This window comes from Callithrix jacchus, chromosome 3 (genome assembly GCF_049354715.1).
Source record: "Callithrix jacchus isolate 240 chromosome 3, calJac240_pri, whole genome shotgun sequence".
Classification (NCBI taxonomy): domain Eukaryota; kingdom Metazoa; phylum Chordata; class Mammalia; order Primates; family Cebidae; genus Callithrix; species Callithrix jacchus.
The window spans coordinates 155,210,383-155,498,604 of NC_133504.1; the positions used below are offsets into that span (position 1 = coordinate 155,210,383).

General features: G+C 41.4%; 2 long non-coding RNA genes and 1 other non-coding gene across 4 annotated transcripts; all 3 read left to right on the forward strand.

Annotated features, from left to right (window-relative positions):
• The first annotated feature begins 16,500 nt into the window (after positions 1-16,500).
• LOC118152324 (uncharacterized) lies at positions 16,501-149,095 on the forward strand. 2 transcript variants are annotated; one of them, XR_013533147.1, is made up of 5 exons: positions 16,501-16,574; positions 18,487-20,628; positions 101,002-101,067; positions 139,370-139,557; positions 143,645-149,095. It is a non-coding gene; the product is annotated as an uncharacterized LOC118152324 (long non-coding RNA). The 2 variants fall into 2 exon arrangements; XR_013533148.1 differs by lacking the exons at positions 139,370-139,557; positions 143,645-149,095 and adding an exon at positions 103,016-104,383.
• Positions 116,866-116,972, forward strand: LOC118152473 (U6 spliceosomal RNA). The gene has a single exon (XR_004741234.1). It is a non-coding gene; the product is annotated as a U6 spliceosomal RNA (small nuclear RNA).
• Positions 149,096-154,901: 5,806 nt separating the features above from the next.
• Positions 154,902-185,440, forward strand: LOC144581828 (uncharacterized). The gene is made up of 2 exons (XR_013533149.1): positions 154,902-160,585; positions 182,453-185,440. It is a non-coding gene; the product is annotated as an uncharacterized LOC144581828 (long non-coding RNA).
• The last annotated feature ends 102,782 nt before the right edge of the window (positions 185,441-288,222 follow it).

Genomic DNA, 288,222 nt, shown 5'->3' on the forward strand with positions numbered 1-288,222 from the left:
TCATTGAATGCCTTCTGTGTGTGTTCTCTTGCCCCTAGGGTGTTCAGCTGAGGAAGAAGTATGGATGATGAACACAGAAAAATGGAAACACACACGTTGTAGATTCATATGTGTATGAGGTGACAAAATGGTGACTTAAGGGAAAAATCTGCTTCTAGATATGCTCTCTTTGGCTCAAACACTAATTTTTAAAAATGTAAGCCAACAATTTAAAATCCAGAAGTCTGGGTTTTGCTTTCTCTTGAAAATATGAAGAGCTGCTCACACCAAGTCAGGCCCTCCATGGAGACAATGGAATAGTGCAGCACGCCTGCAGCCACTTCAGGCCTTACCATGGAGGTGGCCCCATCACTCCTCATCATCTCTCGAACACCAAGGCAGATAGGAACTGCCATAACCATCACACTTGTGCTTGCACTTAGGTATCATTTATTGCATACCAGGCAGTAGTCTGAGCACTTTGGTTAACTATCGTCCATCCATCTGTCTCTATCTATCTATCTATCCAACCATCCGCCCGCCCACCAGCCCGCCTGCCTACCTACCTACCTCTCTATCTTAAAGGTAAGGAAGGCTGGGTGTGGTGGCTCATGCCTGTAATCTCAGCACTTTGGAAGGCCAGGTGGATGGATTACTTGAGACCAGGAGTTTGAGCAGCCTGACCAACATGGCAAAACCGTGTCTCTACAAAAAACACAAAAAAATTAACCAGGTGTGGTGGCAAATGCTTGTAATCCCAGCTACTTGGGAGGTTGAAGTGGGACTATTACTTGTGTCTAGGAGGTCAAGGCTTCAGTGAGCCATAATCAGGCCAGTGCACACCAGCCTGACCAATAGAGCAAGACCTCGTTTAAAAAAAGGCCGAGTGGGTGGCTCAGGCCTATAATATCAGCACTGTGGGAGGCCAAGCTGGGTGGATCACCTGAGGTCAGGAGTTTGAGAGCAGCCTGGCCAACATGGTGAAACCCCATCTCTACTAAAAATACAAAAATTAGCTGGGCATGGTGGCACACATCTGTGATTCCAGCTACTCAGGGGGCTGAGGCACGAGAATTGCTTGAAGCGAGGTGGTGGAGGTTGCAGTGAGCCAGGATTTTGCCACAGCATTCCAGCCTGGGTGATAGAGTAAGACTCTGTTTAAATAAATAAATAATAAATAAAGGTAAAGAAAGTGAGGCACAGTTAGTGTGCGGTGGTCCAGGATTCAAACCCTGGCTATCTGGTCCTCCAAGCTCTTGCTCTTAACCACTCAGCTATTCGAATCTCAGTACTCCTGTTGTGGGAAAGATATCAGGCATCAAGCCTAATAGAAATGTAAACTTGTGCCTAAGACTCTTTTCCAGGACACTGTGTTCGGTTGAATTAGAGAAGCATTCATAAAAGAAGTGATTTTGTAGAATTCATTTTTATTTTTTTGAGATGGAGTCTTGCTCTGTCACCCAGGCTGGAGTCCAGTGGCATGATCTTAGCTCACTGCAACCTCCACCTCCTGGGCTCAAGTGATTCTTCTGACTCAGCTTCCCGAGTAGCTGGGACTACAGGTGCCTGCCACCACGCCTGGTTAATTTTTATGTTTTAAAGTAGAGACAGGGTTTCACCATGTTGTCCAGGCTGGTCTTGAACTCTTGAGCTCAGGTGATCCACCCGCCTCGGCCTCCCAAAGTGTTGGGATTACAGGCATGAGCCACTGCGCCTGGCCAATTTTGTAGAATTTTAAAGATAAAAAGTCCAGGCCTGTTAAACACACCATGCAAAGGCCTCTTTGGGGATCTGGGAGTAGCACAAACTGAGAGAAAGCAAGGTTAACTTCACTGAAGACGGGTGCAGACAGAAGAAAAGCAGGAGGGGAGCTGCCGCAGCAGAGACCCACGACTTGTAGCTCAGATCAGATACCTGAGGAAAGTAGACTGACCTGGGTGCTTTAGGGAGGGCGGCAATAAGGCTGAAGTCCTGTTTGACCAAGGTGATGGGAGCTGAATCGGTATCCTTACAGGAGGCCTGTTGAACTTCATTCATTGCTTTCACAACATAAGAAAGTTGATTTTGTAACACAGGTGTCCCTATAATACTGGCCTGTTTACTTCTGCTTCAGTCCCTAAGTATATGAGCAAATACTTCAGGCACTATAACGAGCAGAAACTTGAGACAGAGCTTATCTTGTAATGCTGGGTCTTGCATCATATCCAGGGTGTGGTGTTACTTTACAAGGCAAGTTAAATAATTACGTGTTTTCAGATTGAGCAAACAGTGCATGTGCTCTGAGAAGGCTAAGGACCTATACTTTGAGAGCCCAGTAAATTAACTTATTCAGTGTGACAGTAGACTCATACCTGGGTATGTGAAATGGTCTCAATATATTACATGTAATACATACACATACATATCTATCTACACACATATATATGTATATGTGTGTGTATGTATAGATATATACATATGCATGTGTAAGCAGAGATATATACATATGCTTATGTTCAATATTTATGTATCACCTTGTATATAATTATACTTACTTACAGAACAGCCTGGGAAAGCCTGGAGATGTTAAGTGAATCAATCAAAGCTAATTCAGGCAAGACTCAGCCATTGGCCCACCAATGTGTACTGTCTTTGTGTTATGTGATAGATTTCATATAGGTTTTTTTTTTTTTTTTGAGACAGAGTCTCGCTCTGTGCAGTGGTTCTAGAGTGCAGGCTAGAGTGCAGTGGTGCGACCTCAGCTCACTACAACCTCTACCTCCCAGGTTCAAGCAAGTCTCCTGCCTCAGCCTCCCGAGTAGCCGGGACTACAGGTGTGCACCACCATGCCCAGCCAATTTTTGTATTTTAGTAGAGATGGGGTTTCACCATGTTGGCCAGGATGGTCTCGATCTCTTGACCTCATGATCCACCCACCTCGGCCTCCCCAAGTGCTGGGATTACAGGCTTGAGCCACCACACCCAGCCAGTATTTTGTGTTTTTGATGTTCCCTAACAACATAATAAAGTGAAATAAATTACTATTGAAATGCATTAGGGTCACCCTAAACCCCCTTCTTTAGAAAATGTGACATTCTTTTATTAGTTACATTATTCTCTTATTCTATTATAATTAATTCATTACATTCTTTTAAATAGCTACATTTTTATTCTCTTATTCTATTATTATTTCTTTCTCTTGGACAGAGAGATTGGAACTGTGTCTAACGCTGTGTTTTTAATAGCGTTTGTCAGCTATTGTCATGTAGTAAATGTTCATAAGCATCAGTAGCCATGATCTGGAGCCCCACCCCTGCCTAGTCTGTGTTTCCTTGGTTTATTGCTCTTAGATAATTTCTTCCTTTTCTATTTTTGCATATTCAAGAACAATGCAAGGCATGATAGTTATCTGATTCAGGACTTTTCAAACACACTTGAAATATGATAATTGCTTGTTATTCTAGTTTGATAACAAATCTAAGGGCAAGCTATTGAGCACTGATTTGTCCTTTTCTTCCTCATTCCAGCTACTGTGGACCTAAAGTGGAGGGCTTTGAAATTATCTACTTAATTGGGCTGCATGTCATTGCTGCCTTAGAAGTGGCTCTGGGATGCTGGTGTTGGTTTCTTGGATCTCCTTTGCTGGAATTTTTACATGTCTTGTTTTGTTGTTGTACCAGCTCTGTGGAGCAGGCAACATCTTTGCTTGCCCGGGGGGAAGTGGGGCAGGACACATCGTGGATTGCTCTGTTCCAGGGATGTCCCATCTTTTGGCTTCCCTGGGCCATGTTGGAAGAAGAAGAATTGTCTTGGGGTACACATAAAATATACTTTCACTAAAATAGCTGATGAGCTAAAAAAGAAAAATCGCAAAAAGATCTCATAATGTTTTAAGAAAGTTGATGAAATTGTATTGGGCCACATTAAAAGCCGTCCTGGTCCACATGTGGCCGAGGGCTGTGGGTTGAACAAACTTGCTCTATTCCCTTTGAAGTAGATGCCATCTGAGTGTAGGTCTCCTTCGCTTGGGTCATTCAGGTGTTCTGGACTTTCTGTGCTCCTTCTGGAAGGTCATCAAATGTCTGCATAAAGACTTTTGGTGCACTTAAAGCTACGCTAGTGGAAGCACGAAATCGCCTCCCAAAGGATGTGGGTCCTGCCTCCTCAGAACCAGGAAAGGGGAGGACGTAACTGGAGCAGCAACCTACTGCAGCCAAGCCTCAGTTTCCTCATCTGTAAAGTGTGAGAGTCAGGCAGAATTGCCCCCAAGATCCTTTTCTGCTCAAATATTCAATGAGCCAAAGAAGGTTAAGAACACATATAAATTGAGAATTCTGCAATTTTGAGATTCATCTGGAAAAATGGTGCCTCAGCACCAGCCATCAGTACTAAGATGGAGAGTTTGCAGTCAAATGAAATTAAGGTTGAATCCAGTTCTGCCAGTTCCTTGCTCCAGAACCCCTAGAAAATTACTTCTTTCTGAGTCTTTGGATTCTCCCTCTCTTTATTTATTTATTTATTTATTTTTTGAGATGCGATCTGGTCTTACTGCAACTTCTGCATCCTGGGTTGAAGCGATTCTCATGCAGCTTCCCTAGTAGCTGGGATTACAGGTATGCACCACCATGTCTAGCTACTTTTTTGTATTTTTAGTAGAGATGGGTTTTTGCCATGTTGGCTAGGCTGGTCTCGAACTCCTGACCTGAAGTGATCTGTCCTCCTCAGCCCCCCAGAGAGCTGGGGGTATGAGACACAGACGCCTGGCTGGGATTCTCTGTTTAAAATGAAAATACTACTATCTACATAGCAGCATGGTTGTAAATATTTAGTACGTGTTCATAGTACATTTGAGGTGTTACAAGCATAGCTGGCACATAGCAGTCATTCTGTAAATGGTAAAAGTTACTAGGATGATAGTAATCTTGTGACTCCATGGTTTTTGGACTAGCTAAGGGTTTGAAATAGAGTTGATCTAGGAAGATGACATATGCAGAAGTCTTTTAAGTTAAAGAGGGGCTAAGAATCACTTTGAGGATAGAGAACCTACTGAAATAAATGATGCAAAGGTTGTGATTTTAAAAGTTCAGATGAGGGGTTGGGCATGGTGGCTCATGCCTGTAATATCAGCACTTTGGGAGGCCGAGGTGGCGGATCACCTGAGGTCAGGAGTTCAAGACCAGCTTGGCCAACATGGTGAAACCCCAGCTCTACAAAAATATAAAAATTAGCTGGGCATGAGGGTGGGTGCCTGTAATCCCAACTAGTTGGGAGGTTGAGGTGGGAGAAAGAATCACTTGAACTTGGGAGGCAGAGGTTGCAGTGAACCAAGATTGTGTCATTGCACTCCAGCTGGGTGGCAGAGTGAGACTCTGTCTCAAAAAAAAAAAAAAAAAAAAAATCAGATGAGGGGCTTTGATAGGCAAGATAATTTATTCATTTATTACCTGTGTATATACTTGTTAACAGTGTCATTATTTTGATAAGAAAATCTAATTATTGTGCCTTGTCCAGGATTTATCTAATGGACACAGTCCTTCTTTGCATTCAAAGATAGTGATAGGCCAGGCATGGTGGCTCATGCCTGTAATGCCAACACTTTAAGAGGCTGAAATGGGGAGACCACTAGTGCCCAGGAGTTGGAGACCAATTTGGGCAACATAGCGAGAACCCGTCTCAAAAAAAAAAAAAATTAGCTAGATGTGTCTGCACCTGTATCCTCTCAGCTACTTGGGAAGCAGAGAGGCAAGAGGATCATTTGAACCCAGAAGTTAGAGGCTGCAGTGAGCCATGATTGTGCTACTACACTCCAGCTTGGGTGACAAAGTGAGACTCTTTTTTTTTTTAAAGATGGTATATGGATGACATATCGTCTTAGTCTATTTTGCGTTGCTACTCAATATCTGAGGCTGTGTAATGTATAAAAAAGAAGAGGGTCGTATGGCTGATGGTTCTGTAGGCTATACCAGAAGCATGGCCCCAGTATCTGCTCTGATGAGGGCTTCAGGAAGCTTCCACTCATGGCAGAAGGTGAAGAGGAGCTCGAGGGTGCAGATCACACGGCAAGAGGAGGAGCAAGAGAGAGAGAAGGGAGTTGCCAACTCTTCTTTTTTTTTGAGACAGAGTCTTGCTCTGTCGCCCAGGCTGGAGTGCAGTGACTTGGCTCACTGCAACCTCCTCCTCCCAGGTTGAAGCCTTAGCCTCCTGAGTAGTTGGAAGTACAGGCTTGTGCCACCACGCCCAGCTAATTTTTTGTATTTTTAGTAGAGATGGGGTTTCACTGTGTTAGCCAAAATGGTCTCCATCTCTTGGCCTCATGATCTGCCCACCTTGGCCTCCCAAAGTGCTGGGATTACAGGCATGAGCCAACGAGCCAGGCCCAGACTCTTTTTGTAATGATCGGATCTGGTGGGAACTAACAGAGAAAGAAGTCACTCATTACCATGAGAAAGGCACCAAGCCAAGCTTCCTGTTTGGCCCCCAAGACCCAAACACCTCCCAGCGGTCTCCACCTCCAAACACTCAGGATCAGATTTCAACATGAGATTCAAAGGGAACAAACCTCCAAACTATATCACATATGGTTACTTTTGTTTATCCTTAATAGAGATAAATGTATCTGAAAAGTCCAACCCACGATAAGCAGTTCTTTCTCCAATACCCAAATATGAAGAGTGGCTTTATTTTGCAGCTACTATCAATGTTTATTACACCTGTCAGGTTTATTGTTTCTGCAAACATCTGGACTCTTACCTTAGTTTAGATCTTCTTTGCCTGAGCTCTCTCTTAGGAGATTTTTCATGTCCTTGAAATTCTTTGCAGAATCGCATGTGTATGAGCATATTTGTATTTTGAGGGAGTGCTGGCCAGAGAAAAGGGATCAGACTCAAAATAACAACAACAAAACACAAAAAAGCAAAGAACTGCTGCTAGAGTGTCTCAGGGAAGAATTAAAATAATGTCACAAGATGGAAAGATGGCTTAACACAGGCACAGAGAGGTCCCCAAGTACTCATCTGCTTCTGCAGCTTTCATACAGCTTCCACATATTCTGCTCCCTCTAACACACAACGTAATGGTTGAGTCTCTTTGGCAAGGTTTTCACGGTTTCAGATCAGTTCTTTATGACATAATACAGGGGCTGGTTGAATGGTCCGGAGGATCACTGGTGAGTGGATGTGGAGACTTTGTGCATTTCCCTTTGTCCCTAGAAACGACACTTTTGCTGTTTTACAGGAAACTTAAAGTGTCAGAATAAAGTTTCCTGGGAAATAAATGAAAATTGATTTTGACAACAGCAACCTAAAAGTGTAAAGTAAAAGTAGCAGGATGAGATTAAAAAGAAAAAAAGAAGGAAAAGTGCTTGTTTTCCAGGTTTCATTTGAAAAGAGAATAAGTCCTTTGTGTCTGGCTTTGCCCGAAGGCCAGCAGGGGCCCCAGGGCCACACCCTAAGGTGGTTTTGGCTCCACTCTCTTCCTGCTCCCTTCTCCTCTTCTCTCTCTCTCTTACACACACACACACACACACACACACACACACACACACACACCCCTTTAAAAGGCACAACAAGGGCTGGGCATTGTAGCTCATGCCTGTAATCCCAGGACTTTGGGGAGGTCAAGGCACATGGATCAATTGAGGTCAGGAGTTCGAGACCAGCCTGATCAACATGGTGAAACCTTGTCTCTATTAAAAATACAAAAATTAGCTGGGTGTGGTGGCATGCGCCTGAAGTCCCAGCTACTTGGGAGGCTGACGCAGGAGAATCACTGAATCCAGAGGCAGAGATTGTGGTGTGCTGAGATTGTGCCACTGCACTCCAGTCTGTGTGACAGGACGAGACACTGTCTCAAATAAATGAATAATAAATAATAATAAAAGGCACAACCTTTATTAGAGCCCTAGTGTCAGGATGTGGAACATCTTAAGGAGATGTTAACTGCCATAAATCTAGATTGGAAAAGGAAGTAGATTTTAGATGAACCTGATCTGAAAATACAAAACTTCTCTTTTAAAAAGGGAAAAAGATAAATAAATAAATAGAATTTGCTGAGCCTCTGTTGAATACAAAGCTACTATTAATCTTTGAGGGAGTCAAAAGTGTAAAGTTCATTCATTCAAAAAATTATTCAGTAATGCATTCTGGATGTGGAGGTCTGGAAGTTCACCTCCTGGACTGGGAGACGGACCTCACATACATGAAACAACTAAGGAGTAATCTGGTACAATCAGAGAAGGGGGAGTCGGAAGAATATATCAGATCATCAACAGAAAACCACCCAATGTCCATCCACAACAGGAAGGTGGTGGTTTCAAACGATGGAATATTCAGCATCCGGAAGTAATAGATTTAGTTCATTATTTTTAATATGTGTGTGCGTGCGTTTCTGTTTAAAGGTTTGGAAGAAAACACATTGAATTCATGATCATGGTTAACCTTTGGAGAGGGAGAGGAGACCAGGATGAAGGAGCCATTTGAAGATATCTTTAGTTTGATGTGTTTTGTGCTGATCTTGTATTTGGTGTTTTACTCTGGTGACTGGGAGTCTGGAGGCCCAGCTTTCTTCTGCAGAAAGCAGTTGAGGATTTTGTAAATATCCTGCCTTCTTTTAATAGACCACATGACTTCCTGGTAGTCAGAACCTCTCAGAGGTCCAGAGAGCTGGGTCTTTCCATTTTTTGAGGTTTCCAGCATATTAAAAAATGAAGAAACCCAAAAGAATGTTACAGCCAGCACAGGCACAGTATGTTTTTAATGTTTATATTTAGCTGTTAAAGTTGCGTGATGAATCCTTCCCCTTGGCTCTTGTTTGTATGTCTCTATGAGACCATCCACAGACTGCATTTTAAGCCTTGAGCCAGTGGCCTGCCCCTCACTCCTCCAAGTGGCCCTGCTGCTGGCCCCAAGGAGTCAGAAAAAGGCCTTATATAAAACAGGCTGGCTGACTGGTGATGGGAGGGTGGTGGAGGAAGTTCTAGTGCCTTCAGCCTTTTCCCCAGGTTGAAAGTTCTCTCCTAGGCCTGACCGTTGGATCTAGAGCTTCTCTCCTGCAAAATGGGTTTATTTCAGAACTATGTGCTGTTCTACAACAATGAATGGAAAAAATTTTACCTTCCTAACCACCGTCCCCTTCCTCCATTCAGAGCATTTAAGGTCAAACAGGCGTTTAATACACACACTGTGCCCGCCCAGCCCAACTCTCCCTTCCCCTGTGCCGAAGGAGAGAATTTGGGCCAAATGTATCAATACAGTTTAATAGACCTATACAATGTCCAACCATTTTATTTTTGAAGTAGGAAATGTTCATCCTGAGAAAAAGTTGCAAAGAGATATAAATATTAAAAATATGCATCTATTTCCCTTTGGGTCTTGTTTTAAGGTCTAAAGACTTTAAGTCTGCACTTGGTAAATTTTTGGCATCAATATCTAGGGAATTAATAGCTTCAGCCAATTATGAACACACTTTTGAGATGTTTTAAAGGAGTCTGTCCCTCCAGTCTACCTCTTTTTAATATCACATTAAGAGTTTTATATCATCTAAAGTGTTCTCGTTATGAAAGCACTGACTTGTCATTTGAAAGAATAGATTCATCTCAGCCAATACCTCCAAAGTGAGCCAAATGCGAATGCACAGTTTATTGGATGAAAAGACAAACAACACAATTATACTTGAATTTCAGGGAATCAAAGGTAATGAAACAGCATGTGCACCAGACTTCAGGGCAGGGTTTGTAAGTTAGCCACACACATGCTCATTTTTCCAAGCTGGGGTAGTTTGCTAAAATGAGCTGAGGGCTACTTCACCAGACTGACATAAAGGAAAATGTCCATCAGTTTTTCTTTTGTTCTTTCCAGATCCTGTTCAAGTATACACTGAGCCAGCAGGTTCACCAGAAAGCTATTGAATGCTTGCTGGAGCACATTATGCAGGGTGGATTTCTTCTGGAATGTTGCCAAGGATTTTTTATGCTTCTGTGGCAGGCATTTCTTAAATGTTGTCATGTAGCCAAGCAAGGAACATTTGCTTAAAGGATAGAAAATGTTTAAAAATTTTTGTTTGTTTAAAAATAGGTTAAATGGCAATCTGATCTCAGGATAACGCAAAGGAAAGCACTTATTTCTGTAGGTGATCTGAGTAGGTGAGTGATCTTTTGCCTTTAAACAGATTCATCATTTTCCCTAAAGTATTGCTATATTAATACTGTCTTATAGAAAGTTACCCTCAGTGCCTACTTTTTTTTTATATCATTAGCTGTTTTCCAAACTGAATTTGTTCTTCAGGGATTCCTCATATATTTGTGCATAAGGAACTACTGGTAATAGCCAAGAAAATTTGGAGGTGCAGAGAACATGCTGAAATATAATTTTTCACTTTCAATTCCAGAACTATGCCATAAAAAATAAAAAAGGAAAATGTAAAAATGTCTTTATATTAGAGCAGATATTTTTAAAGTATTGCAAATTCAGTTATAAATTCTAAGGTTAAAATTGGATGCATCAAAAATACAATATATGAATACCTCCCCAGAAATTATTATCTAATGAATAGTAAAAGCTGACTACAAATCATGTCACTTTAACATGGGTTCAGTTAGTACCAAGATTCTCATCCTGTTCTCTGGCATACCCCATGATGTACAAGGGTTCTCTCTAAACATGGGGAAGAAAAATTCCAAATATAAGGATTTGAATCTTCCCTTTGCCATTCACTAGGTGTGTGATCTTGGGTACGTTACCTGGCTTCTCTGAGCTTCGTTGTCATCTGTAAAACAGGAAGAATAATACCTAGCTCATGGGGCTGCTGTGAGGATTAGAGGTGTTTGTAAAGTATCTCAGTAGTGCCTACATATTGTGAAGGCTTATGCATATATTAGTACCTTTCCCATCTTCCTCAATTCATTCCACCACTACACATCAATCTAGAGATTAAAACAGGTGAAACGGTGATCTGCATTAGGATGGGGTTGGCTGAGTGGTAGGTGATTTCTGGCTGCTTCATTTTATGCTTGTATTTTAAATATACAAGTTTTTGTAAATATTCTTAAAACAAATCTGTTTTTATTTTGATGAAGATCGGACTGATTCTGATATAATGTTTGGAGAACTAGATTACACGCAGAATTTTGTCCCTGAAGAGTTAATTCTGTAATGAAAATGCAGTCAGTGAAAAGTAAACATGATGCCCTTTCCCTACAGGGTATTTGAATGGACGCATATGGAAAAACATGACAATGCTTCTTTTATGCCTAAATCCTATGGAATTTGTCACCTCCTCTATTCAGGTTCTGGCTGTGACGGTAAACTTGGTTCCCTTCAACTCAGTGTTGTTATGTCCTTGGCACGTTCCCACACCCGAACCCCCCATCTGTAAGCTGCACCTGCAGTTCACAGATTCAGCTCATTCAGCTCGGAGAGCTCTGTACTTCTGGGCCACTCAGGTACTTGTAAGTGCAGACTGTAAGTTTCTACCCCACAGTTTCTCTGCCAGTTTAGATGCTGCAAACATTTGGGTTTTGCAGTTCCTGCCATTTTTGTTTGGGTTCTTTAAAAACAGCTCTTCCCCCACCCCTGGCACACCACCATCTCTCCAAGGCACTCATTGTGAGATGGGAAGCCTGGTGCCTGTTGTTTGTATTCCAGATAGAAACTAACAGAATTGAGATTTTCCTCCCTTTTTAGTGCCATGACAAACAAAAGAGGAAATGACATATATTTATTGTTTGGTAAAATGCAGAAGTATCAATTCCAGGAGACACTGCATTTCCCTCATTTTTGCCTTGAGTTGTTTATGTGAACTATGGCCCCGTTTGTAATAGACAGGGAGAAAGTACAAATTTGGTGGGAACGACACGGGGAGGAGGAGGTGGTGTGGGAAAACAACTTCTCTCTCCTTTGCCATGAGGCATTTGATTCCTGGAAAGAGCACGGTTAATGGCAAATAAAATTTCCTGGTCTTTGGGGCCAAGACTTTGTGTCGTGTGAGCGTGCTTTATAAGTCTGTTGCTGCTAGATGCAGGCTTGTGCTTCTATGGCTGTCCTTAGCCTTAGCTTTAGTGGTTCTTCCGCCTGGACAGTAAGCTCTTCTAAGGTGACTGTGGCTCGTTGAGAGACCAGGCTAAAGCAGAATAGAGCAGATAAACAAATTCATAGGAGTTAACAATTTTATTTTTATTTTTATTTTTTGAGGTGGGGCTTTGTTCTGTTGCCGAGGTGGGAGTACAGTGGCATGACCATGGCTCACTGTAGCCTTGACCTCTGGGCTCAAGTGATCCTTACACCTCAGGACCCCATACCCAGCCCCCGTAGTAGTTGGGACTACAGGTGTACACCACCATACCTGGCTAAGTTTTAAAACGTTTTGTAGAATCAGCATCTCCCTATGTTGGCCAGGCTGGTCTCAAACTCCTGAGCTCAAGCAATCCTCTGGCCTCAGCTTCCCAGAGTGTGCGGATTACAGGCATAAGCTGCTGCACTCAGCCACAATTTAATCTCTTTTAAAAAAAAGTTTCAAAAGAGAATGTCTGAAAAAGATGTGGCCAAACCACACCCTCCCTGAAACAGATTCTTGACTGAGGGGTGGAGCTGGAGGCAGATATAATATGTCACTAGGGGTTATTAAATATTCTAAAATAATTCTTGGAAAGATAGTACTGAGGATGAATGGGTCAATAGGATGCTTCTTGGTCACACTAAGGCTCGAGTTAAGGTCTAGGGAGCTTTCAGCACTGGCATCCGAATTTCTTTTCAACTTCCTTTTGTTCCCTCTGCTCCTTTCCAGTGGTTTGAGACACGTCTTCTTCGAGTTGCTTGTGAAAGAGTAAAGGAGTACTCCAAACAAACAAATGCAGATAGCCCAGAGTGGAAAGGGCTGTAGAAGGGGTGTGTACCCGCCACATTCAGAGCAGCCAATCCAGAAAGGCGCCATTGAGGTGGTGTCTTGCAAATAGCTAGATAAACAGGAAGCCAGGAGGAAGTGCTGGTGGTGGGATCCAGTGGAACTAGTTTGGGCAAAGGGAAAAAGCATATGAAAACTAAGAATAATACGAGTGCCTAGTCCTTGTTGAGAGTTTATTACAGGCAGCTGCTCTGCTAACTCTTTTACATGGATGATCTCATTTAGTTCTCACACACACAAAAAAACCTTTGGGGCCAATTTCGTCCCCATTTTAATTCAGAGAAAATAGAGCAAGGCTATGCTACTTATCCTCAGTTGCACAGCTAGTAAGTGGTAGAATCAGGATTTGAATCTCAGAGTCCAGTCTCTTAATCTGTTTGCAGAAAGGATCTGCTCTGTTTGGACTCTATTAAGGCACTTGATAAACTTAGAGCCTTGCCTGCTTTCTAGGTGGGAGATTGTTGAATTTTTACTTGGGAAGAGCAAACCTAATCAGAATTTGCAACTGGGATTTTTGGAGTTGGGGCCAATGAGGGATGGGAGGGTGTAAGTGAGACTTTAGTGATATAAAAACTTCTTTTATTTAAATATGGGAGTAACATTTTTCCTAAAATTTCCTTAATTTTTCTTCTAGGCATATGTGTGAAAGTAACTTGTAGGTGACCTGGGAAATTAGTTGTGTGTGTGGGAGGGCATGCCTGGGGGCGGGGGCACAGTTAGAAAGCAAGAGATATTGACGATGTTGATGATGACAGTGACTATTTAAGTTAGCACTTATGTACAGTGGAACCTATGTGCTACTCTCTTCTTATTTAATCCTCTCAATGGCCTGAAGAGATAGATAGTAATACTCAATTTTCAAATGAAGAGACTGAGGTTCTCAGAGGTGAAATAACTTGTCCAAGGTCACACTGCTGGTAAGAGGCAGAGATAGGATATGGGTCTGTCTGATTTCAGAATCTTTTTTTTTTTTTTTTTTTGAGATGGACTCTTGCTCTGTCACCCAGGCTGGGGTGCAGTGGCATAATTTTGGCTCACTGCCACCTCCTGGGTTCAAACGATTCTCCTGCCTCAGCCTCCTAAGTAGCTGGTTATAGCTATAAGCCACCACACCCGGCTAATTTTTGTATTTTTAGTAGAGGCAGAGTTTCACCATATTGGCCAGGCTGGTCTTGAATTCCTGACTTCAGGTGATCCACCCGCCTTGGCCTCCCAAAGTGCTTGGATTACAAGTGTGAGTCACCGGGCCTGGCCTGATTTCAGAATCTTTACCCTTAAACTCTGACAGCATGCCCCAGTGAGGGAGGCAGTCATACCCAGAGAGGTCTTATGGTGCCTGAGGTGCCAGGAGAGCATAGAGATGTCTGGGAAAAAGTATTATAGATGTATACATTTGGAAACTTGGAAACTGACATATAATAATGGACTCTAGGAAATGAATGTGTAGAGGAAGAAGTTGGGTGATGCTGGTGTCCTGGGGACCACTCCACAGAAGGGAGGACACTGAGAATAAAAGATCTTTGAAAGTGTCCTGAGGGGCATGAAGACCCCAGCCCGGGCCCCACCACTTACTCACTCTCACCTGGCATCTCAATCTCTGTATCTGTAAAAACGAAGAAAATAATCCACCCCCTGGATGACTTCATGAGCTTTTTTGCACTCATCAGTGAGGTACTGTACATAGATGTGCTGTAAAGACTGAAAGTTCTTCACATTAGGATGTGTAGGAAGGCAAGCAGGGAGCAATGGAGGAGGCTGAACCCAGCACATGGGCTGAGGATGCCAGGGGAACAGGGATGCGGGCTGAATTCTAACAGGGGGAAGCTGTTGAGCTGCTCCTGTAGGTTGGGCCCAGATGGAAACCCTGGAAGCAATAACTCCCTAAGAAAGACTCAAAATGTGGGATAAGAAGAGCAAGAACCAGGAACAGAAAAACTCCAAGGAACATAAATGAAGAGGTTGGTGCCACAGAGGAGCCTGGTGGGAGTCTGTAAGTCAGGGATTCCTGCCCCAGCTCTGACCCTAACAGGTTCTTTGACTTTGAACACATGGCTTCCACTTTCTGGGTCTCAGTCTTCTCCTCTGTGAAAATGATAAAGTTGGCATAGATGAACCCAACGGTGCCAACTGGGAATGGCAAATACTGCTACGTCTTAGCCCAGATCCAGGGCTGTGTGGAAGGGATACGGGAGGGATGCAGGGAAGTGCTGGGTAGAGAAAGACAGGGTCCCTGGCAAGGGCTCCACCCTTAGGCCTGTGCCCACGGACCTAGGTGAGGATAGGCACTCCTGTTTTCTCTCCCAAATGTTGCATTTTCCAAGACCACCCTGGTCTGTCACACCCCGAACCTGTGCCTATGAAAACCCCAAGACCTTAGCAGGCACATACACAAACAGCTGGATGTCAAAAGGAACACATTGGCAGAAACACACACCCATGGCTGGACATTGACAGGAACACGCGGGCAGAAGAACACGCAGATGCCAACAGGCCATCAACAGCAGAACGACATAGAGGGTGGTTGGAGGAGAGCCCAGCTGCTGAGCTGCCCGACTCCAGGGGAAGACCACCTTCCCACTCCATCCCCCTTCTGACTCCCCATCTATCTGCTGAGAGCTACCTCCACCATTCAATAAAACCTTGTGCTCATTCTCTAAGCCCCCACAGTATCTGATTTTTCCAGTGCACTAGGGCAAGAACCCAGGATACAGAAAGCCCTCTGTCCTTGTGATAAGGCCGAGGATCTAACTGAGCTGATTAGCACAAGCTGCCTGGAGACGGTAAAGCTGAAAGAGTGCACTGTAACACACACCCACTGGGGCCTCAGGAGCTGTACACACTCAACCCCAGATGCTGCCATGGGGTCGGAGCCTATGCTTCCAATGACCTGTCCATCTGCCCACTCCCACTAGGGGTTTGAGCAGCAGGCAACGAAGAAGTGGGCCACACTCCCACCGCAGGGGGATGAGGGGAACTTTTCCTGTTTCAGAAGGTTGTGTTGAGAGGGTGGGAAGGCTAACAGAGCAGGTGTCAGGACGGAGGAGTGGAATTGACTGTCAGCATGTAGTCAGGGAGGTGCTTCATCTGGGTCTTGCATTTGTTCCCTCTGACCCCAGCCTGGGAGAACAGGACATTCACAGTTCAGGAAACTGACAAGGGTCAGAGCAGATGCCTTACTTGGCCATAGCGTGGTCCCGCAACTCCAGGGCTGTGGCATGGTTCCGCTACTCTAGGGCAGACCTAGACTCATGGGAAAGTCCCTGCATTGTCAGGAGGCTGAAAGAGGATGAGTGGGGAGTGGCCGGAGGAAGAAAGGTGACTCCCAGGGTCTGGGCCAAGGAAGGGTTTTGGACAGGAAAAGGGACTCACAACAGCGCATGCTTGGGAGGAATTGTTTAAGGCTTTCAACCCTTGCCAAGGCGAATAACACGAGACAAGACCTGTAAGTTACTTTAGCTATATATAGCATATCTAGTGTGTAACCTCAAAATGCCTCCCCTCGCAGCATTTATGCTGTTGAACTTACAGTGAGTCCCTCTGTGGAGGGTGGAGTGGGGGAAGGAGTTCTGCTGGGGACAAAGGTAGGGAAGCACTCACTAGCTTTGAAGAATTTCCTGCCTTTTTATGCCTGGGATGTAACCAGAGACCAGTGTCAACAAGGAATCTGGCTCAGGAACACTTCTGTCCACAGCCCTCCTCGGAGGTGATTTGCTCTTTCAGAGGTCAGTGAATCGTAAATTGTGTGATTTCAGGATCTGCCTTTGCAGGGTCAGGAGACTTTTGAGGGGGTTGGTGGGAGAGGCGTGGGTGGTATCACTCAGACACCTAGGAAACTCTTGACCTCATCTGTCTTTAAAGACCAGGCCAGCCACATGAAATCCTTACGTTCACAGGAGAGCAGAAAATATATGTGGTTTTGGGTGTTAACATCTGAATTTGCCGTAGCAAACGGATTTCTGGCAAGTCTCTGACATAAAGTAACATCCTAAGTTGAAAGGGGGCAAAAGCAAAACAATCACTTACTCGGTAGGCTTGACCACACTTTCTGGTTGTAACTGTGTGTTGTGGCCTTATGAAAGACCACACCCTGTGCTCTGGGGAAGGGTACCTAATGGTTGGGAGGTCCTAAAGGTTGGGGCTGAGTCTTGATCATTTTTAACGTGCATTCAGCTCCTCCTCTGCCTTCAGCTTAGCAAAGGATCTGACATTCACGGTGCACTCTCCAATACCTGTTTGGCATATCTCTTCTTCCAGCTACTGTGTTAAGTCCTGGGGCCATAGACTCATACAGAACAAATCAGCTCTTTCTGTCTCCAGAACTTAATCTACCGGGCTAGGGGGAGGCAAACAATGAAATTGGCATGTAATATGTCAGGTGGCAAGACATGCTACAAAAAAAAAAAAAAAAAAAAAGAGGATACAAGAATAGAAGAGGGTAGTATCTCTGGGGAAGGGAAATTGGAGCCAAAGTGAGGGAGCCAGGTCTGAAGCAGAGGAAGTGTTCTGGGAAGGGTGGAGGGAACGTGGCAGGAGGTGAGGTCAGAGGGGAATCAGACGCAGAGGCCATGTAGGCTCTGTGGGCCTCATGGGTCACTTTGAGGACTTGGATTTTTCTCTTGATAAGATGGGGAGCTTGTGGAGGGTTTTCAGAAGCAAGACAGGATTATGCTGGCTGCTGTTTTAAACAAATTGAAGAGGGCAAGGCTGGAAGCATGGAAACAGGATACAATAATCTAAGCAAGAGATGATGATGCCTTAGACTAAGGATTTACCAGATTCTAAATATTTTGAAGGAAGAGCTGGCAAGATTTTCTAATGGATGGGATTGGAAGGACAGAAGTCAACCTCTTCAGTCGGAACAGCCGGAGGGATGAAGCTGTCGTTTACTAAGATGGGGAAGGCTGGTGGAGGAAGAGGTTGGGAGGTAGGAGATTCAGGATTTGGTTTTGGAATTGTTAAGTCTGAGATGCTTCACAGAGGAGAGATGTCTAATGGGCTGTTGGATACAGGAATCCGGAGTTCAGGAGAGAAGATGGGGGGCCATAGATATAAACTTGGAAGTGGGCAGTCCATGAAAAATTAAAGCTATGGATGGGACAGAATCACTTCAGAAGAGAGAGTATAGGTAGAGAGAAAAAGCAAAATAAATAAATAAATAAATAAATAAAAATCAGTGACTGGCCTTGGGTGGTTTGGGGTGGGAGGGGAAACCAGCCACGGGGATGAGAATAACCAGTGAGACAGGAAGAGGACTGGGAGAGAGTGATGTTTTGGGGAACATGGGGAGAAGCTGTTTCAATGAGGGAGTGTTCAATGAGGTCAGATGCTGCTGACAGATTGAGTAGGAAGAAGACTTTAAATTGGTCACTGCATGTACAACATGGAAGTCATTGGTGAATTTGTAACAGTGGTATTAGTGGAATTGTGAGGATGAAAGATGAAGTCGTTTCAAAACAGAATGGAAAAAAAACAGGTGGAGATGGTGAATATGGAAATTCTTTTAAGGAATTTTATATAAAGGGAAGAAATAAATGGAGGCGTTTGCAGGAGGGAGAAATGCCCAGTCTCTTAAATGGCTCAATAGCAATACCGGGAGCTGGTTTTCAAACGGTGGGTTGTTCTATTTTGAAGCAGGTAGCTCCAGAAGAACCCTAGGAGCCTCGCCTATGACTCTACGATGGGGTTTGCAAACACTATACATGGCATCCCTATCTGTCGCAGATCCTCTGGCATCATTGGATCTGCAGATCATATGAGGCACCAGCATGGCAGCTTGGATCTGCTCCAGAGCTCTCTTGTTCTGGGCCCCACACAAAACTGACAGCCTCTGAAGTCACTCAACACATTGGTGGGAGAAGTATTCACCAATACAGCTTATCGTTCTCCAAAATCCAAAGAGGCTCACCAGCACAGTATCTTCTTCTTAGTCCTTGTAAGTACAGGGTGTAATGACTTGTTCTTTATCTTGCAGGGCATGTCCCAATATGCCTTAGACCGCTGAACCCCTAAACACTTCACTAGCATGGGAGGCATTTCAGGATCCCTTCACAAGAGGATGCAGCCTAAGGGGTCTGAGTACTGGCTCAGGTCTGGAAACTGTGGGTACATCAACTTTCTTGACAGCTCTTGATATTTTAAATTGTTCTACAAGTCATGCAGTACTCTCATTGGCTGCTCAACTAGCTCACTCGTAGGAACATTGCAGTCTATTAGGCATCATTTCTGGCCTTGCTGGCTGTTATGGTTTATATTCATCTTGACTCTGATGGTTAAGAGCACACACCTGGTCTTTGTTTGAAATCCCAGCATCTTCGTTGACACAAGGGAGTTCAGATAAATGGCACAATCACCTATTCTTACCCTGGCCTAGAGTTGACAATCATTACTGAGCTTCCCAGAGATGTTGTCATTCCCACACCGATAAATGTGGTTGCCCCTCACTGACATATTTGAAGGGAATGTCCCTGAACCTTCCCAGGGAGTCTAGGTGTCACTTAATAAGTTTGTTCCAACAGTCCTATCTCCCTGAGTATTCTGACCCCTTCCTCTGCCAAAACACTGAAGCCTCTTCCTGTAATTTAATGTAAGGCATTGTCACATCCAAAACCTCAAGGAACCATTCAGAAACTAATTAATAGTACCTCCAAGACAGTTCCTGAGTTAGTAGTCCCTCCCTCCCCTGTTTATCATCCTTCCAAACCATCCCCACTGCATTCCCCTAGTTCATGCTAATACCAAGCCAAGCCCTGCAGTGCTTTCTGAACATAAGATGTTTTCTTCTGTATCTAGGTCTGTATTTCTCTACCTGGACTACCCTGAGAGCTAACCCCAGTTATTGGTCTGGAAGCAATGAATAAAAGCTGAGGCAGAGCCTGAGCAGGGCATCATTTCATCAGTCACTAACAAGAATCTAGTTGTAGGTGGGGTGCTGTGGCTCACATCTGTAATCCCTGCACTTTGGGAGCTAAGGTGGGTGGATCTACCGGATCCCAGGAGCTCAAGACCAGCCTGGGCAACATGGTGAAACCCTGTTTCTACAAAAATTAGCAGAGTATGTTGGCACATGCCTGTGGTCTCAACTACTCTGGAGGCTGAGATGGGAGGATTGCTTGGGCCTGGGAGGTCAAGGCTGCAGTGAGCTGTGAGTGTGCACTCTAGCCTGGGTGACAGAGCAAGACCCTGTCTCAGAAAAACAAACATCTAGTTTCACCTAGATTTGCAGAAGAAAACAGAAGCAACATTCAAATGAACACCAGTCAACCAATGGAATATTTTGAATGAAGTAAGAGAAGCCAAGGAAGGTACCTTCAGGCTCTGGGCTTCTTCCTGAAAGGCTGGGAAGAAATTTGGAGGAGGCAAAGTAAGAGCAAGTCAGTTGGAAGAGACATTATGGGTCGGGTGGGTGAGAACTGTGGAAGGGAGGTTCAGGGTGCTCCATTTGACAGGATTTTCATGGCGCCTGTGCAGTCCAGGCTCTGATTTTTCTACGCAGAATGATGTCATTCATCATTTTATTCATCAATTTGTTAAGTCAACATTTATTGAGAGACTCTTATGCTACTCACTCTGCTAGGTGCTAAGGCTCAATGATGAATAAAACACTGTTTCCTTTTTTTTTCAGAAATTCATAGTGTAGTGGGAGGTGGACAGAAGTGCCATTGAGTATTGATTGCCTGGCACTGACACACATTAAAATAGAGGAATATACAGGATGCCCTGGGAGTCCAGATGAAGTGAAAAACCCACTCTTACTGGTGTGTGTGCACACAGGAGGAGGTATGTAATGCCTTGTCTGGTTTTCCGTCCTGGCACATTCCCATTCCTCATTTCTAGAGCCACTTGACCATAATGGCTGGTCAGGGATAATGTAAAGAATCTTCATTTGGCGGCTCAGAGGACTGCCCAGTCAACCTTCCCTTCTGTCCTCAGCATCTGTGCTAGTTTCTTACTCTGCTTTTGGGACCCATCTCCTCTTGTACCCTAGCCATCTTTTCTACTTTCACACCTGTTGCAGTCTCAAAGATCCCTTGACTCTCTCTTGCCTAACCCTCTTTGAGGTAAATCCTACCTTCTTTTCTCTATACCTGCTTTGGGAGAAGGGGAAAGTGTCTTAATATACGCACTAATTAGGCCCCTTCATGATCTAATGTCAGGCTTACATTGTTTCATTTCATAAATGAGCCCCAGGGAAGTTAAGTAATTTGTCCAAATTCACACAACTAGAAAAGAAAAAGGAAAAAAGCAGGACATTGAATGTAGAGCCAATATTCAGAGTACCTGATTTTTTTGTTTTTTTGAGGCAGAGTCTTACTCTGTCATCCAGGTTGGCATGATCTTGGCTCACTGCAACCTCTGCTGCCTGGGTTCAAGCAATTCCCCTGCCTCAGCCTCCTGGGTAGCTGGGACTACAGGCACGCACCACTACACCTCGCAATTTTTTTGTGTGTATTTTAGTAGAGATGGGGTTTCACCATGTTGGCCAGGATGATCTTGATCTCCTGACCTCAGGATCTGCCTGCCTCAGCCTCTGAAAGGGCTGGGATTACCGGTGTCAGCCACTGCATGTCCAGCCAGAATACCTGATTTTAGGTCCAGTATTCAAAGGACCGACTGCAATGGTCTGAATGTGTTCCCTCCAAATTCATGTGTTGAAATCCGAACCCCCACGTTGATGTATTAGGAGGTGGGACCTTTTCAGATGTGACTGATCATGAGGGTGCAGCCATCATGACTGGGATTAGTGCCCTGTCTCAGGGGAGACTGCAGAGAGCTAGCCAGCTCCTTTTTACCATGTGAGGGCACAGTGAGACAGCCCTGTCTATGAGGAAGTAGCCCTCACCAAACACATTCTGGCACCTTGACCTTGGACTTCTCAGCCTCCAGAATTGTCAGAAATAAATTTCTGTTGTTTATAAGTGACAGAGTCTAAGATAGTTTAATAGCAACAGGAATGGACTAAGACATTTACCAAAACCTTGAAGGCTCCCAGATGATCACCTCAAAAACACTCAGTCACAACGATTTTCTATTCAAAGTCAACAGGAGAAAAGAGAAAGCACCACAAAGATTGCCTTGTAATAGAATTCCTTCACTTTTTCTATCAAAGGTCCTGTCTGCCCCATGCACCTAGAGGCTCACTCACAAGGCACTTACATCTCTGCCTTGTGAGCCTGGAGGTGCACGGGGCACAGGACCTTTGATGGAAAAAGCACGCATGTGCTCACGCGTGCACACACACACACACACACACACACACGTTTCTGCTTGGTAGATATCACCAAACAGTCTTCCAAAGTAATTGTATCAACTTACATTTCCACCAACAGCATAGGCGGTAATTATCTTCGTCAACATTTGGTATTGTCAGTCTTTTGAATTTTAGCCATTCTGGTGAGTTCGTAATAAAATATTATTGAGATATTAATTGCATTTACCTAATTATTAATGAGAATGATCACCTACTTTAATAAGTAATATGATAAGTATAATATTTCCATAGTTTTTAAAGACTGTCTCTCAAATCAGAGATGGTCAAGGCCATAGAGTTTCTTTTTGCACAGCTTTGTTTGCACATCAGACAAAATTTGATTTGTCATATTTTCACAATTATTCTGTTCAAAATATTTTCTAACTTCCGATTGTTTTTTCCTCTCTGAATCTATAGGTTTAGTTCGAAGCATAGTTAGACATTTCCAAACATATGGCTACTTTGTGAATATGGTTTTGTTACTAAAATCTAGCTTCATTCCCCTTTGGTCATGTGACATACCCTGTGATTTCAGTTCTTGAGATTTGTTGAGACTTGCTTAATGCCCAGCATTTTGTGAGTTTTGTGTGTGAACTAAGTGTGTGTTCTGCAGATGTTCGATGCAGTATTCTAGAAAGACCAAGTCAAGTTTACAAATACATATTCCTGTTATATGAACTGATTTTGGTCTTGTTATTCTGTTAGAACTCAGAGAGAGTAATAAAATTTGAGTCTATGCTATTAGTTACATGTAAATTTAGAATTGTTATGTCTTCTTGACAAATCTAATTTTCATCATCATGAGACCACTTTCTTTGTCGTTAGGAATGCTTTAACCTTAGTGTCTAGTTTGACATTATTGTTAAATCTTTGAGAATTCTGGTATTTTAGTCTTGTGCTTTGTAAGTAGCATATGAAATTCAGTGTTATTCAGGATAACAATCTGTCTTTTAATCAGGGAATTTAAATATTTACGTTATCTAATTTCTGATATTTTGGGGTTTAAATCTACCATTTTGCTAAGCTTTTCAATTTGTCCTGCTTGTTCTATGTTCATTTTTTTCATTTCTTGCTTTCATTTGCATTGATTGAAAATTGTGTAAAGTTATTTGAGTCCTATAAATTCTTGTGATGATTACACCAAATATTGCAGTATGTATATCTGATAAAAAATAAAATATTTGGTTCTTTTTTTCTCTTCTGGGGAATGTATGTACTGTAAAAATACTCTCAGTCTATTTCTCTTCTGGCATAATGCTTTTTCAGTGTACTATAACTTTCTATATAATAATCCGTAAGATACTACTTTGGTTTTATATAGTCAATACTCATTTATAGTTATCATGCCTTTCTGCATGTCTGACCTTCTACCTGGAATCTTTTCCTTTTGCCTGAAGGCAATTTATATATATGTAGATAAATAAATTCAAGTCTATTGGGAATGAACTCTACCAGTTTCGGTTTGTCTGCACATGTCTCTTTTTATTTTCATTCTTTTCATGTATCTATATATTGGGAGTGGAATTCAGGGTTGGCAGTTATTTTTTTTCAGCCCTTTGGAGCTATGATTCCATTGTCTTTTGGCTTGGAATGTTGCTGTTGAAGAATACGTTGTAACTCTGATTATTGTCCATTGATGCATTCTTTTTCTCTGGTTGTGTTGAAGATATTTTCTTCATTCATTTTTTTTGTTTTTAGCAGTTTTACATAAAGTGCACATAGGTTTTCCCTAATTTAAGTAGTTTTTGATTTCCTGAATCCATCATTTGATGTATTTAATTAGTTTTGGAAATGGCTCAGCTAATTACTCTTTAAATGATGTTTCTGTTCCATTATTTGTCCCTGTTTAGTACTTCAATTAAATATATATCAATGTTTTTCATGGATCTTTTGTATGAGTGCCATGATTGGGAAAAAGAGAAGTACAAGATTGAAATTAAGTATTCTGAAGCCAACAGGCAGAGTAATTTTATGTCTTTTGAATCCAATAAAGATTTAGGCATATATTCGGTTTGTCTTTTTATTATTTCGTTGTTCTAATAATTCAATTAAATTATATTTTACAAAGGTATCATTTTATGACATTTGGATTTTTTTTTTAAGTTTGGAAAGTGCTTACTAGGTTCCTTAACCTTCTTATAATTTTTTTTTTTAGCTTTGACTTTTAGCTTTGTGGTTTGGATATTTTCTTCTATACTATGAATTCTCCCTTCAACTATTTGTAATTAACTGTGAAATCTGTTGTGTTTTAATTTTTTTAAAAATTCTAGCATTTTCACTGGCTTTTTTAAAAAACAATTCTCAGTTCTCTGTCAAAAGTCTCAAGGTTGACTTTTGTCTCTCTGAACAAATTAAGTATAGTATTATTTAAAGTCAATACACTTTTTTGAGGTTTAAAAACTCTAATTTCTGAGCAATTGTAATGTAGATCTGTTTTCTTGGCTTTCATTTGTGTGGTCTTGTTTTTCTGTTTTTTTCTTTCATTGTATTCAGATATTTGTACTTAAAACATTATAATGTCATTCTCCAAAGTGAATTTATATTTACTTCTGTCAGGTACTTGGGGCCTCAGCATTATGGGATCACTTTAATTCAATTTCAGGTACAGTGAAACTGAGTTTCTGGAGCCTTCTTTTGGTTTATCATTGTTGTTAGGGTACTGTCCTTCAGTGGCCCATTCAAATGCAGAGATTCACCAGAGTTCTCCTGCCTTGGTGATGCTGGGCCCCAAATTTAGCCTTAGCTCTGTGAGACAATTTTTAACCAACTTCCTGCTCAGCCACTTGGTCTCTCAGTCCTGCTTTTAGAAATTGGCATATACTGCTGGGTGCATTGGCTCACATCTGTAATCCCAGCATTTTGGGAGGGTGAGGCGGGTGGATCACTTGAGGTCAGGAGTTCGAGACCAGCCTGGCCAACATGGTGAAACAGTCTCTACTAAAGATACAAAAAAATTAGCTGGGTATGGTGGTGCACTATAATCCCAGCTGCTCAGGAGGCTGAGGCAGGAGGATCACTTGAACCCAGAAGGCAGAGGTTGCAGTGAGCTGAGATCGTGCCACTGCACTCTAGCCTGGGCAACAGAGTGAGAACCTATCTCAAAAAAAAAAAAAAAAAAAAAAAGGAAAAGAAAAGAAAAAAGAAATTGGCATATACTGTAGAGAAAGCTTCTCTCCATGCCAGACTCAACTCCCATGGTCTCTCTCCTTCACCAGATCCTAACCCAGTAATTCGCACCATCTTGTTTGCTGTCTAGGACGTTGTAGTAGATTCTTAAAATATATTTTGTTTTGCTGATTGTCCTCAGTAGGAGGGATGGTATGAATTACCTAGTTCTGCATTCTTAGAACAGGAAGTCCTATATAATCTAGGTTTAATCAAACATTTCCCTTAATGAATAAGTAATTATAAAGATTTTTTAAAAAGAAGTCAGAAGATTTCCCTAATAATACAAATTTAACTGAACAACAAGAAAGGGCAGAGCTGTCATTTTTCTAGCTCCTTATATAAGTACTTGTTTAACTACGTTAGCAGAGAAAGCCATGAACAAAATCGTCTGGCCAAAAAATTGTGAAATTATTCAGATAAACATGATCTTTTTATAAGTGAGGAAGTAACCACGTTTCACGTTATGAGTAGATCATTTTGAAAATGGACTTTTGGAAAATCTCCAATAGTTACGTGATTTTTATTGCCAAAAATGCAATGAATATGCCTCTTTAAAAACTTTCATATCTACATACTTGGAAATAGAATTTTTAACCTTTTAAAAATGATAAACAGTCTTAGGGGACTTTGAGTCAATTTTTAAAAGAGTTTGTATTAACAAGTAGTTGACATTAGGGAAGATAAAAATTTACTAGCCAATTTTTATTGGAAACTTTACCTAATTGATGAATAGGGTTGAAAAGCAAATATCATCACACTTTAGGGAGATGAGCAATAAAGCTCTTCTCTTGTTTTAATTAAAGTGTTTTAGAGGCATCTTTTCCATGTCTGATGACTGTTGAAACCAGGCCAGGTGCTGTGGCTCATGCCTGTAATTCCAGCACTTTGGGAAGCTGAGGTGGGCCGATCACGAGGTCAAGAGATGGAGACCATCCTGGCCAACATGGTGAAACCTCGTCTTTGCTAAAAATACAAAACTTAGCTAGGTGTGGTGGCATGTACCTGTAGTCCCACGTATTTGGAAGGCTGAGGCAGGAGAATCACTTGAACCTGGGAGGCGGAGGTTGCAGTGAGCCGAGATCATGCCACTGCACTCCAGCCCGGCAACAGAGCGAGACTCCATCTCAAGAAACACACACACATACACACACACACACACACACACAACTAAAAAAATCAGGCACCAAAAGAAATGAATGTAGAACCAGACCTTTTATTCATAGAGGTTTAATTGATGAAGCATGTTCAATCACATAGTTCTCATCAAAATATTATTAATTAAAATGTCAAAGTTAAGTGCAAAATAGTTTTTTGCATCATTAATATTATAAAAATTTAAAATATTTTAGATTTCAAATTTTCTTTTTACTTTTTCTATATATTATACATAATTTGTTTTCAATATAAGTATACAATGTCTATATTGTATGTATATATATATATATAAAAATATATATGTAAAATTTAAAACTGAATAAAATATATATGTTTTGGGAGTGCTTACTCAAAAGTTTTTATAGATTAGTCTTAAAAACTTGGTGATCATTATTTAAGGTTACCTCTGGAAAGTTGCCTTCTAGGTTTTACCAATTTGGATGAATACATCTCTACCCGCTACCCTCACCCCATTTTCTTATTTATTTGTTTGTTTGTCTGTTTTATATATATTTTATTGCACTTTAGGTTCTGGGGTACATGTGAAGAACATGCAGGATTGTTGCATAGGTACATACATGGCAATGTGGTTTGCTGCCTCCATCCCCATCATCTATATCTGGCATATCTCCTCCCCATGTTTTCTCTCCCCAACTCCCTACCCACCACTGTCCCTCCCCTAGTCCCGCCCAACAGACCCCAGTGTGTGATGCTCCCCTCCCTGTGTCCATGTGTTCTCATTGTTCAACACCCACCTATGAGTGAGAACATGCAGTGTTTGATTTTCTGTTCTTGTGTCAGTTTGCTGAGAATGATGGTTTCCAAATTCATCCATGTCCCTACAAAGGACACAAACTCATTGTTCTTTATGGCTGCATAGTATTCTATGGTGTATATGTGCCACATTTTCCTTGTCCAGTCTATCACTGATAGGCAGTTGGGTTGGTTCCAGGTCTTTGCTATTGTAAACAGTACCGCAGTGAACATATGTGTGTGTGTGTCTTTATAATAGAACGACTTATAATCCTTTGGATATATACCCAGTAGTGATATTGCTAGGTCAAATGGAATTTCTATTTCTAGGACCTTGAGGAATCGCCACACTGTCTTCCACAATGGTTGGACTAATTTACACTCCCACCAACAGTGTAAAAATGTTCCTATTTCTCCACATCCTCTCTAGCATCTGTTGTCTCCAGATTTTTTAATGATCGCCATTCTAACTGGTATGAGACGGTATCTCAATATGGTTTTGATTTGCATTTCTCTAATGACCAGTGATGATGAGCATTTTTTTCATGTTTGTTGGCCTCATAAATATCTTCTTTTGAAAAGTGTCTGTTCATGTCCTTTGCCCACTTTTGAATGGGTTTGTCTGTTTATTTCTTGTAAATCTATTTTAGTTCTTTGTAGATTCTGGATATTAACCCTTTGTCAGATGGGTAGACTGCAAAAATTTTTTCTCATTCTGTTGGTTGCTGGTTCACTCTCATGATTGTTTCTTTGCTGTACAGAAGCTGTGGAGTTTAATTAGATCCCATTTTTCCATTTTGGCTTTGTTGCCAATTCTTTTGGTGTTTTAGTCATGAAGTCCTTGCCTATGCCTATGTCCTGAATGGTTTTGCCTATGTTTTCTTCTAGGGTTTTTATGGTGTTAGGTCTTATATTTAAGTCTTTAAGCCATCTGGAGTTAATTGTAGTGTAAGGTGTCAAGAAGGGGTCCAGTTTCTGCTTTCTGCACATGGCTAGCCAGTTTTCCCAATACCATTTATTAAATAGGGAATCCTTTCCCCATTGCTTGTTTTTGTCAGGTTTGTCAAAGATCAGATGGTTGTAGATGCCTCACCCCATTTTCCTCCCACTGAAGTCTGTTTATATTGTTCATAGTACTTACCACAAATTATTATATTTATTTGTTTGTTTATTTATTTACTAGATTATGAGCTCCGGGATGGTAAGGATTATGTTTGTTTAGTTTACCAAGAATACCCAGAGTCTAGGACAACATCTGGAAATGACTGATCCTTCCATATTTACTGAAGGAATAAATAAAGAGATTATATGTTTCAAAGTGAGGCGTGGTGTGGTAGCCATCCTCCGGGACGGCACCCAATGATTCCACCTCCTGATATTCATCGGTTTGTATAGTTTCCTCTCACACTATAGTAGGATTGGTCTCCGTGACCAAAGAGTACAGCAGGAGGGATGGCATGTTACATATAACATGGGCGTATAAAAGGCACTGTTGCTTCCAGTGTGTTGCTATCTCTCTTCCTTCTATCACCTACTCTGGAGGAGGCCAGTTGCCATGCCATGAACTGCTCTATGAAGAAGCCTATTTGTCAAGGATCTGAAGCCTCCTGCCAACAGCTGCATGAACGAGTTTGAAGGTCTAGTTCTAGCCCTTCAGATGACTGCAGCTTGACATCAACCTCATGAAAGACCCTGGGACAGAACCACAAAGTTAAGCCCCTCCGGATCCCTGACACTTAGCAACTATGTAACAAGTGTTTGCTCTTTTAATGACTTAGTTTGGAGTCATTTGTTACTCGGCCATAGATACATAATACAGTTGGGTTTGAATACTAGCATTGTCCCTTACTAGGTGTGTACTTGAACATGTGACTTCATCTCTTGGAGCCTGTTTTGTTTTCTCAAAATGGTAATAATGTTTACTTACAGTGCTATTGAAGCAACTTTCCCAATATTTAGTAACTACTTCATATAGAACTACTTTAATTTTTATTATATTTATTATTAAGTAAAGTGAATGCTTAAGAACAAAGAGAGCTGGCCGGGTGCAGTGGCTCACACCTGTAATCTCAGCACTTTGGGAGGCCAAGGCGGGCAGATCATGAGGTCAGGAGTTCAAGACCAGCCTGGCCAACATGGTGAAACCCCGTCTCTACTGAAGATACAAAGAATTAGCTGGGCGTGGTGGCGGACGCCTGTGATCCCACCTACTTGGAAGGCTGAGCCAGGAGAATCGCTTGAACCTGGGAGTCGGAGGTTGCAGTGAGCTGAGATTGCACCATTACATTCCAGGCTGGTTAACAGGGCAAGACTTCATCTCAATTTAAAAAAAGAAAAGAAAAGAAAAAAAAAGAACAAAGATTGCTACAGAGAAGCTAAAAAAAGGAAGCTCCTAAACCCCAAAAGAATGGCTACCTTGGGCCATTATGTTTAGGGGCAACTAGCTTTGTCAGCTTTCCTCGATACTAAGAGCCTCATTGTGTCACATGCCATGTGGGGTGGGGGAGGGGGTCATAAGTTATTTAGCAAAGGCTAGTCAGAATTTATATACTGTACTGTTTCTTTCCATTCTTTTACAGAGAAACCACACTAAAATATAGAATACACATATCTTTGTCTTCCTGAACAATGTATTTGTGTTAAAGGATGTTTCCACAGTCTAGGAAATCCTCTTCTCTGGAACAGTGGTTCTCAAACTTCACCATGAATCAGAATCACATGGAGGGCTTATGAAGGCGGGCTGCCCAGCTCCCACCTCCTGGGTGTTTCATTCAGCAGGTCCATGGTGGAACCTGAGAGTTCGTGTTTTTAACCAAGTCCCAAGTGGTGCTGACGTTGCTGGTGTGAAGACCACATTTTGTGGACCACTGCTCTGCAACATCATAGTCTCTGATAAATGAAACTCCCCAGTGCTAAAGAATTAAGAGTAGTAGGCCAGGCATGGTGGCTCATGCCTGTAATCCCAGCACTTTGGGAGACTGAACTGGGTGGATCACCTGAGGTCAGGAGTCCGAGACCAGCCAAGGCCAACATAGCAAAACCCTGTCTCTACTAAAAATACAAAAAATTATCCAGGTTTGGTGGTGTGTACCTGTAATCCCAGCTACTTAGGAGGCCGAGGCAGGAGAGTCATTTGAACCTGGGAGGCAGAGGTTACAGTGAACCGAGATCATGTCATTGTACTCCTGCCTGAGCAACAGAGTGAGACTCTGCCTCAAAAAAAAAAAAAAAAAAAAAAAAGGAATAGCAATGTTTAGGTAAAATATGGAATAAAATCAGTCCAAATTCCTTACTGTAACATGAAGTCCTGCACGATGTTGCCCTACTTTGTCTCGCTCTGCGCTTCTTATATTCACTTTGGCCTTTGTTCTGCTCCTTAAAGACACCAGGCTTATCTCTGCTTGTGTGCATTCGCTACTCTTTCTGCCTGAACCTCTTCTCTTTTAGATTATGACTCTCTTTGTGTCATCATCGAAGGCCCAGCTCTTATGGTCACCTTCCTAGAGAGGTGTTCTCTACCTGAAGAAGCCATTGTCTCTTATGCTTCCCACTCTCCTAGTTTATTCTGTTCCCATCACCTGTCCTGATCTGAAATTGCCATTTTATTTGCCTGTTGGAACATTTTAATATAAAAGACACCTCATCTCTTAGGTTCTTTGCTATCTCCAGGACCTGGATCGGGGCCTGGTATGTGGAATGTGCTCAACTAGGTATCTGTTGGTTGCAAACACGGGTGTGTGGCATAAGACTCTTGGTTTATAACTTAGTTTTGAGGGGAAATGAAGAGCACTGAAGAAGGAGCATGGGAACCTGGGGAATATGGAGGCAGCCCACACACCCTCTGCGCCCGTGTCACCGCTGCCGGGATTCTGTTAGCTCGCAGTGTGAAGGGAACTCTTTCCTGCTCCCTGCAGTGTCTTCTACATCCTTGGTTGCCTCATGACAAGACAACATGGGGACTTGGGCAATACGTTTCACTCTGAGGATTCCAGAGAGTTGCTAAATGGGTCACTTTTTCATGCATCTGGAACACTTGTAACTTGTGTAAGTGATTCTCTTCAGGCTGGCTTGACTCTGTCAAGTTGTCCCCAGTGACAGCAAGGGAAGGATGGCTGCTTTCCCACCCCTGTTGGGTGTCAGGTGGGCTCTGTCTGCAGATGTTTGCTCCTGGTGCTTCTAGCTGTTTGAGATCCAAGGTTAGGAACGAACCCAATCCGACTCATTGCCGAGGACATGTGGACACTGAGATGAACAAAGAAGCCAACCTGGTTACTCAGATAGTTTCAAGTTGCATTTGTTTTTCTTCCAATGGTTTGCTCATTAAAAATTAGGTGCCTGTGCCAATGCTGGCTTAGACAAGGCCTGGACATTCTCTCTGCAGACAATTGCTGGTGGTCTGAGCTGACTCACCCTCATGCCCTCACCTCCCATGGCTCTGCCCTCGGTGCCTGGTCTTGGGAGGTTTGGATTCTTGCAGTAATCTCGGGTTGCTGCCATGAGCCATAGGCAAAAACAACAGGACTTTCTTTAGGGAATTCAGGAGTGAGTCTCATGGTCTAGCCACTGGCTTTTACTGCATGAGGCTAGGGGAGGGTTTTTCCCAAATAAGGAGACTTGAAAGTCCTCTCGGTTGGGGATGCTCTTGACCTGCACAGCGCTGGAGTTGGAAATGTTTATACAAATGCACTTCGCATTTTATCTGTTCTTTAGATAGGCCTGTAGAACATTCCAACTGCACTCATTTCTTTCGCTTCTGTCCTTTATCCGTGTTAAAGCCAGTTAGAGACACTGGTATTTAGTGACTTTGGCATTGCTTGCACACCTTGTTGTGCCAGGAATGAACTGAAGATGTATTTGACAAGAAGCAGAGGTTGTGGGTGGGGAGGCTTTGGCAGCTCCCAGAGGAGCTTCCTCGGGGGTTTTGCTAGAATATCTCATCCTTCTCTAGAGCTTTCCTGTGTTTGTGTGGGAGTTTAGTTCAACAACGACTTGTTAAGCACCTACTCCATACCAGGCACTGTCTTTGCCTTCAAAGAGCTCAGAACCTTAAAGGAAGCCACCTGTGGCGGTGGCTTCAAGATGGCCACACGTTCTCCCCGTTCCTTCCCTTGAATTTGGACTGACCCTCTCTCTCACTAGCTTTGACCAATAGAATGTGGTGGAAGAAATGTGCAACTTCTGAGGTTGGGCCTTCAGAGATCTACAGCTTCTGCTTCTGTCACACCTAAAAATGCTGCTTATCAGGAGCATTTGTCACCCTGTAAGGAGCCTGACTTATAGGGAGGCCACCATGCTGTGAGGAAGCCCAAGCTAGCCACATGGAGTGCAAGTGTGAGAAGAACACTGAGGCACTGGGCATGTAAGTGAACCAACCCTTCATGGACTTAGAATGGCATTGCTCTAGCTCAATGCAGCTGAGTGAATGAACCTCAGCCAATGCCTTGTGGGGCAGAAGAACTGACCAGACAAGCTTTGCCTAAATTTTTGATCCACAGAATTAGGAACAAATAAAATGGTTGTTGTCTAAACCCAGTAGGTGCTGGGGTAGGTTGTGACACAGCTAATAGATCATTCAACACACACACATATTCTTAGATAATGATGGAGATATGCATAGGATGCTACAGGAGCACAGACGAGGGGTCCCTGAGCCAGCCTGTGGTGATGATGGGGTAGGCATTGAATGCTTTCCCAACAAGATTGGCTTGAGTAGCAAACTTCACATCTCTAAAGACGTAGATGCAAACCAAGCTTCAGGGAAGGTGAAGGCTGTCTAGGTACAGGAAAACAGAACAAGAAAACATGGAGGTGATGAACAGCATGGTACATATGTGAGGGCTTTTCAGGCAGGTGAAAGCAAAAAGTAATGGATAAGTTTGAAGAGGTGTCATCATCATCATCATCATCATCGTCATCATCAGGACAGATGCCATTTATTGAACACTTAATATATGCCAGATGTGGAGCTAAGGTTTTCTCTGTGTTAACTCATTTAAATAATTCTAACAGCAACCCTATATTATTATTACCTTTTTACATTAGAAGAAAATGAGGCACAAAATGATTAAATAACTTGTTCATGGGCACAGAGCTGGCAAGCACAGAGTAAGGATTTGAACTCAGGCAAGATCTCGAAGAACATTCTGTGCCTCTTTAAAGAGCTTGGTATTTGCTCTGTAGGGATGCAGGGTGACCCAGAGGTTTTAAGTAAGGGAGTGGCTTGGTCACGTAAAAAGATTCTACTGTTTTGTAATTTCTTCTACTTCGGTTATTTTCATTGTCTGTTGTCTGTTTCTCTATAGTGACTAGCAATGAATCTCTTATAACAAGCAGAGCCTGTGAGCTCATCTTTGAGAGGATGTAAGGAAGGAGGGAGGGACATGGGTCATGTGCAACTCCACAGCTGGTCGTGGGGGTGGAGGGAACAACAGAACGCCCAGGGAGAGAATGGGTGTGTCGGCCACCAAGAGAGGAAAGCTGGCCACATCCTTGACCCCACAGAAGAATGAGGACAGCAGCTTATTGGAACCAGTCTGTGCTAAGCTCTTTGGAGCCGAGAGACAGATAGGCTCCTAGGCTTTGCAGGCACTCTGCCTTTCTCTCTGCCTTCTCTCCATGGCCCTTCAGGTGATTAGCATCAAAATATTAAAAACAGCTATTGAGTTCCTAACAGCAATTAGCAAGGAAGAGAGCGTTCCATGGAAATCCAGAATGTTCACCTGGCCTTGGCTACTGGTTTCTGAAGAAGTCCTTGTGGGCAGCTGTGGAGTCACCGGTCCCACATATACCACACTCATGTTCTCTCTGTCCCTTACTCTGTCTCCATGTCTAAGCATACCGAGCAGACTCAGTGGAGTCTGAATCTCTGTGCAGATCTGTCAGATTCTCATTCCAGCAGCTTTTTATGCAAGGAGGGAAGCAACAGAGTATAGAAGAAAAAAGAAGCATGGCTTGTAATCCCAGCACTTTGGGAGTGCCAGGTGGATCATGAGGTCAAGAGATCAAGACCATCGTGGCCAACATGATGAAACCTCGTCTTTACTAAAAATACAAAAATTAGCTGGGTGTGGTGGTGCACACCTGTAGTCCCAGCTACTTGGGAGGCTGAGGGAGGAGAATCACTTGAACCTGGGAGGCGGAGATTGCAGTGAGCTGAGATTGAGCCACTGCGTTCCACCCTGGTGACAGAGTGAGACTTCGTCTCAAAAAAAAAAAAAAAGAAGTTTGGCTTGGGCCTAGGAGAAGCTAGATCCCAAGGTTCTCATCTACAATATGAGGGTGTTGGATGAAGATTAATTTTACCACAAAGAATAAAAATTACCATAGCTGAGGTTTACTACGCATGGACTAAACCTGATACTTTCCTAAGCACTTTTTATACTTTAGTTAATCCTTACAATAACCCAAGGTTAATGAAGCTTACTGAAGCCTTCCCTTGCCTATCCAAAGCTCCCTGTATGCATTATCTATTGCTGTGTAACAAATTACCAACTCTTCATGGCTTAAAACAGTAATACAATTTATAGTCTCATAGTTTCTATGGTTGGGTGGTTCTGGCTTGACATATTTTATAATTTTGCAGGCTACAGTCTTCTTCTGAAGCCTTGGCCAGGGTTAGAGTGTCACTTTCAATGTGGTAGGTAGGCTCTGGCCATTGGCAAGGTTGGTGCTGGCTATGGGCAAGAGGCTTCATTCATCACCACCTAACCCTAGGACTGTCTGTTAGATTATTTGAGTGTTCTCTCAACGTGGCTGTTGGTTTTCCCAAGAATGAGTGATCCAAGAGAATGATTTGGTAGCTGCAGTGTCTTTCATGACTTGTCCTTGGATGTAACATCCTACCATTGCCACAATATCCTGTTGGTTACCTGTGTCAGTCTACTCAACGTGAAGAGGAACACACAAGGGGATGAATAACAGGAGGTGAGGACTGTTAATGGTCATCTTTGAAGCTGCCTACTGCATCTTCCCCCTACATTTCATATTACTGTGTTCTAATTTTAATAGTATTTATCGGAAATCATTTTTTTAATAGAGACCCATTTCATCCCCATTAGAAGATAAGCTTCCCAAGAGCAGAAATTTCATCTTTTTTTGTTGCTGTACCCCCAGCACCTGAACAATGATGGTTACATAGGTGATACTCAATATTTAGCACGAGATAGGTATGACTATGCCAATTTCAGACACAGAACAAGAGGCTCAGAGAAGTTAATTTGCCTGAAGTCATGTAGATACTCCTGGGTAACTGGGAAACAGCAGGAGGAAGTGCATGCGTGTCTATATGAATGAATGCATGTGTATGGTTGAGATGGCCAACTGTGTATGTGTATATTTGTATGTATAGCAGACAGAGAGAAAGAGGGAGAGAAAGAGAGAGAGAGAATATGTGCATGTGTGGGTAAGGTAACCGGATCAAAAGGGAGATAATGTATTCTGGACAGCTTTTATGACACAGACCTGGAGATGATATTTTGACCTTAGTCTTATTGGTCTTCTTTGAAAAATTTATCTCCAAGGAATATTCTTATTAAAATGACTAAGTAAATTTTCCTTTAAAAATCTCACACACAATTTAAGTCATTGGCTGACTAGCAAGCCTATTGCCAAATTACACATGGATTACTAACTTGATTATGATTGTGGGAATTATTAATTTTCTGGATTATTGGCCAGAAAAAGAATAATACTGTCTGTTGGCCACCCACTCTCCTTCTCCTTTCCACCCTCCTGAGGGAGGGGCCCTGGTATTCGTCAAACACTCAATGCGGTTGTCTTAGAACAATGTCTTACCAATCCCCTCTCCTGGCTTAGGAGCTGAAAATGTTGGGGAGAAATGAAAGGAAATGGTTATGAAAGTCACTCATTTACTCTCCCTCCTCTGAGGCTGTTCTGGGTGCTGAGTTTTGGAGCAAGGGATGTTGTGTGTATAGTAGAGATTTTTGGTCTTTGAGTGAGAGCAGAGTGGAATCCAGGGGAAAGGCCACATAAGTTTATTGCTGAGGCTGGCTCTGATCTAGCATCGAAGTGAAGGTGGTGGTGGGGTCCCACAGTTCCTTTAAGGCCCAGCCCATTTTATCAGAGAAAGCAGAGAAAGATTCTGTGTGGAAGGCCTGCTCAGGAAAAATGAGTTTGTATTCAGCTTGAAAGTATCCTCAGGAATGTGTGGGTGGCTGTGGCTAGCTGGACCAAAACCAGACCTTGCTGAAAGACTGAAGTTAACTTCCTCCTCAAAGAGTGAGTTTGTCTCCGTCAACAGTATCTAGACGGAGACTGAAGAGGCGTGTGTGAGAGAGAATACCATTCTCCCAACTGGTACTTACTAGTCAGGCCAAAGTTCATTCAAGGAAGGTTCTACTTTTTCTATGACTCCCTGATGAGGAGGACATAGCACAGTGGTTAAGAGCACAGGCCATAGAGTCTGTAAGCTTCCATTTGTGCCCTGGCTCTGGCACTTGCTGATTATGTGACCTTAGGCAAGTTACTTAATTTCTCTGTGCTTCTATTTCCTCAGATGTAGATGGGGATTAAAATTGTTCTTACTTCATAGAATAGTTGTGAAGATGGAACTGGGATAATACATGTAAAGCTCTTGGAACAGTAGGTTACATTCAAGAATTTAGTTAACTAATATATATGGATTAATATAGATTGCTATGTGCCAGGCATGGGAAAATGATGAAGGAGACCCAGTTTTGCCCCTCATGAAACTTACCTTCTAGTGCTTATGGGGTAGTAGGTAGAATAATGCCACCCCACAAAGATGTCCATGTTCTAGTCTCTAAAACCTATGGACATGGTAGGTTACATGGCAAGGGGGAATCAAGGTTGCAGATGGAATTAAGGTTGCTCATCAGGTGATTTTTGCAATAGATAGTGGCCTGGTTTATCCAGGTGGACCCAGTGGAATCACAAGGGTCCTGAAAAGAAGGAGGAGGGAGACAGGACAGTGAGTGTCGGAGTGATACCATTTGAGGAGGACTCAACCTGCTGCTGCTGACTTTGAGGATGGAGGGAGGATTCAAACCAAGGAACGCAGAATCTTATTCTATAAGACTGAAAAGGAGACCAGGCGGGGTGGCTCATGCTTGTAATCCCAGCACTTTGGGAGGCTGAGGAGGGTGGATCATCTTAGGTCAGGAGTTCGAGACCAGCTTGACTAATATGGTGAAACACTGACTACTAAAAATACAATAAAAGTAGCTGGGTGTGGTGGCATGCACCTGTATTCCCAGGTACTCAGAGGCTGAGACAGAGGAATTGCTTGAATTTGGGAGGTGGAAGCTGCAGTGAGCCGAGATCGTGCCACTGCACTCCAGCCTGGGTGACAGAGCAAGACTGTCTAAATTAAAAAAAAAAGGGTGCGGTGCCTCACACCCGTAATCTCAGCACTTTCGATGGCCGAGGTGGGCAGATCATGAGGTCAGGAGATAGAGACCATCCTGGCTAATATGGTGAAATCATGTTTCTACTAAAAAAAGTTCAAAAAATTAGCCAGGCATGGTGGCATGTGCCTGTAATCCCAGCTACTCGGAAGGCTGAGGCAGGAGAATCACTTGAATCCGGGAGGTGGAGGTTGTAGTGGGCTAAGATTGCACCACTGCACTCCAGCCTGGGTGATAGAGCAAGACTCCATCGCAGAAAAAAAAAAAAATGACTTAAAAGGAAAGGAAAGGAAGTTTCTCCTGAAGCCCTGAGAAGGGACACAGTCCTACTGACATCTGGGTTCCAGTGAGACCCATTAAGACCCATCTCAGACTTCTGATTCCCTGAAGTGTAAGACAATACATTTGTGTTGTTGAAGCCACTACGTTTGTGATAATTTTTTGCAGCGGCAACAGAAAACTAATACTAATGCAGATAAGAAGTGAGCAAACAAATATAAAATGTAATTTCAGGTAATGAAAAGCACTAGGAACAAGATGAAGCAGGATATGGAGACAGAGCCTTGGGAGATTAGAAAAATAAAAGATGAAGCAGGATAAAGGGAACGATGGAGACGGGGGCTCTCTTAGATGGTCAGGGAAGGCATCTCTGGGAAGATGACATTTGAGAAAATGTTTGAATGAAATAAGAGGATGGATGTGCACTCCAGATGGGGAGGATGGAGACTACAAAGACCCTTAAGAGAGGAGAGCTGAAGAAGAGTTACAAGTCAGTGTGGCCAAGGCATAGTGGACAAGTGAGAAAGTCATAATGGGTGAGAACAGAAAATGCAGCAGTGAGATACTACAAGCCCTTGGAGTTTAGATTTTATTCCCAGTGTGACAGGAAACCATGAGAGACTCCCCTCCAGTGGAGGAAGTGACAGGACCTGATGTACATTTTATGAAGCTAGCTCAGGCTGCTGTGTGAGGACTACACTGGAAGAGGTAGAGAGTGGGGGAAGCAGGGCAAGTTAGAGGATACTGTGGAAGAAGATGGATTACACTCAGCTGGTGGGGACAGGAGTGGGGGGACATATCTTGGTTGTTAGAGCTGATTGGGCTTTATAATGGTTTGGATATGGGGTTTGAGAGAAGGGAGGAAATCAAGGATGTCTCCTAGGTTTGGGCTGGAGCAGCTAGGTGAAGGGACAGGCTTTTTACTTACACAACGAAGACAGGAGAGGAACAAGTGTGGAAGGTTAAAATCTAGAATGTTCATATAAGAAATGCTTAAAAATTATTATCTGCATTTGATACTCCTGACATACCGGTCTACTGTTTTCTCTCTACATACTGTGCGCATAATTCCTCCATCTGGAACTTTCTCCTCCCTCTTTGCTATCAAGTGTTAAATGCATATCCATCCCATCTCAACTCACTGCAACCTCTGCCCCTGGATTCAAGCAGTTCTCCCAACTCAACTTCTCAAGTAGCTGGGACCACAGACATGCTCCCCCACGGCCAGCTAATTTTTGTATTTTTATAGAGATGGGGTTTCACCATCTTGGCCCAGGCCAGCCTTGAACTCCTGACCTCAGGTGAAGTGCCTGCCTTGGACCCCCAAAGTGCTAGGATTACAGGTGTGAGCCACCGTGCCCAGCCCGTATCCATCCTTAAAGGCCCATTTCCAATGCTACCTCTTTCCTATTTCCGCTATAGGAGAGATCTCTCTTCCCTTGAATTCCTAGTATTTAGGTCTAGTATTTGGGTCTCCTTAGCAGTTTGCTTTGGGATATTATTTATGGAAGTCTCTCACCTTCCCTACTGAATGGTAATCTCCTTGAAGGCAGGGATGTTCATTACTCTTCTTGAATTCCCTGCTGCGTAGTCACTTGCACATAAGATACATGCCATAAATGATTGCTGAATGGGACCAGTGTTACGAAGAAGATGACTGCATTGAGTTAGGGAGCAGGGAAGTTTTACTAGGCGTACTCTGAGGCTTTCTGCTCTAAAATTTTTATAATTTATTTGACTGCAGTTTGCATGTCCCTACCTCTCAGAAGATTTCTAAGCTGGGTATTCTGCACTTGATTACTGAGTGGACGGAAAATGCAATTTACCCTCAATGCCAGTCCAAGGATAGAAGAAGAGATTGGGTTCATGAACGCACAAAAATAAGGTTTTCTAATGCCAAATATAAATGGTTTCAGATTGTGTACAGTTTTATACTAGCCATCCTTCCTTTCTATTCTCTCCTCTCTCCCATTAATAGGGACAACTTTTCAATAGGTCAAAAACAGGAAATGATGGGAGGACGCCATTATTGCCTTCAATTGTTCCATTTCCATACATGTGCAAGGGTCTCACCTGTACTATATATTTAATGATTTAATTTTGGCAGTACATATATGTATCTATTTCCAGTTCCAAGATAAATATATACTCAATGATTATATAATAAAACATGCAGTTAAGGGAAGTTGTTGTGCTTAGCAATAACCTAGATTTTTACTTTTATCTATGTATCAATTATCTTTTGCTATGTCATAAGTAATCCCACAACACTGTGGTTTAAAATAACAACCACTTATTTAATTCTTAATTCTGTAGTTTAGCAATTGGGCTGGGATTCTTAGGCAGTTCTGGTCTGGGCTGGCTTGGCTGATCGTGGCTGAATTCACTTATGTATCTCCGATCAGCTGATAAGTTGATTGGGGCTTGGTGGTTTGACAGCTCAGCAGAGACAGCTGGGAAAACTGGGTCACGCTCCACAGGATCTCTCTTCCTCCACAGTCTAACCTCGTCTTCTTTATTTAATGGCATTCGGAGTCCACAAGTGGGAAAGGAACTATGCAAAGCCTCTTGAAGCCCAGGTACTGAACTTTTCACTGTTACTTCTGCCACATTCTGTTACCACAGGCAGGTCACAACCCTCACCCAGATTGAAGGGATGAATAAACCATCTCTTGAAAGGAGAGGCAGAGTTGCATCGCATAGGCTATAGATACAGGGAGAGAAGAAGAATGGTGGCCATTTTTGCAACACCTCACAATCAGTTGGGTTGCTTTCGGTTAAGTAACAGAAAATAACTCCAAATTGTTTAAATGATGAAAACACATTATGTATCTCTTGAAATACAACATTTGGAGGAAAAGCGATTCCAGGGTTACTTCAGCTGCTGAGCAATGCCGTCACGGTCCTAGGTTTTTTTTTTTTTTTAATTTCACTTTCCACTCTGTCATATCCAGTATGCTGGCTTTTGTCCACATTTTAACAAGATGTCCATGACAGTTTCAGGCTTTACTTACAGATGATAGAATCCAGAGGAGAAAAATGGAATGGCTCTGTCTTGTGTCTTCTTTTACAAAGGAGGAAAATTGACTCAGAAGTCCTTGCAGTATTCCCATTGGGTCCCATTACATCACATTCCTATGCCTGAGCATAAATGGATTGAAAAGCTCTGTTCGCTGACTTCATACTACTAGCTTTTGAGGTGGGAAGGTGGGAATTGGGTGCTGAGCATTTTCCTCATGGAATATAGCAGCTTAGGAAGGTTGAATGTAGGGCAACTGGTTCTACTCAGAATGGTAGATTGAGGTTTATCCTTCTGGATGGTTCCTATCATTCGCAGTGATTTCTTTAATATTAATAATAACAATAACAACAACAGTAATAGGTGGCAAACATCTGTGCAAGCATAACACTAATTCATCTGGTAGGAGGTGATGGGGTCAATGCATTTCAAGTAAATTAAAACAAATAGTTTTTAAAATGTTCTCTTTATGTGACAGTTTTGACTACTTATATCTACTCCTTGAGCCATGTAATAAGAAGTAGATTTCTTTAGATCTTAGAGGCAACTATGAGCTCTGCATTTCACAGCTTAAACAGTCAAAAAGTTCAGGTGTGAAAAATAGACACCGGCTGGGAAACTGGGAAACTTTTGTTTACAGAGTACATTGGCCTTAATTTAATTAAGCCTCACCACGTCTGTTTGTTCTCTTATCTTTAAAATTTGACCTGGAGTGGCATATATGGCAAATTCACGTATCATTTTTCTAGAAAGTCTCACGTGAAAAGTGCTTATGCTTTAACTCTTCTCCATAAACAAAGTATCTTTAAAAGGCCATCACCTTGGCAACTGCCAACTGAATCAACTTGATGAAGACAGAGCAACACTGTGAGGAAACCTGCAGCTAGGGCGTGAGTAATTATTTTGCCATTAAAGAAAGTGAAATTTGAAAAAAATGTGACTTCTGACTATGGTTTGTGAAAGATTAAACTATGTAAATTTAAAGTAAACACAGTTTAAATTTAGCAAAAGAAGAAGTTACCCTGAAAGGCCAGTTTGAACATTGCATTGTTCTCCAGTTTCCTTCCATTTATGATTTGTTTGAATGTCTATTTTCTCTCCTGGTTAAACTGCTTACACTTCAAAAGCTTTTCCCCTTTCTATAAGTATCACTGTTAAAGTGAAATCAGCCAGTGGTTTCGTGCATTCCACACTCTGAGTTTTTAAAAAATAGTATTGGCGTTGACTCTCTGGTAGGATTTTGCCATTAGGTTGTGTATGGGTACGAGGGGTTTTGGGTTGTCAGTCCCCTTGCCTATATTGACTTAGATATCCTTGGACTTTGAAAGGCAAACCACAATGATTTCAGAAAATAATTAACAGAGTGGGCAATCGGTCACTGCTCAAATATTGGTAATAAAAGTATAAATTTAATATGTGATTGACTTAAAATACATCATTTTCTGAAGTCACATATTGAAGGGGTTACAACAGGTCAGACATTAGATCATGAGGCTGGTTAGTAGGAAACTTTTGGGGAAAATTTTACTTGAGAACGTTGGGTATTTTCTAAGAACCAAAAGCTATGCCAAGAAACATAAAGTCATCTTTGCATCCCAACCCCAGTATTATGCATGGAAGAAACACTGGAGGAACAGTTCAGAGTCAGTATTTCTGATGTGGCTCCTGTATGTGGCCAGTTTTCCATTGTGTGTGTAGTTTGGCTAGAGTGCCTTAGGTGTCTGTGGAAGTTGAAAGGGGAGACCCTTCGATGCTCATGGCATAGCAGCGTGGTTGTGGTTACATAAACTAGGCTTGGACACGGACGCTAAAATTCCAGGACTTGGATAATGGCACTGAAACAGGACTCAGTGAGGCAAAGAAGCATCTAGGGTGCTGGGGTTACATTTAAGGAGGCCCTCGTTCTCAGAGTCACGCAAGTGCTGATCTGCATTTGTACGCCCTTGAGAGTGAGTGCCTCCTTAAATGGTGTGCCCTAGGCTGCTGGCCTGCCTCTCCTAGTTCCACAGCCTTGGTGTGATACTTGGGAATTCTGGAAAGTCAGGAAGCAGATCATCACAGTGTTGGTGGCAGAGTTGATGGCAGTGCAGTATGCTGTAGTGATAGGACTAGGGACATCAGAAACAGTGACAATGGTGGCCATGGTTGCAGTGTTGCTGATTCCAATGGTAGCTTCAACGCTGGGATAGGCTTAGCTCTGGTTCTCACGGGAAAGACTCCTGGCTCTCCTGCCTTTGGTTTTGGCCACTCCTTGGTAATCCATTTGATACAGTATGTTTCTGCCTAACTGCGTTAGAGTTGGTTTCTGTTGCTTGCAACCAAGTACTCTCACTAACAACGTGGGATGGTGAGCAATTAATACTTTTTCACCTTAATCCTTTATCTTTGTTTTAATTTTTTGCATATTAATAAGCAAATTGATTTTTCACGGAAGGCCAAAACCTGTGGTCAATTTGTTTTGTCATCAAATAGATCAAAGTGTGTCCAGCTGGCTCTCAACTGGGTCCACGAGGCAGTTTAGTGATGTTAACATCAAGAACCTGGATACTTTCCATCTCTCCGTTGTTCCATCATTGATGTGGGCTTCATCCTCAGGTTACCAGCAGTCCGGCTATGGCAATTCTGGGAGTTACATGCAGGAATGGCAATGCCTAAAGGAAGAAGAGATGGGCCTCTTCCTATGGTGCTTTCTTAAGAATGAAGAATACTTTTCCAGGAATCTCACTCCAGGGTTCTCTTTACTTTTCTTGGCCAAAATCAGGTCATGTACCTAAGCATGAGCCATAGATCAATCAGACCCATTCCTAAAGCTAGTGTTTTTTTCCCCCAAGGAACATGACTCTGTAGGAAAGAGGAGATTATATGAATCAAACTAGGCCTCTCTTAGGAAAGAAGAAGAGTAGAGTGGAGGCTGGATAGTCAACCTGCAGTATTCATAATGTAGTTGATTGACCTTTGAGTGTTTTGCTCACCTTTGGATGTGTGGCTATAATCTGAGTACTAATATATATCTTGGCTTTCTTAGGCAACTATTTGTCCTATCTTCTGATACAAGTTTTTGTTGTTGTTGTTATTTTTGAGTTGAAGTTTCACTCTTGTTGCCCAGGCTGGAGTGCAATGGTGCGATCTTGGCTCAGTGCAACCTCCACCTCTTGGATTCAAATGATTTTCCTGCCTCAGCCTCCTGAGTAGCTGGGATTACAAGTGTCTGCCACCATGCCCGGCTAATTTTTTGTATCTTTAGTAGAAACGTGGTTTCACCATGTTGGCCAGGCTGGTCTTGAACTCCAGACCTCAGGTGATTCACCTCCCAAAGTGCTGAGATTACAGGCATGAGCCACCACGCCTGGCCCTAATACAAGTTTTAAAATGCTGGCTATAACATAGTTAAACAGTAAAAAATTAAACATACAATTACTACCTGGGTATATACACAAAAACTAATTAACAACAAGGATTTGAATAGAGACTTACATACTAGTACTCATAGCAGCATTATTCACAATAGCCAAAAGGTGGGAGCAACCAAAATGTCCATTGACAGATGAACAGAGAAACAAAATTTGGTCTATACATAGAATGGAATATTATTCAGCCTTAAAAAAGAAAGAAACTCTGTCACATGCTACAACATGGATGAAACTTGAAGACATTACGGTAGGTAAAATAAGCCAGTCACAAAAAGACAAACACTGTATGATCCCATTCATACGAGGTACTTAGAGTAGTGAAATTCACAGAGACAGAAAGGACAATGGTGGTTGCCAGGGGCTGGAAGAGAGGAACATGGGGAGCGATTGTGTGATGGGTACAGAATTTCAGTTTGTAAGATGAAAACAGTTCTGGGGATGAATGAAGGTGATGCTTGCACCGTGTGAATGCACTCAATGTCATAGGACTGTGTACTTAAAAATGGTTAAGATGATACATTTTATTTTGTGTATATTTTACCACAATTTAAAAAATAAAAGAAAAAAAGCCCATTTTGTTAGTTAATTTTATGCACCAACTTGGCTAGGCTACGATACCAGTAGTTTGGTCAAACACTAGTCTAAATGTTGCTATGAAAGTATTTTTTTAGATGCGATTGATATTTAAGTAGATAGACTTGGAGGAAATCAGATTACTCTCCATAATGTGAATGAATATTCTTTAGTTAGTTAAAGGCCTTAAGAAAAAAAAAAAGAAAGAAGAAATTCTGCCTCCAGATTGCTTCTGAACTCAAGATTGCAACGTGAACTTTTTCCTAGATGTCCAGGCTGCTTGCTGGCCCTGCAGATTTTGAACTTGCCTGCCCCCACAATCGGACGAGTCCATTCCTTATTTTAAGCTTTCACTCTCCCCCCTACTCTCTCTCTGTGTTTATTTATTTATATACATCCTATTGGTTCTGTTTCTCTGCAGAACACTGACTAATACACCCATGTTTTTAATAAACCTTTTATGATATTTATAAAACTTTTATAATTAAACAAACACTGCCTCTATTTTTGTTATCAGAGTATGTGGGAAACCTGAAGACTTAAAGCTGTAAATCACAGAAGCCCTTGACCAAATAAATGCCCATGAAATGGCTGGAAGTTGTATAGGAATTAGATGAGGAAGTGTGTGTGATGGGGAAACCCCATGGAGCTTTTCCCCTTGGCCTAGAATTCCCTTCCCTTACATAGTCCCTGGTGTATTCTTTATAAAACCACTCAAAACAATGGCTGGTAGAGCAAGCACTTGAAGAACGTTACTGGCTTTTATTATTATTTGTGAATGAGATGCATCTTCCCCACTCATAGTATTTCCTGGGTTGAAGGAAGCTCCACTTGGGGAATAATCTGGTCTGCTCCTGCTGTCTCCACTTACAGCCTGCCGAGTTTAGGAGAAACTGAGTGTATGGCTGCTATAACAAATTACCAGACACTGGGTGGCTTAAAGCAACAGAAATGGATTTTTCTGCAGTGCTGGAGGCCAGAAGTCCAAAATCACTGTATGGACCAGGTTGGTTTCTTTTGCAGGCTCTGAGGAAGAATCCATTCCTGCCTCCCTCCTGGTTTTGGGTGCTGGGTTTCTGAAATCCTTGGTTTGAATCCAGGTTTCTTAACCTGTAGATGCATCACGCCAATCTCTGCCTTCATCTTCACATGGCTTTCTCCTGTCTGTCCTCTGCCCTTATCTTGTAAGAACACCTGCCATTTGATTTAGAGCCCACTCTAATCCAGGATGATCTCATCTCAAGGCCCTTAACTTAATGACATCTGCAAAGATCCTTTTTCTAAACGAGCTCACATTTACAGACTCTGTGTGTGTGTGTGTGTGTGTGTATGTGTATCTCTATATATACACATGATATATGTGTGTGTGGTGGGGCACACTCAGCCACCACACAGGTCATGCGCATTTCAGCTTCTTCCTCTCCTTTTCTTCTGGGAGTGAGTCTGCCTGTTGAGAACATGTGTTCTGCTCTGAGTCTCCTGTGTAGGTTTTCCAGGGGCCTTGGCCTCCATTCTAAAGCTTGCTGTGGTCTAGCAATCCTTATGACTGGATGGACATATCTGTCTATTTCTGGGTTCAGAATTGGAAATCCACTTACCTGAAGCTATAAAGTCTTCTTCAATATCAACTTTATCCAGTAAAAGTGATAGTTTGGTCTCCCATCCACTCTATTCTCTGATCTTATTTCTTAATCAGTTGAGAATTCAAGAATGGAACAAAGGTGCCCTTTTTTGGGGGGACTTCCTTGAAAATTCAATAAATATTACTTAAGCCTCAGCTCAAAGGTCGGTAACTTTCCAGATTTTCCCCTCCTTCTCGCAGGCAGAGTTAACCATGTCTTCTGGGCTCCCAGGCTCCTTTGTACAATCTTCTATTATTTCCATTTTTTCCTGTTGGATTATAGTTGTCCGAAGGCCACCTCCCATGTTGCATCCACCACATAGAATTGCATTTTGACAACCCAGATATCCTCCTAAGAGCTACAGGCCAGGACTCATGAGTAGGCACCATGCATCCTGTTACTCTGTCATGCTTCTGATTTCATTGTCCCCTTTGTTTTCTTTGCTAATATAGTTCATGAATAAGAAAGGAAATGTTGTGTCTTTACTGGAAATGGGATCCGATGTATCTTGTGCTTTTTGTGAAATGAATTTATGGGCTTTGCCTACTAAAAAAATGTGGTCTCATATACTGCTTTCTATATCTTATAATTGAGAGCTACTTTTTTTTTTTTAGTTTTGAAAGGTTAAGAAGTACAATGAATGCATAAGAAAGAACATAAAACTCACACATCGCCCCACCATCAATAGTCACTCTCAACTTATCTTTTCAGTTTATTCTATGTTCTATAGGTGAATGTGTATCATTAATTCAGTAATGATACTATATAACTTGTGTACACTGACTTTTATTGAATGTTATATCAGTGAGCATTTTCCCCTTGTTATGAATGTTCTCCAAGTCACATTTTTGAACGTTGTATAATATTTCTTACAAATATATCAAAATGCATTAAGTATTTTCTTTTTATTTGGTATTTATGTTGTTTTTAATTTTTGGTTATTTTATATTTTGAGACAGAGTCACTCACTCTGTCATCCAGGCTGGAGTACAGTGGTGCAATCTCAGCTCACTGCAACCTCTGCCTCTTGGGTTCAAGCAATTCTCACAGCTCAATTACCCAAGTAGCTGGGATTACAGGTACCTGCCAACATGCCCAGCTAATTCTTGTATTTTTAGTAGAGATGGGATTTCACCATGTTGGCCAGGCTGGTCTCCAACTCCTGACCTCAAGTGATCTGCCTGCCTTGGCCTCCCAAAGTGAATTTTTGGTTATTTTAAATAGCTCTAAAAATGTGTTTTCCAAATATCTGTCATAGCTCTGATATGATTTGTAGCAAAGCTAAATGGTTAACACAAAGTTCGGATGGCAATCAATATGGTGAGATATTGTGCTGGAGAAAAGTCAGCGCTGGCATGAGTGCCAGCCTCAGCCACACCGCTCTTGGGATGAGAGCTGCTGTAGGCTGTGCTGTATGCGTGGGTGGGCGTGATTTCTGCCAGGACCCTGCTTCCCTGACTACGGTGCACTGAACCGAGAACTGATGCCCGACCCAAAGGCAGCCATCCATGGAGAGTGCTGTGGCCAGTGACTGATGCCAGAGCTCCACCCAGCGAGGTCACTGCACCCTGGATGATGAGTGGCCAGTCAAACAAAGCCTCTTTCACACATTTTCAATTTGAGACTTATCAGAGGACTAAGCCAAAAAGTTGGGCCGAAAAAGGCAGATGCCCTGAGAGAAGTCTGCAAGCCGTATCCACAAGGCAGTGGGAGCCGCGACAAAGCGGGAGCCATGGAGGAGAGAAAAGGAATGCAGAGAGGATTTAGCAGCACGAGCAGAGAAAGCAGAGCAGAGCGAGGCTGAGTCATCACACTGGCAGAGCACTAGAGAAGGAGCAACAGATGCTTGCCGCTGAAGCAATGTCAAGAAGAACAGGTGGATGGAGGTATACTATGTCCTGAATGACATTCCTGGCTCTGCCAGACCCGCCAGGCAGCTGCTAAAACTGCTTCCTGCTCTTCCCTACTTCCTCGTGTAGCCTCATAATGAACCACATTAAAGCAAGTCACCAGAGCACATCTCTTTTCTTGGCAACCCGAAAGAGCCTAATCGACACCTTGTAGTATTTGTATCTCTCTTATGGAACACATCAGGTGGTGAGATGATGATTTGAGTTTTTATGATTCTTCCTGACTAGACTCCTTGAGGTCAAAGACTATATTTAATGTCTTTCAAAAAATATCCTTAGCAATGGGGACAGTTTAGTAGCATGTAGTAGGTGCTTCCTAACTGTTTGATGAATGAATGAGGAATGTAAGTGGCCCTGTGGTCAAAATAGCCATTGGAAAACATTTTGCAGAGGAGATAAGTTTTTGGTTTCTTGTTTTGTGTGCTATTCATCAGGGGTGTAAAAACTCTTATTCTCAAGATTTTATTTGAGGCTTGGCTTGGTGGCTCATGTCTGTAATTTCAGCACTTTGGGAGGCCAAGAGTTTGATACCAGCCTAGTCAACATGGTGAAACCCGTCTCTACTAAAAATACAAGAATTAGCTGGGCATGGTGACACATGCCTGTGATCCCAACTACTTGAGTGGCGGAGGCAGGAGAATCGCTTGAACCCAGGAGGTGAAGGTGGCAGTAAGCCAAGATTGCGCCACTGTACTCTAGTCTGGGTGACAGAGTGGGACTGTCTCAAAAAAAAAAAAAAAAAAAAGAATTTTATTTGACAATGTTTTGGTGAAAATTTCTCTTTAATTTTCTTTATAAATAAAACACATTATACACACACACACACACACACACACGCACAAATACATATGTGTACATTTATTCACCAAACATTTACAGTCTAAGCTCTGAGTGTACATTACTAAGCACAATAGAGAGAAAGCACATAGTAAGAGTTCCAGCCCTTGCAAGGCTCTCAGTCTAGGAAAAGAGTCATGTTAGCCCAATCAGGAAAAATAAAACTATGCCGAATGAGCTAAAGTGCTGAGGAATTTTCTTGCTGAAATGTGGTTTTGAGTAAGATACGGCAACTTGCACAGAAAAGCACTAGCTATTAAGGTGTATGAGCATCTCTTAAAACAGGGATTAGTATTTCCTTTACGTTGTCAGTTTAATGAGAAAGGAGATGTCAATTTCAGCCTTTCTATAGTTTTTGGGAATGTATTGGATAGTGGGTTCCACAGTGTACTCTTTCCTGGCAACACTCATCAACTGTCTTGAGGCAAGGTGTTATGACTATTTCAAATGAGACAAGAAATTGCTAATTACTGTATCCCAAATGAGACTTAGCAAACAGTTCTCTGATATAACAGAGTTGCAGCAACTTGCTGATGTTTTTCAAGAAACTGAATGAGTTCAATTTGGCAGTGTGAGGTTGCGATATCACCATGCTTACGTTTACCGATAGCATGTCAGCAATCAAGCTGAAACCTAATGTTATGAGTCCAAGGGCAAGACATTAATTTTACCATAATCAAGCTTCGAACAGTAGTTACCGAGATATCTAAGTTTAAAAAATATGTAACACTGTACAATTTCTTGTCAGCTATTACAGGTATATTTGAGAAACAACTTCCCAGTGAACACTTAAATTAACAAAGGAGATTGTTCATGGTTTACATAATTAAACTTTGACATAAAACTTCCCATTACTCAGACTTTCAACCTACTTACACTTTGGCACAAGTTTGATTTACGACTATTTTGAGTGTTCCAGGTATATTTTAAACAGATATGCTGTTTAAAAAACAGTTACCAGTAATGAATCAAAATTTTCTTAATACCATGCAAATAAAGTACACAAACAAATTGAGTATTAAAACTGATATAAACCTGCAATCCCTTATCCTAAACTTAAAAATTTCTTCATCCAGTCTATCATTGATGGGCACTTGGGTTGGTTCGAGGTCTTTGCTATTGTAAAAAGTGCTGCAGTAAACATACGCGTGCATGTGTCTTTATAATAGAACGATTTATAATCCTTTGGGTATATATCCAGAAATGGGATTGCCGGGTCAAATGGTATTTCTATTTCTAGATCCTTGAGGAATTGCCACAGTCTTCCACAATGGTTGAACTAATTTACACTCCCACAAACAGTGTAAAAGCATTCCTATTCTCTGCATCCTCTCCAGCATCTGTTGACTCCTGATTTTTTAATGATCGCCCTTTGCAGGAACATGGATGAAGCTGGAAACCATCATTCTCAGTAAACTGACGCAAGAACAGAAAACCAAACACTGCATGTTCTCACTCATAAGTGGGTGTTGAACAATGAGAACACATGGACACAGGGAGGGGAGCATTACACACCAGGGCCTGTAGGGGCATGGGGAGGATAGGGGAGGGATAGCAGGGGGCAGGGGTGTTGGGAAGGGATAGCATTAGGAGAAATACCTAATGTAGATGATGGAGTGGTGGATGCAGTAAACCACCATGGCACGTGTATACTTATGTAACAAGCCTACAGGTTCTGCACATGTACCCCAGAACTTAAAGCATAATAAATAAATTTAAAAAACATTTTTAAAAATTTCGCATGAGTCAAAATAGAGTAAACTGTGTTGTTTTTCCCTGTGTGTCCTTCTGATGACAGCAGCTCGCTTTCCCTACGACACACCATCTCGCCTCTACTCCCAGTCCATGCGTGTATGCAGAACCTACTGTGCTCATTTGGGATGCACCACTGTCTTGGCCACAGGTTCAGGGATGGGTACGTGAGCTGGGCCAGGTTGCTGAGACTTAGTTCTGGGACTGTGGTAGGCTTTGGTAGGAGAGAGAAGATTGCAGCTTGTAAAGATGATTCTAAATCCAGTGTTCCTGGGGACTACCACAGGGAGGATGCTCATGTTGAGAAGGACATAGTCACTATAGAGGGATATGGAGCTGAGAAATGAGCTGAAAGCTTTCATAATATTCTTTCAGCCCCTCAATCAACTGATTCCTGAATCCCAGAACCCCTCCTGGATTTATATGAGTAATAAATCTTCTTCTTCCCCTCCTCCACTTTTTTTTTCCTGAGTTGCTTTGAATTTTCAGTCACTTGCACCTCCCTTACCCCCCAGAATCTTGACTCATATGCAATGGATTAGAATTATTGTCATTGGTTAACTTAAGAATAGGCACATTTAATAAAGTTGAGACTGCAGAAGCACGTTTGTACTAATAAAACATCACTCACTTGTTTTTGTTGTATACATTCACATTTTACATAAGGATTACTTGAAAAAAGTTCTGTTGAAATATGAAAATTAAAAAATAAATATATAAAAATATAAAGCCGCTCCAATCCCCTGACCTACGAAATAAAGTCAAATGCATGTGTAGCAAGTCATTCCAGACGTTTCATGTGGGTCCCGACCCCTCTCCAGCCTGAGACCTGGCATGCCTTCCATGCCACATTTCTAGACTCTGTCCAACTTTCTCGGCTTCTCCACTCTTCTGCTTCTTGCTCAGTGTCTGTTCTCTGCTCAAAACACCACCCTTTTCTAGTTCTTTTATTCACTCACACTTTAAGGTTCAGCTAAAGAGCACCTGCTTGTCAAAGTCTTCCAGAGTCTCCCCATGTAGAATTCATTGCTCTTCCTTCTGCTTAGCCGTCCTCACCGTCCAACGTGTATTACTGCTATGTGGACTTCAGTGCATTCTGTCTAGTCTGGAGTCCACAAGCAGGGCCTGCATTTGGTTCCTCTGTGTATCCCTCCTGCTTCAAGACTATCTGCCATGTAGTAGATACTCAATGCATATTTGTTGAATGAAATTTCAATGTGTGACATCAGGTTGCATATTCTCTTGTTTACTCTCCTACAGGCTACAGGCAGGCTTTTCTCATCTAGGGTGTAAAAGAAGCCGTATATACTAAGGAGTAGTTTTGTCAGCATTCGCAGTCACCAGACACCATAAATGACCCATGTTCCAGCCATTCAAAGAGTCCCAGTCCAAGGGTGAACTTTTATTAGCTCTATTTATTGGCCCAAACATAAACTCCTTGGTTTCAGTGGGGCCTTGAGCTGAATATAGAAATGTGCAGATCAAAGGGGCTCCAAGGTCAGTCAGTCTTGTGCACATTATCATTCTTTATCAATTCCAACTTCAGTTTAGTGGTTTAGTACTTTTCCCTTGGTAGTGTTTACTTATCACAAGAATGGGAGATGCTTACCCAAGGAGTTTACAAGTGTTTCGAAACATGTCCAGCTATCAGGAGGCTTGCTTTGTAACCAGCTACACTGGGCGTGTCACCTTCTTTGGGCATCACTCATGCCTCGTGTCACCTTCATTGGCTGTTTAATTGACTTGCGTGCTTCGGACTATCCGACCTGATACTGACTTCCCATATTTCCTGAATAACTAATGATAGATATTATATTTACGAGGATTAACCACTCCCGATTTCAGTTGGACTTGTTGGGCAACATTAGATGCTCTTAAACTGGCCTTCTCCTTTTCCTGATGGAGTTTCTTGGGGATTAAGCTTCTATCTACTTCACTCTTTATCACAGTCACAGCATCCTCACACTGAGAAGAGAATTTGTGTCCAGAAGAGCTTATGCATTTAACTGGAGGACAATTCGTGGTGGTGACCTAGTTCCTATTGAGTGATTAGGAATGCTTTCTTTGTGAAAATCAGCTGCAGAGAAGTGAAGATATAAAAGTTAGGTTTGTTGGGATGGCAGAGGATCAGTGCAGAGCTGTCAAGTCTAAACTCCCATCTTTGAGACTGAATTCTCCCGGATTGTTAGTGGGAGGATCAATTCTCCTGGATTGTTAGTGGGAGGAAGAAGGGGGGTTGGCAAGAGAGAAGACTTGGTTCCACGCCCTTGGGCAGTCAGTCCTTGTTGATTGGACTATGCAGGCAAATTGTAGGTTGGAGGACACTATGTGGGACATGTATTGAAATGTTAAAAAGACATGGCTGCTCTGATTTTCCAGCAGTCAATCCCATCTTAAACCATTTTATTTTCAAGTTTACCTTTCTATGTTGATTTGGTTGTCTATTGGTGACCCTCTCTGGGTTTATCCAATTGCTTCTTCCTAGCAGTCAAGGCTGGGGAAACATCACAAGAGTCATAAACTCAAAGGAGATTGTTTTTTTAATGTGCTTAGTGTGGATGTGTTGCTTTTAGTGATTAAAACCTGAATAATTTAGATAACTTTCCTCTTATTCTCTTTAGATCTTTTTGTGTTATTTTCCTGATAATGTGCACTTATACATATTTTAGAATGTAGAATAAAACAATTAAGAAAATATGATCATGCGTGACTATTTTCTGATCAGAGATTACAGAGATGTAGGGACAGTGTATTGTTAAGGAAGGGGCAGAAACTTTGGAATCTGTTGAACCTGGGTTCAAATCCTATCACTGGCTCCTTCTCAAGTATAGAATGGAATATTATGAGGTTCAGAAAGGGAGAATATGTGAATATGTGTTGTAATATCCTATTCTTTTTTTCTTTTTGAGACAGAGTCTTGCCGTGTCATCCAGGCTGGAGTGCAGTGTCACCATCTCAGCTCACTGAAACCTCTGCTCCCAGGTTCAAGTGATTCTCCTGCCTCAGCCTCCCAAGTAGCTGGGATTACAGGTGCCTACCACCATGCCCAGCTACTTTTTTTTTTTTTTTTGTATTTGTAGTAGAGACGGGGTTTCACCATGTTGGCCAGGCTGGTTTTGAACTCCTGACCTCAAGTGATCCACCCACCTCGGCCTCCCAAAGTGCTAGGATTACAGGCATGAGCCACCGTGCCTGGCCAATACCCCATTCTTGATAGTGTAGTTTGTTGTACAATAGGCACATTTTTAAAGGTAAAACTAAGTGGAGAGTATTTTTCCTGAACTTTTGGTTAGTATATGTAACATGCAAGAATAAACTGCTTACTATTCCCAGAGATTCTGCCATTTCTGTAAGAGGTGGTCATGGGTAACACCTTCTTTGCTTGCAGACTTCCTCTTGTTGCATTTTGATCTTGAGATTGGTGGATGTCTTCCTGTATCCTCAAAGGACTTATGGTTTAGTGGACACTGAGAGTAGCATCTACTTATTCCTGCAGAGATTTGAAACAAGGGGCTTATTGGCCATCTCTCTCAAAAGGCCCTGGCCAGAGAGAAGGAGAAAGAGGAAGTCAAGAGATTTGGGAGTTGGAAAGAGATGAGTGCTCTCTGTATCTGCCTGGCAGAGTAAAAGCTCCTAAGTGCAGAAAACATAATGACTGCCTTTGTTTGCTGGAAGGTTGCTGGTGTCTTTGGTTTTCAAGTTTCAGCCTGCTTTATAGAAGCAGGCAGAATGCAAGAGATACTGGATTCCCTTGAGTTCAGCAATTCGTAGTGTCGTGATATTAAAAAAATTTCTAATTCAGTGGCATATAAATTCAGGAGGAAAACAGGGAATTGTTGCATAAATGCATGGTATTTCTAAACCTAATAGATCAAAAGCATTATAACTTTGTGAGAAAAACTACAAAATGTGAAACATCTCATTATTAACCCAGCAAAGTCATCTTAATCATGTAATGTGCACTAAAAATATTACAGAAGCTAAATATTCTTCTCCCTCCTCCACGTTTCCATTAAAAGTGGGGGAGGGTGAAAAAAGTTTATATCTTCCCTTCTATGGATTAAAAAATATTTTAGTAGCTACCTTTGTATAATTTATTATCATCTAGGGGATAAAAGTACTAATGCTGTCTCAATTTGAATGCCAGCTCCACCTTTTATTAACAAGCCTCTTAACCTCTCAGTGACTGGTCTCTTATTAGTTAGGGTTTTATGAGAATTAAATAAGTGAATATACACAAAATGCTTGGCAAGTAAGCATTAAATAAGTGTAATACTTCTTCCTCTTTTTTTTTTTTTTACACCATCAGTTTATCCTCACAAAATTTTTGTGAAGAAGATAAAGCAGGAATCCTTGTGGAGAATGTAAAGCTAAAAATGACAGAGTAGCTACTTTGGGATCAATATTTAGTTACCTACCAAAGTCGCGCTCAAATTGAGGCATCCTGGCTTGCCACCATATCACCTCTCAGTTCAGGAAATTGTACACGTCTACTTGGTCTTCTCCTGAATGCTCAGAAGGTGAATTAAGCACAACTCCTGATTGAGTAAGCCTCCTTCCAATATGTGTTTATTGACTGAATAGAATAGCTAAGAGGCAGGTATTGCATCAAGTAATATTTGGCTAACATTCCCTGATATAATATCACAAACATTTAATCATTTTATAGAAACAATTTCCCCCCAACCCCAGAGTAACCAAATGTTTACTGTTATTACTCCTTCAGTTGGATGGGATAAAGTCAATTGGTGCCACATTCAGTAACTAAGTGTGAACAGGCCCACACACCTGATGATATAACACAAAAGTCATATTACCAATGAGGTAGTCATTGGAGATGAAACCTTTGCACAATCTGAAAGTATGATTAATCATACAAGAGATCTATTTCCATATCTCTTGTCCACAACACAGCTATCACTACTTTTAATCAAAACACCGAAGCCTGAATCACCCTGATAGGGCTTGAACAACAGCAACTACGACAGGGAACAAAATTTAGGAAGAAACCCTCTCGTTTTGTTTATGTGTTTACTGGACGCTCCAGCAGTGGGAGCGGGGGAGCCACGAATGGCGATGCGTGTGGAAGAGAGATAGGTGGTGAAATTGACCTTAACATGGAGGAGCGAAGCAAGGAAAAAGGCCACCAAGGGCAAAGTGCTTGTTAGTAATAGACAAATGTTGCCATGAGGAAGTATATTGTATTTCTTTCAAGTTTTAAAAAATATTTATAACTCAATTTCACATAATTTTATAACTGAGAGAAAGCTTAGGATTTATGTGCCATATTATTTCACATTTTTGGTCAAGTAGGCAAAGGAAGCTCAGGGAGGTTAAGTAATTCCTCCAATGTAACACAGCAAGCTAACAAGCATGGTAACTGCCAAGTCAGCAGTAAGTTACCAAGCTAGCTTGGTAATTGCCAAGTCAAAATAGGGCTTTCGACTCCTGTTTTCATTCGGCTAGCTCCCTACTGAATCCCGTGCCTGTTACGTCATTAGCACTCCACAAATATTTGATGAATAAAAGAACGAATGGCTCCCTGTCTCTCATGACTTTTGTTTGTGGACCATTTTTGTACTCCAAACTGGGGAAAAGGCTGAGGAGGTTGCAATGTGCTCTGTAGTGGGGCATGGTGTTTGAGAAAGCAAAGTTTCTAATCTTGGCACAAATTCAGAGATACCAGAAAAATGATCCCACTTCTTTTTTATTTTTGCCTTTGCCAAGGGGGAATAATTCAGCAGAGACGTGGCTGGTTCTGAAGTCAAGCCCAAGATGAGAATCACAGGTAATCAAAACTGCCCTTGCAGCTCTCCTAGGGAGGTGTCATGTCAGAGACTCGCACACTGTTTCGCAGCCAGTTCTCCCTCCGTCAGTGGAAAGCAGGGCTGTTTTCTTGTTTGAGTAGCAGTGAAGCAGTTTGCTTGAATTTTGGGGTCATGTGTATGAGAAATGTATATTTTAAGCTAGAGACTGCACCATGAGTAATCTACGAGCGTGGAGACAGACCAGGCACAACAGATTCATTTCTCGTATTCACTCTGGAGCACGTGATTTTTAAGACCAACCTTCTCTCTCTCTTTCTCTCTCTCTCTCTCTCTCTCTCTCTCTCTCTCCTCTCTTTCTCGTATGTAATTGAACTTACAAAAGTTGAGTGCATGTAAGATTCAACTTCACTGTTCTATTTAGTCCATGAGAAAGACTGAACAAAATACTAATAAGGTATCCTAGAATCAAAATCTATATGAAAGGTATTTATTTTATTTTGTGGAGCTTCCTAAATAAAGATATGATTGCTGAACTTTAGAAGTAGATAAATTCCTTGGCAGTGCTATGATTTTTTAAAAATATTTTTGCTATGGTGGCTTAGAAAGAAAATGAAAAAAAAATGTTTTGTTATGGATATGGCTGGAAAAGGAGAATAAATTACCTGACTACTGAATTTAGAGAAGTTTAAATGTAAGAGAAAGTCATTCTCTAACACCCCTCCCCTCTGTTAAAAAAACAAAAAAACAAAACAAAACAACCCTGGTTCACTCACACTTACCCTTCAAGACTTGGTTCAGGCATCAAAACCTTCTCTGTCTACCAATATCCTCAACAGGTTGCTGGTTCTCTGGGCACCTCTCTCCCTTCCATTTTCCCTTTCATCTACATGTCTCTACTCCCACATCTCCTTTCCCATTCCTGTTTGTATTGCAGTCTCACAGTGGACACAGACCATGGTCTCATGGCGGCCTTTGTAAGAAGTTATTAAAGTTACTAAAACTAATCTGCTCCTAGAGACATTATTGAAGGAGGACTTCGGACAGAGATACCCAGTGGAGTTCCTGGAGGAATACCTAGGGAATTACTCTTTTGGCTCTGAGAGGATGGTATTTTAAGTTGCTACATATTTGCTGATCTTCTGGAGATTGCTGGAACCATCCTGCATGCACAGGAAGCTTGGGCTCTTGGCCCAAATCAGCTCAGAGTCTAAATATTTGGAAGATGAATACTTGGAAATGCATTTAAACATTTAAAGCATTTTATTTGTTTTTCCAGTGAGTCTCATTGTTAGTGCAGTACAATTCTGCAGCGAGACTGTATCTGTTGAAGACATGAACCGTGTGGACAAGTCCAGGCCAGGGTTCCACCTCAGGTCTTGGCAGGAAGCCAGAGGTGCATGTCTACTGGCTAATGTCCACACTCCTAAAGTGGGTTATGATTACAATCCCTCACCTTAAACGCCTGCATTCTAAAGTCATGCTAAGTGTGTGTGTGTTCTACACACACACAGGCGCATGCACACCCCCCCCCACACCATTTTTCAAACCAAATGTTGCAATAGTTCTTTTCTTTGTCCGTGGTGAATCTATATTATTATTGTCAACTGTCAACTCTACACTGATGATATGCTGTGGTCAGTTTCCCTCTCTAGCCTTCCAGCCAAGTTATCTTTTGGCTGGTATATGCTTAGAGGATGCTAACTAATATGAATGTATTAGATTATGTAAAACATAATTAGGGAGGCAAATTTGCTATAAAAGCAGCCTATGTATTTATAGAACTCAGAGGAAATTAGAAGCAAGGTCGGGGGAGATTTCATGTTCTTTAGACCCACAGATAAACTCTGGGACCTAAGTGATTGGAACTATTTCCCTATCCCAATCAAATGATCTAGATAATTAACAAATATCTACTTTGCTATGCTACAGAGTCACAAACGCATGTTGTCTCAATGGCATGGGAGGAAGCATCAGCTTCACTGCTAAAAGGTGAAGTAGAAAAAAGGGGTGGACTGGGGTGGGGTGAGTATGGGAGTGCACCTGGCTTGGTAATTGCTACTGTAAGGTGTCTTAGACGACAATGATAATAACCATCTCAATAGAATTTGGGATGCCGTAGCAACAGTAAAAATTATATTAAACTGGGCCCCGTGCCCAGACTATCAGCCGCAAATAAACAAAGTACAAGAAAAACATTTCAAAAGGGACTAACTTGTGAATCAAGGAAGCTAAATAAGCCAGAGACGTGCTTGCTGAAGGAGACAATGCTTTCACCTCCTTGAAAGAGCTTTTTCCCAACCTAATTAAAATGCCCATCTAATTAAAAATCTAACCATAATCCCACTGGTGGCTCCTAGCTCCACCCTTTCCATTGTCAAGATGCTCAGTTGAGCCCCCTTAGCTGAAAAATTATTGAACCAGAGTCGATTTGAGCACACGGGCACAATTCCCAGCCTACCACAGAGTTAGAGGCAAAGACGCTTAGTGATTTGCACAGAGGATGGTGGTGTCTCACTCAGCAATGATGTATGACACAGATGAGTGCGGAGCGGCCATCTGCTGTTGGAGGAGGGTGACAGACAGAGTCTGTTCCACTGTGGCAGATGACTTTCCCAGTGCTGGCTGGCCAGCTGGCGTAGAGTGGACAAAGTTGGACAGGGCAATGATGCCCAGCAACTCTCTGGGGAAATAACTCAAGGTCTTCTCTCTTCTGTGGCTATATTTATCCCTTTCTTCTTTACACACACCCATGCATAATAGAGCTGATATGATAAAATACAATTTGGAACATGGAGAAGAGGGAAGAAGCACACGCCTACCCTAGGGGTTAAAGTTGCTGGTCTTGAGCATGAGATATATCTTTGAGTTTCCTAGTAGCCTGGGCAAAAAGAGAAAACCTGATAAATCATATGGCACATGTTACCTGGGAAAAGAAGCAAAATGTATTGCTAGAAGAAATAAAGTTTTCCTTAACAACCTTTCTAAAACCTGGGTTTTGGCTTTTTTCACTTTTGACTTAATAGGAGAAATTGAATTTCTCAGGGCATGTATAACAAAATGTCATACTGCTAGAGTGCTTGGCCTATTGATAGGGAAAAGACTAAAACATGGCTTGCTCAGTCACTAATGAGAAACAGGTGGCATTCAGCAGTATCCTGGGACTGGCTGATGTAGCCTTACCTTTTCAGAACTAATAAAATCACGATCTTTACCTTTTTCTTATCACATAGCTATATTTTCTGAAACTTCCACAATGAGCATGTATGACATTTGTCATGCAAATATAGCTGGTTCTGGACTCTTTGACGTGGATCCTCACCCTTCCTTCGCTGGTGTGTATCGTCAGGGGCCTGATCCCTCCAGGCTGCGGTTCTTAGGCCCCTGTGTTAGCTGGCTTCCAGCTGAGTTTGGCTAATGGGAGACTCTGGTGGGAGTTTGATGGGCAGGAGGAAGGAAGACGTCAGGGTGTTTTCCCTCTCCCACTGTCCTGGGGTGGTATCTCTGGCAGCTGCTCCCTCTCTTCCACGACTCCAGTTTGCACAGGAAGCCTGTCATGGTTCCAGCTTCCTCTGGGTAATCCCAGTCCCTGGGCTCTGCTAGCATCACCTCCTCCCTTTGTCCCTCCAGCCTAGGAGTGGCAGCAACTTCCTGCTGCTGCTGGCCTCTGGATTGCCTCACCATGCCTTGTTTGGCTTCTGAGTTTCTTTCATCTCATTGCATTAACTTTCATCTGTTTTAAATATTCAGAATGGTTTCTGTCTTCCTGGTTGGGCTCTGACACAAAGAGAAAAACATATTTGAAACAAAAATGAATGGGGCAAAAGAATCTAGAGGAACATGAGTTAGAGAAATAACCAGAAAAGCAAAAGACTTCACACATCATGGTAGAACACATGAATAAATATCCAGTGTTGCTGTGCAGCAGCTGGAAAAGACTTCTGGTCACCTGAGGGCCTTTTTAGGCACGTTTATACACAAAAATAGCAGCATTACTTGGAGCCATAAGATCTAGAAGTGAAGGACAACAACATGTAATGTATAGGAAAGAAATCCCTAGACTTGTATTTAGTCATAAGCTATGAATTCAGGTCCTTGCTTGTGGTGGCTTGTGGTTTACTCTCCAGCATCCATTATTTTTTTTTTTTTAGATGGAGTCTCACTCTGTCACCCAGGCTGGAGTGCAATGGCGCAATCTCGGCTCATTGTAACCTCCGCCTCCCAGTTAAAGCGATTATCCTGCCTCAGTCCCCAAGTGGCTGGGATTCCAGGTGCATGCCACCATGCCCGACTAATTTTTGTATTTTTAGTAGAGACAGGGTTTCCCATGTTGGCCAGGCTGGTCTTGAACTCTCGACCTCGTGATCCACTTGCCTTGGCCTCCCAAAGTGCTGGGATTACAGGTGTAAGCCACCATGCTTGGCCTCTTCAGCATCCATTCTACCCCTCCCACTTGGCATAGCAGCTACAAAACTTGGATGCTATTGGTCCAACCCTTTTGCCTCTAGGTTGTAGCCTTAATTGACAGGGCACATTGGCTTATACATGGATATATACTCTAGGCCTGTTTTGGCATTCTCTGGCTACTGGTACAAGAAAAGGAAAGTCTATGACTCTTGTTTGATAATTGGGAAAAGAAATGTCATTTCTCCTGGATGGTGTGGTGGGTCCTGAGACTGCTTCAGTATTTTGCTACTAATAGAAAGAGAAGCTGAGAATAAGGCTGGCATAGAAAGCAGGGTAAATCCAAGACAACTGAAATAAAACAGAGCTGATTTTCTGATCAAACTATGCCTGAAGCCCACCATACCACTGGACATTTCTGTAACATATGTTTATACATTCTTATTACTGTTTAGAAAGCGTGGTTTGATTTGGGGTTTCTGTTACTTGCAACAAATATACGAAAATGTCCCTTTATTGTCTCTGTGTCCTTGGGTCCTGTTAGTCTGTTCTTACATTGTTATAAAGAAATACCTGAGACTGGGTAATTTGTAAGGAAAAGAGATTTAATTGGCTCACAGCTCTGAAAGCTATACAGGAAGCATAGCTCTGGCGTCAGCTTCTGGAGGGGCCTCAGGAAGCTTACCATCATGGTGGAAGGCGAAGCAGGAGCAGGCAATTCACATGGCAAAGCGGGAGCAAGATGATTAGCCTCACAAAAATAAAGACAGCAGGAGCAAGAGCATGTAGGTGGGGAGGAGCCACACACTCTTAACCAGATCCCGTGAGAACTCACTATTGGGAAGACAGCACCAAGCCACAAGGGATCTGCCCCCATGATCCAAACTTCTCCACCAGTCCCCACTTCCAACACTGGGGATTACATTTCAACCCGAGATGTGGGTGGGGACAAATACACAAACTGCATCAGTCAGCCACTTTGCCTTTCTGATCCTCAGTTTCCTCATCTGTAAAATGGGAGTAGTAAGATAACGTACTTTGAAAATTTTGTGAGGATCAAATGGAGTAATAAATGAGATGGTGCTTTGTAAATTATAAGTAGCAATTTGAATCTTATGATGACACATGTAACTTATTTCTATTGTTAATGCATTTTTATGTCTCTCCTATATAGGAATAATTTATTTTATCAAGCATGCAGTTCTATAATACCTACTTCATTGCAATGTTGTGTTTAATAAGATCAATCAGCAATAACCACTATTTCACTCTGTACAGCTCCAAATAATTTACTTTTGAAGTCCCAGGTGACTGTGCAAGCTTCAAAGGGTTTACCTCAAAAGTCTTAGTCAAGTGGAAACAGATTGAGTAACCCTTTGTGTGATCACTCATAACTCACTTGTAAAATGTGTGGTTTTCGCTGCCATCTGGAGCAGCCTGTGAAAATGGGTGTGTGGCATTCCTGTCACCACGTGAAAGTTCAGGCATGTCCAGAAAGGACCAGCTGGTCAGTCGTGCCCTGGCCTCTTCTTGAAGTTGCTGCCCTGGGGTGGTTTGGTGACCTGGGAGAGAGGTTTAGGCACGGACCTTTCAAAGAGTAGAAAACTAAGGCCCCTCGGGAAAATGACATATAATGTTTAGCTTTATATAAAGGCAAATACCTCACTATAATAACACATTATTAAGAGTAATTAATTTCCCCAGCCTAATTAGATAAGGTCTAAAAACACAGCAGAAGTATGCAGTGTGTGTTTCTCTTCTAGTCATTGGTGCGTCTGAGGCCAAGTGTATTAGGCTGGAGCAGGCCTGGGGGACGGGGGCGGTGATCCTTCCCACCAAGCCCTGTAATCTACCTCCCGAGCAGACTTCCCACCTCCCCTTCTCTGTCTGTCTTGCCACTGAGCCAGGTCAGGTCCCCATCACAGATCACCTGTGCTAGTCTCTCTTCCTCCAACCTCAGCCTCCTCACTTTGCCTCTATTCACTCTCAATCCTGCTATACAAGTTGTCTCTTAGAATTACACCATGCCTCCCTGCCTCCTCTCTCTACCATAAACATTTCATTGGTTCCCTATAGCTTGTCCTATAGAGCCCAGACTCCTTAGCATGACAAGGCCTGTGGGATCTGACCCCCATTAGCCACGGATCCAGCCTCTCTGCCACCACCCCTGCACACACTCCCCATTCACTTTCCAAATCCAATCATAGACTTGGGGCACAGCTCTGTGAGGTTGATGGTTATGACATTTTTGTGATCATAAGAATGACTGTGTCCTCAATGATTTTGCCTAGGTTTTCTTCTAGGGTTTTTTATGGTGTTAGGTCTTATGTTTATATCTTTAATCCATCTGGAGTTAATTTTAGTGTAAGGTGTCAGGAAGGGGTCCAGTTTCTGGTTAAAGAAAATGTGGCACATATACACCATGAAATACTACGCAGCCATAAAAAACGATGAGTTCGTGTCCTTCATAGGAACATGGATGAATCTGGAAACCATCATTCTCAGCAAATTGAAACAAGAACAGAAAACCAAACATTGTATGTTATCATTTATGTTAGAATATGTGGACACAGGGAGGGGAACATCACACACTCTGGTCAGTAGGCAGGGGCTAGGGGAGGGAAAGTGAGGGTGGGAGGGTGAGGAGGGATAATGAGGGGAGAAATGCCAGATATAGGTGGAGGGGGATGAAGTCAGCAAACCACCTTGCCATGTATGTACCTATGCAACAATTCTGCATGATCTGTACATGTATCCCAGAACCTAAAGTGCAAAAAAAAAAAAAAAAAAAGAATGACTGTAGCTTGTTTAAAATGCAGACACATCCTCACAACAGTATGATCCAGGGTGTAAAGGCTGGAAATCTGAAATTTTGTAAGAACATTGACAAAGTCAGTGCAGGTGGTCCTTGGACCATCTTGGAGAAAATTCATGTGATCCCCCACATCATGATGTAACTTTTTTTCTTTCACATTTGCCTCCACCTAGAACTCTTTGAGGGTGAGCCTTCGGCTTTGTTTTCCCAGGACGTAGCACAGCTCTGCACATGCCAAGCTCTCCTATTGCGTTTATTACGTGGAAAAATCAATTACAACAGAGCAGATATCTTGATGCCTTGGTAGGAATGGGAGCAGTCCTGGACCAGGGGACACAGCACAGGGGCTGGCTGGCCCAGAGAGCAGCAGCTCAGGAAATGTTAGAGAAGCAAGTGCATTGGAGGAGTGATAGCAAAACCCTAGTCAGAGGTCAAGGGTCAAAGGTCAAAGGAGGATCCTATATGGTGTTGGGTGGTAGGGGAGGGGAGGGAAGTTAACAAGAGGTCCCTCAAGGCAGTGGCTTATGCACAAGGAAGAAGGAACCAGTTAGCATAAGAGAAGCCAGAAGCACTGCACCCTGCAATCAGCATCAGACTGCAGGAAAGGGTGGCTAGGTACTGAGTCCCAGATCGTTGCTCTAGAGAACAGCAGTTGGGAATTTTGTCTGCATATTAGATTTGCTTTTGAAACCAAATGAACAGGTGAATGTCAGATTTCCAAGTTCCCATCCAGAATTACTGAATGAGCCTGGATATATGTGGAGGGGATTTCAGAACTCTTTATACCAGGAGTTCTGAAACTCTATCATTGTGTGTCCATGTATCGTTCTCTCACCCCTAATTAATGCCAGTGGTTACTCAGTGGGCTATTTCTATTTTTAAAAAATCACATTTTGGCAGGGCTTACTGGCTCATGCCATAATCTGAACATTTTGGGAGGCCAGGGTTGGTGGATTGCTTGAAGGCAGGTGTTCAAGACCAGCCTCTACAAAAAAATTATAGAGGGCAACATAGTGGGACTCTGTCTCTACAAAAAATATAAAAAAATTTTAGGGGGATGTGATGGTGTGCAACTGTAGTCCTAGCTACTTAGGAGGCTGAAGCAGGAGCACTACTTAAATTCTGGAGTTCAAGGCTGCAGTGACTTGTGGTGGCACCACTGCATTCCAGCCTAAGGGAAAAAGTGAGACCCTGTCTCAAATAAAAATAAATACGTATCACATTGGGGTCTTTTTTGGCTCAGGAAAATATTTGTTATGATTATTTCTTTGCTTGTTTCTTTTCCTCTGTCTCTCTAGTCTCTTTGACTGTAACTTCTATTAGATGAATGTTGGCATTTCTGGGCCTAACTTTTATGTCTCTGAACTTTTGTTATAGTATTTTCATTTCCTTTTTATTTAATATAGTGTTCTGGAACAATTTCTCAGCATACTCCGCAATTATATTCTATACTCTTCACTTATGTCTATTCTATTACTTAGCACATCTATTAAGATTTTTGGTTTGATGATTGTGTTTTTAATTTCTAAGGTATCTAAATGCTCATCATCATAACAGCTTGCTCTTGCTTTAGAAATATGATAGCATCTTTTAATTCTGTAGAATGTTCAATATTTGGTATATCCTCAAAGTTTTCATCTGTTTTATTTACTCTGTTTCTTTAGGTTTTGGTTCTGAGATTAGTTTAGTTTTGTTTTCCTTTCATGATGTTGGTTTTCTGTAAATATTGGGTGGTTCTGGATTGTGTACTCATTTTTGTATGTGATTATTTTGTCTTCATCTGCATAAAAGCCAGCAAACTATAGCCCATGGCTGCTGCCTGTTTTGAACATAAAATGTTTTTGGAACACAGTCACACTCATTCACATATCTCCCCTATCTCCAACTGTGCTACCATGGCAAAGCTGAATGAACCATAGAACCTAAAATGTTAACTCTCTGCCTCCTTGCAGAAAAAGGTTGCCAACCCCACCTGGATCTAACCAACCATTTTCTTACAGGAAACAGAACTCACAGAGGAAGATGGTAAGCACGGCTTGGCTGATTAATACATCAGTTAGAACAGAATGGGAGATAGTCTATGAAACAAAAGACGTAGCTTCTTCATGAGTATATGGCATCAAAATAAAAAACAAACAAAAAAAAAACAGAAATTCATGTGGATCAACATAGATTTAATAGAAATATCAGCCAAAATCCATGTGTGACCTTTGCTTGGATCCTAATTTAAACAGGCCAAACATAAAGGCAAATTTTTGAAACAATGAGGGAAAACTGTGAACTGGTGTTTCTAATTTTTATGGATATGAAACCACATTACAACCTAGTGGCATAAAATAACAGCCATTATGCTTACAGGTCCTGTGAGTCAGGAATTTGGACAGGCCGCATGGAGATGTCGTCTCTGCTCCATGCTATCGGGAGCCTCAGCTGGAGGGCTTAAATGGCTCAGCTCTGCTGGAAATGCTGATTGGACATCTACACATGGCCTCTCCATGTGGCTGGGCTTCTCACAGCATGGCGCCTGGATTCTGAAAGGAACTATCTTGAGAGGTGACTTCTGGAGAGTAAACATCGCAAGAGAACCCAGTGGAATTTAGGTGGCTTCCTGATCTCCCTTGGAAATCAGACAGCACCTCAAATCCACATTCTATGGTTCCAGCCAGTGCTAAGTCCACCAGGAGTCAAGAGGAGAGGAGTGAGGCCTCACCTCTCCATCTCAGAGTGGCAAGTTCACTTGTAGAAGATAGGAGGTGCTGCTGCAAACATGTTTGGAAAGTACAATCTGCCACAACTGCTTATTAGATAGATGATATTGATAACTTGTTGTCATTGGAGGGGACTGTGTGTGATTATTTTCGATATCCTAGAGGCCTACTTTTGGGCACAGATTGGTGGAGAGATGCAACCTACCAACCAGCTTGGCAACAATGGATTATAATTTTGAGAGACAGAGAGAGAGAGAGAGATCATTTTTTAAAAGTTCTTTTTGTGTTAGAAAGTCACACTAAGTATGAGTAAAATGAAATAATATTTGAGATTTCCCAATCCCACTGAAATTACTCCGAAATATAGAGAAAGAGGGAATCCTCCCTAAACCATTCTGTGAAGCCAGTTTCATCCTCATACCAAAAGCAGGAAAGGACACAACAATAAAAGCAAACTACAGACCAATATCCCTGATGAACATAGATGCAAAAATCCTCCGCAAAATACTTGCTAACCGAATCCAATACATATCAAAAAGGTAATACACCATGATCAAGTGGGTTTTATGCCAGGCATGCAGGGATGGTTTAATGTATCCAAGTCAATAAATATGAGACACCAAAAAGCCAGAATTAAAAATAAAAATCCTATCATATTCTCAATAGATGCAGAAAAAGCATTTGACAAAATCTAGCCTCGCTTTATGACTAAAACCCTTAGCAAAATCGGCATAGGAGGGACATACCTGAAGGTAATAAAAGACATCTATGAGAAATCCACAGCCAACATTATACTGAACAGGGAAAGGTTGAAAGCATTCTCCCTGAGAATTAGAATGAGATGAGGATGCCTACTTTCACTACTTCTATTCAACACGGTACTGGAAGTCCTAACCAGAGGAATCAGACAAGAGAAAGAAATCAAGGACATACAAATAGGTAAAGAGGAGTCAGATTGTTGCTGTTTGCCAATGATACCATCGTATACCTAGACAACCCTAAAGACTCATCCAAAAAACTCCTAGATCTGATAAATGAATTCAGTAAAGTTTTAGGATACAAAATCAATGTACACAAATCAGTAGCACTGTTATGCACCGATATCATCCAAGCTGAGAATCAAATCAACAACTCAATCCCTTTTACAACAGCTGCAAAACCAAACCAAACCAAACCTAGGAGTATACCTAACCAAAGAGGCGAAAGGTCTCTGCACGGAAAACTACAAAATACTGCTGAAAAAGAAATCATAGAGAACACAAACAAATGGAGACACATCCCATGCTAATGAATGGGTAAAATCAATATTGTGAAATGACCATACTGCCAAAAACAATCTATAAATTCAAAGCAATTCCCTTCAAAATATCATAATTATTCTTCACAGAACTAGAAAAAACAATCCAATCCTGAAATTCATATAAAACCAAAAAAGAGCCCACATAGCCAAAGTAAGACTAAGCAAAAAGAACAAATCTGGAGGCCTCACATTACCCAACTTCAAACTATACTACAAGGCTATAGTTACCAAAACAGCACAGTAGTGGGATAACAACGGGTACATAGACCAATGTGACAAATAGAGAACCCAGAAATGAAGCCAAATACTAACAGCCAACTGATCTTTGACAAAGCACACAAAAACGTAAAGTGGGGAAAGGACGCCTATTCCACAAATGGTGCTGGGATAATTGACAAGCCACATGTAGAAGAATAAAATTGGATCCTCATCTCTTACTTTATACAAAAATTAACTCAAGATGGATCAAAGACTTAAATATAAGACCTGATACCATAAAAATTCTGGACTATAGGAAAAACTCTTCTTGACATTGGCTTGGCCAAAGACTTCATGAACAAGAACCCAAAAAGCAAATGCAACAAGAATAAAGATAAACTTAACTAAACTTAAAAAGCTTCTGCACAGCAAAAAAAATAATAGTAGAGTAAACAGACACTCCACAGGGTGGGAGAAAATCTTCACAAACTACACATCTGATAAAGGACTCATATCCAGAATCTACAAGGAAATCAAACGAATCAGCAAGAGAAAAAAACATACAATCCCATTTAAAGTGGGCTAAGCACACGAACAGACAATTCTTAAAAGAAGATACACAAATGGGCAACAAACATATGAATAAATGCTCAACATCACTAATTATCAGGGAGATGCAAATCAAAACCACAATGTGATACCACCTTATTCCTGCAAGAATGCCCATACTTAAAAAATCAAAGAATAATAGATGTTGGCATGGATGTGGTGAAAAAGGTACACTTTTACACTGCTGGTGGGAATGTTAACTAGCACAACCACTATGGAAAACTGTATGGGGATTCCTTAAAGAACCAAAAGTAGAACTACCATTTGATCCAGTAATCCCACTATTGAGTACCCAGAGGAAAGAAGTCATTATATGGAAAAGACACTTGCACATGCATGTTTATAGCAGCAGAATTCACAATTGCAAAAATATGGAACCAGCCTGAATGCCCAGAAACAAACAAATGGATCAAGAAAATATATACCATGAAATACAACTCAGGCATAAAAAGGAGTGAAATAATGGCATTTGCAGCAACCTGGATGGAGTTGGAAGCCATTATTCTAACTTCAGTAACTCAGGAATAGAAAACCAAATATTTTACATTCTCACTTATAAGTGGCAGCTAAGCTATGAGAATGCAAAGGCATAAGAATGATATAATGGACTCTGGGGACTGAGGGTAGGGGTGTGAGGCAGGTGAGGGATAAGAGACCACCCATTGGGTACAGTGTACACTGCTTGGGTGATGGGCGCACCAAAATCTCAGAGATCACCGCTAAAGAACTTATCCATGTAACCAAGTTCAATAGGTTTTGGTGAACCACCTGTTCACCAAAACCTATTGAAATAATAATTTTTTAAATGAATGAAAATTAAAAAAAATCCAGACAGGCAAACAAGATACTCTGGAATAAATGAAAGGTTGTAATGGTGACATATATAAATCAAGAACAGCAGAATGCTGATAGTTGTTGAAGTTACTGAATGAAGACTGGTTGCTTCATAATATTATCTTTAATTTGCATGTGTTTGAAATTTTCCTATGTAGAAAAAAGAAAGAAAAAGCTGGTTTTGCCTGCTTACAGATGTTCTTTCTTTTTACCTTTGGAATTGTGGGTGAGTCAGCGTCCTGGTAAGGGGTAGGGAATGCCAGGAGCTTAACTCTCCAGGTGCCACAGTCCCTGTTCCAGCCTGAGGTGAACTTGGTGCACGTAGACAGAGAGGAGGAACCTACCACCTTGGTGACCAGGAATGGGTTATTACACTGTCCCTGTGGCTGTCCATGACTCCCCGCCTGTTCTTTGTATCTGCCACCTCTGTGTTTAGGGCACACAAGGAGCCACTTCTGTATTGGCACAATATCTCCCTAAACATGCTTTAGGATGTGATTTCTTTTGTCAATATGGTCCTCTCTGCTTTCTCTATTTTAAGGATGACTTAAAATATCTGATCTGATGATAGCATGCTCCCCTTTTCCTTGTGTTATGAATTCCATTTTACTGACTGACATGGTTTGGCTCAGGGTCCCACAAAATCTCGTCTTGAATTATAATCCCCATGTGTTGAGAAAGGGACCTGGTGGGAGGTGATTGGATTATGGGGGCAGTTTCCCCTTGATGTTCTGTGATAGTGAGTGAGTTCTCATGAGATCTGATGGTTTCATAAGAAGCAGTTTCCTTTGTGTGCTCTCTTCTTTTTTTTTTTTTGAGATGGAGTCTCACTCTGTCACCTAGGCTGGAGTGCAGTGGCGTGATCTTGGCTCACTGCAACCCCTGACTCCTTGGTTCAAGCGATTCTCCTGCATTAGCCTCCCCAGTAGCTGGGATTACAGGTGTGAGCCACCACACTCAGCTAATTTTTGTATTTTTAGTAGAGACAGGGTTTCACCGTGTTGGCCAGGCTGGTCTTGAACTCCTGGCCTTAAGTGATCCCCCTGCCTCAGTTTCCCAAAATGCTGGAATTTGCATATGTTTGAAATTTTCCTATGTAGAAAAAAAGAAAGAAAAAGCTGGTTTTGCCTGCTTATGGATGTTCTTTCTTTTTATCTTTGAAATTGTGGGTGAACTCCTGACCTCAAGTGATCCGCCCACCTCGGCCTCCCAAAGTGTTGGGATTACAGGCTTGAGTCACCACACCTGATGCATACACTCTCTCTCTCTCTTTCTCTCTCTCTCTCTCTCTCTCTCTCTCTCTCTCTCCTGCTGCTGTGGGAAGACGTGCCTTGCTTCCCTTTTCACTTCCATCATAATGAGTTTCCTGAGGCCTCCCCAGCCATGCAGAACTGTGAGTTGACTAAACCTCTTTCCTTTATAAATTATCTTGTCTTTGGTAGTATCTTTATAGCAGTGTGAAAATGAACTAATATACCAACAATAAAAAATTTGTTTCCTGTTATTTTTGGAGATACTGATTGGAACAGAAAAAATATTTGTGAGTGCTTAGCCGTTTTGACTCAATACTCTCATGCTTTTGAATCCATTATAATCAAACAATATGTATCTAACTTTGCACCTTTGAGTTTAAAAAAATCTATATTAGAATTTACATATTTTAAATTTTATTAAAAACTGCTTGCAATAAAAATGATTCATGCTTACATGATATTGTATCTTATATGTATGTTATGATTTATAATTTCTGAACATTTACATCTAGAACATTTGTAACATGATACTAGGCATATTTACTGGGATAAGTATCTCCTTGAATATTCAGTCTCAATATTTAGTTTCTTCAGGATGTGTTATAAATTGTGGAATTATAATGAAAGAACTTGACTTGAAAAATGATAACCGATACATATTGCCAAGATTATTTGCAAAGAATTTCTGTGCACATATGGTTTTTTCCCCCATCCCCAGCAATGTAAAAGTCTCTATTTAATTTCTACTTTGTAACATTATCAGAACTGCTTTTTGTTTGTTTTTGAGACAGAGTCTCACTTGGGTATTGCATGCCCAAGCTAGCATGCAATGGTGTGATCTCAGCTCACTGCAACCTTCGTCTCCCAAGTTCAAATGACTCTCCTGCCTCAGCCTCCTGAGTATATGGGATTATAGGCATGTGCCACAATACCTGGCCAATTTTTTCTGTATCTTTAGTAAAGACAGGTTTTCGCCATGGTAGCCCGGCTGGTATTGAACTCCTGACCTCAAGTGATCTGCTCACCTCGGCCTCCCAAAGTGTTGGGATTACAGGCGTGAGCCACCTCGCCTAGTCTAGAACTGTTTTCATCTTTACTAATTTGCTAAACAATACAAGATGTCTTATTCTTTCATGCTTTCCTGTTATTTTTCCAAAGGAACTTCCAAAAATAATTTTACTAAATACAAAGAAAGCAAAAGGGAAGAAAGAAAGAAAAAGAAAATGAAATCATATCCATTAGGATTTTTATTGGATTAAAAAAGCCTACATTGCTTAGAATTTACATATGTAATAAATGAATACACGATTATTTGAAAAATAAATCAGAAGTATATGGAGAAGCAAAAATTTAAAGTCTTCCTTCATTCTTACATTCCCCTCCCTTCTTTCAATTGTCTTTCTCCAGGGATAAAATATTTAGTGCATATCATAGTAGGCTTTAAGAAAATTCATATGAATTAATATTACATATAGACACAAATGATTTGTTGGATTAATTTTTCTGGTTCTTTTTTCTATTTGTGCTTTGAAAATTATCATAATATTTCTATTGCTCTAATAGTTACAGCTAAAAATATAGTACACTTTTTTGAACATATTATTCTCTCAATGTCTAGAGTTAAGCTATGGCCTATACTTTCCCAAATAATAGGATAGAACCCTTAGAAAAATTTTATTTTTATTTCCCCCTTCCTCCTGTCTCCGACCATATGGAAATCATCTGGGGTTTCAATTCCAGATTCAGGAATTCTTACAGTGTATTTCGTTTAGACATAATTAGCCATCTTTCTGCCTAAGGATTTTTGTGCCTTATCATCTTTGCTTGTTTGTTTTTTCTTCCCTATGGCAAACTTCATTTTGCTGAAATATGTTCTCAAGTAATTCTTTTGGAAAGGAGCTGAGGATGATAAAAACTTCCTGAATCCTTTTATATTCAAGAAAGTATTTTATCTTCCCATTTAAATGCTGGCTGGGTATAGAATTTTAGGTTGAACATTTTTTCGCCTCATAATTTTAAAATTTGCTTTATTATCTTCTGTTGTCCAATGTTTCTGATTAGAAAATTCTTGCCAATCGAATTCCCAGGTTTTTAGGAAATAAATGACTTTCCCCTCTCTGTAAATTTTAAGGCTTTATTCTTATGATGTAAATGCCTGACTCTGAGAGTGAGAACCCCCTTGTGTCTCCACCCCAGATGTCACCAGATACTGGCTCAGCCCAGGCCCAGCCTGAAGCCAGGAACTCTATATTCTCTAGAAATACTATGGTATATTAGTCTGTTTTCACGCTGCTGATAAAGATATACCTGAGACTGGGTAATTTATACAGGAAAAAGTGTGCAATTGGACTTACAGTTCCACGTGGCTAGGGAGGCCTCACAATCATGGCAGAAAGTGAAAGGCATGTCTTACACAGCAGCAGTCAAGAGAGAGAATGAGAACTGAGTGAAACGGTTTTCCCCTTGACAAACCATCAGATCTTGTAGACTTATTCACTACTGTGAGAACAGTATAGAAGAAACTGACTCGATGACTCAATTATCTCCCATCAGGTCCCTCCCACAATGAATGGGAATTATGGGAGTGCAATTCAAGGTGAGATTTGGGTGGGAACACAGCCAAACCATATAACATGGAAAACAAGGTAGACATGGTCTCTGCCTATTTGGAGGTTAAATATGAGGGTTGGAACCAAGAGAGACAAGACAATAAACAAACGAATAAACAAAATAAGTAAAGAAAATGAAAAGAAGCAAAGGAACATGTTGGAATAATAGATAAACAATGGATTGGGTATGCCGCTCCTTAAACTGAGGTGACATTTGGAAACTTCAAGAATTTTTTTAAAAATTGTAATTGCTAGGCTTTTAAACCTTGACACATTGTGACTGTCTTCAGGTTGGGGAATTTTCTTATTCTATTTAAGGAAATTTCCAGTTTCACCATGGTATGTCTTTATTTATTCTGTTAGGGCTTATTGATTTTCTCTTGTGACTGCCACTGAATATCTATGAGAACTTTTCACTGTATCCTGTGTGTCTTATCTTGTCTATTCTGTTTTCAACCTTCTGCCTCTCCATGCTGCGTTCTGGACATTTTATTCTTATACATATTTTTAGTTCACAAATTCTTTGCTGCTTTGTCTAAGCTGCTGTTAAACTTGGGCATTGAGTTCTTTTTTTTTTTTTTTTAATTTTTATTGGATTTTAGGTTTTGGGGTACATAAGCAGAGCATGCAAGACAGATGCGTAGGTACACACATGGCAGTGTGCTTTGCTTTTCTTCTCCCCTTCACCCACATTTGGCATTTCTCCCCAGGCTATCCCTCTCCACCTCCCCCTCCCACTGGCCCTCCCCTTTTCCCCCCAATAGACCCCAGTGTTTAGTACTCCCCTTTCTGTGTCCATGTGTTCTCATTTTTCATCACCCACCTATGAGTGAGAATATGCGGTGTTTCATTTTCTGTTCTTGTGTCAGTTTGCTGAGGATGATGTTCTCCAGATTCATCCATGTCCCTACAAACGACACAAACTCATCATTTCTGATTGCTGCATAATATTCCATGGTGTATATGTGCCACATTTTTCCAATCCAGTCTATTATCAATGGGCATTTGGGTTGATTCCAGGTCTTTGCTATTGTAAACAGTGCTGCAATGAACATTCGTGTACATGTGTCCTTATAGTAGAACGATTTACAGACTTTTGGATATATACCCAGTAATGGGATTGCTGGGTCAAATGGAATTTCTATTTCTAAGGCCTTGAGGAATCGCCACACTGTCTTCCACAATGGTTGAACTAATTTACACGCCCACCAACAGTGTAAAAGTGTTCCTTTTTCTCCACATCCTCTCCAGCATCTGTTGTCTCCAGATTTTTTAATGATCACCATTCTAACTGGCGTGAGATGGTATCTCAATGTGGTTTTGATTTGCATCTCTCTGATGACCAGTGATGATGAGCATTTTTTCATATGATTGTTGGCCTCATATATGTCTTCTTTCGTAAAGTATCTGTTCATATCCTTCGCCCACTTTTGAATGGGCTTGTTTGTTTTTTTCCTGTAAATCTGTTTGAGTTCTTTGTAAATTCTGGATATCAGCCCTTTGTCAGATGGGTAGACTGCGAACATTTTTTCCCATTCTGTTGGTTGCCGATCCACTCTAGTGACTGTTTCTTTTGCCGTGCAGAAGCTGTGGAGTTTCACTAGGTCCCATTTGTCTATTTTGGCTTTTGTTGCCAATGCTTTTGGTGTTTTGTTCATGAAGTCCTTGCCTACTCCTATGTCCTGGATAGTTTTGCCTAGATTTCCTTCTAGGGTTTTTATGGTGCCAGGTCTTATGTTTAAGTCTTTAATCCATCTGGAGTTAATTTTAGTGTAAGGTGTCAGGAAGGGGTCCAGTTTCTGCTTTCTGCACATGGCTAGCCAGTTTTCCCAACACCATTTGTTGTTAAACATGGAATCCTTTCCCCATTGCTTGTTTTTGTCAGGTTTATCAAAGATTGTATAGGTGTATGTATGTTGTGTTGCCTCCGGTGCCTCTGTTCTGTTCCATTGGTCTATATCTCTGTTTTGGTACCAGTACCGTGCTGTTTTGATTACTGTAGCCTTGTAGTATAGTTTGAAATCCGGTAGTGTGATGCCCCCCTCTGTGTTCTTTTTGCTTAGAATTGACTTGGCTATGCGGGCTCTCTTTTGGTTCCATATGAAGTTCATGGTGATTTTTTCCAGTTCTGTGAAGAAAGTCAATGGTAGCTTGATGGGGATAGTGTTGATTCTGTAAATTACTTTGGGCAGTATAGCCATTTTCACGATATTAATTCTTCCTAACCATGAACATGGAATGTTTCTCCATCTGTTTGTGTCCTCTCTGATTTCGTTGAGCAGTGGTTTGTAGTTCTCCTTGAAGAGGTCTCTTACGTTCCTTGTGAGTTGTATTCCAAGGTATTTTATTCTTTTTGTAGCAACTGCGAATGGCAGTTTGTCCTTGATTTGGCTTTCTTTAAGTCTGTTATTGGTGTAGACGAATGCTTGTGATTTTTGCACATTGATTTTATATCCTGAGACTTTGCTGAAGTTGCTTATCAGTTTCAGGAGCTTTTGGGCTGAGGCAATGGGGTCTTCTAGGTATACTATCATGTCGTCTGCAAATAGAGACAATTTGGCTTCCACCTTTCCTATTTGAATACCCTTTATTTCTTTTTCTTGCCTGATTGCTCTGGCTAGAACTTCCAGTACTATATTGAATAGGAGTGGTGAGAGAGGGCATCCTTGTCTAGTGCCAGATTTCAAAGGGAATGCTTCCAGTTTTTGCCCATTCAGTATGATATTGGCTATTGGTTTCTCATCAATAGCTTTTATTACTTTGAGATACGTTCCATCGATACCGAGTTTATTGAGGGTTTTTAGCATAAAGGGCTGTTGAATTTTGTCAAATGCCTTCTCTGCGTCAATTGAGATAATCATGTGGTTTTTGTTTTTGGTTCTGTTTATGTGGTGAATTACGTTGATAGACTTGCGTATGTTGAACCAGCCTTGCATCCCTGGGATGAATCCTACTTGATCATGATGAATAAGTTTTTTGATTTGCTGTTGCAATCGGCTTGCCAATATTTTATTGAATATTTTTGCATCTATGTTCATCATGGATATTGGCCTGAAGTTTTCTTTTCTCGTTGGGTCTCTGCTGGGTTTTGGTATCAGGATGATGTTGGTCTCATAAAATGATTTGGGAAGGATTCCCTCTTTTTGGATTGTTTGAAATAGTTTTAGAAGGAATGGTACCAGCTCCTCCTTGTGTGTCTGGTAGAATTCGGCTGAGAACCCGTCCGGACCTGGGCTTTTTTTGTGTGGTAGGCTCTTAATTGCTGCCTCGACTTCAGACCTTGTTATTGGTCTATTCATAGTTTCAGCTTCCTCCTGGTTTAGGCTTGGGAGGACACAGGAGTCCAGTAATTTATCCATTTCTTCCAGGTTTGCTAGTTTATGTGCATAGAGTTGTTTGTAATATTCTCTGATGATGGTTTGAATTTCTGTGGAATCTGTGGTGATTTCCCCTTTATCATTTTTTATTGCATCTATTTGGTTGTTCTCTCTTTTCTTTTTAATCAATCTGGCTAGTGGTCTGTCTATTTTGTTGATCTTTTCAAAAAACAAGCTCTTGGATTTATTGATTTTTTGAAGGGTTTTTCGTGTCTCAATCTCCTTCAGTTCAGGTCTGATCTTAGTTATTTCTTGTCTTCTGCTGGGTTTGGAATTTTTTTGATCTTGGTCCTCTAGCTCTTTCAATTTTGACGATAGGGTGTCAATTTTGGATCTCTCCATTCTCCTCATATGGGCACTTATTGCTATATACTTTCCTCTAGAGACTGCTTTAAATGTGTCCCAGAGGTTCTGGCACGTTGTGTCTTCGTTCTCACTGGTTTCGAAGAACTTCTTTATTTCTGCCTTCATTTCGTTGTTTACCCAGTCAACATTCAAGAGCCAGTTGTTCAGTTTCCATGAAGCTGTGCGGTTCTGGGTTGGTTTCTGAATTCTGAGTTCTAACTTGATTGCACTATGGTCTGAGAGGCTGTTTGTTATGATTTCAGTTGTTTTGCATTTGTTGAGCAGTGCTTTACTTCCAATTATGTGGTCAATTTTAGAGTAGGTGTGATGTGGTGCTGAGAAGAATGTGTATTCTGTGGATTTGGGGTGGAGAGTTCTGTAAATGTCTATCAGGTTTGCTTGCTCCAGGTCTGAGTTCAAGCCCTGGATATCCTTGTTGATTTTCTGTCTGGTTGGTCTGTCTAGTATTGACAGTGGAGTGTTAAAGTCTCCCACTATTATTGTGTGGGAGTCTAAGTCCTTTTGTAAGCCATTAAGAACTTGCCTTATGTATCTGGGTGCTCCTGCATTGGGTCCATATATGTTTAGGATCGTTAGCTCTTCTTGTTGTATCGATCCTTTTACCATTATGTAATGGCCTTCTTTGTCTCTTGATCTTTGTTGCTTTAAAGTCTATTTTATCAGAGATGAGAATTGCAACTCCTGCTTTTTTTTGCTTTCCATTAGCTTGGTAAATCTTCCTCCATCCCTTTATTTTGAGCCTTTGTGTATCCTTGCATGTGAGATGGGTTTCCTGGATACAGCACACTGATGGGTTTTGGATTTTTATCCAATTTGCCAGTCTGTGTCTTTTGATTGGTGCATTTAGTCCATTTACATTTAGGGTTAATACTGTTATGTGTGAATTTGATACTGCCATTTTGATGCTAAGTGGCTGTTTTGCCTGTTAGTTGTTGTAGATTCTTCATTATGTTGATGCTCTTTAGCATTCAGTGTGATTTTGGAATGGCTGGTACTGGTTGTTCCTTTCTATGTGTAGTGCCTCTTTTAGGAGCTCTTGTAAAGCAGGCCTGGTGGTGACAAAATCTCTGAGTACTTGCTTGTTCGCAAAGGATTTTATTTTTCCTTCACTTCTGAAGCTCAGTTTGGCTGGATATGAAATTCTGGGTTGAAAGTTCTTTTCTTTAAGAATGTTGAATATTGGCCCCCACTCTCTTCTGGCTTGTAGTGTTTCTGCCGAGAGATCTGCTGTGAGTCTGATGGGCTTCCCTTTGTGGGTGACCCGACCTTTCTTTCTGGCTGCCCTTAGTATTCTCTCCTTTATTTCAACCCTGTTGAATCTGACGATTATGTGCCTTGGGGTTGCTCTTCTTGCGGAATATCTTTGTGGTGTTCTCTGTATTTCCTGCAATTGCGTGTTGGCCTGTCTTGCTAGGTGGGGGAAATTTTCCTGGATGATGTCCTGAAGAGTATTTTCCAGCTTGGATTCATTCTCTTCGTCCCCTTCTGGTACACCTATCAAACGTAGGTTAGGTCTTTTCACATAGTCCCACATTTCTTGGAGACTTTGTTCATTCCTTTTTGCACTTTTTTCTCTAATCTTGGTTTCTTGTTTTATTTCATTGAGTTGGTCTTCGACTTCAGATGTTCTTTCTTCTGCTTGGTCAATTCGGCTATTGAAACTTGTGTTTGCTTCGTGAAGTTCTCGTATTGTGTTTTTCAGCTCCTTTAATTCATTCATATTCCTCTCTAAGTTATCCATTCTTGTTATCATTTCCTCGAATCTTTTTTCAAATCTTTTTTCAAGGTTCTTAGTTTCTTTGCATTGATTTAATACATGATCTTTTAGCTCACAAAAGTTTCTCATTATCCATCTTCTGAAGTCTAATTCCGTCATTTCATCACAGTCATTCTCCGTCCAGCTTTGTTCCCTTGCTGGTGAGGAGTTTTGGTCCTTTCTAGGAGGCGAGGTGTTCTGGTTTCGGGTGTTTTCCTCATTTTTGCGCTGGTTTCTTCCCATCTTTGTGGATTTGTCCGCTGGTCGTCTGCGTAGTTGCTGACTTTTCGATTGGGTCTCTCTCCGCGGACACAACGAGAATTCCAATCCTGGGTTGTTCTCACAGCGCCATCTTGAGTCCTCTCCCCCGGCATTGAGTTCTTAATTTTGGCCATTGTATTTTCAGTTTTATAATTTCTATTTAATTGTTTTTCAAATCTGCAATGTCACTTTTATAGCTTATAGATCTTTGCCAAAAATTTGAAGCTTTTAAAAATCTCTTTGAACATAATAAGCATAGCTGTTTTATAGTCTGCGTTTTTTATCTGTTGGAATCTGGAGTCTCTCTGGGTCTGTTTCTGTAGTCTCTAATTTCTGCTGGTTCTTGCTCATGGTGTTTTATCTTTTTCATGTGCCCAGTCATTCTTGTATCCTAAACATCCTGTTTTTAAAAATTATAGGAATAATTTGAAGTCTGGGAAGATGTTATGTTTCTCCTGAGACAAGTTTTATTTGTTTCTGTATCACATGAGTGGAATTAGCAATCTGGAAACACTGGATGATAGAAAACAATAGAGCAGACCTTCAAAGTGTATATTGATTGAAACTTTGGAGCCCTCTGGATAATACAAAATGAGGCTGCATTCTGGGCGAGGACCAATTTACTTCCCATTACCTTTACACTTCAAGTGCAGTTCCTCAGGATCTCTACTCAAAGTAGGATGGGGGATATATTTTATCAGAACACTGGGCTGATCCTGTTCTTTGATTTAAAAAAAAAAAGTCTCATCCCTGAGAGGCTATCAGTAACACACTCAGCCACTCAGCCTTTTTTTTCCAGATTGACAAATGTCCCCTCTACAAAAGCAGTCCTGAGCGTCAGCTAATTCTCTGGACTCACGTCTTCTTCTGGATCCTGGTCCTAAAACTAGAAGTCTCTCTCTGTAAACTGAAAACAACTACTTTCTGCCAAAAAAAGAGAAAAGATAAAGAATAAAATCTCCCTCTGAAATGTGGACTTCCTTTGCACCGTAAACTGGGGTTCTTCAACTTGGCTGATTAGCAGAATCATTTGGGGGAGCTTTTAAACTGCCCAACCCTGGGATATGAGGACCGTGGTAAAGAAAGAAAGACCCTTTAAGAGTCTGTGACACTAATGGTTTTAAGGGAATTTCCAGATCCCCGATGTCTGTGCATACTGTTTTCTAAGAAACTGCCTGTGATGAAGGTATCCTCTCTCATACAACCATTTTCTTACTAACATAAGAAAGGCAGACTTTTCTCCTGTACAGGCTCTTACCTGGTACAATGCTCCAGGGTGCAAAAACCTCTTGGGCACCAACCAGAGTGATTTAAAATATTGGTGTAATCATTACAGAGCATGGGTCTAAGGAAAGGGTTAAAAACTTCTTTGCAAGTCAGGTAGTTTTATTGGAGGGACTGATCACTTTGAAAGCGCTGATAACAACGATGTGATCTTTGGTTTTTACTCACAAGGAATTCACAGAATTGAGAGACATTGCCTTAAAAAAACCCTCCATTGCTCTCTATGTATTTATATATGAGAACACATTTTTTCAGAGTTTACATGTATAATTACTCTAATTTGATCATTATACCATTTATAAATGCATTGAAACATCATGTTGTACCCCATAAACATGTACAATTATGTCAGTCATAATTTTAAAAAAACACTTAAAAAAGAAAAAGAAATTCGAGAAACTTATTTCATCCATAAATGCTAATTAGCATAATTACGAATGCCATGTTTAACTACACAATTAGTTACTTGTTTAAATAAATTATTAAACTTTATTTATTTAAATAAATCATTAAACTTTATTTAAATAAATCATTTATGGAATGTAGGTAAGAATGCAATTAATTATTATTAGAAATACTAACATGGCGATCATTAAAAAATCTGGAGTCAACAGATGTTGGAGAGGATGTGGAGAAATAGGAACACTTTTACACTGTTGGTGGGAGTGTAAATTAGTTCAACCATTGTGGAAGACAGTGTGGCGATTCCTCAAGGCCTTAGAAATAGAAATTCCATTTGACCCAGCAATCCCATTACTGGGTATATATCCAAAGGACTATAAATCGTTCTACTATAAGGACACATGCACACGAATGTTCATTGCAGCACTGTTTACAATAGCAAAGACCTGGAACCAACCCAAATGCCCATCGATAATAGACTGGACTGGGAAAATGTGGCACATATACACCATGGAATATTATGCAGCAATCAAAAATGATGAGTTCATGTCGTTTGTAAGGACATGGATGAATCTGGAGAACATCATTCTCAGCAAACTGACACAAGAACAGAAAATGAAACACTGCATATTCTCACTCATAGGTGGGTGATGAAAAATGAGAACACATGGACACAGGGAAGGGAGTACTACACACTGGGGTCTATTGGGGGGAATAGGGGAGGGACAGTGCGGGGGGAGCTGGGGAGGGATAGCCTAGGGAGAAATGCCAAATGTGGGTGAAGGGGAGGAAGGCAGCAAAACACACTGCCATGTGTGTACCTATGCAACTGTCTTGCATGTTCTGCACATGTACCCCAAAACCTAAAATGCAATAAAAAAAAGAAATGCTAACATTAATTTTTCAAAAATATGCCCTATCCATTTCCCTAAGAGGTTTCTGGTAGTATTTTACTTTTTATACCTGGCATTTTGCAACACTTGTAATATATTTATTTTTAGATACTCTGCACACTAATAGTGATAGTAATTCAATCAATAAGAGATTGTTAACACTTAGATCCCCATTTACAGGAAAATTTAAAAATTAAAATGACAATTTATATATAACTTTTGTGACGGAATCGTATTATAAGGCAATCAATGAAAGATGTACAAGCAGTTGGGTGCAGTGGCTTACTCCTATAATCCCAGCACTTTGGGAGGCTGAAGTAGGTGGATCACTTGAGGCCAGGAGTTCAAAACCAGCTTGACCAACATGGTGAAACCCTATCTGTACTAGAGAATACAAAAATTAGTTGGACACGGTGGCACATGCCTGTAATCCCAGCTACTTGGGAGGCTGAGGCAGGAGAGTTGCTTGAACATGGAGGTGGAGGTTGCAGTGAGCCGAGATCATGCCACTGGACTCCAGCCTGGGAAACAGAGCAAAACTCCATCTCAAAAAAGAAAAGAATAGATGTACAAGCATAAATATATATCATATTTAGATAAAATTTCTGTGAGGGACATGGAATGGAAATATAAGTTCAAGGAGTAACAAGAGCAACATACATTTTCTCATTGTTCAAAAGATCTTTATGTATTTTTAACAGTGGATGGTGGAGGTTGTCACCTTGATATGGCATTTGTAAACCAATTGATACATTTAAGAGAATATTGTAATAATTTTATTTTAAAGTATCAATGTTAATAATATATCAGAAATTATGTTCTCTGCAGTGAATTTAACTAATGATAAAAAAGTTTAGATGCCAAATTTAAAATGTGTTGAGGGTTGACATAATTTAATGTAATTGTTTCAGGGAGTTCAGGAGCTGAGAAGTTGAAGATGAGTATCCAGGAGACTGAAACCCAGCAGGTCTTGGTTAGGGCCCCTGGAATTTACATATTTAAATCCTCCCCTGGGGATGCTAATGACTAACCTGATCGGGAACATGGCTTTCTTTTGATTTAGGTGGGTGTGGTGATGACACTGCTTCTCCACTCTTTTTATTTAAACTCCTTACAATCTTGTCTCATCCATTTTTAGTAACTTGAAATTTAGGTTTTTAAAAATACCCTGCTATATTAAAGGTTGCACATAATTAAACTGCTTCACCCAATCATCATTCATCAAACTCATTTGGATTTCTTCCCAAGGTATGTGACTGTTATGGTTTGGCTGTGTTCTCACCCAAATCTCATCTTGAATTGTAGTTGCAATAATCCCCGTGGGTTGTGAGAGGGACCAGGTGAAGATAATTGAATCATAGGAGTGGTTTTCCCCATCCTCTTCTCATGATAGTGAATTCTCACAAGATCCTATGGTTTTGTAAGGGTCTTCCTGCTTCACTGGGCACTCATTCTCTCTCCTGCCACCCTATGATGAGGTGCCTTCTGCAGTGATTGTAAGTTTCCTGAGGCCTCCACAGCAATGTGGAACCAATTAAACATCTTGCCTTTATAAAGTACCCAGTCTTAGGATGTCTTTATTTTATTTATTTATTTATTTTGAGACGGAGTTTTGCTCTTGTTACCCAGGCTGGAGTGCAATGGCGCGATCTCGGCTCACCGCAACCTCCGCCTCCTGGGTTCAGGCAGTTCTCCTGCCTCAGCCTCCTGAGTAGCTGGGATTACAGGCATGCGCCACCATGCCCAGCTAATTTTTTGTATTTTTAGTAGAGACGGGGTTTCACCATGTTGACCAGGATGGTCAGGATGTCTTTATTAGCAAGGTGAGAATGGACTAATACACTGACTTTAAAAACTGCTCAGGTGGTCTTTTAAGATGCTGTCTCCAAATGGCAATTTCGAGGGTGATAAATAAGATGCTTTCTTGCATTGTGTGAATGTGAAATGTTCAAATCCCCCAACTGGAGTACAGGAAGCTGGGGTTGCCCCCCTCTTCTGGGTGTGGTGTGCTCTCTTACAATGTACTCCTGGGTCCCATTTCCAGGCTCTGTCACTTGAGTTGTTACCAGGCAGTGGGACAATAATGAACCGTCCCCTTCTACAAAGGTGCCAAGAACATACATTGGGGAAAAGACAATCCCTTCAATAAATGCTGCTGGGAAAACGAATATCCATATGCAGAAGAATGAAACTAGATCCTTATCTCTCAGCATGTACAAAAATCAAATCAAAATGAATTAAAGACTTAAATATAAGACTTCAGACTATGCAACTACTTCAAGAAAACATTGGGGAAAGTCTCCAGGACATTGGTGGGCAAGAGGTTCTTGAGTAATACCCCACAAACACAGGCAACCAAGGCAAAAATGGACAAATGGGATCATATCAAGTTAAAAGCTTCTGCGCAGCAAAGGTAACAGTTAACAAAGTGAAGAGACACCCCACAGAGTGGGAGAAAATATTTGCAAACATTAACGTCAACAAGAGATTAATAACCAGAGTACATAAGGAGGTCAAACAATTCTATAGGGAAAAAATGTAATAATCCCGTTTAAAAATAGATAAAAGATTTGAATAGACAGTTCTCAAAAGAAGACGTACAGATGGGAAGCAGGCATATAAAAAGTTGCTCAGCATCATTGATGGTTAGAGAAATGCAAATTAAAAAGTGTACAAACTCCCGACTGGGTTGCAGAAAGGTGGTCTTGCTTCCCTCTTCTGGGTGTGGTGCCATGTCTTACAATGCACTCCTGGGATATCAGGATATCATCTCACTCCAGTTAAAATGGATTTTATCCAAAAGACAGGCAATAACAAATGCCAGTGAGTATGCGGAGGAAAGGGAACCCTCGTACACTGTTGGTGGGAATGTAAATTAGTACAACATGATGGAGAACAGTTGGGAGGTCTCTCAAAAGACTAAATATGGAGTTACCATGTGATGCAGCAATGCCACTGCTAGGTATATACCCAAGAGAAAGGAAGTCAGTATATCAAAGAGATATCGGCACTCCAGGTTTGTTGCAGCACTGTTCACAATGGCCCAAATTTGGAAGCAACCTAAGTATCCCTCAACAGATGAAAGGATAAGGAAAACATGGTAATTATATACAGTGGAGTACTATTCAGCCGTAAAAAGAATGAGATCCTGTCCTTTGCAACAACATGGATGGATCATCATGTTAAGCTAAATAAGCCAGGCACAGAAAGACAAACGTTGCATGTTCTCACTTATTTGTGATAGCTAAACATCAAAACAATTGAACTCAGAGAATACAAGGTTGGTTACCAGAAGCTGGGAAGGGTAGTGGGAGGGTCGAGTGGGGAGAGGTGGGGATGGTTAATGGGTACAAAAAAAATAGAAAGAATGAATAAGACCTCATATTTGATAGGACAACAGGGTGACTATAGTCAGTAACAATTTAATTGTACATTTTAAAATAACGATAAGAGTATAACTGGATTATTTGTGACACAGAGGATAAATGCTTGAGGGGATGGATACCCTCCTTTACGTGATATGATTACAACGCATTGCATGTCTGTAGCAAAACATCTCATGTACCCATAAATCTATATACTATGTACCCACAAAAATTAAAATTGAAAATAAGAAAATAAAAAATAAAAAAATTATCCTTGTGAGATGGGCTTTCCCTGAGAAATGAATAAGAACAACTTTCAGTGAGGTTGGAGATGTCCAGATGAGAGGATGTGGACAAGAACGTGGAGGACGCCCAGAGTCTGATGAGCAAGGATGACCAGTGAGCAAGCGCTGAGGTGGCGGTGTCTGAGTGGCTCCAGCATCCTGTGCACCTCATATTAATTTAAAACTGTTGGCTGCATTGTAATGTGCCCATATCCCATTACCTCCAGCCTTCAGTGGATCCTGCAGCACACGCTTGTGTTAGTTGTACTTTGAGGAAAGAGAATTAAAGAGGAAAATGGCAGCATGGCATGTTTCAGATGACCCAGGGTGGAGAAAATAGAACTTCCACAGGAGGTGAGACCCAGGGCAGTTCTGAGAATTCAGTGCAGGTGGGAAATCCATGCAAGTGTTGACTAGAACAAGCACATGTCCTCAAAGATAAAGGGTGATCACTGTGCCTTGAGCTGCAGTACGTGACATGAAAGGCCCAGCTGGCTGCAGAATGACATTGAACTGTTATTCTTTATTTTCTTTCTTTCTTTGTTTATTTTATATTTTATTTTTTGAGATGGAGTCTTGCTCTGTCACGCAGGCTGGAGTGCAATGGCACAATCTCGGCTCACTGCAACCTCTGTCTCCCAGTTCCAAGCAATTCTCCTGCCTCAGCCTCCTGAGTAGCTGGGATTACAGGTGCATACCACCATGCCTGGCTAATTTTTTGTATTTTTAGTAGAGATGGGATTTCATCATGTTAGCAGGATGGTCTTGACCTCCTGACCTTGTGATCTGCCCACCTTGGCCTCCCGAAGTGTTGGGAGTACAGGCGTAATCTGCACCCGGCCTAAACTTTTATTCCTTTATTTTATTTTAAAGGTAACAGGGCCGGGTGCAGTGGCTCAAGCCTGTAATCCCAGCTCTTTGGGAGGCTGAGGTGGGTGGGTCATGAGGTCAAGAGATTGAGACCATCCTGGTCAACATGGTGAAACCCCGTCTCTACTAAAAATACAAAAAATTAGCTGGGCATGGTGGCACGTGCCTGTAATCCCAGCTACTCAGGAGGCTGAGGCGGGAGAATTGCCTGAACCCAGTAGGCGGAGGTTGCGGTGAGCCGAGATCGCGCCATTGCACTCCAGCCTGGGTAACAAGAGCGAAACTCCGTCTCAATAAAAAGGTAACAAACACATAAGGTAAAACATTCAAACAATATGAATAGGGAAAAAAGATCATGTGTAAATGTGTCTTTATCCTTAAATAAATAAGAACATTATATATTGTCCTTTTCTTTCCTTTTAATATTAAAAGGAAGGATGATCCTGGAAGCCTGAAGGACTTGGTGACAAGGGACAGAGCTGAAGCTTGGAGTGTCCCTACATTAACTAGCTTATCCCATTTTATGAATGAAGAAATGCATACGTTCAGAGATACTAAATGCAGACCCATTTTGTTTTATGGTGTTTTGCTTTGGTATGCTCCGCAGATATTTTGTTTTCTGCAAATTGAAGGTTGTGACAACCCTGTGTGGGACAAGTCTAATGGTGCCATTTTTCCAACAGAATATGCTCACTTCATGTCTCTGTGTCACATTTTGGTAGTTCTAGCAATATCTTATACTCTTTCATTGCTATTACATCTGTTGCAGTGATCTGTGGTCTTTGATGTTATTATTGTAATTGTTTTGGGGTGCCACCAACCATGCTCATATAAGACAGTGATCTTAGTGAATAAATGTCGTGTACTTTGCCCCAGACTGGTTGTTCCTCATCTCCCTCCCTCTCCTCCGGCCTCCCTATTCCCTGAGACACATCAATATTGAAATTAGGCTAATTAATAACCCTACAATGGCCTCTCAGTGTTCAAGTGAAAGGAGCAGTCACGCGTCTCTCACTTTAACTCAACAGCTAGAAATGGTTATGTTGAGTGAGGGAGGCACATTGAAAGTTGAGCCAGGTGGAAAGTTTGGCCTCTTGTACCAAACAGTGAAGTTGTGAATGCAAAGGGAAAGTTCTTGAAGGAAATGGAGAGTGTTGCTCCGATGAACACACAAATGATAAAAAAGCAAAACAGCCTTATTGCTGACACTGAGAAAGTTATGGTGGTCTGGATAGAAGATTAAACCAGCCACAACATTTCCTTAAGCCAAAGCCTAATTCAGAGCAAGGCCCAACTCTCTTCAATTCTGTGAAGGCTGAGAGAAGTGAGGAAGCAGCAGAAGAAAAGTACGATGACAGTAGAGGTTGGTTCAAGAGGTTTAAGGAAAGAGGCCTCCTCAATAACAGAAAAATGCAAGGAGAAGCAGCAATGCTGATGTGGAAGCTACAGCAAGTTATTCAGAAGATCTAGGATCATTGATAAAAGTGGCTAAACAGCAGATTTCCAATGTAGACCAAAAAAGCCTTCTATTGGAAGAAGACGGTATCTAGGACTTTTATAGTTAAAGAGGAGAAGTCGATGACTGGCTTAAAAGCTTCAAAGAAGGTTAGTGAAATATGCACAAGTTTAAATAACAGAATGGATCAAGCAGAAGAAAGGATATCAGAGGTCGAAGACCAACTTAATGAAATAAAATGACAAGACAAGAATAGAGAAAAAAGGATGAAAAGGAATGAGCAAAGTCTCCAAGAAATATAGGACTATGTGAAAAGACCCAATCTACATTTGATTGGTGTACCTGAATGTGATGGAGAGAATGAATCCAAGCTGGAAAATACTTTTCAGGATATTATCCAGGAAAATTTTCCCAATCTAGCAAAGCAGGACACTATTCAACCCCAGGTAATACAGAGAACACCACAAAGATATTCCTCAAGAAGAGCAACCCCAAGGCACATATTCGTTAGATTCACCAGGATTGAAACGAAGGAGAAAATACTAAGGGCAGCCAGAGAGAAAGGCCAGGTTACCCATAAAGGGAAGCCTATTAGACTTACAGCAGATCTCTCAGCGGAAACCCTACAAGCTTGAAGAGAGTGGGGGCCAATATTCAATATACTTAAAGAACAGAACTTTCAGCCTAGAATCTCATATCCTGCCAAACTAAGCTTCACAATTGAAGGAAAAATAAAATCTTTTATGAACAAGCAAGTACTCAGAGATTTTATTACCACCAGGCCTGCTTTACAAGAACTTCTGAAAGAAGCATTATACATAGAAAGGAACAACCAGTATGAGCCTTTCTAAAAATATACCAAAAAGTAAAGAGCATCAACATAAAGAAGAATTTACATAAAACACCCAGTTAACATCAAATGGCAGTAACCCTAAATTTAAATCGACTAAATCCCCCAATCAAAAGATACAGCCAAAACTTAATGGTATATCCAAAGATACACAAAGACTCAAAACAAAGGGTTGAAGAAAAATTTACCAACCAAATGGAGAGCAAAAATAAATAAATAAACAAAAAGCAGGAGTTGCAATTCTCACATTTGATAAAATAGATTTCAAAGCAACAAAGATACAGTGGTAAAAGAATCAATGCAACAGTAAGAGATCTTAATACCCAGATACATAAGACCCATAACGAGATTTAGACTCAACGAGACAGAAAATTAATAAGGATATCCAGGACTTCAACTCAGATCCGGAACAAGTAAACTCAGTAAGTATTTATAGAGTTCTCCATTTTAAACACACAAAATATTGATCAGCCATTATTAATACCCATTTTTTAGAATGAAGCAATATTCCTGATTCCTGTTCTCTCTTCCTCTTTTTCTTCCTCTTTCTTCCTCTCCTTCTCTCCTTTTTTTACTTTTCAACATCCTAGTTCCTCACTTCTACTCAATACATTCCTCTGAACACCTGATTCCTTGTGATTCTCCTGTCCCACTGAAACCTCCAATCCATTAAAAAAAAAAAGTAATCCCTGGGAATGAAGGCAAGAGGGAAAAGATCGTTAGTACAAATACCTAGTGCATGCGAGGCTTAAAACCTCAATGATGGGTTGATAGGTGCAACAAACAACCATGACACGTTTATACTTACGTAATAAACCAGCTCATTCCACACATGCATCTCAGAACTTAAAATAAAATTAAAACACACACACACACACACACACACACACACACACACACACACACACAGAAGGTAGGATACAGTGGCTAATGACTGTAATCCCAGCACATTGTTACGATACTTACCAGCTTGCTGCAGTCCTGCAGCCTCCTGTAATTACAGAAAAAAAATAAAAAAAGCACCAGTCTGGAGAACTGTACCCTTATGATGCACAGACAGCTTTGCTTTCTGTGGCCACACCAGCCTGGGTGCACTGAAGATGGGGGAGGTTCAGGTAAAAAAAAAAAGCTTCAAAGAAGAGGCTGACTCTCTCTCAGGGGTAAATGCAGCTGGTGGCTTTAAATTGATGCCAGTGCTAATTTACCATTCTGAGACTCCAAGAGCCCTTAAGAATTATGCTAAATTTACTCTGTCTTTGCTCTATATATGAAAAAACAAAGGCTGAGTGACAGCACATGTTTACAGCATGGTCTACTGAATTTTTGTTTGTTTTTTGAGATGGAGTTTTGCTCTTGTTGCCCAGGCTGGAGTGCAATGGCATGATCTTGGCTCACTGTAACCTCTGCCTCCCAGATTCAAGTGTTCTTCCTGCTTCAGACTCCCAAGTAGCTGGGATTATGGGTTCCTGCCACCACATCTGGCTAATTTTGTATTTTCAGTAGATATGAGATTTCACTATGTTGGCCAGGCTGGTCTTAAACTCCTGGCCTCAGGAGATCCACCCACCTCAGCCTCCCAAACTGCTAGGATTACAAGTCTACTGAATATTTTAAGCCCACTGTTGAGAACTACTGCTCAAAAAAAAAAAAATTCCCTTCAAAATCTTACTGTTCATGGACAATGAGTCTAGTTACCCAAGAGCTCTGATGGAGATACAATGCTGTTTTCACAACTATGAAAACAACAACTGTTCCGTGGCCCATGGATCAAGGAGTAATTTCAACTTTCAAATCTACTTTTTAAAAATATACTTTATAAGGCTATAGCTGCCATAAATAGTGACTTCTTTGATGGATTTGGGCAAAGTAAATTAAAAATCTTCTGGAAAGGATTCACCACTCTCTTTTTTTTTTTTTCCTTTTCCCCCCTATATAGCACATTACTGAATAAGGATCCACCATTCTCAATGCCATTAAGAACATCTGTGATTCATGGGAGGAGGTCAAAATATCCACCTTAACAGGAGTTTGGAGTAAGTTGACCTCAGCTCTCATGGATGGCTTGAAGGGGTTCAAAACTTCAGTGGAAGAAGTCACTGCAGATGTGGTGAAAATAGCAGAACTAGCATTAGATGTGGAGCCTGAAGATGAGGCTCAATTGTTGCAATCTCATGATAAAACTTGAATGGCTGAGATGTTGCTTCTTATGGATCAGCAAAGAAAGTAGTTCCTTGAGATGGAATCTACTCCTGGTAAAGAGGCTGTGAACATTGTTGAAATGACAATGAAGGATTTAGAATATTACATAAACTTAGTTGATAACGCAGTGCAGGGTTTGAGAGGATTAACTTCAATTTTGAAAGAAGTTCTGCTGTGAATAAAATGCTATCCAACAGCATTGCATGCTGCAGAGAAATCATTTGTGAAGGGAAGAGTTGATCAATGTGGCAAACTTCATAGTTGCTTTATTTTAACGAATTTCCATAGCCACCTCATGCGATTTGTAGCATTTTCTTTATCGATAAAGTATTTTTAATTAAGGTATGTACAATTTTTTTGACGTAACCACTGCACCTAATAGAGTCCAGTATAGCGTAAACATAACTTTGTTATGCACCAGGAAACCAAAAAAAGTTTGTGTGACTTGCTTTGTTGAGGTGAAACCAAAACCGCAATCACTCCACAGTATGCCTACAATTTGTCCAAAGTCACATGGCTAGAAAGTAGAAATTAGAATTTGAACCCAGATAAAGCTGGCTCCTAAGTCAAAGTTTTCCCCACTTCACTATGCTGAATGCCTTTCTCTGGCACGGGGTGGGGCCTGTCACCCTCTTAAAATTCAAATGTAATCATTGGGAGGAAGCCAGAACAGCAGGCAGGACCTAGCATCAAACACATGGCATAGGAGGTAGTACACGGAGCATTTGAACTTTTGTTAGGGGAGGAAACCTTACAAGAAGTTATGGGTGTTCTAGTCACAGAGTTGAGAAACCATGGCAGGCAGACAGGAACAGAGAAATCTATCATCACAGTAGGACCCCATGTACTTGCTTGAGGCTATAGGACAAAATACCAGATCCTAAAGATAACATTTGGCTAGTGCTGGCCAGGACGTGGTGAGACTGATTCCCCGTTCCTTCTGGAAACAGACCCCTCTCACTGTGGAGAATGCATTCCATGTGCATGGGTTAGCAGAGGGTGCTTATTCTGGCCTTTCTCTCTTAGCTACCTGGGTGGACATGAAAACCAAATACTGCAATTAGAGTACTGGCTTTAGTGATCAGTTTCAGTATTTACATGTAAGAGAGTCAGGAACAATTAGGATCCTACTTGGGATTTTTTATTTCCCAAGGGCTATTAGGAAAAAAATGTGGACCTTCCACTATGATTGCTGAGGTGGGGGATGTGAATCTGGCATTGCTGGTGGCCATCCTGCCTTCTCTATAGAAAATCTTTCTTTTTTTTTTTTGAGTTGGAGTCTTGTTCTGTTGCCCAGACTGGAGTGCAGTGGCACAACCTCTGCCTCCTGCATTCAAATGATTCTCCTGTCTTAGCCTCCTAAGTAGCTGAGATTACAGGCATATGACACCGTGCCCATCTAATTTTTGTATTTTTTAATAGAATTAGGGTTTCACCATGTTGGCTAGGCGCTGATCATGAATTCCTGACCTCAAGTGATCTGCCTGCCTCGATGTCCCAAATTTCTGGGAATACAGGCATGAGCCACTGCACCCAGTCAGAAAGCCTTTCTAAGGCACAAAGAAAGCAAGAGAGAGAAATGGATCCCTGGCAACATGATGCAGCTTCTGGATCTTGCTGTACTGGACACCAGTGGCATATCTGGACTTCACAGTTAAGTGAACCAACATTTCCTATTTTTTGTGCATCAGCTGTTGGGATTGGGTTTGTATCACTGGCAAATAATGAATATGCTGTCTCTTCATTCAAATACTGGTGTGACTAGGTTCAGAGAATGAAAGCAGATGTTCAGCTGTGATATCTGGAACATAGGGTCCGGGAGGACCAGAAGCACAGTATTGGGCATTGAGAGCGTGAAGTACAGTCAGCACATAGACCAATCATCCCTATCCTGGACTTGCAGAAGATGTTGTTGGTCTATCACACCATTTTTTTCTCCAGAGTCAGGACAAGCCATTGCAACCTTGTTCTTCTCAACATAGAGCTTCAGGGAGTCACTAGCATTGATTTGACGTTGTGCGTACATTTTCCACTCCGGAATTAATACCTACAGAGTGCGATGCATTTGTCCAGGAAGAGTCAATCAGCTTGGAGGTTCACTCAGTCTTACGGGAATTTCTTCCTTGTGGATTCTTTCAGAATATTGCATCGTCAGTTTATCAAAACTTCTATAAATGTGAATCATGATAAATTATTGAGCTTGCTTTTTATGTATTTAATTAAGTTAATTAATTTGTTTTAAGACAGAGTCTACCTCTGTTGTCCAGGCTGGAGTGCAGTAGCATGATCTCAGCTCACTGCAACCTCCACCTCCTGGGTTCATGCAATTCTCCTGCCTCAGCCTCTTAAGTAGCTGGGATCACAGGCTCCCACCATCATGCCCAGCTAATTTTTGTGGTTTTAGTAGAGATGGGGTTTCATCATGTTGGCCAGGCTGGTCTCGAACTCCTGAACTCAGATGATCTACCCACGTCTGCTTCCCAAAGGGCTGGGATTACAGGCATGAGCCACTGGGCCCAGCCTCTTTTTATGTATTTTAAATATCTATGTGTAACTGTAAATTTGGTTCCTGAACCTACATTCTTCCATTGGTGTCTTTGCATCTCTTAGTTGTTCCAGAGTAATGATATTTTCATTTGGTTTTGAGCACTGTCAAGCACTCCTGTTTTGGGAGTTGTCTCTGTCATTTACAGAGAAAGCCCAAGAGATCTTGAAGCTGATACAGTGGCATTTCATTTGGCAGGTACAGATTTTCCTCCTGTATAGAACAATGCTTCCTTTTGCTAACCACCTTAATTTCCTGCCCTTATCAATCTGAAAGTCAATGATTATAGTTTATTATGTGGGTTTTCATTTAGCCTTTCATGTTTAAGTTCAACCATTTCCCCATAAGCAAGCAAGCAAATTTCCTACTCAGGTAATTCAAGTGCAGTTGCTAAGAGAATTTGTAGCAGAGTTCCATGGGCCTTAGCAGTCAGCTAGGACAGCCTAACATCATTGAAGCCTCTACCTATTTTTCAAACCACCTTAAAAATCCCTTAAATATTACAAAAGGAATGCAAATTACATTATGGCTGTAGAAAGGGTTGCTGTTTTGTCTTGAGACTTTAGTTGACCCATAGATTAAATTTAAGATGGTTTAGGACACATATAAAAGTCACCCAATGCAATGGTAAGGTTGAAAGTGCCTTCACTCTGGCCAAGTACAGGCGTTACTACTATTCATTGTCTTCAACATTAATTCTAATAGCTAACATTTATCTGACATTCACTTGTGCCACTGCCAAGTGCTTTGGTTGCATTATTACGTTTAATCCTACCATAAGAAAGATACACTTTTATTTTATTTATTTATTTTTCTTTTTTTTTTGAGACAGAGTCTCGCTCTGTCACCCAGGCTGGAGTGCAGTGGCGCCATCTTGGCTCACGGCAACCTTTGCTGCCCAGGTTCAAGCAATTCTCCTGCCTCAGCCTCCTGAGTACCTGGGATTACCAGTGTGCACCACCATGACTGGCTAATTTTTTTGTATTTTCAGTAGAGATGGGATTTCACCATGTTGATCAAGCTGGTCTCGAAATTCTGCCCTTGTGATTCTCCCAACCTCTGCCACTGAAAGTGCTGGTATTAGACATGAGCCACCATGCCAGGCCACTTTTCTAGTTTACAGATACACCTGAGAGGTGACAGCCTGAGTAACGTGCCCACTTTTATAACTATTAATTAATTAGTGTATAGCCTGCGTTCGATCCTAGATGTGTAGGTGTCCAGAGCCCATGTAGATTAAATGTGACTATACAGACTTGCCTATGTATGCATTAGGATCAGATGCAAGTAACAGGAAACCTCAAACTTGCAGTGGGTTAGTTTATCCATTTCCTTTATGTTCAGGGGGTGTGGAGAGAATCGTCCAGAGCTGGTATGGCATTCACCTGACACTGAATGGCATGAATAGCAGTTTCTGCTGATGTTCTATTTTCAGCTACTTTTCTATAATATGTCTGAGTACCAGAATTTTATATTTTTGTATCCAATAATATTCTTATCATTGCTTTACAAAATCAACTTAGAGCTTCATTAAGATGCCGTGTATTATTGTACATTCAGACATTTCATGAGACAAATTGGAGCCTCAAACCAAACATTACATAAAACAAAAGCTTGACATTATCATTTGTCTACTGCACAAGGGTCAGTTCTGCCTTTTAATACAAACACAAGAAGGGGCTTCTGCCATTGAGGAATATTCTCACAGCCAGGCTTTTATGTTCTTGGTAATTATTTTCCTACCTCACGTTTTGACCAGAAGCCATGAGACAAAAACTTTGCTGGCCGCTGACCTCTCTCCTTTATACTGTGCCAAAATCTGAGCTGGAATGCGGATCATTCAATTACGAATTCCAGGTACTGTGCTAGGTGTCTCATTAGCAACACAAATGCTAAGATAATTCACTGTTCTTGTTTACTGGTCAGAGGGTTTCACATGCCTGCCATCTGCTTTAATTCTCATCTCTGAGAATATACATTTACATAATCACAGAAGTCCAAGAGGAAGGATGGGGTATATTTTTCATTTGACGAAGTTCATGCTCCCACTCTATTTTAGGCACTGTTTAGATGTGCAGAGGAGAGATCCAATAAACAACCTCTCTCTTTTCACTGCCCACGTTCAGAACCAATTCACAGATAAAATAAAGGAGGAGGGCAGATGATAAAGGAAAATCATCTTTATTTCTGATACTGGTTGTGCGAAGGCATAGCTGGGTGTGGGGCATGGTGGGCTTCCTAATACTGAAGGCTGGAGTTTGGCAGGCCTCTCATTCCATCTCAGGCAGTGTTAATGACCATAGGTTGGTGTCAGTTTGGGCTGCTGTCACAAGGTGCCATAGACTGGGTGGTTTATAAACAACAGAAATTTATTTCTGACAGTTCTGGAGGTTGGAAGTCTGAGATCAGGGTGGCAGCATGGTTGGGGTCTGGTGAGGGCCCTCTTCTGGTTTGCAGGTTTCTTGTATCCTCACATGATAGAAAGAAGACGGAGCTCTCTCGGGTCCCTTTTATAAGGGCACTAATCCCATTCATGAGGGTTCCACCCTCATGAGCTAACCACACCCCAAAGATTCTACCTTCTAATACCATCACCTCGGGGGTTAGATTTCAACATATCAATTTTGGGGGGCACAAACATTCAGTCCATCGCAGGTGATCAACAAGGGGTCTGCCCCTGTAAAACCTGGGGGATGGAGGAACCAATCAGTGGTTGAAAAGGGAGGAGGGAAGGACTGAGATAAATTTCCTAGGGGAAAGCTGAGGCTAAACTGAGTGCTGTGCCTTCCCATGGAAGGAGACCTTAGGAGTGAGCCATCATGTCCTCCCCTGACCAGTCTCTGCCCCCATACAGATCAGACCAGAAACATCAGAGGAAGCTCCCCTTGATTTGCAGAGAAACTCAACTTCTGGTTTCTCCAGCTTTTCCCTTCACCAACTCCTGCTCCTCTGGTAGAGGCAAAGGCTTCCTTGAGGCTGAAGTCCCCTCTTATGCCTTCAGTATATCATCTCTGTGACTGTCCCTGCAGTCAGATGATCCGTATCTTCGTATCACCCTTCTCCCTGACTGCCTTTCCCTGAGAGCAGGCTGTGGGCATTTTTGGTTTTGGATGCTGAGATGTAGGTGGACATTTCTGGGGAAAGGACCATTCTCAGCCTAAAAGGTAGATCCTTTCTAAAGCACAAAGTTCTTTTGGCCCTTTGCTCTTCTTTTTTCTTCATGCCTGGGAGGGGAGGATGGGGCCCAGAGGGACATAGCCAACTCGTGATGAGAAGGCAGCTAATACAAGAATGAGAAGGAGGGGCCTCCTGCCAAGGACATGAAGCAGAACTGGGAAGCACTTGGATCCCTAACAACACTGTCCCTGATGACATTTTCCCTGATGACATTGTGGGGATCCCAGAGGGGACCTGGACCAGTGTCCCAAAGATCCCCAAAGGGTATTATCCCGTGGTGTATCAGAACCTAGGAATATTACATTTTCATGATCAGTTGCTATAGTTTAATTTTTGAAATACTCTTTTGGAGACAAATACTTTACTCAACATATTCTGATGTCTAAGGCAAATTAGTACTTTTGTGGCTAAAATTATTTAATTTTCTTTTTTTCAAACTTGTATTAATATAGCTTAAAGGTCAAACAGAAGAGGAGGATCAATGGGCTAGAAGACTGAGAACAATCTGAAGGACAAACCTGTATCTCCAACACTAACGATTCCTAACTATGCAAGCTAGAAACTCAGGGAGCTCCTAGTCCAGACATTCTCATACTGTGTTACCTGGTGCCTTGGACTTCCCTGGAGGCGCTTTTAGGCTTCCCTAAGGGGCTGTAGGGAGGCTGAGTGGATGGGCTCCGGCCCCACACTTGTTCAAACAGAACACTTCCACTTTTATCTGCACTCTCTACTGAGCTCGTTACTCTTTGACATGGTTTGGCTCTGTCCCCACCCAAATCTCCCCTTGAATTGTAATAATCCCCATGTGTCAAGGGCGGGACACAGGATTTGATCTGGGGGTCCAATTTGCACAAAATGTGTGAATGTACAATAATACACCACATCTTAATGAAGCTCTGAGTTGATTTTGTAAAGCAGAGATAATTGAATCATGGGGGCAGTTCTGTCATACTGTTCTCAGGGTAGTGAATAAGTCTCATGAGATCTGATGGTTTTATAAATGGGAGTTCCCCAGCACAAGCTTTCTTGCCTGCAGCCATGTAAGATGTGCCTTTGCTTCTCCTTTGCCTTCCACCATGATTAGGAGGCCTCCCCAGTCATGCGAAACTGGGACTCCATTAAACCTCTTTCCTTTATAAATTACCCAGTCTTGGGTATGTCTTTATTAGCAGCATGAGAACAGATTAATACATGCTTGTAACAATTCAGGAGAAAACTATGGAGAAACTTTATGTTGTCAAATTAAGTTCAAACTTTGTTGTTAAGTCAAAATTAAATTTTAAAACCATGTATCTGTTCTAACATCATTATTTTGTAAATAAGGAAGCTGACACCCAGCAAAGTTCAAATGATCAAATGATTAAGTGGCAGACTCAACTTAGTTTCCAATACCTCCCTTCCCATTCCCTGTGAATGCTCAACTTTCACAGATAATGAAAGAGGGAGTTTCTGTCAAGTGTTCATCTCTATAAGACTACATTTCTCTGGAATAGCTCACCATCCAGGAGCCTCACAGTAGAAATGCCATAGGGCTTTAAATCACAGCCATAGAGAAAAAGGATACAATAGAAATGAAAATTCCAGACATAGCTGGACTTCAGGGTTGATCAGGTTCTCATTCTGTAAGCTCTGCTGTCTTTAATAGGCTAATTCAGACCAGTTCCCCACCTAATAGTTGCCTGTGGGGACAAGCATGGGAATCCTAAAATCCTGAAAGAATCCCGACCTTTGTTCTGACGGTGTATCTATGAACTGATAACTACAGCAAGCCATCTTTGCTTCTAAGGATAACAGCCATGGGTTCTAGCTGCCTGCCTAATATTCTCTTTGTCTTACCTGTGGTTATTCACAGTTTTAAGAGTATTTCTCTTACTGAGTTATCTCATGTGATCTAGCGATAACTTTCCTTATTTTTCCCAGCTCTTTTTTTGTGTGAAACCATTACCTGAAGTGTTTCTTCCTACTGCTTTGTGATTCTAGAGTTTGATGTTATGCCCCTTCAGTGCTGGCTTCATTTTTGACATTGTCTGGATTAGTCAGGTTGCCTAGAGAGACAGAACTGGTAGGATGGATGTATATGTGAAGGAGAGTTTATTAAGGAGAATTACACAATCACAAGGTGAAGTCCCACAATAAGCTGTCTGCAAGCCAAGGAGCAAGGAAGCCAGTCCAAGTCCCAAAACCTCAAAATAGGGGAGCCGACACTGCGGCCCTCAGACTGTGGCTGAAGGCCCGAGAGCCCTTAGCAAAGCACTGGTTTAAGTCCACGAGTCCAAAAGGTGAAGAAGTTGGAGTCTGATGTTCAAGGGCAGGAAGCATCCAGCATGGGAGAAAGATGGAGGCCACAGGACTCAGAGAGTCTATTCAGTCCACTTTCTCCTGCCTGCTTTATTCTAGCTATTGGCAACTGATTGGATGGTGCCCACCCAGATTGGGGGTGGGTCTGCCTCTCCCAGTCCACCGACTTATATGTTAATCTCCTTTGGCAACACCCTCACAGACACACCCACGAACAATACTTGGCATCCTTCAATCCAATCAAGTTGACATTCAATATTAACCATCACATTGTCTAACCTGAAAACCTGAGGGGATTTGCTCAAAACAGCATTTGCCATCTGAGTGATCGGGAGAGTGGCCTGTTTATCTTTTCTGATGGATGGAGTTGAGTTTATATTGCCTCTGCCGCGTTTCTTGGGCGTCCTCTTTGTGGAGGTGACTGTGATGTATGAGGCCGAGGTGTAGGGAAATAAGGAAAGCCCCCTAGTGAGCCCATGTTGCTCAGGGGAACAGATCACACCAGATGTCTCTGGCTTCAAACACTGTGTTTGCAGGCCCTCTCCATCCCTGGCCAGGAGCGAGGAATTGGGAACGGAGCTGTGGATTACGTCCAGATTCTGAACTTTTACAACATCCCTGTGCTTTCTATTTTGTCTGGATTAGTAGCAAATCCCTTAAATCAAAATGACCTGTTTCTTTGTTTCCAAAGGACAATAAAAAAGGATAAAGTTGGCTTGGGGAAAGGAGCCCTTGGGAAAAGGAGCCTCATGACTCAGGGAGGATGAGGAAGCACAGAAAATGGGCTGAGAGCAGCCCCAGCAGAGGACTTAGCAAGGGAAGGCCCGGATTCTTGACAGAGTTCTTGGTCCCAAGGGTATGTAAAAGGAGGATAAGAGGGGAAGAGACAGAGGGAGGCTCTTTAAGGATTTAAGGAATATTTCAGTCAAAACACTATGCAGTTGGAGTTTTATTTGCAGGAACTTAAGCAAATAAATTGAAAGAAGAAAACCATACAGGCAATATTTTTTTATGGAAGTGTATATATAGCTGTATAGAATATTGTATTTGCTGTAATAGCAAAAATGAAAAGCATTTTGAATGAAGACAGAGAAACAATAAATAAACCAAAATAGCAATACAATTAAAACTTTCTGCATCCATTGTGAGAAACAAATGGCTCTCTAGAACTGTGTTGGCCAAGTGGCTACTGAAGTTCACTTCTGAATGAATTCCAATGAAATGGAAGAAAAGATTCAGTTCCTCAGTTACACTAGCCTTTCCGGTGCTCAATAGCAGCATGTGACTACTGTCGAGGGCAATGAGCATTTTCATTATCACAGAAAGTCCTGTTGGACAGCCCTGCTCTAGAAAGTTGGGAAAGTTTACATGTGGCTGTTCATATGAAGCAAAAAGTAGCATGAAACCAACATACAAATTACATACATGCATGAAGAAAGATTAGTCAAGGCCAGGGAGCATTCAAATTATTTCCACCAGGGAAATCAATGCATTAGGTGAATTTACAAGTCACTTTTTAGAGTACTCTAGAGTTCCATTACTAATACATAGCTAATACATGACTAATACATAATGTTTTTGAAAACTTTCTTCAGGAAGCCAATTGTAACTGAGGCTGCTGGGATGAACATCGAGAAGCGGTAGAGGAAGCGTCAGGGGATGGAGCAAGGTTCTAGTGCTGGCTTTGTGACTAAAATAGCTCTATGATCTCATGGCAGTCACACTAAGTCTACTGGCCCCTTTTGTCAGATGTTCTCTAAGGTCTCTTTCAATGTAAAGAAATGGGGGTGGTTCCGCCATGTTCTCACTGACAAGTGGGAGTTGAACAATGAGAGAACACATGGACACAGGGAGGGGAACGTCACCCACTAAGTCCTCTCGGGGGATGGGGAGCAAGAGGAGGGAGGCCATCAGGACACGTACCTAATGCATGGGGGCTTAAAACCTAATTGATGGGTTGACAGGTGCAGCAAACCACCATGGCACATGTATACCTATGAAACAGACCTACACGTTCCGCACATGTATCCCAGAACTTAAAGTTTAAAAGAAATAGTGATTAAAAAAAACAGTGTGTAGCACCTCCCACCCTGTCTCATGCTCCTGCTTCTACCGTGTGGAGACGCCTCACTCTCTGTTTTCCTTTTGCCATGACTGTAAGCTTCCTGATGCCTTCCCAGAAACAGAAGCCAGAAGCCGCTATGCTTCCTGTACAGTCTACAGAACTGTGAGTCAATTAAACCTTTTTCATTTATAAATTAAAAAAAAATGAGTGCGTTTGTTTTCAAGTGGAGTTTGTTTTGGCTGTTTATAGGAGAAGAAGAGACAGGGGCTGGTTATCAGGTAGCAAGGGTCTGCAATCTGGTCACAACCATGAATCCTGGGGACAAAGGGAGAGGTAGGAATCCCCAGGACAGAGAAGCTGGTCAGTGACAAGATGGGGAATTTGTATTCCAGACACTCAGGGGCTATAAGAAAAAGTGCATCTGTTCTTATTAAATTTTAGAAATGACTTTGAACAGAATCTAAGTAAAACTGCAAACACAGCTGAGGAAATCCCAGCTCTGTCTGATTCCTCAGAAACTCCACCCCCTCTTTTTGCAGAAGGCTCTCTAGTTACAACTGGCTTACTAAACACCCTCCCATCGGCTTGTTTCTAATACTCTGGAGTAAGACAATTCTTCCATTTGTTCAACTATTTCTCAGATGTCAGATCATAAAATTATACTTCTTGAAAATCACTTATTCTTGAACACTTCCTCTCTGAATTGATTTTACAGTTATAGCATTTTCTCTAAACCATTTTACATTTCTTTCTTTTTTTAGAGACAGGGTCTTTCTCTGTCACCCAGACTAAAACTGGAGTGCAGTGGCACAATTAGACTCACTGCAGCCTCTAACTCCTGGGCTCAGGCAAACCTCCTGCCTCAGCTTCCCAAGTAGCTGGGACTGCAGGCACCACCACCATGCCCAGCTACTTTGAAATTTTTTGTAGGGACAGGGCCTCTCTATGTTGCCCAGGTTGGACTCAAATTCCTGGCCTCATGTGATCCTCCTGCCTTAGTCTCCCAAAGTGCTGAGATTACAAATGTGACCACTGGACCAGGACTATTTCTTTTGAAAGTCTGAAGATAGGTAGCATTTTAAGCCTTTGTTTTCCTTATATGTTTTTTTATTAAAGATTGCATGGAGGAATGCTATTGATGAATAATCAAAATTATCATCCACCTTTATTATTTTTGATGCATAATAACATAATGTTCACATCTTAGATATGTATCATATATACCATGGGCACTTTCCTGTTTATATTTTTCTTATACATTTAAATAACCTACCTGAATCTGTATCTGCAAACCCCTTTAATAATGCAAAATGTATGTGTGAATTGGTGTACATGGACATGTGTGATCTATACATTCATTGAATAATGAACCACTTACTATACACCATGCCATGTGGGAACTCAAAGTTGAAAACACATAATCCTTGTCTGCCAGGGATACTGTATCAAATGGACATTGCTGTGACCATTTCTGAAAAGTCCCAAATTAGAAAAATATTGGATGCCAAGAGCATATCTTAAAGTCCCTGGCACAGAACTCAAAATAGTTTTTCTTTATAAAAATTTTATATTTCTAATATAAGTTGTCTCCCCCAAATGACTGAACGTATACTATACCTCAGATATAACTAGATTAGTGTCAGTTAATTCAATTGGCCAATACATTTATGGTTTACTTTGTGAGCAACTAGAATTCAAAAGTGAGTAAGACCTGTCTCCTGCTCTCAAGCAACACATAGTCTGGTGGGTGAGGTGAACCAGTAAACACTTGATTGCCAACAGGCACAGTGGATGCAGAGTCGGTCTGAAAGCCTTCATGGAGACCGCTGGTCACCTATGCACCAAGTATTGGATGCTGTTGCTAAGCGACAGACCAGGAGGCTGGGAGCACATTTCCCACTAACTGAGCTCTGGCAGTAGAAGAGGAAGGATCTGTCTGTCCTGCTCTTCTGATTTGCTGATCAGGTGTGGAGTAGCACCAGCTACAAGGTGGTAGGTCCATGGCCCAGAGCACAGGCTGAATGACTTGTCAAACCAGGACTTCCTGCCAATGCAACTCTGCAGGCTAACTTCCTGTTTTTGTTTTGCGTTTTTTTTCTTTTTTCAACAGGAACCAAGAAGGGCAGCTTGGTTTTCTTCCACTGACACCATCATTGATTTCTTCCCTTCTTTGGCCCATGGCGCAGCTGAGAGAGGCCCAAGAAACCCATTAAGAGCTTCCCACTGCCTCCAGGAGACCGTGTCACCTCCTTTCAGGGCTCCGTCTCCTCTACCTCTCCCTCTTGCCCTCAGCCAGGCCGTCATATTCTCTCTGCTGCAGCCATGCCACGCTCCTTGTGCTTCCTCAGACATGCCACACTCTCCAGCCTTTTCTCCAGTCTCTTTTACATGCTCTTCCTTTGGCTGAAACGAATTTCCCTCTTACTGTTGTCCTGCTGAAGCCTCATCAAGCTTCAGACCTCAACGTGCATGTCATTTCCTCAGGAAGGTCTTTGCTGACCTCTACAATGAGGTAGCTCCCAGATGACCCAGCACTTCCCTTATCTGAGGCCTCATTAAACCTCATGGTGACTGACTGTTCCCTTCATGCCTTTCTTCTCCAAGCTGCAGGGGAGGGCACAGACCGCATCTGACTGGATCACCCTTGTATTTCCGGGGCCTGGCCTATAATTTGGTGGATTCAGGGACAACTTCCTGGGTGGGGAACCTGTGCAGTCACACAGGGACTCATGCTTAGACAAGTGGCTTAAATGTTTGGCTTAATGCTGTCGCCGTCTAGAAACTTATTTATTTAGTTACTTTTTGAGACAGGGTCTTGCTCTGTCACCCCGTCTGGAGTGCAGTGGCATGATCTCAGCTCACTGAAACCTCTGCCTCCCATGTTCAGATGATTCTCTTGCCTCAGCCTCTCGAGTAGCCTCTCGAGTACCTGCCACCATGCCCAGCTAATTTTTTTAATTTTTAATTTTTAGTAGGACGGGGTTTTACTATGTTGGCCAGGCTGGTTTTGAACTCCTGACCTCAAGTGATCTGCCTACCTCAGCCTCCCAAAGTGCTCAGATTACAGGTGTGAGCCACTGTGCTTGGCCGCCATCTAGAAAATTCTTAATTTTTGAACAAGAGGCCTCATATTGTCATTTTGCACTGAGCCTCATATATTATGAAACTGATACTATGTGAATGAGTAAATGAATCAATGGAAATGTATTAATCCTTACAATATATTGAGCCAAGGAAACTAAAGCTTCTGAAGTCCTCATTCTGAACAAGATAGAATAATTTAGGAAAAGTTGCAATGTATTATGCAGATGCCTTTATGATCTGTTTTGCTGTTTTTCACATGCTATTTGTTCATACGAGAAAAAAGAAGCCTTACCTGAAAGATATGTACTGTCTCTCTGTGAGATGTGTATCCATTGAAAATTACATTTTATTCAACTATAACCATTATGAATTAAAAAAAGAGAAAAAGTAAGTCAAGAATGATTTGCTGTGTCTTATACCTGATTCATTATAACTGGAAAAAAAAGGCACAACTTCTTAAAAAAGAAAAAAAGCAGGAAAAAATTTGTAAATAATAAATGTTACCTAAATGTCTACCTCTGTAAGATTGAATGAATATCAGCAGAAATATCTAGTTGGGTAGTAAATGCAATCTTAGAAAAGCATGATTCTCAAAGGAAAAAGATGCAAGGTATGGCTATTCCATTCATAAACCCAAGGACATTCATTCAAGAGAGGCCATTTCTGGGCTTCGAACTTTTAAGGCCTGCAGAGAACCTCTTGGTAAGCGTTATGCAGGCAGTCCAGGAGTGTCTCAGTCAGTTCAAGCTGCTGCGACAAAGTACCATAAACTTAAAAATGGTAGAAATTTGCTTCTCACAGTTCTGGAGGCTGGGAAGTCCGAGATTGAGGCACTGGCAGACTCAGTGGTTGGTAAGGGCCCCTCTCCTCACAGATGGCATCTTCTCACTGTGTCCTCATGTGGTAGAAGTGGGGATGGAACTTCCTCAGGCCTCTTTTCTAAGGGGGTTAGCTCTATTCATGAGAGTTCTACCCTCATGACTTAATCACCCCCCAAAAAATCTCACCTTCTAATATGACCACCATGGGGGGTTAGGATTTCAACATGTTAATCTTGGAGGGACCTAAACATTCAGATCACAGCAGGGCGTCCTCCAATAACTTTTTAAGGGTCTCTCTCAGCCACCACTACCATCTGCAGCGGGGAGCAATGGTTGTCTTTACCTTCTTTGATGGATTGTGAAGAAGGCAGCTCATTGCACAGGGGAGGGTGGGAAGGTGAATTCCAACACAACAGGGCCCAGAGTCTCTTACCATTTGAGAAGCTGATTTATTTCGCACTGGTATGGGTCAACAGGACCAGCTCCTCTAACTACGATGATCTATCTGTCACTTGTTGTGTGATTCCACTCTTCAGCTCTCAGCTTTCTCATCCATAAAACAGGGTAGATAAAGGTTTTATATATCACCTCCTGCCTGTCTTTCCAGTACCCAAGTCTCCACTAAAGGACATTGCTTTCCTTGTTCCTAGGAGTGTGGAATCTACATCCTTATCTCATCTTCTGGATTTATGCTCACTAAATCCCCGTTTTCCACTTCCTGAACCCATTCTTTCTTGTACGTGCTATTACCTTTGTCCATGTGTCCTACTGAACGCTTTCCCCTCACTTCCCTCACTTCCTCGATTTCCCTACCTAATGCCTTTCATTTTTCAAGAGGTTGAATTCCGTCCCACCCAGAGCTCTCTGGGGTGGCACCCTCTACCCCACGTTCTGCAAGGTCATGCATGGAGACCCCCATGTGCTCCCACAGCACGTTCTTGCCTGTGTCCTGGTTCTCATCACACTGCATTGTCACTGTCTGTTTCCTTGCTTGTTTCCCTCAGGAGTCCCAAGGTTCTTTGTGGGCCTGGACTCTGCCTCTTCAACATCTAGCACAGCCACTGGGACATAATAGGTGTTCAATTCATGTTTGTAGAAGGAAGGAAGGAAGGAAGGAAGGAAGGAAGGAAGGAAGGAAGGAAGGAAGGAAGGAAGGAAGGCAGGCAGGCTTCATTTTCACCTATTGTCTTTTAGAAAGCCTCCTGTGGGCACAGGGAAGGTCAAGTGGTAGAAGCTGCCTGACCGGTGGGAGAACGGCTGTCTCTGTCCTCAGCTGGCCATTCTGCATGGCCTAGGCCCAGCTGGCCCAGTTCACAGTGCCCTGTGGGCAGTAGCATCAGAACGTATTAAAAAGCTTCTTAGATTTTATTGACCTCCCCTGCATTTGCTGGGATGTCCTCACCGTGTCTGGATGGGATTGGCAGTGTGAAGCAGGGGAGAGGAACAGTTCTCCTCGTTTGATGTAGCTTCCGCCAGGCTGGCAGGATACTTCCTGCAGATAGAGCACAATAGAGACATGATCACCAGGCTTGGCCAGGACAATGACGTACATGGCGAAGTCATGCATCCAGTGAATGTTCACTGAGTGCCTGCTTTGAGCTGGATGCTAAGCTGGTGCTAGCTGGTTACATAGAGTAGCCAGCACAATACCTGGCCTCAAGAATAGTCTATTCAGCGAGCCAGACTAGGAACAGAATATTACAGCAAAATGATAATTAGGTAACCCTTTTCCACCCTCAGGGTCTAAACAGCTAAATAAGCCCAAATCCCTACTTTTTTGAAAATGGAAACATCAAGCTGCTATCAGGAATTTTTAAATTAACCAAGTCCTTTTATTTACATGATTCTTAGACCTCATGAGTATAATTGTCTTCCTTTCAGATAAGAAAACTGAGGCTTAGAGACATTAAGCAATTTGCTTAAAGTCATCCAGTTTTCAAGGGTGTGTTAAGATCAGTGCCATTCAGATTATTCTCCTGACTCTACTCCTGTACTTTCCATTTTCCAGAAGGCTTGGTGCTTAGGAAGCCAATTCTCGGGCTTCCTAAGATCCTGAGTTGCCTCTGACATGATTAAAGAGACAGTTAGACTCAATATGGCTAAAAGTTTGTTTTTTGAGTTTTGGTTCTTTGCAAATTAGCCATTCATGGAGGGCATGTGACATAATGGGAGCAGGTCTGGGCACTAGGGCAGGAACTGCGGCAGGGAGGTGGGTAGTAGGGAGGGAGACGAGATGTGGAGCTCCTCTGAGCACCGGACATGGTCTGGGACTCTACTCTGGTTGCAGAGGCCAGGCTGGGAAAGGAGGCCCAGTGGCCTGAGGGGTAGTGATCGAAGGACAGTGCATACTCAGGCAAAGTTGAGACCAGCACCGGTACCAGTTGGCATTAGTGAGTTTAATCCAGCCATTGGGGACCAGCCAGGATCACTAATCTGTGTTCCCAAGCTCAGCAGCCAGTGCAGCCAGGTGAGCAGTGCAGCCCAGTTGGAGGAGAAACTCACCCTCGTGCAGAGGAGATAGGCCCCAAGGCAGGGAGAGACCATCCTAGAGGGAGGAAGAGAGATTGGGACATGGCTCCGGATTATTGAGCAGGTTGTGATGTGGGGGATGAGGACAAAGGAAAGAACCAACATTCACTGATCTCCTACTCTGTGCCAAGTGACTTTACATGCATCATTCCCCAGTTCTTTCAACAGTCCTGAAAGAGGGTATTGGTGTCCCGACTTTACAGGTAAGGTCACAATTTGCCAGCAGTCATAGAGTAATCAGAGGCCATAGCAGAGGCTGAATCTGAGCACACACCTTCCTGACTCTTCATCCCCAATGCAGGGTGGGCAGGAGTACCCCAACAGGCTCCAGGACTCCCAGGATCCATACAATCCAACTCCGGTTGACTTTGCGCCTGAATTCTTTTTTCTTTTTTTGCGACATGGTCAACCCATCACTCTGGCTGGAGTTCAGTGGCACGATCCCGGCTCACAGCAATCTCCACCTCCTGGATTCAAACGATTCTCCCGCCTCAGCCTTTTGAGGCGGCCCGCCTCCACGCCCAGCTAAATTTTGTATTTTTAGTAGAGATGGGTTTTCATCATGTTGGTTAGGCTGGTCTCCAACTCCAGACTTCAAGTGGTCCACCAGCCTTGGCCTCCCAAAGTGCTGGAATTACAGGTGTGAGCCACTGTACCCAGCCTGTGCCTGAATTCTGAAGTCCCGCCCACCATGGTCTATCTCAGGCCACTGACTTATTGCCCCACCCAGAAAAGGAGACAAGTCTGGACCTGCAAGTTGGTGAAACTGACAGAGGAGCTGGCACAGGGAAAGGAAGAAGGGCTGTAGAGAGTGTGTGGCAACTTGCAATTAGGTAGAAGCGTCAGTTACTCAGAATACCACATGCCACAACCATGCCGAAATGAGTTTACTGTAATTCCAGATAAAAACAAAACTGTGGGAGTGGAGACTTAGAGACTTGAGGCAGGGTTGGCTTATTTTTTTTTTTTCTATGGTTTCGGTATAATTCAGCACTTTCACTTTGTGAAGCTAGACCTGACCTTTATGTGGTCTGCAGAATGCTGACTCAACATCAGGGTAACCAATGGTGCACTCATGACCCGAAACAAGACTGATGGTAGTCAGAGTTTTTAAAGCTCCTCACTTGAGCTCTCCACGATCTCGGAAAACCGTGCCTTTATCAGAAATGACAGCCCTGGTTCAAACAGAGGTGTGGATTGATGCACAATCATTTCAAATATTTTTTAAGAGATTTTTTCCCGACTTTGTAAGAGGTAGAGTAGGATGCTGATTTAGCGTAGGTCTTTTTCCCATTTCCTACAGTAGTACAGATGGTGACTGAAAGGCAGATGAAAAAAGAAAAGGGGAAGGAAGGGAGGAGAAAAGAGGAAGAGGGTATGGGGGAAGAAGGATGGCCAGCAAAGGAGGCCCACTTTTACTTCCTTGGAAATATTTCGTTCATTTTGAAAACTTAAACTCAAGGTTCTCCTGGAAAAGAAAAAGGCTTGAGCTCTCCCAAATGCCTATTGCTGTGATTTTTATCTGGCTCCACGTTTTGGTTCTTTAGGAATTAAACCATGAACTTAATTTTCCCTCCTGTTTAAAAACCATAGGCAAAAGTCCTACCCTCTTTTCCAAAACAAAATGCAGCACCCGTCCCCCTTCCCCCACCACACCTCAAAGCCCCAAAGTGACGTTTTCAACAGACTTATCATAAATCAAATCTGCTGTGCACACCAGTAAATAGTGCCGGTAAGCCAGGTGTAACCCAATCAGACTTTTCAGCTTTGACTTCCAATGGTGAGAACAAGGATGAGCTGACCTAGGAAAATGACCTGGCATGGGTGCCTGGTCAGAAGACGTAAAACCCTGCAGAGGGTGGAGCCTGGAATGAGGAGGATCTGGAATCAGTGATGACCCAGTAGTCTTGAGGGACAGGCTGAGAAATCCAATGGATTACGCTTCAGAATTTCATGTGTTTGTGGTAGGCCCTCTGTTTTCTCTGCCAAAGTGGATGTTGAACTCTGGTGAGGATAAAAGGGAAGGTCGCAGAAATGACCTATTCTCTTGCTGGGGAGATCCAACATCTGACTCAAGCCTTAAGCAAGAGTCCTCTCATCACAGTCTTGATTTTGGACTCTCCATGAAGGCAGATGTCATGGAGAGGCTAGAGAAAAGCATACCACACAGCTCATAAAATGTTGCTAGCATTCTGACCATTGTAAAATTATCTGTAGGAGCCAACTGTGTTCTGGAGAGTTATGGAGTAAACGGGGGGTGGGGGGAGTATAAGATAATGGGTTATAGGAGATTGTGAAACCATTGGATCAAAAATGTCATATTTCTAGCCAGGCAAGGTGGCTGATGCCTGTAATCCCAGCACTTTGGGAGGCCAAGGCTCAGGGCAGATCACCTGAGGTCAGGAGTTCCAGACCAGCCTGGCCAATGTGGTGAAATCCTGTCTCTATTAAAAATACAAAAATTAGCCAGGCATGGTAGCAGGCACCTGTAACCCAGCTACTCAGGAGGCTGAGACAGGAGAACCGCTTGAACCCTGGAGGTGGAGGTTTCAGTGAGCCGAGATTGTGCCATTGCACTCCAGCCTGCAGGACAAGAGCGAGACTTCTCAAAAAATAAAATAAAATAAATAAAGTCACATTTCTGGCCAGATGTGTTGGCTCACTCCTGTAATCCCAACATTTTGGGAGGCCAAGGTAGGAAGATTGCTTGAGGTCAGGAGTTCAAGACCAGCCTAGGCAACATAACAAGACTCTGTCCCTACAAAAAAAAAAATTACATTTCTCGGTTAACCATGGATCTGAGCCTTTGCTTTTAAGGGTTGAAAAATCTTATCAAAATCACATTTTAGGGAAACCGTTATCTTTTGTAAGGTTATAATAACACGATCCTTGGGGCTTATATGGTGCTTCAAAAATGAGGGAGGGAGGAGGCCGCTTTTCCATCACCTGTGGTCATCTGGTGCCTGTGGGACACTGAAATCCAGGGGTCTCCTTTCCCGGTGGCCTGATTTATTATCTGCAAGCTTTGTCACAGACATTCTTCCAGGATTTGAGGCTGTGGCTTGCGGAATCTAACATGATAACACCCCGAAGTCTGGGAAGCCCTCTGTAAGTGGGGCAAGGATTTCAAAGAAACTCCAAGCCTCCACCCTGCTTTGTAACACTGGGAAATCAACCTCCAGGGTTTAGTTCTTTGCCCCTTCCAACTCAGAGCACCTGCTCCTCTATCCTTCTGCTCTGGGGCAATCCAGGTGAACCCCTCCTCTTTGTCCCCTTTATTAGTTTGCAAGGACTGCCATAACAAAATACCACAAACCAGGTGGCTTAAACAACAGAAATTTACCATCTCCCAGTTCTGGAGTCTGGAAGACCAAGATCAGAGTGTTGTCAGAGTCGGTTCCTCTTGCAGGTTGTGAAGGAAGGATTTGTTTTAGGCCTCTCTCTTTGAACTTGGAGGTGGCCCTCTTCTCTCTGTGTCTTGCCTCTATGCGTAGCTCTTTTTTATGAGGACACTAGTCATAATAGATTAGCGCCCACTCTAATGGCTTCACTTTCACTTGATTACCTCCGTAAAGACCTCATCTTCAAATAAAGTCATCATACTGAGGTCCTCGTGTTAGGACTTGACCATATGCATTTTGAGAGTAAATAATTCAACCCATAATAGGCCCTAAACATAAGGTGGTGACGAGGGGCAAGCCAGAGCTCAAACCTTTTTTTTTTAAATAAACTTTACTTTTTAGAACAGTGCTAGATTCACAGTAAAATTGAGAAGATAGTATAGAGTTCCCCTGCACAGTACAGTTTGTCACCCAGTTTTCCCTATTGCTAATATCATATATCCTTGTGGTGGGCTTGTTACGACAAATGAACCAGGATTGATACATTTTATGAACCAAAGTCCATAGTTCGCTCAGATTTCCTTAGTTTCTACTTACTGTCCTTTTCCTCCCTCTGGACTCCATCCAGGGTTCCACTGGCACTTATTTGCCACGTTCCCTTAGGCTCCTGTTGGTTGTGACTGTTTCTCAGACTTTTTTTGTTTTTGGTGACTTTGACAGTTTTGAGGAGTACTGATCAAGCATTTTGTAGGATACCCCCCTAATGGAATTTATCTGATGGTTTTCTCATGATTAGACTGGGGTTATGGGTTTTTGGAAGGAACATCACAGGCATAACATACCATTCCCATTACTGTGTATCGAGGGTCTGTGTTCTCAACAGAATTCATCACTGTTCATATTGTCTTTGATCGGCGTATTAGTTTGTTTTCATGCTGCTAGAAAGACATACCTGAGACTGGGAAATTTACAAATGAAAGAGCTTTAATGGACCCACAGTTCCATGTGGCTGGGGAGGCCTCACAATCATGGAGGTAGGTGAAAGGCACATCTCACATAACGGCAGATGGGAGAAGAGTGCTTGTGGAGGGAAACTCCCCTTTTAAAAACTATCAGATCTGGTGAGACTTATTCACTATCATGATGGCATGGGAAAGATCTGACCCTGTAATTCAATTACTTCCCACCAGGTCCCTCCCACAACACGTGGGAATTCAAAATGAGATTTGGGTGGGGACACAGCAAAACCATATCATTCGCCCTGTTGAAGTAATGTTTGTCAGGCTTCTTGATTGTACATTGACTCTCCCCCAACGCTTTCCCTACTGTACTCTTTGCAGGGAAGTTACTATGTGTGGCTGACACAAAAGGAATGAGGATTATGTTCTCCTGCCTTGAGGGTGGAGTATCTACATCAATTCTTCAGAATTCTTCCACATGGGAGATTTGAATTCTTCTCTCCTCCCCATTTGTTAATTTATCTAATCATTTATTAATATCAGTATGGATATATGGATATTTATTTGATACTTTGTTCCAGCTTTGACCATCAAGAACTCTTTCAGTTCCTGTGTCCTTTTGACATATCACTGTCAATGCAGGGTTTTAAAAATTTGATTGTTTGTTTTTTTAGTACCTCCTTTCTTTCTGGAACTTTAAGATGCCAAGCTTGCCTCTTCTCAGTCCTGACTCTGAGCTCAATTTCTATGTGTAAACTTTGAACCTGTTCCTGATACCCATGCCCCACCTTTTGTCCTTGTTCTAGGAGCTCCATTCTGCATTAGTCCTTGATTCCCTCCTTGCATCTACTTACATCCCATCTGCTGACTGCTCAGCCACTTCCTTGTGTTGGTCACAGTTCTGCTTTGATTCTTCCAGTTTGGCCTCCTCTCTGTTCCCCATTTCTGTGCTGTCTTCCTTTCTCAGCCCCTCACACTCCCTAAATTCAGCCTCAGACCTCCCTCCAGCTGATTCTCTTTAGGGGCAGGCAGGTCCATCACTACCAGATCCCCTCAATCATTACCCCTCCCCATGATAATTCATTTTATCATCTCCGTAAGGAAGCCAACCCGAAACAGCATTTTCCATAGCATATTTCACAATGTGATCTGTAAAAATAAAACTCTAAAGTCAAATCAATAAAATTGTCTTAATTTACCTTAGCATATTATAGACATGTCCTTAGTGAAAAAGAGTTTTGCTCTTTAAATCTGACCATGGAATCTTTTTTGTTGCCGTCATTGCTGGTATAATGCCTGGTGCTTCTAGTGCCTACCTTGGGAAACATCACTCTTACTGCTAAGAGTAGTGGTTAGCCCAGAGGCTAAGTGCCTTGATAGGGCACCTCATGATTTCTTTCTTTCTTTTCTTTTTTTTCTTGAGATTGAGTCTAGCTTTGTCACCCAGGCTGGAGTGCAACGGGGCTATCTTGGCTCACTGCAACCTCCACCTCCTGGGTTCAAACAATTCATCTGCCTCAGCCTCCTCCTGGGTAGCTGGGATTACAGGCATGTGCTACCAGACCCAGCTAATTTTTGTGTTTTTAATAGAGACAGGGTTTCACCATGTTGGTCAGGCTGGTCTCGAACTCCTGACCTTGTAATCTGTCCGCCTCAGCCTCCCAAAGCTGGGATTACCGGCGTGAGCCACTGTGCCCAGCTTACCACACTGTCTCTTATGAGACATGTACCTTGGATAAATTACTTAATCTCATAATCACTTGTAAAATCAGGCTGATCATAGTTTATTGCCTTGTAAAGATAAAATAAAATAATTAAAGCAAGGTGCTTAAACTGGTAAGCTGGAATATATTAACTACTCAGTATGTGACTTCTGTTATTATTATTATTTTTATTATGCATCTTTGGGCCACTTGGTTCTAGTCTACAATATCTTCAAGGTACTCTTTCTTGGCAATAATGAATATTCAAGAACTCGTACTATGTATATTAGGTCTCTTTGCCATATTTTTGCTCACTCTCTAAACCTCAAGAGATTTTTCCTGCACTTTGTTTAGTCACTTCAATAGTACGCCAATTAAAACAAAATCTCCATGACGGTTGGGGGAAAAATCAGCTTGTATATCTCCCACAAAACAGATGGGAAAAATGATTCAGAACAAGACAGTCCCTAGAGGTACAAATAGTGCCCTTTCCTTTAGGAGAGAGAATGACTTCTTGTTTTGTGAGAATGCCAAAGTCTGGGATAAAATTAAGTTACTCCTTGTTTATTTCCATTTTCCTATATTATCTTCAGCTGTCTGATGACTCGGCCCATTCTAGTGCAGCCTCCTTTCTCTGCTTGGAGGTTATAGCCCAAAGGAAATGATCTCTTTCAGAAACAAACCCAAAACGATGAATTTTAAAATCTACCTTATTTGTAATTGCAAAGTAACACATCAATATATTCTCTTACATGTAATGCTGAAGTCTTCACTGACAATCAACCCAACCTCAGAGTGCAAATGGTGTGCATATTAAGTGCATATAATGTACACTCTGAGATTGGGTTGATTGTCAATTGGTCTAAGGTAAAGCCTCAGCATCATAATTTTTTTTTTTTTGAGACAGAGTCTCGCTCTGTTGCCCAGGCTGGAGTGCAATGGCGCTAACTCAGTGTACTGCATTACACAGTCACATGCACTTGTGCACACACACACATGCACACACACCATGACACTGTTTGTGTTTGCTGTTGCAGAATTGGCGTACCTTTTTATTTTTAATCTATAGTCTTTGTTTAAAAAATATCTTTCATGGTGATTTAAGTGATTCAATATTAGCCATTATCATTCAAAGCTATAATCTAATTAAAACACACTCCAAGTACTAATAGTTAATATCATTAGTACGTCTGTGGCAATCTTTTCTGATTAGATTGCCTGGGTTGTTGATTCTCAGACTTTGCCACATATCAGACTTAACTGGGAAGCCTTTAAAAATTATGATGCTGGTCGGGCATGGTGGTTATGTCTGTAATCCCAGCACATTGGGAGGCCAAGGCAGGTGAATTGCCTGAGCTCAGGAGTTTGAGACCAGGCTGGTCAACATGGTGAAACCCCGTCTCCACTAAAAATACAAAAAATTAGCTGGACGTGGTGGTGTGCACCTGCATTTCTAACTACTCGGGAGTCTGGGGCACGAGAATTACCTGAACCTGGGAGGTGGAGGTTGCAGTGAGCTGAGTTAGCACCATTGCACTCCAGCCTGGGCAACAGAGCGAGACTCTGTCTCAAAAAAAAAAAAAAAAAAAAATTATGATGCTGAGGCTTTACCCTGAGCCAATGCAATTAGAATTTTGGGAGGAGGGGGCACATAGAGGCATGAGCAGTTTTTAAAAGACAGGGCCAGTTGATTCCAATGTGCAGACAAATTTGAAAACCAGAGGCTTAGGAGGTATCTGGATCCCATCTCTTCAAACCTGCTTCCCAGAGATTTCTCATTCAAATCCACATGTAAACAGAGGTTTTGAATTTGTCATTCATCCCAGCTCTGGAGGGATGAAACTGTCTGCCCAGGGAGATGGAACCTGCTTTTCAAATAAGGCCACTGTCAAGAAGAAAAGCTGGAAGTACTACTGCAGCTTGTAATCTCTTCTGTGATGTTCTGCAAATATTGTAACAGGTTCCTTTGAGCAGTCAATGCAACCTGAGAGAACAATTGGGATCCCTGTGGAGGCTTGAAACATTTCTTTTTTCTAATTTAAAACTTTATGTTTAAAACTGATTTATCAAAAGAGATTTGTTTTCCAGAACCCTGGGACAAGTCCGTAGAACTATCTTGTAGATGGGCCAGGCGCGGTGGCTCAAGCCTGTAATCCTAGCATTTTGGGAGGCTGAGGAGGGTGGATCACGAGGTCAAGAAATCGAGACCATCCTGGTCAACAAGGTGAAACCCATCTCTACTAAAAATATAAAAAATTAGCTGGGCATGGTGGTGCGTGCCTGTAATCCCAGCTACTCAGGAGGCTGAGGCAGGAGAATTGCCTGAACCCAGGAGGTGGAGGTTGCGGTGAGCCGAGATTGTGCCATTGCACTCCAGTCTGGGTAACAAGAGCGAAACTCCGTCTCTAAAAACAAAACAAAACAAAACAAAACAAAAAAAAACCATCTTGTAGATACTGTGTTAGTGACAATACTGGGGGCTACAGTAGCACTCAGGCATGAAATTCCAGGTGCTCAGCTCATACAGGAAATAAAGGGGCAATGCTTTAGGACCACAGGAATCAGAAGAGTGAAGGGTGAAAGCCAGTGGCTTACCTTTAGACAGACTCATGTTTAAATATTGGCTCCACCGTTTTACCTACACCTTGGTCATCTTTTTAAGGCTGTTTCCTCACCTGTAGTGTGAAATGAGCACGATATCGCCCACCTCATATATATGTTCTGTTGATTGTTGAAATTTTTATGTAAAGCACCTAACAGTTGTTGGTATCTAGTAGGCATTCAGCAAATGTTATCTGAGCTTTCCATGTCAAAGATGGAAAATAATCCATTATCCAGCTATTTGGTCGTATACACAGAATTCAAATATTGATTTCCCCTTATTTGCATTCCACAACTTTAAGAGAGGTAAAATATCCATGGGACAGGAAACGGACAGTTTTTAAGGAGGAACTTAGCAGAGGAGACCAGGTAGAGGTGAAACATTTATAGCACCATCGGGTCTCATTTTGTCTGGTTCTGATATGTACAAATTTTAGTTTGGCAAAGTTTAGTTAATTAGCCCTAGACTTCTATTGCATCTGACCTCAAATCTAAAGGCAAATCTAAAGAAACTCTGGGAAATACTACAGTAGCTTTTAATTGTAATCTCTTCTCTGATATTTTGGAAATACTGCAACAGGTTCCTTCTGAGATGTCAATAAGGAACAATTGGGATCACAGTTTACCTTTCAGTTATCATGATATATTAACTGTGAGCAATTGGAAAAATACAATCAATTGCAGACTTTGCCACTAGCTCTTCAGTCCACAAATTCCTATGCAAATAATAAACGTGCAATACAACCATGACTAATCACATTACTTCTTTCAAAATCTGCTCTGCGCATCTGTTATTAAGTTCATACACAGACTGCAAAGCCTGTAGTTGTATTGCTTCCTTATTTCCTGGTGATAAATCCATGTAACATTTTACATAAATAGAAAATCAGAAGGAAGGAATTGGCCTAGAAAAATAAAAATGGTGCTCGCTTTGGCAGCACATACACTAAAATTGGAACGATACAGAGAAGATTAGCATGGCCCCTGCACAAGGATGACATGCAAATTTATGAAGTGTTCCATATTTGAAGAAAGAAAAAGGAAAATAAAAATGAAGCAAGAAAACAAAAAGGGAGAATGCTAAAAGTGATTTTCTTTTTTAATTTTTAATTTTTTAGAGACAGGATCTCATTCTGTCACCCAGGCTGGAGTTCAGTGGCACAATCATAGCTCACTGGGGCCTTGAACTATCAATCCTCCCACCTCAGTCTCTCGAGTAACTAGGACTAGAGGCATTCAATTTTTTTTCTGTGTGGGGGTGCTGGGGGGGATCTCACTATGTTGCCAAGGTTGGCCTTGAACTCCTGGCCTCAAGTGATCCTCCAGCCTCAGCTTCCCAAAAGTGCTGAGATTACAGGCATGGGCCACTGTCCCCAGACCTAGAAGTGATTTCTAATTGAGCATAAATAGAAAAAACCACCTGAGTGTAAGAGTTTCCAGCTATGAAGCCAGAGAAACTTAGTGAAGGTAAAATTATTGACAAAAATGAGGCAAGCGGTGGTGATGAAAAGGATGAATGAAGATGCCCAGAGAAAATAACACTGTCAGAAACTTCATATCCAAGGCGTTCTTGGACGTATGTTACAATGAAAATGCAAAGGAGAAAATGCTGGAAGCTGCTCCAAACTTAGAAAAGAGTATGACAATTTGCCAAGATGTAGGAAAAATTCTTGCTCTATATCAAAACTTGTACAATGAAAAGCAAGCATTGTTCACACCACTCACATGATACATTTTTTATGAGGAAATAAAATACTTTAATTCTCAATGTTTCTAATGTTTTAAATTACCATCTACTATATAAATATTAGTTTTACTCATTTTTTCTTTTCCTTATACATTTATAATTAACAGTAAGATTTTTTTTCAACATTTTGAGAAAAACTATTTTATTATTTTAGAGACTGGGTTTTGTCTTGTCACCCAGGTTAGAGAGCAGTACACGGTCATGGCTCACTGCAGCCTCAGACTCCTGGGTTCAAGTGATTCTCCTTCCTCAGCCTCCCAAGTAGGAGGGACGACAGGTGCACGCCACCTCATCCGGCTGTTTTTTAAATTATTTTTTGAAAGACAGGGTCTTGCTATATTGCCCAGGCTGGCCTCAAACTCCTGGCTCGAATGATCTTGCCATTTTGGCCTCCCAGAGAAAAGGCATAAGCCACTATACCCAGTCTGAAAAAGAAGTTTAAATATTATAAAACGAATCTAGCGAGGTTTCAGCTTGCATGGTCGTTCTCATGGTCCCATGCTGCTGTGCAAATCAAGGGCTGCCTATATGAAGGGCGATGCAGGATGTGTGAAGATGCATAAAGGAGAACCGTAGCTGAGTAAGTAAGATTCAAAACAGTCAGCAGGAAGCTTGCTCCTCTCTCTGCTACTTCTGGGGAAAGCAAATACGAACACCTGTGCCCTTCCGAAGCCACATGTGAGAGGAACCCAAGGAAAACTATTTCAATTCTTTCTGAAGGTTAATCCTTTCCTAAGAAAATTTTTAAGGTCTGTGCTGTGAATTGTTGCATCTGCTTCCACAGAATCATCAGCTTCTAGAGTTGCAGGCAGAATTGGGTTGAAAGTACACCTATAAAGTATATGCATTATACCTGATATGTAGTAAGTATTCAATCAATTATCATTATTTTGATCATGAATCTTTTTGTTCAACTATAGGGTGATCAACTGTCTCCCAGTTTGCCTGGGCCTGAAACCCGTCTCAAAGATTTTCTGGGGCTGAAGGATTTTTTTTTTTTTTTTTGAGACGGAGCCCAGGCTGGAGTGCAGTGGCGCAATCTTGGCTCACCGCAACTTCTGCTTCCTGGGTTCAAATGATTCTCCTGCCTCAGCCTCCTGAGTAACTCGGATTACAGGCATGTGCCACCATGCCTGGCTAATTTTTTTTCTAGTTTTAGTAGAGATGAGGGTTTCACCAATTTGGCCAGGCTGGTCTCGAACTTCTGACCTCAGGTGATCTGCCTGCCTTGGCCTTCCAAAGTGCTGGGATTATAGGTGTGCGCCACCACCCCTGGCCAAAGATTTTCAATTCGAAAACTGAGACAGACCCAGGCCAACCAAGGTGGCTGGTTACCCTATTTGACTACCTCTGGGTGAGACAAAATACTAACACTATTGCATGAAATTCTCTTGGGATTTAGGAAGTAATTGGAAGAGAGAAAATTCTCCATGCATAGTTTTTAGATTAGAATCTTAAGGGACAGGCACAGTGGCTCACACCTGTAACCCCAGCACTTTGGATAGCTGAGGCAGGTGGATCACTTAAGGAGTTCAAGACCAGCCTGGCCAAGATGGTGAAACCTGTCTCTATTAAAAATACAAAAATTAGCCAGACATGATGGTGGGTACTTGTAATCCCAGCTACTCAGGAGGCTGAGGCAGAGAATTGCTTGAACCCGGGAGGCACAAGTTGCCGTCAGCCTAAGATCACACCATGGCACTTCAGCCTGGGCAACGAATGAGACTCAATCACAAAAAAAGAAAGAATTTTAGGGTAGAAGAGATTTTGCATCTCATGCTTCAACCTGGCCCAGCATGGCCTGAAATCCATCTCAGAAAGAGTCTATTTTTGAAGCCTATCGGGGAAGAAAATGAATAATGTGTTCCGTTGGTAAGTATTGTGCACCAATCACTGCTAAGGGCTGAGGGAAATACTGGGGAATAAGACTCATTTTCTGTCCTGTAGAAGCTGACCTTCATGAAAGGGAGACCACCAGTTGTATGCACCATGAGTTATCCAGACAGCTCACACTCTGCAAGGTATTTTAGACAAGTAATCTCATTTCATCCTCATGCTCAGCCCAAACAAGGTACTATCATTCCATTTTACAGATGAGGAAAGTGAGATTCAGAGAGATTGAGTTGTATAAAGTCACAAAGCAAGTAACTGCTATAGTTGATCTTAGGATCCAGGTCTGTATCGGCTGAGAACATGGGCTCCGGAGTTACGCAAATCTGTGTTTGAATCCTGACTCTTCCACTGTCTTGTTATGTGACAAGTGTCTGTGAGCTGCTGTTTCCTCCTCTGTGAAATGAGACAAATAATAGTAGCCACTTTCAAGGGTTATGAAGGATAAATGAGAAGTGCATGGAGCAGGTGCTGATGTGTAGTAAATGCTCAGCAAACACTCATCGCCACTGCTATCACACCAAACCCACTGTAGTTCCCCTGTGGCAGGTGGCCTCTTTCATTTCTGTGTAAATCTTCCAGGGAAGGAGGAATCAATGAAATACATTGAGAGCTCAGACTGGGGGAAGACTTCCCAACTGTGATGACGACTAAGGGCCTCGTGCAACACTAGAACTTGATTTCATGAAAGGATAGAATTTCAGCAGGTTGAGCTTGGGGCAGAAAAAAATATTCCATACAGAGGGCAGGATTTCAGCCCAGGCAAAGAGGAAAGCATGATGAGTTCGGGGAATGATAACTACTGTTGGTTAGAGGGTAGTTTTTTTTGTAAGGAGATTTGTGGAGATAGGGCTAAAAGAGCAAGGTCCTCACACCTCAGGCGATGTTTCTAGGAAGCTTTCCTCGAACCTTTGCTCCATAAAGGCTGCTCTGTCTGTCTTCTCTATACTGGGCTCTCACATGGACTTACTCTTTCTTGGGGCCACTCTCCTCAGTCCTGTGAAGTGCTCTCTCATCTTCAGCCTTCTTTATGCCATGTGCTGGACACACACAGCTGTATGTTCTAACCCTTCCAGGGTGTCCTCATATAAGTTCCCAAAGTCTTACTGGATGGGCTGGACTGGAGGTGGGGCAGGGGCTGGAAGAGAGTCATGACAGATTAGAATGTCTGAAAGAGGCGGGGTGCGGTGGCTCACGCCTATAATCCCAGCACTTTGGGAGGCCAAGGCAGGTGGATCACGAGGTCAGGAGATCGAGCCCATCCTGGTTAACACGGGGAAACCCCGTCTCTACTAAAAATACAAAAAATTAGCTAGACATGGTGGCATGCACCTGTAATCCCAGCTACTCGGGAGGCTGAGGCAGGAGAATCACTTGAACTGGGAGCTGGAGGTTGCAGTGAGTCGAGATTGTGCCACTGCACTCCAGCCAGCCTGGGTGACAAGAGCAAGACTTTGTCTCAAAAAAAAATGAACATCTGAAAGACATAAAAGACAGTCCCCTCACCATTTTTTTTTTTCTTGGCTGATATATGTTTCAGGTTTCTTGCCTTTTTCGTTATTTGTTTTTGAGACACAGTGTCTCTCTGTCGCCAGAGTGGAGTGCAGTGGTGCGACCTCAGCTCTCTGCAATCTCTGCCACCTGGGTGCAAACTATTCTCCTGTCTTGGCCTCCCAAGTAGTTGGGACTACAGGTGTGCACCACCATGCCCAGCAAATTTCTGTATTTTTAGTAGAGATGGGGTTTCACTGTGTTGTCCAGGCTGGTCTTGAACTCTTGACCTCGTGATCCACCCGCCTTGGCCTCCCAAAGTGCTGGGATTATAAGCGTGAGCCACCACGCCCAGCCAAGTTTCTTGGCTTTTCTAGAGGAGTAAATGAAATGACACTAAAACAACCTGTGGCATGAAGTGGAGGCATGCATTTCTCAAGAAGTCTGTCTCTGAAAAGACAGTCTTGAGAGGCCAGAGAAAATTTAGAAGCGTATGTTTTTTACACGTATAGAAACAGAGGATACAGGGGAGGAAATATGTGGAAAAAATAACAGGAATGAGAACACATGCAGTGTTTATGACCCAGAGAACAACAGTTTTTTCCCAGAACTTAGCAGAAAGAAGTTGCTGGGCATGGAGGATGTTATGGTTGAACAGTGTCTCCCCAAAATTCAAATGCTGAAGCCCTAGCTCCTAGTACCTTGGAATTTGGAGATGGAATCTTTAAAGAAGTAATTAAGTGAGGTCATTAGGACAGTGTCTTTATAAGAAGAGGAAATTTGGACACAGACATGTGCAGACATGTACAGCCATCTGCAAGCCAAAGAGAGGGGTGTCAGAAGAAATCAGCCCTCCCGACATCTAAATCTTGGACTTCCAGCCTGCAGAATTGTGACTAGAATGCATTTCTATGGTTTGAGCCACCCAGTCCTACTTAGTTATGAGGCAACCTCAACAAACTAACGAACAAGACAAGAGACTATTGTTTGCTCAGCTTCTGACAGCATTTGGTATATTTTCTTTGCCCTTGAACTTTCATTTGTCTGTCATGAGCTCCAAATGAGCTGCATACTTCATAGACTGATCTATGTAATTTTTAGGATTGTGTCAATGTTAGAAAATGGAGCAAGTGGATTTTCTTCCCCAAGGTGAATCTCTGTGATCTGTATGACTTGTGTGGCAGCCTTGAAGCCCACAGGGCTCAGCCTCCCATTTTCTCCTCCAGCCAAAGGAAATTTCTAGACTTTCCTGAGGATTGTAAGAGGGAGATGGCACAGGGTGGCTCCACCATGTACCAGACACTGAGCATCTGAATCAATAACCCTTTAGGACTCTGTCCCCTTTGGGACTCTGTCCCCTTTAGGATTTCTGTCCCCTTTAGGACTTCTGTCCCCTTTAGGACTCTGCCCCCTTTAGGACTCTGTCCCCTTTAGGACTCTGTTCCCTTTAGGTCTCCTTACCTTGGTTTTCCTTTCAACCTTTTTCTCCACAGTCAAGGAGAATCTGGGAGCCTCCCTGGTTGCTGGTGAAGCCCCAATTTTTCTTCTTGCTATTTTGCTGTAAACACTCCCCTAGGCCTGATATTAAAAAATCAGGCCTGTGACTCTCTACAAGGTCCTGTAGTCTGACACAGGGTCTTTGACCCCTCTGTCGATGTGTGGTCAGGAGCTTGCCACATGGATCCCAGCATCTGCCCACACCGCCATGTGCCTGTGTGAGGGCTGGCTGGCATTCGACCACAGACAGGCTTTGCGACTTTGAGGCCTGGTATAATTCCTAAGACTAAAACATTGCAAATGTTCCACTGATTTGCGGTTTCTTCACCCCTGGGGCTGGCCTATGCGGTAGGATTTCTGTTGCTTAGTCTACTCACAGTACAAGGTTTCCTCAGTAGTCCTCACCTTGGTAGTATCCACCCCTTCCCAAATGTCTACAGCTTTGGGCAGCGCTGGCTGCATTGTAAGCCCCATAGAAGGACTCCAGTCTCCAGGTCAACCTACAGCAGCAGATGAGGCTGCAGCCAGGGAGTGAAATTCACCCAAGCATCTCTGCAGTGGTCCTGTCTTCACCTTCCAGGAAATAATCCAGGTTTTCAAGAGCTTAAGTGTCTCCATCAAGAGTTCAAACACCGCCCTCCTGTAGTTTTATGAGGGAGTTTCTTGGAGAAAGTGCTCCTAGCCTTATATCCATGAGCAATTCTCATCCAGTTCCAGATGACCTTCAAAAGGCAGTGCCAACAAAGCCAGGGCCATCTCATAGCTCGCCTCTGCCAGGGAGGTAGATTTGAGGACCTCCATGACGGTGCCAACTTGGCCTCCTCCCTCTCTGGCAGTCATGACGGAGGCATTCACCTACCTCGCATCTGAGCTGAAGGTGGCCCCTCTGCTTTAAACATCCTGGGTGGGACCCAGAACCATAGCCCAATATGGTTGACTTCTCACAGGAAGCCTCTAGTTTCACCCCACAGCAACCACAAAATAGGAGTCAATATCTTTTCATATCTCCAAAACAAAATCCACTTCGTAAAGCGCATCCAGTAACACAGACATTTGATGAGGAGAAGGAGAAAAGGGCTTACGTTGTACTCTCTATTCATCACTGTGGTTTTTCACACCTCCTGCCAATTAAATTTCCTCTTCAGCCATCACCTGCTTGATCTTCCCTCCTCCAGCACCCTTCTCCTCTCTGAACCCTTTTTCAGAACATGTGTGGTCTGTAGTTGTTTAATGTAGTTAGTATTTCATGCACATTAATAAGGTCAAATTGGTTGGTAGCGCTGTACAAATCCTCAATAGCCTTTCTGATTTTTCATTGTCTACCAGTTTTATCTAGAAGTGTTAAAATCTCCAACTATGACTATCATTAATCAATTTCTCCCTCTATGGATGAATGGGATTCGTCAATGATTTCTCCACATATTTTGATGGTTTGTGATTAGGTGCATGCATAATTAAGATGTTAGACCTTCTTGGCGAGTGAATTCTTTGATTATTATGAAATGTCTCTCTTCACCTCTGGTATTATTCTTTGCCTTGGCATCTGCCTTGATATGAATATAGCAAGCCAGCGTTCTTATACCTAGCATTTGCATGTGCTCTGAGTCTTTACACTTAAAATACGTATCTTGTAAGCAGTATATAGGTGGGTTCTGCCTTATTATTGAGATTGACCATTTCTGCCTTTTGCTTGAATTATTTAATCTATTTACATTTAACCTAATTATTGATGTTTGGGTTTCAGTCTGTCCTCCCTAATATTTGTCTCCTTTGTTCTTTGTTCTCTTTATTTCCTGCCTTCTTTTGAGTGAACCGACTCTTTTTTAATTGGTCGTTTTCTTTCCTTTATTATATTTTTGTTTTAGTCATATCTTTGTGCTATTTTTCAGTGGTTGCTCTAGGATTTAGACATGTATCTTTAAGTTGTTATAGTCTACATTCAAATATTGTTGCATCTCAAACAATGCAAGGATCTTACAATCATGTACTTCCATTTAGCACCTGTCCTATGAGGGGCACCACCTTCTGCCACGCTGATCGTGTATGTGTGTGTGTGTGTGTGTGTGTGTGTGTGTGTGTGTGTTTGGGGGTGAGGTCAATCCTTTTTTTTTTTTAAACAGAGTCTTGCTCTGTTACCCAGGCTGGAGTGCAGTGGTGCGATCTCGGCTCACTGTAACCTCTGCCTTCTGAGTTCAAATGATTCTTCTGCCTCAGCCTCCCAAGTAGTGGGGATTACAGGCATGTGCCACCACGCCCAGCTAATTTTTTTATTTTTTGTATTTTTAGTAGAGACCGGGTTTCACCATGTTGGTCAGCCTGGTCTCAAACTCCTGACCTTGTGATCCACCAACCTGGGCCTCCCAAAGTGTTGGGATTACAGGTGTGAGCCACCGCTCCCAGTCGGTCAATCTTATATGTAGTTGTCCTGGGTCTGGGCTCAGTTGTAACTTTAGTTAGATGTAAGTCACCACTGGCCTCCGATATTATTACGCCCACCCGAGCACTTTCCCTTTAGCAGATCTCTAAGTGCCAGCGAAACCCTAGGGATCCCTTTATGCTCTGCAGTTAACTGGTCAGCTTTCTAAACTGCAAGTGACCTCTTTCTGCTTTATAACCTGGCTGCCAGCTTTTGGGGCTGCTGGGGAATTTTGTTTGCTGGTCAGTTTACCCCTGGCTGTCCATGCATTCAGATGCCTTTCTCTCTCTCTCTCGGACCTTTTGTCTTGTCCCAGCCCCTGAGGTTTGCTGTGATGCACTTGAAAGTACAGCTGTGCCTTAAAAAGATGTCTTCAGCTCTACTGTCCCACCTCAGCCTGCTGCAGACACTGCCTTGGATTGGTGAAGGCTCAGAGGGTTCTGGAGAGGTCTATCTCAGTTCACCTGTCCTGCTTCTCCACAGGAACAATCTCTCGCAGCTCTCCTGCCCTGTCCCCAGATATCTGTGTGCTACCCCCACACACTTGATGTGGAAGGTGCTGGCAGATAGGTGCCGCTTTGCTGTACGGCTGGGATCCTGGGGATGCTGCTGTTTTGCCAGTCTATATGCAGCTGTCCCAGGTTTGTTGACAATTCAGCTAACTTTTTCTTATTCCTATCTATGGCATAGTTTTCCTCCTCCTACCAATCCCATGATGGTCTGAATGCTTGTGACCCCTCAAAATTCATATATTGAAGCCTAACCCCCAAAGCAGTGTATTAAGAGGTATGTTTTTTGGAGGTGATTAAGTGATGAATGCAGAGCTCTCCTCATGGCATTAGAACCCTTATGCAGCCATAAATGGCATTAGTGCCCTTAGGAGCACCGTGGAATACTATGCAGTCATAAAAAAGAATCAATTCATGTCCTTTGCAGGGACATGGATGAAGCTGGAAACCATCACTCAGCAAACTGACACAAGAACAGAAAACCAAACACTGCATATTCTCACTCATAAGTGGATGTTGAACAATGAGAACACATGGACACAGAGAAGGGAACATCACACACCGGGGCCTGTCTGGAGGTGGGTAGCTAGAGGAGGGATAGCAGGGGGCAGGGGGATTGGGGAGGGATAGCATTAGGAGAAATACCTAATGTAGATGAAAGGGTGATGGATGCAGCAAACTACCGTGGCACATGTATACCTATGTAACAAGCCAGTACACTCTGCACATGGACACCAGAACTTAAAGTATAACAAATAAATTTTAAAAAGAGAGAGAGACGGGAAGGAGCATGTTGGCCTCTTTTGGCTCTTCCTTCATGTGAGGAACAGATGGTGCCCTCACCAGACACCGTATCTGTTGGTGTCATGATCTTGGACTTCCCAGCTTTCAGAACTGTAAACAAAAGTTTCTGTTGTTCATAAATTACCCAGTCCAAGATATTTTATCAAAGCAGCCCAAACAGACCAAGACAGATCTCCTGGGATGTAAGCAAATGATGAAAAACTTAGCGCTTTCTAGAATTTAGTTCATTTAGGTTTCTTTGCGTTCTCAGCTCTAGGATGGGGTCTAATAAACTATCACCTTGTAGTTTTCTCGGCTTTTTCTTATTGTTAGTATAAGAGTAACCATGTCTTGCCACTTACTATACAGTCTAACAGAAGTGAAACTCCCTATGGTAATTTTTTAATCTTTTATATGTGACCAAGTTTTCCTTTCTGATAATTCCTAACATCTTTTTTTCTACCCACAGAACTCTGAAATTTCACAATGATATGGAGGTTGGTAGGGTTTTTGTTGTTATTTATTGTGTTCGGTACTGAGTAGCCTCTTTAAATATATCAGTTCTGCAAAATATTCTTGTAGGATTGCCTTGATAATTTTCTTCCCTCCCTATTTGCTGTTCTTTTTTTTTTTGATAGAACTCAAATAACCTGAGTGTTCAACTTCCTCACTCAATCCTCTGTGTCTCTTAGCTTTTCTCTCCTCTGCCTATATCTTTTTATTCTACTTTCTTGGAAGATTTTTCCACATTATTTTTCAATCACTTACATTTTAAATTTGAATATATATGTACATAATTTCCAAGAGCTCTTTTTGGCTGTTCTCCATTTTTCTTCCTTCCTTTAAAAACATCAATCTTTTCTTGCTTAATGGAAAAAATTCTCCTTGAGAATATGACTTAGAGTCATTTTCGAGTTTTCTTTTGCCCCTTCTACCTACACTGTCTATTTCTTCTGAGTTCCTCTTCCATTTCTCTGTTTCCTTGGTTTTTGGTCTCTTCCTTCTCAAATGTCTGATGATTTTGGGTTGTCCTTTTAGAGTTAAGAGTGAGGCATTAAAGAGCTACAAATCTCTGTGTATCGATTTGTGGGCTGGACCAAAAGGTGGCTAGATGGGACCCTGAGTGCCAGTATTTCTACATGGATTTTTTAAATTGCAAGTTCTATAAAGTGGGGGAAGGCAGTTGTGGGTCTCATTGTACAGTATGCACTTGGGACACTTTCGACTTCAATAGGGTGTTCCTGCTTCGCTTCGCTGTCCTCCACAGAACCTTCCGGTTTGGTTACTCTGGAGAATAAACCCAGCAGGGGAGCTTCCTGACTCTTCAGGGTGAAGGTATGAATCTGGGAATTGGACTACTGTTCATTACAGTTATGAACCAATCCTGACATTCAGTCCTACCCTCATACCTGATGCCAAGGAGGCTTCCAGTTTCGGAGCCTTTCCAGGGTGCTGCCATCTGAGTTGGTTTGCTTTCTTGACACCTTCCCCTTGCCCTGATTCCACTTTCTGTACCTTTCACCTTCATCTTCTTTGTCATTTTTTATTGGATGTCTAGAAAAATAAATTTATCAGTGGATGATAGATAGAAGGGAGAAAAGGAGGTTTTGAACGATTTACAAGGGAACTGGCATTTTGACTGGTCTTGAAGAACCCCTTGGCTTTTGATTCTTGAAAGATTGGCTGGAATATTAGAATGTAGGGGGAAATTCCAGGTCAAAGAAACTGCATGAGCGGATAGGGATCAAAGTGATTTAGGTTAAACGGTTTCTTCACTCTAAGTCAGTTACCAATTTCACCATCACTTTCCATATACAAAAATTTGTGCATCTCTGGCCCACTGATGTCTCTTCTCCTATACTTTGATCTTTTTCGAGTTTTGATCCTTGTAAATACCTGTCAGTTTAGTGGGCTTTGGAGGTGGAGCAGTAGAAAATGCATTTGTTTAACCCAGAGTTTCGCAACCATGGTACTGTTGACATTTTGGGGTGATGGTTCTTTGTTGGGGGGTGGGGGGTGCTGCTTGGTGCATTGCAGGATGTTTAGCAGCATCTGGACCTCTACTCACTAGCTGCCAGTAGCTCCCACCCCCAGTTGTAATAGCCAAAAAGTCCCTAGACGTTGCCGAGTGTCTTTTGGAGGGGGACATCATCCAGAATTATTGAATTAAAAACAGATTCATCATTAAATGATGGAGAGAGAGAGAAAAAAGGGACTGACAGGTTTGTTAAGGAATTGGCGTTCTGGCTTGGTCTTGAAGAATCAGTTGGATTTTGACTAGTGGAAGATTGGCTGTACTGTTAGAATGTAATGAAGGAAATTCTTGGTGAAAGAAATCACGTAAGCAAATGAAAGCAAAGGAATTTGGATTGAATGGTTTTCTATAATCCCAGTATAGGTACCTGTGATGGGGGGAAAAGCTGCGAAGGTAGGAGGCAGGTTATGAAGGCCTTGAATGCAAACATATGGAACCTGGGTATTATCCTGCAATGATATGATCGCATTTTTTTATTTTGAGCAACAACTCCAACTTTAGAAAGTAGAACCTAGGTCAAGTGTGGTGGCTCACGCCTGTCATCCCAGCACTTTGGGAGGCTGAGGTGGGCAGATAACTTGAAGCCAGGAGTTCAAGATCAGCCTGGCCCACATGGTGAAACACCATTTACACTAAATATGCAAAAAATTAGTTGGGCATAGTGATGCACACTTGTAGTTTCAGCTACTTGGGAGGCTGAGGCAGGAGAACTGTTTGAACCTGGAGGCAGAGGTTGCAGTGGGGCAAGATCATACCACTGCCCTCTAGCCTGGGTGACAGAGTGAGACTCCAAAAAATAAAAGAGAAAGTAGGACCTGAGTGCTGGTAGATCAGTGAGGTATCTATTGCAGTGGTGAGGGGTGATGGGAGTTGGACATAGAAGCTTCAAGTGTCTTCATTTCTTCCATAATTAAAGGAACCAAAGAAGATCCAGTAGATAAATAATGGGTTATTGAAGTTTTCTGACATACATATTTGCATATTTAAAGAAAAACTGTGTCTTAATTCAAGGAAAGTACCTCACCAGTGGGATTTTCAGGAGGTGGATACCCTTAAAACCACACCCATGAAACAACAGCCTACTTTACTCGTGTTTTGTCAGCCTAGGATCAGTTATAGCAATTGCCTATGAAAAATGGCATTGATGCTTGAGGCTAAAAAGGGAACTAACACTTTCTAATGAGGACCGTTTACATTTGCATTAGAAGGTGAGGTGGTCTAAGAAGAGCTGAAACGCCTTCGGAGGGAACATCACTGCCTGCTACCCTTGACACCTCAGTTCCTAATCTTAGTAAGAGAAACGGAACTACCCTTTCATCTCAGGTCTGCTTGGAAGATCAAGCCAATTTGGTTTTCTGACAGCTACTGCTATTTCTTAAAGAAAAAAAAGTAATTGTAGAAACTGTCTTTGAATCACTTTGTTTTACAAGTAACAAATTCAGTAAAAGCAAAGAAGAAGGTAAGAGAGATAAAGAAAGAAGCTGTTCAGAGATATTGGAATTTGGAGGATTAAAGAGGAGATATTTATAGATGGAGACTTTCTAGAAGTAAAATAGCAAATAAAAAACTGAAACTGTGGTTTTCCCTCCCAGGGGACAGGTGAGGTGCCCTCACCATAATGGGGGCAATTTCCCCCTCCTTACTTTCAATTTCTCCTTGCCACCCTATCCTCTTTATTAGTGAAATGATGGGGAAGTTTTGGTGTAACCTGAATACTTCCTGATTTGAGTAAAATAAGAAAAAAGCACAGAAAGGAAATATGGTTTTAAGCGCAAAGGGAAATTGACTAAATGTGAAATCTTTCGTGACTACATTAACCTGGGAGTGTCCATTTTGAATTTTGTTGTGCTAAAAGTTCTTGAAGACCCCAGTACCGAGATCCTCACACCTAGCAATGGAGTGAATCAGGCATGAGTTATGTGTCTCCTTCTGATATCTCAGCTTGGATTTTGTTTGGCTGACTTCCCACTGGAAGATGTGTCACACAGTTGACTGCTGCTGGGATAGAAAGGTTTTCTTTTCTTTTCTTTTTTTTTAAGACAGTCTTTCACTAGTTCCCGGGGCTGGAGTGCGGTGGCGTGATTTTGGCTCACTGCACTCTGCCTCCTGGGTTCAAGCAATTCTCTTCCTCAGCCTCCAGAGTACTTGGGATTACAGGTACCTGCCACCACGCCCAGCTAATTTTTTTGCACTTTTAGCAGAGATGGGGTTTCACCATATCGGCCAAGCTGGGATAGAAAGTTTTTCTGTCAATATTAAACATAGTGATATGAAGTTTGAAGATTTTGGAGGTACAAATAATGCCAACAGCGACTTGCTGCTTGAAAGGATAAAATTTTATTAGATGTTGGAAGATATGTGTTAATTTAATTTCATATTATTTTCTCTGAACTGCACAGGATGTGATCAGATACATTTTCTTTCCATTGAGATGGGGCTCACTCTGTTGCCCAGGCTGGAGTGGCGTGGTGTGATCATGGCTCACTGCAGCCTTGAACTCCTGGGCTCAAGCGATTCTCCCACCTCAGCCTCCTGAGTAGCTGGGACCACAGGCACATGCCACTTCGCCTGGCTAATTTTTTTTCTGTGTGTGTGTAGAGATGAAGTCTTATGATATTGCCCAGACCAGATACATTTTAACAAATGATTCTTAATCCAAGCTTGTTCTCTTTCTATACAAAATTCCCAAAACAATTGTAATCAAACAGGTAGTTTTCTGTCCTTGTTTCAAAGTTCATCTTTGCTTTCAACTCAGCAAAAGGTTTAATTTTAGTACACTACGCCATGTTAATGGTCCAATGGTTTGCTGGTTGCAGTTGGGTGGAGGTGTAATAGTGTACATCCGTAAATTGCCCGGTGTGCGTTGGTTTTTGGTATTATAAGGGATTATGCCCACTGACATATCTGTTTGCAATCAAAGTTTGCTTATTGAGAAGGGTGCTGTTTCCTAAAAGCCACTAAGAAAAAAGTAAATCTTATATGAATTTGACTTAGGAAGAATAAAACAAACGTTGGCAACTTTATCATGTTCAACAATTGCTATTTCAATGTTCTCTCAGTTGCTCTGAAGGAGAGTCGTTAGCTAAATAAATGAGCTGGAGGATGAAAACCCTAACACCTACATGGGCTCAATCTATGATTTGCTAATCGTTGCTAGACTTTAGCTGAGTCAAAGACAGTGGCTTTGGCAGTTACAGCAAGGGGAGCAGTGTGGCCAGATGGCCAATGTCTTCTTTTATTCTTTTGAAATTCTCTAATTTTTTTTTTTCTTTAAAATTCTCTAAATGTTAATCATTCACTAAAATCAGTAAGCCTCTTGAACGGGTTTCTTGCTTTTGTGATAGAGTAGGGTGCCTGATGAGGATCAGATCTTATCTTTTTGCAACCTGAAAATCTGCCCTGTGGAGGACTGAGAAGTACTTTCTGCCTTTCTGATGGAGCCCATGATCTATTTTTGGTACACATTGGTTGGGAAGGGGCTACTTTGGGGGACTACACGGCAGGCCCAGTTATCAACAGTAATGATGGCCTTTAGGTAGTGCTCACCATGTGCCAGGCACCTTTCTAAGCGCCTTACAAATGTGCATTCATAGACTCCTCAAAGGGCCCTTTGAAGCGGCATTCCCATTTTGTTGATGAAAAGACTGAGGCACAGGAACATATGTCTGATGCCAAAGTCCGTGTTCCTGAGTTTGTAATTCCCTTTTAAATGATTTATACCAGGGTAGACAGGGATGTGCCACTCAAAGGGACAAGCATCAACTAGCACAGGCTTGTGGAATGTGGAATCCCAGGGACTCCCAGAAAGAAGTGGTCAAGGGCAAGACACAGGGAAGAGCATCTGACACCCCCAATGTTTAAGCAACTATTCAGACTATCTGGGACTGGGGAGATTAGGGGTATCTGAGTGGCGTGTGTTTTTGTAGTCTAAAATCTGAGCTAGGCTACTTATTTTTGGATGCGATCACAGGGGGTGATGGTGATCAATGTAGGAAAAAGGTACAACTTATTTAGTTTATCTACTTACTCAGCACATATTTATGGAGTGTTTACTGTTCTGTCTGCAGCAGACAGCTACAGCGAGGACACTGGAGTATTCCACTGATAGGCTGAGCATCCCTGACTTGTAAGTCTGGAGACAGACTCTCTTACAACGATAGTTGCAGTACTTTACGGGTGCCTATAACCAGCATTCCCCACATCCCTTCAGGCCAATGAATTACTAATGTGCTGAGATGTTTAAAATATAAGATACAATTACGGGACATAAGGTATTGTCTAAAACCTACTTAGGTTGTTGAGAAGAGGGAAATAAGAGGAGGAATGATGACTTAGAATGTGGAGATGGTGCTTTATGTGCTCAGAAGAAAAAGGGTGAGAAAGGAAGGGAGAGTCAATTAAATGCAGAGGAACATTTATTGAATGTCTATTATAAGCCAGGTCAATTTGCAGGTGTCATCTTGTGTTATTCACCCCACAGCTCTGTGATATCTGTTATGGTTCCTATTTTAGATTTTTACAGACTCGACCATAGTTATACAGCTAGTAAGCACGGCTCGTTAAGTGGCAGAGCCTGGAGTTTACTGCATACCTCAGGAGGGAATGAAAGTTGGCACCTCCTAGAAAGAGAAGGACCTTCCTTGGCACAGTCAGACTAGGCAAAAAGGGTATATGAAAAAGATGGCTGGGATGTCACAGATAATGATGGTTTTCAGATGTTAGATTCTTTTCTATTTTGGCAGAAGATGAGACAGTAGGAAAGGGCCAGGGTGCCGGGACAAGGGGAGAGATCACCTCTGGGAAGGCTAAGAAGGTGTAGAGATTGGCAAGCCACCGAGTGCTAACTGCAAATAATCTGTGTAAAGTTTTCTCCAGGCTTGCTCTGCTTACTTTTGATTGTATCAAAAAAATAAGAAGCAAGTTCTTCAGATCCTTTTGTTTAACAGAAGCCATGAATGTGAATAGTTCAAGAAGACCATCAGCCAGCCCTACTGATGCCTGTGAATGTCATGCAAACTTTATTTTATAAGAGCTTCATACTGAGAGAGTCCCTTTAGTTAGAACACCATATCCTTTAGAATCAAGTAGTCAAGAGTGGTCTTCTGTTTAGGAGAAGGAATTACGAATACTTCTTCCATTATAACGTACACTGTTCTTCTGATGGTAGCACCTAGAACTGTAACTATGCGGTAGATAAGAGCATGGCTTTGAAATTAGACAGAACTGGGTTCAAACTCCAGCTCAGCTATGAAGCAGGTTAGGATATAGGTTGGCTGTATAAATAATGGAGGTTTGAGCAAGCTAGAAAGCTATTTTCTTTTTTACTTAATGGTTTGAGATAGGTGGTCTAGGACTGAGAGAGGTGGTCTACACTGTGCAACTGTCCTGGAATTTAATCTTGTTGCATTGTCCATAGGATGAGGTTTTCAAACGTGAAGTTCAAGATGCCTCATTTCTTCATCAATATTCCAAGTAGCAGTATGGAAGAGGGGAATGTGGTGGTGGGGGAGCACTTTCTATTTAAAGGCAAGTCCAGGAAGTTACCCATATCATATAATTTCTTTTTATATTTCATTGGCCAGATCTTACTCTCATGTCTGTACCTGGCTGCAAGGGCAGCTGGGAAATGTAGTCTTTATTCTGAGGAGCCATGTGGCTAGTCCAAAATCAGAGGTTCTATCACTGTGGGATCTGCTGAGTGACTTTGGACTGGTTAATTAACCTCTGTGTCTCAGTTTATTCCCCTGTAACATGGGATAATAAAAGTCTACCTCACAGAGTTGGTGTGATGATTAAAGAGGAAAATATTCCAAGTACCTATTAAGCACTCAACAGAGATAGCTGTGATGATTATTGGTTTATTGAGGCTGGGAGCATTTCCAGAACCCTCTACCCCACAGACTAGGACCCTGAGCTTGTCACTCCTTTTCTATGTAGGCTCATGTTTGAATCCTCTAAAGCAGAGCTGTCCAATATTTTGGCTTCCTTGGGAGCACATTGGAAGAAGAAAAATTGCCTTGGGCCACATATAAAATACACTAATGATAGCCGATGAGCTAAAAAAAATTGCAAATATATCTTATAATGTTTTAAGAAAGTTTACAAATTTGTGTTGGGCCACATTCAAAGCTATCCTGGGTGGTATGTGGCCCACTGGCCGCGGGTTGGACAAGCTTGCTCTAAAGGCCCTGTGGTTAGAATTTAATGACCAAAGAATTACCCACCAACAACGGAAAGCAAAAGGTTCATTCCACACAGTCCCCAAGAGAAAAAGAGTTGGCAGTGGCTATGATTCCTTTCCCCAGCCACCAGCCCCTGAAGGACAGAGGTGGCAGATGAAGATGAGGAGCACAGTCTGGCTTTATCTCTTGCTGCCCAGCTATGCTCAAGGCTTACCTTTCTTTCATCTCCAAAATCCAGCGCTCCAGTTTCAGGCTGAAGTACGCCAGCTCTTCACTGGTGCTTTTGCCTCCATTCTCCACAGCCTGGCACCTGTCCTGTCCACCCAGAGAGCCAGCCACATTTAGATAGAAGTTAGTGATGAATAGTTATTAGAAAATAATTTTTACAATTGCCTGTTGGCTTTTTGCTGGCTTTGTTTTCAGATGCTGGGTAATAATGCAGGTGCTAAGTCAGATGCAAAGGTGCGTCTTCCTTCCGGAAAGTACACAGGGCTCAGAAACTTGTTCAGAATGTATTTGCACTACGAAGTGGCTGATCCGTTCCTGTCAAGACCTTGTAAAATACCTGCCATTAACAGAAGTTACCTTAGCCTCTCTGAGAGGTATTTCATGCTATGGTTTATACAATATCAGCTCTTTCCTTACATGTGGCCTGAAAGACATTCTTTTGTTTCAGCTAGCCACAGATGTCCTGACTACCAGCTACTCAAAGTCCAGAATCCTTTGTTGGAGGCCTACTGTATGCCAGACCCTTTTAGAGTAGCCCTTAGCTCTCCCACCTTCTCAGAGTGGCACTATCTGCCTGCTCTGTGGATGAGCAAACTGATCATGTAGCACATTCTAGAGTAATTCTTACTGCAATTCAAGATGTGTTTTCTTGCCCTGATTCCTCCTCATGGAAAGAATTATCTCTGTAACTTCATCACTGTATCTGGCAGCAAAAAGAGAGAGCCTGTGGTAGTTGAAAATATGCATATATTTTAAATCAACAGGAGTTTGATACTCTTCTTCTTGGCTGTATATCATCAAAGAATTCCTCAGTTGCACGAGTTCCATTATTAACACAGAAAGAGGCTAATAAAAGCTCTTATATACCAACAGCTTTCTCTTATTTCCTTCTCTCCTTCCTCTTCCCTTTCTACTTTCTTGCTTCCCTCCCTCCCTGTCTCCCACCCTCCCTTTCTTCCTCCCTCTCTCCTTTCCTCCCTCCCTTCCTTCTCCCCATTTTTCTTTGCTTCCCTTATTTCCTTGGATGATGTAAATCACAGATTGCAATAAACAGCCTAAAGGTTTTAGAGTTTCAGTGAACTAAGATTTACAGATCACAGCTAATCACTAGTTTGTCCTTACTACAGTAAACTTAACTTGTTGCCCTCTGTGCGGTTAAGGGAACCAAAACAAATTCAACTCCACACTCTCGTTATCCTCAGTGAGGTCCTGTGCCTTGACATGCATCACTTACAGTAAAAACTTTGGTTTTTCAAATTGATTCAGTGCCCCTCAGTTCCATCTGGAGAGTAGAAGTTGTCATGTAAAACAAAGACAACTCTGGTTTCTTCATAGAACAAGAGCCATATGTGGAACTGAAGGCACTACTTTTCAAAGTAGCTTGTTTCCAACAACAGCTTGGGGAATCTCCTTTTGAGATAGCAAGAAAAGTTAGCACAAGGAAACATAGGTTCCCCCACCAACCACCCAAATCCTTTAGTCTTTTCATGTTGAATCTTTGCCACTGAAACCTAAGGAAATAACTGGGTTTAAATATAATAGTTATTCGTTACCATAGCCTGATAGTAGGTGGGGTTTCGAAACAGTTTTTGTTTCCAGTATATGCCCTTTGATAATAGAATAACATGACCCTTTTAGTAATTAGTAATGCTTTTCAACAATTGCTCTCACAGAAGAAATTGGCGTGATTTTACAAGTCTGATTTGTTTCATATTAATATTTGTACATAGATGCAGGGAAGATCTTATAGGCATGCAGAAATACTATACTTAATAACATAGAAACAAGTAAAACCCCAATTGGAAAGCTTCTCATCCTCCTGTCAGATTGAAAAAACCAAAAGCCTAGAGAACTATGGCACTATGTATTTTTGATGGTTTGCTCATTAAGAAAAAAGTCCTATTTCTTTACAGAAGTATATAGCAGAACATAAAGGTTCTGGTAACTTGAAAAAACTGCAAAATTTCTCTTCTAAGCTCACAGAAATTAGCTTTAACTATGCTCTTTGTAATTCTAAGAAAAAGACCATACGATGTGATAAAATAGTAATAATAATAGTAATATTAAGGAATTCAAGGAATGGGGAGAAACGTTTTACTTTCATCGACTTTAACAACAAAACGTTTGCAGGAAATGCTCATAATTTAAAGTTAAGTGTAAGAAAGCAAAATACAAAATATCATGAGCCAAATTTTGTAAAAGCTGGAAACGGAGGTATTAAAAAGATTAAAAGGATACATACTAACATGTGAGCATTTGTTTCTCTGCATGTTGAGATTAATTATTGGCCATGCTCACATTCTTTATTCTTTCATGCTACTTTCCACTTCTACAGTGATTATGTTATATTCTTTTTAAGATAAATGTATTAGCTTTAAAACACACAAATTAAAGTAACAGAAGGCCTTCTCTATTAGTAGAAATCAAACAGGAGAAATGTAGAAAATAATGTTGCTTTGGAAAGTTAAATTTTTTTTTTTCTTTCTTTCTTTCTTCCTTTTTTCCAGAGGTCAGCAAAAGCCCTTTCCCTGTTTCTGTAAAGGGCTCTCTAAGTATTTTGGGCTTTGTGGTTCATACAATGTCTATTTTAACAATTCTGCTCTGCCATTGCAATGCAAAAGTAGTTGGATCATACGTAATGAATGGGCATTGTGTTCCAATGCAATTGTATTTATTAGCACAAATTTGAATATCATATACTTTTGTATATTATGAAATGCTATCCTTCTTTTGACTTCTTTGCCCACTATTTATAAATGTAAAAACCATTTATAGCCTATGGGTCATATAAAAACACATCATAGGTCAGATTTGGACCTCAGGCCATAGTTTGCCAACCCCTGCTCTATTGTGTTATTCTGCATTTTCCAGAAAATTAAAAATATAAATTATCTTTCACTTTTCTTTTTAATAACATCAGAAAAATTTAAAATGGGTGCATGTGCTCAGATGGCTCAGATTACAAAAATGCGTTCCAGTGGATAGGAACCAGATTGGTTTCTGCTCCTGAATCTGAAATCCTAGGTCTGTCGGGGCTAGGTCTGCACTAATTAGAATTCCATTCAGGCTGATGAAAAAGGGGCTCTTTCCATGCAAGCCTGGCAATTCCAGAGCTGTCCGTAGCCACGTAGCTCCAGGTATCTGCCAACTGTTTCCACAACATTCTTCTGAGGCTTCACCAGGACCTTAGTGTGGAGAAGGCAATAATTCTCCTCTCTGGCCACCACAAGGGCTGAACTGGAGGCACTTTCCCCAGGGTATGACTCAGAAGTAACCCCACACTGGGACCTCGTTGGTTCAAAGAGGATGTTGTTACACCCACAGGAGATGGGTATGCGAAGCCAGAGACCATTGCAGTTCAGCATCGTGATCGTGATCCTTTTGAGTGGCTACTGCAAGCTGCAGTGATGCTGGTGCACGAGGGAGTGGAGTTAGACCCTGCATGTCTCTTTCAAGTGTTAGTGGACTGTTTTGTTGAAGTCTTGCTTATTCCTGGAGTCTTTTGTTATTGTGCTTTTGTTATTTTTTAAATACGTTTTTTGGTCTTTAACTGCTTCATTATCTAGTCCAGTAGTGAATAGATTCATCCAAACTGAATTTACTGGGAGGTCGAGGCAGGCAAATCACTTGTGGTTAGGGGTTCAAGACCAGCCTGGCCAACATGGTGAAACCCTGCCCATACTAAAAATACAAAAATTAGCCAAGCATGGTGGCACACGCCTGTGGTCCCAGCTACTTGGGAGGCTGAGGGAGGAGAATTGCTTGAAACCGGGAGGCGGAGGTTGCAGTGAGCTAAAATCACTGTACTCCAGCATGGGCTACAGAGCGAGACTCTGTCTCAAAAACAAAAAACAAATAAACCCTTCCAAACCACATCTAGACAACTCACAATAACTGTGGAGACAGGGACAGTGAGTATCTTGGGGAGGTGCACAGTTGTGGGAGATGGAAATGCCATAAAAACCCAACATAGAGGCTGAATCAAGGAAGGCAGAATGTAGAATTCAAATAATCAATCAATCAATCACAAAGCACTTATTAAACACCTATCATGCTCTAAATCTCTGTGATCCCTGTCACCTTTTATTTGCTCTCTATACTTATGATTGGACAGACATGATGTGCTTCCAGCACTGAGGGAGGGTCAATGGAGGAGTACATGGAACATTTTCTTTTAATACAATTTTACAACTTAGTGAAGACTCAAAATTTTGCTTATCAGAAGAGGACTTTATTCAGATGATATAAGAGTACTAATTAGGATCCTTTATTTGTGTAAGATAATGTTTCTTTTTTGTGACGGAGTGTGGCTCTGTCACCCAGGCTGGAGTGCAGTGGCGCGATCTTGGCTCCGCCTCCTGATTTTGGTATTTTTTAGTAGAGACAGGGCTTCATCATATTGGCCAGGCTGATCTCTATCTCCTGACCTCATGACCCACCCACCTTAGCCTCCTAAAGTACCGGGATTACAGGCGTGAGCCACCGCGCTCAGCCTTGGAAGTGTTTCTTAATAGTTCCTGTTAAAAAACACCAAAAGCATGTCTATAGAGTTCATGTTTTATTTGGCAGAGAAGGGTCCCACTGTAGAAGGCAGACTTACAAGGATTTGAACATAAGGAGAGTCTGATGCGTTTGCTTTTCTTCTCAGGGAGAAGAATCCCTGACTTCAGAACCCCTGAGGCCCTGCAAGTGATTTGTATTAGAGCATCCCTGCAGTTGACTGTCTGACAGTCACCAGATGCTGGATTGATCTGTAAGTGCCAGAAGTGCACAAAGACTTCACTCCAGAAGAAAGAGCTCTGGGCTGGATTGTGACTCCAGTGCCCTGGAGGACTGGTAGGAAACATCATAAACTTTCTCGCTCTTTGACAGATCTGCTGTTTTAGTCCTTAGTAAACCAGCAAGGGCTATAGGTAATCATCTTGGTTGAAGAAATGGGATTTAGGTGCCAGGACTCCTTCAGATCTAGGCAGAGCTAGGGTGGGTTGTGTGGGCACAGGGGATGTTAAAAATGCTTTAGATTTTGGCAGGCTGAGCTGAGCTTGGTTTCTCAGTAACAAAGGGCAAGCTTCTCACTCCTTATCGGAAATGAAGGATGTTTCAGTATTAAACTACAATATTTCTCATTAGGTCAAAACATTTTGTAAGCATACATCTCTGGAATCACAAATGGAAAAATTTAATTTGTTTTGTAGAAATTGATTTTATAGATTTTTTTCAGGAACTTTTTTTTTTCTTTTTAAGGTAAGGTAGGTATCCTTGTATTATTCTTCTAGCTTTAATGAACCTCCTCTTCTCAGGTATTTTAAACACTCAGTGAAACTGACCTGGAAAAGGTGATCAAGAAGAAAGATAGCAGTCTCTCTCTCTCTCTCTCTCTCTCTCTGTGTGTGTGTGTGTGTATGTGTGTGTGTGTAATTGTGCAGGTGTGATGAATGAGAATTGCTGCTACATAACAGGCAAAACATAGATTTGTGCATCAGATAGGCACAGCTAAAATTCTAACTTCAGCACTACTAAGTAAGTGTTTTGGCGCAAGTTAGATGACCTCAGATTTCTCACCTGTAATATGGGTATAATCGTATCTATTTAGCACAGTATTTGGCACTAGCACACAGAAGAGGTGCTCAAGAAATGGCAACTTTGATTATAATAACAATGATTATTATGCCTTTTAACTCAATAGGCTCAGGAAAAAGTTTATGAAATTCATGGTCCACACTTAGATTTTTAGAAGTTCTATAGCTTTTGACTTTTGCTATTTGGGTAGTGAAGCTTCATGCCTGCTAATTTCTGTTTTGGGACTCCAGACTTCGAAATGTGTATAGATTTTTGCCAAGGCGATCGAAACCAGGAGCCGAGACTCATGGGTTGTGGACGTGAGGGCTGGCCAATCCGTTTTGTGTATCATTCATAAGCCTTAAATTGGTCATTCTTAAGGCCTAATAATGCCGTTGATCAGGATAACTTGGAGTCATTACCGTTAACTTGTTTGCCAAATAAATGAATAAAAAAGAGTATATGTTACTGGAACTTTCCTTCAGCTTAGTCCCACAACAACGGAGTGAAATTTGATAGAATGGGACTCAGATAGGAACGTTTTTGGAAAAGCTTCTCTGGTGACTCTTCTGCGCACCCAGATGTGAGATCCACTGACTCCAAACATTTTAAATTTAAATTATTTTTAATGAATTAATTGCCAGGACTACAAGTCTTTTTTATTTAACGTTTTTTTTTCTCTGTTGTCACTCTCAGCTGTCCTATCTCTGCGGGCTGTTTGTCCTTTCTCCTCCTCTTCTGTATTCCAGTTGGAAACATCTATGATGTTTATAATATCTGGGGAAGCAGCTCACCAAACTTTTTAGAATTGCGGTTCATGATCCTTCTACCCATTTGGCTGGTGGCTTTTTGGTTCTCTGAACTTCCAGTTTCAAGGTCACCAAGTATTAAAGGGGCCTGAGAACTAGGAGCCTGGAAACATGAATCATGGAGAAGAGAGTCAGCCAGTCCATTTGGTACTCAGTGGCTTCACAATTCTTAAATTGTAGTGCTTGAGCAGGAACCCCAGCGAATGCACTAGGTACTGAAAGGCAGAGCAGAAGCCACGGAGAACATGGAGCTGTGTTTTAATGCTACCTCCATCATTAGCTGTGTGACCTTGGGCCAGTAGTTGACCTTGCTGGACCTCTGTTTCTTTTCTTGTAAAATTAGGTAAAAATTTATGAAATATTTCCAGCAGAAAAATCACAGAGAATAATGTAATAATTACATGTGTACCTACCGCCCACTCTAATAAATCCTATTACTTTCCATGATGACTTCTTTATATGCTTGAAGATAATTTTGCAGCCTCTTTTGAACCCCCTCCCTAATCTTATTCTCTTTCCTCCACCCCTAAAAATAATCATTATCCATTAATCATTGCTGGAGTTTATCATTCCATGTATATTTTATATTATATCTAGACCGGTTTACAATGTATAGGATCATCTTACTGGTTTCTACACTTGAGTGCTATGACTATTCATATTATTCTTCAAGGTACCTTTTTACAATTTACTATCATGTGTTTGAGGCTAATTCATGTTGATGCATGTGGCTCTGGTTTGTTCTGTATAATGTTCCATGACATGAATATACCATTTCACGAAGCCCATTCTTCTGTTGGTGAATCTGAGGTTATTCAGGATAGAGAAATTTCAAGGTCCCCTCCAGTTTGAACTTTCTAGGATCTGGCATGAAAATGTACTTTTTCTGAAGAAGTTTTGTAGCAACACCTTTGGCCTTTCCCACTGTCTCAGGTGTCCACTCTTTCAAAGGGCACCTCGTGGGCATGTGGGAGATTGCGGAAGTCAGATCTTTGGCTGCTGGGGTCATCACCGTGTTTAGTGAGCACAAAGAGGCCATTATCGTGCAGTGGATCGAAAAGCACAGACTTTGGAATCAGTCAGACTTTGTTTTACATCCTAACTTTGCCACCTGTGAGTTGTGTAATCTTGGGCAAACTACATAACCTCTGGGAACCTGAATTTCCTCAACTAGAAAATTAGAAACAGATGGTCTGGCTTGGTGGGTCATGCCTGTAATCCTAGTACTTTGGGAAGCCAAGGCAGGCTGATTGCCTGAGCTCAGGAGTTCGAGACCAGCCTGGGCAACATGGTGAAACCCCATCTCTACTAAAATACAAAAATTAGCCAGGCGTGGCAGTGTGTGCCAGTAGTCCCAGCTACTTGGGAGGATGAGGCAGAAGAATCGCTTGAGCCCAGGAGGCGGAAGTGAGCCGAGACGGCGCCACTGCACTCTTCCCTGGGCAACAGAGTGAGACTCCATCTCCAAGAAAACAGAAAAGTAGGAAAACAATTTTTCCTGCTTATGGTTGCCATGAGGATTAAAGACGATAATGTATATAAAGTACTTGGCAGCATGCATGCTTCCTAGTAAGAGCTTGATAAAGTGATAGAGCATATAGTGTGTGTGTGCGTGCGTGTGTGTGTGCGTGTGTGTGTGTGCACGTGAGAGGGAGAGGTAGAGACAGAGGATAAGAGAATGCCAAGGCTCTGCCAGGACCAGTGGGCATCTTCCCAAATTATTTCCCCAAGTTATTTCCAACTTAAGAAGCCTAGCACTTAGTTTGTACTTAATAAATATCTGATTACAAAAATGAATAAACAAGTATGTAAATATATGAGTGAGACAATTAGAAACCTGCATTGACCAGTGTGATCAATGGAAGAAATGACCACAGAGCAGCTTTTCAGTAGTTTCTATTAGTAGGGGGTGACTCAGAAAAGTTAAGAACATTTTTCCTGAAGATCAAATATTCTATTGTACAAATCGGTCACTTCCTTAAATTCCCTAAAACAATCCTGCTGAAATTTTAGACAAATGGTGGCCCCAGAAGCAGCCTCCAGCTCAAATATGCCCTACACTTTCCTATTTGTCACTGTCACAACTCTCTGTCCTAATTATTCCATCCTGTTTGATCAGCGTTCATCCTCTAGACAGCCTGACTTCTTAAGTGAATGTCCACGTTTACACTAGAGCAGCAGGCACTTCCTGGCTGGCTCCTTCCAGACAAGGAGCCTCTGTTCGCCTTGGGACTGGGGAGCAAACAGCCTCTGACTGTCCCAGCTGGGAGCAACAAGCCCAGTCCTGGGACAGGATATTTCACGTACATATTTCTGAGCAATAAGATGGGAACCAAACCAATTGGTTATAATATTGCCAGCCTTTGAAAAAGCAACACTCAGCAATAGCATTTACAGGCTAATGTTTAAGAAAATAAAACCTGTCTATCTACCCGGGATTCCTTTTAAGTGGTAGAGAGTTTGCAAAGGTGTACCATTTCTAAATAAAGTGCTTTTGACAGGAGCTCATGCTGAATGATGGTAGAGTATTGTTATGGTTCTGTTTTACTTTCAAGGCTGTGTTTATGTCCTGTCTGAAGCCTTTAAAAATACTGTACAGACATGTGAGAAACCAGTTTACTTGACTCCTATTTAAAAAAAGAAGGAAAAGAAAACTCACGCTTCTGCTCGACTTAGAGGTTAGTAAATTGAGTGTGGCTGGTTTGTGGCCATTGGGTTTGCTTAGGCTAAATGGATTCAAATCCCTGCTTTGAATCCGCTTTGGCCTGTCTTGGGGGTCAGATTGGGGCCTTTTGTTCAGGGCCATCTTGAGTGGCAGGAGGGCCAGGGAGGTGGAGGAATGACAAGTATTATAGGACTGTGGGTTGCTATTGTCTCACACTCTAGCTTCCAGAGCCCAACTATTTTCTTCTGTTGAGGGGAAAGCTGGAGAGGGAGAGAGGAGAGAGAGAGAGAGAGAGAGAGAGAGAGAGAGAGAGAGAGAGAGAGAGAGAGAGAGAGAGAGAGAGAGAGAGAGAAAGAAACAGAGGAGAGGTAGAAGGTAAGGGCCAGAGCAGCCCCAAGCCTGGCCATCCCTCACTGCCTCCATCCCCCACCCTGCTAACCCATCGCCTTCTCGCTGACCCAGACACAGAATATAAATGAAACACTTTGCCGGTGCAGGACACTAACTGGCAGTGGCCTGCTTGAGCTAAGGCCATTTTCTAAGCAACTCACTAATCAGAAGTGACTGAGGCTCTGAAGAGAATACAGCCCAGCCTGGGATCCACCCTCCATGCTAATGAAGAAGGCAGTGAGGTGGATAATTAAGGGCAGTGATGTGAATAATTCCAAACTGATAATTCGAAGGTAATGAAATGCATTAGGAGTTTGGGGGCAGCAGATTTCCCTTTCTAGACAGGGCTGTTTTATGATGAAATGAGCTTGCCTTTTTTAAGCACAGACCAGCTGACTCTGAGTGGAGCTGGCCTGGGAAGACTGGGGTTGCAGGGAGGAGCTGACCCGGGATTAGGAATTCATGTGGCCATTCAAGACAGTGTTTAGGAAGCTTACATAACCACATAGGGAGACACGTGTGGTATGATTTTAAGTGAAAAAAGAAAGAAGCATGCTAAGTGAATATTTTGGCCAGCTACTGCAATGTATAAAATAAACAGAACCAATAAACCAAAACTATGTATGTGGAAGAGAGATCAGAAAGGACCCTATTACAGGTTGAATGCCCTTATCTTAAATGCTTGGACAATAACTGTTCTGGAGTTTGGATTTTTTTGGATTTTGGAATATTTGCCTTATACTTACCGGCTAAGCATCCCAAACTGAAAAATCCAAAATCAAAAAAACTCAAAATGAGAATTTCCTTTGAGTGTCACGTCAGTGCTTCTAAAGTTTCAGATTTTGGAGCATTTGCATTTTGGGTTTTTGAATTTTGGATGCTTAACCTGCATTAAAAAGTTTAATAGTAATTACCTGGGTAACGGAGGCTGGGAGCGGTATTCGAGCCTGTAATGATAGAACTTTGGGAGGCTGAGGCAGGTGTATTGCCTGAGCTCAGGAGCTCCCTACCAGCCTGGGCAACATAGTGAAACTCCATCTCTTAAAAAAGAAGAAGAAGAAGGTAGTTGTCTGGGTAGTGGGACTACGGGTTATTTCTTTTATTCTTCTCTCTAATATTATCTTCTAAATTTTCTTACATTAACTCAAACCATTTTCATAATGTAAAAGGTGAACATACTAAAATAAGAATTAGCTGTGGCATAATTCTTCCCCAGAATGGACAGCAGAGATCTGACAGATGCTAACTTTGTGACTAGCGAGTGAGGTGTGCAGTCTAGAGAGGCTACATTTTGTTGCGTAAGTTATTAGAGGTCCCGGCATCCCTATTCTGGATAGAAATATTTCCTCTGCGAGATTTGGACAGTGGTTGGGCATGGTGGCTCATGCCTGTAATCTTAGGAATTTGGGAGGCTGAGGCAGGAGAATCATTTGAGGCCTAGAATTCGAGACGAGCCTGGGAAACACAGTGAGACCCACATCTCTACAAAAAAATAATTAGTTAAATAAAAATAAAAAATAGCCAGCCATGGTGCATAGCCCTAGCTACTCCAGAGGCTGAAGTGGGAGAGTCACTTGAGCCTAGGAGTTCGTGGCTGCAGTGAGCTGTGCTCACACCACTGCACTCCAGTCTGGGTGACAGAGTGAGACCCTATCTCTTAAAAAAAAACAAAATAAAATAAAATAAAAAAGAAATTCAGACTGTCTATAAAATCTCCCTGGCTCGGCTTTTCTAAAGGCTTATGAAATGTTTTCAGAGATGGCAGCTTTTCGGTTACTGTGTATCCATGTTCTCCTTAGGGTAGAACCCATTTCTACCATATCTATTAGGTTTATGGAACCTCGTCCTCCTCATGCATCTTACTCCAGTCTTCTAGTTTTAGAACTAATTATGAACATAACACTATCGAATTTCCATGGACTCCTTAGTTTACTAAATCATGGGGCTGGCCAACCTGTAGGGTTTATGAGAGATAGCTGGGAGGCAATGACTGATTATTTCTCATTCTTACCGATGAGACTAATGTAGGAGACTTGGTAGTGAATTACTTATTTTACCAAGATTTTCATTTAATAAAATCCATACTTCCTTCTGCAAATTTTTGGATTTTTAGACATAAAGTCTGTTATGGTCTAAATGTTTATGTCTCTTCTACAAAAATTCATATGTTGAAATCCTAACTCCCCAGGTTATGGTATTGGGAGGTGGGGCCTTTTGAATGTGATTAGGTCATGGAGATGGACCCTTATATTATAAGGGGCTGAAGAGACCAGAGTTCTTCCTTTCAATCATTTCAGGACACAATGAAAAACTGACTTTCACTGAATCTGCTAGCACCTCGATCTTGGACTTCCTAGCTTCCTGAACTGTGAGAAAAGGATTTCTGTTGTTTATAAGCCACCTAGTTTATGGCATTTTGTTATAGCAGCCTGAACGGACTAAGAGGACCGCCTTAGGAACTCTTTGATACTTAATCTCACGATGTTGCTTTTGGTACTGAATCTGCCAGGTGTTTGTGCTGCCGTTAGCCATGACCTTGTTTAGGATTGGGTGAGTGTTAAATTATTGTGCATTGCTGGAGAGTTAAGATCACTCTGTGTTACTGAATTGAGTTGATAACAGTACTTACTGTGATCTTATGATACAAGCCACATTCCAAAGTCTTGTCCTAAGAGTTTAACCTATCGGGTTGCTCTCATGTGTAATCATTTCATAGTTGTATATACTGTAACTTTTGTAACTTAGAAAATGACAACAACAATCCTCACCTCAAAAGCTATTAAGACAATTAAGTACAACAGTATGATTAGTATACTGCTTGGCAGATTGTAAGTGACATATTGGACCTGTTAAGCAGATGCATGCTGGTTACAATGCTCACTCAGACAAAGCCAAAGGATGTTTACCAAACCCACAGCCCCTTCTGAGCACTTCCTCATGTGGAGGCCACCATGCTTATATTCCAAGGACCTGCCCTGTTGAATTCTGAGGATTAGACTCAGGGAGGGCACTGGACCTAAAAATGTCATTCTCTAGCTGATCAATAGCTTATGTAGTTATACCTGTCTCTGCCTATCTGGAATAATAGTGGCTAGCCCGCTCAATCAGGTCCTGTTTTAGAGAGCTGGACTCATGACATACTTGGCGGGTCTAGCAGCAGGAGCAATACAGACTGAGCTATAGCTCTGCTCTGCTTCGCTCCTTTTCCTCTCTCTGCTTTCTTCTGGAAACAGACCCCAACCTTCTAGCCATAGCTACTTTAGCTGGGTCAGAGTACTTCCCTTGGATTTTTCTGAATGGGTTCTGGTCCTTCTCAGGTTAGGAGGTTCTGTGCAGCCAGGCTTCCTATGCACATGCCTGCGAGGGCCCAGTGGGTAACTTCAGTGAGAATTGGCCAGGTGCAAAAATAATGGGGCTGGGGAGGTCCCAGGGTCCCAGGGCCAAGCACAAAGCATGTCCACCAAAGGCAACCAAATTAAAGGAGCATGTGTACCTGTCTTGGCCAATAAAATAAGTGAAGTTTTAATGTAGTCCCCACTGCTAGATAATGTCAACTCAGAAGCCTAGTGTAAGATCCACTCACCCTAAAGATGGACTTTCTCCAGGAAGAGAGACCATGGCTACAAGCACTTTATGGAAGGTGGCTCTTTGGTAACTGTCTGTATCAAAGATGGAAACCCGCCAGGCGTGGTGGCTCAAGCCTGCAATCCCAGCACTTTGGGAGGCTGAGGTGAGTGGATCATGAGGTCAAGAGATCGAGACCATCCTGGTCAACATGGTGAAACCCCGTCTCTACTAAAAATACAAAAATTTAGCTGGGCATGGTGGCGCGTGCCTGTAATCCCAGCTACTCAGGAGGCTGAGGCAGAAGAATTGCCTGAACCCTGGAGGCAGAGGTTGTGGTGAGCCGAGATCGTGCCATTGCACTCCAGCCTGGGTAAAAAGAGCGAAACTCCATCTCAAAAAAAAAAAAAGATGGAAACCCTAACGGAGAAAATGGATCTATGTGTCTGAATAAATAAAACTTCTGTAAGTTAAAAAATAATCGTAAATATAAATACATGTACATAATAATATGCTATACAATAAATAACATACAATACGTAAATAAAGTATAGTAACTAAATTATAAGACAAATGATAAGCTTTAAAAAGTACTTACATTGGTCAACATGTCTGTTTTTGTATCAGTTCCATGTTGTTTTGTTTACAGTAGCTTTGCAGTATGGTTTGAAGTTAGGCAGTGTGATTCTTCCAGCTTCGTTCTTTTCGCATAGGATTGCCTTGGCTGTTCAGGCTCTTTTTTGGTCCCATATGAATTTTAGAATAGTTTTTTTCTAGTTCTGTAAGAGCCCAGAAATAAAGTCACACACCTATGATCTTTGACAAAGCTGACAAAAACAAGCATGGGAAAAGGACTCCCTACTCAGTAAATGGTGCTGGGATAACTGGCTGGCCATATGCAGAAGATTGGAGCTGGACCTCTTCCTTTCACAGTATGTAAAAATCAACTCAGGATGGATTAAAGATTTAAATGTAAAACCTAAGACTATAAAAACCTAGAAGATAACCTATGAAATACCATTTTGGACATACAAACTGGCAAAGATTTCATGATTAAAATGCCAAAAGCAATTACAACAAAAGAAAAAGATTGACAAATTAAAGCGCTTCTGCACAGCAAAAGAAACTTTCAACAGAGTAAGACAGGCAACCTGCAGAATGGGAGAAGATGTTTGCAAAATATACATCTGATGAAGGTCTAATATCCAGAATCTGCAAGGAAATTAAACATGCAAGCAAAAACCAAACAACCCCATTGAAAAGTGGGCAAAGGACACAAAAAGACATCAAAAGAAGACATACCTGAGTCAAGAGTCTACCTATGTAACAAACCGGCATATGTACCCCTGAACCTAAAATAAAAGTTACCATTTTTTTTTAACAATTACTTAGAATAGATATTTTTTGATGCTGCTCACTATTGCTGATACTAATACTGTGTCCCATTTATTTGTTTTCTTTCTGCGTCACTTTATTCAGGTAGACAAATCCAGGCAACCTTTTCCATGAGGCAACAGGATACCAGTTATCCCGTGGGTCTTACGTCCTACTCCATCTGAGCAACCAAACCCCTAAATCGATCTGATTTAGACTGATTTAAGACTGCTAGGAGAAGTTCAGTGCTTGGTTTCTGAACTTTTTCTTGTCATTTCTATGATACGTTATTGTCAAACTGGATTCTCAGATAATGTATAGTGAGGGGAACTTTGAAACTTAAATTTGTTTTCTATTATTTGCCATTCTTGGGGTGCAACAACAAAACTCCGCTGCCAGGTGGGGAAGGATGACCTTGTCTCTTCTGTGTCCCTGGCTCCTGGTCACACCGTTGGAAGGATGATTATACCTCTGTGCACAAATGAATGATTCTCTGCAAGTATGCAGTATTCAAATGAGCTCAGTTCAAAGAAACTGCCTACATTCCTTGTTCTTGTTGATAGTATCTTCTAACCTGCAAATTAATTAAAACACCTGGGTTTTAAACTGGCAACATCATTCCCCAGCTATAATTTCCTTTGTGACCCAGGAAAGCCCCTAAGTTATAGATCTTCTTCATAGAATTAAAAATCCTTGTTAATATTGAATAGTACAAGCATGCTGCTTTACTTAAAAAACGTGCCAGACATTGTAACTTCATCTACAACGTCACAGAACTTGGACAGCTTTGGAAATAGGCTATAATTGGAAGACAGGAAGATGGTTTAAGGAAAGCAGAATATATACACACAGAGAAATTCTCATTGTGGGAACTGTTTGTTGAGATATTCTTGTAAAAGGATTTTTTAAAAGACACAAAGCAAGAAAACTAGAGGGTAAGCAGGGGAAATCATCACTTTTTTTGTAGATATGATAGGGTTAATTCATGGTAGAACACTTAGGCTGCACCTCTTTAGTTTTAGGGCCCTTTAATGCCAATGTCTGGGAAGATCTCTGGAAGGGGGAAGGGAAAGCAAATCATAAAGTTGAAAAACAAAAAGGCCTGTCATTCTGGTTATTTTGTATAATAAACCACCTGAAAACACAGTGGCATAACACAGCATTCAGTATTATCTCATGATTTTGAAGGTTGACATGGCTGGAAGACCTGAGGGCTGGTGGATCATCACTCTCCATAGTAGCCTCTCCACGTTGCTAGCTTGGGCTTCCTCACACCATGGAGATCTCAGGGTGGTCTGAGTTTTTACATGCTGGCTTGCCTGTGCCAGAGCAAGAGTTCTAAGAAGCCAAGGTGGAAGTTGCCAATCCTGTAAAAGGTGGAGGCCAACCTTGCAGAGTATTACTTCTGCCATTCTGTGTTGGTCACAGGCCAGCCATGATTCAAGAGGAAATGAAACTAATCATACCTCTTGATGGGAAGTATCAAAGAGTTTGTTGCCATCTTGAATCCACCACCATCATCAAAGTGATCTTGAAGGGCAGGAGAAGAACCAAATTAAAGCTCAAAGGAGCTATGTGGAAGGATGGCTTTTCTTTTCCATTGTGCTCAACTTTATGGTACTTTTTTTTTCACTTCAATAATTGGAGAGGGATATAAGAAATTTGGGGAAGTTTCAGAGAGAAGAGGACCTCACGAGATGATTAAAATGTTGGGAAGTAGGATCTGTACAGAGGGATTAAAAGAAGTAGGTTTGATTTGGCCTGAAGCAGGGAAGGCTGAGAGGCAGCCAAATAATCGTCTTCAGATACATGAGGGTTGCTATAACATTGTTGCATGACCAGAGAAAGCTGAGTGTAAAGGAACTGGGTTGAAAACACTGAAGAATTTCTTAATCAAGATATGAACATCTCTGAGATGTGAAAGAAATTCCCTTTTCTGAAGCCTTTTGAAAGAGGATATGTGTTATGTGCCTATAAAGGATTTAAGATTAGCTTTACTGGAGATAGAAATGGTAGATCAGATTATCTCTCTTTCTTTTGGTAGCCGAATTAGTTTTTCAAGTAAAACCTTATTTAGAAGGCATGAAAAGTGTTGTTGTTTGGTTGAGGTAAGGGCACAGGTGAAGCCACACTCTTCTCTTTCCCATTCCTTATCTTCCCAAGTGGCTCCAAAGGTCACTGTAGGAGCCACAGAGACACAGCTAAAAATAGTTTGAAAATTATTAAAATGGAGAGTGAGTTTCCTAACTGTTTTGTATAAGCTGTGGGTACTTGGAAGCTTTTTCCAAATTACATTTAGGCTTTGAAATTTTGTAAAATTGCTGAATTCTTTTCATGGTTCCAATTGGTGAGATTAGGTTATTTCTGAACTCAGGTTCTATTTTCTTGTGTGTTGTCACATAGCACTCTTGTATTCTTTTGTCAGTAGTACGTTTGTTACTAAGTGTAAGAAAAGCAATGATTAACATTTATACATCTTTTGATAAATACTTTTGTCTAATTTACTATTCATTAGTAAATGATGAAGAGTAAACTATTCATCAGATTTACTAAATTCAAGTAAATTTACTAAACTCTGTACTAAATTGGAGTAATTTACTAAACTTGAATAAAGAGAAAATCTTATTATAACCCTCAAGGTTATCACCCCAATGTTATTATGTGGATAGTTTCATGAACTATCCACATAATACTTTGGAGTATTCCAGCACCATTTTAATACACACACATTTTATTTTCTTGAATAAAGTTTAGTAAATTACTTCTGCCATTCTGTGTTAGTCACAGGCCAGCCATGATTCAAGAGGAGGTGAAACTAACCATACCTCTTGATGGGAAGTGTCAAAGAGTTTATTGCCATCTTGAATCCATCACCATCATCAGAGTCATCTTAAAGGGCATTCAAGTAAATTTACTAAACTTCATCCAAGTTTAATAAATTAGATGAACTTACTGAATTTACTAAATGGAGGAATTTACTAAACTTGAATGAAGTTTAGTAAACTCAATGAATAGGTTACTATTCATCACTTACTAATGAATAGTAAATTAGATAAATGAATTTACCAAAAGATAAATAAATGTTAATCACTGCTTTTTTAGTACTTGGGTAGACATAGTAACAAATGAATATAAGAGTGCTATGTGACAATACACAAGAAAATAGAACCTTGATGAGATTAGGTTATCTCTGAAACTTGAATAAAGTCTAGTAAATTACTGCTGCCATTCTGTGTCAGTTCAGAAATAACCTAATCTCATCAATTTGAATTTAATAGACTTTATTCAAGTTTACTAAATTTACTTGAATGAAGTTTAGTAAATTAGATGAATCGTTTTACTTCATTAGTGGTTTAATTTCATTAATGGTCAATGAAATTGGCAGTTTGCTTTATTAATCTTTAAATTAAATCTTTGTAAAAAAGAGGAAATCTTATTATAATCCCCAAGGCCATCACTCCAATGCTATTATCTGGATAGTTTCATGAATAATCCCTTTACTTCGGTGTATTCTAGCACCATTTTAATATACACACGTATTATTACAACTTTAACACTAAATCAAGTTTACATTAAAACATTTAGATATACAAAGATTTCACTGTTGGCACAACTTCTGGTTTTAAGATGGTGAACTGAGTGCCTGCTGCATCTCTTCTTTTCTCATACCAAGGCCATGTAATTAGGAGAAAATATATTTTTAAAAGATACACAACTGCATTGAAAATCACATACAGCCTGACTGGATTAAAAAGCATAACGATATGGCCAAGCACAGTGGCTCATGCCTGTAATCCCAGCACTTTGGGAGGCCGAGAGAGTTGGATCACTTGAGGTCAGGAGTTCCAGACCAGCCTGGCCAACATGTTGGAACCTCGTCTCTACCAAAAACACAAAAAATTAGCCAGGCATGGTGGTGCACGCCTGTAGACCCAGCTACTCAGGAGGCTGAGACAAGAGAATCACTTGAATCTGGGAGGCAGCAGTCAGTGAGCAGAGATAGCACGATTGCGCTCAGACCTGGGTGACAGAGCGAGACTCTGTCTCAAAAAACAAACAAATAAAAGACAAAATAAAACTGAAAGAGCGTAAAAGCCCCTCAGTTGGTGATTGGCTAAATAAGCTGTTGAATATTAATACTTCGAAGTACTTCGTAACAGTTACAAAGAATAAAGTTGATCTATATACTAATAGAGCTGCCTCTCTAAAACGCATTGTTGACTGAAGAAGCAACTTGACAACAATATAAAACTACTTATATTAACACATATACAAACAATGCTATGTATATTCCTTGGATACAGATATCTATTTATGTAAGTAAATAAAAAATTATAAAAGAACACATGGAAGAGATGTACACTTGCGGTTACCTCTGGGGATGGGAAAAGAGGTGCATAAGGATTGGAGATGCTTAATCAGAAAGGACTTTAACCTTATCTAAAATGCTTTCATTTTTTAGTAGAAAACATTCGTTTTTTTACTCACGTTATTAAATTTTTTTTTTAAAGATTCCATGGTTTCAGACAGCTTTGACAGCCCTATACCAGTTTTAATGTGTCAGGTTGATGCATTTGGCTGCAAGTGCATCAAACCAATCCAAGTGTTTGGATTAACAGAAAACTTAATCCAAACAATAAGGCTTGAACAGTTAGGGAGTTTAGAATCCCACATCACAGGCTGCACCGCAGGGTAGAGGGCAGAATGATCCTGAAGTTCAGCCACGTCATTGAAGCCTCAGGTTTTATTTATTTATTTATTGCTTCAGTGGATTCTTAAGAACATTGCTTCAGATTTCCTTGCACCCTTGGAGCTTATGTAATCCTCACGCTGATATCAAGATGGTGCTAGCAGTGGTAAGCAAACAACATTCATATGGTGCTTACTCTATGAGTTTATACACATTGTATAACTCATTTTTTTCTCCCTTAAAACTCATTTTACAAATGAAAAACACGGAGGCATTGAAAGACTAAGTCATTCAGTGAAGGTACATAATTTGTAAGTGGTAGATTCGAACCCAGGCAATCTGGCATAAGAATATGTGCACTGATTCTCTGGGCTCTACTCAACACCTGCTTTTCCTTGTGGCTTCCCACCCCATCTTCACCTGCCCCTCTTTCCTGTCTTTTCTTGTAGCTCTTTGGAAGAAATTAGAAAACTTTTCCAAGAGCCCTCTCAGCAGACAACTCTACAAATGTCTTCGGCACGTTTGGTTCAGTCCTAAACCAAATAGACTATCCTTAGCCCAAACAGATCACCCCTGGAATTGAGAGTGGGGTCAGCTTCCCCTAGGGACATTGTTGGGTGGAGAGGCATACATACATGAACCAAATCTGTGTTCTCTTTGGAAGGAAGAAAATAAAAAAGTGAAGGGGAATTAATGCTAAGGAGATAACCTACAGTATCCAGTAAAGGTAATTTCTACTAGTTCTTTGCAGCTCAATGACTTACACATTTGGATTCCTGTTATGTTGGACACCCAAGTGAAAATTCCCAGGAAGCGTTGGATACATGGTTCAGATCCTGAAAAAAATCTAGGCTAGAGATACAGATATGGACTGTAGATATAGATCTGTGTGTCATCAACACATAGATTATAATTGAAGTCATGGATACTCAGAAAGTTCCCATAGGAGAATGTGTAGGTTTGAGAGAAGATGATGTACAATGAAATTTAATGCTTTTCTCTTGCATGATACTAGCTAAAATGTTTTCTTCTGACTTTAACAAAACTATAACTGCACTTACTATACATAACTGTTATTCATAATATGGCCACATGTTTGTTTATATAATTTATTCTAAATATCATAAAGACTCTTTTATTTTGTAAGTACAAGATGTTAAAGGGTCTAATAATGAAATCTTTGAAAGAACAACTTAAATTTGTCCCTGACAAATAAGAGATGAAGCAATCTTGTACCATCGATGGTAAAAGAGTTATGCCCTAGTATACGCAGCCTACCACTTTGCTTTGGATGTGTCTTGTACTTGCAATCTAAGAGATCACTCCTCAGTGCTTGTTAGCCCCATATCTCAGTGGTTTGGCCCAGTAGTTATCTCTTGTTCACCTTGCAGTCCAATATGACAGAAGGTCTTCTCCCTTACCTAGCACCTCCACTAAAGTTTTTTTTTTTTTTTTTTGAGATGGAGTTTCACTCTTGTTTCCCAAGCTAGAGTGCAATGGAGTGATCTCAGCTCACTGCAATCTGTGTCTCCCAGGTTCAAGTGATTCTCCTGCCTCAGCCTCCCGAGTAGCTGGGATCACAGATGCCCACCACCACACTTGGCTAATATTTTGTATTTTTAGTAGAGACAGGGTTTCACCATGTTGGCCAGGCTGGTTTTGAACTTCTGACCTCAGGTGATTCACCTGCCTTGGCCTCCCAAAATGCTGGAATTACAGGCATGAACCACCACACCTGGCCTCTACCATACTCTTAAGCCTTGAAGTCCTCTGCTGGATCCTCAGCATTTAGCTAGCAGATGAGAAAAGAGAGAAAAATCATGGTGGATTGCATGAAAGGCCCAGGCCAGGCATGGAAGTGGTGAACATGGCTTCTGACCCACATCTCATAACCAGAACTTAGGGACAAGGCTCAAGGTAACTGCAAGGAAGTCTGGGAAATGTAGTCTAGTTGTGTGTCCAGGAGAAAGATGAAAATGGATTGGTGGGTGCCTGGCTTGTCTCTTACACGTAAATGGATAGACTGTGTTAAAAGAAAAACCTTAGACAAATCAAATTTAAAGAGTTCATTTGAGCAAAGTACAATTCATGAATTGGGCAGCCCCTAAACCAGAATTGGTTTGTAGAGATTCCAGTGCTGCCTTGTGGTTGAAGATTTATGAACAGGAAAAGGACAGTGAGTACAGAAAATGGAAGTGAGGCACAGAAACAGCCCGATTGGTTACAGGTCAGCATTTGCCTTACTTGAACACAATTTGAACAGTTAGCCACCTTTGATTGGCTGAAAGTCAGTGCTTGTGCTAGAGTTAGAATCCATTGTCTATACATCCGGTTAGGTTACAGTTCACTATGTACAGAGAAATCTTTAGACCAAATTTACAAGGAGACCACTTTAGGTTAAACTTAATTTAACAAGTTAAACATTTTCAATATGTCAAATTTTAATGTCTTTACTTGGCACCTGTGCAATATCTGGTTCCTGTTTATAAAAGACTTTGCTTATGCTGTATTCTTTCTCACTGAAAATTAATTTTTCATATTTCTGTTTATTCAGAATACTCTCATTTTTGCTCTTGTTATTTCTGGTTATTCTATTCTTTTTTTTTCCCAAAATTCTCTGCCTCCTATTTTGCAGACTTGCATTTCAGTCAGAATGCATTCCATCTCTCCTCCAGTGCCTCAGTGGATTTTTTTTCTGTTTCTTAGAGTTCTTACATAGGGGTCAGCTATTTTTATGTAAGGTAAAACTTCTAAACTTTGCAGTAAGTGATCAAACATTAAATTATTGGATTCATTAAATAAAATCCCAGAAACACACACAACTCATGGAAACACTTCAGTGTACTATGAGGTCAAAGCCAGCAACTTGTGTTTAGGGAGTTAGTTACCTGCTTTGACCAGGAGTTGCAGCAGTCATAGCTTAATTTTTAAAAGATTAAGTAAATAAATGCTCAGAAACACATATAATTCTTGACAGTCATTATGTGCTCATCAACTGTCATTGCTGATGTTTAAAAATTAACCAGCATGATTTTCATGTGATCCTGGCACGATTAGGTCAAAACCACACCCAGCTTGGGGAAACATCCTTGAGCATTTTAGATATTTTGATATTATCTTTTCCATTGTTGTCATTAACGTCAGATCAACAAGGTGCTTAGGGACACATTAGGCCACAGCTGTTGCAATTAATTTCACCCTTATGGCCTCAAGAGACAAGCCCCAGCAGTGGCCAGCTTAGTCCTAGGAGTGACAAGCCCTAACAGGACACTTTGGCATGGTGTTCTGTGGCTCTCTCCCTGAAGACAATCGGTAGCTTGATTAGGTGGGGCTGGGGCCGACCCTGTCCTCGGGCTGGGGCTGGGCTGGGGCTGGCTGAGTGGTATCAGTCTCTTCAATGCAAGGCTTTTCATTGGCTTAGCTGTACCTCTTGCAATTACTCTGGCTGGGTGACTCGACTTTAAGCAAAGTGAAACAGTCTGGGAACCACAAACAGGCTGCCTGACAATTAGCTGTCATTTTATAAGAGTGGGTCTTAGGACCATCAGTTAGCATTTTCTAGGAAGGCAACTACCTGCTCACCATCACCGCCAGCAGTGAGTGGTGGCTGAAGCCCTTCCATGGTAGACCAAGTGCTGTAATGATTGATTTTGCTGAAAATCGTGACCCTAATCTGCCCAAAATTGGATCAGTGTTCTACTACTCACATCATGTCACACAAATGGTGTGTAATAGCTTTGTTGTTTTTTTCAACTTTGTTGAAGTGACCTATTTTATGGTTTGCTTTGAGGCCGGAATTAGACTTTTAAGTGCTATATGAAAAGAAATCTAAGCAAAATTAATCTGAACTGATTTGATTATCTGCTGAATTTAAATACATTTTTCTTACATTGTTCTTGCCTCAGTGGAGTAATTAATTAGTAATTCCATCAGGTGTTTGTGGAAAAAAAACAAGGTTTGGGGGTAATCCCCCGCCAAACAAATGCTCAAAATTAGGAATAAGAGCTCTTCATTTTATAACCTATCTCTCTATAAATGTAAACTTTGTTCTAATGTAGCCAAGGACTTGGGGCAAAGTAGGAAATCAGGGGAAATGGAGAGTGAGATTTTAGCAAACAGGTTCACAATGTGTGCCAAGCTATGAAGGAGGGGCGGTGGGGAGGAGGGCACCGTGAGTGTTGGGACTTAAACAGATTTCTTCTTTGTGGTTTCTTTCTAGATGGAGTCTGCTTGCTCTGCCTCTGGATTGTAAGACATAGTCATTCAGCTCCTATTAAACATGTCACTGCTAACAGTGAGCAAAAATAGAAATTGCTCTCAGTTGAAAAGGCAGGGAGACAAGTAGGAAAATTTGGGTTGGTCTAATGGAACCTCACCCACTCCTAATGTTCTCCATACTAACTTAGCAAGTGTCTGTAAGCAAAATGCTGTGAATACGGACATACATCAGGAATGGGCACAGGATTGCAGGTCTGGCTTTAAAAGTACATGATATTGTACGCGACCCCAGCTTGGAAAAAAAATATGAAAGAAGGAGGAGACACACCAAAGTGTTAGGTGATTATGAGTGGGATATAAAGTAATAGGCTTATTCTTTATATTTTTCTAAGTTTCCATTTTTTCTATAGCAGTACACACACACACACACACACACACACACACACACACACGCGCGCGCGCGCGCGCTCAAAAGCAATAACGAAAACGTTAGAAAGCTATCTGAGAATAAATAAAGAGAAACTGTCCTTGAGGAATCTTGGCTTTCAGAAGCAAAGAAGTTGGGGAAAGATCTGCTCTTCCCCAACCTGTGAATAAAATCTTCATCCAGTAAAGCAGAACTGTGGTGAAAGGAAACAAAAATATGCTTCTGGTTTTCCTCTAGTCAGATTAAGTGCACAGACTCTGGAGCCAGGTTGCCTGGAATGAAATCCAGAACTGCCAATTACTAGCTAATTAATCCCTCAGAGCCTCAGTTCCCTCATTGGTAAGATCAGGGATGAAAATAGCACCGAATTTATGAAGTTATTTTGAAAATGAAATGACTAATTTGTGTATCCTTAAAATGGTGGCTGGCACATGATAAGTGGTAAATAAACCTTAGGTATTTATTTCAATAATAATCTTATTAATGTTATCATTACCAAGTAGAGCTTATTGAAACAGTGCCACAGTCTACTACTGTATAGATGTTGCTAACTCATTAACATTGAATTTTTGAAAATGGGTACAATAATATTTACCTTGCAATTGCTGTTTATAGAATCAGAGCTAATGCAAGTCAAGTGCCAAGAATAGTCTCAATGGATTTTGAGAAATGGTTAATATTATTTCTAATTTAAGTGAATATGTTTTGAGCCAAAAATGTTCAAGCACTTACTATGTGATGGGCATTGTGTTCATCACTTTATGGCCCAGAATGTGGTCTATCTTACTGCATGCTCCATGTAAGCTTGAGAATAATATGTATCTGTTGTTGGACAGAATATTCTATAAATGTTAATTAGATCAAGTTGATTGACAGTGTTGTTCAGGTCAACTCTATCCTTACCGATTTTCTGCTGGCTGGATCTGTCAATTACTGACAGAGGGATGTTGAAGTCTCCAACTCTAATAGCAGATTTGTCTCTTTTATCTTTCAGTTCTATCCATTCTTGCTTTGTGTATTTTGATGCTCTGTATTAGTTTGTTCATCACTTTTTATTCATTTCTTCATGTAATTTTCACAAAATCAATATGAGGCATGAGTTAGTGTAAGATGTGCAAATTTATGTTAGTGAAATAAAGAGTTTGTCCAATGTCATTATAGGTGGTAAATGGCAGGGCCACGTTTTGAACCCATGTCTGTCATAGACCATTACCATCTAAGCAACCAAGTCCATCACTCAATATAATGCCATAGGCCAGAGATTTTAGCTGCTGAAAAATGGAAAATAAAGTATATGACATATATATAAAGTATGGGCTGTATTCATACAATAGTGGTTATTTAAAATATGGAATAAGGAGAAAAAACTAAGCAGTAAGTTTCACCTGATTTGGGTTGAGGATCGAGGAAGTGATATAAGATGCAGCTCTCAATGTGGAACTGAGTGAGTGTGTCCCTATATGCATTTTTTTCTCCTACCTGGCTCAGATGTCTTCAACTGACCTTGTATTAATTGGGTCCTTCTTTCATACAGTCTCAGGGGACTGTATAGATTCATGGGGGAGACCCATCAGCTCCAGTGGGGCTGGCTGCCTCAGGAAGTGGAAGTTCAGCTATGGCAGGTAGAGACATAGCTGAGATGTTTTTTTCCCCAAGGATTGGCCTATGGTTGGACCGCTCAGGGAAATTCTGAGTTTTTTCTTTTGGGGACCATGGGGTGGAGCTGGAGAAGAAGGGTCATGAATCAGGATTTGGCTGGGCAGGCTCTGAGTCACGTATCTTCTTTCTACAGATAGCAGCCAGCGTGCCCGGAGAATAGGAAGCTACATCACCAACATTTCCAGCTGTTAGCATCAGGGTGTTAGCTGGTAGTTTTCCCTTCAGCACCAATTAATGTTCACCTGGATGTTTTGATTTGAATACTTTTGAAATCTCTTCTGTCAAGGTACTACTTAGCAGTTTAGTTGCTACAAGAAACTGTCTATATTTATGTCTAAAAAGTTTTACAGTGCCTTTTAAAATGTTCTCACCAAACCACTCAAGATTGTATCAGCAGTAAGTGTGTCATCCACACGAATATCCGTGGAGTCTCACCATGAATAACGTGATTAAGGAGCATAATGTGTGGACGCCCAGCCCATCGGGAGCTTCATCAGCCTGACTCTCAGGTGAGTTCCTGGGAGGGAGCAGCATCAACACCCTTCAAGATGGCCTCTGTCTTGCCAAGTATTTTTTTCTGCCAATAGTAGGACCTACTATGGGAGAAAGTGGAAAGATTATTATTTTTTAATTAATAAAATTTCTTATTTAGAGCAGTTTTAGATTCACAGTAAAATAGAGCAAAGAGCACAGAGATTTCTCATATGCCCTTGCTCCCACACATGAACCACCTCCCCCAGTACAGACACCTGATATCACAGTGGTACATTTGTTATACTTGATCAACCCAGATTGGCACATTATCATCCAAAGTTCATAGTTTTTTTTAGGGTCCACTCTTGATGGTGTACATTCTATGGGTTTTGGCTAATGTGTAATAGTGTGTACCCATCATTATAATATCAAACAGAAAGTTCTACTGCCCTAAATGTCCTCTGTGTTCTGCTTATTCATCCCTCCCTCCCACCTACAGTTGAAGGGTCCTAACATTTTATTTAGAATATATATATATATCTTTCTTTCTTTCTTCTTCTTCTTTTTTTTTCTTCTTTGAGATGGAGTCTCGCTCTGTCGTCCAGGCTGGAGTGCAGTATAGTGGCACGATCTCAGCTCACTGCAGCCACTACCTCCCAGATTCCAGCAATTCTCCTGCTTCAGCATCCCGGGTAGCTGGGATTACAAGCATGTGCCACCATGCCTGGCTAATTTTTGTATTTTTAGTAAAGATGGGGTTTCACCATGTTGGCCAGGCTGGTCCCGAATTCCTGACTTCAGGTGATCTGCCTGCCTCGGCCTCCTGAAGTGCTGGAATTATAGGTATGAACCACCATGCCCAGACCAGAATATATGTATTTCTTTCTTTGTTTTGAAATCGAGTTTTACTTTGTCACCCAGGCTGAAATACAGTGGCACAATCTCAGCTCACTGCCACCTCAGCCTCCTGGGTTAGAACAATTCTCCTGTCTCAGCCTCCCAAGTAGCTGGGGTTACAGGTGCTTGCCACGACATCTGGCTAATTTTTGTATTTTTAGTAGAGACGGGTTTTTACCATCTTGGCCAGTCTGGTCTTGAACTCCTGACCTTGTGATCTACTTGCCTCAGCCTCCCAAAGTGCTGAGATTGCAGGCGTGAGCCACTGTACCCGGCTATGAATATATATATTTCTTTAATGGGCTGAGGAAATTTCTCCCTAGAGAGAAGATCTCAGGTATCTTTCTGGTTACCCATCCTCCTCTCCTTTCAGCCTCAGAGGAGGAGGTGGTGGCGATTGGTGGTGATAGAGAGAGAAGATGAGAATCTCCCATCATTTTCCGTAACTGCTCTGCTCTCTCTGATCTCTCAGCCATCTTGGTCCAGGGAAGGCAAATTTTTATCCCTTGTAAAATCTGACAAAAGAGACTTTACGAAGCAAACAAAGATAAACACTCCAACCTCTCTCCAACTCTCCAGAACAGAAAAAAAAAAAAAAAAAGGAAACTCTAAAGATTGACACATTTGCAGGAGCCTGTTTCTATTTACAAGCACAGCTAAGTCTGGACAGGGCCTGCCTCCTCTGGCTCCCTTTATAGAGCTTGCCCCACAGTCCCACCTGTCCTCATCCTTTTTTCCATAAATTCTGCTAACTTTGAATATAAGGTAAAAAACTCAGGCACCTGTTACTACAGATTTACAATAAAAACAGCAGCAACAACCAAACACTTGAACCAGCAGCAACAATAGAAGGTCAGAAGAAGCAGGTCACTCCTCACAGGTCCTTCTCTGGAATGGAAAAGCCAAAGTCATCAGCATGTGCCTTTTTTCACAGTGTGACCCAAGTTTTCTGCTCTTGTCATAGTCGATTCAAAGACTTTATGGCAAAACGTGTAACCTTATGTGTAAAGCTGACATTTACAAGCACTCACTACACGAGTGCACTCTGCTGAGCACCCCGTTCTAATTTCCTCATGAAGTTTCACGGTATCCCTCTGGGGTCTGGGAAGAGATGTCCATGATTGGTTTTGCCACTTTATAGTTGAGTAAATAGAGGCATAAAGCAGTTGGGGAACTTGGACAGAGTCGGCAGGGCCGATCCATTGTAGACTTAGGTTTTGAACCAGATCAGTCAGTCTTTTTGAACTGAACCAGTCTGAGTTTGCACTCTTAATGCTACAAGGTGGTGGCATGGTCTGTTAAGGTGGTGCTGTACAGGGAAGGTCACTGAAGTTAAAGTTGAGAACTCTGGACCTGGAAGAAGCTGATGGAGATCTTATCTAGCAACTCTGGTTTCTGTTACTTTATTCTTTTGTTCCCCACTCTCCAACACAGACATCTTAGCAGGACCATCTTAGCTACTAATTCGTGGAGGCCTGTGAGCTAAACATGCCACACTCCTTGTTCAAAAATGATTAAACGTTTCCAAATGGAGACCGTGAAGGTGGCATTGCATCTAGCCCTGATTTAAGTTGGTTAGTCTGTTCTTCCGGCATTCTGTCTCTGGAACACTCTAAAGAAACCCCATAGATGAGGCCCCCTGCCCCAGAGCAGGAGGGTCCAGGAGATGGGTCTCTAGATATTGCCAAGTTCCTATTGGTCCTAGTTGCCTGTGGCCCAAATCAATGAGGCATGTTCACGTTGCCATAATCACGCAGGCAAAGTTATGCTGCACACATTTTAAACTGAAACAGTTAATACAGTTTTTGTTTCTAGTAAATAGTTGGCAATATCTAATTCAACGGACTCTGGATAAATGGCCCAACTTTATGGCTCCCCAAATACAGTAGTCCTCCCTTATCTGCAGTTTCGTTTTCTGAAGATGAGGGGGAAAGGGGTTACTATATTTGGGGAGGCATCAAGTTGGCCATTTACCTGCAGTCAACCAAATCCAAAAATATTCAATAGAAAATTCCAGAAACAAACAGTTCTTAAGTTTTAAATTGCACACTGCTCTGAGTAGCACGTTGAAATCTCTTGCCATCCTTCTCCCTCCTGCCTGGGAAGTGAGTCATAGCTTTGTCCAGTGTATCCATGCTGCCTATGCTACCCACCCGTTAGTCAATCAGCAGCCATCTCAGTTATCAGATCAACTACCTGGTGTCAGAGGGCCTGTGTTCCAGTAACCCTTATTTAACTTAACAATGGCCCCAAAGCACAGGAATAGTGATGCTGACATGTTGTAAATGTTCTATTTTATTATCATCTATTGTTGTTAATCTCTTACCGTGCCTAATTTATAAATTGAACTTTATGTATGTACAGGGAAAAACAGTATATATAGGGTTCAGTATTACCTGTGGTTTCAGGCAACCACTGGAAATCATGGAACATATCCCCCAAAGATAAGGGCAATAGCTTATAGCTAAAAGAATAACATACACATCCACTTATTATATTTAGTTTATGCAAAATTTCTTTGGGTACATAAAGAAAGAGCAGTTTTGAGGGCAGTTGTCCAGGCTCTGAGTTTTTCTGTAGGGCTGAGAGGGTGGTTTAAGGCACCCAGAGGCATTCTTACGGGCAAAGCCTTAGGCAAGCACCAGCTTTGCTCCAAGGAAGGATGTCTTCTGCCAAGACAAGACCCGGGAAGGGTGTGGGCCCTACCCAGTAGGCGAGGCTTCAGGGCAGACTTCAGGCCTAACGGGCAGCTGGGTCAGAGTCTCCCTGTGCAAGGCAAACTGGTCAGGGGAGATTGCAGAAGGCCTGCAGGGACGTGCTTCAAAGCAGTCGATCCACACTGCCAGGGTGGAGACCCCTAAGGGTCTCAGGAGACCAGGGCAGGACCTGGGTGGAGTCAGATCCACAGACGAAGATCTGTAGGCCCTACAGCTAATATCATATTTAACAGGGATGGAGCAGCAGTATGTGCCAGGCACAGTTCTCTAGGCATTTGGTGTGCATTAATTAATTCATTGGTTCTTAAACTTGAGTATGCATCAGAATCAATGCTTGTTAAAACACAGATGGCTAGGCCACCGCCAGAGTTTCTGATTCAATAGCTTGTGTGCTCTCTCTCTCTTCTTTTCTTTCTAAAGCTGTCTATCCCTCATGTCTTGTTTGGGTCACTCCCTTGCCAGGACACCTTCCCTGCCCATGCTAGCTCTCAGCTATTTCTCCTCCAAACTCTTCTACCTAAAGTATGTGGATTGAGGGCATGACTAGATCTAGGTTTGAATCCTGGCTCTACCACTTACTGGTTCTATGACCTCAAACAAGTGATTTTATTGTTCTGTGCCTCCATTTTTCTTATATGAAAAATGGGACTGATACTACCTACTTCATAGAATTGTTATAATGATTAAATGAGTATATATGTGCTATAATAGTATAAGAAATGTTTTATATGTATATATAACATTTATATATGTATAATGCATACTGCATATACTTTGTAGAATAGTGTAAGAAGGTAAATTTTACTTCTCATTTAGCTGTGATGTTATTTCCTTATCCTTTGTGAAAATTAGAATTGTAATAGTTAATACATATTGAAGTGTCTTTACTATTTTTTTTTTTGAGACAAGTCTCACTCTGTGGCCCAGGTTGGAGTGTAGTGGAGCGACCTCAGCTCACTGCAACCTCTGATTCCGGCGTTCAAGCGATTCTCCTGCCTCAGCCTCCCAAGAAGCTGGGATTACAGGCACCCACCACCACACACAGCTAATTTTTGTATTTTAATAGAGATGGGGTTTCCCCATGTTAGTCAGACTGGTCTCAATCTCCTGACCTCAGGTGATCCAACCACCTTGGCCTCCCAAAGTACTGGGATTACAGGTGTGAGCCACCATGCTTGGCCACATCTTTACTGTTAAATCCTATAGTGATGGGATCTGAGAAGAGAATCCAGGATAGGAAGTGAGGGAGAGGATGCTGGAGAAGGGGACAGAGCTACTAACCCAGGCAGGAAGGTGTTGGCCATTCATTGGGTGAAGGAATGCCAATCATGTCTGCTCTGCCAATGAGCAGCTCATTAGAGGCTTCTTTCAGAAAAGACAGAGGAAGTGAAAGGAGCAGATCCTGGAGAAGAGACTTTAAAAATGAAGAGATGGAAAGTCCTCTGGCAGACAGAGAGCATGATGTATGGCAATCAGATTCTGGAACACAGATGACAGTCAAAACAAGCCTGTGCTGCCATGTGAATGACCAAACCAAGATTCCAGCTTACAAGACTATAGGAAAAAGCTACCTCCCTCCGAAGAGTAGAAATTAGATTAATAACCACTTCAGGCCAGGACATTTGTTCTGGCAAATCGAACAGGCTAGAGAAAAGTCATGGACTTGTCATGGACAAGGTCAGTGCCGAGAGTTAATTTAGCATCATAGAGTCCACAAGGTGTGATGGGTCACGGAGGCTGCCACGTGGTCACTAAACACTGGCCTGGAACTCAATAGGGAAGACTTCTTGAGGTCAAGAAAAAACCAAGATCCTTGGTTTTTTCACTCCAAGGATCAAATATTATGACAAGAAGGGTGTTACAAGCAGGACCAGTTACATCATTTGTAGGATCCAGTGCAAAATAAAAATGCAAGACCTCTTGTTCAAACAGCATGACAAAAGATGTGTTAAAGATATTAAAATACAAGACATTTTTCTTCCAAGTTCTCTCTGTCAATCTGTCATGATGCTTTTGTTTGTTTGTTTGTGTTTTGTTGATGTGTTACACACAGGGACACTTTTATTAGGGTAATTACTGACTGTCAGTTACCTGTCCCCTAACTTGAAACACATATACCCTTGGCCCACCCGTTCCCAGGTTCTTCCTCGTAGCCACCACAAGGCCAACACATCATCCCTGGCCAGGAACGGCAGGTGGAGGCAGACATCTCCCCTTCCCACAGATCTACCACCTCCCCGCACAGTGGACAGGCTGGAGTGCAGTGGTGCTATCTCAGCTCACTGCAACCTCCGCCCCGCCCCCAGTTTAAGCGATTCTCCTGTCTCAGCCTCCCAAGTAGCCGGGACTACAGGCATGTGCCACAACACCTGGGAAGTTTGTATATTCTTACTAGAGACGGGGTTTCACCATGTTGGCCAAGATTGTCTCGAACTCTTGACCTTGTGATTTGCCTGCCTCGGCCTCCCAAAGTGCTGGGATAACAGACATAAGCCACCAATAAAATTTTTAAGAATTTTAACATAGTGACTGTAGAGCATTAAAACCCAAGCCCCAGGCCCTTCTGAGCATGGCCCTTCTGAGCATGGGGCTGTGTGCAATGGCACTGGTCAAATGCCCATGAAGCTGGCCCTGATTGCAAATGAGAGGACTTAGCTCAGGGCCAGAGAAGAGAGTTTAAGGTGAGCAGGGGACCAGGAAATAGTTCTGAGACAGACTTGGGCTCTCATCAGATAGGAAAGACTTATCAAGTCACATCTACTTTGGAGGGGAAAAAAAAAAACTTTAGCGTCCATCCCAGATAGGCAAGGTAAAGGGAAAAATTGGGGCATTTATCTTGTAAGCTGTGATATCAATCTCAGTTCAGGTAAATATGGCTTAACAACATGTACTCAGTGAGCTCATCAACATTTAGTCTCTTGGTAAACTGTTTTTTTTCCCTTTCTTAGTTTCATTAGTAAAAATTTCTTCAGAGGATTGCCAATCTTGATTTGGCTGGACAAAAAGGACAAGGATGTTTTCCACATTTAGCTGGGTAGACAGGGCCTCAATGTCTCTCTGGAGACCACATGCAGGGGAAAATGGGGACTGAATCATCCCTAGCACTGGGAGATCAGAGTGGCTGGATGGGTAGTGTGGGAACCCCAGAGGCTATGAGTGCTGCTCTGTGTGGCCTGGACAGCCTGCTCCCACTGGCATATAATTATACACAAGGGGCAACAGTCACGGAAGAAGAATGGTTTTCAGCATTCCCAGATACACACGGGTGAGCATTTTTCTTCCCAGAAGTCATCTTGAGGCCTGGGCACACACTCCAATATCCTGAAGGTTAGTGTGGTAGAGGAGAAAGCGTATGGACTTTTAAGGGAGTCAGACCTACGGTAGATTTGTAGCTTTGATGTGTTTATAATTCTTCCTTCCTTCCCCCCCTTCCTTTCTCCTTTTTGCTCCCTCCCTTTCTCCTTCTCTCCCTCAGTCCCATCAATTCATTCACCAAATAGTTACTGAATTTCTACTTCATGCTAGTCTGTGCTAAATGCTGTGATACAGTGGTGAACAAGGCAGACACACAATCCCTTCTGTGATGGAACCTACCATGGGGAAGGCATTGAACAGTTATGCAGAGGATGTGTATAATGACAGGCAACTAATGGGCGCTATAAAAGGATGTTGTGAGGGAATTCAGCTAGGTGGAAGTATCATGGACAAGGTCCTCATCTCTTCATTGACCTCTACCCTAAATTGTGAGAATTAGAAATAATGTCACATGTCTACCACCATGCCTAGTCCCTGATGACATGTGAGTATTCAATACAGCTTTGGGATTCTTATTGGGAAGTGTCACCAGAGTCCATTTCAGGTTGCACTGATGGTCATTTCTTTATTATTCTCCATTGTCGCTTTTTGTACTAATTATCTTTGTACTTTGACGCCCTTCTAAGATTGGGATTCCCTGGAGGGTATTACCTTCTTTGAGTCTCCAGAGTGCCTGTAACAGTGCCCAGCACATAGTAGCTGCTCAGTGAATTAAACCATAAAATGAGAAAGAATCCCAGCAACAGGGAACCTAAAGGAGAACGTTTTGTAGGGAAACGCTGGAACTGATTCTGCCATTCTTACATTTTCTTTATAACCTCTTGGGAGAATGAAAACTAACACACACCACATTCCTTGTTTCATCTTTTCTGCTGCTACTAGGGACAGAGAAATAATAAAAGAAAGAATATTTAGTTGGGGTTTTTCTCCAAGGGATTCTTCTTAATTATGTGATGGGGCATTAATTAAAAATCGAATTAATCAGATTTTCTGAGAAAAAGAAGCTACAGGAGCTCTGAGCTGCATGCAAAAATTTATCTAAATAGATGGTGACTCTGAGCAGGCAATCCTTTTGGTGGGCCAGTTGGGATTGCCTCTTACAGGCTCATATACAGAGCTGGATTTGCTGTGGAGTGAGTGAATGAAGCTGGAGCTTTGGGCCCCTTACTTATATAGGACTTTTCAAGGCTGTGGTAGGGGCCCTCAAGGTATATTTGATCATGTATGTATGATATGGTTTGGCTCTGTGGCCCCACCCAAATTTCATCTCCAATTGTAATCTAATTGAGGGCGGGACCTGTAATCTCCACGTGCTGGGGGAGACAGGTGATTGGATCATGGCAGTGGTCACCCCCTGCTGTTCTCATGAGTGAGTTCTCACAAGATCTGATGGTTTTATAAGCGTCTGGCATATCCTCTGCTTGTGCTTTTCTCTCCACTGCCAAGTGAAGAAAGATCCTTGCTTCCCCTTTGCCTTCTGCCATGATCATAAGTTTCCTGAGGCCTCCCCAGCCATTTGGAACTGTGATTCAATTAAACCTCTTTCCTTTATAAATTACCCAGTCTTGGACAGTATCTTTATAGCAATGTAAGAGTGAACTAATACCATATGTATGTATGTGTATATGTGTATGTATTATATAATAACACTATATGTACACTATATATTATTTAATTGTATAATAATACTTTATAATACTATGTGATTACTACATATAGTATTATGTAGTAGTTTACTATATTTATTACTGTATGTCAGTAGGGGAAATCCCAGTTTTATTGTGTGAAAATGTCTTACAAGTACACATGAGCTAATACTATATGTGTGTGTATATATATATGAACTAATACTACATGTATGTCTGTATATGTATGAACTAGTACTGTATGTATGTGTGTATATATATATATGAACAAATACTACATGTACATATGTATATATATATGGACTAATACTATCTGTGTGTGTGTGCGTGTGTGTGTGTGTGTGTGTGTGTGTGTGTATACAAACTGATACTATATATACCTCAGCTTGGCCATGGTTCCTGAACTAATACTATATATACACACATACAGTATTAGTTCATGTGTACTTGTAAGATACTTTCACACAATAAAACTGGTATTTTCCCTACTAACATGTCTCCTAGAAAGGTCTAGAGTAGAAGATGCAGCTCAGGAGAGGCAATGTGAGAATAAGGAAGATAATCTTGATGATGACAACGTAGGTGTGACTGGATGAAGAGGGACTGGAAAGAGGAGCTGCACACAGCCAGGAGAGCATGTTGGAAAATTGTTTTGGATCAAAATGGATGATCCAAAAAGGCCTAAAAGTGTCCAGAAGCCAGTTCCTTGAAGTCAGAAGGCACATACTAACCTCAAGGGCAGGGTCTTAAGCTGGGGTTCGTGGAGGGGCTTCAGGGATCCATGAGCATCCTCAAATTGTTTGTATAAATGTTTGTTTGTTTTTCCTGGGAAGAGAAATGGTGCTCACAAAGTTGGGAAACTCTGAAATGAGCATGAGAAAGAATGGATTCTGTAAGATTTTAGTATTTAGGGAATAAAACATAATGGTAAGAGGGAATGGAATTTATAAGAAAAAATAGTATGTGACATAATTTGGTTCTCTCTTCACTAGTTCTTGTTCGAGTCCGTGTCTTGGGGCAGGTGCAGTGAGACAGGCTGGCAGCAACCTCCCATTGGGTGGGTGGCCTGGTGTGGGGCAGAGGGGTTGCTCCTTCAACCTGGGGATCAGGAAGAAGGAAGCTTAGAGAAGCCTCTTAGGCTGCCTCCGTGTGAGGGTCAGCAGCCTCATCTATGTCCAATCCAGCTCACAGGGGGAAGACAGAGAAGAACCAGGGACAAAGAGAAAGGTATCCACTGGGGGTCTTTTGTGGTCTGAGTTGACTGGAGATTCCAACACTGAGGATCCTGGCCAAATCTCCTGCATATCATGATTTCTTCCTATGCATCAAGGCCAGAACCAGGGATTGAAAGAATGGACTGGAAAAAAAGATGTTTAAAAAAAAAAAACACAACAAAATCCTTAGTAACAAGTTAGTATCTATTGCCTAGAGATACATTTTAACTAGAGGTTGAAAATAGCAGGACTGGGAGAGAAAACTCTGCTTCTTTCACAGCCAAGAAGGAGATAGGGTTCTTACCAGCCCTATCAGGACCAGGAGGATTGATCTTAGACACAGGGTGACGTTTGAACCAGTCCAGGAACCATGGCCAAGCTGAAGCCACAAGGTCAACGTCAGACTGAAAAATGGGCTGGGAAGAATTCTTGGACTCCAAGGAAGGAGCCAGGGAGTTCATCATTCATGAGGTCAGGGAGTGGCATTGGATCAGAACCCAGATCTGTAGCCAGAAACCAGGTGCCTGCCTGTAGTTTCCACCTACACACCCACCTGAGCCAGGTGGAGCCACTTCCCTGCTTGCACCTGCACGGGCTGAGCTGGCGGAGCTCAGGTTCTGGTCCCACCCCACTTGGAAGCAAACGGGGGCTTCCTGCCCATGGGCAAACATGTGGCTCAGAGTCAAGTTCTTCTGGCTATTCTTCCCATGTGTGTGCCTGGCCAGTATGGCCAGCTCTTGGACCACCTGCTTCTCACACTCCTGGCCCCATCCCAATCTAGACCCTCATATTTTGTCTGGACCTCTCCAGTGCCAGCCTCTTGCACTCTCCCTGTAACCCTGCAGTCCTATCCCTGCATCAGGAAACACAGCGGGTCTCCAATGCTGAAGGAAGAGAATGGGATAAAGGCCATGACTCAGGCAAGGTTAAAAAAAAGAAGTCACCCCTTTGTTCATTCCCCAATAGTGTCGATAACATGTTAATTCAAAACCAAGACGCCGAAGAGGTGGAGGAGCCTATCAGAAGTACACATTTTGTCACACTTACCCCCTGAGCAAAGAGTGAGGGATAGCCAAAAAAATCTCTGTAGTGTTCTGAGACATCACAAAAGCCTGTTTACCCAGATTGTGTATACGCTTCTGAAGAAGGAGTTACATACAAAGAGAGTCTATTCTCTTTCTTCAGCTCGGGAAGTATGTGCTCAATCTGGGCAAGGGTTAACCACTTCAGGAGATTATATCAAGCTTGGGTTTAACTTTTAAACAAGATGCTAGAGGGCATGTTTTAACTGTCATGTTGTATTGTGAATTTAGAGCTTGGGTGTGGAAGAACTATGTCTCTCTGCTTTATAATCTACACAGGTGTGCAGAGGACTTCAAAGCCTAGTTCTAGAAGGAGGTTATTGAGAATTACCTCTGGGGAAGAAAAGAAATCCCACAGAACAGATGCTGAGAGAGGCAAACTAAACTCTCCTTGAGCAGTTGCCTTTACGTTAATTTTAAAATTTCAAAACCTTTTTCTTGAGATCTTCTTGCTCAAGAATAGGGACTTTCCCATTCCACAGTATGATTTCATATTCGAAAAACCTCTATTCTTTTCTGAAAGTGATTCTAACAGAAAGTTTACCAGGGAAATTTCAGCAGCACATTAGGCTGCTGGGTAGAACCCAGCTTAGCTCTGTCTTCCAGCTGAGCACACTGTACATTCTCAGACATTGCTTCTTCCTAGTGTACTAATCATCGACTGTAATTTCATAATGGAGAAGGTAAAATGTGGTCACTTTAGCATTGATTTCTCTTCTATAATAGCAATGAAGTACGTGAGCACAGAATCCTTTGTAATAAAATGACAGTGCTGCCTAATTGACTAACATTCTGCAGGGCATACGGTTGTGATTTTCAACAGTGATATTGGGGTTGATTGTTGTTAGCATGTGAGAAAAAAAATTCCTCCTTCCAAATGTCAATATTTGAGTCCTACTAAAAGCTGAGGGCCATGTATGCATTTAGGCAAAAGCATATTCTACTTCTTGGTATTTTCAATGATTTGTGGCCAATGAATCATAACAATGAAATCTTAAAACCCCAAGAAACCACCAGAAACCAAACTAGGCATTTACATATTTCACGGTAATTATTTCTGCCCCACTCCAAGTTGACAATGTCTGTTTCCCCCAATTTGTTTGCTTTTTCATTTATTGGCATTTTGAGAACTTCCGGATTAAACTGCCTGTTCCTCTGCGAATAGGATACCTGAACCTGGAGTTTGGAAAGTCCTGTTTAGTTCAGTCAATCCCACTCTTCCTCGGAGAACAGGAAAGAGAGTAATAGTTCTCATTTCACAAAGGTTTTTCACTTTTTTTTTCTAGGAAAGGCTATTTCCACTATATTGGTTCATAATTGTATTACCTAGTACTTTAAACAATTAAAACTTGTAACTCCGATTTCTGGTTAAAGCATCCACCAGGTTTAGTCATTTATTTTCCAGGCAACAGCTACAGCAATTGAATTGGTTTAACCATGTGTCATGTTACCTTCTAGCTTGCTATGTGGCAGAGCTATAGATATCCTCTTATTCTTCCCCCCATTTCATTGTAGCAGTTTTTCCTATTCTTGCTAGTAATTCCTAATGCCTTTTAATTGAAGGGAGGGGGGACTTCTGTCTTTTTTTTTTTTTTTTTTGCAAGTTTCTTGTGGCAGGGACGCTTAGTCAGTTGTCCTGCATCCATTTTCCACTAGTCCCTAGTAACAGAACTCACTGCTAGTTTAGCAAAGTACATTGTTCCACTGTCTTCTCCTGACCTCCGAAGTAAGATTGACACCCTCAGTCCCCCTTGCAGCTGGCTATGATCATGTGACTAAGCTCTCACTGATGGAAGGTGAGCAGAAGTGATAAGTGATGGGCACAGCTTGTGTTCAGTGCTATAAAAAGATGCCATTCCACTTCTTCTCCTTCTTCTTCCCTATAGGGTAGGCTGGAACTTGGATGTGGCACTGGCAGGCCAGATATCACCATGCAGACAACAACATCCTAGAGGACAGAAAAGCTTGAAAGTAAAAGAAACTTTGGTGTTTGAATAAGACACACATCTGCCCATCTCTGAACTGTTACATAAGAGAAAAAGATATTTCTCTCTTAATTCGAACAATTACCTTTTAAAGTCTTTTTGTTATGGCAGCATAACTGATACCTTAACCCCGACAAATGCATTTCTTAAACAAACAGAGGAATGCTACTATCACACTCTATGCTGGTCCAGTCTTACTTGGGGTGTAGTATTCTCATCTGTGAATTGCTTTGCAAGAGACATAAAGTCAAAATGGAGATGTTGAGATAAGAGCAACATGATAGGTGAGAAATTCAAAGTTGAAGAAATGGGAAGAGCAGATTTAGAGTAAGTAGGAGTACCGCTTTCAAATGTCTGAGGAACTGGCATGAGGAAGAATGATTCACTTTGTTCTGTGTAGTTTTGTTGGATAGAAGTATGGTTCAATGGGAAAACAGATTTTGCTGAAGACAAAGATTTCTGGTTGTCAGGTCTGCACAGACATTGCAGGCATTGAGTCCTCTGCTCATGGAGACACTTTTAACAGAGACTGGATAATCGTTTGGCTGGATTTTGTCACAACTGTGTGTCATGCAGGTATATAACTTAAATTGCCTCAAATTCTTAGAACAATGCTGATAATTATATATTTTAATTTCCATTTGATAGGAAGGAAATATCAGTCTTAGATCAGTTAAAACTTCTCCAGGATCACAGACCCAGTTGATAGCAGGGTCCATGTTCTTTCTACCAACCACTGGTAAAGCTGATTTACAAAATGGCCTAAAAATTTCTCCCAAATCTGAATTTGATGAGTCCCCTGGAAAATCGTCTTCCCCAAATCTTCCCTTGAATTCTGAAGTATCGGAGCCAGTGACATTTCCTGAAGATGGTGTGCATCATTTCCCACATTTGAACCTCACAGACAGCTTACATGGGGCCCCTCTTTATGCGTTACAGATTGCCAGCTGGTCACCAGTCCATTTTCTCTTCCTTCTTGGCACACCATGAGCCTACATTTTCTAGCTTCCCTGGAAGTGAAATATGAGCAGAAATGATGCCAGCCACTCCTAGACCTGGCCTATAGAAACCTCCCATATTCTTTCTTCTGCTGTTGCTGGATATTGACGCAGGGGGTGCCTTTGAAAGCTGAGTGTTGACGACAGCAGAATCTGTCTTTCAGCCTTGGTTCCTGAACAGTATGTTCAGCAGATCCCTTGGTAATCTGGAACTGCCCTGCACTATGTAAGTGAGGGAGACACAAACTCTTACTATGCCTGAGCCATTTTATATGTAACAGCAACTAGCTTTCCTTGCTTAATACTCTTTATCCCACTAAATATCAGGAATTGTAACTCTAGATCACAGGACTATGTGAATAGTCATTATATTTGTCAACAACTCTAACGGGCTGCACATTTTATTCCTTGGTTATTTAAAATTACGGTAGAATACACATAACATAAAATTTACCATCTTACCCATGTTAAGCACACAGTTCAGTGGTATTAAATACATTTGTAGTGCTATGTGTTTATCACCACCATCCATCTCCAGAACTCTTTTCATCTTGTGAAACTGAAACTGTGTACCCATTAAACAGCAACTCCCCATTCCCTCCTCCCCACCAGCCTCTGGCAACCACTGCTCTACTTTCTGTTTCTATGGTTTCGATTATTCTAAGTACCTCATATAAGTGGAATCATGCACTATTTGTCTTTTTTTGTTGTTGGCTTATTTCATTTAGCACAGTTTCCTCAAGGTTCATCCATGTGTCAGAATTTGCTTCTTTTTACAGCTGAATAATATTCTATTGGATGTATGTACCACATTTTGTTTATCTGTTCACTCATCAGTGGACACTTGGGTTGCTTCTACATCTTAGCTCTTGTGAATGATAGAGTTTGAGTGTGTGTCCCCACCCAAATCTCATACGGAAATGTAATCCTCAGTGTTGGAGGTGGGGCTTGGTGGGAGGTGATTGGATCATAGGGCTGGATTTCTCTGGGATGGTTTAGCACCATCCCCCTTGGTACCCTTGTGATAGTGAGCATGTTTTTGTGACATTCGATCATTTAAAAGTGTTTGGCACCCCACCTCTTCCTTGCTCCTACTTGTGCCATGAAATGTGGCTGCTCCTCATTTGCCTTCCACCATGACTAGAAGCTTTGTGAGGCCCCTCTGGAAGCAGATGCTACTAGGCTTCCTGCACAGCTTACGGAACCATGAGTCGATTTAACCTCTTTTCTTATAAATTACTCAGTCTTAGGTATTCCCTTATAGCAATGCAGGAACAGCCTAATACACTGAACAATGCTGCCATAAACATGGATGTACAAATATTTATTTGAGATCCTGTTTTTTCCATCCTTTTGGGTATATACTCAGAAGCAAATTGCTAAATCATCTGGCAATTCCATTTTTAATTTTTTGAGGAAACTGGGCTAAACTTTTTGAAACTGCAGATATTGAATGAGTTTTTTTCTTTACCAAAAAGCAGAACTTTAATACAATCTAATCTATTTCTTCCATCTCTCGCTCTCTTGACTTCTGTATAACCCTGTCCAATTGGTAAAGAGGAATCAACTTCTTTATACAATAGTTGCAGAGAAGTTCTACAATATGGAGTCCTGTGATAAATGTAATGCCAAAATTCTGTCCAATGGTGACCTATGGTTCAGTCCACTGATTTTTGCTTTTTAAACTCTTCATTGTCCTTCTTATTTCTTTTTCTAAAGTTACTTAAACTACCAGGAAATTTCTCAGGGAAAAAAAAATCTATATCTTCAGATTATTTTACACATTGGAAGACTTAGAACATATATATCAAAACCAGCTGGCAGCCTGGTATGGTGGTTCATACCTGTAATCCCAGCACTTTGGAAGGCCGAGGTGGGTGGATCACCTGAGGTCAGGAGTTTGAGACCAGGCTGCCCAACATGGCGAAACCCTGTCTCTACTAAAAATATAAAAATTAGCTGGGTGTGATAGCAGGCACCTGTAAACCCAGCTATTTGGGAGGCTGAGGCAGGAGAATCACTTGAACCCAGGAGGCAAGGTTACATTGAGCCAAGATCATGCCACATCACTCCAGCCTACGCGATAGAGTGAGACTCCATCTCAAAACAAACAAATGGACAAACAGCAGGCATTTGGGGGTCATCTTTAGACAGGTCATACCTTCTCCAGTCCTACAGACCCAGAGTCCCTTTGATCTCTAATGCTGGCGTGCATGCCAAATGCCAAGTGTCTTTGTGACGTGGCTTTTTCTAAATCTGGTCTTACAGGCTATTTGTACCTGTGATCCCTGGTATCAGTCCAGTAAAATCAATGATTAACTAAGAGCTACTCTCTGGCCCTTTCCTGAGAGCTTGTTTTGAAGAAGTTAGAACTTCTTTGCAAGGCAGTAAACCCTTCCTGGGAGTTGGCAGGAAGAAGTAGGAAGTCTTATTGGGCACTGATCCTCCTTGTGTGGGCGTATATCTAGCATACCCAGATTTACTCTCTGCAGCCCCCAACTTCCTGTCTGTAACACAAATGTAGGACATAAGTGAAGCTTTGTAAAAAAGGAGGATAGGATGTGCTGTTCTGTTTTTAATTGAAAACCCAAATAGCAATTGACTGGTTTGATTCCATCAGAGTTAAGCAATTTCCTTCCACATCCCCAAATCCCCAACTATGCAGAGCTGCAGCGGTCACCACCAGCCTCCTGAATGTTTGCAGGTCCAGCTGACACACCCACCAGCTGGTGACCAGCAGAGCAGAGAAGGAAGAGACACAGAGGACTTTAACCTCTTCTGCCAGGTGTGGGTGCCAGTCAAGGTGGGCTCCAGACTTGGAAGGAGGCATGAGAGGATGCTCCGGCAGATATGCTGCTTGCTTTTAAAGCTCTGGAACACAACAAAGATGAGGTTTTCTGTAGACGTGTGCATGATTTTCATATATAAGGGTTTCCTTTTTCCTAAAGTCTAGAAAACAAATAGTAACAAGTGAATCACTGGCCTCCCAGAAATTTTTCTATGCTCATGGTATGCAATGGTAGAGGGAGGCCAATAAGGCAGGGCAGCTAAGCTGAGTACTTAAAGCTGGTTTTGCCCAATCTGTGGTAGGGGTGCTCATAAAGTAAGCATGATAATTTAGGGGGGATACACAAATATACATTTAAAAATGTTAATAATGTGATGTTTACACATGGAACCATAGATGGGAGCAGCAGACACTGGGGCCTAGCAAAGGGTGGGGGGTGGGAGGAGGGAGAGGATTGGGAAAAATAATTAATGTATACTAGGCTTCATATCTGGGTGACAAAATAGTCTGTACAACAGGCCAGGCACCGTGGCTCATGCCCATAATCCTAGCACTTTGGGAGGCTGAAGCAGGTAGATCACAAGGTCAGGAGTTCAAGACCAGACTGGCCAAGATGGCAAAACCCCCTCTCTACTAAAAATACAAAAAGATAAAAGTAACAAGGACCAAATTTAGCCTCCTGCCTGAAAGAGTCAAAAATGTGAATATACATATGAAACAATAGTACTTAAGGTTTTGGGCACAAGACAATGAAGAATAAGGATCCGTAATTGATGAGAAACAAATGATGTGGACCCTGTGACTCCCTGAGCTCTTATTACCTGGAGAATGTTTCTAGATCATGATGCAGTGTTGGGGAATACAGGCAGAGCTGAGTGGTGGTTTTCCTGATTCCAGAGCCAGATTTGGGAAGCCAGGGAAGCCAAGATAGCTAGAGTTCACAGGGCAGACTAAGAGAGAAAAGAGCTGCACAGACAGCGTTCCAGATAATTGACTGTGTATAAAGGAGCCTGACCAGTGATGCACAGGAGAAAATGATCACAGGCTGAGGAAGAAGCAGCCGAAAAGATGAGAGGGGAAAATGTCAGGAAAGCATAGGTTGTTTTTTTTTTTTTTTTTTTTTTAACAAATGCTCTTGGAAACCTTACTATCTATGAGCACAAATGTACAAACCCTTTGATCTGGATCTCATCCTAGATACAAAAGTTCATTCAACATGGATCAAAGACTTACATGTAAAACACAAAACTGTAAAATTTCTAGAAGAAAACATATGTTCAAGTGATTCTCCTTTGTAGCTCTGGGTTAGACAAAGATGACTTTTTAGACACAACACAAAAAGCACAACTCATAAAAGATAAAAAGTAGATAAATCGAGCTTCATCAAAATTAAGAACTTTTGCTCTTAGAAAGATGCTCTTAAGAGAATTTTTTTTTAAGTCACAAACTGGGTAAAATACTTGAAAATCTCATATCTGCTAAATGACTTGTCTTTACAATAAATTAAAAACTCAACAATAAGAAAACCAACAACTTAATACTGGACAACAGATTTGAAGAGACATTTTACCAAAAAAGTTATTATGGGTAGTAAATAAACCCATGTAAACGTGCTCAACACCATTAGTTATTAGAGAAATAAAATTGAAACCAGAATCAGATACCAATAAACACCTATTAGAATTGCTAAAATTAAAAAGACTGACCACAGCAAGTGTTGACAAGTGTATGGAGCAACTGGAACTCTCATACATTGCTGGTGGGAATGAACTATGGTAAGTCAATTTGAAAAACAGTTTTACAGTTTCCTAAAAAGTTAAATATACAACAACCCAATGACTCAGCCCTTTCACTGCTACATATACAAGAGAAATGAAAGCATGTGTTTATATAAAGACTGGCACAGACATTCATAGAAGCTTTATATGTAACAGCCAAATATTGAAAACAACTCAAATGTCCATCAAGGGAAATGGATAAACAAATTGTGATATACCCATAAATGGAAAACTTCTCAGTCACAAAAAGAAATCCATTACTGATAACACACAACAATATGGATGGATTTCAAATTAATTATACTGGGTTAATGAAACCAGAATAGTATGAAAAGAGAGTGCATATTGAATGTGTCCATTACTATAAAATTCTGGAAAATGCAAACTAATCTTTAATGATAGAAAGAAGACCTGTTGCTGTCTGTAGATGAAAGTCAGAGAGAAGTGTGTGGGGGACACTAGAGTGGAACAAAGAAACTTTTTGGATTGATTAATATGTTCAGCGTTTTGATCATGGTAATGATTTCATGTGTGTATATGCATATCAAAACTCATCCACTTGTATATTTTAAACATGTGCAGTTTACTATCAATTATAGTTCAATAAAGCTGTCAAGAAAATATGAATATAGCTGAATATGGCAAAAATTATGAGGGTAGAATGACTAAATTTTGGAAACACACCATGAAATTGTCCTATTTGTTACAATTTTCCCATCCTTCTTTCTTATTCTATTTTTCTTGTAAGTCCTTTTTCATCCTCCCCTATTTTCTCTAAGAATAGGTGATAATAGTTTGGTACCACCATATATCAGAATGTATAAGATGCCCCTGGCCTCAATAGAAAAAAAGGCTTTCTGGCAGTTTCTGCTCTCTAAAAATTCAATACAGGCTGGGTGCGGTGGCTCACACCTGTAATTCCAGCACTTTGGGAGGCTGAGGCAGGTGGATCACGAGGTCAAGAGATCGAGACCATCCTGGCTAACATGGTGAAACCCTGTCTCTACTAAAAATACAAAAAATTAGCCAGGCATGGTGGCACATGCCTGTTATCCTAGCTACTTGGGAGGCTGAGACAGGAGAATCGCTTGAACCCAGGAGGCAGAGGTTGCGGGGAGCCGAGAATGCGCCATTGCATTCCAGCCTGGGCAACAACAGTGAAACTCCATCTCAAAAAAAAAAAAAAATTCAGTAGAATAATTGCTTCATAAAACAGGGAGGGCTCCTTCTCAGGGATCCTGCAGCATAGACTAAATGAATGCTTGCTAGGAATACAGTAGCATTGGGTGAGATGGTGGGCCAAATCGGTGCCTTTTAAACTTGTTTATATGCTTTTGTCTTTTTTAACCCATAAAACTCTTCCTGCAAATGAATGAAATCTCAGGTGGAAGACAAAAACAGAGAAGAAAAACAAGGCAGCTCTTTGTTTGAAGAAAGTTGGGGCTCAGATCCTACATACTTGACCCCATCTTAGACCTACTGTTGTGTCCCCATCCACCTTTTCTTGGGTGGATGACTCTTACTTGTTCCAGTTCTGAAATTCTATAAACTTTTAGTTGCAGTGGGAGTAATTGAGGGCTTTGAATAGGAAGTTTTTGCCCAAATGATCCCAATAGAGTCAGGAGTTGAGGTGAAGGTTAGACTGCTTCTTAGTCATCTGAGAAAAAGTGGACACATTTACAATAAAAAGGGCTGTTGACGTTCCTTTCAACCGAAACATGTAATTATAACATTGATAATCTTTTTCCCAGATGGAGTATAACACAGCTACTATTTATCCAAACATACCAGCCCATTTTCCTTTTCACTTTCTGAGAAAGAAAGGGTAAATAATGGTTTGGTTTAGTAACAGTTTGGTCTGTTCTGTCTCTTTCCCTTTTTACACCGTGCATTTTTTCCCTCCCTTTAACCCTGAGCGTGCCAACTGTGTTTGACCACATTTGCGGCAACAGGAGAAGCCATGCTGGTTTTTTCATATACTAAGAATGACAGAAACATTTCAATCAGAGGAGGGGCCAATATGGCTGAATAGGAACAGCTCCAGTCTGCAGCTCTCAGTGAGACCAATGAAGAAGGCAGGTGATTTCTGCATTTCCAATCGAGGTACCCAGTTCAACTCACTGAGATTGGTTAGGCAGTGATCCAACCAACAGAAAGCAAGCAGAAGCAGGGTGGGGCATCACTTCACCCGGGAAGTGCAAGGAGCCCAAGGACCTCCCTCCCCTAGCCAAGGGAAGCTGTGAGGTACTGTGCTACCCAGCCGGGTTACTATGCTTTTCCCATGGTTTTTGTAATCTGCAGATCAGGAAATTCCCTCATGTGCCTACACCACTAGGACCCTGGGTTTTAAGCACATAACTGGATAGCTGTTTGGGCAGACATTGAGCTAGCTCCAGTAGTTTTTTTTCATACCCCAGTGGGGCCTGGAACCTCAGCAAGACAGAACAATTCACTCCCCTGGAAAGGGTGCTGTAGCTAGGGAGCCAAGAGGTCTCCAGATCCCACTCCTACAGAGCCCAGCAAGCTCGGAACCACTGGCTTGAAATTCTCCTGCCAGCATGGCAATCTGAAGTCAACCTGGGAGAATTGAGCTTGGTTGGGGGAGGGGCATCTGCCACTACTAAGGCTTCAATAGGTGGTTTTCTCCTGACAGTGCTAAGAGGCCCAGAGGCCCGGAGGACTGGGTAGAGCTCACCATACTGAGGCAAAGTGGCTGTGGCCAGATCGCTTCTGTAGATTCCTCCTCACTGGGCAGGGCATCTTTGAGGGAAAGGTAACATACCCAGTCAGGGGCTTACAGATCAAACCCCCATCTCCCTGGGACAGAGCACCTGGGAGAAGGGGTGGCTGTGGGTGAAGCTTCAGAGGATTTCATCGTTCCTGCCCACCAGCTCTGAAGGGAGCAGCTGATCCTAACAAAAGGGATTCTTCCAGCACAGTGCACCCGCTCTGCTAAGGGACAGACTGCCTCTTCAAGTGGGTCTCTTCTGCTTGATCAATTCAGCTATTGATACCTGTGTATACTTCACGAAGTTCTCATGCTGTGTTTCTCAGCTCCATCAGCTCGTTTATGTTCTTCTCTAAACTGGTTATTCTAGTTTGCAGTTCTTATAACCTTTTATCAGTGTTCTTAGCTTCCTTACCTTGGGTTAGAACATGCTCCTTTAGCTAAGAAGAGTTTATTATTACCCACCTTCTGAACACTACTTCTGTCAATTCATCAGCTCATTCTCCATCCAGTTTTGTGCCCTTGCTGGAGAGGAGTTGCGATCATTTGGAGGAGAAGAGGCATTCTGGTTTTTGTAATTTTCAGCATTTTACACTGGTTTTTCCTCATCTTTGTAGATTTATCTATCTTGGATCTTTGAGGCTGATGACTTTTGGATGGGGTTTCTGTTAGGGACGGGGCTTTATGTTGGTATTGATGTCATTGCTTTCTGTTTGTTAGTTTTTTTTCTAACAGTCAGGTTCCTCTTCTGCAGGTCTGCTGCAGTTTGCTGGAGGTCCACTCCAGACACTGTTCACCTGGGTATCGCCTGGCTTCAGAACAGCAAAGATTGTGCCTGCTTCTTCCTCTGGAAGCTTCATCCCAGAGTGCCACCAGCCTGTTGCCAGCTGGAGCTCTCCTATATGAGGTGTCTGTCAACTCCTGTTGGGAGACCTTCAATAAAATTCAACATCCCTTCGTGCTAAAAACCCTCAATAAATGAGATATTGATGGAACATATATCAAAATAATAAGAGCTATTTATGACAAACCCATAGTCAATATCATACTGAATGGGCAAAAGCTGGAAGCATTCCCTTTGAAAACCAGCACAAGGCAAGATGCCCTTTCTCACCACTCCTATTCAACATTGTATTGGAAGTTCTAGCCAGGGCAATCAGGCAAGAGAAAGAACAAAAAGGTATTCAAATAGGAAGAAAGGAAGTCAAATTGGCTTTGTCTGCAGATGACATGATTGCATATTTAGAAAACTCCGTGTCTCAGCCCCAAAACTCCTTAAGCTCATAAGCAACTTCAGCAAAGCTTCGGGATACAAAGTCAATGCACAAAAATCACAAGCATTCCTATACACCAAAAATAGACAAGCACAGAGTCAAATCATATGTGAACTCTCATTCACACTTGCTACAAAGAGAATAAAATACCTAGGAATACAACTTACAAGGGACTTGAAGAACCTCTTCAAGGAGAACTACAAACCACTGCTCAAGAAAATAAAAGAGGACACAAGCAACTGGAAAAAAATTCCATGCTCATGGATAAAAAGAATCAATATTGTGAAATGGCCATACTGCCTGAAGTAATTTACAGATTTTGCTATTCCCATCACGCTACCATTGACTTTCTTTGCAGAACTAGGAAAAAACTACTTTAAATTTCATATGGAACCAAAAATGAGCCCGTATAGCCAAGACAATTCTAAAAAGAACAAAGCCGGAGGCATCATGCTACCTGCCTTCAAACTATACTACAAGGTTATAGTAAACAAAACAGCATGGTACTGCTACAAAAACAGACATATAGACCAATGGAGAAAACAGAGGCCTCAGAAATAATGCCACACATCTACAACCATATGATCTTTGACAAACCTGACAAAAACCAGCAAAAAGGAAAGGATTCCCTATATAATAAATGGTGCTGAGAAAACTGGCTAGCCATATGCAGAAAACAGAAATTAGACTCCTTCCTTATACCTTATACAAAAAGTAACTCAAGATGGATTAAAGACTTAAATGTAAAATCTGAAACTGTAAAACCCTAGAAGAAAACCTAGTCAATACCATTCAGTTCCATACGCATGGGCAAAGACTTCATGACTAAAATACCAAAAGCAATTGCAACAAAAGCCAAAATTGACAAATGGGATCTAAACTAAAGAGCTTCTGCACAGCAAAAGAAAGTATCATCAAGGTGAACAGGCAACCTACCAAATGTGAGAAAATTTTTGCAATCTATCCATCTAACAAAGAATACCCAGAATCTACAAGGAACTTAAACAAATTTATGAGAAAAAAACAAAAAACCCCATCAAAAAGTGGGCAAAGGATATGAACAGACAGTTTTCAAAAAGAAGACATTTATGAGGTCAACAAACATATGAAAAAAAGCTCATCATCACTGGTCATTAGAGAAATGCACGTCAAAACCACAATGAGATACCATCTCATGCCAGTTAGAATGGCAATCATTTAAAAGTCAGGAAACAACAGATGCTCAAGAGGATGTGGAGAAATAGGAATGCTTTTACACTGTTGGTAGGAGTGTAAATTAGTTCAACCATTGTGGAAGACAGTGTGATGATTCCTCAAGGATCTAGAACCAGAAATACCATTTGGCCCAGCAATCTCATTACTGGGTATATACTGAAAGGTGTATAAATCATTCTACTCTAAAGTCCCATGCACACACATGTTTATTGCAGAACTATTTACAATAGCAAAGACTTGGAACCAATCCAAATTCCTATCAATGATAGACTGGATAAAGAAAATGTGGCACATACACCATGGAATACTATGCAGCCATAAAAAAAGAATGAGTTCATGTCCTTTGCAGGGGCATGGATGAAGCTGGAAACCGTCATTCTCAGCAAACTAACACAGGAACTGAAAACCAAACACCGCATGTTCTCACTCATAAGTAGGAGCTGAATAATGAGAACACATGGATACAGGGAGGGGAACATCGTACACTGGGGCCTGTCAGGGGTGGAGGGCAAGAAAAGAGAGAACATTAGGACAAATGCCTAATGCATGCGGGTCTAAAAACCTAGATGATGGATTGATTGACCCATCATGCATTAGGTATTTGTCCTAAAAGCACATTTACCTATGTAATCAACCTGCACATTACCTATGTAACCAACCTACTTGTCCTAATAGCACAGGTTTACCTATGTAACCAATCTGCACATTGCCTATGCAACCAACCTGCAAGTTCTGCACATGTATTCCAGAACTTACCGTTTAAAAAAAAAAGAATGATAATCATTTGAAACTTTAATACACATGATAAAATGAGCATTTACTGAGGTCTTAGTAAGTGCCACTCATTGTGTGATGATGAATTTTATGTGTTACTTTGGCTGGGCCACTGTATGCAGATATATGGTCAAATGTTATTCTGGATGTTTCTGTGAGGCAGCTCTTGAATGAGATTTACATTTGAATGTTTCGATTTTGAATAAAGCACATTGTTGTGGATGTCCTCATCCAATCAGTTGAAAGCCTGAAAGACCGAAAAGCAGATGTTTCTTGAGCCAGAAGGATTCTCCAACAGACTGCCTTCAGACTTTACCTGCTGCATCGGCTCTCCCCGGTTCTGCAGTAAACTCCCTCGACTTGACCGCAGCTCTTCGTCAAGTCTCCAGCCTGCTCGCTTCGTCTATGAGATTTTGTACTCACCAGGCATCCACAATCACATGAGCCAATTCCTTAAAATAAATCTCTTTCTATACAGATTGCGGCCTATTGGTTCTGTGTCTCTGAAGAACACTGACTAAATACACAGTGGGAGAAGTATTTGAAATGTATTGATGCATCTAATTTTCTCAACGATCCTATGAAGTCTGAACATGGTACTTTAAAAGGTGTTACTATTTCACAGATAAAAGAATGGAGGCTTACCACCTAAGGTCTTCCAGCTGGTAGGTGGCAGAGCCATGATTACAATTCAAAGTTCAGAGACCAAACCACTTTGCTTTGTCACAGTAATCAGCCCTTGAGATTTCTTGGCCTCGGTAATTTTGCGTAGGCCTCTGCACCAGCCGACTGGAATTCAGCTTTGACCAAACTCTTCCCTCCTGTCAGGGGACTCCTGAGAGACGACTTGGTGTCTGCCTTAGAGCCAGAAACTCCTGACCACTCTTTGGCAAACTCAGGCATGATTCTTTGCTTGCTAAGCCTCAGTTTCTTCATCTACAGCGGGAGAGTAAGTCACTTCACCAGCCTGTTGTGAGGGTTGAATGTGAGTGTATATGGTGTCCATCTCACTGCCCGCAGGCACTAGGCACTCAAATGCAAACACCCTCCCCTCCTACCGTGCCCTAACATGCATCCAAATGACACAGGTTGGATCTTATACCCACTAAACTCCTTAGAAGGTGAATCCGTCTGTATGCCATCTGTATTAGTCAGCCAAGGCTGGTAACAAAATACCACACACTGGGTGGCTTAAACAACAGAAGTTTATTTCTCATAATTCTGGAGGTTGGAAGTCCAAGGTTTGGCTTCTTCTGAGATCCCTCCCCTTGGCCTGCAGGTGGCTGCCAACTCCTCTGTGTTTGTGCATTCCTCGTTTCTCTTTGTGCGTCCAGATTTCCTCTCCTTATAAGGACACAAGTCATATTGGATTGAGACCCTCTTTAATGGCTTCATTTTAACTTAATCACCACTGTAAAGGCCTGCCTTTAAATACAGTCACATTCTAAACTGCAAGAGGTTGGAGCACATTCAGTCTCTAACACCATCTTACCCTCCAGGTGCCAAAGACAAGCTGCCCAGGAAATCCACTCTGTCCCACCTTTCCTGCTTTCCCCTACTGAGACTGATGCACAGGACTTTTCATCACTTGTCCCTTCAAACTGTCCACCAGTTTGGCATAATTTATTCAGGATCATGCTAAAAGACTAGCCAAATTGAGCAGAAATAAAAGGGAAGTACTGTGGTTCCTTCAAATTCTGTGAACTTGTCTTTGTCCATTGGTTATGGACAGTTGACCAGAACAAGTATCAGACACTTCTATAGAAACTGCTTTAATTCGCGCAGGTAGCGTGGCTGAGCGGTCTAAGGCGCTGGATTTAGGCTCCAGTCTCTTCGGAGGCGTGGGTTCGAAATCGCTTTAATTCTTAGTCAATAAAGTGCACAGCCTCTCACCACTACCATAAAACACCCCCAAACAGCCTACTAAGAAAACTACTCCGGGGAACAGGGAGGCATTGTGAAGTATTTTTCAAACAATAGTTACAGTAAAGAGCATGATCTCATGAGAGCCATTTCTCTTGGCTCCAGGGACTCTTGCATTCTTTAAATTGACTCCTATTTGTCCCTGAGGGAGCTATCCCTGCTCATGCCAAGGTGCCTGTTAATTTTGAATCTATGTTTCTGAGCCCTACTGTTTTGCTTTTGTTCTTCCTAACGTCTCTGCGACCCCAGAGGTCAACACACAACATCCAACATGGAACACCCTTACTGATAAGAGTTTTCAGGCCAGGTGCATCGTGGGCCACAAGCCTTCCTTAGGTCTAACTTGCTTCTGTTTGCTATTGACTGAAGCACCGATACTAGGTCCTTAGCATCTGAGGTGCTTAGGGAAATAGGGTCTCACAATACAAATACAGTGACTTATCTAGAAGAAACTTGTGTGAACAATTTCCGAAGAAGAAGCAAGTGGGTAGGTAGGCACCACACCTCTGACCTCACTCTGGGGCACCCCAAGATCTGTTGTGCAGACTCATACTATGTCAGCAGAGTAGCTGCCATATTGGCAAATCTCCTTTCCTTTTGCTGGTAGCCTGCTCCAAAATATTCCTGAACCATTTTAGAGAATAAATGAGCTTCCCAACTCTAAGAGTTGAATTTTATAAAACTGGATAAAACACGAACTTCCATTTTTGTCATTTGAAATCATTTCAAAGATACATAAAACCAAGTTACTAATGGGTAAGGCATGAGCAGAAAGGATAATTTGATATTCCAGGGGAAAAAGAAACCTACAGGAAAAAGGAGTCCAGGGTCATTGTCCCTTCCACCCCTTTTTTTCTTTTTATCTTTTAAACAACACTTTAGATAGAGTATGCACTTCTATAGTTGAACTTAAAGCAGAAAGAGAACAGGAAATCAATGGGAATCACATCTTAATGCAAGGTTTTCTAAAATAGTCCAAGAATCCATAAGGGACTCATTCTGTATTGGATTTCTGAAAGGAGTGGAGTTTGTAACCCAGTGATGGATGCCTGCCATCAGCAGCACGTCTCTCCCTTTCCTCCCTAAAAGGCTTAGACAAATTTTACCTCATTCAACAAGCTCTCAATCATATTCATGTAGTCAAGACTTCAAATGGGGCATGATTACAACTTTAATAGCTATTTCAGGTAGAACTGATTCGCGTAATGTGGGATCTTGGCAGCCGTTGAATGACTTTAGGGTAATGATCTGAATCTCAGTGAGGGGCCAATTTTGGCTTTGCTGACTGTGACGTGCATTAATATGATTAAGTATGCTGCTTTACATGCTCTTTTATTCCCCTCTCTCTACCAATATGTGGGGCTTGTCTTCTGAAACTATTGTTGGTCAAAGTTTCCTTCCTCTCATTTTTATTGGTAGAGCAGAATGTATTCCTGAGAACGTAAGTGCATTTATTTATTGATAAAGAATGTTTTCTGGAAACCTTTTGCAGAGATGAAAAAAAGGAGGGACTTTCTTGCCTTCTTCATTCTCTTTCTCTTGTCTCCTTCTTCCTTTGCTTACTTATTGTTTGTTTTTGCTGCCTTATCCTTTATGTGATTTTGTGGCTCTTCAACATGAATTCACCTTTCTAAGCACTGATGCAATGACTTTAGCCAATGGTAGCTTACGTTTGTTGATTGTTTACTGTGTACCAGGAATTGCTGTAAGGGCTTTACTTGTCTTATTTCATTACATCAAAATCGCAACATATTCCTGTTTATGGAAAAAATTTGCCTGAGATCACATGCCTGGTAAGTGATGGCACTGGCATTTTAACCCGGGTGGCCTGTGAGTCCACAGTGGGAACTTTCCCATTCTAATTCCTATTGAAATCTGGTAGTTGTGAAAATAACTTCTCTCTCTCAAAATAACAGTCATTCCCACAACTAGTATTCTGCATATATATATGTTGGAGGTTTATTATATGCCAGGATCATGCCGGAGGCTCAGAGGCACAAGAGAACACTAGAGAGGACCCTTGCCGTCAGGGCGGTCATGCCCTTCTGGAGGTCGTTAGTGTAGCATGTCATAACTGCTGTGGAGTGACGTCACACAGAATGTCTTCTAAAATTATAGCAACATGGTCATTCAGAGGGATTTGACGTGTGCCAAGAAAATCTCAGTTACTTCCAGCCACTGGATTACTTCCTGCAAAAATGTAAAAAAAATCCAAGGGTTCAAATGTAGATGACAACCTCACTATCATCGAACATTTGCAGTAGCCAGTGGTCAAATGAAAAGCCTATGGATTTTGGAATCATATAGACCTGACTTCAAATTTCTGTGTGACTTTGAGCAGTTCACTCAAACTCTCTGAACCTCTGTTTGTTCACCTATACAAGCGAATGAAAAAGATCTCACCTCTTCTAGTTGCTTAGACCAGGGATTCACCATTTTTTTCTTAAAGGGACAGATAGTAAATATTTTAGTGTTTGTTGGCCATACCGGCTCTGTCACAGCTACTCAACTCTGCCACTGTAGCACAAAAGCAGCCGTGGACAATATGCAAATGAGCGGGGTGGCACTATTACAATACATTTTATTTACAAAAACAGACAGGCTGAATCTGACCCATGGGGTATAGCTTGTTACCTCCTGGTTTAGAGCATTAAATGAGATATTGAAAAGAAAAAGTATATAAAGGTCTCTGATCGACTGTAGACAATAACTGTTCATTTTCCTTCCTTCCTGCAATTTATTTAATTAGGCTGATGGGATACAAAGGTGGACAGAAACACTATGTCTCTCTCTTGAAGTGCTCATGGTCCACTTGAGGTGCCAAGGCATAGAAAATACAGACAGCAATACAGTTTCGCAAGTGCCAAATGTGAAGGAAACAGCAAACTGCAGAGTGATAGGAACTGAGTGGAGGGAACAACGACCATAGGAAAAACGGCTAATGTCAAGTGAAGGAAGAAGAAAGGATTTCCAGGTAGGAAATCCAAAGGAGGCAGAATGCTCTAAGCATTCAGAGGAAGCTCAGTGAAAGCACTTGTCTGGAGAAGAGAGGGTGTATATAAGAAGTGCGTGTGGCAGTCAAGCTTAGCCACGGCCATGTAGGGCTGAGTGATGGGTTCAGTTTACATCTTTATCTGTAGATAGCACTCAATGTGCTACTGAGGGTCTTTTTTTTTTTTTTTAATAACATAGTAGGCATTCATCAGATATTTGTTGGATGAATAAAGTCATCTTGAAGTGATTTGTGGGATGGTTGGGCAGAAAATGGCAGCTGAAGGATCGGGGATTGATGGCAGTTAGAATCAGCTGGAAAGGACAGATCAAAAAGACACTGTGAAGGAAGTTCCGACGTGACCCAGTAACCAAACTGCAGGCAAGAGGAAGGTTCTATTTAGAGATAATGCTGAGGTTTAAATCTGGTGACCAGAAAAATACTATTGTGGATTATCTTAGTCTGTTTGTGCTGCTATAACAAAATGCTTTAGACTGAGTAATTTACAAACAATGAAAATGTATTTCTCATAGTTCTGAAGGCTGGAAAGTCCAAGATCAAGGTGCTGGCAGGCATGTTTGGTGTCTGGTGAGTGCCTGGTCTTTGCTCCTAAGATGACACCTCAAATGCTGTGTCCTCTGGAGGAGACAAATGCTATGTCCTCATATTGCAAAAGATATAGGGGGGAAAAGGGTCCAGCTAGTTCCCTCGAGCCATTTTATAAGGTACTTATTCCATCCTTGAAGGTAGAGCCCCCACAACCTAACTGCCTCCTAAAGGCCCCATTTCCTGATACTATTGCATTGGGTCTTGAATTTTAGAGGGTCACAGACATTGAAACCATGGCAGTGATCAAATGAAGGGTGTCATGGAAGTTGCTTTCTGGAGGAAACGTTACAAATTTAGTCTTAAGCACTTGAATTTAGCATACCCGAGAACATCCAGGCAAACAAATCTGATACAATAAGGTAGGCTCAAGAAAGAGATTGAACCTGGAAGCAGACAGAGATTTAGGCATCAGCCTCATAAATGGGTGTGTCAGGAGAATGACTGACGTCTTGATTCTGGACGAAATTTGAGAACCAAAATGAGGATCTTGTGTTGGGACTGACTCAGAGACAGGGGTTCTCCTTAGAAACCTCAAAGCATCTCTCTAGTTCATCCTAAGTATGGCAGCAATAAAAGTGCTGAGAGACTGATAAGGTCTCATAACATGTTTTAAGATGTAAAAACAAAGATCTGAAAAAGAATTAAATAAACTTGGGATTCTGATGTCCTGTCTAGAACCTTCTTCCATACAATCCACAAGAAAAGACACTGAATGTGAACTCCTACACTATTTAAATTCAGTAAGCACACCCAGCATCAAGTAATCCCATTGATTTCAGTTAATAGAAGACATGGAATGTCACCAATAATAACCATAGGACAACTCTAAGGCATTCTCAGCACTTTTCCACATGTGGCTAATGCAGTCATTACTCAGCAAAGCTGCTTTCAGATAAACCTCCAAATGTGTGCTCTGTTAAATACAATTTTATGGCAAATCTTTTGCAATTTTCAATAGATCTCAACTTGATCTACCTCTCTTGTCTTGCACCTGCCTCAATTTTCTTGCTACTACTACTGTGAGGGAGGGGTTTTCCTTTGACTAGAAAGAGAAGTGATTTATGAGGCAAAAGGCAAAAAAAAAAAAATGGATCCATCTAGAATAGAGTTTTTATTATATTTTCTCTAAGTAAAATCAGAAAAGTGTTACCCAGAGGCATTACGATCTGGCCGTGTTAGACTCTGGCTCCTTATGAAACGGGTGAGTTACGGAGAAGGTGTTACTGTCCGAAACCGTTTCTGAAGGGGCTCTTCATTTTCCTCTTCCCATTTAGCTATTTCTTGAAGCTGATGAAATACGTAGTCCTTAGGATACTGCAGGGTCAGGCGGGACATTCTGTTTAGGGAATACATAGCAGTGAGTGAACTGCAGAATTTTTAAATCTGGCATCAAAGCTTGCCAAGTTTAAACATCCAAATTTGTATAAAAAGGGAAAACTCAGACCCAGAGAGACGAAATGACTAAAAGACTCAGAGTGTGCAGCAGAACCAGGTCTGGAGCCCTAGGATCCTGGCTCCCAGTCCATTACTTCAAGTACGGCTTTTTAGAAATTCACATTGGCCACCAGCAGATTCTCCTTGCATTGTAAAAAAGCATTTAGGCCACAACCAGCAGAAACACTAAGCTGCAGATTTCTGTTACCTTCTGACAGTATTTTCCAAGGACTGGGACAGCATCTGAGAGCCCTGCTAGAGACCAGGTTATTTCAAGGTTGAAAACAGAAATCCTAAGAAGCCCCGTCATATACTTTTTTTTGACGGAGAAGCTGAGGGACCCAAGAGGCAGCCTTGAGACCTTGATATTTAAAGCAGTTGTCTCTAGATATAATACCCTAGTTTGATCAAAGGTTTGGGCCACACAATCCCAGGGAACAGGAAGGCTGACAAGGGGGGAAGGGCTCTTTGTCCAGGAGGCCTGGAATCCGGATGCCCCGGCTGGCTGGCGGGGCTGCTGGCCGCGCGGTGCCGGGGAGGGGCTGAGGCCCAGTCTGTGCCCGAGTTCCTCCCCCTGCCCTCTGCTGGTCCCCACACCACACCGAGAGATCAGACAGAGCCTGCTCTCTCCCCACACTCAGTATCCGATCAGTTTTCCTGAGGACATTAATGAAATGAATGTATAGACTTTGCTTGAATTTTTGTTGATGTTTAATTCTACAATCAGAAAAGGTAAGGGCCTCAGTTTAACTCTTTGAGTCTTTCTCCCAGCATGTGGCTTCCTAAACAAATATTTCATCTATCGTTCAGGTCACATTCTTGACCTTGTTGTTTCAGGTGCCTGATAATTCTGGGCTAATGACAGCCTGGTGAGCACGTTGGTTCCCCCGTTCCCCGCCCCAACCACGCCACCACTCTCCAGTGCACCCTGCCCTCCCTCCTGTCCTCAGCAGCTTTCCCTGGGCCCATTTTCATCCTGGCCCCTTTCCCATTAATTGCTTTTCCCTCGGCAGTCTTTCTTTTCTTTATCAAAGTGCTCGCTCTGAGGGCTTCTACTCCAGATTCCTGCCCCCGTGCCCTTGGCCTGTTCATTATTTAATTTTACTTTCAGTCCCCTGCCTGTCAGGCCATGTCTGCACACTGTGATTGTTTTCATTTTTTAAAGTCTCCAAACAAAGATCGCAGCCTTGTAGATAAGCTTTAAAAATATTATAATGATTTCTGGTGTGCGCACGTGTGTGCCTGCACACAGACATAAATAAGTTAGAAAAATGTTCTTTGGACCCATCTACATTCTCTGAAGCACAGAATTTGGCTGGTAAAAGGACTTCATGCACTGCCCCCTGGCCCTGCCAATAGCCTTACCCTGATGCCTGTCCTGCTTTGTAAGTTGCTGAGATGGGTGTTTTCCTCTAGTCATCAAATACATAAAGTAACTTCTAGAGTTTTCGGCCTTGTACTAAGTTGGCTGAAGGCATTTTAGAGATCCAGTCTAGTTGAGGGGTTTGAATTAACATGCAAGGAAGCAACAGTGTATGACAGCAACTGACATAGATCTAGTCATGCCGTAAAGCATTCAAAATAATCAGGGGAAAGGATAACAGATTGAGCCTTTGGGGATGAGTGGCAGCTGAATTCAGGAAAGTTCTTCTGAATTTTCTTTTTGACCTCTGAACGTCAGATATGTTCAACGTTATTAGGGACTGAGTTCTATTCCCCCAAAATGTGTATGCTGAATCCCTAACCCCCAATATCTCAGAATTTGACTGTGTTTGGAGACAGGGTCTTAAAAGAGGTAATTAAGTTAAAATGAGTTCACTGGGGTGAGCCCTAATCTGATCTCTCTGGCGTCCTTATAAGAGGAGGAGATTTGGGCCGGGCTTGGTGGCTCATGCCTGTAATCCCAGCACTTTGGGAGACCAAGGTGGAAGGATCACAAGGTCAAGAGATTGAGACTACCCTGGCCAACATGATGAAACCCTGTGTCTACTAAAAAATACAACAACAAAAAAATCAGCTGGGGGTGGTGACGTGTGCCTGTAGTTAACTTGGGGGGCTGAGGCAGGAGAATCACTTGAACCTGGGAGGTGGAGGTTGTGTAGTGAGCTGAGATTGTGCCACTGCACTCTAGCCTGGTGACAGAGCAGGACTCCATCTAAAAACAAACAAACAAAAAAAGATGAGATTTGGACAGACCTGCAAGGAGTGAAAGGAGACACAGGGAGCAGAAAGTCATCCTCAAGCTAAAGTGAGCGGGCTCAGAAGAAGCCAACCCTGACAGCACTTTGAGTTGGTACTGCAGCCTCTGGAACTATGAGAGAAGCAATGTCTGTCATAAGCACTCACTTTATGATACCTTGTTACGGAAGCTCTGACAAACTAATGCAAACATTTCAAGATGGCGTTAGTTCTAGATGAACAATGAAATTAATCACTTAGCAATTTCCGGGCAGGAAGTGGCTTTTCTGCCCCTGGGTTTCCAAGCACTTAATTCTTATTTGTGAACAACTGGTAGATACTCAGCGTGTTTTTAGGTACTTCCTTCATGCCACAAACTGCACTAGGCCAATGAACAGAGATTCAGAAGCCTGTATGTGTCTAGAGTCTCGATGAGCTGAGCTTCTCAAATTGGCAGTGGATGCATGTTGATGAGGGATTTCCAAGGCAATCTTCTGCCTAGGACCTAATGGCCACGTTGTAATAAGACTTTTCTTCTTTGGTTGCTAATTTGATTCCTATCTAGACTGGATCTCTAAAATGCCTTCAGCCGGTATTAGGTAGAACCATGTAAAATAACCTTTTTGTGTGGATCAAAATGTTGAATTAAATGCCATGTGGAACAGAGAACAAGATTAGATTGCATTTTGGAACAGAAAAAAAGGCATTAGGTGAAAAAAGAAATCCAAATGAAGTAGTTCAGCTATTAATAATGTACCGGCGTGAATTTCTTAGTTTTTCTACTTGTATCTTGGTCATTTCCATGGTTTGAATGTGTTCCTAAAGTTCATGTGTTAGAAACACAATCCCCAATGCCACAGTGCTGGGAGATGAGACCTAATGGGTGATTAGGTCACGAGGGCTCTGACATCATGAAGAGACTAATTTCATTACATGGAGGTAGGTTTGTTAGAAAAGTTAGTTCAGGCCAGGCATGGTGTTTCACACTTATACCCCTAGCATTTTGAGAGGCTGAGGCAGGAGAATTGTTTGGGGCCAGGAGTTCCAGATCAGACTGGATAACATAGGGAGACCCTGTCTCTACAAAGAACAGCAGCAACAACAACAAATCAGCCAGGTACACACCTATAGTCCTAATTACTTGGGAGTCTGAGGTGGGAGGTTTGCATCAACCCAGGAGTTTGAGGCTGCAGTGAGCCATGATTGTACCACTGTGCTCCAGCCTGGGCAACAGAAAAAAATCCTGCCTCAAAACAAACAAACAAACAACAACCAAAAAAAAAAAAAAAAGTGAGTTCAGCCCCCTCCTGCTCTCTTGCCTTTCTACCATCAGCCATGTGATGACACTGCATGAAAGCCAGCACCAGACACCAGCTCCCTGCTCTTAGACTTCCCAGCCTTCAGAATCATGAACAAAATAAACTTCTCTTGTTTATAAATTACCTAGACTCAGATGTTCGTTTATAGCAACATGAAATGAACTCAAACCATTGTGTAATATGCTAACATTAGGGGAAATGAGGTAAATGATGTATAGGAACTCTCTTTACAATGTTGCCAACTTTTCTATGAATTCCACAAATCTAAAATTATTCCAAAATAAAAAGCTTATTTTAAGAATGTTTGAATATTGGCAATTTTACATGGCTCAACCTAATAGGTAAAAACCCAGATATGTAAATATAAAGCTATCTGATGCAACCTTGTGATGATATAGTAGTAGGATTTATATTTAAAATGTAAGTATGTTTTAATTGTAGATGTTTTTTAGATAATTGATAGACTTTTGTGCTTTGGCAGCCCAGCTCCTGGATCCCTAGCCAGTATATATAAGGGTGAGAACTAAATGAGCTTCTAAAGAGAAAGGACCCAATAGCCATTACTGAGGGACAACTTGGGCTGAGACCAGCTAATGGAGCTTCTTTCACTTCTCTGACTAGACAAAGATAAGCTGGACATGCTGTGCTGATGTAATGACTGATTCCTTCTGTTCTTGGGAGTCAGTGGACACCCAACACAGCCTCACTCAAAGAGAACTGGTCACTTTCAACTGCCTTCCTCAGCACAGGATCCTTCCTGGGTCCTCACAGGACCACTGGGTCATGTGAGGACAGAGGATTATGTTTTATCAGTTTTTTTCTTTTTCCTCTAAATAAGAATGTGGAATTCTCATGTAAAGGAAAAAGAACCTGCTTCCAATTTTACCCCTGGAACTTGAACATTTATCTTTAATCAGACCAATACCATCTAAAAGACTTTTTTTGTTTGGCTAGCAAGTACTTGAAATTTTAAAGAATTATTTGCCACACTTCCAAATTGGGAAATTTCACAAAAATGTCTGGATATATGACTTCTCTTAAACAATAAGAAGTTCCAGCAACAGTTCTAAGTATATTCCGACACAGAAAAAATCGATTGGAGCTGAACAGTTGTTGTGCCCTTTAAAAGGGCCATATGCTGGGTGTTTACCTATAGTCTCCACATAGCCCTGTCTGCTCACTCATCCAGCCACTTTCAGCATTTGAGTTTACAACCCTGGTGTAGATTAGTGTTTTTCAAACTACAGATTGTCCCACTGTGGGAGTCATGACATCAGTGTCTGGGATCACCACTATGATATGGTTCAGTTCTGTGTTCCCACCCAAATCTCATATTATAGCTCCTATAATTCCCATGCATTGTGGGAGCAACCCAGTGGGAGATGGTTGTATCATGGGGGGAGGTCTTTCCCATGCTGTTCTAGTGATAGTGAATGGGTCTCAGGAGATCTGATGATTTTGAAAAAGTGAGTCTCTCTGCACAAGCCCTCTTTTTGCCTGCTGCCATCCATGTAAGATGTGACTTGCTCCTCTTTGCCTTCCACCATGATTGTGAGGCCTCCCCAGCCACATGGAACTGTGAGCTCTTCATTAAACATCTATCCTTATAAATTGCTCAGTCTCAGGTATGTCTTTATCAGCACCATGAGAAAAAACTAATACAGTAAATTGGTACCAGAGGAGTGGGGCACTGCTGAAAAGACACACAAACATGTAGAAGCAACTTTGGAACTGAGTAACAGGTGGAGGTTGGAACAGTTTGGATGGCTCAGAAGAAGATGGGAAAATGTGGGAAAGTTTGGAACTCCCTAGAGACTTGTTGAATGGCATTGATCAAAATGCTGGACAATAATATAGTTGATGAAATCCAGGCTGAGTTGCCTCAAGTGGAGATGAAGAATTTGTTGGGAAGTGGAGCAAAGGTGACTCTTGCTATGTTTTAGCAGAGCCTGGCAACATTTTGCCCCTGCCCTAGAGATCTGTGGAACTTTGAACTTGAGAGAGATGATTTAGGGAATCTGGCAGAAGAAATTTCTAAGCAGCAGAGCATTCAAGATGTGACTTGGGTGCGGTTAAAGGCATTCAGTTTTATAAGGGAAGCAGAATGTAAAAGTTTGGAAAATCTGCAGCCTGACAATGCAATAGAAAAAATAAAAATCCCATTTTTCTGAAGAGAAATTCAAGCCTGCTGCAGAAATTTGCATAAGTAATAAGGAACTGAATGTTAATCCCCAAGACAATGGGGGAAATGTCTCCAGGGGATGTCAGAGGTCTTCACAGCAGCCTCTCTTATCACAGGCTTGGAGGTCTAGGAGAAGGTTTCCTGGGCTAGGCATGGGGTCCCTATCTGTGTGTGGCCTAGAGACTTGGTGCCCTGCATCCCAGCCTCTCCAGCTGTGGCTAAAAGAGGCCAATGTAGAGCTCAGGCCATGGCTTCAGAGGGTGCAAGCCCCAAGCCTTGGTGGCTTCCACGTGGTGTTGAGCCTGCAAGTGCACAGAAGTCAAGAATTGGGGTTTGGGAACCTCCACCTAGATTTCAGAGGATGTATGGAAACACTTGGACATCCAGGAGAAGTTTGCTATGGGGCAGGACTCTCATGGAGAACCTCTGCTAGAGCAGTGTGGAAGGGAACTGTGGGGTTGAAGCCCCCACCACAGAGTCCCTACTGCTGCACCACCTAGTGGGGCTGTAAAAAGAGGCACCATCCTCCAGACCCCAGAATGGTAGATACACTGACAGCTTGTGCTGTGTGCCTGGAAAAGCCACAGACACTCAATGCCAGCCTGGGAAGGCAGCCAGGAGGGAGGGTGTACCCTGGAAAACCACAGGGGTGGAGCTGCCCAATATGATGGGAATCCAACTCTTGCATCATCGTGACCTGATGTAAGACATGGAGTCAAAGGAGATCATTTTGGAGCTTAACGATTTGACTGCCTTGCTGGATTTTAGACTTGCATTTAGCCCCTTTGTTTTGGCCAATTTCTCCCATTTGGAATGGCTGCATTTACCCAATGTCTGTACCCCCACTGTATCTAGGAAGTAACTAACTTGCTTTTGTTTTTAATAGGTGCATGGATGGAAGGGACTTGCCTTGTCTCAGATGAGACTTTGGACTGTGGACTTTTGAGTTAATGATGAAATGAGTTGAGACTTTGGGGGACTGTTGGAAAGGCATGATTGGTTTTAAAATGTGAAGATTTGAGATTTAGGAGCAGCCGGGGGCAGAATGATGGTTTGGCTCTGTGTCCTCACCCAAATCTCATCTTGTAGCTCCCATAATTCCCATGTGTTGTGGGAGAGACCCTGTGGAAGATGGTTAAATCATGGGGGCAGGTCTTTCCTGTGCTGTTCTAGTGATAGTGAATGGTCTCACAAGATCTGATAGTTTTAAAAATGGGAGACTTGCTGGGGGGAACTAGGGGAGGGACAGTGTGGGGTGGGGAGTTGGGGAGAGATAACATGGGGAGAAATATCAGATATAGGTGATGGGGAGGAAGGCAGCAAACCACATTGACACATATGTACATATGCAACAATCTTGCATGTTCTTCATATGTACCCCAGAACCTAAAACACAATAAAATATATACTTTTTAAAAAAATGAATTAGTTACCAGCATTATAGGCTTGAAACACCACGCCTGGCTGATTTTCCTGTTTCTTCATGGGAAAAGAGGGTCATTTAAAAAAAAAAGAGGAATTTCTCCACACAAACTCTTTTTGCCTGTTGCCATCCACATAAGGTGTGACTCGCTCCTCCTTGCCTTCCACCATGACTGTGGGACTTCCCCAGACACGTGGAACTGTGAGTTCTCCATTAAACATCTACCTTTTGTAAATTGCCCAGTCTTGGGTATGTCTTTATCAGCATTGTGAAAACGGACTAATACATAGTACTACAAAGAGGAAAAGGAGGAGAAAGAAGAAGTGAAGAAAGGTGAGGAAGAGGAAAAAATAGAAAATATCAGAATATTTACATGTAGTAAGGACTGGTGTTACTTTGTGAAACCTTTGTTTCAATTGTGTTTATGTGTGCTTGTACTAGGTTACAATATAAAATATATTTCTTTCTATGAATTGCAACAAAATAATTTTGAAGGCCAAGAATAATAAAAATTTAAATAATCCAACCTCTTGTTAATTGTTTAGTTTAACTTATTTGCTTACTGTTTTGTTTTGTTTTTCTTTAAATTACCTGAGAGGGTAGGTGTTTGTTGTATAAGCACATGCACTGAATTCACACGAGTGGCGTGGATCTCCGTGAAAGCCCATAAAAACCTTCTAGTGTTTATTAGACCCATGATCCATCCCATTACCAAGTTGTATAGTTATTTTTTTTTTTTGAGACGGAGTTTCACTCTCGTTACCCAGGCTGGAGTGCAATGGCGCGATCTCGGCTCACTGCAACCTCCGCCTCCTGGGATCAGGCAATTCTCCTGCCTCAGCCTCCCGAGTAGCTGGGATTACAGGCACGCGCCACCATGCCCAGCTAATTCTTTGTATTTTTAGTAGAGACAGGGTTTCACCATGTTGACCAGGATGGTCTCGAACTCTTGACCTCGTGATCCACCCGCCTCGGCCTCCCAAAGTGCTGGGATTACAGGCATGAGCCACCACGCCCGGCCCTGTTGTATAGTTATTCTATGGTAAATTAGATCATATTAAATAATAATCAGATTTATTTATATAGGTTATTTAGGGCAACTCATTGTCTAAAATAGACCAGCGCTGTCTCATAGAACTTTCTGTGATGATGGAAGCCTTCTGTACCTGCATTTTCAATATGGTAGCCTCAAGCCACATGCAGCTCTTTAGTACTTGAAATGTACCCAGAGTGACTGAGGACCTGTATTGTAAATTTAAATTTTAATTAGTTAATATTTAAGCTGTACATGGGCAGTGGCTACCATGTTGGATAGCATAACTCTAAATTCTAGAATTAGTATTTTGAAAAAGCAGATGGTTATATTTCTTGTTTTCCAGGCTAGACAGTCAATTGGTCTGATAGAATCATTTTATTCAGGTATCACTTACCAAAGAGTGAGAAGAGCTAACGTTCCATTGGCTGGGCATGGCTTACTTTTCTTGGTCCAGAGCATTACTAGAGACAAATGACCCAACTTCTAAATGTAGAATTTATAAGTTCTTACCCCCATTGATTTTTTTTATATTGAAAATTGCAATTGATGCAAATTATGTATTTGAACTTTATGGATTGAAAACTATAATAATTATTATTTGATAATTATAATAGTAACTAGAATAGCAAAAATATGGTTTGGATCTGTGTCCCCACCCAATCTCATGTTGAAATGGAATCCCCAGTGCTGGAGGTGGAGTCTGTGGGAGGTGACTGGATCAGGGGGGCAGAGTTCTCATGAATGGTTTAGCACCATCCTCCTTTGGTACTCTATAGTAAGCGAGTTCTCATGAGATCTGGTTGTCTGAAAGTGTGTAGTACCTTCCCCCTCACTCTCTTCCTTCTGCTCCCAGTCATGTGAAGTGCTGGATCCTGCTTTGTTTTCTGTCATGATTGTTTCCTGAGGCCTCCCTGGAAGCAGAGGACATGGTGCTATGCTTTCTGTACAGCCTGCAGAACTGTGAGCCAATTATACCTCTTTTCTTTATAAATTACCCTGTCTCAGGTACTTCTTTATAGAAGTGCAAGAACAGACTAACACTAGTATTAATAAAAGTAATGAAGGCCGGGCATGGTGGCTCAAGCCTGTAATCCCAGCACTTTGGGAGGCCGAGGCGGGTGGATCACGAGGTCAAGAGATTGAGACCATCCTGGTCAACATGGTGAAACCCCGTCTCAACTAAAAATACAAAAAATTAGCTGGGCATGGTGGCGCGTGCCTGTAATCCCAGCTACTCAGGAGGCTGAGGCAGGAGAATTGCCTGAACCCAGGAGGCAGAGGTTGTGGTGAGCCGAGATCGCGCTATTGCACTCCAGCCTGGGTAACAAGAGCGAAACTCTGTGTCAAAAAAAAAAAAGTAATGAAAATAGTAGCAAGAATAGTAGACACTTATTAAATGTTTACTATGTACCCAGCACCGTGATAAGCCCTTTGTATACCTTATTCCACTTATTCTTCACAAGAATCCTATGAGAGAGAGAGATTATCCTATATGAGGAAATTGATGTTTGTAAAGGTTAAGGAACTTACAGGGTTGCTCAGGTAGTGACTGAATGAGCCAGAATGTGAATCCCATTCTGTCTGACTACAAGTCCCTTATGATAACCACTGTGGTGTTCCTACAGGGTGCTTAATCACTTAGTTTTTCCGTCAATCCATTATTTCCTTGATAAAACATGTCCAAGATGAGTTACTAGTGACTGTGCTAGGACCAGGGCCTGGGTACTGTGATTCTGATGTGGATATTACCCACTGCAACACTCTCATCATAAATTGATCATCAGTGCTGTTCCGGTCACATTTGCAGGAGCATGCTGGTGGGCTTCATTGGGACCTAGGCATTTTTTACTTTGGGAGGCCCCTCATAATATCAAAAATTCTATCTTCCTTTGTTGGTATAAAGGCAAACATTCTGATCTTCTATATTAAACCATTTTATTCTACCCCAGAGTTTAACTTTTTCTTTTTGTTTTGGAAGAAATTGAAACTTTTTCCTGGGCCCACTTAGATTGAGGGTGGATCTGCCTCCCCCAGCCCACTGACTCAAATGTTAACCTCCTTTGGCAACACCCTCACAGACACACCCAGGAACAGTACTTTGCATCCTTCAATCCAATCAAGTTGACAGTCAATATTAACCATCACACCCCATCACTCTCTAGGACCCCCTTCCCCTCCCCACCCCAAATACCTAGCATCAGAGACATTTTTGGTTGAAACTATTTGCTTTCCCTAGGCTTTGGGATTCTGCGCCACAGAAGCTACATTTGAAAGAGGTTGAACAGCATCTGGAGAAGGTGCAGTGAACGAGAAGAGAAATGGGAACCCAGAGTAGAGAGAAACCGAAAAGGAGCAAAAGCATGAATCTGAAGATACCAAGACAGGGAGGAAGTTTTTTTTTTGAGACGAAGTTTTACTCTTGTTGCCCAGGGTAGAGTGCATTGGCACGATCTCAGCTCACCGCAACCTCCCCCTCCCAGGTTCAAGCAATTCTCCTGCCTCAGCCTTCTGAGTAGCTGGGATTACAGGCATGCGCCACCATGCCCGGCTAATTTTTTGTATTTTTAGTAGAGACGGGGTTTCTCTGTGTTGGTTAGGCTGTTCTCGAACTCCCGACCTCAGGTGATCCACCTGCCTCGGCCTCTCAAAGTGCTGGGATGACAGGCGTCAGCCACCGCACCCAGCCGACGGGAGGAAGTTTTTAAAAAGAGAGAGAGAAATTACAAAAATGAAAAGAGACACTGACAGAAGAGAAGTTGGAAGTAAGTAAGCAATCTGCAGTTTTGAAGAGACCCAGGAGGAAAGGTAGGAGAAGAAGAGAAACAAAGAGCAAAACCAACGATGGGCCTAAAAGTAAACCTCCTTCTCTTCATAATGACACTGGGTGCAGAGCTGAACGCTACAGTCCAGAGGCCATCTGAGGTCAATCCAAGCCCTGCCCTGCTGTCATGGCCAGTGGGAGTGACCCACATGGGACAATGGCAGAATGCAGCCTGAGAAACGAGGAGCTCCTATCCCAGCAAGGGCTGCATTTTCTCTTTTCACAAAGCTGCTGCTGACATCAAAGTGACTCCCTGCGACCCACGATGCTCACAGCCTAAACTTGGAGCCCTCCCTCCCAGCTCAGTCTCAGGTCTTTTTTTTTTTTTTTTTTTTTTTTGCAGTTGTTTCAACCAGTTTTCTTTAGGGACTAGGCCTTATGCCCAAATTTATAGATAATTTCTACATTTACTAGGGTGTGCACGGTTGTCTGGTTTAATGCATATAGCCAGTGGGCTCCAGTTGATGTTTTCATCTCTTAATGTCACATGCTAAAGCACTTAAAAAAGAAAAAAAAAGAGAAAATATTTTTAAAAATGTATATGCATACAAACATATATGTAAATATTGAATATGAATATGCTGAGTATAAAGATATGTAGTCATACATACATACACACATGCATACATATATACCCACATAAGGCATCTGTATGCAAATTTCTAGGAAATAATAACAAAGCACTGCAGGGCACTTTTTAATAAGTCCAGATTCCCTCTTTCATTTCCATTTTTATTTTTTTAGAGAGCACATCTCACTAAAGATGCATTTCTGAGCTCTCTAAATGATTCACATGGACCGCACTTAGACGAACCTTCTCTCGGTTTTTAATTTCAGCTGACTTTTACATATGTAATCACTTGTTTCTGCAGGTTTTATCCAAAGAAGTTTTTCAAAACAAATTTTCCTCATGCAGTTTTTCATTGTTCTAACCCCAAATTGTGTTGGGTACATGGATATTCCCAGGGGGCTGGGCTTTTGGCTTACCCGGGCCTCTCTTCCTGGGCTGACACTGGGTGGTCTCTCAGACATGTCTGGTTTTTAGGTATCATCAACAGCTCTGTTTTATGTTTTTCACACAGTTCCCTTTTCCATCCTAGTTTAGAGATGGAGATACTCTTCCTTGCTCTTTCTTTTTTAGTGACTTGTTATTTTTCATGGAGGAGGGCATTTAAACACTGTCACCCAGAGTATCCACTCTGTGCACAGATGAGCAGACAAGATGGTGAGCAATGTGACTTCTTCAACCTTATTTTAAAAATTAATTTTTATTGTCCCTGCCCTGAAGTTGGAGAACAGAAGTGTTGATATGCTTTAATCTTTACTTAGGCAATTTATTTAACAAATACTTACATTGTGCTTATCATGTATCAGGTACTAGTGCTCAGTGCTTTACAAATATTGACTGATTCAGTCACCAGAGCAACCTTGTGAGGATGGTGCTAGAATTCTCCATAGTTTGTAGATGAGGAAATGGTGGCATGGAGAGGTACGTAATTAGCACAAAGCCACACATCTGGTACGTGGGGGCTGGGGGGTGGGGGCGAGGATTCAAATCTAGGCAATCAGGCTCATATCCAAGCTGTTAATCAATACATTAGAAAAAAATAACAAGGCACCGAGTTCCTGCTGTAAGAGGTCCTTAATGGGTCAGTTTCATGTTCCCAGGACAAACACTGATTTTGTTTCCATTCACATTAGATTCAGATTGCTTTTTTTTTTCCCAAAGTATTGTATAAAAAGTACTTCAACTCATAGGAAATGAGTCCTATAAACCTGCTCAGGTATTTTATTTGGATCTTTCCCTGTTTTAGGCAGTCAGGTGGGCTGAGTTCATGGCTCTGGGAAGTCTGATGTCATTTGCGCCTCTTTTCACCAAGTTATTCCCATCACCTCCCTCTGGTAGCATTTCAAGTGTTTTTTCATCAACATGTAAAGCCTGATTTATGTTTTGGGAGCCACACCTTTTTCAACAAAACACACGCAGATGCCATACAGAAATAGAAAGTGACCTTTACCCATGAAAAGAATTTTGATGAATTGCAGGAAGTAATATACTGTGCAAGGAAAATAGTCTTTTGATCTTTTTTTTTAAATGTAAATCACTTCCCATGAAGGACAGTCTGAGTCTAATGAGGTTCTTTAAGTGAAGAGTACAAAGACCCCCAGAGTATTAGAGAAGAATTCCACTGCGTAGGTGTCCAGTCTACTCCGGGATGTGGATACTGGGAGTAGATGAGGATACTGGGAGTAGATGTGGATACTGGGAGTAGATGAGGAGGAGGTTGGCGGCTGTTAGAGGGAATGACCAAAAGCATTTGGAGTAGTCAGTCAATATTTCTTGATTATTGAACATGGGCTGGACTCTCTACAGCAATGTTTTCAAACTGGACTGGGACTCATTAGTGGATTCGGAGATCATTGTTGAAAGAAATAGGAAAATTACAAAAATAGAGGTAAATAAAAAACATCAGAGTGGATGAAAGCGTAAGGATAGACAGTGTTTTGTGAAATTTTTCTGAAGATGTGTGTATACAGAATATGCATATTAAGTTGCAATGTAAAATGTACTTCTTACTGTGTATCATGTTCAAAAAAAGTTCGGAAAACACTGCTAAATAGAACCAACCACAGGCATTCTTCCTGCCCTCTCAGAACTTAAAACTACAAGGCAAAAAATAAAAATTCTTAACATTTTTAGCATGTTAGGGACATTTTATCCAGGTGATTTGGACAGCAGGAGTGAGAAGGTTGTCTCAGGAGTGCTAGGAGGGGCCCATGCAATAGGAACAAGTGACTCTATGCTTTTTGTTAATGAGAGTGAATTTTTGAGATAAAGTCAAAGAATCCTAAAGACAGACGTCAGAGTCTAGGAGATATGAAGTGGTGGCTCCAACCTCGTGGGCTGGGAGGAAAGGTCCAGGAATCTGCATTTTAAATGAACCATCCAAAGTATCCTTTTGCTCACTACAATTTGGGAACCACTGGTACAGGGCTTTTTAGCAGATTGTCTCCTACCATGTGTGCAAATGTGAATGTCTTCTGTTTTATTCACTAAAGCGTAACATTGATCCTAAATCTTTTTTTTTTTTTTTTAAATAAAGAGATAGAGTCTGACTAGGTTCAAGCGATCCTCCTGCCTCAGCCTCCCAAAGTGCTGGGATTACAGGCGTACACCACTGTGCTTGGCCACATTGATCATAATTGATGCTTTAAGATAAAGGTTGATTTTACAGTTATCATGATGCAGCTCCAGTAAAAAGGACGTACGATTTTAATACTTAGCAGAAGGGAGGCTGATCTAGTGGAAACCTTTCATCGACCTGAGTAAACAGAAACTCACAGAGGCTAAAAGAGTTGCCTAGGGTCACACATTTGAGGCAAGGAGGAAGCTGTCCCTACCCCTGTCCTGGGCCCTTTCTTCCACGGATCGTGTCCAGTACACACTGAGGCATGGAGCATTTGGTCTTGACTGCAGGAAAGACTGATGGAGTCGTACACAGGGACTTTGGTTCTCTGTTTGTAAGCCTATTCCCAGGTCTTAGGGACAGACATTTTTACTTCCCTTGTCAGATGGGACATAGCCACACTTTCTAGGGTACTCTTGCACAAGTTCCAAGAGGTAACTAGCCAGGAAAACACTGGCGACCCCCAGGCCTTGGCTCCTGCCAGCTGTCTCCCATGCTAGTCTGACCCTATTATGGGTGCTGAATCTTTTGAAGCCAAACTGACTTTTTAAAAGTTGACTTCCTGAAATGAGGAGTAATTGTTTTCATATGTGAACCTGGAGAAATGTAGATATGATGACGATGAACAAATGCAGGTTAAAAAACAAAATTTCCTCACTGCCAAAAGAATTCTTTCAGGATTCTCTCATATGTTCCACATCTTCACACAGCAAAAGAGCTTAAGGCAAGGCAAGTTAACTCAACTAGAAGAAACAACACTTAAGATTTGCTAAAATGCGACGAGGATCCCAGATCGGGTAATATGCAATAACTAGGAGGTACTGACCTTCCCTCTCAGGACTCCTGAAATCTACGTTATTACCTTATAAGTTAGAGAGAGAGAGACAGAGAGAGAGAGATATCTTTTACTGGGCTCTAAGATGAATTTTTTTTTTTTTTTGAGACAAAGTCTCACTCTGTTGCCCAAGCTGGAGTGCAGTGGTGCGATTTCAGCTCACTGCAACCTCTACCTCCCAGGTTTAATGATTCTCTCGCCTCAGCCTGCCAAGTAGGTGGGACTACATGCACGCGCCACCATGCCCGGCTAATTTTTTTTTTTTGTATCTTTTAGTAGAGGCAGGGTTTCGCTATGTTGGCCAGGCTGGTCTTGAACTCCTGACCTCATGATCCGCCCACTTCAGCCTCCCAAAGTGCTGGGATTACAGGCGTGAGTCACCATGCCTGGCTGAAGATGAATATTTAATAATTGTACATACACAATTGATACAAATATTTGTGCTTACTGATTTAGAATTGTCCAGCAATTCAAGGCAAATGATTCTCTAAGATCTGATTTGCCTCAACTGACTGGTCGAATAAACACAATCACCATCATTTCTCCCTTGTATAACATGACATATGGGCAGAGTTAGAAGTTATCCTGTGCATATATATCCTAACAGTATATCATCTGGAAAGTTATTAGTTGCTTTAGTTTAGATTTGCTCCTCTTGGTTCTGATCTCCTCACCCTATGGGGTACTCATAGTTGTAGGCTATAAGTAATGAGATTTATTTTTCTATAACTTTTCCCCATAGTGAAGAACCCTAACTGAAATCCACTTTTCTTCTCTTGTAGTAACTTTATATGTCACTTCTTACTTTGCAACTAACACACATACACACACACACACACACACACACACGTAATAAGTTCAAGATACTTCAGTGAGTCTGTGGCTGAAACAGGTTTCAATTCCCAAGATTTAGTCACAGAGCTTTTCAGGCAACCTACCATAGTATTTACAGTAGTTGCAAGAAATGCCTCAAGGATGAGACAGGTCACAAAAAGGAGTAGAGAAAGCAGGAGGAGAAAGCAATGAATGGTGGGCCGCAGGGTCTGACAGCAAGGCAGTCCAACTGAACTCTCCGTGCTGGTGGGTGTGGTCTAGACCTGTGCGTCCAGTGTGGTAGACACTAATTACATGTAATTATTGAATGCTTGAAGTCTGGTTACGGTAACTGGGGAACTGGATTTTAAATTTAATTTTTTTTTTTTTTTTTTTTTGAGACGGAGTTTCGCTCTTGTTACCCAGGCTGGAGTGCAATGACGCAATCTCGGCTCACCACAACCTCCGCCTCCTGGGTTCAGGCAATTCTCCTGCCTCAGCCTCCCGAGTAGCTGGGATTACAGGCACGCGCCACCATGCCCAGCTAATTTTTTGTATTTTCAGTAGAGACGGGGTTTCACCATGTTGACCAGGATGGTCTCGATCTCTTGGCCTCGTGATCCACCGGCCTCGGCCTCCCAAAGTGCTGGGATTACAGGCTTGAGCCACCGCGCCCGGCCTTTAAATTTAATTTTAATTTAAAGAGCCAGCTGTGCTACTGGCTCTCCTATGGGACAGCTTGGGAGGGAACTTTTGCTCTTTGGCTCCAGCCCACTGTTGCCATGTATGAATGCTGGCTCAGAGGTGTCAAGTCTTCTGATTTTTCTAGAGAAATTGGAAATCCCTATTTTTATGGGAATGTCATAATTTTTAAAATATCAGACCAGTCAAATCTGACACGAGGTGGTTCAGTTTGGGTTGACAGGCATCGTTAATCAATGCATCCTCCTCACCCTATCGCCTCTTGTATCCTGTTGCCTGCCCCCTACCAGAAGAGCATTTTCTCCATCTACCTTCATCAGCCATTTGCAACTTGGCTCCTCTGCTGCTCTCAGAGGAGAGGTGCTGCTCCTCTGCTGTCACACACCACACTATATGTCAACACTGCTGACTTTGTCCTCCCCACCGCCCCCACCCCAGGGAAGCAATTCCAGTTTCTCTAGCTGCGTTCCCAGCATCAAGCACAGGGCCCAGTGAAGCGGGAGGAAAGGCCAGGTGGAGCAACATTGAGGCAGAAGGGCAGGGAGAAGGCAGAGTGGGGGTGGGGAGGGCACTCACCACTTAGCTAATTCCTCCTCTTCTTTCAGACTCAGAGAACACTTTCTTGGAGAGGTCTTCCTTGTCCCTGAACTAAATTCTCCCACTTTTATTATTCTCCCAGAAAACCCCATTTTTTTCATCATAACACATAACACTTGGTAATTACCAGTTTATTGGGCTCCTTTCTAGTTTATCATCTGTTTCTCCAACCGAATTATAAACTTTGAGGGGGCAGGAGTCTCTTCTGTGCTCCATTCAAAATCCCAAACAATGCTTGTTGGTGCTCAGTACATATTTATTAAACAAATGAATGAATGCTAAAGTAAGCCTAGTAATTTCCATGGGCTGTGATTGCAGATCCCAGCTCCAAGCAGAAGTCTGGATCACTCCACTCACCTCTTCCCCCATCCCCTACCCGACTGTTCCCACAGCTGTCAGGGAACTCCCATGCCAGGGCACAGTAACAGCTCTGATTGGTATTCCTGGGGACACCTGCCAACTGATATAAAAATAAAGTCTTTACTGGTTGACATCGGATTTTAAAAAATGAGACCATAACCCCATATAGAGGACGATGGTTTTACCTCAATAATTCATTTTTTAAATGAATTAATAATAATAATGGCCCTCATTTTCTGAGCCAAGTACATGATGATACCCAGTCTTTATGGCGCATGTCCCATGTGCTTAACACTTAAATTACTTCATGTCTTATTTCATGTAAGCTTTGAAAAAACCTAAAGAGCTGTTATTGTCATGTGACAGCTAAAACTGAGCTCAGGTAAGTTGCATCTTTTGCTCAAGGTCCCACAAACAGTAAGTGGCCATGCAGGATCAAGGTGCTCTGTCTGCCCTCAAAACCCACAGATCCATTTCCTGTCATCCATTTTCAAATCTTCTCTGAGGAGGAGGAAAAGGTACACTCATCCCTAGGTGAGCGTGATGAGCAGTTCTCCCCTTTGTGGAGGTGAAGGAGGGAAGAGGTAAGAAAATGAATATAGGTTACTTTCCTACTTTGGGCCAGGCATGATGGCTTACACCTGTAATCCCAGCACTTTGGTAGGCCGAGGTGGGTGGATCACTGAGGTCAGGAGTTTGAGACCAGCCTGGCCAACACGGCGAAGCCCCATCTCTACTAAAAATACAAAAATTAGCCGAATGTGGTGTTGCATGCCTGTAGTCCCAACTACTTGGTGGGGCTGAGGCAGGAGAATCACTTGAATCCAGAAGGTGGAGGTTGCAGTAAGCCTGGGTCACGCCATTGCACTCCAGCTTGCGTTACAGAGAGACACTCCATCTCCCCTCCAAAAAAAAAGAAAAAAGAAAAGAAAAAATAATTTTCTTCTTTATACCAGGCACATGCAACAATCATAATCCAAAATTACAGTCTGTCTTTTTTTTTAGGGGAGGAAATAGAGCCCGACAGGAATTGAATGACTTTTTCTAAGGAGCAGACCCAGGCCTTCCTACATTCTACTTTCACGTTTGGATTTACCCTAATGTGAATCCCTGTGCCTAACTCAGGTCTCAGACACTTTAGGGACAGTCTGGGCCTGAACCTTCTAGTCCCTTGCATGCTTCTTTTGGCAGGAGCACCCTGCAGCAATGTGGCTGCGTAATGAACTCTGCTTAGTAAGGTGACCAAAATACATTAACATTTTGACTCTGTCTTAATTCTAGAGTAAATTCTTTGTTGTATCTCAAGGAAAGTTGCTATTATCCAAACATGTCCCAGAATATACAACTTTGGTAATGCCTTCATTTCTCAGAAACCATGGAGGTGAGGCAAGTACTGTTAGTCACAGGCAACAAATCCTATTTACTTTGCACAAATTATGTGCCTTAAAGTATGAACATTTTACATTTACAACGTATCTTTCCACTCTTTCTCTTTCCTTCTTCCCTCCGTTCTTTCCTCCCTCCTTTCTTTCCTTCCTTCTTCACCTTCTTTCATCCTTCCTCTTTCTTTTAAAAAGATACTCTTAAGAACCCACCAGAGAGTTGACGGGGAGAGAGATCCAAGATGGCCGATCACTAGCAGCTCAGGCTTGTAGCTCCCAGTGAAAGTGCAGAGAACGAGAGGACACCACACTTTCAGATGAAATTTTGTTGCTCATGGACCAGGAGATTCCCAGTGGAGGAGCCCCATGGGCCACCAGCGCGACTCTTGTGGCTGGCACGGTGGTTCTTGGTGCAGAGTAAATGGGACTGAGTCCCTTTTTGGTCAATGTTTGGAGCTCCAGGAAGGCAGAGTCGCCCATTCAGCTGATTCAGGAAGGGATTCAGGAGGGAAGCCAGACCCGAGACTCCCGGGCAGAAAAGCACCAAGAATCTTGACATCACTGTTTTAGCTGGTGCAGTGGGTTGCTCAGATTTTGGTGCTGGGAATTAACAAGTTGGACGTCCACTCAGAGACTTAATTTGAAAGTCTGCAATTACAAAGATGACAGGTGGATAAATTTACAATGACGGGAAGAAACCAGCATAAAAAGGCTGAGAATACCCAAAATCAGAATGCCTCTCCCTCTGCAAAGGATCACAGTTCCTCATCAACAAGGGAACAAGGCCTGATGGAGAATGAGTGTGTTCCAATAACAGAATTAGGCTTCAGAAGATGGATAATAAGAAACTTCTGTGAGTTAAAAGAACATGTTCTAGCCCAACGTAAAGAAACTAAGAACCTCGAAAAGGTTTGATGAAATCCTAATGATAATAGACAATTTAGAGAGGAATATAAGTGAATTAATGGAACTGAAGAATACAATACAAGAACTCCACAAGTTATGCACAGGTTTTAACAGTTGAATTGATCAAGCAGAAGAAAGGATATCAGAGGTCAAAGACCAACTTAATGAGATGAAACGAAATGAGAAGACAAGATTAGAGAAGAAAAAGTAAAAAGGAATGAGCAAAATCTCCAAGAAATATGGGACTATGTGAAAAGACCTAATTTATGTTTGATAGGTGTACCTGAATGTCATGAAGAGAATGAATCCAAGCTGGAAAATATTCTTCAGGATATTATTCAGGAAAACTTTCCTAACCCAGTAAGGCAGGACAATACTCAACTCCAGGTAATACAGAGAACACCATAAAGATATTCCTCAAGTAGAGCAACCCCAAGACACATAATTGCTAGATTCACCAGGGTTGAAATAAAGGAGAAAATTCTAAGGGCAGCTAGAGAGAAAGGTCAGGTTACCCATAAAGGGAAGCCTATCAGACTTATAGCAGATCTCTCAGCAGAAACCCTACTAACTAGAAGAGAGTGGGGGTCAATATTCAAAACCCTCAAAGAAAAGAATTTTCAACCCAGAATCTCATATCCAGCCAAACTAAGCTTTATAAATGAAGGAAAAATAAAATTTTTCATGAACAAGCAAGCACTCAGAGATTTCATCACCACCAGGCCTGCTTTACAAGAGTTTCTGAAAGAAGCACTACACACAGAAAGGAACAACCAGTATCAGTCATCCCAAAAACTTACCAAAAGGTAAAGAGTGTCTCCATAATGAAGAGTCTATATCAACTAATGGGCAAAATAGCCAGATAGCATTAAATGACAATATTAAACTCACAAATATCAATATTAATCCTAAATTTAAATGGATTAAACACCCCAATTAATGACACAGACACGCAAACTGAATAAAAAGTCAAAACTCATTGGCACTCTGTATCCAGATCCATCTCATGAGCAAGGACACACAAAGACTCAAAACAAAAGGTTGGAGGAAGACTCACCAATCAAATGGAGAGAAAAAAACAAAACAAAACAGGAGTTGTAACTTTCATCTCTGACAAAATAGACTTTAATAGTAACAAAGAATAAAAGAAACAAAGGACATTGCATAATGGTAAAAGGATCAATGCAACGATAGGAGTCAATGATTATAAATATATATGTACCCAATATAGTAGCACCCAGATACATAAGACAAGTTTTCAGTGACTTATAAAGAGACTTGGACTACTGCACAATAATAGCAGGAAACTTTGACACCACATTGTTAATATTCGATGGATCAACGAGATAGAAAACTAACAGGGACATTTATGATTTGAACTCAGACCTGGAACAAGTAAACTCAGTGAATATTTATAGAATTCTTCACCCCAGGTCCACAGAACATACATTTTTTTTAGTATCACATTACACCTATTTTGAAAGTGACCACATAATGGAAGCAAATAACTTTTCAGCATTTGCATAGCATTTCACAGATTTAAATGAAATACTGGTTGGCTGTTTGTTTGTTATTTTCTTTCCTTATTCCTTCCTGTCTCCACTGTTAAGCACAATTATCAGTATAAAAGAGGTTTTTAATACCTACTTTTAGATTGCATTCCAGCCTGGGCAATAGAGCAAGACTCCTGTTCTCTCTCCCCCTTTTCTCTTTCTCTTTCTTTCTTTCATAAAAAAAATAAAATAAAATAAAAATAAAAAGATACTCTTAAAAATTAGATGTTGTTTGCAAAATATTTAACTTTTAACTGTCTTGACCTATTGAAAAATAGTTATTATTAAATTATTGATTTGACCATGTACTGTTAGAAGGTTTGACAAGGGCTCTGGCTGAACTTAATTCCAGATGCACTTATTTCTTAATAAGGCCACTTGGCCTGCAGTCTAAGGTGGAGTTCTGAATATGTCCCAGAATCATTCCAAAGAGTTTCTTCTCAATAATTTAACTTTTCAGTGTTTCCTCAGAAAGTCCAATTCTCAAATGGGATATCTTATCTTTCTGCTCTGATATTTCTCTGTGATTTCAGAGGAAACTCAAACCATGCAAGAGAAACAGCAGGAAGAACAGATCAGCCAGATCTGCTAATCTTAAGCTATTTCTCCTATATCTTGTCCCCAACCCCCCATCTATCTCCCAAGCTTGGTTTCTTCGCTGTGTTTCATCCAAGAGACAGATAATCAGCCGGTAAGTGTTCAGTCCTTTAGGCTTAACGTGGGAGCAAGGGATTACCTGACCCTGAATTGGCAGCTAGTAAGAGAGATGAAGAGAGAAATAATGTCTTTTATAAAACATTCACACCCCAGTTCACAAGAATACTGATCAAAGCATGCACAAATTCGTAGCACATCATGTTGGAGAAAAAGATGTGAGTTATAATAGATCCCATTTCCATAATTCTAACATGCTGTAATTTCCATCTGATGAAATGTGACTATAAAATTAAAAGTGCCATTTTATGTGAGAACATTCTAAACCTAGGCTAAAACCAGAGGAAGATATCTTTTAGAGTTCTGAAAAGAGGGTAGAAATATGGCAGAAATATGAGATACTCTCTAGAATGTATCAAAAATTTAGATGGTATAGTAAGAAAAGAAACTAAAACTTTTCATGATCACAAAGAGAAAAAAAGTCTTTAAAGATGCTACCATGTCATTAACTCTTGGAACAGTGCCTGGCATATAGTCGGACCTCCGTATAGACTCAGTGAATGAATTCATTGAGCACAAGTTGGGGAAGAAGGCAGGAGGGAAAGGACAGGGAGGTCTAAGAATCAGACTTTCTGAGAACCAACAGGAAAGGTCTCTTGGGGAGCTGAAGAGGATATGACAATTGGACTTCCAAGGTAGGGTGGATATATTAGTTTATCCGGGCTGCCGTAATAGAATCCTCTACCACAAATTGGGTGGCTTCAAACAACAGTGTATTGCCTTATCATTCTGGAGGCTCAAATATAAAAATCAAGCAGGGCTATGCTCCTTCTGAAACCTATAGGGGAATCCTTCTTTGTCTCTTTCTAGCTTCTGATAGTTTGCTGGCAATCTTGAGCATTCCTGGACTTACATCTATGTAAGTCCAATCTCTGCCCTTATAGCAACATGGTGTTCTTCCTGTAGACAGAGGTCTTCAGATGCCATCTTCATGTAAGGACAGTAGTCATGTTGAATTAGGGGCCCACTCTACTCCAGTATGACTTCATCTTAATTAAACACATCTGCAACAACCCTATTTTCAATCAAGGTCCACAATCTGAGGTAGTGCATGTTAGGACTTCCATGTATCTTTTTTTTTTTTTTTTTTTGAGTTGGAGTCTCCCTCTGTAACCCAGGCTAGAGTGCAGTGGAACCATCTTGGCTCACTGCAACCTCCGCCTCCCTATTCCCAGTTCAAGCAATACTCCTACCTCAGCCTCCCAAGTAGCTGAGATTACAGGTACGAGCCAACATGCACAGCTAATTTTTTTTGTGTGTGTATTTTTTAATAGAGACAGGGTTTTGCCATGTTGGCCAGTCTGGTCTTGAAATCCTGACCTCATGATCCACCCACCTTGGCCTCCCAAAGTGCTGGGATTACAGGCGTGAGCCACTGTGCCCAGCCCCATGTATCTTCAACTATCTTTTTGCAGGCTGCATAATTCAATTCATAATAGTGGCCATTGAAAAGTCAAAATGAGACCCACATTAGGATGGCTATTGTTTTTTTAAAAAAGAAAGAAAATAACAAGCAATGGCAAGGATGTGAAGAAATTGGGAAGCTTTGTGCATTGCTGGTGGGAATGTCATATGTTGCAGCCAGTGTGGAAAATAGAATGGTAATTTCTCAAAAAATTCCATGTAGGGCTGGGCACAGTGGGAGGTTGAGGCAAGAAGACTGCTTGAGGCTAGGAGTTTCAGACCAGTCTGGGCAACAGAACAAGACCTTATCTCTACAAAAAATTTAAAAGTTAGCCAGGTGTGGTTGTACATACCTGTAGTCCTAACTAAGAATGTGGGAGCGCTGCTTGAGCCCAGGAGGTCAAGCCTGGAGTGAGCTATGATCATACCACAGCACTTCATTCCAGGCAATGGCGTGAGACCCCCTCTAAAACAAAAGCAAAAACAATAATAACTGAATGTAGAATGACTATATGACATAGCAAGTCCACTTCTGGGTACATATTTGAGGAAATTGAAAGCAGAGACCCTAACACATATTTGTGCACTCATATTCACAGCAGCATGATTCACAATAGCCAAAAGTTGAAAGCAACCCAAGTATCCATTGACAATAAATGGAGAAACACAATTTGGGATATACATACAAGGAAATATTATTCAGCCTTGGAGACATTATGCTAAGTGAAATAAGCTGGTCATGAACAAATATTATTTGTTTCTACTTAAATGAGGTGCTTAGAATAGTCAAATTCATAGAGACAGAAAGTAGAATGGTAATTGCCAGGTCATGATGCAAGGGTATATTAGTTCATTTTCACACTGCTAGAAAGAACTGCCTGAGACTGGGTAATTTATGAACAAAAGAGGTTTAATTGGCTCACAGTTCCACATTGCTGGGGAGGCCTCAGGAAACTTAGAATCATGGAGGAAGGGGAAGGGGAAGCTAAGCACGTCTTACCTAGTGGCAGGAGAGAGAGAGTGAAGGGAGAAGTGACACTTCTAAGATCTTGTGAGAACTCACTTACTATCACGAGAACAGCATGAGGGACACCATCCCCACAATTTAATCACCCCCCACCAGGTCCCTCCTTCAACACACAGGGATTACCATTCAAGATGGGATTTGGGTGGGGACACAGAGTCAAACCATATCAGAGGGGTACATGGGGAGTTAGTGTTTAATGGTACAGGGCTTCAATTAGGGAAGATTAAAAAAGTTCTGGAAATGGATGGTGGTGATGATTGCACAAAAATATGAATGTCCTTATGCCACCAAACTGTACATTTCAAAATGGTAAATTTATGTTATGTATATTTTACCAACCAGACACGGTGGCTCACACCTATAATCCCAGCACTTTTGGAAGCTGAGGTGGGTGGATCAACTGATGTCAGGAGTTTGACACCAACCTGGCCAACATGGCGAAACTCCTTCTCTACTAAAAATACAAAAATTAGCTGGACATGGTGGTTGGCACCTGTAGTCCCAGCTACTCTGGAGGCCGAGAGAGAAGAATGACTTGAACCCAGGAGGCAGAGGTTGCAGTGAGCTGAGATGGCACCACTGCACAGCCTGGGTGACAGAGCAAGACTCCATCGCACAAAAATTATTATTTTATATATACATATTTTACCACAATTTTAAAAAATCAAAATGAGGATTCAATAAAGGGATTCCTGAAGACGAAGAATTGGGATTAGAAGGAACATATGAAAGTGCTCTGAAAAAGTGAAAGAAATGGCAGCAAAATAAGAAAGCGAAATGATAGTACATTTCTTTAGTTTGGAACATAAGGGTTTTTGGAGGTCAGATTTCCCATGCATTATCTGATGAGGAACTAGTCTCTAAAAACTGTGCCCTTCACGCTAGGTTGTGCACATATGTAGGCCCTAATTTCTCTGATTGAAAGTTCGACTACACAACTTTCAAGGTCACTTTGATTCTCGGAGATTCTGTCATTTTAGGGAACTTACCTGAGGCAACACACGCTGTACCCAAATTGGATCTATTGTCATTGATGGAAAGAGCCCAGAACTTAGATCACAGCCCCAGTTTGGGTTCATGCAACAGTTTCTCTGCCTTTAATAACGCTGTGTTCTCATCTGTGAAAGTACACTAATAATTCTTAACTTCTCAGGGATTGTGGGGATGCAATGATATATATGAAAGCAATTTTTTACCAACTCAAGAAGCTATTTATTAGACCTTATTTGGGACTATTCATAATTCATCTCAAACTTCAGGATATCTAGTAATATATAGCAATGACACCAATCTTGCTTTACTGAGTGGCTGTAAAGGCAAAATACATATAAATTGTATGGTGAGAAGCGCAGGTAAAGCCTAGCCCGCCACCGGAACCCAATCTCACATTAGAGGGCTTAGGAGTCCTCACAGGTTTCTCGCTTCGTTCTACTTGTACGCCATGGAGCTGTAATTGCTCTTTGCACTATATGGCGCAATAATGCGTTTTTGTTTTGCAAGAATGGCACAGTGAAGTTTTTCCTGAATGAGTTTAGAGTGAGAGGTCAATACAATGCTTCATCACCTTCAGTATTTGAGTGTGGTTTTCTTTTTTCTTTTTTTTTTTTTAGATGGAGTTTCACTCTTGCTGCCCAGGCTGGAGTGCAGTGGCCTGATCTCAGCTCACCACAACCTCTGCCACCCGGGTTCAAGTAATTCTCCTATCTCAGCCTCCTGAGTAGCTGGGATTAGTGGCATGTACCACCATGCCTGGCTAATTTTTGTATTTTTTTTTTTTTAGTAGAGACAGAGTTTCTCCATGTTGGTCAGGCTGGTCTCGAACTCCTGACCTCAAATGATATGCCTGCCTCGGCCTCTGTAAGTGCTGAAATTACAGGCATAAGCCACCACACCCAGCTGAGTGTGATTTTCTAAGATGCAAGTACACGATCCTATATAATCACAACACAGCCTAAGAGTCAGAAAATTAACGTTGATACGTCACTACCATCTAATCCACAGGCCCACTCAAGTTTGCCAATTGTCTCAATAATGGCCTTTATAGCAAAATAATTCAGTCCAGGATCACATATTATATGTAATTGTCATGTCTCTTTAGCCTTCTTCCAATTGGAACAATTCCAAGGTCTTTCATCAACTTTCATAACCTTAATACATTTACATTTTTAAGTAGGACAAATCCAGCCTGATCATTCATCTTTGGAAATAAAATTTTATCAGAACGCGGTTATGTCCATGTGGCTGCTTTTGTGTTACAGCAGCAGAATGGAGTAGAATGGAGTAGTTGCAACAGAAACTGTAAGGCCCACAAAGCCTAAAATATTTACCACGGGGACCTTTACAGAAAATGTTTGTCAGAAATGAAAGGCATACATGTTGGAAATAAAGAAGACTGGCTTTGATTTGTTTTCTTGCTTAAGTCCTAGGAATCTATAAAGTTAACTATTAGAAATTATAAATAAATTTAGAAAAGTTGGAGGATATAAAATATTTAAAATGTCTATTTCATTTTTGTATGTATTAACAACACACATTTGGAAAATAATATGTTAAAAATATTAAAATAGCATTAGGAAACATAAAATACTTGGAAATAAATTAATGAACAATGTATGGTACCTCTACACTGAAAACTAAAGAACATTGCTGGAAAAAATTAAAGGAGAGCTACATGAAGAGACACACCATGTTCACCCATTTGTCAAAATAGATAGGATATCAATTTTTCCCAAATTGATGACAGACTTAATGCCATCTCAGTGAAAATTCCAGCAGGATTTTTTTTAAATGCCAACAAACTAATTCTAAAATATTTATGAAAATGCCAAGCAACCGGGCATAGTGTTATGCACCTCTAGTCCCAACTACCTGGGAGGCTGAAGCAGGAAGATTGCTCAAGTCCAGGAGTTTGATGCTGCAGTGTGCTATGACAGGACCAGTGCACTCCAGCCTAGATGTCAGGGCAAAACCATCCCTCAAAAACAGGGAGGGAGGGAGGGAGGGAGAGAGGAGGGGAGGGAGGCAGGGAGGGAGGAAGGAAGGGGGGGGCAGGGGGGAGGGGGAGGGAGGGAGGGAGGAAGGGAGGGGGGAAGGAAGGAAGGAAGGAAGGGAGGGAGGGAGGAAGGGAGGAAGGGAGGAAAGGAGGGGGAAGGAGAAAGAGAGAGAGAGAAAGAAAGAAAGAAAAAGAGGGAGAGAGGGAGGGAAGGAGGGAGAAGGAAGAGAAAGAAGAAAGAAAGAAACGAACAAAGAAAGAAAGAGAGAGCGAGGGAAAACAAGGAAGGAAGGAAAGAAAGAAGGAGGGAAGGAAGGAAGGAAGGAAGGTGAAAAGAATCTAGAGTAACCAAAACTATCTTGAAAAAGAAATGCCTAGTCAGATGACTGACACTACATGACGTCAAGACTGTGGTAGCCAGCCTACAAGATGGCCCCCAATGACTGATCCCCACTTTCTCATATTCACATCCTTGTGAATATCCCCACTTTTTACGGTGCATCAGGGTTGGTCTTTGTGGAGAATAGAATATGGCAGAAGTGGTGGTATGTTGCTCCTGAGATTGTTATAAAAGACACGGTGACACCCATCTTAGTGTCTCTTTCTCTCTCTCTCATTCTCCCTTTCTGGCCACTTGTTCTGAGGAAAGCCAGTTGCTCCATCCTAAATAGCCCTATGGAGAGGAACTGACGCCCCTGAACAATAGCCGGCAAGGAATTGAGGCCTCTCCCAACAGCTACATTAGAGGCTTGAAGCAGACCCTCCATTTTCAGTCCAATGTTTGGGCGACTGCAACTCTGGGCAATAGCTTCACTGCAACCTCAGGAGACCCTATGAGAGAACTACCCAGGTTGGCTGCTCTCAGATTCCCGACCCTCAGGAACGGAGTGAAATGATAAGTGTTTGCTGTTTAGCACTGCTGCATTTGGGGATAATTTGTTATGCAGCAAATAGATGTATTTGCTATAGATAATGAATATAAAGACTTACTTTTAACCAACAGTATTCAAGACGATGTTGTATTGATGTAAGGATTGGCGAGGAGATCGATGGAACACAAAAGAGTGCAGAAGTAGAACTCACACACACATACTCCACTGATTTTTGACAAAGGCATCAATATAACTCAATGAGGAAAAAAATTGTCCTTCCAAAAAATGACTGTAGAAGATAAATGGTCTTCGTGATAAAACAGAGAATATTTTGAAGTAATAAGCATTTCTTAGGGTAATAAAGGCACAGTGATGATTAATTTGGGGTCAACTTCACTGGACCATGAGGTACCCAGATATTTGGCCAAACATATTCTGGTATGTCTATGAGGGTATTTCAGAGTTATTAACATTTGAATGGGTAGACCAAGTAGAGCATATTTCCCGCTCTATTGTGAAACCTTTTATTAAGTCGATTGAAGACTGGAATAAACAAAATGACTGAATAAGAGGGAACTTTTTAAGCCTGACTGCTTGAGTTGGGACTGGTCATCTTTGCCCTTGGACTAGAACATAAGGCCATTAACTGTCCTAGGTCTCCAGCTTCAAATCTTGGGACTTCTTAACCTCTACTAATAACATGAGTCAATCACTTATATTAAATATCTCTCTAACTATATACACACACACACATATATATGCACACACACACACACACACATATATATGCACACACACACACACACACATATATATATATATGTAAATATGCTATTGGTTTTAAGAACCTTAATACAGGTACTGATCACAAAAGAAAATAAAATTGCCATATTGGATCTCATCAAAACTAAAAACTTCTGCTCCTCAAAAATACCATTAAAAAGCGAAAAAGCAAACAGAATGAAAGAAACATTTACGTAACAGGAGATTTGTGTCTAAAATATATAAAGAATTCCAACAACTTCATAGTTAAAAAGGTAAAACACTGCATTAAAAATAGGTAAAAGATTTGGATAGATACTTCATAAGACACACAAACTGTCAGAAGCACATGAAAAAATGATCAATGTAATTATTCATCATAAATATGCCGATCAGAACAACAATGAGAAATTATTTCACACTGATTAAAATGGTTAAAAGTATGCATTTGGTGTTGGAGCACCCAGATTTATAAAACAAGTATTTCTAGACCTACGAAAAGACTTAGATAATCACACAATAATGGTGGGGAACCTCAACACTCCATAGTAAGCCTAAGATAGGTCATCAAAACAGAAAACTAACAAAGAAATCCTGGACTGAAATTCAACACTTGAATGAAATTCAACACTTGACTAATTGGGCATAGGAGACATCTACAGAACAGACCACCCCTCAATCTCAGAATATACGTTCTTCTCGTCTGCACATAGAACATTCTCTAAGACTCGCCATATGCTTGGCCATAAAGCAAGTCTCATAAATTTTTTAAAAATCAAATTTATACAAAGCACACTCTCAGACCACTATCGAATAAAAATATAAATCAATACTGAGAAGATTTTTCAAAATCACACAATTATGTGGAAATCAAACAACTTGCTCCTGAATGACTTTTAAGTAAACAATAAAATTAAGGCAGAAATAAAAAATTCTTGAAATAAATGGAAAAAGAGACACAACCTATGAAAATCTCTGGAATGATGCAAAAACAATGTAGGGAGGAAAGTTTATACTGCTGAATGCCCACACTAAGAAGTTAGGAAGATCTCAAACTAACAGCCTAACAACACACCTGGGGAACGAGAAAAAAGGAACAAACTACCCCAAAGCTAGCAGAAAGAAACAAAGAAGTAAAACCAGAGAACATTGAGACCCAAAATCTCATACAAAGAATCAATGAAACCAAAAGCTGTTTCTTTGAAAGAATAAACACTATTGATGGACTGCTACCTAGATTAATAAAGAGAGAGAAAGAAGATCCTAATAAGCACAACCAGAAATGACAAAGGTGACATACAACTGACCACACAGAAATACAAAAGCTCTTCAGAGACTACTATAAACATCTCTATGCACATGAACTAGAAAATCTAGAGGAAACTGACGCATTCTTGGAAACCCACAATCTCCCACAATTGAACCAAGAAGAAATTGAAACCCTAAACAGACCGATATTGAGTTCCAAAATTGAATCAGTAATAATAATAATAAAAACTTAACCACCAAAAAAAAAAGGCCTCAGACGAGAGATTCACAGTAGAATTCTTCCAGACATACAAAGAAGAGCTGGTATCAATTCTACTGAAATTATTCCAAAATAATCTAGGAGAGACTTTTCCCTAACTCATTCTATGAAGTCAAGATCATTCTTGTACCAAAACTTAGAAGAGACACAATGAAAAAAAGAAACCTACAGGCCAGTACACTCGATGAACCTAGTTGTGAAAATCCTCAATGAAACACTAGCAAATCAAATCCAACAGCACATCAAACAGGTAATTCACCATAATAAAGCAGGCTTCACTCCTGAGACACAAGGTTGATTCAACATACACAAATAAATAACTGTGATTCACCACATAAACAGAATTTTAAAAACAAAATTATATGATCATGTCGATAGATGTGGATAAAGTTTCTGATAAAATCCAACATTCCTTCATGATAAAAGAAAACATCAAAGAAACCAAGCACAAGAGGAACATATCTCAAAATAAGAGCCGTCGATGACAAACGCATAGTCAACATCATACTGAATGGGAAAATGGAAAGTATTCCCCTTGAGAACTGGCACACAACAAGAATGCCCACTCTCACCACTCCTATTCAACATGGTACTGTAAGTATTAGCCAGCGTAGTCAGCTGAGAGAGAAAAGGCATTCAAATAGGAAAAGAAGAAGTCAAATGGTCTCTCATCATGGATGATATGATTCTATACCTGGAAAACCCTAAAGTCTTCACCAAAAAGTTCCTGGAACTGATGAAGGACCTCTGTAAATTTTCAGGATATAGAAATCAATGTACAAAAATTAGAAGCATTTCTATACACCAATAATATTCAAACTGAGAGCCAAAATCAAGGATTTAATTGCATTTACAACAGCCACATAAAATAAAATACCTAAGAATACATTTACCCAAAGGAGGTGAAAGATCCCTACCAGGAGAACTACAAACCACTACCAAAAGAAATCATAGGTGACACCAACAAATGGAAAGACATTCCATGCTCATGAATTGGAAGAATCAATATTGTTAAAATGGTCATATTGCCCAAAGCAATATACAGATTCAACACTATTCCTTCCAAGATACCAATGTCATTTTTCACAGAATTAGAAAAAAGTGGTTCTAAAATTTATATGGAACCAAAAAAAAAAAAAAGCCTGAATAGCCAAAGCAATTCTAAGCAAAAAGAACAAAGCTGGAGGCATCACATTAGCCAATTTCAAACTATACTATATGGGTGCAATAACCAAAACAGTATGGTACTGGTACAAAAACAGACATATAGACCAATGCAACAGAATAGTGAGCCCAGAAATAAAGCTGCAGATCTATAGCCATCTGATCTTTGACAAAGTTGACCAAAAAAAAAAAAAAAAAGCAAAAAAAGAAACAAAACAAAAAAATCAGTGAGGAAAGTTCTTCCTATTAAATAAATGGTGCTGAGATAGCTGGCTAGCCGTATTCGAAAGACTGAAACTGGACCCCTGCCTCTGACCACATATAAAAATTAACTCAAGATGGATTAAAGATTTAAATGTAAGACCTCAAACTATAAGAATCGTAGAAGAAAACCTTGGAAACACCATTCTGGACATTGACCTTAGGAAATAATTTTTGACTAAGTCCTCAAGAGCAGGGGTCCCCAACTTTTTTTGACATCAGGGACCGGTTTTGTGGAAGACAATTTTTCCATGATGGTGGGGCAGGCTGGGGGTGGTTTCAGGATGAAACTGTTCCACCTCAGATCATCAGGCATTAGATTCTAATAAGGAGCATGCAACCTAGATCCCTCTCATGTGCAGTTCACAGTAGAGTTCACACTCCTATGAGAACCTAATACCACTGCTGATCTGACAGGAGGTAGAGCTCAGGTGGTAATGCTCTCTTGCAGCTCCCCTCCTGCTGTGCAGCTAGGCTCCCAACGAACCACAGATGAGTCCCAGTCCACAGCCCAGGGGTTGGGGACTTCTGCTCAAGAACAATTTCAACAAAAATAAAAATTCACAAGTGGGACCTAATTGAACTAAAGAGTTTCCACAGAGCCAAAGAAACTATCAACAGTGTAAGTAGACAATCTACAGAATGGAAGAAAATATTAGCAAACTACGGATCCAACAAAGGTCTAATATTCAGAATCTATAAGGAACTTAAACAATTGAACAAGCAAAAGCAAATAACTCATTAAAAAATGAACATAAGACATGGACACTTCTCAAAAGAAGACATACAAGTAGCCAAGAAACATGAAAAAATGCTCAACATCACTAAACATCAGAGAAATGCAAATCAAAGCCACAATGCGATAACATCTCCCACCAGTCAGAATGGCTACTACTAAAAAGTCAAAAAGTGACAGATGCTGCAGAGTCCGCAGAGGAAAGGAAACATACAGTCTTGGTGGGAATATAAATTAGTTTAGCCACTGTGGAAATCAGTTTGTAGATTTCACAAAGAACTTAAAACAGAGCTGCCGTTCAACCCAGCAGACCGATTACTGGATATTTATCCAAAAGAAAATAAATCATTCTACCAGAAGACACATGCACGTGTGTTCATCATAGCACTATTCACCATGGAAAAGACATGAAATCAACCTAGGTGCCCATCAGTAGTTGGAATACTATGCAACCATGATAAAAAATATCCTTTGCAGCAACATCTATCCAGCTGGAGGCTATTGTCCTAAGTGAAGTAATGCAGAAACGGAAAAACAAATACTTCATGTTCTCACTGATAAGAGTCAAACACCGAGTACTGATGGAGATGGTAACAAGAGAAACTGGGTACTACTAGAGGGGAGAGAAGGAGGCAGACAAGGCTGAAAAAGTAACTATTGGGTACTATTCTGGGTACTTGTGTAATGGGATTAATTACACCCAAACTCCAGCATCACACAACATATCCAGTAACAAAACTGCACATGTACCCCCTGGATCTTAAAGAAAAGTTGAAATTACTGAACAAAAATGGTTACAAGTAAAATGCTTAATATTAAGTGAGACTGTAGAACAACTGAACCCTTCACACATTATTGGTGGGAGCATAAAATGCTACAACTCACTTTGGCAAAAGTTCTGGTAATTTCTTATAAAACTAAACATATACTTCACTATAATCCAATTCTACTCTTAGGTTTTTACCTAAGAGAGGTAAAAGGCATATATCCACAAAATTATTTCCATAAAAACATTTATAACAACTTTATCATAATAAACAGAACCTGGATATAAGACACATACCCATCAATAATCAAACAGACAAATAAATTGCAATATATTCATACAAGTACTACTCAGCAAAAAACAAAAATAAGAAGCAAACAAACAAAAAACCCAAAAACATAGTATTAATATATGCAGTAAAATGAATGAATCTCAAAAATATGTTGCAACAGAAAACACAAACATGAAAGAGTATATACAGTACATACTACAATGAGATAATATCTCATGGCTATTATCAAGAAGACAAAAGATAAGCATTGGTAAGAAATGGAGAAAAGAAAACCCTCGCACACTGTTGGTGAGAAATTGGTGCAGCAATTATGCAAAACAGTATGTGGATTTCTCAAAAAATTAAAAATAGAACTGCCATATGATTTGGCAATCTTACTTCTGGGTATAGATCCAAAGAAAATGAATGCATGAAATGAATGAATGAATGAATGAATGAGAGATGTCTGCACTCCCATGTTCGTTGGAGCATGACTTGCAATAGTCAAAAGATGTAATCAACCTAATTGCTGATGGGTAAATGGATAAAGAAAATGTGGTATACATAATGGAGTATTATTCCATCTTTAAGAAGAAGGGAAAAAAGAAATTTTGCCATTAGGGATAACACGGATGAACCTGGAAGAGACTCTTTGAGAATAAGGAGAGTGTAGAAAGAGAGCAGCCCAGCCAGGCGCAGTGGCTCTGCCTGTGATCCCAGCACTTTGGGAGGCTGAGGTGGGTGCATTACTTGAGGTCAGAAGTTCGAGACCAGCCTGGCCAACATGGTAAAACACCGTCTTTATTAAATATACAAAAATTATCAGGGCGTGGTGGCTCATGCCTGTAGTCACAGCTACATGGGAGGCTGAGGCAGAAAAATCACTTGAACCTGGGAGGCAGAGGTTGTAGTGGGCTAAGAACATGACCACTGCACTGCAGCCTGGGGGGACAGGGCGAGACTCTGTCTCAAAAAAAAAAAAAAAGGAAAAAATAAACACAAAAGAGAGAGAGAAAGAAAGAAAGAGAGAGAGAGAAAGAGAGGAGCCCAAATGGAAAAGAAACACAAGTGAAAGAGAAAGTTGTTCACTTGGCATTGGATCATATGCTGCTTTGGATTCTTTACACTTCTCCTATGCCTTCTCTTAATGATGAGATTCGAACTCTTCAAGGGTGGTGATGTGTCTCATAAACCGTTGGATTTCCCAAAGCTCCCTGTACTGTCTGACATGCAGACAGAGAGACAGAAATGAGAGGGAGCTGTGATTTAGAATATTTTCCACTGGATTTTACATGTCATGCCTGGAATGGCTGACTGTAAATTTCATGAGAACCAAGACTTCTGTGTTTCCCAGAGCCTAGCACAGCGTCTGACACATAGAATAGTAAATATTCATGGATTAACTGAAGTGTACACTAGAGAGAAAAATAAATGCTCTCTTCTCAAGGCCCTATTGTCTCCCCACCACCATCTCTTGGAAGCGGAAATGTTTAAATATACTTTTTGGTGTTTTACAGCCCTTTGCATTTAAATTGGGTGTGTTGTTATCACATTTCATTAGCTATTCCTCATACCAGCTCTGTGAGGTTGGCGCTGTTATCTACATTTTACAGGCAAGGGCACTGAGAGGTGAAACAACTTGCCTGGGATCAGATGGCAAAGTGAGCTGCTGGAAGAAGTGGATTTCAGTGTGCGCCTTTGCCTTCCAGCCTGCTCGGCTAGTCCACAGAGATCTGTGACTTTGATCACAATCACAAAATGTAGACTTTCTATATTCAACTTTGAAAACCATTTTAATGACACTAATTCCAGAAAAGAGAATGAGGTCAGATTTAAATTCTTTGATTATTTTTTATGAGGAGACTTTTTAGATACTTTAAGTGGGCTGCCTAGACCTAAGGTCCTTGAAATGTTCACCCTGTCCAGAGATGCAGCACCATTATTTCTTCCTCAACTGCACTGCCTCTCTGAAGTCCCACTTTCTTCAGCACACCCAAATAATGGAACCTTTAAACAATATTCAAATAGGAGTCAAATAATTTCATGAAGTTGGAAGGGATTCAGGGCTTATCTACTTAAGAAAAATTTAACATGGCCCATGAACTTCCTAAAATTCTATGTATAAACAATTATGAGTGCATATTCATATAGCTTTTTTTTTTCCTGAGAAGCTTTTCGGATCATTCTTTTTTTTTAAAAAAAAGTGGTTATTTCCTTAACAGACTGGGAAATTGAAGTTAGCAAGCTTCAGAAACTTGCCTTAAGCATCACACGGCCAGGCAAGAACAGTGCTCAGTCCAGAACCTCAGCTCTCCCTTGAGACAGCAGAACTCTGACCATTATCTTGATTCCTGGAACATGCAGTTAGCTTGAAGAATTACACCCATGGGCTCTTTAAGCCATTTACTTTATTCTAAAGAATAGGCTTCCCCAAAATGGTATCCTCTATCAAGATAAAGCCACTGGCACTCCCCTGGAGGACAATTGGCTGAGGGAGTTCTTTTTATTAAGGGAAAGGTTATCCTTTCCCTTCATAGCAGAAAGGAGCAACAGCAGTTTCCAGACTTCCCCGTTCTGATAACTCTGCCCAATGTGATTAACAATCCTATTATTGCATCACCCACTAAGTCCCTATGCGATACCAGATGATTCAATTAAGACAAGTGATTTTTGACCTTGGCAGCACTTTAGATTCACCCAGAAGAGCTTTTAAAGATCTCCATGCCCATGGCCACACCACAACCTGGACCAATTAAATCCCAAGCCCTGGAGGAAGGACTCAGGCTAGAGTTTTGTTTTGTTTTGTTGTTTAAAGATCCTCAAGTGACTCCAACGTGCATGCAGCCAAAGTTGAGAACCACTAATAGAAGCAAGAAAAGAAATCGTATTTCTAAGGCACCTATTACATCCCAGGTGCTTTACAAGTGTTAGTTCACTTGCTCCTCACTGACTCAGAGAGGCTGTATAACTTCTCCAAAATCACACAGCTGGAAAGTGGCAAGGTCCAATTTTAAGTCCAGGTTATTATAATTCCTAAGGCATGCTTTTATCACAGGAACAGATGCTTTCTTGAAGGCTATCTGTAAAATATAGATTTAGTGAGGATTAAATAAGGTGCCACCCATTAAGCACTTGGCACATAGTCAGTGGGCCTGAAGACTCTTTCTGTCTCCATCTGTGAGCCTATCCATTTTTCTTGAATGCTTCTCCTGACCCATGCTATGACATGACATCAAGACTTTAGGTCAGGGAATTTCAAGTTAACCCTAGCAGCTATGCAGTTATAACACCTTTATATACAAATCATGTTTATTAGAATTTCATTGTATGGGGATGTCAAATTTCAGGGAATATATGGAATTGATGGAATGTGTAACTGAAAATATGTCCTACCTATTGTATGCATTTCATAGAAGCTCTTGGGTTTATATACTTTAATGTCCTCTAGTCATTCTCTTGTCATTATGGGATAAATGGAATTCCTCATTTAACTGATGGGAGAGTTAGCAATGGTGGCATGGCCCTGTTACACAGTTGAAACCTTGTGTAAAATTTTAACCATCCATCCATTCATGCATCCATCCATGCATCCATCCATCCATGCATCCATCCATGCATCCATCCATCCTTCCATCCATGCATCCATGCATCCATCCTTCCTTCCATCCATCCATCCATGCATCCATGCATCCATGCATTGATCCATCCTTCCATCCATGCATCCATCATCCATCCATGCATTCATGCATCCATCCATCTACCCATGCATCCATCCATCCATCCTTCCATCCATGCATCCATCCATCCATCCATCCATCCATCCATCCATCCATGCATCCATTGATCCATGCATCCATGTATCCTTCCATCCATCCATCCATCCATCCTCCCATCCATGCATCCATCCATCCATGCATCCATCCATCCATCCATGCATGCATCCATCCATGCATCCATCCATGTATCCATCCATCCATGCATCCATGACCTTCACAAGATAAGGGCAGGAGGCTGTGCCCTATCAGTTGTAAAGATTTGTTGTCTCTTCTGATCTAGATGTGAGAGTCATAAACCATTAAATTTGTGTTTTTCTAAATTAGTGGCATTCAGTCAAACAGTCCTGGATGGAGCAGGATCCTCCCTCAGGATGAGACCTGTTCTGGCATCTAAGGAGTTGAGGCAATGGCTTTGTCCACTATGACTCTCTGTGCTAACTAGTGCTGAAAGAATAACAGGCCAGGCATTGTCCTAGATGCTTTGTGGCAGGTGAGTCAGTCAGTATTCAAATCCAGCAGTCTGTATCCAGAGTATTGTTTCTATGTCTAGAGCTAATCTTTGGGAGCAACCAGACAGCTGGGGGACTGTCACTAAGGGAGAACCTCAGAGGAGATGGGCATAAGGCATGTGGCTGACCATGTTCATGCCCCTTTCTTTCCTTTGTCCCCTGTTCCTCCAAATCACTGTTCACCAACCTCTTTCTGAGAAAGAAGGAACCACAAGGAATCAGAGATAGTCTTCTCTGAAGAGAGGAGAGGAAAATGACCAACAATCTATCTCCTCTTCTCACTTTATTCATTTCTTCAGCCTGCATTGAGTGCTGGCTATGTGTGTGACATGGTTTTCAATTATTTGCACACATTAACTGAGAGTGCAGTCATTTGCCCAGGGCTCATTGCTATGAGGGGTGATCCTAAGGGGGACCCACACAATCTGACCCTACAGTTGTGCTGTGAGCATAGGTTAATGCAGGCACCAAACCTTATAAAACTGATGACATGCAGTCCCAGGCTTCTGACTTCTGGTACTTCTACTCATTTTAAGGATTTTTTAAGAGAGCTTTTTTGTAGAATATAATAATTCATGTAAACTGAAATTAAATTTTAATCAGAGAAAGATCAGTGATCTTATGTATTAGTCCATTCTCACAATGCTATAAAGAAATACCTGAGAGTGTACAATTTATAAAGAAAAGAAGTTTACTTGGATGATGATTCCACAGGCTATATAGGAGGCATGGCAGCATCTGCTTCTGGGGAGACCTCAGGGAGCTTTTACTCATGACAGAATGCAAAAAAGGAGCAGGTGTCTTGCACAGCAGGAGTGGGACAGTGTGGGGGAGGTGACAACCACTTTTAAACAACCAGATCTCATGAAAACTCACTGTGCCATACCAAGGGGGGAAGGTGCTAAACCATTCATGAGAGCCTCACCCCCATGATCCAATAACCTCCCCTCAGGCCCCACCTCCAACACTGGGGATTACAATTGAACATGAGATTTGGGTGAGATCCAAATCGTATCATTCCACCTCTGGCCCCTCCCAGATCTCATGTCTGTCGCAAATTGCAAAATACAATCATGCCTTCCCAGCAATCCTCCAAATTCTTAACTCATTCCACCATTAACTCAAAAGTCCAGAGTCCAAAGTCTCATTTGAGACAAGACTAGTCCCTTTGACCTATGAGTGTGTAAAATCAAAAACAAGTTAGTTACTTCCAAGGTACAACAGAGATATAGGCATTGGGTAAATATTCCCATTTTGAAAGAGATAAATTGGCCAAAAGAAAGGGGATACAGGCCCCATGCATATCCAAAGCATAGCTGTGCAGTTGTTAAACCTTAAAGCTCGAAAATAATCTTATTTGACTCCATGTCTTACATCCAGGGCACACAGTTGCAAGGAGTAGGCTCCCAAGGCCATGGGCAGCTCTATCTCTGTGGCTTTGCAGGGTTCAGCCCCCAAGGCTTCTCTCATGGGCTTGTGTTGGATGCTTGCAGCTTCTCCAGGCTCAGGGTGCAAGCTGTTGGTGGATCTACCATTCTAGGGTCTGGAGGATGATGGCCCTCTTCTCACAGCTCCACTAGGCAGTGAACTAGTGGGGACTCTGTGTGGGGGTTCAAACCCCCACATTTCCCCTCTGTGCTGCCCTGGTAGAGGTTTTCCATGAGGGCTTTGCCCCTGCAGCAGCCTTCTGCCTGGACATCCAGGCATTTCCATACATACTCTGAAATCTAGGTGGAGGGTCCCAAGCCTCAACTCTTGCACTCTGTGCACCCTGAGGCTTAACACCACATGGAAATCCTCTGAAGCAGTGGCCTGAGCTGTACTTGCTTCCTTTGAGCTATGGCTGAAGCCGGAGCAGTTGGAATGCAGGGAGCAGTGTCCTGAGGCTGCACAAGGCAGTGGAGCCCTGGGCCTAGCACATGAAATCATTCTGTCCTTCTAGGCCTCTGGGCCTGTGTTTGGGAGGGACTACCAAGAAAGTCTCTAAAATGCCTTCAAGGCCTTTTCTTCATTGTCTTGGCCATTATCATTTTGCTCCCGTTTTGCTTATGCAAATTTCTGCAGCCTGCTTCAATTCCTCCCCTGAAAATGGACTTTTCTTTTCTATCACATGGCCCAGCTGCAAATTTTCCGTGCTTTTATGCTCTGCTTTCCTTTGAAATGTAAGTTCCAGTTTCAGGTCTTTTCTTTGCTGACACATATGAGCATATGTTGTTAGAAGCAAGCAGGTCACATCTTGAATGCTTTGCTGCTGAGAAATTTCTTCCACCTGATACCCTAAATCTCCTCTCTCAAGTTTAAAGTTCCACAAATCCCTAGGGCAGGGGAGCAATTCAACCTAGAGCATCCCTAAGGAATAACAAATGGGACTTTTGCTCCATTTCCCAATAAGTTTCTCATCTCCATCTGAGACCACCTCACCTTGGCCAACTATATCACTATCAGAATTTTGGTCATGATAATTCAACAAGTCTTTAGAAAGTTCCAATCTTCCTTCATCTTTCTGTCTTTGTCTGAGCCTGCCACACTCTTCTAACCTCTGCTCATTACCCAGTTCCAAAGTCACTTCCACATTTTCAGATATCTTTTTAGCAATGCCCCAGTCCTTAGTATCAATTTTCTGTATTAGTTTGTTCTCGAATTGCTATAGAGAAATACCTGAGGCTAGGTAATTTACAAAGAAAAGAGGTTTAATTGGTTCACGGTTCCAGGGGCTGTACAGAAAGCATGGCAGCAACTGCTTCTGGGGAGGCCTCAGGGAGCTTTTACTCATGGCAGAAGACAAAGCAAGAGCATGCATCTTACATGGCCAAAGCAGGATCAAGAGGGAGGGGGGAGGTGATAAATACTTTTAAACAACTGGATATCATGAAAACTCACTCATTATACAGTACCAAGGAGGGATATCTCTAAACCATTCATGTGAACCCGACCTCCATGATCCAGTCACCTCCCACCAGGCCCCACCTCCAACAGTGGGGATTACAATTGAACATGATATTTGGGTGTGGACACAGATCCAAACTATATCACCTTAAACCAGAAGTGCTACTTCTGGAGAAGCCTCATTATGCGCCTCTTTTGTTTCTGTCAATTCTGGTCTGGGTCCTTGTCTGAATTTTGCACGCATATGTTTGTTCCCTGTGTTAATGAGGGTGCCACTAGCTGCTATTGCAAAGTTCTAATATGTAGATTGCTTAACAACATCAGCTTTTATTTCACATTTCCATGAACAGCTAAGGCAATTTCAAGTCAGGCAGGGTTAGATGGAGTAGGGACTCTGCTCAAACACAGACAGACAGGAGTTCCATCTTTCTCAGAACAGGGATCTTGAGGATGCTGTATTAGTCTGTTCTCATACTGCTATCAAGAAATACCTAAAACTGGATAATTTATAAAGAAAGGTGGTTTAAGTGGCTCATGGTTCTGTGGGATATGCTGGCTTCTGCTTCTTGGGAAGCCTCAGGAAACTTACATTGATGTTGGAAGGTAAAGGGGAGGCAAGCACCATATTCACATGACCAGCAGGAGAGAGAAAGTGCAAAGGGGCAGGTGCTACACATTTCCAAACAACCAGATCTCATGAGAATTCTATCACGAGACAGCACTAGGGGGATGATGCTAAAGAATTAGAAACCCAATTATCCAATCATTTCCCACAAAGCCACACCTTCATTCAACATTGGGAATTATAATTCAACATGAGATTTGAGTGAGGACAGAGAGCTAAACCATGTCAGATGGTCTGTTCATTGACATTGAGCTGGCAAAGGGGAGATAGCATGAGGGAATGCACGTGAGAGGTTTCTATAGGCCAGGCCTAAAGGTTGTGCTTCTCATTTCTGTTCACATTTCATCAGCTGGCATTCAGTCCTATGATCACACCCTAGAACATGGAAGGCTGGCAAATGTGCCCGGCCATATGCTCAACAACGAAAATGTTTTCAATTTATTCCTGTTCCTTTTCTTTCTTTTCTTTTGTTCTTGGATTTTATGGTTGTTGTTTTATGGCCAAGAGTTTGATGGCTGAAAGTTGCCAGTAGAAAAAAAGGATAAGAAGTAGAATCTCCTGGTATAATTTGTGTAAAATATTAATTCTAAATGTGAAGTAATCATAACTCATTTTTATTGTGTGCTTACTATGTACCAAGCTGTATAAGAGCCTTCCACTACATGGCTGCATTTAATCCTATAGCAGCTTTGCACAGGTTTTAAAGTATATCAACAGTTCATTGCAGCACGATGTGGCTCTGCTCTTCTAAAGGGAATAGGGAGCAAATGGGCTGGAGCACTAAAGGTCCATTCACCACCCTACTTTCCCTTCTTGTGTGTCTGGAGGTTGATTTTCACAAACCGTACTTCCAGGCTTCATTGTCCTCTGGCTGCTGGTAGGATCTGGCTAGTAGGAATGCACCAATAGGAGATCAGATTTGGGTATAATGTCTCCAGGCTGCTCTGTGGTTTGACAGTAGCTGTGACTCTATGGTCACATAGCTGCCACTCTTCCACTGCTGCACATTTCACCAGATTGCCACAGAGGACCCTCTTTCTGCCCCATCCAGGCCTGGGATTACAGCAGCTTTCTGCAGCTGACTCTGCTTTGGTGTTTCTCTACCCCTTGACTGGTTCCTTCTTTCTCCCCACACCACACATAGTGCTTTCCATAAACTCTCTTCAATTACTCTTTGGAGAGAGCTGTCTCTCTCTTACTGGTTCCTGACTGATTCAACCAGAACTTGGAGAACTTATGTAGCATCTTTTTTTAAAAAAATTAAAACTTCATTTATTATAGTTTCTGCTTTGGAGTCAGGCAGACCTAGTTATGAACACTAGTTTGATCATTTACCAGTTTGTGTGATCTTAAACTAGTAACTTATCTCCTTACTATGAGTGAGCCATAGTTTACTCACTCAAAATAAAAGATAATGGTTTGTGAGGATTTAAAACAAAAAAAATATGCTAACTACTTAGACCAGTGCTTGGCATATCATAGGCAATTCATAGAATTGAAAATGGGAAATGATGTCATGGAAGTATGTTTGATATGCTTTGGTTGTTTCCACGTGTTGTGGGAGGAGGCCAGTGGGAGATAATTGAATCATGGGGCAGGTCTTTTCTGTGCTGTTCTCATAATAGTAAGTCTTATGAGATCTGATTGTTATTTAAGAGGGAGTTTTCCTGCACAGCTTTTTTGCTTGCTGCCATCCATGTAAGATGTGACATGCTCCTCCTTGCCTTCTGCCATGATTGTGAGGCCTAGGCCTCCCTAGCCATGCGGTACTGTTAAGTCCAATTAAACCTCTTTCTTTTGTAAATTGCCCAGTCATGGATATGTTTTTATCAGCAGTGTGAAAATGGACTAATACAATGTCAAACAATAAATTATTAAATTAGTTTAAATTAATCTATACATTGCTCGTTGAGCTAACAGACATTTTTAAATTCCAGTGTTGACAATGCTATAACAAACAGGCACACAATACAAGTGAAGGCAGAAAATCTGGTAAAACCTTTCTGAAGGACATATTATCTACAGGTCCATAAAGCCTAAAAAATGTCTATTCCCTTTAATCGAGCAATTCAGAGCAATTTTAGGAATTTATCTTAAGGAAATAATCAGATAAAGATGCATCTATAAACATTCACACTATTATTGCTTACCATACTTAAAAATAGAAAATAAAAATATTTGACAATAGGGAATCGGTTAGATAAACCTTGGAACATCCATGCAATGATAAGTAGATGAATGATTGAGATAGAAAAATGGCCATAGCACATTGGTAAGTAAAATAATCAGCACAAAACTATTTCTGGAGCATTACTGCATATTTTTATAAAACAGTAAAAAGAGGAAAAATGGAAGGAGTATATGCTGAAATATTGATTTTGGTTGTTTCTGGATGGTAGGATTACAGATGCTATTTCCCCCCGTTCTTATTATTTTTTCCTGTATTTTCTAACTTTTTAAAATAATGAACTTTGTAAAGATAAGATTGTCATTGTCTGCAAGTAACAAAGATTCAGACAGTAGTGGCTCGGCAGCTCAGCAATGCTAAGACCGATGTCTGAAATGTTTACGGCTTTTCTTCCATGGCCTTTGTACTTACCGGTTATCACATATGCATTCAAAGAGAGAGGAAAGGAGAACAGGAAGGACTGTCTCCCGAAAACACGAATGAGAACGCCATCACAGATTTAACCCTCACTGGCCAGATTTGTGTCACATGGCCATCTGCAGCTGGAAAGTGGAAGGAGGGATGGGAGAGTATGTGTGTTAGGAATTGGGGCTGAGTCAGCCATTTTGCAGCATCTGCTTATAAAGAGGTATCGCTTTGATAATTTTAAAAATTAGAGTTATTAAAATGCTAAAAACAAGTTATTTCTTTTTTCTCTGCCTACTTTAATGCCTTCCTTCCTCCAGCCACCCTTCCACCCACTTAGGCTGCAACAGCCAGCAATTTCACATTCACCGAGCCAAGGGAGTGAAGAAGAATGAAGAAACCTGAGAGGAGGCTGCACCCTCCTCGGTGGTGGGAGTGGAGAGAGGGCAGCGTGCCAAAGGACTGGAAATCAGCTTGCTTGTTCAGTCAACCTCATCTAGATCCCTCTGGTCTGAGGTTCTGGCTATGAAAGCTTATCAGCAGAGGCTTTTGCAACTTCAATACTTCTGGCCCTGATGTTAAACGGGCCCTGATATTTCATTTGGCTGCTTTGGTCTCTGCAGGCCTTCCCAAATAAATAATATACCCATGAGACCCATGAAGGAATGGACTAGATTGTCTGGGTTCAGTTCCTGGCTGTGCATGTACCTGTTATGGTCCTTGGACCAGTTACTTAAGCTCTCTGTGTTTCTGCTTCCTCAAATGTAAAATGGGAATAATAAATAGTAGTATATATTTCATAGGGTTGTTATGAAAGGTTGGATGAGTCGGTGTTTGCCAAGTGCTTAGAATATGCCTATCACGTAGTAAGCATGATACAATACTTGTTTAAAAAGTAAATAAATATGAAAAAGGCTGAAACAGCCATAAGCTGTCTGGGCCCCATTTGTTTGAGGTAACAACTTACTTGACATAAAGCTGAGGCATCTAAAGCTACAAGAGGGCCAAATTTTCTTTTGTTCCATGCTGGCGGAACCATGTGGTCCCAGCAGTGGGAAGGAAAGAGACGGCTTAGGAATCTAAGAGCCATGGAACACCTGCTGAGTGGCAGGACATCCTAGTGGCTTTCTGTGTAGCAGCTCAGTGAAGTCTCATGAGGCGGGTGCTGTCACTCATTTTACAGACTGGGAAACTGAAGCTCAGAGAGAAGAAGTAACTGGGCCACAGTCACAGGCTATGAGTGGTAAAGCTGAGATTGAACCCCAGCAATGTGTGACTTCCAAGTGTGGATATTCCATATTAAGAATGGTTCCATATTAAGAACCATGTAACTTTAGAACCATAATCGCATTACATGGTTCTATTTGGTTAAAGTATACATCAATCTGTATTTTAAAGATATTGAAGGCACTTTTATTTCAGGCTCTAGTAGCAAATTTTCCTGTAAAATGCTTACTTTCTCTATGTTTTATTTAGCTTGGCAAGCTTGAATTTTTGTGTATTGTGTTTTCTTACAGTAAAGTACATCTCTATTGTTCAAAAAATAAATTTCAGGCCTGGAACTTACCTAAAATTCTGAGGTTCTGCGGGTTGTCCTTAAAAAACAAATTTACCTTTTTTCTTCCTTTCTTTCTTCTGTCCTGCCTGCCTTCCTTTTTCCTCCTTCTTTCCTTTCTTCTTCCTATCCTTCCTCCCTCTCTCCGTCCCTTCCTTCCTTCCTTCCTTCCTTCCTTCCTTCCTTCCTTCCTTCCTTCCTTCCAGTCAGTAATACATGATCAAAAGATCTATGTCCTTCTAAAATAGCTGAAACTCAAAGCCATTACTAGCAAAACAATGGCTATTTTTGTTGCCAGTTCTGGGCACATTGTCTTGAAGCTCAAAGCCTGGCCTAAATCAGCTGAAATTATCAATAATTAACATCATGAATGTATCACAGGTCCAAATTCCTCCACGAGTACCACAGAATTCCTTTCTGTTCTCTGATCTGTCAATGCCACCTTTGCAAATGCCAGTTCCAAAGAGACAGAAACAAATATTGCTCAATGTTTTTATTAATGACTATGATCATGTTCAAGCAAATTGTAAATGTTCAAGGCACATTCCCTGTTCTTTCTCTTTAAGAAAAAAGCCACTAAGCCCCGCCCTACCCCACCCTTAGCTTTGAAAGGTCTGAAGTCAGTGGTGCCTGAGATAGAGCCAAGATAAAACGAATGGAAAACAAAATGAGCTCTTTTTTTTTTTTTTGAAACTTTTGTTCCCAGCTTATAGACACTCCCACCTCAAGTTGCAGAATCCCAGGGATCTGACCCAGTGTCACCTCCAGCCCCACTGGGGCCTTCTCCCAGGCCCTGGCCTGTCCTGTGTAGACTGTGGCCCCTCCCAGGTCAGTCCCTACCCCCATGGGAGACGAATTAACTCTTTCAGGGGAAGATGCGTGCTGGCTTCCAACATGCCAATCTTCCTACTCTGGCAGCTAATCTTTTCCCCTTTTATGCTTTTGGCTTCATAATAGTTCTCATTCTTCTGCCAGAGGGTTAAAGGGTACAAATAGCCAAGAAGCAGTTGTGAGAAGGCTCTGAAGTGCACATCTTGTGGGTAGGGCGGGCAGTAGGCAGGAGAGACCTGGGAGAGAGATTAGGTGAAACATTAGCCACAACCTTTTGGATTCAGTCCAGTGTCTTTCAATTATTTCTTTATGTGCTTTGGGTACTGGGCTTACTTGGCATGAGACAGGCATCCATTAGACGATTTCACAATGCTCTGCCATGTTACAGTTCTAAACATGCGAACTCATCACCAAAGGAAATTGATGTTTTTACCGCCTTTACCTCCCACCTCTCCCTGGGGAGCTGCAGGAAAAAGCAATCCAAACGAATTAATCAAAATGACTAGGTAATGCTCTAAAAATAATAAACGTTGCTGTAATCTGGATCTCTTTCAAGTCTGAGCTTATTTTGTAAGCTTGAATATCCATATGTCAAATCCAATGTGTATGTATATATTTTTATTAGAGGGATATGGACTATTGCATGAGGACAGGTAAATTAAGACACATAAATGCAATCGCTCTCATAATACTAGACTGCATTTCAACTAAGGTAATTAGGCTGCTTGGCCAACGAAGAGGCAAAGGGTAGGTGCCTAATGGTTCCTCAACTTGTCTCATAAGACAGCCTTGCAAATTAGGATTGGCTACAGAACTTGAGCTCTGAAAACAAAGCAAGACAGAAATTCAGGTGCAGACTTAGAACAACAACAAAAGGGGGAAAAAAGGATTGTGTTGCCTTGAGCCTTCCTTACCTACTACATAAGAGATACTGTTGTTAGACAAAAGCAAAAGAACTGGAAATAGTTGAAAATTGATTTCAAAATTAGTAAATAATAACAGAAAACAAGCAAACAAAAAACTGTTATTACATCATATTTTCAAAATATCTTCCAAGAGATCTGCTCCAGAAGAATGTTTTCATATAAAAAGAAATCTGTAGCTGAATCCTAAGTTTTCAAGGCCTTCATCTATTGTGAGAAGGCGATTACATAAACATTAGGGTGAGGCTGAGAGGGAAAAATCCGCATTGAAAAAAAGGAAAGAGGTGATGATGGGGTAGATTCTCTTCTTATTTTAAATGATGCAGTTCTCTGATTTTTAATTGACCTCTTTTCCTAAAATATGCCCCAAATATCCACAAGCAAGATGTTTAAAAATCGAGATTCAAACCATCCACAGCCCTTGATAATTTATCCGTGTCAGGCAGGGTGATGAGTGATTGTGAGAAAAAATTAGGAGCAAGGATTCCCCAGCTTTATTGTGCATGTCCTTTGTCTCCGAATCTGATCCCTGATGTTATTGGGCTATATCTCAAGGTTATTTCCCACCTAAGAAATCTCATCTGGCTTGAGAATGCTCCTTAGATAATTTCAGCGTCTTTATTCTCCAAAAAAGGTTGATTGCAGTGTTACTAACCCCAGCCTACGTTAGCCAGTCTCCATTAATCATGGCTGGCAGGAGTGACTAGAGGGTCATGGGTAATTGAATTCTAGCCGACCTTCAAACCTAATTCAAGTCAACCCTTTGACCTCTTTGCTGACCAAATCTGCAGCCAGAGCTAGTAAATAAATATTGTTTTTTAATTAGAAGAACCCTTTTTCGAGAGCCTACTATGTGTTAGCATTTTGAGAGAGGCAACCATTATCTCGCTTCGTTCATTCATTCTGTCCACACTTCCATTGGAACCCAGACACAAGGAATTAACAGATAGTGGAAAGGAGTATAAAGGTCATCTTGGGGTCAGCCCAGTGGGAAAATATGTGCTCTGCAGACACCCTGACTTCCTATCTTTGAAAGAAGATAGATCTTTAGCATTGACAGAAAGCCTGAAGCCCTTTCTGCACGGGAAAATGGAATGATAAACATTTTCCCCTCTCTCAAGGAGAAGCCACGTAGGACCTTCCCATTCCATAGACTTCCATTCAAGACCTCCCTCCACTACGTTTGACATGCAATGTCAGGTAGGTGATTTTACCTCTTTGGGCCTCAGGGCCCTCACCTGTGACGTGCAACAGGGTGTGCACCACTAACCTGGCAAGGCCATTGTGATACAGTGTGTAGGGAAGCTCCTTGTAAACTGTTGGGCTCCAAACACACAGGGGATTGCTGCCAACGGCTCTTGCATGCTCTCTGTTAAAGCTGCCACCCAGTGCTGAGACCAGTCAAAAACAGGGCTGGGGAACAGACACCTGGACAGAGAGTACACACTCATTTTAAATCACGAATGTTAGCTGGATTTTCTCAGGAAATTTTCTTCTTTTGATTTGCTTGGTCTCTGGGTCACCACCAGGCCTAAGTATACACATGATCTGGATCTTTTTTTATTTTTATATTTTGCCAGAATGCTTTTGTGGCATTCAGAAGTCTCCAGAGAACATGAAACTTACTTTTCCCTTTCAGAAGAGGCCACCCCACATTAAACCACTGATTTCTCATTCTCAGACAATTAGAAACCAACTCACTAAGGACTAGCAGTGTTCCACTATCACCGACCCTCAAATTCATGATAAAGCGAGCACTGGATTGCTACAAATAATTTTCTCAGCAGCAATACTTTTGGAGGAAAATGATGAGTCAAGGATGTGCAGGGGATTGCTCAGAAAAAAAGCCAAGTGTGCTTGAATAATTTACTCTCTCATTTTAATTCCAAAATGATATGAGGCCCCTAAGGCTTAGCAAGCAGCCAGGGGACCTGAGCAGCCTGGAGAGGCTGTGTTTAAGTGGTAATGTTAATGGAATTATCCGTTGCTGCTGGAGAACTGTCTGCTGTCGAGAGATAATTACCCAGGGAAAGATGAGGTATCATTGAAGATAAACACTGAAGCAGAGACCTCAATGTTTATTTTCCATGCTAGGGTGTAATCTCCTCCGCTGTTTCACTTCATTAGCATCCTTGCTAACCCCGGGCCACACAATTTCACTTAAAAGAAAGAAATTAAATAACCCGAACATACATGTAATTGTAAACAAAGTGGCAGAAGATGTGGGTTGAGCTGTTTTTGCTGCTACAGTCAGTGGCAAACAAGTCTTCTCTTTTACCCTATCCATCTCCCTGTGCCATGAAAATGAAGCACTGTTTGTTGAGTGCTCACTGTGGGCCATACCTTGTGTTAAGCGTTTTGTATACGTTGCCCTATTTAATCTCTACACATAGCAATTCCAGAAGATGAGTACTAGCAGAGGAAACTGAGTGTCAGAAAGGTTGAGTGACTTGTCCAAGGTCACTGGACTAGTGAGTCATTGAGAGAGGGTTGCAGTCCTGGCAGACACCCTTTCTATCTTTGAAAGAAGATACAGAAAATCACCGGACCACGCATATTCCACATGGAACTTCAGCTTGATCTTCTTGACTTCACAGCAGAGTCCAGGTGATTTAGTTACCACTACAGCTGCCACTGCTAACTTTACTGGAATGACTGCCAAATCTCCCATCCAGTCCTTGGTCCAGTTCTGTATTTCTGTTTAATTGAGAAAGAATTTGCATTCAACCCCATGTGGTCAAGACCGAGCTTTTTAACTCATCCCCGAAGGCCTTCGCATTGGCCAAGTTCCCAGCCTTCTTTGGCCAATCTGTAAGCAATCACTGTCTCCTCACCCCAGGCTCTTTCACCCAAAACTTATTATTATGAAAATTATATGCAGAAAACCCAAAAGAATATTTCAGTGCACAGCTGTCTAGCCTCCACCAGATTCAACAATTGTTAACATTCTGCCGTGTTTAATTTACAAACCAGTCTTTAGATTTTTCTTTCTGAACCATTTGAAAGTTGGTTTCAGAAATCATGACACTTCAGCCCTAAATGCTGCCCCAAGCCTCTCTGAAGATTGTAGAACATTGCCTACGTGATCACACTAGCATTATCAGATCTGAGAAAATTAACAATAATTCCCTTGTTTTCATCAATTATCCAATTCATAATCATAGTCATTTCTTAACTGTTCTCTGATTATCTCTTTAGCTGTTTAAAAAAAAAAAAAACGAAGTATCATGCATTGTACTGGTAGTAATGTCTCTTTAGTCACTGGTAATCTGCAATATCTCCCCAACACCTTCATTTTTCCCTACCACGTTTAATTTTTAAGGAAGCACTCTAATTTTTGAACAGTTGAATTGCTTTCTGTTCAGAAGGGTTTCAGGTGATCTGTATCTTTAGCTCCCAACCAGTCCTTAGCAAGATGGTGGCTCCACAATATCTACATGCGAAAGGCTTGAGGAGAGATGCAGTCTGGTTAAAGAGTCCAGGTAGAGGACTCCTTATTCCTTATATTCCTTCTGAATATGAATAACATGTTTTAAAAAAACTTAGATTGCTGATTTTTTTGTTTGTTTCTGACATGGCTGCTGCCTTAACATAGAGATACTCTGTACTATAGAAGAGGTGATAAATGGTAATTTGTGAGTGGTGCAGATTCTGAGCAAATTGCCTAGGTTCAAACATCAGCTTTGCTACTTCCAAGATGTGTGACCTTGAACAAGTTACTTAACCTCCCTGTTACTCAGTTTTATCATCTGTAAAATGGTGATGATAATAATAATAGAATCTAAGTCACAGAGTTGTGCTAAAGTGAATTAATAAACACAAAGCAGTGAGAATCCTGCTTGGAACAGAATGTTATCTATAAATGGTAACCATTATCCTTGTTAATGTTCTTCCCCTACTTTCTATCCACTTCCTTCTCCAGTTACTTCTTAGAACTGGAGCACCTAACATTCCTGGCTGCCCGCTAGTTTTGCCTGTTGCCTTTTCACTTTATGTTCAATTTATTCGGGTTGGCCCAGGGAATTCTATTTTGCCTTCAACTTCATTCCTCTCTCTAATCCCGTGTTGTTGTTATTTCCAATAAAATTATTTTTAAAATATCCATTTGGTTCTAGTTTCTTCTATTATCTTGTATGCCTGGTTTAACTTCTGTCCTTTTTGCAGTGAGACATAGATTTATCCTTGGATTTAAGATGCAATTAAATCTGGTGATTCTAGTCCAGGAGTACTTCCCTACCTAAGTGACCCATGATGTTTCTGGTTCCTATTCATTTATTCACTCACTCAGTTAGTTTTCAACACACTTCTGAGCCCCCATGGGAGCTGAGGCCTTGGCTGACAGCAGGGCTACAGCAGTGAACTAGACATGGTTCTGGCTGTGGAAAAATAACCAACCAATTGCTCAAAGTGAATCTCAACCAGGTAGTTCTGAAAACTCGCTGCACCTCACCACATGTGGTAATTCTGGGAGAGTGATTGAAGGGGAGGTGAGTAGATTCCCTTTTGCAAAGTATCCTCTATAGTCCTCAAATTTCTCCTAATGAAGTACAGTCATGCACTGCATAACGACATTTTGATCAACAACAGACTGCATATACCACGGTGGTCTCGGTGATTTCGTAAGATGATAATAAAGCTGAAAATTCCTATTGCCTAGTGACTTTATAGATGACATTCTGTGGAAGTGCAATCATGTAACTTTTAAAAATATATTTAGTATGGCCTATGTGTACAGTGTTATAACACCTACAGAAGTGTACAGTAGTGTCTTACACCTTCACATTCACTTACCACCCACTCACTGACTGACCAGAGCAACTTCCAGTCCTGCAAGCTCCATTCATGGTGAGTGCCCATACAGGTGCACCATATAAAAACTTTGATGCTATTTTTTATTGCACTTTTTCTACGTTTAGGGACACAAATATGTAGCATTGTGTTACAAATTCCCACAATATTCAGTGCAGTAACATGCTGTCTAGGTTTGTAGCCTAGGAGCAATGGCTCTATCATATAGCCAAGGCGTGTAGTAGGCTATACCATCTAGGTTTCTGTAAGTACACTCAATGATGTTTGCATAAAGACGAAAAGGCCTAACAATGTGTTTCTCAGACTGTATCCCCGTCATTAAGAGATGCATGATTATACCACTAAATAATAGTAGCTAGGGTGTCACTTCTTGTTTTCCACACAAGTCCTTTAAACATTTCTGGACCAAGTGTGGTGGCTCATGCCTGTAATCTCAGCACTTTGGGAGGCAGAGACAAACAGATTACCTGAGGTCAGGAGTTCAAGACCAGCCTGGTCAACATGATGAAACCCTGCTCTACTAAAAAAAAAATACAAAAGATTAGTCGGGTGTGGTGATGTGTGCCTGTCATCTGAGCTACTTGGGAGGCTGAGGTAGGCAAATTGCTTGAACCTGGAAGGCAGAGGTTGCAGTGAGGCAAAATTGCACCACTGAACTCCAACCTGGTCAACAGAGTGAGATTCTGTCTCAAAAAAAACAAAAATCAAAATTTCTAGAATCATTTAAAACTTTAGCAATGACTGCTTATTTTCACAAAAACATGTGTATCATATTAGAATAACCATTACTTGGCACAATTTTTTCATCTGAAGAATGGGTAATATAATACTACCCACTTTATAGGGTGTTCAAACATTAAATGTGTTAATATTAGTAAAATACTTAAAACAGAGTGTGAATTTGTGTGTTTGGTAAATAAATAAAAGTAAGGTTGTTGAGAGATCATGATAGAATCAAAAGAGAATAAGACTCAGAGAAGAGGAGCTTCGAGAGGGATTAAGGGAGGAAGGTAGAAGCTCGAGCTTGATTCGGTTGCCAAATGAGTAAGGAATCATTTGAATACATTTGGAGAGGTCAGAGGGAAAGTAAAGATTAACTCTGACTACTTTATAGTTGTTTTTTTTTTAATGTCCTTCTTTATTTTCTTTATTCTGAGTTCTGGACTCTATAATCAGCCCATTTCAGAAAAAGCATGTCACCGTGTGGCGTGTATTGGGAAAGAAACTTGTTGGGAGACAATTTTTCTTGAGTTTCTCTAGTTTCTGCACATCTTGTAAGCAGAGACACTGAGTATCTTTGCTGCGGAATATTTTTTGAGAATATTTGTATAGTGAATAGCCTTGGAAAATGGAGATAGTCCCTCTCTCTCCAGTCAAAAGGCAGAATTTTTACTGCTATTACAAAAGATTCAGGTTCCCTAAGTTCAAGTTCCTCTTCTGTAACAAAACTCCCTGTGTGAATGGTGTCTGTCACCTGGCCCTTTTCTCTTTTCCCTGTGAGAGTTGGGAATCAAGAAGCTGACAAATGTTGATAGTGTGGCTGCTATTATAGGTGTAAGTACTAAGTGTAGTACATTAATAGTCCTTTATCTCTGATCCAGGAGTCTCGTGTCTTCTACCAGTATCCATGAAACAGTGGCAGGTTAACTTGTTAGCTTCCAAGTAGGGTAAAACCTCAGCTCCTTCACAGTTCTCGACAGTGGTTTTGCAGCCCAGGTTCTTTCTTTTCTCTCAGTTACTTGCTGGAGCAAGTGGTCGTAGGTGGTTGAGAGGGAGAGGCCATGTTCTATGCCACTAATCCTGCTAATTGGACAAGGGCAAGCATTTGAACTAAATCTCTAGTCTAGCCAGTGGCCCATGGGGTGGTCTAACATGCAAGTTTTGGCCATTAGAGGCAAGAGTGACTAACTGGACCAATCAGATCCTCTGTTTCAGGAATCTGAACTCAGGATACAAAGACTATGTCAGTTACAGGAGTGGAAGCGGCCGAGGAATGACCCACAGAGGCAGAGGCAAAGAGTAGCTGGCACAGGCTAACAGCAGAGCACTGCTGTAGTGAAGAAGCTCTGTCAGTAAGGAGGCAATGAGAAACACGTTTGCAAAAACTTCCCTCTAATTCCCAAACTGTGATTATTTACGTGAGCCCTGACCTCAAGCTTGTTCTGTCTCCTGCCTTTCTCCTGGTGAAGCCTGAGAGTACAACAATTTCCATTTTCTTTGAGGCCTTGGAAAGGGGCTGAGAGAGCCATCTATTTTTCTTATTCTCTTGTCTTTCTTTATAATGAAGCAAGGGAGCATGATAACACAGCTCACTGTAACCTCACACTCTTGACTTAAGTAACCTTCTTACCTTAGCCTCCTGCTTAGAGAGTACTACAGATGCATGCACCCAGCTACCTCAGCATAGCTTTAAATGGCTACACGGTATTATATTGTATCAATAGTTTCTAAGTTATAATACCTAGTGCCTGTTTTATCCATTTTGGTTGTTTCCAATTGTTAATTTTTTACTGTCATAAACTGTGCCGTAAGAAATGCAAATTTAAACTACAATGAGATATCATCTTAAACCAGTTGGAATGGCTATTACCAAAAAGAAAAAAAAAATAGATGTTGGCAAGGATATGGAGAAGAGGAACATTTATACACTGTTGGGAATATAAATTAGTACAATCTCTATGGAAAATAGTATGGCAAGTTCTCAAAGAACTAAAAATAGTACTGCTATTCCTTCCAGTAGTCCCACTACTGAGTATCTACCCAAAGGAAAAGAAATCATTATATTAAAAGGATACATGCACTCCTGTGTTCATCACATCACAGCACTGTTCACAATAACAAAGATATGGAATCAATCTGCCAATCAATGGATGGCTGGATAAAGAAAATGTGGTATGTATACACAATGAGATACAATTCATCCATAAAAAGGAATGAAATCATATCTTTTGGAGAAGCACGGATGGAACTGAAGGCCATTATCTTAAGCGAAACAACTCAGACACAGAAAGACAAATATCACATGTTCTCACTTATAAGTGGGAGCTAAAAATTTGTACACATGAACATAAAGTGTAAAATGATAGACAGTGGAAGCTCTGAAGGGTGAGGGGCTGAGGGGGAATGGATGATGGAAAAATTACTTGATGGATACAATGTACACTATTTGGGTTATGGATATACAAAAAACCCAGACTTCACCACTACACAATATAGCATGTAACGAAATTGCACTTCTATCCCTTAAATTTATAAATTTATACAGTATTAATAATAAAACCCAATGCTGCAGTGCACATCCTTTTCATCCTTCTTTGAATGCTTGTCTAACTATATTCTTGAGATAAATTTCTAGAAAGCAAATTTTAAGCCAAACGGCATGCATATGCTTAGAGCTTAGATACATATTACAACCATGCCCTCCAGAAAGTTTCAATCAATTTATAGTCCCACCAGCAGTCAGATTGGATTTTTGAACAAAGTTCAAGCTCCATTCTAAGGAGGAGTGTGAGAATCACTTGCTGCTGAAAAATCACAAGATGGTTTGAAATATGGGCAGAGTGAGAAATACTATTGTTCATATGAGGCTCTTCTTTAGTGCTATGACCTAAGTCACTTCTACCATAAAGAAAAGAGCATCCTTGTATAGGTAGGTGTAATATACATTGATGATGAAAACAACAAAAGACCAAGAGTTTTCACTCTTGGAGAGATAAACTCAGTACAAGAATACCGGTTCAGAAAAGTAAGTTAGCAAAAGCAAGTGTATGCATTTTTAAAAAATTATTGCTACATAACAAATTGCCACAAACTTAGTGATTTAGAACGTCCATTTATTATGGCACAGTTTCCAGCACAGCTAATCTGGATCCTCTAAAAGGCTACAATAAAGATGTCTGCCAGGGCTAGGTTCTCATCTGGAGGTTTAAAAGGGGAAAGGTGTGCTCCCAAGCTCATTTGGTTTATTTATTTAATTATTATTTATTTTCTTGCAGCTATACAACTCATGGGAACTTGATTCCTCAAATTCGTCAAGGAAAGCAAGACTTTCTACCATGTCTGCTAACAAGACAGTCTTACGTAATGTAATGTGATTAGAGGAGTGATATCCCACCAGTTTTCCCATGTTCTGTTGGTCAGGAGCAAGTCACTATGCTCAAAGAGAGGGAATTATATAAGGATGTGAATTCCAGGAGACAGGGATCATGAGGCCACCTTAAAGTCTGTTCATCATAGTAAACAACTCTGAAATCTCTTTCCTTAAAATGCTTTCCACGAGAGTAATCAAAGAAGTTGAAAACTTGGGAAAATGTAAAATCTGAAACACGTTGACCAAAAAATATTTATTCTAGGTCTCTCATTTCAAGTGGTGGTAGATAACATAGCATTCTATAAATAAAATGTGGCCTATGATAAATGTGGTATTTTCAAAGGTGTACAGTGGAGCGTGTGTTTTGTTTTTCCTGGGGAATTCACTTCCACATCCCTATGACTAAGATATTTTCTCCCAACTTTGTCTTGTGGAATGAGGTGGCATATTCCCAAACCCATGTCGTGATGACCACAGTTGAGACATTTTCCATGTGAGAAATTGTGCTAGCTATTCTTATTTCTCTAATTACTATGTCTCCCCAAGACCTAGCCATACGTCTCCATGGCCTTTTAAAAAATATAAAGGGAGGCGGGCAGTTAAAAATATTCTTTTAAAAAAAGTAATATGAATCATGTTATTCAAAAGGAACCCGAAAGAAGGTCCCTACTGATATCCACATTTTTCTCTTTATAAACCTCTAAGGAAAGTTCATGCTCTGTATTTCATACATTCCTCTTTAGTCCACTTAATTGTAGCCTAAGTTGTAAAGTAGCTGTAATACATTTTCTTGAGAAAACATTGTGCATTTGATGCATCTTCATAATACCCTTCATAATTAACATTATTTGAGAAAGCATCAAACACTTGGAGGAGAAGGAAGAGCAGAGGGGAAGATTCCCCTTTCAGTATTTAGTCTTTAGTTCCCTTCTCATCTTCCAACTGATTTCTTTCCTAGACCTTCTATTAGAGGAAAACATACTGTGATGGTCCATGAATGAGTAATAGATGACCAAGAAGGAGTGTGAGCTTCTCATTCAATGAATACTGCAGAGATTTCTGAAGACTCGAACTCTGTGTATCTGTTTCATTAATTAAATTATTCCTTCAAGGGAAACAAAGAGGTCATTTTTCAGTCACAGGGAAGATGGTAACGGCTGGATAAAAATGTTTCCTGGTTGATGGTCAGAGCTTGTCCTCTTCCCCTACCTGCTTAACTTCCAGGCCTTGCCCGCCTGGCATTCAGATTAGCCTGAGAAACCCTGAAAGGGAAGGAGAGGAATTACATTCCCCAGGGGGCTGGCAGTGGGGAGCGGACCTGGCCGGGAACAGTGTTTTGAGTGTTGTGCTCTTTTTGGACAGGAGAGGTGAAAGAGGAACTAAGGAGGGGAAACAATGTGTTTGAATTAAAGGGTCTTGGACTGAGAATTGGGTAGGAGAGCTGGAAAATAGGGCAGGGGCAGGCTGGACCTTCTAGTAATAATTGCTCTAGACTTTACACTTGGACCCCTTTAAATGTTAGAGTGTGTTATTCTCGAACACTGGTGTTCCCATTTAGCCTGGGTTTATTTAAGTGTTCTATCATTCTGACCCCTTATAAGCATGTGTTAGTTTCCTAGGGCTGCTGTAACGAAGTTCCACAAACTAGGTGCCTTAAAACAACAGAAATGTATAGTCTTTAATTTCTGGGGGCTAGAAATCTGAAATCATGCTCCCTCTGAAACTAGGGAAATCCTTCCTTGCCTCTTCTTAACTTCTGGTGGTGGCTGGCATTCCTTGGCTTGTAGACACATCATTGCATTCTCTGCCTTTGTCATCACATGCATTGTGTGTGTGTGTATGTTTGTGTGTGTGTATGTGTGTGCACACACGTGCGTCTTTTCCTCTTATAATAAGGACATTAGTCATATGGAATTTAGGGAATACTAACCCAGTACGACCTCATCTTTTTTTTGAGACGGAGTTTCACTCTTGTTACCCAGGCTGGAGTGCAATGGCGCGATCTCGGCTCACCGCAACCTCCGCCTCCTGGGTTCAGGCAATTCTCCTGCCTCAGCCTCCTGAGTAGCTGGGATTACAGGCAGGCGTCACCATGCCCAGCTAATTTTTTGTATTTTTAGTAGAGACGGGGTTTCACCATGTTGACCAGGATGGTCTTGATCTCTTGACTTCGTGATCCACCTGCCTCAGCCTCTCAAAGTGCTGGGATTACAGACCTCATCCTAACTAACTGCATCTGCAAAGACCGTCTTTCCAAATAACAGCACGTTCTGAGATTCCTGGTGAACTTAAATTTTGAAAGGATACTCTTCAACCAGTACAAAGTGGAACAAATACACACATACAATTAAAACTACTGGCCAATTACTGTGAGTTTTGATGCTCTAATGAGCTAGATTTGGAAAGAAAGCCAGTAGTACTCCACTTGGGAAAGGAACTGAGCTGAAATGTTCAACTGCTCTAGGTTTTTCCAAGCCAGCAGACCTCACCTTAAGCAATGTGCTCTGCTTTCTGTTGATTCTGTTCTTCAGCCACCTCCTTCCTATACATCCTACACACTCAGGCTCCACCACTAGCAAGGACAAGCAAGACTTGGATGACTATGTACATCTTCATCTCCAGCACCCATAGACAAAGCATTTTGCTTGCCCTGTTTTGAAGAAGCAGGACACTGGCCCCGTCAGTGTCCAGCATCACAGAGGTAAGGTTGGCCAGAAGCAGTGTTGAAGGACTGGAAGACCAGGGGCTACTGGGTTATCTTGATGTAGGAGCCCAGGAAGGTGAAAAGCATACAATGCTGTTGGAATACAACTCCAGTAGTGGAAAACTCTCCACTCTCCTTACTTAGTTAAGGAAGACTTACAAGAAACTAATTTACCAAGTGCCAGAAGATGTTTAGGGCCATATTTTGCCCAGCCGAGCGGTCTGCATGATTCAGGACAGGTGGAGTTCAGTGTCAGACTTACTCACACTAGGCTCAGATGTGCAAAGAAAATGTAACATCTTAACTCTCTATAATTTTATGGTCCTTTAATGTTTCCTAACCCCCACACCACTGACTAATGAGAGATTCTGGTAAACTGAATTTTAGACCAATCTGGTAGACTTAGGTTATTCCAGTAAGAAGTCTCTTTTGAGTGAGTCAGTTTTTCCAATTTACAATATTCTTCCTGGTTCTCTCTAAGATGGTATCGGGGCATGTGGAAGGAAGGCACTTTGAGCCAGTGAGGGAGAGGGTGGTCCCTCAAATTGTGCTAGTCCATAGTTGTGAGCCAGCTGGCATTTGTGCGGGAGATTGGGCTGCTATTCACACAGGCTGCTCAGAGGAAGTGTCCTGCTGATGTATGCAGCTGGGTCACTTGTGGTCTGTTTTCTCCTGGCTTGGACAGGGTTCAAGGTCCTCCCGGCTGACTCAGCCCCACCTCAGCCCTCTCTGGCACTCTGGACTCTCTGGGATCTAGCTGGGATTCCGTTTCAGGCCCCAGCTTGGTGGACAGATCCACAATACTCTAGCATGGCCATTCTTCCCTCTAGAGCCAGGCGACAGGTATAGCAGGGCTCTCGAGAGCAGAGCCTCTGGCTCCATTTGCCCCAGCCTGCGCTCCTTCTCCCTCTCCTTGATGGTCTTAGTTATATCCTCTGGCCTGGATCAAGACAGGAGCCTGAGAAGAATGCAAAGGAGGTACAGAGTTGCTGGACGGCGCTGGTGGCTCCACTCTGGGAGTCCCGAGAGAGGTCAGAGACTGGAAATGGAGTAAAGGTTTAGGTGAAAAAGAAAAGCAGCAAACATATTGAGAGAAAGTCACTTTGCCCCCACCCCATCCCTTCTGCAACTGTTTGAATATGTAGTCCATAATATTGGGAAGATACAAACTGTGGCAGTAAAAAGACAAATGAGAAATTAAGCATTGAACTCCAGATCAGATATTTCTATGTAATTTTATATAATAGAAATTTCTGCAATGATGGGCATATTCTGCATCTGTACTGCCCACCACGGTAGCCACTAGCCACATGTGGTAACTGAGCACTGGAAATGTGACTGGTGTTACAAAAGGTCAAAATTTTGAATTATTAAATTTTAATTAATTTAAAGTTAAATTTAAATAATTGCATGTGGGTTGGGTGTGGTGGCTCATACCTATAATTCCAGTGCTTTGGGAAGCCAAGTTGGGAGGATCCTTTGAAACCAGAAGTTCGAGACCAGCCTGGGCACCATAGTGAGACCCCTGTCTCTACAAAAACCTCAAATAAAAAACAAATTAGCAGGGCATAGTGGTACACACCTATAGTCCTGGCTACATGGGAGGCCGTGGCAGGAGGATCACTTGAGCCCAAGAGTTCAAGGCTGCAGTAAGCTATGATCATGCCACCGCACTCCAACTTGGGTGATTGATTTTGATTATATGATTTATACTGATAATAAAGTCATGCAGTGAGACTCTGTCTCTAAAATAATAATAATTTTTAGAAGTACATGTGGATAGTGGCTACCATTTACAGTTTGGCTCTATACATTAACCTTTTATGTGCCCTGTTTTGGTGATCTGGTAAAGCCCATAAGCTCCTTTTCAGATTGTGTTTTTTAAAAATTATTATTATTATTGTTTTTCTTTTTGCTGGCAGGGGGTCTCACTCTGTCACTGAGGTTGGAGTGCAGTGGTACAATCACAGCTCACTGTAACCTCTGCCTCCCAGGCTCACGTGATCCTCCCACCTCAGCCTCCTGAGTAGCTGGGACCACAAGTACATGCAGCCACATGTGGCTCTTTGTCTTTTTTGTAGAGACGAGGTTTTGCCATGTTGCCCAGGCGGGTCTTGAACTCTTACGCTTAAGGGATCTACCCGTCTTGGCCTTCCAAAATACTGAGATTACAAGCTTGAGCCACTGCACCCTGCTAGACTAATGTTTTTAAATGCGTAAAATAAAATATATAGAATTACATTGGGAATCAATTAATTTAGTATTTGTATTGTTCTTTGGTTTTTAATTAAATTTTTAAAATTAATTAGAAAAATTTTATGATATAATACTTGGTGTACATCTTTATTAATGCATTAAATATCAGTCTAGCAGTGAACCTAATCACTATCACAATTTTGAGCAGCAATGAATATAAATGATATCTGGACATATCTGATACATATCATAATGTGATGTGAAAATGACTATGATTTATATATATTGATAATGAAGTCATGTGTACTGCTAATACCACTTCGGTTTGGGTTCAGTTAGGAATTAGTGAAATAAACGTGATTTTTTTCCCCATCTAAGTTCACAAGCTCCCTGAATTCTCTTCACAGGTTGGGAGTATATGAACCCAGGTTAAAAATCCCCACTCTAGAGTTTTGTAAATAAGGCAGGTTGATTAACAAGATTAATTCCCTCTAGAAATATGTATGGAATGCCTACTACATGCCAGGTACTGATCTAGATACTTGGGCTGCAGCATGAATAAGAGAGACAAAGCTGGAGTTCTCAAAAGTTTGTATTTTAGTGGAGGGGGACAATAAATCAACATTCAGATAGTTTCAAATAGTAGTAAATGCTGTGAAGAAAATATAATAGGGTGATCTAATAGAAAGTGACTGGAGAGAAAGTGGCTATTTTAAATTGGGTGATGAGCAAGGCCTCTCCAGGAGGCCATTTGAGTTGAGCCTTGATTGAAAGACGGAGCCAGCCTCACACAATCTGGAGGCAGCACCTTCTGAGCACCGAAGGCCCTGTAGCTAAAGGCCCCATGGCTGAAACAGGTGGGTGTGATTGGAGCAGGATAATGGACAGAGGGAGCACTGTAGAAGATTGAGGTCAGAGAGGTGGAGTGGAGTTGCAGGGGGAGGCCAAGTCAGTGCTGGAGCACTGAGTTTGTGAGTAGTCATCATAGACAGCTGGGAATTTAGATTTTATTCTAAATCCACTTAGAGTCAAAGGTGATGGTCTTGGTAAAGGATGGATTAAATGGGAAGAGGAAGCTGGGAGCTCATGCAGAGCCTATTGTAATAGTGCAAATGTGATAGTGGCTGGTGACTCAGGAGGGGATAATGTAGAAGGAGAAAAGTGAATGAATTTAGAGAATCTTTTCAAGTAGGGCTGATTAGCCACTGGCAGGGAGCAAGACGCCCCAGCACAACTCAACTGGGGGCAGTGTGAATTTCTGAAATGAAAGAGTAGGTGGGGAGGAGATTTGGGGCAGAGTGAAGATTTCTGTTTTGGTTTAAATAATGTCTTAGGTATTAAAGTGGATAGGTTTAGATCTATGAATCTGAAGTTCAGCAGAGAAGTTAAGGCTGGTGCTATAAATGTTGCATTCACCATCATCAAGATGATACTCAAGCCATGGGGTTGAGAAGATTAACTAATAACAGTGCTGTACAGAAAAGAAAAGGGTGGTTCTGAACCCTAGGGAAATTGAGCATGTGGGATTCATTGTTTGATTATTTACTGTGCACCTGTTTTTGGTCCAGACTTTCAGGTTGACATGTGCTTCCAAAGGCAGTGCACCATTCTCCAGCCAAAAACAGCTCTTCTACTTATCTGGTATATTGACTGTGGGTTAAGACAATGACCCTGCGAAGACCTCTGATAAAATGTAATTGTGTTCTTGCAAGGATCCATTACCGAATATTTTCATGAAGAACATCACCATGATGCTTCCCAGGGATTTGCGTTTTCTTTTGTTGTTGATTCCAGTATCTAAATCTCCTTCCCACATTTGAAGATTTCCCCCACTTTCTGAGTCCCATCTTGCTCCGTAGATTTCCCAGGGAGCTATCTTAGCGAGGGATCTGAGGTTTTGTTTCTTAGAACCCCTTCTCCATGCCTGTCTTGCTGGCCTTCCTAGAGATCCTGTGAGCTACTTATTATACTTTAATAAATTCCTTTTCTGCTAAACCAGTGTTGATGTTTGGGTTTCCCAGGAAACAGACTCCAGGACAGAAATTTGTGTGTAAGGCTTTGGGGGGAGTTTCCTCTGGATCAACATCTGTCCCCTAGATACAACTCCTTGCAAGAGAACTTGAACTGCAATGACGTTCCAGTAAAACCCTCATTTGATACCGTGGGGAGCTCAAGAGCTGGAGGGCCCTTGATGGGACTGGGATATTTGTATTCCTTCTCTTATCCCTGGTCACTGAATACAGGCTTCCCCAGAAAGAGGGCATGTCCTTGGACGAGGTGACTCTCTTAGGCTAAGAGCCATATCAGGTCAGGGATACAGCTGAAACCTATCATTCACTTGCACTCCAGTCTCCACAACAAGCTTTACAGTTTACAAATCCATTCTTCTTCTGGATTCTAGCAACAATCCAACATGTTCTTCATAGTTAGAATGAGAAACTGAGGCTCAGGAATAATAAATGAACATCTAGAATAAGCTCGTGCCACCCACGCCCCACAGGCCACACGCAGCCCAGGACGGCTTTGAATGCTGCCCCACACGCATTTGCAAATGTTCTTAAAACATCATGAGGTCTTTTTTCTTCATCAGCTATCATTAGTGTTAGTGTATTTTATGTGTGGCCCGAGGCAATTCTTCCCCCAGTGTGGCTCAGGAAAGCGAAAAGTTTGGACTACCCAAAAGCAACGCAAGCACCACCCTAGATGTTACTGACAGTAGACATCTGCTTCTACCCTCCTGGCATCTGGAAAGCAGCCAGGGTTCTGAGTGAAATTTCAGTCCTACCAGTGAAATGCTATTGATCTAGAAAGAGGTAGAGGTGAAATGTAAACCCTGGTCCTATGATTCCAAATCCCGTTTCTTTGCCTGCACTATATCGAACATTGTTGCAGAGAACAAACAAACCTTTGAGATGGTCAAACCATCCAAGAGCCTGAGTAGGGCCTGAGCACTTCAAAAATCTTGAGCCATATCACTTTTGGATCTTTCTTCAGGAGTTCTCAGAATTTGGGGCAATGAATTCCAATTGAAGCCACCGTTTGTGAAGGAATCTCACCTTATCCCCCTATAGGAAAAAAAAAGGTCACTACACAGCAAGCAAAGTGCCACACTAGATGTTATCGCTGGAAGTCGACATCCACTCCCACCCTCATTTGTGTTGCCTCCTAGGGTCTGGAAGGCAGCCAGAGTTCTGGGTGAGATTTAAGTCCTGCCAGTGAAATGCACTTTCACGCTATTTGGAAGGCAGAGGGGAGGTGGAGACTGTTTTCCCACAGCTGTGACAGCGGACAAGAATGTGCCAACAAAAGCAAGTAGCAACATCTGAGCTGTGCTCGCCACTCCCTGGTCACCAGCGTCTGGAGTACAGGTGGCAGGAGTGCACGTTTTCTGACCTCTAGCTTACAGCAAAAGTGGTTGACCTTGAAACCAAAAGACCAGAAGCTGATATCTACTCCTTCTTCCCTTCTACAATTTTGTGAGCACTGAATCTCCTAGATGAGGCCAATCTCTTTCTGCTTGAAATACTATATTTGTAATGGTTTTCTTTTTCCCGTGCTAAACCTGATATAGCATCCCAAGGGTGAAGCCAGAGCCAGTGACTCCCCTTTCCACACCCAGCCATGATATAACCAGAAGAAAAATGCTCTTTACCCAGAGAGCAACATGGAGAGTACCATAAAACAAACCGATCTCAAAGTGCTGGGATGACTCCTCCAGGGACACTAGTGACCGTCGGCCCATTAGAGATTGTTTAGATTGTTTCTTTGGCCCATCGGGGATTGTTTCTTAACGTAGGTGGGATAAGAGCCTTGTCTTGCTGTGTGGATTGTAATAATACTTAACCTTTACCACCATGGCACTTAGTCCCAGCACAGACCTATCTTCTGCCTTTTTGATCCAACATCCTAATGTCACAGAGAGAGAATACATGAAATCTCACCAGGACATTTGCTGGCCCACCATATTGACAGGGTACCTTATTAATCGAGAAGAGGCACAAGAGCCCATGAGCATGGCAGGAGTCAAGTGTCAGCTAAAGTCAGAGACAGCAGAAGCAGTGTATACAAAGGAAGAACGCTTCATGGGCATCATGAATCCCGCCCCAAAGAACGCAGACAGGCAGTGGACTTTTGGAAATGGAGTCTCTTGGATTTGTAGCCATCAAAAACAAAAAGGCTTTTCAAACAAAGATGTCATTTCACAGAGGCAGAAAGAGCCAATGCTGCAAAGAGTCTTCAGCTCTGCAAATTCAAGCATGAAATGGATATTCAAGGATAGCCTGCCCACAAAGGCGGAAGCTGGGACACAGAAGATACATGAAATACACAAAGTACATCTTGAATGAAATAAAATGTTAGCAGGCATTCAGAGAATGTGCAAGCACCTTCATTTTTAACAAGAATCACTATAATATCCAGTTTCTACTTCATAAGGCTGTTTCCATGTTCCAGGCAACAGCTGGTCCCACTTTATTGCTGTGGGTACAATGAGTTCTAGTAAATCCTGTGTAATAGATGTATTCATATGCTCCGTCCTTTTAACAATCTTCTTAATTAGGGTGCTGTCCTTTTAAGCAAAGCATTTATATAGTTATTTTATTGCATTTGAATACAGTGTTAGCTCCAATAGACTTAATATAATTTTATGGATTTTTTAAAAATTGCTTTACAATGAGGGGAATTTATTTTATCATCAGTGTGGAGTTATTCCCATGGACATTTAAGAGCCTTTGGTACAGTGTTTATGAATCACTGTGGAGGAGGAAAGAGCCTAAAGATGTGGTAGATGGTGGTGACTCTGTCACTTACCCTAACTTCTGAGAACCTCAACTTTCAAGTCTATAAAACAGAATCAGCATCTTCCTCGCCTGCTTCATGGAAAAAGTATGAACCTCAAGTAAGCGATTATATATGAAAGGGCTTTACAAAGAATCGAGAGTTATGTGCATTTCAGGGGCCATTACTACCCCCCCCCTTGGAAGCTCCCATCCTCAGTCCCGTGAGGAGATGGTGCTGATGCATGGGTTTTAGGGTAGACTTGGACTTTCAGGACGCATGGACAGAGGAGAGCAGAGAGAGCCTGGGTTGTTTAAGATGATGGGGGTACACAGAGAGGAGAGCTTCAGGCATTGTGGAAGTGAAGGCAGAGGGCCAGGAACAACAGAGGACAGATGTGAAGTTAATTAGGTGTTAGCTATGGGTACCTGCTGACATTCTGGTACCTAAGGCTGGGCCTCCCCTTCATTACCAATAGCCACCAAGTTATTTTCCAGGCCTCTACCTAGTCCGTGTCACTCAAATCCTCATTCTCTCTTTCATTAGAATTCAGACAAACAATTCTTTACTGAAGAGATGGAATGCTCTGGAATATCCTCTATGTACCCTAGAGCACTAGGATTCCATTTATTGGGGTCAAATGTCCTAATCTCCACTTAAGTGTAGATAAAATGGAACCTGGTCAATATCAGGTTTCAGCTGCCCATGCACAATACAGTTAGACATATCCTCAGCTGTGTAATTTTCAAAGATTTATGAAGTGGGTCCTAATGTCCTTCAAATGATATTACATCACCATTCCCCAACATAAATCTACATTCTTTTCTTTTCTTTCTTTTTTTTTTTTTTGAGACAGAGTCTCCCTCTGTCGCCTAGGCTAGAGTGTAGTGGTATAATCTCAGCTCACTGCAACCTCTGCCTCCCTATTTCAAGCTATTCTCCTGTCTCAGCCTCCCAGGTAGCTGAGACTACAGGTGCCCACTGCCACTCCTGGCTAATTTTTTGTATTTTTAGTAGAGATGGGGTTTCAGCATTTTGCCCAGGCTGGTCTCGAACTCCTGTCCTCAGGTAATCTGCCCACCTCAGTCTCCTAAAGTGGTGGGATTACAGGCGTGAGCCACTGCGCCTGGCGTGCTTTACTTTCTTGATCATTGTGCATCACAGAACCAAAGGAGCGTTAGTAACACTTCAAATCATGCCATGAAATCCATAGTGTTGTCCACCGTACGTTCAATAAGAAAATTCGATGATGTCAAGCTCAGCAGTTTGACTTACTTCTTTTAAAAATATTCACATTTCAGTTTATTCTCAAGTATATAGGCTAGGAGGCAGTAGTAATAGAGTTAAAAGACCACTGTACGTGGAATCAGAAAACACAGGTTTTGTAGGGGAGTGAAAAACTTCTCTCTTCTAGGTTCCTTGGCTGGCTGCAAATTAAATGGACATATGACAGATTAACAGAAGGAAAACCATATTTAATTATGTGCATATACATAGAAGTTCTACAAAATATGTCTCAAAGAAGGGTCAGATGATTGAAGCTTATATAGCATCCAGAACTACAGAGAGGAATAGAGGCTTGGGGCTTCTAGCGGGTGGTGGAGACACAAAGAATGGGGTTCCTTGGCTGGGCTACAAGTGAAACTGACATATGACAGATTCACAGAAGGAAAACCATATTTAATTACATACATACACATGGGAGTTCTATAAAATATGAATTTCAAAGAACAGTCAGATGATTGAAGCTTATATAGTATCCAGAGCTACAGAAAGGAATAGAGACTTGAGGCTTCTAGTGGGTGGTGGAGACACAAGGAATGGGAAGGGGAGAGAAGGCAACACAAGGTGAATAAAGCTGGTCTTGTTATGCAGATTGCAAGACTCTGTACTCCTCAGAAGAACAGGTGATAGTCAGGGCATGGAGTTAACCTGCAGTCTCTTTTCTTATGACTGAAATTGATCTTCCCTGGTTGATAAGATTCCCAGGGAGAGGAAATAACAATAGCGTTCCTTTTGAGGATCTGTCTTTAGGTGGTTTAGGGGCGCTCAGAGAAGACGTCCGCCTGCATCACTGTTCTCGAAATGCCCTCCAGTCCAAAGTAATCAGCATACCAAAACGTGTTTCCTGAACTCCTTTAGTTTAAATCCCTGATTTTAACACACTGGAGAAATTTGAGCAAGTTTCTCTATCCTGCTGGGCCTAGTTTGCCAAACTCTTAAAATGAGGATGATATAAGATCAAATTTGATAATGTGGATGAGAAAGTTTGGGAAAAATTAATGTTAGGGCCTTACTGTATCGATTATGTGTTATCATCATGGACACATGTCCTTATTTATTGGTATCTCATTGATACTGGAAACTCTCCACTATATTCTTCCACAGATACTGATTTACAAACTTCTTAGCTGCAGATCAAGGGGGTTGGGAGCCGTCTTTTTCTTCTTGGCATCTCTCTCCTTCTCTCTAGTTTTAATATTTAATTTAATCGTGGCCATGCCCTTCTTGGCTGACCTCTCAATTAAAGATCAAAGCACAGTCTCATTGCCAATTTCAAGTCCATCTAACTGCAATCCAGATAAAGAAGGTTTTATTTAGTTATTTCCTCCTTTTTTTAGAGGTGGGGTCTTGATATGTTGCCCAGACTGGAGTGCAGTGGCTATTCACAGGCTCAACCATAGCACACTACAGCCTCCAACTCCTCAGCTCAAGTGATCCTCCCACCTCAGCCTCTCGAATAGCTGAGATTACAGGTGTTTGCCACTGTGCCAGACTTAGACACCTTAATATTCCCCAATACGATCCTGAGAATGCACACCACAGGAAGAGTAAAGGGAAATGTGAACAGTCTTGGACCTCTGAGTGAATGAAGAGGAGTATGCAAGGTCTAGGACAAAATGTCAAGGCCAAATGATGTCCCATAGTCATAGATTCTGCAGCCCATTTGTCTACATAAGTCCAAAGCTGAATACCAACATGTTTCTTTTAATCCAGTGCAAGGTGAAGGAAATGCTAACATGAAGGGTAAGTAGAAAACAATATGAAAACATATTTTCTATCAGAGGAAACTCGCTACTGCCTGAGAGTCTGCTGAAGCTTGTGGAGGGTGTATATTGGCCTGTTTTCTAACAGTATATCTGAAGCTGAGCAATTTATAAAGAAAAAGAATTCATTTCTTACTGTTATGGAGATTGGAAAGACTGAGGTTGAGGAGTCGTATCTGGTGAGCGCCCTCTTGCTGGGGGCAGCTCTCTGAAGAGTCCTGAGGGGGCTCAGGGCATCACATGGCAAGGGACTGGGCATACTAACATCCTAGCTCAGGCCTCTCTTCTTCTTAAATGTCACCAGTTCCCCTCCCATGTTAACCTATGAATCCATTAACCCATTAGTCCATTAGTCTATGAATGAATTCATTCATTAACAAGGACAGAGCCCTTGTGATTCGATCACCTCTTGAAGGCCACATTTCTCAACACTGCCACACTGAGGATTGAATTTCAATGTGAGTTTTGGAGGAGACAAATATTCTAATCATAGCAGGAACCACTAACTAACACCACTTTTCCTTGCCCTTGTTTTTTTTTGTGTGTGTCTTGTATTTTTTGAGGCGGAGTCTGTGTCCATTTGCCCAGGCTGGAGCACAGTGGCACAATCTCAGCTCACTGCAAGCTCTGCCTCCCAGGTTCAAGTGATTCTTGTGCCTCAGCCTCCCAAGTAGCTGAGACTACAGGTGTGCGCCACCACGCCCAGCTAAGTTTTGTATTTTTAGTGGAGACGGGGTCTCACCATGTTGGCCAGGCTGGTCTCAAACTCCTGACCTCAGGCAATCCACCTGCCTCGGCCTCCTAAAGTGCTGGAATTACAGGCGTGAGCCACTACACCCAGCCCTTGCTTATGTTTTGAGCCAATTGAGGAAAAAAAATAGAACCAAAACATCACTTTTATTGTTGATGATGTTAATATTATGAACATGGCTAATAGCTGCAAATAAGTGGCTTCCTAATGCTAACATTTTAGAACATGCCTTATAGGAACATACAGGTGGACTTCCTACCATAGACACACATCTAGTCACGGCCAGGTCTCCCCTGCAGCCTTCTCCCATGTCTGAGAGCAATAGTGACTTATTCTCTCTGCAGGTGGGCTCACTCCCAAGAAAAACAGAAGAGGAAGGAGCTCAGGAATGCATGCCGGATCCTCTTTCCAAACCCAGCCTGAGGAAGAATAAAGGATGGAGAGCAGAGAACCCAAGAATATCATGTTAGTAGAAGTCCTTCTGCAGAGACAAAAGCTTCAATTCTGGGAGAGAAGCATTTCTGTATAGCAGATCAGTCCTTCTTTCAGCCTAAAAGTAGATTCCTGTAAGAGCAGTTAATTCAGAACATCCACAGTATGTAGCAATTGTGTTTCTTAAAGATGTCAACTGGGATAGAACATCCATATTTCAAGAATATTTCGTATTAAAAATATTTGGCTGCCACATCTTTCATCTCTCTTCTTACAATGCTTTTTCCTCTAGGCCGTCTATCCTGCCAATTATAAGTCCATCTATTAATCCAAGACTAGGAAGACAATACTTGAAGAGTAGTTGGAAATAGAGGGATTGAGAGCCATGGCTGTTTTCCAGATCACAGAGTCAATGCTACGAAACACTTTGCAAGATGGCATGTTGGTTTTTTTTTTCCTCCCTCAGCCTGGATTATTTCTTAGTGTTCCTGATTCTGCTGGCAGGAGTCCTGTTGAATTCAGGAAAACCATATGAAACCCATCCCGGGTGTTGCCAAAATAAATTGTTAATCATATCAGATGTAGCACCAAAGAGTCTTCCATCATAGTCAATTTTCTGTTTTGCAACTGTTCCCTTTGGCTCCATTCAGGATCTGCCAAGAGGAAAGGAAGCCTCCACTGTGCACTCCACATCTTGTTATCTGCTAGAGGAGAGAGGCCAATGGGGAAGGCTCATTGGGTCAAGATGAGGGTACCACTAACACTAACAAGAGGTGTTTAGTACAGCCCAATTTCAATGATCCTTCTGGACATACTAAGAGCGTGTGATCCCGAACTGTATCCATTACAGCTTGGGAGCATGAGAATCTCACAAAGGTTCAATTTGCACAGTATGGGGATGGCCTGTAGGATTTGTACCTGCCTGTTTCTAAAAGGCCTCTTTAGATGCAAAAGTTATATAAATTGACTTGTATGTCCTCTATCTGTTTCAATTAAATGAAACTAATTTACCTGAACATGTAGTTATTTGGACTATTGTCTAGAGGAGAAAGAAAGGAGCAAATGACAACCATGTTGGGAAGCCATGATCCATATTTTTTTAAAAAGCAGAATGAAAGCCAGTAGGTAAGCAGTAATTAAAACCTGTCCTAGAGTAAATCACATCAACACATCCAGTCTGGTCGTAACAGATCCTTGGGAAACATCCCAAATTCCTTTGAACTGAATCTGCACCCCCTCCACATTTACAGTATTCTACAGGTGTTGACATGAGCATGCTGGAGGGCTAAGAAGCTCTTGAATGTTAATCATGGCATAGGACCTTCAAATGTACCAGGGCTAGAAAATGAACTGGTATGGTTCAAACAAGAAGGAGATTTTGTCTACACCTCAGATATCCAGATAAACAAATTCAGCATCCCTCTTTGGCCTCCATTTAACTGAAGTGCAGCTGCTTTGCAAAATAGAACACGAAGGTTGCTCTGCTGTCTTTCTCAAAGCATGCCAGTTCTAGTGGCTCTCATCAAACCTTCTTCTGTATATAAATCTTGATTTCAGTCTTCATACAGCAAGTTCTATTCAGCAGGCTTCATTTCCCATGACTCATTTAAAGAGTGGTTCTTGTGTGCCAATTTGTTTTGATCTATGTATCTCATTGTTCTTCTGGATTCAGAAAGGCATCTTACCTGAGCAAGGATCAAGAATCCAAGTCTAGAGCTGAACTATCATATTGCAACATATCTGACACTCCACAAAGTCAATCTAAGTGTATTAGCATACTGAAGGGTTGGAGATACGACACCTGAAGATGGTTAGCTGTTATGTGAGGAGAAATTTATTTATTAACACATAAAGAAAAAATGAATCCCAGCAAACCAATGTGGATACCACTTTGCTATATTTTTAACTTGAAACTTCCAAATATGAAGTTTTAATCCGCCAGCTTAGGTTCTAGCAATGATGTTTCTGTGTATCTGTGGTGTGTGTGTGTGTGTGTGTGTGTGTGTGCGTGTGTGTGTGTGTGCATGCATACCTGTGTGTGTGGTGGCAGGGGGAGGTACACATTTTCTTTGGAGAATTTGAAAACGAGAATAAAGCTGACTTAGAGATAGTTGCTAACCTGATAATGGAGTGAGAAAAAATGGAGAAAAGCATGCAGAGGAAACATATAGCCTATGAGAGCCTCAAGAAATTAAAAGAGCACGAGTTTAAAAAATATAAGAACATCAGTGTGACTAGATGGAGCATGTAATTTAGGATGCAGCAGGTTTTGAAAGACTACAGGGGTAGGCAAACTATGGCCCCCAAGTCAAATCAGCCTCCCTACTTGTTTTTGTAAATAAAGCTTTATTGAAACACAGCTGTGTCCATTCTTTTACATATTGGTTACAGCTGCTTCCTCATTTTTTTTGTTGTTTGTTTCATTTTTTAAGACACAGTCTCCATCTGTCGCCCAGGCTGGAGTGCAGTCGCATAATCTCAGCTCACTGCAACCTCCACCTCCTGGGTTCAAGCGATTTGCCTGCCCCAGCCTCCTGAGCAGCTGGTACTACAGGCACACGCCACCACACCTAGCTAAATTTCTGTATTTTTAGTAGAGACGATGTTTCACCATGTTAGCCAGGCTGGCCTCGAACTCCTGATGTCAGGTGATCCACCCGCCTAGGCCTCCCACAGTACTGAGATTACAGGTGTGAGCCACCATGCCTTGCCTGCTTCCTCATTTTTTACTACAAAGGTGAGTAGAGACAGAAACCCCACGGCCAGCCTAAAATACATACTCTCTGGTTCTTTACAGAAAAAGTTTGCGAACCTCTGCTGTAAAACATACCAAGGAGTTTGAATTTTATCCTATAGTTGAAAAGAGTGAAGGATTTTTAAAAGTTAGGAAAACCAGAAGGGTGTCCCTGGCAAGTTTACTGCACAAACTCTCGTCTCAATTCCTTAAAGGTAAAGATGTGCCACCTAAGCCATATACCTCAAGGAAGACAATGTCACAGCACAGTACATAAGAGAGTCTCAGAATTAACTGGATATCAAGACTTGAGTTGGGATCAAATTATCTGCTAGGTACATTTGAGATGGGCTCTGGGCCACTATGTAAGGATGTGAAGAGGGAAGAGAGTGCCCGGGATATTTTTATCTGCTTAAAAGAATCATTTTATACAGCTTTTTGTATGTCCAAAAAAAGAGAAAGAGTGGTAATTAAAAAATAAATTCCTTTCTTATATCCTGTTTCCTTCTAAAAGTAGTATTGTTTTCCATTTTCCATTTGAATGCGTAAATCTGATTCGTTGTGAATTCATTTTTTGTTTAAGTTTGGGTGCGGTGGCTCATACCTGTAATCCCAGTACTGTGGGAGGCTGAGGTGGGTGGATCACGAGGTCAAGAGCTCGAGACCATCCTGGCCAACGTGGTAAGACCCCCTCTTTACTAAAATTACAAAAATTAGCGTCACATGGTGGCACACACCTGTAGTCCCAGCTACTCGGGAGGCTGAGGCAGGAGAATCGCTTGAACCCGGGAGGTGGAAGTGGCAGTGAGCCAAGATCACGCCACTGCACTCCAGCCTGGGGACAGAGCAAGAGAGAAGGATTTTGCGTGGCAGTCCCATGTTTATGAGGCATATAGATAGCATAGGGATTAGGAGCACGGGCTCTGGAGTCAGTTTCTTGGTCAAGTCCTGTCTTTGGTCATTTATCAGCCTTTGGAGCCTTTGGAGGCTCAGTGTCCTCATCTGTCAAATGGTAATAATAATACGACCTACCCTATCATACGGTAGTTGTGAAGGTTAATGAGTTATACAGTTCTGCTCACATAGGAAGCACTCAGTAAAGCTTCACCCTTCCCCTTATAGAAGCATTTAGGCAGAATTTAACCCTGACCTTAGAACACGACATTACATCATATCACATTACTTTACATTGCATCTCACAACATTTTACTGTAAAACAAGAGATTCTCTTCTGTGCTAGTCTCTTGACAGCTACAGAAATAAGAAACTGGTTATATAATTCCCTGAGAACAGAGGGGACAGGAAATGACATTCGAAAATGATTAATCTTTTTTGATCCAAGACCCAGCTCCCAGATTTTTTTTTAAGTTACTGTATTACTTTTCTAGAGTTGCCATGACAAATTCGCACAGACTCTGTGCCTTACAACCATAGAAATGTATTCTTCTGTAGTTCAGGAGGCTACTGTCTGAAGTCGAGGTGTTGGCCAGGCCCTACTCCCTGCAAAGCCGCTTACTTCAGCTTCTAAGGGCTTCCAGACATCCGTGGTGTTTCTTGGCTTTTAGCTGCATCACTGCAATCTCTGCCTCCATCCTCACGTTCTCTCCTTCTCTGTCTCTGCCTTACAGGAACATCAGTCACTGGATTTAGAGCCCACCCTGACCCAGTAAGACTTCATCTTCTGATCCCATCACCTACGTAGTGAGCATAGTATCTGATCATTTTTGAACATTCGCCCTCTCCACCCTCCTCCCTCTGTTAGTCCCCAATGTGTATTGTTGTCATCTTTGTGTCCATGTGTATTCGATGTTTAGCTCCCATATGCATGTAAGAACATGTGGTATTTGGTTTTCTGCTCCTGTGTTATTTCACTTATGATGATAGCGTCCAGCTGGGGCATCCATGTTGCTGCAAAGGACATGATTTTGTTCTTTTTCATGGTTGCATAGTATTCCATGGTGTGTGTGTGTACATACACACACACACACACACACACACATATATAAATATATATATATATAAACATGTTCTTTATCCAGTCCACCACCAATGGGCATACAGGTTGATTAGTGATGTTGAACATTTTTTCATGTTTGTTGCCTAATTGTATGTCTTCTTTTGAGAAGTATCTCTTCATGTTTTGTGCCCATTTTTAAATAGGGTTATTTGTTTTTTGCTTGCTCAATTGTTTAAGTTTCTTATAGATTCCGGATTACACCTCTGTTGGATGCATAGTTTAGGAATGTTTTCTACCATTTTGCAGGTTGTCTGTTTACTCTGTTGTTAGTTTTCTTTGCTGTGCTGAAGCTCTTTAGTTAAATCAGGCTAAAAAAATTTACTTGTCAATTTTTGTTTATGTTGCAAATGATTTTGCAGACTTAGTCATAAATTCTTTGCCAAGACCAATGTCCAGAATGGTGTTTCCTAAGATTTTTCTAGCATTACTATAGTTTTAGGTCTTATATTTAGATCTCTAATCCATCTTGAGTTCATTTTCATAGATGGTAAAAGGCAGGGGTCTAGTTTCAATCTTCTGCATATGGCTGTCCAGCTATCCCAGCACCATTTATTGGATCGGGAGGGAGTCCTTTCACCATTGCTTGTTATCGTTGACTTTGTCTGAGATGAGATGGTTGTAGGTGCGCAGCTGTGTTTCTGGATTCTCTGTTTTGTTCCTTTGGTCTATGTGTCTGTTTTTATGCCATCACCATGCTGTTTTGGTTACTCTAGCCTTGTAGTATAGCTTGAAGTCAGTTAGTATGATGCTTCTGGCTTTACTCTTTCTGCTTAGAATCGCTTTGGATACTTGGACTCTTTTTTGATTCCATATGAATTGTAAAATAGATTTTTCTAATTCTGTGAAAGAAAATTGTTGGTAGCTTGATAAGAATAGTATTGACTCCATAAATTCCTTTGGGCAGTATGGCCATTTTAACAATATTGATTCTTCCTACCCATGAGAATGGAATGTCTTTTCATTGTTTGTGTTGTCGTCTGATTTCTCTCAACAGTGTTTTGTAATTCTCGTTGTAGAGATCTTTCACCTCCTTGGTATAGTCCCAGGTTTTTTTTTGTTTTTTGTTTTTGTTTTGTGGCTATTGTAAATGGAATTGCATTCTTGATTTGGCTCTCAGCTTGAATGCTATTGGTGTATAGAAACGCACTGATTTTTGTAAATTGATTTTGTATTTGGAACCTTACTGAAGTCATTTATCAGTTCTAGAGGCCTCTCGGTGGAGTCTTTAGGACTTTCTAGGTATACAAATCATATTATCTGTGAAGATTCATAATTTGACTTCCTCTTTTTCTATTTGGATGTCTTATCTTTCTTTCTCTTGCCTGACTAATCTGGCTAGGGCTTCCAGTACTGTGTTGAGTAGGAGTGGTAAGAGTTGACGATCTTGTCTTCTTCCAGTTTCAAGGGGAACGCTTCCAGCTTTTGCCTGTTCAGTATGATGTTGGCTATGGGTTTGTCACAGATGGCTCTCATTATTTTGAGGTATGTTCCTTCAACACCTAATTTTTTGAGAGTTTTTGAATATGAAGCAATGTCAAATTTTATCAAAAGACTTTTCTTCATTTATTACATTGATCATTTGGTTTTTGTTTTTAATTCTTGTATGTAGTAAATTAATTGTATTCATCTATGTATGTTAAACCAAACTTGGATCCCAAGAATGAAGCCTACTTGATGATGGTGAATTAACTTTTTGATGTGCTGTTAGATTTGGTTTGCTAGTATCTTGTTTAAGAATTTTTGCATCTATGTTCATCAGGGATATTGGCCCGAAATTTTCTTTTCTTTGTTGTGTCTTTGCCAGGTTTTCATATCAAAATGGTGCAGGCTTTATAGAACGAGTTAAGCAGGAGTCCCTCCTTCTAGATTTTTTGGAATAATTTCTGTAGGGTTGGTGTTAGCTCTTTTTTGTACATCTGGTAGAATTTGGCTGTGAATCCATCTGGTGCAGGGATTTTTCTTTTATTGGTACTTCTTAAAATTACTGATTCAATTTTGGAACTCAATATTTGTCTGTTTAGGGTTTCAAGTTCTTCCTCTTTCAATCTTAGAAGGTTGTTTTTTGGGAATGTATCCATTTCTTCTAGGTTTTTCTAGTTTGTGTGCATAAAGGTGTTTGTAATAGTCTCTGAGGATTTTTTTGTATTTCTGTGGATCAGTTGTGTTGTTAGCTAGTTTTTATGTAGACTTGACTATGTAGTTGTTTTATAGTGTCAATGGGCTATATATAAAGTGTATTTTTGTGGTGAAATGTATCTTTCTATTCTTTCAATGTTTAGCACTCTCTTAAAGAGCTCTTGTAATGCAAGTCTTGTAATAACAAATTCCCTTAGCATTTGCTTATCTGAAAAAGATTTCATTTCTTTTTCTCTCATGAAGCTTGGTTTGGCTTGATATTAAGTTCTTGATTAGAATTTCTTTTCTTTAAGGATGCTGAATATAGGTTCAATCTCTTCTAGCTATATGGTTTCTGTTAAAAAGGTCTGCCATTAGCCGGATGGGGTTCCCTTTGTACCTGACCTAACTCTTCTCTCTAGCTGCTTTTAATATTTTTTTATTTCACATTGACCTTGGAACATCTGAAGAGTATGTGTCTTGGGGATGATGATCTCATACAGTATATCTTGCTAGGGTTCTCTGAAGTTCTTGAATTTGCATGTCCGCTTCTGTAGAAACACTTTGTTGAGAAAATTTTCGTGGACAGTATCCTCAAATATGTTTTCCAAGTTGTTTGCTCTCTCTCCCTCTCTTTCTGGGATGCCAGTGAGTCATAGGTTTGGTCTCTTTGCATAATCCCATATTTCTCAGAGGTTTTGTTCATTTTTTAAAATTATTTTTTTCTTTATATTTGTTTGCATTGATTCAAAGGAGCAGTCTTTGAGCTCTGGGATTCTTTCCTCAACTTGGTCTATTCTGTGGTTAATACTTACAGTTGTATTATGAAATTCCTGTAATAACTTTTTCAGTTCCGAAAGTTCAGTTTGGTTCTTTCTTAAAACAGCTGTCATCTTTCAACTTTGGGATTGTTCTACAGTTTCCCTTTGATTGGGTTTCGTCCTTCTCCTGTGTCTCCTTGAGCTTCCTTGCCATGCAGATTCTGGATTCTGTCTGTCATTTCAGTCATTTCATCTGGTTGAGACCCATTGCTGGGGAGCTAGTATTGTTGTTTGAAAGCAAGAAGACACTTTGGCTTTTAGAGCTGACAGAGTTCTCACACTGCTTCCTTCTCAACTGTGAGAGCTGCTGTTCTTTTATCCTTTGAATTTGCTGTCCTTTGGATGAGGCTTTTTGTTTTTATGTTCTTTATTTCTCTTGAGAATTTACTGTGGTGTAAGTTGGATATAATTGATTGACTTCATTTGTGAATATATTCAGCGGGCCCAGGTTCATCTTAGCACTGTTGGGCTGCAAACTCTAACCCTGGAGAGCTGTGACTGGGCCTGTGATTTTGTTCTCTGGACACTCATGGTCAAGCACTGGCTGCACTGTGGGGATCGAGGTGCTCCCAAGCCATTGACAAAGGCACTTCATCAGGGGCCACTGGCTAAAGTATTCTATCGGGGTTGCTGGCAAAACTGCTATAACACAGCAGTGGAGGCTGCATTATGTATGCATTCCCATGAGAGTGGCCAGGTAGGAACCAGGAGAGGGGCTGGTGGATGGGGGTGGGGGTGCCGATCAGACTTGCCCCAGTCCCATAAAAAAGATAGCCCTGCTCTCTCCAGATCTGGCAATTAACAAAGATCAGAACCACCTAGAGGAGTATGAAGAGCCTTTGGCAACGAGTGCCTATGACTATGTTCCCTTGCACCTGTCCCTGTGCCAAACTCCCTGGGCTCCATAGAGAGTTGTGCTCTGCCAACACATCTGCCCAACTCAAATGTCCATGGGGTCTCCTGCAACTAGATCCCAGAGGTCCATGGTGAGAGTGGGCTGCTCTGCAGTTACCTCGCTTACCCCTTCCTTAGGAGCCACTTAGGCCCAGAAATGAGTCTCAGTATTCAGCAACCCCTTACAGGGTTCCTTGCTTCCTCCTACTTCAGCCCTGGTGTCTGTGTAGTCTCTCCATCCACTCTCAATGCATTCTCTCAAAAGATCTGTTTGGCTAACTTGATATTCTGGTCTCTCTTGGTGGGAGAAGCTCTTCCTGGCTATGTCTAGTTGGCCATCTTTTCCTGCCCCCAAACTTCATCATAATTTAAGAAATTACTGGCCGGGCGTGGTGGCTTATGCCTATAATCCCAGCACTTTGGGAGGCAGAGGCGGGTGGATCATGAGGTCAAGAGATCAAGACTATCCTGGTCAACAAGGTGAAACACTGTCTCTACTCAAAATACAAAATTAGCTGGACATGGTGGTGTGCGCCTGTAGTCCAAGCTACTCGGGAGGCTGAGGCAGGAGAATTGCTTGAACCCAGAAGGCGGAGGTTGCGGTGAGCCGAGATCGTGCCATTGCACTCCAGTCTGGGTAACAACAGTGAAACTCCATCTCAAAAAAAAAAAAAAATTTAAGAAATGACATATGCAAAAGCATTGTTTCCAGATAAGGTCACATTCTCAGGTTCTGGACAGACACAAATTCTGGGGTGGCGGGGGGCTATCTAACCCATTATTTATTTTCCTTTTTGTGGCTTCTGGACATTAGTATCATTAATGGCCCTCTGACATTGGCTCTCTCTATCACTCCTGCTCCTGATGCCCCTTGAAAACTTCTGCCATGGAGAACTTCCAGAGCCCAGTCCCTCACTGTTTCACCTCTTCCTTGGCAAAGCAGAACATGAGTGGATAATTCTTTGCATTGGGGCTATGCTTAGCCGTACGGAATAGTATCTATGGAAAATGCAATGTTTTCTCTTAGAAAATACATGTCAAGTTGCAAACAGTCCATTTAAAAACTATTTTTAGGAATGCTGTCAGCTTGAGGTTGGGGATGCATGCATTGTTAATGAGATATCACACAGGGTTTGGGATTGTGATTGGAGTCACAGTGGGGTTCCTGCTTTAGGATAATCCATACAAATAATGTTGTCTGTTTGATTTTTAAGAACTTAGTATCATCATCAAATATGAAATTTTGTGTTTGGAAGACCCATAAAATTAAGTCCATTTATTAGACAAAATTCTAACTTATGTGAAAATGCTTTAAATATTAGATTTCTTGGGGTGTGAGTTCTTCTAAAATCAGAGTGTGGAACAAGATCTTGGGTCCAGGTGGTTTATTTGGGAAGTGATCCCAGGAAGGAGGCATGAGGGAGCAGGGAAAATGAGAGGGACACACTGAAGGAAAAGCCACAATGAGGACGCAGACTCAAGTTCAAAGTCACTACTGTGGGCAGTGCAGGCATCATTCCCCGCGACTCTGGAAAAAAGGTAGAGAAAACCCTCCCCATATCATCCTCCTGAAAGACTGGAGGCTGGAGCCTCCCCTTTGCTTCCTCTCTCCATCAAATAAGGACTGCCTTTGGGAACATTAACTCTCTCACACTTGTTAACCTGTCCCTGCCTAAGAGAAGATGCTACAGCAGAATGTTCTTAAGATGAGGAGCTGGCAACAGGTGATAAGACTGAATTCATGTCTTTTTAACTTTGTATTTTACTTTATTTTTGAGACAGGGTCTCACTCTGTTGCCCAGGTTGGTATGCAGTGGCACAATCACAGCTCTTTGTAGCCTCAACCTTCTGGGTTTGAGCAATCCTCCCACCTCAGCCTCCCAAGTAGCTGGGACTACTAGGACTACAGGCGAAGACCAACAAGCCCAGCTAATTTTTTTTTTTCTTTTTAGAGGCAGGGTCTCACTATGTTGCCCAAGCGGGCCTCAAACCCCTGTACTCAAGTTATCCTCCTGCCTCATCCTCCCAAAGTTCTGGAATTACAGGTGTGCATTGTGCCCGGCCCAAAACTCATATTTCAATGTCCACCACAACTGCAGTTTCAGTCAGAGGTGGACTGAGGAAAGGTGGCACAGGTGCCAGCAACATCTGCTCTATTGGATTTCTTCTTTTTATAGAGGATAGAATCTTCATTGTACTCATCATCTAAAATTTAACTGCCCTGTGAATTAGGAATGGCATACTATATATTTCTTTTACAGGTAAAATATAATGAAGGCATTGTAACCTGAGCATAATTTATGTACCGTTATACCAGCTAGTATGCTTTAGGCTGCAAGGACAAAAGGACTCACCTCAAGATGGTATAAAGAGAAGGCTGGAGTCTGCTATGGTACTGCACTGTGAGATCAGGATCTCTTCATCCTTGGCAGCCAGATAGAATCCTTGGGCAGGTTGTCTCCTGCTATAAGCAGCCTTATGGGGGCTTATCACAGGGTGGCCTGAGTAGTAATGGTTTCCATTCCTCCACCACAATGCGTGAGTGTAGCCAAGGAGGGGTTTTACCAAGACACGGACTTCTCCAGTGATGCTGCTGGGACTTTGCATGTTCTAGGTTCCCAAAGAATATGGCATGAAGTCCAAGCTCTGGGGAGTGGAATAGAGGGTAAGGCAGACACCCCTGGCAGGCACAACTCCAGCTAGTGGTGCAAACATTTGCCTTTATGTATGTCAGACACTTCTGTCCTTTTATAGCTGATATTACCAGTTAGCAGCATCTGAGTTAGCTGCAGTGTCCCTGTTTTAATAGTGAATCTACAAATTAGACTTTTAAATTGTTTTGACATATTTGATGTAAAAATTACATTAGATGAGAAATTCATTTGCATTAATATAGGAAACTTTAGCATTAAATTAATGAGAGAAAAATTTGCTATTCAACTTGTCAAATTTATTTCAACAATTATGTTTTTTTATGGTTTTTAAATTTTTTACTTCTTACTTTTGCAGTTTCTTGTTGACAGTCATATTCAAGTATTTAAAGATATCATAAAAAATTATCAGTAATTTCAAGTAGCCATTTTAAGCATAAATCTCTGATTTAGATATGTTGTATTCACAGAAGCAAGCAGCTCAAGTTCCTCATTAAGGAAACTTAAAATTTTTGAAATTTTATTTGGAAATTTTATATAAATTCTGTATTATATTCCCTAGTAATCTGCATTTTATTTTTCCTATCTTAACTGTATATCATAAACTCCCACAGTGCTCATATGCCAGTGTGACATGCAAACATTACCTATAAGCACTGATATGGTTTGGCTGGGTCCCCACCCAAATCTGGAATTGTAGCTCCAATAATTCCCACACATTCTGGGGGACCCAATGGGAGGTAACTGAATCATAAGAGTAGGTCTTTGTGATGCTGCTGTCATTATAGTGAATAAGTCTCACAAGATCTGATAGTTTTATAAAGGGCAGCTCCTCTGCACATGCTCTCTCTTTTGCCTACCACCATGTAAGACATGACTTTGCTCCTCCTTTGCCTTCCGCCATGATTGTGAGGCCTCTCTAACCAGTGGAACTGCATGTCCATTAAACCTCTTTCTCTTTATAAATTACCCAGTTTGGGGTATGTCTTTATTAGCAGCATGAGAACAGACTAATACAGGTGCCATGTCATGAAAACTAAGTGAGAACCCTTGAATAAATATTTACTTCACATAAGAAGTTTGGGAGAAGTGCGGTTCCCGCGTTGATTAAGTTGGATGCCTAATGACATCTTCAGGTCCCTCCATTCTTCCCTCTCTGGCTCTGCCATCCCTATGCTTTAACCTTTGTTCTCAGTGTGTCCCTTCCTGGTTGCATCATGGCTGTAGCAGCTGCAAATATCCTAACTTCATTAACAATATCCAAAGATTAGAAGAGAGAATTCTTCTCCTTGGGCACATTCTAAGGGTGAGGAAGACCTTTATTAAAGTTTCCAGCAAACTTTCCATCACATCTCAATGGCCAGAATGTAATCATGTACCTTCTCAGGAAGGGAATCACCACATATATTAGTCAGATCTCTTCACTGTAGACCTCAGAAGCTGATTCGAGTGGATAAAGACAGGTTGCTTTAAAAGACAGTAGCCAAAACCCGCTAATCAATGTTAGCACCACTAGAAGGAAGACCCACCAATGTTCATCTTGCGATATGAAGCAATACAAGTACCTACCATTTCCTAGAAAGTACTCTTGCCGAATGGTAAAATTGATCCTGAACCTTGTCAAGGCTTCAGATCCAGCTACCAGTTTAAAGGAAATGCTGGGGGTAGAGGAATTAGCCAAGCAGCAGTGCAAGGGAAAAATGCTCTAAACCTGGGATATAGTACATTCTATAGAGCAAATCATCTGGTTTTTCCAACAAATCAGTTTGTTGGAAAATTGGGAGGGGAACTATTAGAATAAGAGAGAATTAAGAGACATCACAATCAAACACAATAATGTGAACTTTTTTGGATCAAGCCAGACAACTAGAGAAAGACATATTTATGACAATCGAGCCAGGCACAGTGACTCTCACCTGTAATCCCAGCACTTTGGGAGGCCGAGGTGGGCAGATCACCTGAGGTCAGGAGTTTGAGACCAGTCTGGCTAACATATAGCGAAACCCTGTCTCTACTAAAAAATACAAAAATTATCTGGATGTGGTGGCTCACACCTGTAGCCCCAACTACTTGGGAAACTGAGGCAGGAGAATAGCTTGAACCCCGGAGGCAGAGGTTGCAGTGAGCAGAGATTGCACCACTTTACTCCAGCTTGGGAGACAGTGAGACTCCACCCCTTCAAAAAAAAAAAAAAGGACAATCGGAGAAAATAAAATATGGACTGGATATTAGATAATACCAAGAACACTGGATACTGTTAATTTTTGCATTTGAAATGGCATGGTAAGATATTTATTGGTGAAATGGCATGGTGCCTTGTATTTGCTTTAAAATAAGCAAAAAAAAAAAAAGTAGCTGAAGGAATTAGATAAAGCATAAATGGCAAAATTTTTCAAGATGGAAATGAGTACATGGTGGCTCATTTTATGACACTTTCTACTCTTATGTAGCTTTTAAAGTTTCTATAATACAGTATAAAATATTAAAGAAGTACTAGCTAGCTCTCATTATTTGGGGAGAGGACCTTGTATTCATTTGTTTTCATACTGCTGTAAAGAACTGCCTGGGACTGGGTAATTTATAAAGGAAGGCGTTTAATTGACTCACAGTTCAGCACGATTGGGGAGGCCTCAGGAAACCTAGAATTATGGCAGAAGGAGAGAGGGAAGCTAGGCATCTTCTTCACAAGGTGACAGCAAGGGGAAGTACAAGCAGGGGAAATGCCAGATGCTCATAAAGCCATCAAATTTCATGAGAACTCATATGACAAGAACAGCCTGGGGGAAAGCATCTCCATGATACAATTACCTCCACCTGGTCCCACCCTTGACATGTGAGGATTATGAGGATTACAATGCAAGATGAGATTTGGGTGGGGGCACAAAGCCTAACCATATCAGGCCTGAACACTTGACTGAAAGGTAGTCATCTAACAATGAAGTCTCTAAACTCTGCCCCAGAACTGACCTGCTGAGGAGGCAGCCCCAGTGGTTCCACCCCACTGAGCACCAGAGGAAACTGCTGCACCCGACCTGTGCCTCTTCTGCACTAGGAACTCATCTTTGAGACCACAGAGAAACTAATGCTTCTGATGCAGCAGCCACTGAAAGCCAGACACCTTGATTACTCCTCTGAGCCAGTAAATGATGGAAATGCCAAACAGAGCCTGTTTCCCACACTGCTCCCTTCAGAAGATTTACACAGGTGCATCTGAGAGGTGGAGTCTGTATTGTGTCTTGGCTGCAAGGGAATCTGTGAATTTCTATTCTCACGTATCCATGAACAAGCCAGAATTATAATACCAGCATGTATGTAGCATGTCCCAATTTCTCTTAAATATAAAAAAGTTATCCAGAAGATGATGAGTAGCCATACCCCTGACAGATATCTACAACCCTCTACACCTTAATCTTAACCCCTGGGACTTGGGAGGGACTCAACCTTTCCTGAAACACATGGATGGCCCACACCTGATTTAAACAGGGTACTGATGGCAAGGAAGAAAAGGAAAGGGGCATGGAGGGCAGGGCAGGGGTGACTATTGGATAGAAGCCCAGAGCATGTGCCACAGACGGTAATGCATCTGCATGCCACAACTGCAAGTGTCCTGGTCAGGAGACTTGCTAATCTTGAGTTAGTTATAGCCTTGAGTTAGTTACTTAACCTGTCTGCCCTCAAGTCCAATAGGACAGCTGACTTAGATCAGTGGTTTTCCTTTCTTTCTTCCTTCTTTCCTTCCTTCCTCCTTTCTTCCCCTTCTCCTCCCCTCTTCTCCCTTCCTGTCTTCCTGCCTTATTTCCTTTCTTCCTTTTTCCTTTTCTCCCTTCCTTCTATCCTTCCTTCCTTCTTTCCTTCCTCTTCCCTTCCTTCCTTCTTTCTATTCAGCAGGACATGCTTTTTATATTAGCTAACCTTAGATAAAACCACAATCTACAAACAGATCACAAGCAAACTGTCATAGTGGAAGTTGAAGGGCAGAACAGGGGGAAACGGGGAGGTCTCAGAGCCCTGTTCTTTCTCCCTTTCTCCTTCACCTCAGAGGAACCCTGGGAAGCTACATCGACTTCTTAAAAAATTCTATACTAGGTGATATTTTAGTTACTTTTCCTTCTAGTATTTTATTACTCAGTGACTCCCCCTTGGATCAATTTATAGTTTATACTTTGCTTTGCTTTACATTAAAGACAATAGAGTAACAATAGAGCTAATTGTTCTCTTAAAATAATATATAGTAAACTGCGGGATCACAGCAGCTCAGTTTTACTCTGTCCTGACACTTTTTCTGTGATGAGTCATTTACCTGTTCTGTAGCTCAGATTTTCCAGCAGTAAATTATTCAGGTCCCCAGTTTGTCAGTTTGTCAGAATGTGGACTATACATATATATGCTTTCAGTTCATACTCTCAGTTTATAAACTCCTTGGGGAAGAGGCTCTATCTTATACAGAAGAAAGATAAAGCCGCTTCCTATCTGTCAGTCCTTCACAATGCTTTATACACAGAATATGCTTAGAACTTGTTGGCTCATTATTTGATAATACTAAACACTGGGGTCTATTGGGGGGAAAAGGGGAGGGCCAGCGGGAGGGGGAGGAGGGGAGGGATAGCCTGGGGAGAAATGCCAAATGTGGGTGAAGGGGAGAAAGGAAGCAAAACACACTGCCATGTGAGTACCTATGCAACTGTCTTACATGTTCTGCACATGTACCCCAAAACCCAAAATGCAATAAAAAATTTTTTAAAAAATACATAAATATAATATTGATGTTCTGGGTAGTTTATATCCTCTTAATTTGTCACTAGTACCTGTACCTATGGAGATTGGTTTGGGAGAGGGTTCCTCCAGGCCATGGGAGCAGAGCCAGGAACCCATTTGAAGCCACTGACACGTAGAAGCATTTTTCAACACTGGAGAGGTAGCAAGCAAAGCTGCGTCTCTGATCATCTCTCTCACCTGCTACCCTACACCTTGGAAAACGGATTTGTGAACTCTTTTGCCTATTTCCTCAGTTCCTTTTCTTTTTAGTCCACACATCTTCCATGAACCCCCCAGCATTTTTCCTAGTTAGAATCAGTGAAAAATTTCATAGGTTGGTGAAATCCAAGGAAAGACTGTCTTCATCCCCAGCGGTGACGTGGCTAGCATTCTTCTTATGAGCATCAGACATGTCAGGAGCCATTAAGATGCTATGATGTCTCTTTGATGGTCTTGCCAATCACAAAGAAGGGAGCAAAGGTTACAAAAAAACTACTTAGCATTCTGCAATAGGTAGTCCTTTCAAATACAATTAGTTTCACACGGTATTCATCTGTTCTTGCATTTGCTAAAAGACAAAGTGGCCTATTAGCCAATCCCGTCTCTCCTCTGCCTTTCAAATCACGTTGAATGTTTTAGCAGAGGAGCTGAGCTGCACTCTTCCCTATAAATTGTATAATCGGAAAGCAATAAATTTAAAGATCTAAAAGGAGCAGAATAAAGAAAGTGTCAAACAATGACTTGCCCTAATTAATCACCATTGAGGTCTCCCATTTGGTAAAGTGCTTTGCAATTGTCATCACCTTTTACCTTAGAGCATATTTCATTTTGTGAGTACAATATGATTTCCTTTGTGAGAATGAGAATTATATATGGCTTTTAAACAACCTGGGGCTATTTAGTATTTAAGAGCTCACTTCTGAAAATTACAGCAATACAATGAACAGTTAATTTGCGACACAGTTATAAAAATCTAATCTCACTGGAAGTTAACATTTTATTTATTTCTAATTGATAAAAGAATTAAATACATACACACATTGTAGAGTCGACCTTGAACAATGAGAAGATTACGGGAGTCAACCCACCACACAGTCAAAAATCCACATATAACATTTGACTCCCCAAAAACTTAACTACTAATACCCTACTGTGCACCAGAAGCCTTACTGATAACATAAACATCTGATTAACACATATTTTGTGTACCTATTATATACTGTATACATATAATATACATGTAGACTATACATTGTATACTGCATTCTTATAATAAAATGAGCCAAAAAAGAAAATATTATTTTTTTATTTTTATTTTATTTTTTTTGAGACGGAGTTTCGCTCTTGTTACCCAGGCTGGAGTGCAATGGCGTGATCTCGGCTCACCGCAACCTCCGCCTCCTGGGTTCAGGCAATTCTCCTGCCTCAGCCTCCTGAGTAGCTGGGAATACAGGCGCGCGCCACCGTGCCCAGCTAATTTTTTGTATTTTTAGTAGAGACGGGGTTTCACCATGTTGACCAGGATGGTCTCGATCTCTTGACCTCGTGATCCACCTGCCTCGGCCTCCCAAAATGCTGGGATTATAGGCGTGAGCCACCGCGCCCGGCCTGAAAATATTATTAAAAAGATTGTAAGGAAGAGAAAATATATTTACTATTTATTAACTAGAAGTGGATCATCAGAAAGTGTTAGTCCTCTGTAGGCTGAGGAGGAGGAGAAAGAGGAGGGGTTGGTCTTGCTGTCTCATGAGTGAGTTAGTCTACAAGTTTTTTCAAATTGTCACAAATATCCATACATTTTTTTCAATACATTTATTGTTCAAAATCCACGCGTAAGTGGACCTGCATAGTACAGACCAATGTTGTTCAAGGGCCTGCCCTATGCAAGTGTATATTAAAACTGTCACAGTGCGAAGGTTCTCAAACTTCAGTGGTATTTTGGTAAGTCATGTCTTTAGTCACGACTTGATTTTTGTGATTTATTGCTTTAAGTACCAAGCTGCTCCAATTAGAACCAGCCACGCAATTATTGATATCTATCTAAGTAAAATTTCTAAAGATATTGCTAATATGAATAGTTTCACATTAACAGCATAAAATGTTTAATATCTGTCCTACCAGGGACAAAATGTCATTTTTTGAAAAGGCTAGTGATACTTTTTCTAACTTCCAACTGGTTTGCAGAAATCTTCGTTTGAAGTTTGTTTGTAAGAAGTACGGGGCAGGTGCAGTGGCTCATGCCTGTAATCCCAGGACTTTGGGAGGCCGAGGCAGGTGGATCACTTGAGGTCAGGAATTTGAGAACAACCTGGCCAATATGGTGAAACCCCGTCTCTACTAAAAATGCAAAAATTAGCTGGATGTGATGGTGCACACCTATAATCCCAGCTACTTGGGAGATTGAGGCATAAGAATCACTTGAATCCGGGAGGCAGAGATTGCAGTGAGCTGAGATCGTGCCACTGCACTCCAGCCTGGATGACAGAGCAAGTCTCCATCTTAAAAAAAAAAAAAAAGAAAGAAAAGAAATATGTTGAAGTTGGGAAGATGTGGCCATTTGAATGCTGGAACAGTAGCATATGGGAAGGGGTTGTGTGGTCCACGCAGAAGTAAGAATGGTAGACTTTTTCCCTCCAATGTTTTATTATTAAAATCTTTAGACATACAGAGAAAGAGTTTTACAGTAAACACCTACACATCCATCTCTAGATTCTACAATTAAGACTATATTTGCTTTATCGCATAACTGTCCATCTACTGATTCTTCTCACCATCCATCAATCCAGTTTAGTATTTTAGTAAAATTCAAAGTAAATTGCAAATGCTAACATGCATTCTTTTAAATGCTTCAGCATACATATAATTAGCTAAGCTTCTGTATTTACAGTTCTTTATGACTGTTTTCTGTAAAATGTATGTATATTGAAATAAACATACATCTTTAAGTGTTCTGTTTGATTAGTTTTGACAAGTGCCTGTGCCTGTTTATCTGAATAAATTATCGAGATATAGAACACTACCATTACTCCAGAAAACTACATGCTGTCCCCTTCCAGTCAATTCCTGCCCATACTCCCCCTCCCCAGGCAATTACTGTTTGGATTTTTTTCCACCATAGTTTCATTTTACCTACTCTAGAACTTCATATAAATAGAATCATAGTGTACATATGTTTCTGTTTAAGGCTTTTTCACTCAGCATAATGCTTTTGAGATTCATTCATATTATTGCCTATTTGCAGTTTGTTTCATTTTTATTACATTGTAGTGTTTCTTTGTATGAATATACCAAATTCGTTTATCCGTCCTCCTGGTGATAGACAGTTAGGTTGTCTCCAGTTTGGGGCTATAATGAATAAAGCTGCTGGTACAAGTTGGGCTTGTTGGTGTCTGTGTGTGGATATATTCTTTCATTTTTCTTGGTTCCCTAGAGCAGTGGTCCCCAACTTTTTGGCACCAGGAACTGGTTTCTATATTATATAGAAATAAAGTGTACAATAAATGTAATGCCCTTGAATCTTTGTAATATACAATGAAATATACAACTCACCATGATGTAGAATAAGTGGCAGTCTTGAGCTTGTTTTTCTGCAACTAAATGGTCCCATCTGGGGGTGATGGGAGACAGTGACAGATCATCAGGCATTAGATTCTCATAAGGAACATGCAACCTAGGTCCCTCACATGTGCAGTCACAATAGGGTTCGTGCTCCTATGAGAATCTAATGCCATCACTGATCTGACAGGAGGTGGAGCTCAGGAAGTAACATTTGTCTTATTATTGAGTTGAAAAAGTTTTTTATGTACTTTGAATACATATGTATGTGGTGAGCTTTTTGTCATTTGAATGTACTATGAATTTTTTCTGGAAATGTGCCATTTTTATTCATTTAAAAAATCTTTAATGAGCAGAAATTTTTAAACTTTCTCATGCTCAGTTTTATAAACATAATTTATTGAAAATATTTTTCTTTCTTCAATGTATTCTTTTAGCATATTTTTCAAAAATCAAATGACTATATAAGTGTTGGTCCATTACTAGGATCTCTATTATTTTTTCTACCAGTTTATTTGTCCTAGTACCACCCTGTCTTGATTACCACCGTTTTAAAAAGCATCTTAACATCAGGTAATTAAAGTTCTCTAAATTTGTTCTTTTTTAAAATTTCTTTTAATATTGAGTCTTTGGAATTTCTATGTAAATTTTAGAAATAGCTTGCCAATGTTTGCAAAACTCCAAGTAGGATTATGATTTGAATTAAATATATCACTAGAGCAATTTAGGAAAAATTAGTATCTTAACATTACTGAATCTTCTAATCCATTGACATGATATATCCCTCCATTAGTTTAGATCTTTAATTATTCTCAGCAGTGTTTTAGTTTTCCAATGCAGATCATGTGTATGTTTTAAATTTATTCTTGAGTACATGTTTTTTGAGAATACAATTTTAAAACTTTTATTTTCAATTGTGTGCTTCTGATATATGAAACCACGTTGATATTTGCATACGGGTCCAAATCCCTTAACTAAATCCATTTGTTAGTTCTAGTAGTCTTTTTCTAGATTCCTGAGGATTTAATTGTGAACATTCAAGTCATCTGCAAATATAATAATTTTTCATTCTTTCTTTCTTGTTCTTATGTACTTTATGTCTTTTTTCATTGCCTAATGGCACTAGCTTCAACCTCCAGCACTATGCTGATTCAGTTTTAAGACCAATCAGCTGAGCACTGAGGCTCATTCCTGTACTCCTAGCACTTTGGGAGGCAGAGGCAGGAGGACCACTTGAGGCCAGGAGTTTGAGACCAGACTGGCCAACATGGCAAAACCCCATTTCCACTTAAAAAAAGAAAAAAAAGCTTCTGGCAAGGTGGTGCTTTCCTGTAATCTCAGCTACTTGAGAGGCTGAAGCATGAGAATGACTTGAATCCGGGAGACAGAGGTTGCAGTGAGCTGAGGTTGCATCATGCCACTGCACCCCAGCCTGGGCAACAGAATGAGTCTCAGAAAAAAAATCTTGCATTATTGTTGATTTGTTGATCTTGGAGGGAAGTTTTTAGTAGGCATGAAACTACCTATAGGTTCTTTTGTAGATGCCTTTATCTGTTTGAGAAAGTTTCCTTCTACTACAAATTTCCTGAGAAGTTTTTTGTTTCATTTTCTTAACATAAATGAGTGCGATTTTGGTCATCTATTGATGACTTCTCTCCTTTACTTTGTTAATGTGGTGAATTAAATTGATTTTAAAAAGGGAAGCCAACCTTACATTCCTAGGACAAATGCAAGTTGGTCTTAATGCATTATTATTTTCTATATGTTATTGAATTAACTTTGTTAATATGCTGTTAAGAATGTTTATGAAGGTATTGGTCAGTAATTTAATATTGTTTCTCATCGGGTTTTGGTGGGAGGTTTTTTGTTTTGTTTTGTTGTCATTGTTGTTTGGGGTTTTTTTTTTTCCTTTGGAGACAGGGTCTTGCTCTGTTGCCCAGTCTGGTGTGATCATGGCTCACTGCAGCCTAGACCTTCTGGGGCTCAAGCAATCCTCCCACCTCAGCCTCCCCAACTGGCTGGGACTACATGTGCATGCCACCACACCCAGCTCATTTTTTTATTTTTTGGTAGAGATGAGATTTTATCATGTTGCTCGGGCTGGTCTCAAACTCCTGAGCTTAAGTGATCTTCCCATCTTAGCATCCCAAAGTGCTGGGATTACAGGGGTGAGCCACCACACCCAGCCTGTTTCCCATGTTTTTAAATCAGTTTTTGGTATCAGGGTATGCTTGTCTCACAAAACAAGTTTTTGAAAAGAATTCATCTAAAACTGGTGTTATTTCTTCCTTAAATATTTGATAGAATTCACCAGAAAAACCATCTAAACCTGGAGTTTTCTTGTAAAGATTTTAGATAAAAATTTAATTGACATAAAGCTATTCAGATTTTCTATTTTATTATGTGTCCATTTGGGAAAGCTATATTTTAAAAAAATGTTTTTGTTCTACATTGTCCAATTTATTGCAAAATTTTCTCTGAAATATTTCTTATTCTTTTCATCTCCATAGGCTCTCTACTGGTATTCCCTTTTTAGCTCCTAATATTCACAATATGTATTCTCACTCTTTTATTCTTGATCAATTTATCTATGGTTCTACCAATCATAGGAAACTGAGAAGATAAAGATAATGCAGAATTCAGAGAGCTTTAGCTTCCTTGTGAGCTAAGTCCTGACATGGACTGACGTGGATTATTTCCAATAAATCTCTACTAGAAGGTCATATAATGAGACATTTGTTTTATGTAAAATCATGCAATAATTTCATTATTTCACATAATACATTCATTTACTAATCCATAGATAATGATGCATGAACACATGAGTTATGTGACTTAAAAAAAAAAATCAGGTTGACCAAAGTCTATCATCATAGCATCAAGGTTAGATAGTATATGCTAGTAGTTCAGTGCTCAGCCTCTGGAATCAGACAAAATTGTGTTTAAATTCTGGATATAGCTGAGCTGAGTGGATGGCTTGAGCTCCAGAGTTTGAGACCAGACTGGGAAACATGGTGAAACCCCATCTCTACCAAAAACACAAAAATTAGCCAGGTGTGGTGGTTTGCACCTATAGTGCCAGCTACTTGGAGGCTGAGGTAGGAGGAGAGCCTGAACCAGGAGGCAGAGGTTTCAGTGAGCTAAGATCACATCACTGTACTCTAGCCTGGGTGCTAAAGTAAGACTCTGTCAAAAAAATAAATAAAAATAAATAAATCCTGCCCATACTGCCTGCTTGCTGGGGATTTTAACCAATTTACTTTATTTTTCCAAGCATTTAATGTTGTTAGGATTAAATAAGATAATACATTTAAACTATTATGCAATTATTAACTCAGTGTGCACAAAAAATTTTTGGCTGTTATTTCTATCATTACTACCACTATTACTACCTGGTCAGATTTAATCTTAGATAACAGAGTTCGACATATTTGTGTATATCTTAGTCTGTTTTCTGTGGCTTATTATAGGATACCTAAAACTGGGTAATTTATAAAAGAAAATAACTTATTTCTTATTGTTATAGAAGCTGAGAAGTCCAAGGTCAAGGGGATGCATCTGGTAAGGGCATTCTTGCTGATGGGGACTCTCCGCAGAGTCCCAAAGCAGTGAAGGGCATCACACAGGGAGGGGACTGAGTGTGCTTGCTTGGGTCTCTCTTCCTCTTTTTATAAAGCCACCAATACCCCTCCCATGATAACGTATGAATCCATGAATCTATGGATGAAATAATTCATTTATGAAGGCTCTGCCCTCATGACTCAATCACTTCTTAGAGAACTCACCTCTCAATAGTGCCACATTGGAGGTTAAATTTCAAAATGAGTTTTGAAGGGGACAAATATTCAAACCATAGCAGTGTGTGTGTGTGTTTGCATGTGTGTGTGTTTTCACACGTGTGTTTGTGCACACCTGTGCATGCACGCATGCACTTTTCCAGTTGCATCATCTCAGGAGCTTTTATTTCCTGTTCTAAACTTTGTAAAATGCTACTCGACACCCATTATTTTACCAGTGTTGTGACTGTAAATTACCTTCAGAGAAAGTTTTGATATCAAATGGAATGTAGTTGTTGTTGATAGAAATGATTTCTGCACCATTTGCATTTGCATAGTTCTTTGCAATTCTTTGGGGATGATGGGGGTATTGCCAAGCCTTTTTCCATATGTTCTCAAAAACTATCTAACCAAGACCAAAAAAGACATTAAAATATAACCCCAAGCAAACAGGAAACTGACTTTTTCTTTTGGGAACTTAGTCAAAAGCCAACTCTTTGTGGTTTATGTGAGGGTTCCTCCCACGAAGTTCAGAAATTCATCTTACATTTTCAGTCTCTTATTTTCCAGGCTACCTGCAAAGATATTACCTCTCCTCTTACCTTACAGAAGCTGACTCCAGAAGCACTTGCACAGATTTTTTTAAAAATACTTCCTCTTCTTTTTACAAAACTTCTTTATTTCTTTTCGAGATGAAGACAATCCCATAGAAACACCAGACAGCCATACTGTCTTCGCATAACTATAAATAATTTCTCCATCCAAAAACAAATACAGGTACCTGGAACATTGTTTATATAGCCTATTAATCATTATTTAGTCAAGGGAAAATCAAGCAACGGACCAGCCTGAACAGATGATGTGTCTTTTGTGGAAAGAGTCATTGGCTTATTTATGAAACGACTCACAGTTTGAAGCCAGCATGTTCTAGTGTAAGACAGTCAAGCTATGCATCAAACTCATGGGAATTTTTTACTTTAAAAAAGTGACATGTTGGACAACTTTATTTGGAGAAAGTGAGGACTTAATAAGCACACACATCTCATTTTCCTCATTATGAGCTATTTTCCCATCTTTAAAAATATGTATTTATATGGCTGTGATCTGGGTGTGGGCATTGTTTTATGTTCTGTTTCTTGCGTGCTAATACGTTCTATGCACAATTCCATATAATGACAATGACTGCGTATTTTCCACCATTGCCTAAGTAGCAATCTATCAATCATGTTAAGATGATTTTCTTTATTTCTTTTCGAGATGAAGACAATCCCATAGAAATACCAGACAGCCATACTGTCTTTACACAACTATAAATAATTTCTCCATCCAAAAACAAATACAGGTACCTGAAACATTGTTTATATAGCCTATTAATCATTATTTAGTCAAGGGAAAATCAAGCAATGGACCAGCCTGAACAGATGATGTGTCTTTTGTGGAAAGAGTCATGTTAAAGTGCTTTTCCGTTTCTAAATGGAGACTATATCAATCTCCCAAAATTAGGAAGGTAAACCAATTCACTCATGTGAAAGCTTGATTTGTATGCTGCTTATCACAATCGGATTAATAAACTCTTAGTCTTCCCAGCATAGAATCCTATCAATTATCTTATCCTTAAAAACATTATTTCCTAATAGAAAAATGAGCAAAGGTCATAATTTAAAATTTCAGAAAGTATGTAGGACTTCTTCTATGCAACAGGCACCATTCTCAACATTGGGATAAAGCAATAAGCAAAATAGGGAGTCTCTGCTCTTGCGGCTAACATATATTTAATTAAAATGTTCAACATTATTAACGATCGAACATATGCATAAAGAAAAATAATCATATGATTTTTTTAACATCAAATCAGTTCTTTAAAATAAAAAGAGAAAATAGTCAAGGTCTGCACGCATGTGTGAAAGTGATACTTTTATACATTACAAGAGGAACTGTGATAATAGAACCTGCTTCTGGGAAAGAAATTTTGCAATATTGAGAGAGAGACTTAGAAATCTTTACATGTTTTGATTCAAAAGTCTCACTTCTGGGAACGTTTCCTAACAAAGAAAAGGGTATATTCACAGATGTTCAGGTCAGAGGTCTTTATAACAGTTTTTTTTTTAAAAGGAAGGGTGATGATGAGAATAATGAAGAGAGATTCATGAGGCATCCAAACAATAGAATAAAGCATACGTTTTCAAATATGATATTTGGTAAGTTTCCTGCATCCATTATCCCACAATCATACCCATCCGGGCAGAGTGGAAATGAATTCTGGTAAAGGGCTCAAGAAAACCTTCTAGAAGAAATTTCCTCATTCAGGCTTGCCTTTCCATGACTTCTCCGTAAACTGTGTGGGTTTATCTGGACAGAAAGCACTGTGCTGCAATGGCAGGGTTAACTTAAAGTTAAATTTGGCCAGGTCAGGAGAGCTCTGGGGAGGGACCTGAGTAATGGGGGGCGGGGAGATTATGATGCTGACCAGCTGTTCTCAGGGCCTTGAGAGACTTCCTATGACCTTCCCCTCCTCTCTGCCAGTCACTTCTGCTTGTCTTTCAGGAGCATTGTGGCTGTAAGGATCACTGATTTAAACGGATGGAATGAAACAGTGGAACAAACCTTGGCTATTGGTGGAAATATCACCAAGTGTCAATCTGTTGCTGATCTATGTTAAATCCTTAAAGAAAAGACCTTAGTGAGCCACT